A 288,358-nucleotide genomic window follows, 5' to 3' on the forward strand; every position below is an offset into this window, starting at 1 on the left:
GTATATGGACAAAAGTATTGGGCCACATCTACTAATCTTTGATTTTTTTTTTTTTTTAGTCCCATTGGCAGTGATGTACAAAATCATGTGTCAAGCATTTTACAAACATGTTAATTTAAAAACACTGCTAATTTGAGCATGATAGGATACCACCATCGCAACAAATTTCTCCCCTCCTTGGTATTCCTACTGCAAGTGGTATCATTATAAAACCTCCTTTGTTCATTAACATCAGCACAAAAGCCGTGCACCAGGAGCTACGTTGCATGGGTTTTCATCCCTGAGCAGCTCCTGTATCTGTAATAAGTAACTGGCTCAGTACTTATAGTGTATTCATAGCCATATGTCCATGTCCATATAGTGTATTTGTTACAGTTGTCTGGTCAGAAGCCATGAAACTATCACATCCACCAAAGATATCTGGAAGGTAATCTTCCGTAATTTAAAGGTATTTTTTTGCATGAATAAAATGTTTTTGTATTTTTTAAATGGTAATTTATGCTCTGAGAATTGCACCTGTTAATACAGTAGTAATATAAATGTGGAAGCTCTCTATAAATCAGCCTGGGGAAACAAAAAGTAGGGAGAGGTCCTTGTTATACGCAAGGCTGGCTGTTTTTCTAGGGAAAAAATAAACATATATTAGCTTAAACACGTCTGAAGCCAATTTAGAAATGCTAAAACTCTGAAGGCAGCATAGAAATAAATGATCTGATTTTTCTTCCTAGTCTCTCAAACATTGGAGGCATGGACCCACAGTAAAGCAATAAAAAGAAATACACAGCAGCATGGGAAAAAAAACCCCAGAAAATTTTTTTTTTAAATAAATGTTTATTTTTACCATTGTATTATTTTCTGTATACAAGAATGTGTAACAAAAGCCAAATAAGCAATCCATTTTAGTCTTTTAAAAAATGGTAAGGCATGTCTGCTTGTATAACCATCAACTTCGACCCCCCCCCCCTCCCCCAAAAAAACTTTGAACAACGTGCACCGACAGTTCCAAAACGCTTGATGTGCTCCTTATTTATCAGATTTTGCAAATCACAACAGTACCACACTCACAGCATGTTTTAGCAAAAGTGCAGCAAATGATTAACATCAAAATGAAGAAGATTCTTGCATAAAACACTCTTTAAAAACTTCACCTTTTTTTTCCTTTTTTTTTTAAATGCCAAAATGAATGAATGAGAGGAAAACAAAAACAAAACAAGTTTAGCGCTGAATCGTGTCAAACTGTGAATGCGTAACATATCACGTCAGGAAAGAGAGGAGTACACAAGGCAGTGGAGAATGGCAAACATTCCTCTTGTAATGAGAGAAGACTGTTGTTTAGACAGACACAAGCTCTTTGGAAAAAACTGCACCGAACTTCCAAAACATTCTTTTCTTAATTCACTTTCTTTACTTTGTCTGAAGAACACTGCTAAAGCCCAGCCTCATCTTAGTCATCCAAAAACTCTTGTTGCTGCAGTCACAGATCTTGTAGAGGCTCTAATGGGTGCATTCGACCTTTGTATGGCTGCAGATGCTTTGGGTTTTTACACTATGGAGAAAAAAACTGAGCTGTTAAGCCCCACTGAGAAGCAAGCAGTGCCAAAGCTTAAACAATGCCCGTATCTGAAGCCACACGGCTAACTTCCTGCCTTATTATCAAGCACACACTGCACTGATTGTTCCGCCTCACTACCGACCCTGACTCAGAAATATCTGCCTCCACAATGTTTTGGCTGCGTTTGACTCCAAGTAAAACCCACTAACTTGTACTTATAATTGAGTTTTATTCCTGTTGCGCAGCATATTCATTTAATTTGCCAATTATGAAATCACCAAAACACAAAGCGCGTTTAAAAAAAAAAAAAAAAAGGAAAAAAAAGCGCAGACAAAAGAAACAAAAAACATTTTTGCCATTACGGTCGAAATGTTCTAGATATTCTCGCTTAAGTGTAAACGTCCAGAGCTAAAATTAATTATCAGTCCACACTTCAACAGCCTCCATGTAACAAACCATGACTTTTACATGAAACCTCCTTCACTTCAATTATCGCGTCCTCAGGGCGGTACTCCTGGGTGAGTAAAGATGAGGAAAACCGGCACTGCACAGGACTGACAGCTAGTTACTTCAACGGCATTTAATTCAACATTCACCATGTTATAAATAGTTACAGCGTGACGTCCTCTCAACTCCCCGTCTGACCCACTGAAACAGCAGCAGCTGATGCTTCTGCTGGTCGTCTGTCTGTGACCACAGGATACGTGAGCAATTTTAAAAAGCTGTTAGTGCAACACAGTGACTTGTATAACTTCTGTATAAAAACGATTTAAACACAGTCGAGTCATCTAACTGTGTTTATGTTTAAAGTTTCCAATGCACCCCTCGTCCCATCTCATACAGGCTTTGACCTTGACAGGCTCCAAAGACTTGCTCAGTCATCCATTTTAGTGTGCACTAAAAATTTCCATGTACCTTTTCAAACCTGGGGCTTTAAAATGTGCATCGCATCCTCTCTCCGGCACCAATGAGTTGCTCAGTTATTACGGCAGTGAAGCGAATGTAGACGGGTCTCCTGCATGCACAGTTTTGGTGGGTATTGGGGAAGTCTTCTCAGTCTCCCGGGGCTGCTTCCAGGCATTGTTGGTGACTAATTAACACTGGTAGAAATCACCCCAGTGTTGACTCACTACTCCCTTTTTAATGGGTGCTTTGCAGTTTACTCATTAGAGCATTAACTATGATCTCAGACCCTCACTGGACCATAACTGCCAGCTGCAAAATGGTTATTTTGACAACTGTGCATTGGGGCACATTGCATTGTTGACATTTAGACATTTTTGAGTGCACAGCATAGAAGGAAAACACACACACATATATATATATATATATATATATACATATATATATATATATGTGTATGTGTGTGTGTGTGTGTGTGTGTGTGTGTGTGTGTGTGTGCGGATAGATAGAGTGAGTTCAGGCACACTGTTTCTCTATAGATTCGTCTTAGCAAAGAATGTGTTCGGTAGTTCCATTTTGTATCCAGATGTACAGCACATTTTAAAGAAATTTCTAAAAAAAAAACCAACCAAACAAAAAAAAAACCAAGCACACAAAACATCTTTTTTGTTTTCTATCCCCCTGCTGTCATGTGAATATTAGAAACTAAGCATTAGGGTAAACAGCAGATAGTGCTAAATGTTTAGTCACACATCAGGCTGCATAATGGGATGACATATAGTAATTAAAATAAAAGCGGTACCGTGAAAAGATGGAAAACGCCATTAGATATAAACCCAGTGAGGAAAATGTTTATACGCTTGTTTTATAGAGTAATAGAAAGAAGATTAAAGTCTCTTCATATGTCACACGCTTGTTTTGCATCATGATTTATCCTCCAAATCTGTTTACGATTTACTTGTCAGCTTTTGTTTTGCTCTATGCGCTAACGTTTCACCTCAGTCAGGGTGAACCCTTGTGATTTTCAACCAGTTTTGATGACAGGTGAATGGAACTGCTCTGCCTTCGTGTTTCTGCATTAATCTGCTTAGTGCACAATTAGTTATTGGGTGGCCTTTCATTAATCACTTCAGTGTTGTCTTTAGTCGTGCTTTGGTTAAACACAGTTGTTGTGCTACACAAATAAGGTTTGCTGTTCAATGATTTAATTGCAATGATGTTGGGTTTTTTGTGTTTTTTTAAGTAGGAGGCTGCTGTTCAGTCACCTTATCCTAAAACCATTTCGATAAGAAGTGAGGTGAAAGAGGTCAACTGTGGGAGCTTCCTGTGGTGCTGAGTTTCTCTTTCGTGAGTCATATGAGCACACCGAGGGTAGATTTCCCTTATGGTGTTTTCTGTGAAGAGATCCGTGACGCTTGCACAAACTTTGTGCTTTTCTATCCCCTCTTCATGCTGTGGAGACGAGGAAAACTCGTGCCCCGATTTTTTTTTATTAAGCTTTTGTACATGAAACACAAGATCTCTTTAGCTGCTCATAGCTGCTATTGATTTGTCTATTTGTGTATTTACTGGAAGGTCTCTGTTGAAGTAATGGGCTTGTGTATTGTGAAAACATTTCAGGTACTTATGAGCTGATGAGATTCAATCCTCCAGGCACACTCGTGATGGCTTCAACAATATTCACGCTACATATTGCAAGATATTGTATCCGAAAGCTACATTTCTCTGCGACTAGATGTTAAAGCCATTAGTTGCAGATGAATTGTCAAAAAAAAAGAAAAGTCCCATCTTTTTTTCTAAACCCTTTCCCTTGATCTTAATAGAAAATGTCATGAGGTAAAATGTGGAGGAGAATTAATGAGAACTTAGAACTTAGTGCTAATTGAATCTCACTTGGCAGATTGGTGTTATCAAGTTGTTACTGAGTACTTTAAAACTATCGTTTCTCTAGTATAACAAAAAAGAAAAAGTCCTTCTTGAACACTTACGTAAGGCTTGAGCCTATCAGAGCTGACACAGGGCAAAAGGTGAGGTCATCTGGCATGATGTGATAGACAAAGTGTCAGTTCACTGAAAAAGCGTGCTTTTTTTTCCCTTTTTTCTTTTTTACCAATGTTGGAATTGAATTTTTTCTTTAAAGACTGCAGGCTAACAGTTATTAAACTGAAACAACAGCGTGCTCACATTAATAACGGCTGCGTGCACTCAAACCCCGAGGAACTGAGAGACAGCATTAACTCATTTCCTTTCATAAAGTATGGTGCAGTGCATCTCATGCTAAAGGAGACAGAACAGGAAGTGCATTACTTTAGCATTCGGCGAATGTGACCAGTTCTTATTATGACCGCCACTTATAGCCTTTCACTCAGCTATGAACCCTTCTGGTATACAGTTCGACATCAACCACTGTGTTGTGTTTGTGAAGTGCTTTGCTCCCTGAGCCTCTTGAGTCTGCTAAAGGTCAAAGCCTGCAGGACACAGAATGAAAGTTACGAATAGTTACCTTAGTTGTAGGAGTACATTTGGAGCCCTCTGGCCTTGGAACTCTTTTTTTAAAAGTTGCTGACATTGTACGCGTCCTCTAAGAGAACACGACCAATTACACCGCATATAGCCTGTAGGGGGCATAGGTCTGCTCTCATTAACCAAAGAACATGCAAATTTCAGTATGATGCATTGCAAGACATGAGGGGTAACCAGCAGAGTATGTCAGAGGTTACGACTGGTAGCTTTACATGTATGCAAATAAACAAGTAACATAAAGCAAAATTCATCAGTGTGGCAGCCAAGAAAATTAAGGAAATTAAAATTTCATAAGCATATATCTATTATTACTCTCCTCCAAGTCCTCTGAGAATAACAGAACCAGCGTGAGTGCATGTTAACTACCCAGACAGACGAAAGTAAATTAGATACCTGAACGCTGTTAACAGGCAATTAGTGCTGCTGCAGAACCATTCTTAGTTTTTATTTAACAGATGATCAAATAATTTGTAGAAACAATGACACAGTTGTTAAAAAAAAGTATCCATTGCCAGTAAGATTACATTACAGTACCTTCCACTGTAACACATACTGTAACTGCTTATAAGTACAATACAATCAATTAAATGATCTGAAAATATAGATCGTTTTCTCTGTGGGGTGGATGTTTCCTGTAGCTGTAGAAACTTATGAAGCCAACAAAAATAATCTGTGCAAAGTAGTTCTCTTAGTGCAGTACGATAGCACTTTCTCAAGAGATAATCAAATGTGCAACAATAAAGTGGCTGTAAGACCTGCTGCTTCCTGAAGCCACGTCGATATGACCAAACGGGAAACCAGGCGAACTGCTAGCACTGTACAACCTGCACAATCACTCCAAAAAACTGTGTAGCCTGCATAAAAACGGGAAAAAAAATAAAAAAAATAATAATGTTTTGTCAGTTAACATCATATCCACGCATGCACACAGTAAAACTTTCTCCTTTTGATTTTGTTTTTCCTTTTGGGGGAGAAGACTAATAGGATAAAATAGGTGTTGTCTCGTTTTCTCCATTCATCATACAAAGGAAAAGAAAAATAGATTCCCTTTTATCTGGAACAAAAATCACTGACAGAACCATCTTTAGAGGGTTTCATTTCTAAAAGATGTTTTGGGGTTTTTTGCCCTCCAAAACTCACTTTAGAATAATGAGAAAACACATTTTCTTTATTTTCAGAGATGTGAAAGCTGGTTCACTGATGGCACCAAGCATTCTTTGGGGGACAAGCGGGATGCAGCACTGCACTCACTTTCACTCCTACCACACCATACAGTAAGCCATTCTCAACAGGTTTCCAGGAGGCTCTACATGTCCAGTGAGGGAACAGCAGTACAACTTGCTGTTAAACATACTGTTACGTAACAGTAAAAAAAAGTCAGCGGTAATGCGGGCCACACTGTATTATCTCCACTGAGTCTGCATCGCCCAAAGTGGGAGTGTGAGGGCAACCGTCAGCAGCAGTACGGAGGATCCGCAGGAAACTGACTTGCCCGCGGCTGCTGCGCGCTCATCGCTTCTGTCAGCTCCGATCACAGGAGCCTCTGTTCCAACAAAAATAAACTCTGTTGTGCAGCCGTCGGAGCAACCGCTGCCGCTGCCGGAGCTGCTGCCCTCGTCACCTGCAGCAACACAAATTAAAAATTAGATGAAAATAACATTATCAGAAGCAGCTACCGAGTGTGGTTCATTGCAGAGGGGAAGAGAAAGCGCACAATCGAGCCCCGGTCACACGAGAATGTGGCAAAAAAAAGAAAAAACAAAAAGCTCACCCACACAAATCCTACTGAAATTCAACAGTGGGTGTTATAATTTGGTTAGTCGCTTCGGTTGTTTGAAATGTTTTGTTCAGTTCAAATATTCACAATTACTGACTATCTACTATGCTATTATTATTATTTTTCTTGGCAAAGCATTAGCATCACTGTTTAAATAACCCTCAGTATTTAGATTAGTGAGCGACTGAAGGTTGTGACGCTTTCAGCTTTGGCACAGATTCCTGCAGTCTTCAGCTCAACTGCAGGTTTAAGCAGGTTTTTAAGCAGCTGCTTCAACTATTCAGTTCAGTTTTGTATGAGCGGAAAACTGTTTGGGTAATTGCTCAACAGCAAACTTTAAGCACCGGAGTTGTTACAGTGAACATAAAGATACAAAGTATCCTCTAAACTCTCGCTGCAAAGCGATGAACAAGCTCTTTACCCTATAGCACCTGAACCATGAAACAAATGCCAGAAAAATCTAAAGTTTTTATAAATAAATATCAATTTGCATACTAGTTTTAATTAGTATCAGTTGTGCTATATCTAACTTTTTTGTCCAATTTATTGCTCACAGTTTAATTATCTTAAATAAACTAAAACATACAAGGGTTTAAGGTTAGGGTTTAAAAAATGACACTGATGGTATAAAAACCGTATCCAATCTAATACACTTGGTGTTATTGTACAGGGTAATTATGCAAATATATAAAGAAAATCTATGAAATCTGAATTTAAATACAGCAGTACAATCCATTCTTGTCAGCGAATGCCTGCTTTCTACCATAAAAACCAGGGGGAGAAATTAGGTTGTAAATTGTTCTAGCACCTCAAAGCAACAGCGTCACACATTAATTACAGTATGTTGGGAAAAGAAGGCTGAAATATATTATGATTAAAATTTCACAGACTTTCTCAAATGTCCTACAAGCACTTCTTTACTCATTACCCTAATATTGCCTCCACATGCATTTACTTGTTGATTCGGGGGAAGGGGACCCACGGAGTCTGCACATGATTTTTGTCGTTGTGGTAATTCAGGAGGGTTTCTTCGATCTGAGGAGCTGGTGGTACATAAGCTGAACACCTTATTAATGACTACTTGTATGGCTAAAGCAGCTGTTGAACTAAGACTTTGCCGGCTTGTGTACCTAATGAGACACTGAGTTCAATTTTTTTGTACAACACACGCCGGCTTCTTTTTTTGGAACAGCTTGACAGCGTGAGGTTAAAAATTAAAGTGAACGGTACAACAAAGCTAATGAGCTAGGATACTTTTGTCTGTTTTGGACTCTCGGCTCCTTCAAAGGTACTGTCGAGACAGTTCCTATTGTTCAGTGGGGCAAATTTACATGTCAAAGTTAACCACAGACCTCAATTTTAAAAACATACAAAGATTTACTTAGCGCCCATGAAAAGATCTGCTTCTCAGGGCAATTCTGTTTGATTATCTGATCTCAAGTGCTGGTGTAAAAGTTTCCTTTACAGCTAACAGTGCCAGGCTTTCCTCGCTCAGTTTAAAATGGTGGGAAATGATTGTGAACGGCAAAGTGTGGAGGAAAGTCTCACCAACAAATCACGCGTAAACGTCTATTTTTTTTACGGTTTTCTTGCTTCCCTTGCCAACCTATGCAATAATTTCAGGCGCTTTAGCATCGGATCTACGATGCTGAAGTAGACACCGCTCCCAAGAGAAAAACAAACATGACAGCAGCAAAGATGGAGCTGAAGTACAAATTATGGTGGCAGCAGTCATGCAGCCACATGTTTTGTTTGTAGCTCGCAGAATTTCTCCCATCTTGTCAGCTTAAGCGGATCCACAGAATCAGAAAGAATGGTTTCTGTCATAGCAGCATTTGAGATGTACATCTTCCTAAACATAGGCTTGGTTGTCTGTCATTGTCTGTGTCACCACACCTAGAGCTATTTATTCTCCTAATAAATGTCAGTCTTGCTTCAGTGCAACACTAAACATCCTGCAGAGTTGTATACTGAGTTCCTACATGAATGACAACTGAGATCTTATTTCAGTAGTAACAGTGTATATATTTGTCACAGTGCCGCGTGTGGTGTAATGTAGTCCATATCAAAAGTAACATGCAGTGAGGGAAAGCTTTTCTTGATCTATTTTACTTATTGCTAGATTGCTTCCACCCGCAGAAGGGGAGGCTCTGGAGTGGGTTGTCAGTCTACATGTCAAAACATTGGCGGCGAAGATGCTGACCCACAGATTGAGCTGTGAGCGTGTGTGTAATTGATAGAGTGCAAAAATAAGCAAATAAGAAAGCTTACTGGAGTCCTGGAAGTAGATGTCATTTCCGTTGTATGCGTTCTTCAGCTTGTTGGTCATGACACGTAGCGCCATGATCTGTTGCCGAATCAGCGTGTCGGGCCTGGTGATATCCACTTCCACCTCTGGGTTGTTCACCTGGTTGGTTAGACCCTCCTTCACCACTTCAGGAAAATATCTGGACACAGCGACACATCAAAAAACTTGAAAGTATTGTCGAGTATTTGGGGACATGTGTTGATGACAGTCAGTCATAACAAGTCAGAACTGATGGAAAATAATAATAATAATAATAATATTAAATAAATAAACTAATGTAAAAAAATCTGTACTGACACATCATTTAGTAAATAATTTATTATCACTATGTTTATGAAAAATATTCATGAAATATGTTGTTCTATGTATGTTTGATAATTTGGCTGCAACAACAGAAAGCCATCATCACTGACACTAAATCTACTGTGAGGCGGCTCACAGAGCTCAACACTGTGTAACTTCAGACCATGCACACTGACAGACAAACCGAGAATAAAGCATTCCTATTTATATCACGTGTTTTCAGTGTAACTGGTGAAATGTGATTCTCAGTTTGCTTGTTCTCACACAGAAGAATGAAAAATCCCTCCAATAATAACCCTGATGTGATATTCATATATACATAAGTCTTGTAGTCTTATACAGTCCTGTGAAAAAGAAAGTTTTCACCAAACTCTCTGAAGTCCTGTTAAAAACTAAGTACACTGTTACTGTTTCCATAGGGATTTAGAGGGCAACCAGAAACCAAATTTACTTACTGATCAACAGCAAGCGTGAGCACCTCTATAAGAGCAGAAGTTTGGCAGTTTGATGGTAGGTTAAAACAACGTCACAATATTCCCAGGAGTGGAAGTCCCCAGGAAATTTACCCCAATGTCAGACCGAGCAATTCTCCGAGAAATAAGCAAAAAATCCAAGAGCTACCTCTCTGACTCTACAGGCCTCAATTAGCATGTTAAATGTTAAAGTTATTAACACTGCAGTTAGAAAAGACCGAACATGACTTCTCTTATTTGCCACAGGACCCTGGACACCTTTCAGTCATGGGTCGACCATGAACTTCTCTGTACACTAAAGAGAGTCAAACATGAGGGCTGCTGTTCGACACCTAAACCGTGTGTGACTGACTGTATGACTGATAAGTCATACAGAAAACAAGTGCTTAAAAGTACTACGACTGCAGGTAGTTGAATCTTGGTGTATTAGTATTTCAAAGAACTGCACACAGTCCTGTGAAAACTTTCTTTTCCACATGGCTGCTTGTCTCATATAATCATTTATTCGTGAAGGTAACAATCACTCAGTTCTTTTACGCATGTTTTATGACATAAAGGTGAAAATGGCCACTTTAATTAGTAGATCATAGCACGAGACACATAATGTGTAGAAAACATAACTATTTATCAAGGGTTTTTCTTTTTCTCTTCCATATGGGTAATTTACATGCAGCATATCTCTTAAATGCAGCACGTGCGCTCATGATTTGGGATGACAAGCTGAGTCCCAAAGTAGACCAAGTGAAATTAGACAGAATTACAAGAGCTGTTCTTACTGATGGCAGATGCTTAAATCAGACAAAACATAGGAGTGCAATCAGGCTTAACGGTCTATTTCATGTTGGGAGTGGTTGCACTTCACACAGAGAGCTCTTAACATGCCCAAAGCACAAATGGCTGTTTTGTCTGTTATAACTTAGTGAATCAAGAATTATTTAACTGCTTTCCAGCGATGCAATCTGTGCTTCATCATCTTCTCCAATCATTTTGTATTTTATTTAATAACTTAAAGGTGAACGGAGCTGGACATAGTCCATTTTCAAATAAGAAGAGAATCCAATGATTTCACACACTTCTAACGCAGTTTGACTGTTACTGATGTTTTATTATCAATTTACTCACCAGATTTAGAGTGGTGCTTAAAAATGTTACTGGCACAAACAATTGTCTTTTATTGCACCATCTGGTGATTTTGTTTCTTGGAGAGGGCTAAAGTGATGAGCTGATATATTTTCTCTGCTAGCACCTCTGGTTCACTGTTACAGACACGACACAGTGACCAATCAACTGTACGGTTTAGCTTCACACTACAAACTGAACGCCGGTGACAAGAAGTGTTGGAGATCCTCTGTCCTCTGGGTGTTACAGCCTTCAGGGATTATATACTGTACAAGTTTTCCATAAGAGTACTAACCCATAGTACTTACAGAGAGAGAGAGAGAGAGAGCGAGAGAGCGATAATCTCTGAACAGAGTGTGGTTATTTTAATCCCTGGCAGGCAATATGTGATAACAGGAGAGATCGCGTGACTTTGCTGTGCTTATAAAGAGTACCAGAAGTCCTCACCTGCCCTTAGTGTGGCTGTTCCAGCACTGCTCCTCATCGGGCTCTGTGAGTTTGCCCTTGGCACAGATGTCATCTGGCAAGTTGGACCAGAACCTTTTGGACTCCTTGAGTTTCTCCTTGATGTCAATCACCTGCCATGGGCCAAAACAGTGAGCAGAATTATATTACATTTCTAATATTTGTTCCACACCGCTTCAGTAATATTAAGGCCTGCTCCCTCACTCCATGACAGAAGCTTCACTGTGTTGTAAAGATGGCTGTAGACACTCACTGTTGGAGCTCTCACCTGACCTCCTCCATACATATTGACAATGATTTAAAGCAAAATGTTCAAATTTGGATTCATCACTACACAAGACCCTTTGACACTGATTTTCAGTCGGTATTGTGCAATTCAGCACACCTCAGCCTTTTCTCCCCTTTTCCCTTCCTTATAAAGGGCTTCTTGACAGCCACCCTTCCACTGAGACCATTTCTGATGAGGCTTCAGAGAACAGTAGATGGATCAGCTGAAGGGTCAGATGCATCTCTCGGGTCCTGTATCTTTGTTGATTTTTTCCCCCTATTTCTTAAGGGCATGACTTTCAGATACTGTTCATCTGCTGTATATAGTTTTCAGGCTTCTCCCTTCTTTCTTGTCCAATTTTAAAAAACACACTGCACATTACGCTGACATGTGCCAAGTTTTCAGCAAATTGATCTTTGGGAACCACCAAAATATTACCTTATATCTGTCAAACTGTACTATTGTTGGCATTTTTGTAAATTAAAAAAATGAAAAATCTCTGTTGCTCAAGATATCCTTAAAAACTACAGCAAAGTTTGGCTCCTGTGAAGCAAAAATGAGAGAAATGAGCAAAATATAAAGGAAAGACTTTTGCACAATAGTGTGAATCAATCACCAGCTTACTAGTGTGAATGACACCTTGAATTAGGTTAGTTCACAGAATGAATATCACTTCTGTACAGAACCATAAGTTTAAAAGGTCTCGACAGAGTTTTCAGATTAAAAAAAGTAATTTGAAGAAAACAAAGATCCAAATAAATTTTCATAATAAAACTGTGATAAAAATATGACTGATATTTTTCTAGAAATGGAAAAAAAACACACACACTTAGAAAACACTTCAATATTTCCTTCTCTGCACATGAGTGAGGCACGTCGTGACTTTAAACAGTCATGTTGCACAAGCCTGTTTTTAATTTATTCCATTAGGAGACCAGTACTCCAACCAACCCGGAGTTCTTTTTCATTCTATTTAGTTTCGAATCCACTTCCATCCATATTGTGTTCATCTGTGATTCATACAAGGCAGACTTGAGATTTCAAATTTGATATCTGGCATGAGTGTTCACCCCCAACCGATTCCATCTGGGCTCAGCAAGAAGTTTGAGCGCGTGATCAGAGAAACGGGGGAAAAAACTCCACAAGGACTCATCATGGACAGAAATCTACTGTGTTGCTTTTGTCATTTTCATAGAATTGGTAACAATCATGAAGACGGAATCAAGTTATTTAAAATCCTAACAGAAGGAGTAACATATTGCTTTATTATTTATACTCATATAGAAGTCCATAAAAGTCTTCGTGTTTAGCTTGTTGATGAAGCACACAGATCCTTGAGCACATAACAATTAGCTCTAACAAAAAAGCAAGACGGTGCACAGTTTGCAGTATGAAATTTAAACCTTTGTGAGTAGCGGCAAATTTGCTTAATTGTCTGTTTTAGAATTAGATAAAAACACTGATTCCACTCTTACTGCTGTTCGTTACACTGTGAGATGAAGCATCTTGATCTGATTCCATCTTTGTGGTCTTGGAGTTGTGTCAGTTTTCCAATATTGAGAGAAAACTTTGTTCTCAAGACCATCGCTGTATTTAAAGAAGAATATCAGAGTGGTTATAAAGTTCAGCAGAACAGTGAGATAATTACACTAAACATCAAAGTAAAGCTTCAAGAGAGTCTCTTTAAACAAAGAAAAATCATTTTTAGGAGCTCAGACCTCAACTCAGTACGGAGATACTGTGTGATGATCTCCAGAGAGCTGCTCACAGCAGGCGGCCTGAGCATTAGTGCTGGGAAATATGGCTAAAAAATGGCAAATGTACGAGAGAAAGAAAACTTTAACAAAGTATAATATTAAAGTGAAGACATGGGCACTTGTGCACGATTAGTTTAAACACATTGTCTATCTACTACAGCCTACATTGAAAACAATAAACTGAGGCCTGTATTAGACATGTTTGTTCATTCATTCTCTGCGAGTGTGTGTGTGCTAATATATATTTTGGCAAGAAAAAAAAAACAGTGTTGATGGGTCACAACCGTCACTTTGAAATTCTATTGCTTTTCACAGTGTTGCAATTTTTTTTGAAAATTGTTTTGGACTTGAACCAATTTCAGCTGCTGAATACCTCGAGGCTCTTCAAAGCATAGACTGCAAAATATCTGTCTCATACAATTTACAGCCATATATTTCTAAAAAAACATCATGTTATCGAATGCAATACCCAAAACGTCTCTTCTTAATCTTAGTTATATCCAAACGGAGTTGCCAAAGTATACAAACGCATATATTTCAACTTTAGAGGTAAACCCTGTGATATTAATGATGACTGCTCAGTCAGGAGGAGTGACTGCCTTCACTGGAACTTTTACATCAGACAGCTGAAACAGTGGTTGATAGACATATTACAGTCCAGGCACAGTAATATGGTAGAAACAAACCAATAAGGAGAATTACTTATTTTGTACTCCTCTATAATTCAACTCCATGAATCAACTAGTGAACTGTGACTGACACATGCCAACAACTCTCTCTCTCTGCTTGTTGAAAAGCTTCATGAACAGATGGAGTCTGGTCATGTGACAAGTGAATCTACTAACACATAGCTCAGTAATGATACAACATACAGCATGCGATAAAGGTGAAAGCTCCAGAAGAAGCAAGTGAGTGGGCCTTCTTTACCTTTAGGCCAACTAAAGAAATGATGACAAATTGCAAATGAATACTGGGTGGATGAAATCCTAAACACTGCCAGTGTACTGTATTAGACAGTCCTCCTGTCTGTATGTTTTGAGCCAGACTTGGTGTGATTGTAAGCAGTAGTTCGCTGGGCTTTCTTACTTGGACATTGCCTTATTTTTTACTCATTTTCATACCTTTCCATAAAATTATTACAAGGTTTGATTTGTTAAGCCATTTAACAATGACCCATGAATCATTCAGGCATAAAGGTACCTAACTCTAGGGATGAAATGTATGTGTTGACACATAAGGGACAACTTAGCAAAGAACCATTTTTTTGTATCTTTAGGCAGCAGAGTATATCATGTGTTCCCATTTCTTTAGTTGAAAAAAATTCCAAAGAAAACACTGTTTGTCAGGCATAAAATAGTATTTTTGTACCAACAAGCTGATGCCCAAAGAGTTCTTAGCTGAAAACTTGGCATATCTTGGCGTGGTCTGCAGTGTGTCCATAACAAATTGAGAAAACTGCACAAGTGGAGGACAAAAGAAGAAGTGGCAGGCCTAAAAAACAATCTACAGCAGATGAACAGCATCTGAGATCGATGTTCTTAAGAAAGAGAACAAAATCCTGCAACAACCTAACACAGGACCAGAGAGATGCATCTGGCCTCTCAACCGATCTATCTACTCTTCAGTGACGCCTCAGAGATGGTCTCAGAGGAAGTACACAGGAAGAAAAGGTTGAGATACACTAAATTATACAAGAACTTGGTATCAGTGGCAGCAGGTCTCATGGAGTGATGATCCAAATTTGAATTTTTGGGCTCAAATTGTCACCTGGAGGTCAGGAGAGAAGTACAACAGCAAGTTTCTAAAGTCATCTGTTGAACACGGTGGAGGCTCTGTCATGGTTCGGGGGTGAACTTTAGTCAGTGGTGTTGGGGATCTTGTCACGAATGCAGAAAGGTAACATTAGATTTTAGATCCATCCAATATTAACTGGAAAGCGTCTGATTAGCAACAGTTTCACTTTTTAGCATAGCACACTGCCAAAATAAACATATAAAAATGCACAATGAAACAGTATCAGTAATGGTTTGGCCTCCACAGAGAACTTTCCATTATTGAAATCATGGGATTAATGATGAGTGTGGTCATCTTGACAAAAAACAGGACAAAAGGCAGCCAACATCCGAAGAAGAGCTTTGGATGTCCTACAAGAAGCCTGGAGAACTATTCCAGAGGACTGTTTGAAGAAACTACAATGCCTAAATTAACTGCCTGAGAGAGTTCAGGCTGTGTTGAAGAATAAAGTCGTCATACAAAATATTGACTTTGAGGCTCGTAGAATTGTGCAAACTCTGTTTGTTTGCATTTTGCTTTTTCCCCATATATGTTTACACATGCGTCAAGAAATCACTTCATCTATTTCTCATTTTCCAAGCACAATATAAAGAAAGGAGTGGTGACTCAGTATTTCCTTTAAAAGACTTTTATCTTCATGACAATTTTGCAAAATCAGTCTGGAGTGGAGATCACATGACATGAATGAAGGGTCTAAAAACAGCTAGAAACAATGTTAGAGTTGTGAGTGTTTCCTCAAGCTGCTATTTCCCAGTTTGAAGGATGAACTTTGATACATTCAAAAACACTTTTTAATGTATAAACTATTTATTTGTGAATCCAATTTAATTCTTACATGAAACCTTTTAAATTTTTCAGCTAAATGAAAAATACTGCTAGCAGACTTTAGCTTGGTTATAGTCAGTTACATTGCTTCTCTGTGACCAGACTGAAATCGCATAAGAAAAAGAGGCAATGTAGCCTGCAGGCTTAATAAAAAAATTATATTGTATTTAGGGAATTAAATGCTCTGACGCTCTTAACGCTAGGCAACACTAGGTAGCTGTTGTATATAGTACACTAGTTATGCCAGGCTCACATAATAGTGTGCTTATATTTGCACTTACGTCAGTGCAGACAAATGAATTTGGGATCCACAGTTTAAGTTCTGTGAATAAGAAAAATAATTGCAATAATTTAAGGTTGTGCAGCAGCTGTTTGGTTCATATGTATACAAAAAATATTGCCTTATATGTTTCAGCTGTCTATCACAGACACACTTTGTGAGTTAGAGCTAGAAAATGTTGTTTTTGCAAGATGTGGCACTGCCGGCTTTTTTGTGTGAGACTGGATGAGAAAGAGAGAGAGAGCTGAGAGACTAGAGCAGCTATCAGGTCATATCTACCGAGCCTGAGGTAATAACCCAGTGAGCAGCAACGTTTCTTTATCTTGGCTTTGGCTCCAGGCCACAGTAACATTCAGCAAAGCCACAGCTGCACAGACTAAATACCTCATACAGTGTAACTCTGATGTTCTTGAGGGGGGTCTAAAATATGATAACTTACTAGTTGTTGTTATGACAGATATTTAACAGTGTAACACATCTGCATCTCACAGCTGCTGTTGCTGAAACGAACCTTCACCGAGACAGATCTTCACACAAATACCTGATGTCAAAGATGCTCTACCCACTGAATTAGCATTAGCATTGTCCGCTATAATCAAACTCCAGAATTCTAATCAGTATTTTGCATTTTTACTAGTTCTAACAGTTGTCTATAAGTTCAGGTTTCCCACATACAGTTAACACTGCAGTCCCTCCATTTCTCAGTGGGTTTTTTTGTCCTGTTTGGGGAGATTTTCATCCTGTTCTTAAAGAAAGACTTTACGCTGTGTTCTGGTGCTGATATATGTTTATTTTCATAAACATATATGATCTGACAGTAAATACACTGAGACTGCTTGAACTTGAATCATGTATACTGCTTCATAGGGTGTGCATGCTGTGAAATGCAACATAAAGGTATGGTAAATTCATTTCCTGTACTACGTATAACTTTTCTACTCTTCTGGATCACTTAAAGACATTTATCCATGCATGTAAGCACTGCATAGTGTTTCTTGGTATGGAACCCAGCACTTTATCCATCACTTACTTGTTCTAGATTTTTTGTTTGACTGAACACATCTGTCTGGTGAGGTCTCACTATTTTGGGGAGGTCTGAATGTGTCAGGGTAGAACATAATGTTGGACCATCTTCTATTTTACCTCTGTGGAGGTCTCAAGGACAGGCTCTGTGCTTGTTGTTTAGTATAGGAGATAGTGCTGAGCATCACTGTGTTCCCTTATCTAAAGGGGATGCAGGAAGGGGAATAAAGAAAAGCCTCTGTGGAAGGATAACCTTCAGTACGGGCATGACCCTACCTGCTGCAACGTGTGTGCTCATCTCTTCTTAATATCAAGAATTTTCATTAAGTATGTGCAGTTAGGATTTTTAAATAATTTGCCTCTGTACCACACGACAGTGGATTTTAAATAAATGATAAAGATTCAATTAAAATGAAAACATTTTTAAACTATTTTGGTATTACAGACATTGTACTTTATATGCAATCTGCCACTTTGTGAGGTTTAAAAGTAATTAGACAATTTTAATTAAAAGACTTGTTTTTAACACTCGAAACTAAACAGGCAGCTTGTCATTGACTGAATGAAGTCTAGAAACCATGGAAGTTGAATTGTGAGTTCATAAGAAAAAAAAAAAAAAAAAAACAGGGGAAAAATGCAGTAAGCCATTTTCTGATGGCAAGTCATCAATGCGATATGTACTTATTTATGTTTGACTTCTAAATTCCCATCGACCAAACATGGCTGGTCAGAGTCAGCAAATGGGCTGGTTGCATGAACAATGCCCATGTCTACTTTTAAGGGACCTTACGCTGGTGATTATTTTTTTTCTTCCCAGAAAACTGACAAACACCAGAGCTGCTTCTAACTGTAACATCTTTTTTGTTGCTCTACTAGCTTCTGCGTGCCTTTTTCTTTCCTTCCGGAATAACAGATAATCACCCAAAGTGATTAAAGCATCCAGTGTCCTCGGCATCAGGATTCTGAGAATCATGAAAAATACTACTCTGAAACACACGTAAACTGTACGTAAATAAAACACCAAATCTATTTTTCAGGTGACATATTTGTTGTCAGTGTGCTAAGTGCTTGTGCATGCTCAGTTCTTTTCATTTGGATGATCACCCAAAATCTGTCTGTCTATCTGTCTCACACACTCATGAGGGGACACATGAGTTTTCATGTGCATGTGCGAACACACACACACACACACACACACACACACACACACACACACACACACACACACTCATAATGTCCTTGTTACACTGGGGATTTGAGAGAAGTGTATACAGTGAAGCCTCGGGTCTTAACAGGACATGAAAGGGCCTGTACCAACAGGATGCCACTGCAGGAGACTGCCCTCATATTTGATGTGGTAATCCTGTCATGGAGACACCAAAGCTGGTTAGGTTTAACACATGCTGGTGTGGCTCTGATTCACAATAGCCCACAGCGTCCTGGCACTAACAAAAAAATATGGACCAGATCACAATGTGCTTGGTTATTTTTGCTCAAACTTTAAAATTTAACAACAGTAATGTGATATTGATACGGTCCATTCTGACAGCTAAGCATCTGCAAGCAGGAGCATTTCAGGTGAACTGGAGAAAGGAAGGAAGGATCATTCCAATGTACACATATAAGTAAATAAATCCATTTATGATTCATTGTGAAGTGAAAGCTTATGGAAGTTTAATGCAGAGTTTTCCATCTGTATAACTCGATGTACGGTCTACATAAACAATGTCTAAAGTTCAGTAGCAGTTCAGTTCAGTACAGCCATTTCAACTGCACAAATACAGCAGTAAACAAACACTCGTTCATGAATAAATAACTGCAAACATACACACATAAGCACACAAACACACAGCTACTAAGGGCAAATTGTGAAGACAAAAATCTAACCATGAGTCTTTATATGAGTGCCTAGGGCAGTGAGTTTGACTCCAGGTAGAATAGCTGCTGCTTTCACCACACATCTATGCTGCAGCTGCAAGATTAGATGCTGCTGAACCTTCAGCATTTCTCTGGGAGCCCAGAGGTTACTGCTGTGCTGCTCTAAAGAAACCCTTTAAATAACTGATAATATCGCTGGTAGGTTCAAAACTACATCACTGACAAGAGTGACGCAGTTTGCTTCTACATGCAGTGATTAGGCATACACTGATAATAGCTGCAGTCTAACACAATTAGCAATCCTTTAATAATTCATCAAGGTTATCGTGTTTAGGTTTATTTTCATCAGAGAAACTAACTCACATTTGTGATGTTGTGTTGTTAGCCACAGTTAACTCAACACACAACTCAATCAGCAAACTATAACCACATTTGCAAGGATGTAAATTACAGAAGAACACAATGATTTGCAAATCTTGTGAACTGACAATAATCATAGGAAACATATCAAATGTTTAAGATGAGACATCTTAACAGTTCATGAAAAATGTTAGCTAATTATGAACAACACATCTTTAAAAAATTGGGGCGTAGGGAAGCAAAATGCTGGAAAAGAAAGTGGTACTAAAAAGAAGCACCTGCAAAAACATTTTGCAACTAACTACAGTTAATAGGCAACAAGTCAGAAACATGATCGGGTTTAAAAAGAGGATCTTAGGGAGTTTCTCAGAAGTAAAGATGGGCAGGAGTTCATCAATCTGCAAAACATTTTGTCTAGAAATTGTAGAACAATAAAAAAAACTTAAAATTGTCAAAAATATTTCACCATCTACAGCATGGAAAGTCTTCAAAGTATTATGGGAGTCAAGAGAAATCTCTGTGTGCAAGACACGAGGCCAAAATCAATATTGGAAGACTGAGATTTTGAAGCCTTCAGGCCACACTGCATTAAAAACAGGAATGAGCTTCTTTAAACTGGGCATGGAAATTCATGCATGGGCTCATAAACTCTTCCAGAAATTGTTGTCTGCAACGCTGTACTGTGCCATCCACAAATGCAGGTTAAAGCTCTATCATGCAAAGAAGAAACACCATCAACTCCATCATCTTCTCCGTGCTAAAGCTTATTTAAACTGGACTGGACTGAGGCAAAAACTGTTCTGTGGTCCAACGAACTGAAATTTCAAATTGTTTCTGGAAAACATGGATGCCAATGTCCTCCAGACCAAAGAGGAGAGGAACCATCTAACTTGTTATTTAGACAGGCACCATCAATGCTGAAAGATACATTTCCTCTACATTATGTCATGACATTATGACATTATGTCCACTGTGAGCGACCATCTTTGAACAGAGGCGGTGGTTTACAACACCAACTGTCTGCCATCTATAATCCAGTTTTGAGATCCCTCCCCAGACGCCTTAACGCCCACTCACACCCTGGGCCATCTGACCTCAGGAAATCACATGATAGGGTGGGGCTGGGTTTCACAATGAGCTCACCCGAAACCCTGGCTGATTGTGACCTACACCCGTTTTCACAGCTTGGCTCATGTGATTAGGTAGAGGATCATCAGGGGGTCCTTTGTCCCTCTTTGGGGGGAAACTCCCACTGGGTTTAAATCTGGGACTCTCCACCATTTGACCCTTAGAACTGAAGAAGCTTCTTGGATGAGAGGTGAAACGTCTTCAAGCAACTTTTCGCTTTTCTTTCCAAGCTCCTTAGACTACGATGACCTGGATGACTGAGAACCTTCACAGAAACTTTTTTTGTTATTGAGTATTTGGGTTTGGTTGTTCTAGGGTTTTATTATTGCATTATTGTAGGAAACTTATCTTACAGTATAAAGTGCTTTGATGCAACTGTTGTTGTGATTTGATGCTATATAAAACTAAATTGAACTGAATTAGTCAAGACCCTTAAATGTCACATTGTCATTAAGTGCCCATTTAATGGTATTTTTAAAGCTGATTGCAGATGGAGAAATACTGCTTTTAAGATCTGATTAACAATAAAAAGTGTATTTTAACAGAAACCATTTTTACAATTTTTTGTCAACCTAACAACGATTTAGTGCATAACTCTAAAACCAGTGCTCAGAAGTCTTTTTGTTGTGTAATTTTGTTGGTTGCTGTTCAGTTCAGTTGTATTTATATCACAATAATTCACTAAAAACGGCACATCGAGGCTCTTTATAGTTCAAGGTAAAGCCCTGTAATTTTATTATTAGCTACCATGCTAATAATGGTTTCCAGTGCCTATATTCACCTTGAAAGTCTGACCTAGTCCTACACTCCCCATATGTACACTGGGAGGACTGTTTGTCATCATTGATAACCGATGAATTATCCTCTTCACATAGGTCAAATTTGTAGTGCCTCTACAAACGTCTGCCTTAACTGGCAGCTTGTAGAGGGGGACTGATAACCTCAACAACAAACTACCAGGTGTGATGATGCAAGATTAGGATGGATAAAATGCTTTAATTTTAAGGTAAACAGTTTAATTTTTAAAAAACTGGAAATGAGCTTAAAGGGTTAAATATAACTATACTTTAACATTAGGATCTCAGGGTGATTTTTTTCAAATCTACTACTAACAATAATGGCACATCAACATCACAAGGTTACACCAAATGTCAAACAGGACCTCTATTCCATTAAATCTTTTATACAAACAAAGCTTTATTCCAATGTGCCTTCCTCTGGTTTTGCTGAATCCTGGAAGTGGTGTCAAGTGGCTGATGAGCATTCGGCGCATGCAGCAAGCAGGGCAAACTCCAGCAATGCATGTTAATTCAGGTCCAGTAATTTTAATTAGGGCTTTCACAGGTCAGATACACCAGCTTCAATTCCAAATTTCAGCCACAGAACTGACTGTAGATATGAGCAGTACAACCTTCTTAAACAGTGTTTGTTTGTTGTGTTGAGTTTGTTGTCTCAGCATATCACATGCATATAACCCTGAAATATGATCAGCGCTATAAGTAAGTGCCCATATTTCTGCTAATATGTGCCTGCTTGTCACCATGAAGTGCTGTATACAGACGGGAAGCAGACTTATAGCTCACCGAAGCAAAGATTAAACAGAGTGACCGGCCCCTGCTTTCTCCCTGCCTTCTCTGTTAACAAGTGTGATTCCCTTCCCAAGCACACACATGCACCATTAACAAAGCCAATCTTAATCGATTTCACAAAAAAAAACACTGTGATTCACCATGAGTCACTCTGTTTGAGAAGAAAGCATCAATCGCAATCAAAACACACAGCACCAGTTTGTCCCTCATTCCAAATGACTCACACAACTAGCAATTTTATGAGGAATAAATAACAAAAACCAACAAAGTAAAACATGAATATCTTTTAAAAAAGAGCCTGCATGAACACTACATGGTAAAACAGTGAAATCAGAGAAAATTGAATACATGACTGTTTAAAAAGATCATTTTTTAATAAAAGAGGATGCTGAGGCACACCTCTGCTTTCACTTTACAGCGCCAGTATCCCTTTATCAGATGCCCAATACGACACATTCATATTGGGCTTTGCAAGATGATCTCACGGTCTGTTTAGGCTCATGCTGATTTAAAAGCCCGGAACGCGCTTTAACTAGTGTCAATAGAACTAAAATCAATACAGATTTTCAGAGCGAGCCTGTGTCAGAAGGCTAAAATTGAGATAATGTGTTTGCACATTGTAGATGCAGTGAGACATCTGGCTGCAGCGTTTTTCTAAATATAGAGACAATCTAGAAATCCTCCACCTTTAAATATCAACAAGGAAACAGTAATCAGTCCGGCTCACACAAAGTCACACATGATAATTTCCTGGATGCACATTTTCTCAACCAGCTCCTTAGTTTAGTACAGTTTGAGTTGTATGGGCACACAATCATGTCCCAAAATGCGAATGTTTCAGTTATTTCACCTGAGAGTTTCTCTTAATTGTCCAAGGGTTCACTCATTTAAAAAAAACACGATATCATTTACTTCTATGCACCAACCCAAATTAGGCAATATGAATGCAAATGTGATAGCAGTTGTGGTGTTCTGGCTTCCGTCGCCGGGCTGCCCTTAATCAAATCTGATCAACACAACACACGCACAGGTTTGCATGTAATTATCATTATTGCTTATTTTGTCATAAATATTTAACTTTAGAAAACAATCATTTACAACAGGTTTCAAGCCTATGGGCTCTATGCAAACACCGCCTACAAATATTTATTAGGGCTATTTAATAATTCATTTAATTAAATGAATTAGGCATGGTAAATTGAATGTAGCAGTCAGAGTTAATGCTTTGCATTGTTTTTTTGTTACTGATAGTGATAATGAAGCTTATGCAGAAGTTCAATGAGTAAGACCTGTGTTCGCTCCTCTGCCTGGATTCCTGGGCGTTCGGACCTCCGGTCTATTATTTAAATCACTTCTGCCTCACTTCTGTCGTCATCACCGTGGCCCGATCATTTTTTCTCCCCCGCCTTCTGTGAGAACTGAGCCTTAGTTTTGCATGCTTTAAATCTTATTCTCATTCTGCCTCTCAGTCTCTCAGCCTGCCTCCTCCCCATCTCCACCTCATCCTGGTCACTCATCCAAGTTCCCATCTGCTTGATAACCACCACCGCCAGCATCTAGATTCTGGGGGGTCCTGTCCTACTTCCTACCACTGTTGGAACCTGTCAACTTCATCTGAGCCTAATCGCTAAAATGTTTATGACTCAAACACTGTACTTCAATAAATCCTCTTCAGTTCTTTCAAATGCTCATTCCTTACTGAATTACCAGTCAAAAAACTGATTGGCAGTAGGGTCCTGAGTAAATGGCCAAAACAAAAACAAAACAATCTAAGAATCTACTAATATTCAAAAAGTATGAGAAAATGAACATTATACATTACAGGGAATATGGTTTTATCTGCCACGATGTACTATTTCTATCTGTGGAGTCACTGACAATCAGAACCTATGGCTTGAATAGTGAAGATGCTTGGATACTAGCCAAGGTATGGACAGGCCAACTGGCTCGAGCTATGGCAAGAATTCAACAATTCCACATAGAGATATCTAAGAGCTCAACGTCCTATAAGTATCTGGCCATTACATGGAGAATTTTAAACATGTTTTGAAGTCGGACTTTGAGAGGGGAACAGAAAGCAGAGGAGAGTCCATCCTTGCTGCTGCAGGACTAAGAAGGCCTAGAAGCCTCTGTGTTGTTCATTTTTCAATTTAAACAGAAAGAGCAGTTACTACAAACAGATGTCAGGTTGTGTGGAACTGAAGCCTCTAATCAGTAGTGCTTCTTTATGGAAACAGGATTCTAGCAAGATGAGAAGAGCAGCATTTTTCAGGAATTTAAGACAAGAATTCTCCTTCAGATGTCATCTAAACTTTTAATGCAGCATCTACCTAAAGTGTTGTGCCATCAGAGTTGAAATAACGCTGTATTACCTTACGGCTGTAAACCCAAGGACTTTGATGAATTTAGTATAAATATGGATTTGAGACATAGCTCGTCATTAGATGTTTAAAATGTTCCCGTGGCTGTTAAAGTCAGGTCATTTCTAAATAAGCTAAACATCCCAGTTACCAGTGCTGTGACTTTCACAACAGGTGAACTTGTTAATGTAATATTTTGATCCTCTTCCTGATTATGTATACAGCTAATTACACAATTAGCAGAGGCTCTGCAAGCGTAATGAAATCTCCCACACATCTGTTAATTCCTGCAACAGGCAGCAAGCGATAGTTAGCATGCAGTTTGCAACTTATCCCCATGACAACAGCTTTATGCAGTAGCCATTGTCATTTTTAACAGCCCTGTGCGCGTGTTTGTGTACACTTGTCATTTCTGTAATTATATGTGCGATAATTCTCTTACACATAAATACTCAGCTTACTTTGTATTAACTGTAACATCTGTTAGATCTTACTGTTGATGTAAATGTTCTCAAACATTTAGCTTCAGTGGGAGAAAATACACAAGATAACTGATATAATCCACATGGATGCACTTTTTTTTTAAAGAAACATTGTGGGTGGCTGTTTTATAAAACAACTGTAAATATAAAAGTATTGAAATTTCATAGCAGGAAAAAGTCCAGGGAAAAAAACCCTGGTGTATCTAAACAATTAAAGCCATAGCAGATGCAGCAGCAGGAGATTACACACTAAACGGGCTTGTTCCACCACAATAATACCAGATACGTGTTTACAATGCACCTGTGAACTGCTAGAAGCTTTCTGATTTGTGTTCCTGTATTTCCTTAAAAAAAGACCAGTATAGTATGATATAACACTATAACAACCCAGATCACATAAATACTTTAAAATAGTAATAATTTATTTTAATAAAGTAAATACGTCTCAATATTACCTGACTCCATAAATCTCATATTGACTACTTTAATATAAAACTTTAATGTAATCTATCTCTAGGTATATTTGTGATATTTATACTGGAAAGAGCTTAATTCATGTTACTGTGAAACAGAAAAAACAGACCTCAAATGACGCAGATACTGAGCAGTTTTAGTACAGCACATTCATGTTAAACAAACCGTGACCTGACTAATGTAAGCACAGATGGACGTTTCATACACAGCTGGTTTTGTGTCCCATCCCAAGGGTAAACCTACCATTTGGGGGAGGGGGCTTTATAAACAGATGCTTCTCTGTAACATAAAGTTACTACACTAACTTCATGGAATAAATTAGTTCAAATCTCTTGCATATTTTAAACTCTCGAGGCAGGCAACTTTAAATAAAAGCAAACACGTTGATGTAGGGGGGGAAAGCCCCTTTATCAATGCACTTCCCGCAGAAACTGAGATTAATAAAAAGGAATGAATTTATAATGGGGATTATGCTGGTGCTGACTGATCATCGGGGAAAGCCGGCTCAGCTGTTAAACGCCTTGGTTCAAGAGAGGGCGCCTTGATCATTTAAATCATCTATTGGAATTATTCTTATAACGGTTCATGCACGAACCAGAATCTTAAAATCATGTCTCACCTTATTTCTTTATATTTTGTATAAAAAATGAGAAATATGTGCAGCGGTACTGAAACATATGCAAACATAAATGGAAATGCAGCATTTCAAACTGTTCTAATAAGACTGAAAGTCATTATTTGGTAAGACCGCATTTATTCTTCAACACAGCCTGAACTCACTTAAACAAACTTTCTTTTAATTTCTGTAAGCAGCCTTCAGGAATAGTTCTCCAGGCTTCTTGAAGGACTTCTTTGGATGTTGGCTGCCTTTTGTTCTGTTCTCTAGCAAGTTGATCCCACACTGCTTCAATGATGTTGAGGTCCCTGCTCTGGAGAGACCTGGAGAACCACTACACACCATGCCAAGATATTCAACGAGTTTACCTAATAGCACTTAGAGGCTTAGGGACTATTTTATGCCTGTCATACTGTGCTATATTTAAATTTTGCATTTTTTCAAGATTAAAAAAAACCCTATGCGCCTAAAGTTACAATTTAAAACTGAGTCTTTGGAAATGTTCTGCTATGTGTAGATGCAAAACTGGTTCATCCCTTGAGATAGATACCTCTTATATGTTTCATGACTCATAAGTGAGTATTGAGTAGCTTCACAAAGAAACATAAAAAACTTCCTCTAAAAACGGTCAGGTACAAGGACTGGACTGAAAATGAATAAAAAAGCAGGCCAAACTTTGAAAGACCTTCAGAAAGTTTGTGCAACTGTTGTTTAAAACCACACCAAGTCTGGATCACTGGAAGCAAAAGAGAGCTGTATACTAGTCTAAAAAGCTATTGTAATGTCATACTTTAACAACTACAAGTACATAAAACAGCCTGTTTGCAGTGGGGCACAAATTTAGAGCGAGATTTAACACACACCCACAAATAGCCACCATCTAGCTTTAACTGACCAGTTATTAACAAATATCATTGTATCAGTACTTAAACACTAAGAACACATTCAGCAAAGAAAATTTTAATCATCTTAGAGTAAACTTCAATCACCAATAAAAAGCATCACATAAAAAGAACAGATACTGCTGAAAAGAACATGTGCATTTACCAATTTTCACCAAAAATGTGTTATGTAACCTTGATAAATATGCAAAGATATCCTGCAGGATCACTTAAAGTCCTGGAGTTTCTAGGTCACATGGACACCACCAGGAACCAGCTAATGGTATTGTGGCTTGAACCCGTCTGCACCGGGGGATTTAAATTATATAAAGCATAGCAAAGATGGGCTTTGAAAAAGTCGGAAAATCTCCAAAGAGAACCAACACAAATGGTCACTTCCTTGTTATGCTCACAGCAATTGGGTTAGCTTACTTCAAACACAATGGCCCTGCATTTTGTGATTCAGTGCTTTGAATAATGCTCTAAATAGGATTTTCTTGGCCACACTGGTTTATTTCAGCTTGCCTGCCAGCCTATGTAGATGAGTTAAGCTCACAAGGCTCTGCAGCGCTAAATCAAGGTAAACACCTTCTACCTTTAGGCAGGAGTGATAACCACACAATGTCAAGGGAAACAGTAGTGGGCTAAACAGCCTGATGATGAGAAGAGATGCTAGAGCCGAGGCAGATTCCAATAAATGCTGCGCCTTTCTGGCGGCATATACACACAAACTGCTCAGAGGGTAAAGCAGCCAGGTTTAGCTGAGCAGTCTGGGCCCAAATTTAGATCAAGATGGGAAATTCTCATTTACACTGAAACTGAAGATGAAAACAAGAAAGGTTGAGCTTTCTTCATTACTGTGGGGAGATAGTGAATAAATGATGTATGATAGATCACTGTTTACCTCATGGACATTTCGCTTCTTTGACAGCACTGGCCATGAATAATGGGAGGACAGATGTTAGATTACAAGGAAATTTTCCATCACTGTTACACGACAGAGTATAGTGACTAGTTAATTAATCAGCAGACTGAAAGTGTACAGTATACTTTATGTATATGTAGTAGCATGCTGAATAAGCTGGTTTGTCCATTTCCATTTAGATCATATGCAAGGGAGAGACATCAAGAGTTGGACAATGTCTCATCAGTATCACGTATTATCAATTATTGTGTGTTATTATATCATATTAACTAATCCAAATAACACTAGCATGCCAGACTGACATTTGTTTTTGTCCAAGGAATGCAATCTTGTGATGGCATGCACACATGGGAGGTGAGCTAGATGAAGGATACAGCATGACAAAGAGGCAGAGAAGGAGACAACAGGTTTTATTGTGATTTCCCTCCAGTAAAAAATGCAAAGAACATTGTTGTCAGCTATAAACTTTGTGCCAGCAGCAAAATGTGTTCAACCATGAAAAATACAGCATCAAATGTATTGAAGCATTTGATATAACAGCACACGAGCAATATAGAAAACAAAACCACAGTGGTGATGGAAAGGAGGCCTGGATTTTAAAGCCGTGGACAGTGATGGGTAAACAAAGGAAAGAATCAGAAGAAGCTTGTTTGCCATTATGCCATTTGGATGATTAACAATAAAAATTGGTTAAAAGGGACTGGATCTATCTATCTATCTATCTACCTAGTTCATTCATTCATTCATTGTTGAATTATGGGAAACCTAATATAGTGTTGTCCCTGCTTTAAAAATCAGGAGTACCAGAAGTAGAAGCAGCCTGTTAACTAAGCACAGCTGTTATTGTTTTTTCATTGTGCATTTCTTGTAAGAACTATATTTTTGTCACACATTTCACCAATTTTTGCTTGTCTCAGCCAGATTTATGAACTCTGAAACAAAGTCCACATATTTCTCATGTCTGGATTTGAAAGAGTGTCACTGATCTCATTCTAGTTCTTGGGTGAAACTTGAAATCTGACAGAAGATTTCGCGCCATCTATGTCAAACAATTTTGAACTCTGCTGGTTTTGTCAGTAGAAAATCATACGGTGCTCTTGCACTGCAGTGTAAGATTTGTAAGGAGCTCCCAGAACAGAGAGCAGAGAAAGCCCAGAAGAGCTTGCAAATAACCCAGGCAGAGTAGCTGGAAACCAGCAAACAACAAAACATCACCATGGTTTTGTAATTTACTGGAGTATCTCCCTGCAGCACGCACCATACTGTGCACATTTCCCAACCAGCTGTCCACCACAATAGGTGTCTAGCTTCGTTCTTTCCTCCTTCGGCGGCAGAACAAGCACACTGACAGAGAGTCCTGTGAGCTAGTCATTCTTTCAATATTATAGTGAAATATATTTTTACTCATTTGTGTGTTTTTGTGAAAATGGGAACATTAAAAAGCGCAAAACCACCACAGTGGAGGAAAATATTTCACCGCTTAATACACGATCAGTGATGCATCATTTAGTGTGCGCTCTGCTAAGTTGGCAAAGTGAAAAAGTATTGGAAAAAAAGACTGCTTAATGTGAAGAATGCAGACATCCTTGGGCAATTGCTCAATTGGGCTTAGCATAAGAACGAAGCAAGACATAAAACTTAAAGGATACATGAAATGAAAGAGAAAGCTATACCAAATTAAGCGTGCTGAAGCAAAGGAACTGGTGCAATGGAAAACAAAGTAATGAAGCTGACTTTAAACACAAAGGAGTTAGAAGGTGGCCACATTGATCTGTTGTGTCTGTCCATGTTCATTAATTCTAATTCATTTTGTGAGACAGGTTTCTGTTGAGCGAGCATGGCTGATTACACATCAGTCACTGTCAGATTTTCATCACTTTTGACAGACAGAATTACCTCTGGACAGTTAAATTCATTGCCCTCTACATAGCCATAGAGGGTAGTCCTGAGACAACCAGTTCATACCATCCCATTATTTTAAATTCTTTGTTAATAATAAGTATTATACGAAGATTTAAAATAGACCTGGTGAGGTGCTGGACTGGCTAAAAGTTTTCCATCTCAGTCTTTAGTTTAATTTAAACTGAGGAGTGCTTTCTGTACGTGAAAACAGACCCACTAAGACACAGAAAATCTTCTGCACTTGTGGTTTCCCCCCCATGTACAAAATAGAGATGAATTATCAGTGGATTTTACTTTTTACCTCTCAGGTCCTTTGAGTTAATAACATGTGTGACCATCTGTATGAAAAAATGCATTAACTGAACTGAAATTAACTGACTAAGTCGAAGATATCACCCTGCATACTACAGACATGGATACATAATGTCTCCCTTTAAACACACGTATAGAGAGAATCACACGCTCTTAAGTGGCTGAACTATAGCGCTTTCTGTTCTATTTAAAAAAAGAAACTGAGTCAAGACACTGCTGAGATTCTTTTCCCCAGATTTCTGTCAGCATAATCTAAAATAGAGTTTAGAAACCCCAAAAGCACTCAAGCCCTTTGGTTGTTACTGCTTCTAAAACATTAGCTCAGCATGCCCAGTTTTCCGAATTAGCATGCCAGTGAGATTAACTGGTCTTAACACTTGTTCTTTTTTGCCTGCTGATCTGCACAGGCTATTAAAGAGAAAAACTGTAGAGAACAGATCTGCATTACATGCCAGAATTTCATTAGGGCTGTAACTCGATCCATTTTATGGCATGACTCATGGATTTACCCAATTTGGCTCTGCTACCATCGGTCATAATTGGCAGTTGTGTCTACAATTGCACTGGGCGGAGTGATTTCTATATGACTGATTATTCTGGCAGAAAGAAACTTTCATGTGGGAATAGTGATGCCGGCTGCCATTCAGAAGCTGAGGGATGCTCAGATCGACTCTTTTCATGCATTCAAATTGACAGTGTGTTCAGCTAAAGCTCTATAAATCCCTCCATTCTTTCAGTATACTGTGGCTATGTAACAGTTGCACAATAAAGTACATATAGGTTGATGCCTTTCAGCACTGGATTACCGTGATTGATTAAGAAATAAAACAGTGATCATTTATTTAACACTTTTTCCTTCCTGAGAAAAATGCCATTTGCCAGATCGTTTCCTGGCCCTGGCACTCTGCTAAAAGAATGTGAAATGGAGCATGGAGAAAGGCCTGGCCACTGCTAATGACTGATTTACTTTCTTTTCAACTGCATCCCCATTTCAACAGTGCACAACAACAAACAACCCATTAGGGAGACTCAAAATAGTTAGAATTTAGTCGAATAAATCAACAACTGAATCATCTAACATCCATCATTGTTTTCTATTTATTTATTTTTTTTTTTCGGTGAGCGTTTGTAGAATGGAGGCACCGACATTAATGCCGGGTCAGCAATGCTAAGCAGACAGAGAACAAAGTAATTTCTGTCAGAATTGTGCTATCAGACATCTGTTTATCATTCTCAAAATAAAAACAGAATAGAAATACTACATATGCAAGGAACACACCATCAGCATCCTCTTGAATCTGAACATGGAACACATGGTTGATGATATGCTCAAATACTGTTGTGTATACTGAACAAAAGGCTTTAGCGCAACACTAAATGAAGAGGAGTCGGCTGAATGGCAACAACAATATCCAGGCTATCAACACCTTCACCCTGCCGGTGGTCAGGTATCCTACTGGGATAATACGCTTGCCAAAGAAGAAGATAGAAGCCACTGACATCAAGAAGAGGAAACTCCTTACAATGCATGAAGGTTTCAACCAAATCCAGCACCCTGAGACTGTATGCTAAGCGGAAGGAAGGAAGCCGAGGTCTAGTGAGTGTCAGTACCACAGTCCAGGATTAGACAACGAACATCCACGAGTACATCAGGAAGATAGGGACAACTGGCCATGTGTTTAGTGAATACCTAACGCAGCAGAAACCCAAGAAAGACGAGGAGCGAGAGGAGGAACCATCATGGAAGGACAGGCCCTTGCACGGTGGTCCTGGGGTCTATCACACCAGGCAAGACCCCAGGTGCAGGCTGTGTAAAGATGCCCGTGAGACAATCCAGCACATAACAGCATGGTGCAAGATGCTAGCAGGCAGGGCATACATGGAACGCCATAACCAAGTGGCCAGCATAGTTTACAGGATCCTGTGAGACTTCCAGATACAGACGAACAAACTGGTGATGGCTAACCAACTGGACATAGTAGTAGACAAACAGAGGAACACGGCCATAGTGATAGATGTAGCGATAATGAATGACAGCAACATCAGGAAGAACAGTGGTCCTAGTGGTATTCGGAGCACTCAGTAAAGTGACCCCCAAGCTAGGCGAGTGGCTCCAGCAGATCCCAGGAACAACATCTGAGCTCATCCAAGGTCCCTCAAGCTCTCAGGCAGAGGACCCAATATGTATAAGCAAGACCGTGAAGCTGCCCTTGCTCAGTGTGAGAGGAGACCTTCTTTGAATTACAAAGAGTTCATTCAGTTCCAGTAATGAATGAGTCATACAGGAAGACAGATTTCACTGAAAGCACGCTATGGCCACACCATTCATATATATCATGCATTATCAGTAAATTAGGATTCAGTTAAACCCCAATTAAGCTTCAAAGAAAAAAAAAAAAGAACACGCTAGCCATCAGCTCAAAAAGGCAGTGTTTTTACCAGTAGCTGTATTTGTATACGTAAGCCAGGACAAATGTGTGCTCAGCTGTTAGGACTTTGACAGTCTGAACCACCGAGTTAGGCTTTCAGCTTAAAATCATTCAGAGTGAGGCAGATGAGATAGTGGAGTACTCAATATATATCGTAGCACTAATTCAGCATTTATAATGCCTTAGGGGCTTAAAGTCAATAATTTAGTTCTTTAGTGTTTTGGTCTGAGTTTGTAAAGCTCACCGCTTTTACTTCAAATACCACAGACAATTGAAGAAAGACTGTGCCACTAAACTGCACCTTTTGACCATTCCTTGACTTGAATGTGTGCTGAAGTCAGTCCCAGACACTGATTATGTAATCAGCAGCTGCTTTTACAAATCAGACCGTAATCACATCCAGAGTGTGAGAGAGAAGCGAAAAAAGGAATCAGACATTTCACCTTCCAATCGAAAGCACAAAGACCTTCAAATGCTGAAGGTTTGAAGACTTCAAGAGTTTGAAGACTTTTGGAAGACATTACTATCACAATTATTTAGAAAGAGTTTACATATTCTTTCTCCTATAGTCCAGAGGCATGCTTGTTAGTTAATTAGTGATTCTAAATTGGCCACAGGTGTAAATGTGAGCGTGAATAGTTGTCTGTCTCTTTGTGTTAGCCCTGCGATAGAACAGAGACCTGTCAGGAGTGCACGCTGCGTGTCACCCTGTGACAGCCAAGGGATAAATAATTAATTCATTACAATCAATGCCTTTCATGCAGTACAGTGTGCACACTAGGGTTGTCATGATACTAGAATTTCAAACTCAGAACCAATCCCCAGAAAAATACTTGCGACTCCAAACCATTTTTTACCATGGTGAAAAAAAATGATAAAATTAACAGGCATATTTTAAAGAATGCATATTTCCTGTGGTTCTTGGCACTATATTTCATCGCTAATTAAATGGGGTTATTAAGGAACTTTACACTGTTTCTGTCTAGATGCTGGTAGACTGCTCTCACCTTCAATCTGCATTATTAGTAAATCAGGACTTTAACGGAAATATATCACTTTCTATACACAAATAACTACATTATCCCGTTATGTAAATATTAATATTACAGACCAGTAGAACTGATAACATTTACTGCCGAGCTCCAAGATTAATGTTGTCATGTTATTATTAGCCATAGCCGCTAGCTGCTACCTCAACAATAACAGGAGGGGAAGGATAATGTGGGTAATATTTCCTTCAGCTAACTGCAATGTGTGTGTCAGACAGGTAAGCATTCAAAATAACTCAAATACTTCAACATTGTCTCAGAATTCTTGATAAAGACTGAAATGTCAGCCTTTAAGCTTCGCCAAGCTTGTTCTATTCAGGTGTTTAGCTACTAGCGTTATGAGGGGCTCTGTGACGATGGCACTGCTAATATTGCAAATGAGTATCTGATCCAATAGTAATATTTAGCATCAATTAGTATCCAAGGATCAGTTTTTTGACAACTGTAAGCGGCACTAATGCTGCCTTCTGTACTGAAAAAAATCAATTATTGTTACCTTTCCAGAATTTTGTTACCAAAAGATGCTATAAGACATACCTAATACATGCATATTTAACTTCTATATGTAAGTGCTAAAAAAACACAAACAGTATTAAACTTATGTAACAGACTGAGTCACTGTTTGCTACAGCAGCTAGATTAAGTACTATACAGTAGCTGTAGCTGCGTACATCAACAATTTTGCAGTTCTTTAAGTCTTTCAGATTTTCCTGGATGATAAATGATAGACTCAATTAATTTGCTCAGCTTGTCTACACCTATACAAGGAATACAAAAAGTCATGCACAACACAAGCAAAAACAATGGGGAATACTCATGCATAAAAGGGTCGCAACAGGGTTAATGTGAATAAAACCTACAATACAAACAAATAATTTAAATCCTCCGATCAAGCAGAGCAGCACTAGAAACACAATATAGGAAACCCAAAGAGAAAGCTATCCAAAGCTGTAGGGCAAGTTCTAACAGCTGAACCATCTTTCTGTCAATATAACCCATGTTAGACCAAATGTGAGGCAGAAAAACACAATTGTAAATATTGGTTTCAGCTGTTCATAGTTTCAGTGTAGTTACCAAGTTACCAAGAAACAAAAATACTAAGTAAAAATAAAGCAGACATGCCACAAACAAGCAATCAATATCAGTTCTGAATAATGTGGCAAAGTGAAGCACTATTGGCAGGTTGATTAAAACACCACGAGACACATGACATTGTGAATGCAAGAGGAGGAATGGAAAGCTTACACTGTGTTGCATTGTCCTCCAGACAGCCCTCTGAGAGCAGCAGAGAAATGAAGAAGAAAGAGATTTAATTGGACATCAGAGAAATAGAGAGACTGAGAGAGAGAATAGGGCCAAAATAATGACTAGTTAGTGAAGCAAAAAGTTAAATGATAAATGGTGCTGCTAAAATATTCTATTCACCAGCCTATGAGATTGAGTACCTCAAACCATTTTATTCACAATACATTTTCCAGTGTGAAATCAGCTGCTATCAAGTCTGATCAATGCACAGATCACCACCTGCATACAAACAGCAGCCTAATGTGGGAACGCAGGCTGAAGTGGTCTAATGACAGTGGTTGTTTCAAGCAATGCAATCAGTTTAGCAAAATACGCCAACTTTTTAATACTTCAGTGTTTCACATGTATTTGTACTGTAAGTATTACACATAACACACCTAATAAATTTACACAGTGAGATGCAAGTACATTGAAGAATGGGTTAGATATGTTTTCCTGAGCTACCCAGTTCCCACTTCTTGGAACAACTTTTCAAATCTTTTGCAAGCAGCAGGCTGGAGTGCATGTAAGCATACATTATTAAAGATAGTGAAACCAGTGGGTTTTCTCTAAATGCGCTTTTGCCTTTTAGATTTTTCCCACACATTTTAATGTGCAAGTTATGAATCAGAAAAAAGTGGATTTGGTTCTAATTTTCAAATGAGGTCTGAGTGTAAAGATACGGAGTGTTCAAGAATAACACTTTAAAGGTTCTGGACATCTTTTATACAGTCACTGTGGTATTCCTAACAATTACAGCTATTTTTGGAGTAAAGACTACTTATGGAGACAGCCACAATACTCTCTGCTGCCTGTAATCACGTCTCTGCTCCTTCCTTTTTTCCATTTTAATCCCATGGAACAACTTGCACAGTTGAAGATTATAAAATGTACCTTTTATTTTAAAAGACAATACTGTGTTTAATAAACGGATTTACTAGTTGGAGTGAGGATTACATAAAAAAACATCGTCTAAATGGATTGGCCAGAGGAAAAATTCACAGCATAAGGAGCTATTTTCCAGCCTGTGTGAGTGCACACTTCAGCTGATATTCTGTTAGTATTACTTCACAATTGTCTTTTAACTGAATTTACTTAAAGCAGTAACTGTCGAGAAACATAACATATTCATTAAAGATTTGTTAGAAGGCCATATTATGTTAAACAGCAGGAATAGTAACAATTTCAGACTTTTATAAGTAAAAAACAATGCAACTTTTTCTTGCCCTAAAATATATCCACTCATTAGGTACACCTTTTCAACTGCTTCTTTAACACAACTATCTAATCAGAAAGTCACAAAGCAACAATGCAATGCATTTAGGGATATACAGCATACAGGTCAAGATGAGTCCAACTGAGCATCAGAATTGGGAAGAAATGTGTTTTGAACGTGGCATGGTTGCTGGTGCCAGACAGGCTAGTCTGAGTATTTCAGAAACTGCTGATCTCCTGGGATTTCCCCCCCAGAACTATCTCTATAGTTTACAGAGAACAGTCCAAAAAAGAGAAAATATCCAGTGAGAGGCAGTTCTATGCCTTGTTGATGCCAGAGGTCAGAGTAGAGTGGCTAGACTGCTTCAATTTGATAGGGAGGCAACAGCAACTCAAATAAATACTCGTTACAGCCAACGTATGGAGAAGAGTGTCTCTGAATGCACAACACATCAAACCTACAGCAGCAGAAAACCACACCTGGTGCCACAGAATACTGGAAAAATGCCACCTGGTCTGATGAGTCTCCATTTCTGCTGAGACGTTCAGACGGCAGGGCCAGAATTTGGTGTAAACAACATGAAAGCATGGGAAGCTGCTGCTGGTGGTGCAATGCTGTGCGGGATGTTAGCACACTTAAATGCCAAACCGTACCTGAGGATTGTTCCTTAGCCTGTCTATCTCTTTATGACCACAGTGCTTTATGTTAGGCATCCCTACTCATACAAGTGTGTTTCATATCCATAAGAATAAGTCAGCTTGACATGAAACACACACAGCTTAGTTAATATCAGGTGCATTGCTTTTGCTGCTACATGACAGCAGCACATATTTTGTAGCAACAGGGGAAAAGATGAGGAGTCGTGGGCTGTGAGGCCCGGTTTAACATCGTATCAACTTATGGGCTTCTGCGCAGCTCTATAGCGAAGCTTGACGTTGACAGCCTCCTACACAATGTGCCTCAGTAGCATCAGGGGGCTCCGAAGACCTTTTTTGTAGCCTCAATTAATGTCTTAGCATTTTTTCATCATTCTGAAGTTTGGTGGGTGGAGGCTGAATCTTTTGTATGCTGTTGTTCACTCAAAATATTGCACATTTTGGGATAAGGCTTGGGCTTTACCCTTCTCTCATGCTCACGAGGAATATGTATTAAACAACATGTCCAGCTTGTGTTGAAAAAGCGTGTGCTGTTGTGATTTTTCTCTGCAACCATCGGCAGTGAGTGCAAGAACGGAAATATTTTAAGTCCGAGTACAGCAGCAGTGGAAGTCACACAGCACCTGGGGGCTATATGGACTATATGAACAAGCCTCTATTTTTTCTGGCCTTTTGACATGAGCCCCAGTAAGTCGACCTTAAACTCAGCATGCCACCACCGAGTCTGCCTCTGCCAATAAAATTTCAAAAACACTCCACTTCTGTACAGTGGAAATCAGTGGAGCTTTTGAAAAATGTGAGAAAGGAAGCGTGTTCTGCATCCTTTGTTGGCAGAATCCTGACTTCTTTACTGGAAATCATCATGCATTAGCACCGCATGAGTTAGGCTTTAAAGTCAAGGCTCTGTATTTGAGGTTTGCTTTAGGAATGGATCAGTTCTTCCACATAAATTATTTCATCTTTCAGTCATCTCTGGAGCTGTTTATATCACAAAGGTAATTATTATTTCATTCAATTTTTATAACTGCATTTTTCAATCCAGGTTTACAGTACTGGCGATATTATCTAGTCTTGGTGCATACCAGTCTATCCAGGCTTGTTCCAGCTGCAGTGGTTGGCCTCTCCTCAGGGGTGTAGGGCCTGAAACGCCCGCTGAACACATCTGAGATGCCCCGCACAGACCTGCCTATTCCTGATGGCTTTGGTTGGCCACACCCTTGAAAGACCTAAAAACAGAACAGAGGTACACAAAGTAACCGCAGAGAAAAGGCAGACGCCAGGGAAAAGAGGACAAACTGCCCAGTTTTGTAATAATAATGCAATATTTCCCCATAATAATGACAGCGAACTTTTGCTGTGATAAATAATTTAGTTGTCAGCATTCAGAGGATGCACAAAACTGCACCGAGCCAGGGCTGAGTCTGTTACTTTGTAGATTACACGTCCATTTTGATCCCACAAAACTTGTACTTTGCTCTACCACTGATATTTCTCCCTCTGTCAATTTGCTCTCAGCACCATTTCTGCTCTGTGATTTGAGACAGCCAAACTGTAGAGAGCCGTCCTGGAACCAATACTGTCTATCAGTGATGAGTCTCTTTTTAAATGAAGTGTGATATTGTTGGGAGAAAAGGAATTAACCCTTGATATGTTGTTACTCAGTCGTCCTAGCGAGATATAAAATTAAGAAAATCTGACATCTGACCAGGATTCTGTGTCGCATCCTTGTTTTGCATCCACGTTATCACAAAATACAACTGAAATGAAGCTGTCAGCGTACAGAAGAGATAAAAAGTAATAGGCTTATTTTATTCTGAACTGCAAATAGGAAAACTTTTGGGAGAGGAAAATGCAGAATTGTAGCATTTTGTAATATTTAGTGTTACACGGCTGAGCGATACAGAGTGAGTAACTACCTGGGAGCAATGTAAACCCGGACACACATTGGCTTTTTTAAAAGGAAAGTTCTTAAGCTTAAAAAACAAAAGTTGAGTTGTTTATGGTTCGAGAAGTGCAGATTTACCACTGGAATCTCGCATTAATCAGTGTGTGGCTCATAGAGGTTCATATGAACAACAGATTGCTTTTAAGGCCCAAACAAGACACCTCCAAACAGCACAGCTCATTAGCATTCCTCCCTGGCACGTTTACTGGCCCCTGACTCAGTAGGTGATGGAGCACCCTGATGTATTAGACGGCTGTCATGACAAGATACTGCTTTTTTTCTAATATTTAGCGATTCTTCACCATGATTACGCTTCCTTACACATCGCAAAATCAAAATGGTTTTCAACAGGTTTGAGGAGCAGTAAACGAAGAACAAGACACAGCTCAGGAAAATGGTCAAAATGTGAAAGATTATAATCTGAGACCAATCTGTCAGCCAAGCACAGCCTCAGAGAAGTGAGATGTCAAGTGCATTGACAAGGGGTTAAGTTGCACATTGACAGCTGTTTGATATGGGAGACAATGTGACGGCTAATTCACAGTGACTTTTGTAACTCTGGCATGAAGATGGGCCACACGAAACCATCAGAATAACAATGATGAAGTGAAAAAGCTGCCTTTTGACAAGAAAGGCAGTGAAAAACCATCCACTGTGTGATAATATCCTAATTGTGCCACTTCATATTTAAAATATGCCAAAGACCAATTTGCAATTTGAAGTCTAAAGAGGACAAAGACAGAATTAGCAGCTTCTACTGCATGTTAATCTGTCTCCTAGAAACCTCCTTCATGTACTATGAAATGGCTTACTAAATTCATTCACAGGAAATGTGAAGACCAGAGGTTCTGCCCTGTGTAGATTCCATGGATGCATCGCAGTTTATGATATCGCGAAAACGTTAATATGTCCTGTCCCAAATTTTAGATATGCGAATACAAGGGAACCGTCTGAATGCTGACAGTGAACATTTTGCAACGTCATATTGTGATTGATATGTTGCTAGAAGGCTCACTGTGATGCGTTGCATTTATTATATAAATAAGTAATAAAAATTGTATATTGTATTTACATTTCACAGAGTGAGATATTTCTACTAAATCATGCAGATTCATATGAATAACAAAATAAAAAGGGGCAATGAGATGAGAAGTTGAGGACTGCTAATATAGTCCAGTTATTATGCTCATTATTTCCTGGATGAGATATTAGACAAGGCAATTTTTTATGCTACTTGTGGTTTTACACTACTTAAAAATGTTCATATAGTTTACCATGTCAGATATTGTGTGTGTAAACACTGTTTTAAGCGCAAATTCAAAAAAGTCAGCACGGCTTCTTCAGGATACAATACCTTGGCTGACACTTGCATGCTGTTGTCCTGCATAGTCATGATAGCATCAGAGATCTTGATGTCAATTGGTTGTATAACTGCTTCAATATTGGAGGGGCCTTGCAGCCTGTCTGCCACCAGCAGCATGGCATCTGTCAAAACACAGAGGACACGTGTCAGTTTAGAAATATTTAACACAAATGGATTGGTTCTCCATTATGAGTATCAGTATGTTAACATTGCATATGAGTATTATCAGCTTTCAGCACAAAACCCTCAAGGTATTAAGCTCTGCGACTGCGACACTGGTTTAAACAACAGGGCAAACAACTGTCTCAAGATTGTCTTGACAACCAAAAATTACAAATCCGAAAAGGAACCTGCAATTTCCATTGTTTTTGTAGGTTGAAATAGTACATCAGGCAGAAAATAAGTAAAACTACTTGCAAATGAATCAGCCTTTTCATGTTCAGCGACATACGATACAGTTCAGTAGGAAATATTAAAGTCAGAAGTTTTTTTTGTAGAGGAAGCAGGGAAGCATCATCATGGCAACTATGACAACAAAGTTTGAAAAGACTGGCAAAGATTTTTACCCAAACAATGATGTTTTTTGATGCCTGACCTTAACCAACTAGCTTTAATTCTCACATATGAATCAAACTTGGTGTAAAAGTCAAAGCAGTTTAATCCAGCACTGCCAAACCAACATCTAAATGTTGACTTTTAATTATAGATTTTTTTTTTCAGTTTTCAATTCGATTCAATTCAATTTTATTTATATAGTGCCAAATCACAACAACAGTCAGCTCAAGGTGGTTTGTATTGTAAGGTTTAGACCTATGAGACCCTACGAGCAAGCGCTTGGCGACAGTGGAAAGGAAAAACTCCCTTTTAACAGGAAGAAGCCTCCAGCAGGGAGGAGCAACCATCTGCCATGACCGGTTGGAGCTCTTAGTACATATAAAAGCGGATAAATTAAACGTTGTGTTCATGGACACAAAATAATGTTGGGAAATTTGTACGAAGGAACGGTAAAAAAAAAAATTATTAAAATTGTTCTCAAAATTGAACTGCCATGAAACCAGGCTGAATTCTTAAATATCTTTAGTCTAGTTTTATGACTAAAAAAGGATGAAAATATTGTAATGAAATATGCAGTAAAGTAAATAACATATAATTTAAAAAAAAAAACAAAACCCACACATATTCACAAACAGTGGCAGGCTGTGTGTCTGTTTTTTCCCCAGAAAAACATCATACGACATAGGGTATGATTATGAATTTTAAGCAAAAACAAAAATCCTCAGCTGCCAAAACATGCAGCTTGTCTTAATTTAATTGCTGCATCTTCTTTTCTTTAAATGTGACAGAATATTTTCAGTGAATAACATCTCTTGAGACTCCGGTGGCTACTGAATGATGCACCAGGAATGATTAATGAACTGATTACCAATCATCAGGGGACCTAAGCCAACACATTCTTCTTCAGTGGATTGTCTCTTTTTAAACAACATGACATCTTGATTCATGGATCCAAACAGTTCCACTTTAGTCTCATCACTCTGTTAACAGAATCCTTCAATCTACAGGCTGATCTGTTACTTTCGTCCACATTTAAGTCAGCTTGTGTTTTGTTTTACTCGGTAAAAGTGTGCAGCAAATGTGCCGTCATGAAGTCCCTGCTTGCAAACAAAGCAACGAGTCTTAAGGCACTTTAGCAACGTTTTGATTCTCGCGTGTTTCGCTGTGAAGACAGATACTCTGCTACATCTGGTAGATGTTCACAGTTTTGATTTCCCATGTGAATTTTGTAGCCTGCTCTCTTTTCCAGCAACACACCTATAAATCATCGGTGTCATGGCTTGTGTTACTTAAGTGTCTGTGTTTGTATTTTATTTCAAAACCCCGATGAAACCTTCCAGCTGAAAAATATAGCTATGTAATATTTCCTTGACAAAGTCCTTGCTTGTTTAGTGTTCTTCTTATACTCTGCAGATTCTTTGTTCTTGCTTTCATTAAGTCTTTGGCAGTCGTGTATATCCAGGGAGGTTTCCTGCTGTACAGTGACTTTAGTATCATGCTGCCAAAACTGTATCTTGGAATTTGAAGTCTTTGAGCAATCTTTAAAAAAAAAAAATTGGTTTAGTTAAATAATTTCTTATCTTAGCTTTTGAGACAGCACCTTTATCTTATCCAAGTTTGCTGCAGAGCTTGGACACCTGCATAGGTGAGAATAATGCCTGTACCACAGGTCGGTCTAGAGTTCCCAGAAGCTTAATTATCTTTTGACAGCCCTATATTACAATTTTTCCTTTTTAAAAGAAGGTGGTGACGCTCTGTAAATATAAATAACAGGGGCAAAACCATAGCTCCTTCTCACAACACACCAAAAACACCCAATTTCCCATGTCAGTGTTTTACATAGGCATAAAAATGTCCCCATCTCTCTTTCTGACATGTCATTGGTGCTCATGCCCTGCATCTGCTGCCTGTTGTTTTGGACTCTCCACCACCTGTAGGCTCTGGGCAATATTTGCTCATCACTTCCCAATTTTATATATAGACTATTTGTGCAGAGTGATGAGCACAAAGCCTAGACGCCAAGCTCTAACAATATTCTGCTGCTGTAAGAAATTAATCATTAGGTTAATTTGCAAATGCTCAGTGACATAACTGAATATAGGAAGAGCACACCAGAGAGGCTGAGTCATGAAGAAGAAAAGGTAAGGGGAGAGGAGTTAACTGCGAGAAAAGGCGAGGGCAAATAGATCAACAATTTAAGAAGTTGGAGAGCGTTGTTTAAAGAGCTAAATATACCCACTGGTAGGCATGTGTGTGTGTGTGTGTGTGTGTTTTTATGTGCACACACACCTATATACACATACATACATAAAGCAGGGACCGTGACCTTGGACGACTCTCGGCACGAATCGATACCTAAAACAGATTACCCACCGAACCTGACACTTTTCATTTTCATTATAAGACTGTGATATTAATATGTTCATACAGAAGAATGGTACTATTGATTGAGTCGGGCTGGGAGATGTCTGAGGTGAAAATAATGTGTTTGATAATAGACTGTCCTGTCTCTCAAAAAGTAATTAAAAGTCTTGTCTGTGGGTATAGCACTGGTTAAATGGAAGGGTAGAGATATCAAGGAGACGTCTATCTCTGTGCAGTGACATTTGCAGGGATGTGAACAAATCAGGAAAAGCCTATTTAGCCCAAAGGGCAGAAGAAACACTGTTCTGGCTCCACTGAGTCTTCAGTAATGTTTGAATCAAATGTTTAAGTCATTAAATAGATGTGATTATAACCAGAGTTCTGGCACGGAGTGATAAGTAGCCTCTGGGTCTGAAGCCTGAGGGGGCGAAGCCTGCAATGACACTGCCAAAAAGCAGAACTTCCATCCTCTTGCATGGCCACTTAAATCAGGTCTAAATGACTGTATGCAATATAAAATGCTTAAACAACATCGAAAACTGCTTCTGCTGACATTTAACAAATTATTTAGTTAATATGACTCCACAGCTTCAGGTTAAAAAAACTGTGCTTTTTGAAAAAGCCGTGTTATTAACTTATCGTTTAACATCAACTAACAGATATGATGCAAACATGTTTACAGTACCCAGCTGCAGTGCGTGGGCTCGTCTCAAAATTACACACAATACCCAAGTTTATCATAACTGAGCAACGTATCAGTCGGTGACACAACGACAATGGAAGTCTGCAGAGACAATACTTGTCATTTGAGTATGCTGTTGGTTTTTTTGGGTCTTGTGTGGAATCTGTTAACAGTAAGGAAACTGTAATAAAACATCACTGCATCGGTACATTGTCTGCCGCTCTCCCATCACTGCTGATGTTTTGTTGTTGCAGTGCAAGTTTGCAAATGCAGTTTCAAAACAGCTCAGTAGTTTCAAACTACTGAGCACTCCAAAAAAATCAGGGCAAGAGGCTCTTATGTCTAAATGGCAAAGCAGGTCATTTGTCAGCATGATTTTTGAGTGCGTGCTAATCGGACACCCCTGTGGTTCAGGCATGATTATGTTTAGGCAACTGAAATTACTTTCTAATGGTCAGAAAGTTGTTATTGTTGTTAAACCGAAACCAAATCAATAGTCACTGATTGTTGGTAAAAGAAAGAATATAAAACCATTACCCAAGAGTCAAAACTGAGCTCTAAATCCCCCAGTGACTGCTCTAAGGAACTTTTCCTGAGATTGAACTGCATAATCTCAGTTTTAATATTATGCATTTTAGCCTTGTGTGGAAATTTCACCTTGTTCACTAAAGAAAAGCTTAGGGGTCTTGTAAAATTGACAAATAAGATCGTTGGGGTAAGTCAGCTACAGCTCTTGCAATTACAGTGCAGCACAGAGGCACTGAGGAAAGCCAATACCATTCAAGACTGTCCTGACCAGCCATTGTGGAATGTGTTTAGCTCCTGCCTTCAGGCCAGCATTTCAGAGTGGCTATCATGAGATTTAAAAAATATAAAATCCCCCTTCTCTCAGTGGCAATTGACAGGGCAGGATATTAAGCTCACCCGCTTGACTAAGAGGAGTGATTTAGGAGACAGATGAGTACAGAAGAGGGAGTACTAGCCTTTTTCGAGAGGGGTCTATTAAAAACAAAGATTAAATCACTAACCTGGTATTAACAATTAACAAATTAAGCTGTAACAGCTCTCAGGTCTAGTAGAGTTGTGCAGCTGCCACGCTGCAACAGTAGGCAACACAGCCTATTCAAAAGAAAAAGTGTAACATTAATACGTAACATCACTGTTATTATTAAATCCTTTATTTAAACTGTTTCTCTGTTTGAGATCGAGAGCTCTTTTTCAGGAGAGACCTGTGTACAAAAAACATACAACCACATAATGAAATGACCTTATATGTGATCACAAATTAAGAAACATATATTCAAGAGTAGCTGCAGATAAATATATATGACCTTATAAAATGCTCCAATGAAATCAGAGAATGTAGCTTTGTAGTTCTTTTGTAGTCTCCATTTGTAGGCAGGAAAATATACAGTAGTATAAAGTAATTCATTTTCATTTCAAGTACAGCTAATGCTAAAATGTCCTGGGACCTGACATTGACAATCTATGCAGTAGGGCCTTGTAAATAAACCTCATGCAAGGTTGCCTGCTTTTATTCATTAGGGAGGACCATTCCACTTTTTCATGTAAGATACAATGGTGAGTAAGAAACTAATCACCTGTGCTAAATTGCAACGCACGGTGATACACAGAGTCAAGCGGCTTCAAGGTGGTCGAAGCGTGCATATAAACAATATCCCTATAATCAAGCACAGACAAAACTGTGGACTACACAGTGATCTGACTATCTGCGAATGACAAAGATCTGAAGAAACAAGATCCAAATCTCTGTCTTTAACTTTGTTGATAGGTTTTCCACGTTTTTTTTTAAACTGTAAAATCTCTAGTATTTAAATAAAACCAGATACCTTTACAAAATAAATAAAGAGAAAGATTAACAAAGACATTTATCAACATGACATTATGTTTCTGGTTACTAGTGCTGAAGGTGGGAGAGCTGAACTTGGTGCTATCAAGTGTCTATGTAGCACATAAACAGTCTTAACAACATGAGCTATTGATGATGAAAATCACTGACAGCTAACCATTAATCCACAATATATCTGTGATTTCATTGTTTCACTTTGTAATATTTCTGTTTTTATGTTACATTTTATATTTTAACCGTTGTATGTTAATATTCTTTACATATACTATTTATTCTGCCCTGATAACTATTTAATTGTTTGCTGAATTTGCTGGAATAACTATCTGAAAGGGGCCTCATTAGCTTGAAGAGTTTAACTTATGAAGTTGTTAATAAACGTTTCAGATTGGTTATTTTTTCTTTTGACATTTTGCTTGTTTAAGAAGAGAAATCAGACTCACAGGCAGCGCACTCAAAGGGCATTTGCAGCATCTTAGACGCCAAAGTTCAGATTTTGACAGACAATGGGGGATTCATTGAGTATGAGTGTTAAATCTTTTAAGGATGCTAAACTTAATGACTAAAATGTTACTTTTCATGGGTAAAACTAGAGCTTTGATTTTGATGGGAAAAGGGGAGGCGTCTATATAAGTCTATATAGTGTATGCGTTCTGTAAGCAGGGTTCGTACGCTTTTTTCAGGGTCAAATTCAAGCACTTTTTAAGCACTTTCAAGGTCCCTTTTTAAGCTTTTCCAGCACCCCCCCAGCCAAAAAAAAAGAATGCATGTTTCAATTTGCATCACCTCAGTACAATTTATCTAAATTCAGGCAAAATTTAAAATACAAGTAGAAAGTGATATTTTTGACTGTAAAAACCACAAGCATGTTTAACGAATCATTTTCATAACTTGAAATGCAAATAGAAATTGGACATTTTTAAAAAATATGAACAAGTTTTGCAAACAACAAAGTTACATGGTACTATTTACCTAAAAATGCAGCCAAGGCTCAGGCGTTTTTTATATAACCATTCAAAACTATTTACAGAACAATCAGGTGTGCTGCATCAAATAAGAAGGCACACAAATTATTTATGCAACTCCAAAAAATAGTTTGTGTCCACTATAACACAGATGAGAACAGCACAGGGATAAACCTGCAGGTCTGACAGCAGGTGTGTCACTCAGCGTTTACACTGCAATCTGCCTTTGGTGGCTTTTTTGCAGCAACTGTGACGTTCACTAGTAGAACTGACACACAAAACAAAACAAAACGACTACACTACACACTAACTACACAAGACAACACACTAACTTGAGACTCCAAACATGATAAACATCACAAATCTCTCACGTATCAAAATTCTCTCTTTTTCGCTCACTCGCTCTCTCTCTCTTCCCTTTCTTCCCAACAACCAAATACCACATGTTGCCGTATCATTTTTTGATTGGTCGACATGGTACATTTTTCCACCAATAGGGAAGGAGTGTTTCTTCTTTTTTCACTCACAAGCAAAGCGTGTTTGCTAGCGCTCTCCATAAAAAACGCCGTTTTTACCGTTTCTTCCCGGAGTAAACGCCACTGTTTTATTCAGGAACCCCCCCACAAAAAAACAAAAAAAAAAAAATTAAAAAACATCGGTTTTACGTGACCTATCAACACAATTTAAAAACTGGTATATGGCTTGAAGTCCGCACGTTCGCCCGAAGTTGAAATTGAGACTCTGGGTCCGTCGACCCCAGAGGGTTAATCAGAAAGCCATAAGTTAGCTAGTTGTGTATCGGGCTAATGTTTAAAGCTTTCACTTGAGTAAATTAACTCATATTACTGCTAAGTAATGTTAGCTAAGTTCACAGCATATTCCGTAATAGCGCTGCCATACTGCATCACACTCAGTGCATTTCAATAATTTCTCCAGCGAGTTTGATAGCTAGCAAAATAATAATCATAATTTTAAAAAAAAATAGCATGTGTAACGTACGCGTACTGGAAATTTATTTACTAGGACTCACCTATCATGCGACTGGAGAACGCAAACTCCGCCATTGTTGTTTTCCATCAAACACTCATTAAAACAGCAACCTACAGGTATGTTAGCACACTCATCCCCGACTGTCCGAGGGAGGGGCGGGGTCACATATTGAAACAGACGCAAGGCAGCCCAGGCGGGGAAATTTTGCTTTTGCGTCTCATTTTATTTCTCTATCTGATAAGAAAACAATTCAATCAGATAGCTATTTATTGTGAATGAAATACGGTTACATTTTCAAGCACTTTTAAGCACCACATCTGAAATTCAAGCACTTTTCAAACCTTGAAAAGACGACATTAGAATTCAAGCATTTTCAAGGATTTCAAGCACCCGTACGAACCCTGTGTAAGTCAGACTGCAAATTATTTACCATTCGAACAAACATGTCTATGTTGTCTACTGTATGCCAGGCCCTCGCTTCTAAAGCGTACTGAGTGAATACAGACGCAGATAGTCTCCCTCTTCGCTCTGTTAGTGCCTGTGCCTTTGAAAAGCGCTCCTGTTTGTTTACTCTGTAGTCTCAAATTGGGCGTGATGCTTGGTTAGATTTCCATCAGGAGCTGGCTGGAGGTCATTGCAGGGGACCAGCTTCAGTCCTGTGAAGTCTTCTGCTGCCTATGTTTAGCAGAGTACTTCTCTAATGCTTTTGCAAAAAAAAAAAAAAAAAAGCCTCGGTGGAATTCAGTGAGAGTAGATGGGAAATTGGCAGCAATTCTGTTACCCATTCCATAAAAGACTCAAAGACCTAAATGATATCCTCAGTGGAGTCCTGACAGCCTATTTTTCATATAGCTTAATGAATATTTGATGGATTGCGAGTATGAGTCAACCATATGAACTGTTAAGAGGGGGTTAGTTCTACATGCTTAAATGACTTCTGATAAAATATAAAATACAAGAACTTTAAAAATATATATATCTTGAAACCGTGAATGATATTAAAGTTCACGTACTGTTTTAATTGTCTTGTTTAGTTTCTAAGTGATACCATCGACACCACTACCCTTCACTGCCATGCAGTCTAAGTGTTTTGGCTTGCTTCATGTCCTAGACCCAGTTAGTCAGGTTTAGATGGATAACAGGAAGCTTGCTATCTATTCTGTTTGGAATTCTTCTGCATTTCCAATAATATTGACAACTTATACAGAGTTTAAGCACAAATACTTTGTGAATCTAATTAATGGAAGTCATTCTGTGACCAGAGTTGGTTGTGTTGAAACAGGACCTAAAATGGAAAAAATGATTATAACAGGCAAAAGGAAAGTCTGTAGGTGATCTGCATACATTTAAAGCTAAATATGGGGTCTATTTCTAGTTCTGTTTTCACTGGTACCCCTACTTGGTACATCCTAAGCCTGCATCATCATATACTGTAGCAGATTATACACGAGCATGATAAAAGTTGTGAAAGTTGTGGCAAATGGGGGGGAAAAGGACTGGGTATAGTGATGGCCACACTTACTGGCTTCACATATTCACGGCTGCACAACTTAAATAATCAAAACATTAGGTATTTAAAAACCAGATGATGTGTGCAGCCACTGATAAGATAACTCGCCGCCATTGGCTTTTCTTTGAAGATAGCGCACAGGCTTTGGAAGTTATTCTACAATAGTCTGCTTAATGCCTTTCATTTACCAAACAGAGCTGCTATGTGTGATTGTGGCAGCACAATCACTGCTGTTAGATCACACATTTAGATGACTGTAAAGAGACACCCTAGAGTAAAGAAAAGGCCTTTAGTATAGTCAACTAATCCATCCAGTGCCATGGTACTGGGTCGTAGAGCTGGTACGAAAGTTGTAATATAATGTGACATCCATCCATCCATCCATCCATCCCATCCAGGGCATTGTTTGGTTTTAGCACTGTTTATGGTTATGTGAATGATATGAATGTGCACTGAGCTGTTTACCTCCTATAATTTGAAATGTACTATTAGTATCACCACACCATCAAACATATCACTGCAACACAGGGTAGGGTCACCAAGACTGTGCAGCAAAGAAAAAGAAAAGAAGAAAAGAAAAGAAAAGAAAAGAAAAGTCCTGAAAGTTAACTTTAAATGCGGCCAGGATCTGGACTTTATTGAAAATGGTTTAGTAAGTGATTTCTTTCTGGAAATGCAATTTCAAGGCTTCGAGACAACAAAGACAATGTTGACTTTTATGTTATTCAGATTTCATTTGTGGGGACATTTTCCCGTCTACTGACCACCAGATTCACATTATGAACAAATGTTTAAACAAAGTTGTAGAAATATGTGATTTACATCCAAATGTTTTGGCAGGGAACACCTCACCGGGTAACTTCAAAATGCCTTTGAATGCAAAGGTCCCAAAGGTAGAAACACAAAGAGATTTGCAGTCATTTCTGTTTCTGCTTTACTCTTTTTGATATCCTGAGATTTCTGGCAATGACAAACACTAATTTTTCTTCATAAATTGTTTTATAAAGGGTTTTTTTGCTACTGCAATTATCTGATAGGGATCTTCTGTAATTTGGCCTTAGTTTTAGTAGATAAAAAAAATATATAATTTTTCTAACAAATGAACAATTGATTTGTACTACTATTCATCCATCTATCCATTGATAGACACAGTGGGCTGTATTGGCATGGTTATTTATTGCTTGCTGCATGGTGCCAACTTTGCTTCAGGCAGCTTGCTCAGTGATTTTCTAGCGGAAAACTCTCCCTTTTTTGTCACTCTGTGGGATTTGGAAAGACTCCAGCAAACTACCTGCAGAGTCCCTTGGTACACACAGCGGTCATTCGTGGATGAATTTGTGAAAATCAGCCACTATGATGTGAACATGTTGAGAAGCAAAAAATATAGAGTTGTAGTAATAATTAGCACAATTATTAATAACTTTTAATAACTTTAAAAATGGATTTGGGCGTAAGTTTATTTTTTCACTGGTAGATTAAACTGAATCCTTTTCATTTTTGTTATTTTAAACAAAAAGGGCATTTTTCCCACACATCAAGCTAATGCTCAACGGGTAAGTTTAAGATCTGGTATAATACACACAGTATGTGTTCTCTGGTTTCATTAAAACAAACAAACAAACCACCAGTGTTGGGTAAGTTACTTTAAAAAAGTAATTAATTACTAATTACTTAGTCAATATTGTATTTAAAATACTTATCTAATTACTGTGTCAGAAAAGTAACTTAATTACTAAATAAGTAATTAAACTAAATACTTCTTAAAATCCCTATAAATCTTGAGTGGACAAACAATAGAAATTAAACTCTTTAAATAATAATTTTTTTTTTTTAAAGACGGAGACAGCAGCAGTCCCCAACCTTTTTTGCGCCACGGACCGGTTTGTGCCCGACAATATTTTCAGGGACCGGCCTTTAAGGTGTCGCGGATAAATACAACAAAATAAAACTACTACCGGTACCGAAAAAAAGAAGATTTATTCATAACACACGTGAAAAGACCCAGGAAAACCGAGTTAACGAAAGAAACGATAACAAAATAACGCTAAAAACCGATCAAAACCCTGAAAACCATACATTTCACACCCGAGTCTCAACTCTCGCGGCCCGGTACCAAATGACTCACGGACCGGTCCGTGGCCCGGGGGTTGGGGACCGCTGCCTTACAGTACGCAGCGGTAGCATGTCTTCCACAGTGTTGCCTGCAATCATTTTTTAAGCTCACCTTCAGACGCTTTCTGTGCTGCTGAAGTAAAATCAAGTTTTGCCTGCTTAGCAGGAGTTGCCGCGGTGTTATCCATGGATGATGAACAAGGATCACTCAGAAGTGTTCGTCTATGCTCTGTGTCAGGCGCTTCAGTAGATTACTCGTGCTATTAACAGCAGCCGATAGTTTTTTCTCCCCAGGACATAGCTTACATATTACTGTAATATTCTTGTCTGCTTGTTTCAGAAAAGTGAAGAGACGGGAATATGTCCATTTCATAAAACAGCCACACGCTTCAGCCGAGTCCGACATCTTCCGCTTTAGAATACGACTATGCAGCAAACTGGCACGAAATGACGTGCACCTGCACTACAGCGATGTTAAAGCGGCAGAGTTTACTTCTACCTTTAGAAGATAAATTATTGAAATTAAATAATGATATTCAGCTAGTTTAATTATTTTACAATGTAACGCAAGTACATTGTAAGTAACTGTAATTAAAATACCTAAAAATGAACAGTAATTAGTTACTCTACTTTTTCAGTGGAAAAGTAATTTAATTACACCCAACACTGCAAACCACATTAATAATTTTAGGACACTGAACTAATAAATGACAAAACAAGACACTGTTCCCTTCTACACTGTGTTCACAATTTAATGACATGTGTGAGTTCAGGAAAACACACATTTTGATTTTTCCCAGTTTCTTTACATGTGATACTGTGACATTTTTAAGCCTTTATAGGTAGCAGCACAAATGAGATTCACCTGGGTTAGTTAAATTACTGAAAAAATCTATGTTAAAATGGGACTTGTTCGTAATGATTTCTCTTCTTATTCATTGACTGCCCCTTGAATCACACTCTGGTTTAATTGGTGGAACATATTGGACTTTTTCACACCACACCACATAAGCCAGACTGGCCCAAGTGAAAAAAAAAGGACAGCTCACTGGGCTGTGCATGACTGCTCTGGAGTTGGTGGGAGGAGTGTCAAGTCAAATGTACAGAAATGATCCCTTCAGGCCATTCATCCCTTCTATTCATGCTCACATTCTTCTTGTGTGACCTACTCTAGGGATTAAAACAATATCACTGTCCCAATTAAGAATGAGATGTAGGTTTTATTTTGTAAAGTAAAGATGACTTTATTAACACAGATTAGGGTGCTGAATAGTTTATAATAAACAAGTAAAGCGGAGATTCTTTACATTTAGTCTACATATTGTTGTAGCCCTTGTTAAATCATAAATTGACTGATTAACTACATATTTTGGAAAGCTGGGGTCAATTTTACTAGTTATACCCAGGCTTGATTACTTCCACACCGGCTGAATAAAAGACCTCAATAAGCAACACAACATGTTACGATCTAAAGAAACAGCCAAGAAACAAAGTTATTGACATATATCAGTCTGGAAAGGGTTACAAAGCAATTTCTAAGCTTTGGAGTGAACTATGGTGAGAGCCATTATCCACAAATGGTGAAAACGCAGTGGTGAATCTTTCCATGAATGGTCGGCCACAATTACTCCAAGAGCACACTGACGAGTCAACCAGGACGTCACAGAAGAACCCTGAACAAAAAGTAAAGAACTTCAGGTGTTACTTTTCCAAGTTAAGGTTCATGATTCAACAATAAGAAAAAGACTGGACAAAAATGGCATCCACCGGTTTCAAAGAGAAAACCACTGTTGCCCAAAACAAACACAAAGGATCATCTTGCATTTGAACCACGAGACTTGTGGCAAAATATTCTTTGGACTGTCGAGACAAAAGCTAAACTTTTTGGAAGGTTTGAGTCTCGTCACATCTGGTGTAAAACTTTGCACAGCATTTTAAAAAAAGAACATCATACCAACAGTCAAACATGGCAGTGGTAGTGTGATAGTGTGTGACTGCTTTGCTGCTTTAGGAACTGGACGAACTCCAGAAATCGATGGGACCATAAATTCTGCATTCAGTACGTCCGACCATCAGTTTCTACCCTGAAGCTCAAGGGCGATATGAATTAAAAAAAAAAAAAAAAGAACGCTTGGACACTGGTAGCATAACAGACAGGTTTCTGACAGGGCTCCCACACAAACGCAAAGCAGAAGATGAAGCATCGCCAAATATGTTTCCAAACCAACTTCTTTCCAAGCAAAATACTAGAAAATATGATGAAGGTGTAGCCTTTGGCTTCACCTGCACAAGTGCCAAGGTAGGTCTCCCCGACAGAATTACTTTTCTTTGCAAGATTTCACAAATGTTCATCTTAATTTTTTTTATCTCCCATGTCCCTTCCGGGTCTCCATATTAAACAAAGGGGGGCCTAGCAAAAAAAGTTTGGGAACCATGGCTTTAGTGTGACCTTAAACAGCCGTTCATGCTTAAAAACTGTACAACAGGGCTGAATTTAAAAAAATTCTCCAAAGAAGAGTGACCTCATTGCCAGCTATCACAAGTGCTTGATGGCAACTCCTGCTGCCAAGGTTGCTACAACCAGTTATTAAATTTAGGGACAAATTACTTTTTCACACAGGGTCAGGTAGGTAGGTCCTTAATAAGTGAAGTCATCATTTAAAAAACTGCATTTTATATTTACTCAGGTTATCTTTGTGCAATATAAAACTCTGTTTGATGATTTAAAACATTTAAGTGTGACAGATATGCAAAAAACTAAGAAATGCAGAAGGTGGCAGACACTTTCTCACAGTGCTGTATGTTTCCAGTGATCATTTGTTAATAGTTTGTTTTTGCAGCAAGTGCCCTTCCAGAATTAATATGAATTAATGAAGGGACAATTCAGCTGTACTAAAAACGATGAACACAATGCTACACAGTACCCATAAATATATGCCTGCCTAGCGATTCAGGGTTGCAGTGATGAAAATGGAAAGAATAACTTTCACCATCTGCCGGTGCAAACTGCAGAAAGTGTCTGCACACAAACACTCCAAGCTGATGTCGCGAAGCTGTCTTTCTCCACATGCCTGAGCTCATCATGAAAGGTGTCACAAAAACAGCACGTAGATTGTTTACTCTAAATTCTAGTCGACAAATATATCACAAAGTGGTGGGAAACGGATATGATTAACCTAAATTTATTCATAACTTCATGTTTTGGTTGTAATCGTGATGAATGAATGAAGAATTCCCAAGTGAGACTCGCTCCCTTTGAACAAGTCTTTTGGTTGACAGAGTAAACATGGCCAGTAAACAGTTCCATAATCATACATTATAAAACAACAATGCTGCCACTTTAATATGGAAAGTTCGCCACGTCAGGGACAAATCACTGCGTCACTGCACATGCTCGGGGATCGCTGTTTATATGCTTTGCTTTTTTTGACAAACTATGCTGGCTTTGTTCAGTGGCGGAATGGCTCACCTAAGTACAACAGTGCACCTGCTGTCTCCTTTCATTTCTTGTCGATCACAGCATATAATTGCTAGTCAGCACCTGCTAAGCATTCATGATGTGGGAGTGCCTGTGAAAATACAAACATATGTACAGAATTTTTGATCTTCCTGTTTAAACTCTCAGTTCAGCCGTGTTGTAGAGGTGCAATGCTAAATTTTAACATAAAATAAACAAGAACTAGGAGGCCTGCAGACGGTTTAAAACACTTCACACGAGGCATGTGACATATGAGGGCCTTACAAGACTAACTGGGAAAAAGCCATGGAATAATTTTTGCCCACAGGGCTCACTGATCTGCCTTTGAAGAGCCGAGAGGATGAGAACATACAGACATGCCAATGATTACACATTAGGGTTCTGCAGTTGTGTTTCACAGTAAAGTGACACATTTGTGCTTTATTTGAAGTATGACAGGATAAACTGACATGCACATGTTATATAATATTCATCATCCTTCCTTAAAGACATTCATGGTAACACTTGTGTTTGTGACGATAAGCCTCAACCTTCTACTATCACTTCCACAGAACCTATAGGATTACCTTGAAGAAGTCCAGCTTCAATCATCCTTGGACTTTACCAGAACAGCTTTGCATGTTTCACAGCTCCAAAATCCTTATTTATCTTATGCTAGCTCTTCATGCAGCACCTCACTTCATCCTGAGTCTGAAACAAGCCGTCTCTTTGTAGCTCCCTCTCTCTCTTTTCTCTGATTTCCTGCTGCTTCGCCTCGTTACAGCAGCACTGCCTCTTCTGCTGCTTGTGTGCAGGTTCTGAAAACAATCTGCAAAAATACTATAAAATATAAGTTCCTGATTAAAATGGTCACTTCTTAAATCCATCCATTTATGTTTGAGACTGAGTCTGATCTGGAACTTGAAAGCTGACAGCACATGCGCAGCCTAACCGAAAAACCTACTTCATACTCCATATTTCCTGCCTTAATGGACAAGTGCATTGGCTTGAGGCTGAGGCTAAAAACTGACTGACAAAAAGAAACTGCACCCACTGTAGTATAGTGCTTTTTTCCCAAAAAATGGAAAGCAAATGTAATTTTTTAGAGAAAGCAAAATCGTTCCACTTTAAAATTGTGCCATCTAAACCAAACAAAAACAAAGCCAAAACGATAACGCTATCACATCATTTTCCTGTAACATTTTTTTTCTAATGTGCAGTTGTAAGAGGTGAATCAATTACAAAAGATTCACTACCCTGCCAACATTTCTGTCTGTCTTTTAGCAGCCTGCATGGCCACTCTCTCAGGCACTTACAGCTGGATTGTAGCTCAGTAACAACACCAACAAATAATTCTTGATAGGACCTTTTTCAGTTTGTTTGGCTTTCAGCTATTTCTGGTTTACTTTAGCTCATCTGACACCTCTAATACCATGTCTGTTCTTCCACCAACTCTAATGTCTTTTTACATTGGCAATTTTTCTGCTTTTCCAGCTGCAAGAAAATAAAAACCTAACTCTGCTGCCTCTCTGTTAATTTTCCTGTTTTTTGCAGGGAAACAAATGTATACTGGTAAAGGAAACATTAAGAGCAGATGCAGTGCTCACTGTGATGGATAACCCAAAAAGTAACTATATTACCAAGGGCTTATGTTCCCCAGTTTCATAATCTGCTTACACACATCAACCTCACTGCCACGTGCAGCAAGTTTCAGAGCTGAAATTTTCACACTGGTGAACACAGCACTTTGGGAACATAAGAATGGCCTCTGCATAACAAATTGAACTCAAGCTCCAAGCATGTTGCAGTTAAGTGAAGGAATTGAATATGATACTGCAAACCTGCAGTGCCCCAAAAGTGGTAGGTGTCATCTTTGGGAAATGGCTACTCTGATTAAAATTTCAGTGGAACAACTGGGACGTATCAGTCGATAAGCAGCTTGGCAGGTGTCGTTAAACAGAACCAGGGTGGATTTTTCTTTACTTTCAGTGTTTTTAAGTTAAGCTAACTGACTTTATTTTACCATCTTTATTTTAATGAATTATTCCTGTGGAGTCTGATTTGGCCACAACCTTAATAAATATGCAAAACAATATGCTCCACAGTAAGTAACAATATGTCTTCTGCAAATGTGAAATTGGAGGATAAAATCTTGCAACACTCAATATGCCTGTGTGGATAAAATCAGTTAAATAAATCATACAGCTTAGTTAATTCAGAATATTACAAAAACCACTCGCTGGTTGTAAATATAAAGGGCAGTGGTGTTAGCATTCGTGCCAGAGATGCAGGAAAACAGTACTCTGCAGATCCTGCAGAGCCAGTAGCAATTACAAAGAAAAGACATTGTTTTTTGATGATGCTGAGGATATGGAGATCACTTCCACTCGGCTAAGTGAGTCATCCAGCCTTTTCAGCTCTTTGACAGGCAAAAAACCCCACCAGCTACCTTGTTTGTTCCTGTCATGTCTGTTACTGAGACTGTAATGCTCGATACTTGTTCGAGTGCCCGTGTGTCTGTATGTGTATGTGTGTGTGTGTGTGTGTGTGTATATGTGTGTGTGGTTTAATTTAGAGGTACAGTACTTATAGCATACTCGCATGAATCCTAAATCCTCTAGAAAAAACTGACTTTGGTTTGTGCAGAACTGAGCACAGTTACACAGCTTGAAGGCTGTAAAGTAAAGCAAAAGTATGGCTTCTGCCAAGCTATCTATATCATTTAAAGCACCGACACACTGTTCATCTTCATGATCTCAAAGAGATCACGGAAAGTCTTTCTTGGAGGAATGAGAAAACATTGGCTTCATGAACTGTGGGTTGTGGGAAGGTACAGTTACACGGGGACCCAATCCTAGCAATTAAAAAGAAATGAGCAAATAAAATCAATGAGGATCACTTACGCTGTGGTGTCAAAGGACTCACCAGAGGACAACACAAGTCCATATCTTAATTAGGAGAAATAATGTGTTTATGGGCCCAGCACAGAGAAAGAAGTTGGCAAACTACAATGGTCTTTACAAATCACACCAAATTTAAAGCTAAAAGAGTTAATTAATTCCACTGGACATGCTTTTAAGTATGTTTACTAATCCCTGTTCAGGCACACATCATCACTGTAAAACAGTTTTTGTGTAAAGCTCTTCATTATTTAGTGGGGGGTGCAAAAATATGCAAATTTGAACTCTGCTGAACTTTGTGGGTGCAGCCAACTGAACACCACTGAAAACTGTTCACAATAACAAACAGAGAGACAGAGAAAAAACACAGCCTTTCTTTGGTTAATTATTTCCATACCTGCATTGTATAGTAATAAGCTTACAATATGTAAATATCAGATATAAAACCTCCATAAAAATAAAAAATATTTATTTATTAGCTTAATTTAAGCAAGCAGATGTGACTCCGAATGAACCTGAGTCTCTCAGTGGTAGTAAAGTGCTGCCAGCAACAGCAATGTGGATAAAGGTCCATGCAGCATCATCCAGGGCTGAAATATGAAAGAAATGCAGCTTCTGTAGTGGCCACTTTAGAGATGCTCTAAAAGCAACTGAATCCTAATAGGCTACATCTTAAAATACCCAGCTAAGCTTATTAAGAGTCATGTTTATAGCTTGGTACAAAAGGTCTCAGTCACACAGGCCAGGTTGAAAAATGTGTATTCCCTAAACAAAAAACCTCCTTTTGAGTTCTTTGTTTGAAAGCCGATTGCTGACATCACCCATAGTTTGCATAAAAGATGCCAACTTGTCTGACAGCATTCACCATTTTACTCTCCAATGTTGGCCGATCAGAAAGTCTAGAACCTAGGAGGGAAAAAGTTAACAAAGATGACAGTTTCTAAATGGAGGGACAGTAACTGTTTGTCTATATGTAAGTCAAAGTGTATATTTTGTCTATATCCGCCATTGTAGAAATTCATCTCATGTAAATAATAACGTGGTGCACAGGGCGACGTCAACAAGCCGCACACCTTTGACGTTGCGTGACTAAATCTCAGTTTTCCTCATCCACATGTAAACGCAAAAACAAAATTTTCGAAAATCTGTGGAAGGAAAAGCCCAGTTTTCAGTGATCCAAAACGCCGTTTACATGTGGACGAAAGGCCCAAACACAAAGAAAAAGCTGCGTTTTCAAAAATACCCGTGTACATGTGGACGTAGCCTGTAACTGTAAAATTGTATCAACTCTTAAAAGCTAGCTAACTAAGCTAATATAAGCAGCAGCAGCAGATTGAAAATTGTGTCTCTAAATGACACTGCTGTTTATAGTTGGTTAGCCTTTGTTTGTTTAGCAGTGTTTTGTGGCCAGGTTTGCAGATTCAGTTACATTTTTAACACGAAGGAATGAAACAGTAAGTATGTCGAGTGTAACTGGTAATATTAGCTAGGGTTGCTGGGGCATTGAACAAGAACATTAAACTAGAATTAGGCTAATTAGCTGAAAATACTGAAGCCACCCATCAAACTCTTTTCATGTTAAGATTGTGAAATGTGAAATCCAATGACAAGCCTGACATTTGGAGTTACAGCTGCAAAGCAATTTTTAAATCTCCTATTTGAGAAAGAGGTTAACAGTCAATTATTATCTGTCTCTAATTTTAGCCACGTGTAGCTGAGCCGGTTATGTTACACTAATAACATTTGCTTGTCAAAAATAACGCTGTTCACGGTGTAGCCTGAGCCTAAAAAGCTACTGTAGAGTTTGAATAATAGGATGCATGTCCCTTCCTCTTTCTCTCTCTCCGTCTCTCTGAGGGTATTTTAACAAGGTGCTGACAAGAAAAATGATAATGATGTGTCTGTCATGATGCAGAGCTGGGTAAATTTGTCACAATGGCAGGTGACTGATGGTCTAGGATCATCCAACGGCCAAACCCTGAATTCTTTCCCTGAACACACACGCAGACACACACGTGTAGACACACACAAAAATCACTCAGCACGGGTAGCTACAAGCAGGTAAATCACTTTCTTCCTCAGTTTTATCCTCATTGTTCATGAACTGCCTGTCTTTTTTTTTTTCAGCCTGCAAGTCACAATGTCATTACAGTAACCTTTACAAAGTGTAAACTACTGTACTGTGACTGTAACTTTATATGTATGGAACCGATGCTGTGATCATTCTTCTTCTGCATAGCAATATGTAGGCTACATCAAAGTATTCACCAAGGTCGTTACTGTTTCAATGCTACACAGATTTCAGGGATAAAGCAGTGTTCCTTTCTGCTTTAATGCTCGCATAGACACAATGTGATGCTGACATCTTAACATGCAAACTGCTTTTTTTAATGTATACAATAAAATCAGCAGTTGGTGTTAATTTGTTCGATTGCCAATATTTTAGTTTCTAATCTCATGGTGAGGCATTGTCAGTGTTAAGAGACATTTTAATGGTTCTGTACAGCATTTAGAGCAATCTCTCTCCTTTTATTCCAAACTAAGGCACAGGCTATTTTCACAGCAGTTACTCTGATATGAAAAGGTAGGTAAAACCCAACTGTTATAAGGACATTATGAAGGTTATGTGCTGCGTTTACCTGCTATTTCATGTCAAAATGGCTGCTGTGAAAAACAAAAACTTGTAATCTAGATAGAACGAAAAATATTTCACCACCTACTCTTGCATAGTACCACTGCGATACTGTCTTTTAATACTTACAATATTAATAATTAAATAGGGTTAGGTTAAAAAATATATAACAAGGTGTAAAGAGCATTGCATAGATTTGATATATTTAATCTATGTTATGCTTGACCTATTGGCTTATTTTATAGATTAAATATAATATTGAATTAATTAATTAATTATTCAACAAAAAAAAAAAACCACAACACCAAAACCATCATCTAACAAACAAACAAGAATAAAATTACCAAACCGTGTTTTACATTTTCCACAATTCAAAAGACACAACATATCTTATGGCAGATAAATTGTGATTGTCATTTTCTCAGCAAACAGGAGATGTGACGCAACTTTTATGTGCCGAGAGAGAAAAGACCGAAGTCACTGTGAGTTTTGTGTTTGGTGACTGAGCAGACATGCAAAGAACATTTCCATAAATATTTAAAGAGAAAGTAGGAAAGCAAAGCTGTTTTCATACAGTGATGGAGTCATGCTTATTAAAATCTGCCTTTCAAGGTTTAGATACACTAAAGTGTAATATAACACGTAGCCAGAACCTGATTATTGCGACAGGATTTTATTTCTATTAGTCTAAATGACATGTGTATTAAGTTTAATAATGTTAATGTCAGTAAGGTGGCAAATCTACTGGCATTTAGCGAAGTCTGGTTAAGCCAAAGTATTGTCAATATAAGAAAAATCCTTCTCAGGAAAGAAGATTAAAAAGAAAAAAATTCAAATGATAAATTATTCAAACCCAAAAAACTGAAAACACTTGGCCTGCCAGTTATTACCTGGCAAATAAACCAAAGGTAAAAACAAAATGTTCACAAATTTTGTCCGTTATTTCTGTGTTCTTCAATGTAATTACAGATCACATTTCCATGGTGAATATCAGACATACAAGGCATGTAAGAAATGACATTATGATTTCATTTTAAGCCACAAAGCCTGTCTGAACAGGAGCAGGGTTCTGGCACCAATTCACCTTAATGTTACTAACTACACCTGTGCTTTTTTCTGCCATGACATTTCAAAATGACCATCTTTAAAAATAGATGTTACAGGCATATTGGTACTATTAAGTATTGTGTGCGAATATATATATCTTTTTTTATTTTCTTGCTGTGTATTGGAGTGTTAGGAGCACTACGCTTGCAAACACATTAGTAACTATTTTACTTGTCAGAAATAAAATGAGTGTTTTTCTTGGTAGATTTGGTATAGCAAATAAAAATGTAGATTTATTGGTTTGATTTTAATGAAAATAAAGAAACAGCACTTTATAAATGCTTTTTTTCTCCTCTTTTTCTTGCTGTGGAATAATAAAACAGCCTTGAGCTTCTCCTGTGGTCATACAACTACTGATACCATCAATGGTATCAATAGTGACATTTAAACATGAGCAAAGTCCACAGGTAAATGCCACTGGGGGTTCTTCAAGGCTGTGCATTTAATCTAACCTCCCTTAATAGTTGATGATTTGAAAGGAGGACAATGACAGATTGTGTAGGGGTTCAATCCATAAATTTCTATAATGTAAAGATATGCTTCAGTGGTGAGAACTGACCTGTGATACATTTAGAAGTTGTCTCTGAAAGGCAGATCAATATTTCTTGTGAGCTGCATGGTAAGCAAATTGAAGTACAGTACTTTAGCAACAGATAACAAATACAAAATGTCACCAGACATCAAAAACAAATCTTTTGTAGCAAAAAATAAACATCCCTTGGGTTCTGCATTTCTAATTATAATACAATGAAACACGCTGGCTTTCCAAAGCAAAACCCATGTCTGCACAAAAAAAGTGATTTAGAATTTAAAAAAAAAATACACTTTTTCTGACACCCCAAGGGTGTTTGGGTCTAACTAGATTCATCATTCTGTTGCAACAACAGCTTTTCCCATTACTGTCAAGCACATCATCCCTTTGCGACAATAGATTTTCCTCTTCACAACCAAACAAGACACTAACTTTTTAACACATGTCATAAAGCTGTGAGACATCTCATTCAGTGCATGGGGGCCCGTGTTGATCTGAGACTTCAGACGTGCCATTGGAGAGAACAAACGGTACGTCATCTCATGGTTTCTCAAATGACAGGCTTGTCACAAAACAGCGAAAAGCTTAGAAGTGCAGTTCACTTGACACACAGTCTTTGGGGATGTCTCTTAAAAAATGGTGCCCCATTTAAAAAAAAAAAAAATCTGTTAGTGTGGGTGGGAGGATGGGATTGGGGTACATAACAAATAAAGCACTGGCCTACAAAAGATCCAGAGGGAACACTCTATATGCCTTCTTGGTATCCATTTAACAGGAGGGCTTACAGCAGCCGGCTGCTTACAGCCAAACTGAAGTGCTATATTACTCACCATGCTCAGCTGGAAACACTATAGAAAATGTGTTTGCCTAGGATCTACTCTCCTTTATCAATCCCAAACAGCAGGGACCAGAGCTTTAAGCACTATGCCAGGGTTCCAGCAATAGCAAACAACATTTCAGACAGAAAAAGAAGAAATGGTTTCACAAATAAGATTTCAGTTTTGTCTCTGTAAATCCTTTAAAGCTGAATCTATCACAGCGCATCCTACTGAATTCCCATCGAGACTATTCAAAGGCACTGCCTTAGAAAAGAAACATGCAGCCTTAGAAGTACAAGCTCAAGTTTGAACACATGCCGACGAACCTACAAAGAAAGAGAAAACGAAAAACAGGTGCAAGGGCACTCGATTCAGATCTTACCAATGAAGAGGTTCCATTCAGAATCTAGGTCTGCCTGGTTTGCTAGACAGCCTCTCATTACGTTGTGACAGTAGTTGGGACAGGGTTTGAGCCCAGGCATTCCACGACAGTATGGACAGTACAGCATCCTGGTCAAGGCTTTAACACATGCTGGAGCTACATTCACCTGCAAAGCAAAGAGATGCTTTTTCAGTTATGTCAGGGATTGAAATGGTGATTATTTCTAATAGAAGTTGAAATGTTTGATGGTAGTCAAAATTTTCCAAGAGGTTTCTACCAGCACCAGTGCATGCCAAAGCATCAGCAGTCAAAAATGCAGTTTTATATGAAATTATAGAGGGGATGGAAGTCGGACGGACACTACACTCTATTGCATCTTCTGAAGCTTGAAATGTGGAAATCCACCAGATGAAACTGCATGACAAGGTTTACATCTCTGTCCATCTCCATTTATTGTGAAGGCTGTGCCTTTTGTTGTTGGGCCATGTAACTGTGCTGGCTTGAGTAAAAGTGACAGGATTCTCACATCTGCTTCCCCTCAGAGGTGGGGATGCAGAACGGGGAGTACATCTGATAATTGGCCTGTCAGCCTCTGTATTCATGGTTGACTTTAGATTTTGAACAGCACACACTGGAGACTTCTAGTGTGTGTGTGTGTGTGTGTGTGTCTGTGTGTGTGGGGGGATGGTTTCTGATGGGTCAGCAAAGCAGGATAGTTAAAAGTAAAGCTAACTAAGCCAAAAAGTGACGTATCCTTACATTTAAGCAATAAAAAATAATTCAGCTGCACTTTGGTTTAGCAGATATTCAATATATACTAACAATATAAATATGTGGAAAAAATATTGATAAAATATATGCAATATAGTGCATAAGCAGTGATTTTGCAGACTTTAATTTAAAGTCCGCAAAATCACTGCATTTTTGTTAATTTTTTTCACTAATGTATCACTTTAGTGCTACTTAAACTTCTGTTAATTTTGGTACTGTCAGAAAAAATAAAGAAATAAAAAGCAAAGACAGACGGCACAAAGCCTGCGACGAAAATAAAGCACAAATAAAAGAAGAATAAAAGAAGATAAAAATGAAAAGAGAAGAACGCATTAGTGCACTACTGTAGCTCCATTGCAACATCTGAGGCTTTGCCATGACACTGCATACAGCCTGCGTCTGTTTTTAACATTTCAGCTTGTCTTTGATTTCACTCATGCCATGACCAGACCACCTGTGTGTGAAAGCGTGAGTGTGAGAGATTGGGGGAAAAAAAGACAAGAGCGATGTTAGAAAAAAGGCAGAGAGAGAGAGAGACAGAGAAGCAGAAGGCAGAGATGAGCGCTATTAATGTATTTGCTTCCACTGCTGCTCGGCACCAAGCAACAAGGATCAAATGAACCATCTTTGACATTTGCAATCTGCCAGTGACATCACGCGATGTCTTGTAAGAAGGCCATTAAACCGGGTTGCTAGCTGTCAGTTGTAGCGCTGCGTGTCATCCGCTGGTATGTGTTCTTGTAAATTGTTTATATCTCTCTGGGAGTGTAGCGAACATATGGGAATTTTTCAGGAACAAGGTTCATTTGACAACACATTAGAAAGCTGACATGCATGGGAAACCAGAGTGTTACATTTGAAACCGTTAAAAATATAGGACATTACTGCGTTATAGACAGAATTAGGAGGATATTACTACTGGAGAGCTGGAACACACACACACACATATATATAAATAAATCTGTGTGTGAGTGTTTTGCTATTTTCTACTCACGCACCACAGTCATACACCACACTCATGGTGCCCTAATGAGGAGTTGTAGATGTTAAAAATATATTAATAATCAGTTAGAATATGCTTACAGCTACATTACTATATCTTATAGCCCATTTAAAAATTAATAGTGGTGTAAAGTAAAATGCTGCTAATCGACATATTTATAAATAATTCATATATTTATTATGTTGTTTCTTTGTTTTTTAAAGTGACATACTGTACACTGTTCAGTGTACTGTTATAGGAGCCTACTATAATGCCTTATGGAACACTTTGCGTAGGGCAGTTTTGTAATTTAATTTCTACATTTTCTGATTCACAAACTGAGCTGGAGGAAGTTTTTTTTTTTCTAAAAGAAACATTAGAGCAGACTGAGAGTGAACAGGCTGTGGAGAAATCCTAAGATGCTGCCAAGGATGCAGAGCAACAAACACCAAGAAAACAGAGAGACAGATACAGATGAAGCAGACGGAGAGAAAACCGGACAAGACACTAGCAGACAAACAGAAGGAATAGGCAGGTGCTGTCACCACACTTGGACACAGAAACAGGACCAACTAAATGCCAATCACAGTGTTTGGTTTGGAGAGAACATCCTGTAAAATTCCACAGACTTTCTGCTTCCAAATGTACACTTTATGATTTTCAGGAGCCAATACATATCACACTATATATATGTATTTATATATATATTGCCATCTATTTACAGACCTTGAAGAGCAGTCTCCAGTGACAGTGCTCTCATCTTTAGATCTCAGCCTGTTTTCTTCCCTTGCCTTCACTACTTGCACTTCATAAAAATCCGTATCACACATAAATTCACAAAGTCTGACTGCTACATGCAATTCACCAATCGACTGCAACTGAGACAGGGATGAGACACTTTTCCGAATACACTCCCTCCCACATCCCTGTGCTTCTTCAGAAATATCCCGTGCCCTCTCCCTCATCAACGACTCAAATCCCGCAGATTAAATACATTATCCTATCGAGCATTTGAATCATTTTTGTTTCACAAGCTAATTTGCATATAAATATGTTTTGCGTAGTGAGAGAGAGAGAGAGCTCGTCCCTTTTGTTTTCTCTTTTGGCTCATCGTGGCCTAGTCACTGTACCTGAGCAGCAACATGAAATCCAGTTTAAACCACAATTGTAAAACAACAACCAGTTGACAGCATGACTTTGGAGTATCCGTGCTTGATAAATTCCTTGTTTCACTGCTGTGGTATAAATGATGGCAACATCATAGAGGAGGATAATGAAAATAAAGTCTCTGCATCATCTGCAACATCAACATGCAATTTTTTTCCCAACTTGTAATAAGGATTTCATTATTTATTCAAATATTGAATAATATATCATTTTTTTTAAATTGTCAGAATAACTTACTTCTGTCAATTCAATTACACTTGGCCCAGTTTCTCAATATATAGAGAGAAAACACTGGGATTTTTTTTTAAACCACAGTCCAGTTTCAACTACGTGCTTTATATTCGATGTGGCTTTTTTGTGGCAACAGAAGAAATACATTTAATACTGCAAATGGGGAAAGTGCTTTAAGCTGCCCTAAAGCTTTGTGAGCCTTTGGAAAATTTGCATTAAAATGGTGCCTCCTAACACAATTATCTTAGTGGGATTTTTTTTACATCATCACTGTTACTGTGCCCAGCAGTCGCCGGGTGCCCTGGATGAAGGGTAATCTGATAATCTTGTTAGCACTTATTTACAGTTGAGTAGATAAAATATTTCACAGCAGGCTGAGGGGAGAACTTGGAAGTGAGATGACTCAGATCCAGAGCAAGATTAAAACACTAATCTACTCATCTGATGTTTAAGTGCCACGATAACACCGCATGGAGAGCATGTGCTTGCGCGCAAGTCGCTGTGTGTGTTTTGGAGTTGTGGAGGACGAATTCAGATCCTCTAAGCAGAAAAAAAAAAAAAAAACTTAATTAAAGTCCCAAACTGATAAATATGAGTGCCTATTATACTAAAAAATAATGTACTTTAGGCTTTAAAGTTAAAAGTGACTAAAGATAAAACACTGCATAGTTAATATTTTACCTTTTCATAACTTTTAAGTAGGTTTTCTTGCAAACGCATACCTTTTTGTTCACATATATTGACACAAAACCTTTTATAATATTTACATTATGTGATATTGACTTTGTTCTGTAAGTGCATTTACATAAGGACAGTGTGTGAGTAAATAGACTATAAGAATGGGATGAGCCACAAACAGCAGCCAACTCATTAGCCTGCTTGAAGATGTGGTCAGCTCCTGAGGTAAGCGTAAACATTACCAAGAATTTAAAGTGCAAGATTATAAATGCAATGAGCCTTATGGGCAACAGCGCAGCAAACTCCAAGCTTTTCTAACTGCATCCCATAAGGGGCCACAGTCAGGAGCCATTACACACACCTGAATTCAATCAGCAATAAGACACATCAATGATGGGTAAATCATTAGAATACGAATAAAAGCGTTACCATTAAAATAAGGGATAACTCTGAAAGACACTCGGAAGACATCACCTTGTCTCTCCGACAAGGTGTTGCCATGCGTATACGGTGTGAGCTCCCTTTAGGGGCAACAAAGTAGGAGAAGCAAAGACGATGGAAATTGCTTTGTGCTACCAAGTAATGAAGTTGTGAGAAATGACAATGACTTTGCAAGCTACCAAGGCCAATCAAGGGGAACACTTGTGGGACGGTGAGACTGTCGCCAAAAAATTGTCTCAATAGTTCTGTCATAATTATTGTGACAGGTTGTGTTGCTTCGCACTGATTGGACATGGATGTAAGACTGCATTGCTGCCCCAGTGTCCCCACTCAATTCCACAGCCATTAGTGTCAATGGCAATATGAGTGATTTGTTACTGTGCAAATAAGACTACCATCTGCTACCAAGAGAAACATGTGCTTGGTTGCGTAAATCTCCGTGTAAAACTTAACCACTTATTTCTTCCTAACCAAAGGGTAGCATTAAGGGATATTGCAATAAACATCTGATATTAATTCCATAAGTCACAAGAAATGCAAATTATAAGAAGACGATTAGCAACTTCATGCTGCAAGTAAAATCTGATCAAATTGTTTTTATGTTTGTTGAAGTCTTACTTTTACTTTAAACATACTGTGAGAAAAACTACTTTAAAATAAACCAATATTTAAAAAAGTCACGTTTATGCACAAGCTCCTCCTTGTAGAGACGATCCAGTCTGAGAGATAACAAAAAGAAGGTTTTTGGGGAGCATGGGGACCATTTTGGTGATGAACAAGCTTCATTGTAATGGCTTGCCAAATTGCCCTCTCCAGAAAAGTATTGCAGTTCATTTAACCATGAAGGTGATCTGACCCCGACCAAGTAGTATTACTTCTCTAAACATAGCCACATCTTAATCACAAGGGTGTCAGAGCAGAAAATACTCATATGGGTCCTTGTGGGAGGTGCCAACAGATGTCCTGAATTGTACTCTATGTAGGTAGACATTTTGTATGTATTTTTTATGTATATTTATTACCTGTGTCTATGTATCTTACATGTACCGTATACTCCCGTATCCAGTCGAATTATAAGATGTTGATTTAGCAGTAATGTATAACAATGTTAGAATAGTATGGTAGTATTTGTCACAGTGGCAAATGCCATACATGGTGAGTAACAAATAATTATGCTCTAATTAAAACAAAATCCAATTTACAAATACATGGTAATACAATATAATAGATATACATTATAGTACAATTTAGAAATACATTTAGAGACTTACATTTACTTAGATTTATATTTAAACGGGGCAGCTAAGGTAAAAAAAGTTAACAAAGTAACAAAAACAAAGTAAACTTTATGTTTATAGTACTTTACTACATACAGACCAGGCAAAATAAATGCACTAAAGTTGTCATTGAAAATAAAACCCGGTCTTCAGCACTTCACACTTATCACACCTTCTTTCTGTGCTTCTCCATAAACTTCAGTCTCCCTCCACTCTGCATGTTAAATGTAACCTGGAGCCAAGACAGTTCCAGAGGGGCTGCACTAAAATCAGCTGCTGTCAAATCGATGAATGTCTGAAACAGACAGAATAATCCACATGTGAGCATCTGTGCCTCAATGAAACAACACAGTGGTACTTGGGGGACCCCTGTGACCCACTCAAGTCAGCTCAAGTGTCTGTCTTTGTTGAGACGTGGGCACAACCGTTGATCTGTCCTGACATATTCCATGTTATGTAGCATGTCTGGTGCAGCAGTTGGGTCTGTTTCTTTAATTTACGATGACAAGGGAAAACATGTTAAAAATCAACCTCACGCTGCTCATTGACTAGGCACGGCGTACCATGAGCGATTCACCGTCTCTAGTGAGTACAAAACCTTCATATATTACATTGTTATCCATCTGTCGTGTTGCCTCCTGGATTATAGCGTAGCACTCACCCTCTGTCCAGCTGACTCTAAAGGTCTGCAGCCCAGCCTGAATGTCAGGGGCAGACAAGTGTCTGTGCTGCCAAGAAACCTCTGAACAAATGTCACAACACTGCTGCTGACAACCTTCTCTAAGTGCTTGTTAAATAAAGATGTGGTGCCATACACTTTAAATCAAGGTGCAAAAAGTTGTCATAAGAGTGATGTGGGCTGCTCCAGTCGGATGACATATTTTCACAAGTTGATGAGAGGTGGATAAGAGGTATTTTATAGGACATGTTAAAACTTGATGGATCATTTTTCTAAATTTTTTTGACAAATTGCCACCCTTTTGTATTTTGTTCCAAATTTCCACCCACTCTGTACTTGGCTCACTGTGCCCTTTAGAGTATTCAATGCTGAATGGAAGACGGCACAGGCTACTGAAGAGAGGAGGATACAGTATATTTCTTTATTATCCGTTCTTATAATGTTCTTGTATTTCAGACCACATGCTGTCTTTCATTTTTTCCAACATTCTGCAGTTCACTACAGATCAAAATCTTTTAATTAAAAAGGACATCTTTGGTGCAGCACATTTCCCGATGACGTGCCAACCCTTTTGAGCCAGTTGCCATCTGCCGTCACAGCACTGTGGCTGAGGCCTTATCCCCGGCAAGCTGTGTGAGCTGTGAGCCAGCAAGAGAGAAGGAGACAGACAGAGAGAGAGAGAGGAGGGAGCATGCATGAGAGAGAGAGAGTGAGCGAGGAAGTTCGTCTGGTGCATCTGTATCTGTGTGGGCCTCGGCTAAGAAACATGGATGGACCACACTCGCTCACGAAGCAGGTCACTTAATCTGCCCTGAGCAGAATCTGCTGTCAGGCTGCTCTCGTTCACTGTTTGGTTTTGCAACATATTAATTACAAGTAAAGACACTGAACTACAAAATCACATGAACGCAGTCACATTTTCTTAATCAAATTAAGGCATTTTGTATCTTCAGCTAGAAGTGATACATCTTTAATTGCTAATGCAATCTGTAAAAACACAACCAGCTCCACTAGCATTGTCTGCAGTGTCAAAGCATACTGCAGTTCGCATTATGTGCATCTCTTTTGAGGTGTGATTACACAAACTTATTTTCGTCTCTGACAATTTCCTTTTCAATTAAGAATTGGAGTCATTATTGTTTTTTATCCTGGCAGTTGTTTTTGTTCTCTTAATTGGCTAATTGTTTTGTCTGCAAATGTGAGAAATGAATGAAAAATGTCCAACCACATTCCCAGGGGGTCCTAGATATAATACACATAATAAAAGTAACTGTTTTGTTCCAGCAGAACAGTTACTTTGTAACATTGTTAAATTTCTGTTTTCAGCTTGTTTGATGTGTGTGAATGAATTCTCTTTATATACTTTGTGAACTAGCTTGCCCTGAAATTGCTATTTGGCTGATGAATATAAAAATGATTATACTAGCATTATTATGAAGTAAAGTTATTTGTACTTCTACAGCCCATGACCTGTTGGATGAAACATGTCTAAGGTGGTCCAAACTCCAGTAGCACAAGTATATACAGAACAACATCATCATCAAAGAGACTACTAACTAAGAGATAACCCAGTGACTTTTTTCACATGATGAGCCAGTCACAAGATAGCAACTCATTTGAAAATACATAGACATGATCAAGATGACCTGCATCATTTAAACACCAAAGCCTAACTAAGTATTGTTGCTGACCATGCCCATCCCACCAATCTGCTGGAAGCAGCCATCTTCTGATATCAGCTGATGTTCAAATCATCTCAAACTGGTTTGAGAAAAGGGAATAAAGGTGACTTATGTGACTTTGAATGTGAGATGGTTGGCAGTCCCACACATGCTGGTTTGAGTATTTCAGAAACTGCTGATGTACTGTAAATTTCCTCCACCATCTCTAGTGTTTACAGAGGCTGGTCCAAAAGAGACAATCTAATGAACGGCAGTTACCTGGGTGAAAATGCTTTGCTGATGTCAGAGGTTGGAAGAAAATGGCCACACTGCTTTGAGCTGATAGGAAGGTAAAAGTAACTAAAATAACTGCTCATTAAAATGAGGGTATGCAGAAATGCATGTCTGAATGCACAATTTGTTACATGCTGAAGCAGATGGGCAGCAGAAGACCACAGCAGTCATGCTTGTTAGCTGAGAATTGGAAGTTGAGCCTGCAATTCACATGGACCAAAATTGGATCATAAGAATTGGTCTGCACTGATGAGCCTCATTTTTGTCCTGTGACATTTTGTTGGTAGGGTCAGAATTTGGATTAAAAAACATGATAGCTTAGGACCGTTATGCTTTGTATCAACAGTTTAGGGTTGTGGTGTTGGTGGTGGTAGTGGTGTGATGGCGTGTGGGATATTTTCTTGGAGCACTTAGTGCCAAATTTCATTCAAACACCACAGCCTACGTGCATATTCTTGGTGACCGTATCCATCCCTTTATGATTGTAGTGTACTCTTCTGATGGCTGCTTCCAGCAGGATAACACACCACGTCACAAAGCTCAAATCGCCTCAAACTGGTTTCTTGAACATAGCCCAATGAGTTCACTGTGCTCAAATGACCTCCGCAGTCACCAGATCTCAATCCAATAGAGCACCTTTGGGATGTGGTGGAACAGGAAATTTGCATCATAGCTGTGCAGCCGACCAATCTGCAGGAACTGTGTTATGCTATCATGTCAGTATGACATGGACCAAAATCTCTGATGAATGTTTTCACCATTGTGTTGAACCTATGACATGAAGAATTAAGGCATTTCTCCAAGTAAGGTTTCACTAATAAAGTAGCCATTAAGTGTATACTCAAAACTTAGTATTCATGGTATGAAAATGGTTTGGTTCTAAAAGTGGCCTGGTTGGCCAATATATATCACACAGATCATACAGGCATCAGACAGAAAAGAAAAACAAATCTCAGGGCTTTATAATGTAGTACATTATAAAAAGAAACATATCTGTTTGTCTGTCTGCAAATTAAATGACAGTACTGTACTTGACCTTTTTTCTCAGAACTAACTCTGTTAGCACAACTTTGCTGACCACTAGTATGTATATAAGTATAGCTGGTGCATATTTTAGACACGGCAGTGATTTACACAAAAGCTAAATGAATGTGCTAACTGCGATTAGAACAACAAACGTGAAAACATGTAAAATAACTGGCATCATTTTCTGAAAGTGAATGAAAATGCTATCTGATTAGTAGGACTGTTTAAATTCAAACAAGCACATATTCACTGCTGACACACAGGTCGTGTGTCAGCAGTGAATATGTGCTTGTGTTTCTGTCTTTTTTTGGCTGAATGTTGAATGCATTCGTTGAAAGTAATGTAGAGCAGCGAGTTCAAAAGCAGAAAAACAAAACATGAGCACGTATGGAAAGCACATGGAACTGATGATGATATTTCTCACGTGTCAGCAAAGAAATCTGGCAGAGCATTAATCTAAGGTAAATGTTGTGTAAAGATTAGAAACTGCCTCGGAGCTTAATGTGAAATTATCTGACAGTTCGTGGTCGGAAATGAGTGTATAATGAGATCACCGTGGCAGTATAAGCCATCAGGGAAAACAAATCCCTCTCTACAAAATACCCTACTTCCTTCCATCATCGTGAGCAAAAGTGCACCACGGACTAGGCCGGCTTCCCATGCGTATGCAGAGTGAGTGATAAGTGCTTTAAATGCCTGAACTTTAAACCGTTCAAAAATTCCAAATCCCTACAATCTTCTTTGAGTAGGTCTTAATGTAGTTGGACTGTGTTTTAAGTACCGCTAGGATAAAACTCCTAATGGTCATCACAAACTGTAATCCAAAGGGATTCTGCTCTTAATCCAGGATCGAGGTCCAGGAAACTGTTCAGTGCAAGTCTAGTGCAATCTCATTTTATGGCGTGATATCTCTCTTGCTCTGACTTTACACCATACAGCACTGTGTGTTAGCTGTAAATATTTATGGCTCATCACATTGGAGCATAATCCAGATGCAAAGTAACATGGAAAATTAAACAGACAGCTGGTTGAAGGCAGGCATCACATGGACAAAGCATGTTTTTCCATTCTAAAACCTCGAGTTTTAAACATTTAATGATCAGTTTGTATATTTGAATTTAAGCCCCAGTGTTGTTAGAGTTACCCACTAAGCATCATTTGCAGCGTGCGACACTTTACATATAAATGAGACTCAAAACCTTAGCAACAGACGATTTATTTCGCCATTTGTTTGCAATGTTCTAGACAAACCTGTTGGTCTAATGATCTTTCACTAGCAACCTGTAAAGCACATGTGTGGAAAAAAAAAGAAAAAAAAATCAATGGCAAGTGAAAAGACTCCATCTTCTAAGACTGCCTGTAAATAGAGTTTGTAGTGAGACTCTTTTGTCAACTGGACAAGCTAGAATGATCAAATCGAGCTCAATCGCAATGCTGCCGATCCATCAGGGACAATAAAAAGTTTATAAATTATCATTTCACTAAACTATCTTTATACGTACATATGCACCAATTTATCATTTGTTCTGTAAAAAAAGTATTTACTGTAAAGTAATGCTGACTTTTGCTTCTCCTCAGAAAAATTTTAACTAAACTTACAGCAGAATCAGAGCACAGAATTCTACCTTTGTGACAGATGGTGTGTTTGTCACAGCAGTCTAGCTCTGAGGTATTTTTCAACACTATTTGTTCGCAAATGGTCTGCTAATATAACACACTGCCAAATGACCAAACACTGATTTATGAAGCTGTAGTAATTGCAGTAGTAACGCAAAAAACAAAACTGCATTCTGCCATAAAGCATATAAAAAGTCTCGGATCCTTGTGGATCTACAATTGAACGGGATGCAATAGTGTGCTTAAACCCAAGAAGTTTTACATTGCTATTTACTCTAACAGTGTGCGGTAAGGAGATGCATGTGGATTTATGCCACTGAAAACAGCATGGCACTGAGGGTGATTCTCAGGTCAAGGTGATTTGTCATGTCAAACAACTTTTCACCTCGACTTCTTCGGTTGTTCACCGGCCTGACAGCCTTCAGCAATGCCACAGTGTTTCCAGGCTCCGCTTCATAATTGATGAGGAAGAAGGGAATATGGGATTTGATCCAGAGTGGCAATGCCTTTTGGGCCTAGGACAGATGTATAGACGTGCTCATTTTAACTCTTCCTCTGAAATGGCTATGCCACTAAGGGAATGGTGACTAGCTCAGTGGTAAGCTAAAAGACATTATGAGCATTAAAAATGACCAGCTCTTTAGGGATTATACACGGCAGCAGAATATGACTTAGCACTTTAATATGTACATAATACTGAGGTGGAAAATTCACAATCCTGTGAAGTAGTGCAAGTATAGGGTGGGGCACTGGGGGAGACTGATCATACATCACACTGATGGTAGAAGTTCAAAGATAAAATATAAATTAAGGGATGATTTGGTTTTTGATCTAATGAAAAAATATGAAGAAATTAGACAGTGAGTTTCAATGTAACCATTTCTTGTGGTTAAGTATGATGGGACTTCTTATAAGTCGTAATACGGTGTACACTGTAACAAATCTTCCTGCTGAATTACAGTGAACTGCTGGCAGCTCTATTTGTCAGCATGAAACTGTGCAGTGCATCGACTACAACACTTTTTAAATTATTTTAAAGAACATTACAGTACTGTGCTGTAATTAGCTAAAGTAAGGATTTGAATAAACCTTACAATATATTAGTCCTAGTTTTTGTGAGATGACTGAAATGATGTTGTGGGACTTGAAGCAACATGATTTCACTAATGCAAAGAAAGTCAAACTCCAGCTTAGCTTAACTGCCAAAGAAAAATACCCTACTGTATTCTAGCTTGCTGTTCACATTGCATTTCTGAAACGCATCAGCATTTTGAGTATTCACTGTACTTAAGAAACATTAGTGCACTAATTTCCCTGTCATTTTTTGCAGCAGTATGTCTGAGTGCCATCCAAATTAAGAAAAAGATGCAACTAAATACCCTAAAAATTGCTCTTCACAGTGAAACAGATAACTTAGGTGAAATATTACCATAGGTGAAGGTCGACTGTGTAGTCTTTTGTCTAAACATTACTTTTTATGCAGTCACAGACCAAAGTTCTAATATAAATTTAATGCATTCACTTGTGTTCACACTCTATGATCTGTCTCGACTTTACACAGGGAGTTAAGCCTCCAACATAAAAGTGAACTGCACAGATCATTTATTTTTTTTGCCCTGCCACTCTTGCATCCACTTTCTTCTTCTTTGCTCTTCTTACAATTTCTCTCCCTTGTCGAATTGAAAGGGACGGCGAGCTTTAAGCTAAAAAGGAAACTGCAACGAATCGGATCACTGCTGAACTCTGAAGACATTTTTAAAACTTGATGTTTGAACTTATGAGCATCTAGTTTCATATGATTTGTGTCTAAAAGCAGGTGAAGAATATTACTTTTGGAAGGGCCAGCACTTTCCAGACTAAAATTATTGCTATGATTTATCAGTCATTTAATTAAATCTTTTAAGGTCTCTGCAAAATAGCTCATTTAGTTCTATTTTAAGGATGAATCTGTTTCAGTAAGCCTTAAAGGTGTCACGTGTTTAAAGTATATAAAAAGTACTTTTCTTTAGAGCGTGCTTTTTAATCTCATGCTCACAAATCATCCAGAATGCTTTTTTTGTGTTTTATAAATTGTAAACTAACAGAATCAAAAGCTGATGATGCTATAACTAGAAGAAACTGGCTTCAAAATGAAACTGTTTAATTAAGCTCTCTAAGCCCCCACCTTCCACATCTATTTCCACAGTTTTCAGAAGCCCACTCTCCTTTAAACTGAATGATGGAATCCAAATGTAAATAACTCAAGTGGAATCATTAATACCGGTGTTTGAATCGACTTCATAGCACAGATCCTTCCTGGAACTGTGCAAAGCGCCATCTGCAAACAGCTGCGGTTATATCATATCTCATAGTTTTGATGTCCACTAAAAACTGTTGCATAACTTTCTGTGTTAACCGTAAAATTAGAAAACGTATCCACTAAGCCTTTGAAAAAAACATTTGAAATCTTCAGGGTAAATATACTTATTTTACAATCCAATCTACTAAGATTTCAGACCAAACACTAATCAGTTTTAAATAAACTGTCACATTGAAATGAAGCAAATTTTTACTTATGCACACTGTAAAACAAACAAACAAACAAAAAAAAAAAACATGACAAAATACAAACTGCAAAGACAAACAATGCAAACACAATTCCAACATGAAATCTCAGCTGACCTGTGCTTTAATCTTTTCCCTTTTGCAAAGCTTTGCTCTTTGTGAAGGAGTAAAATAATGAATGCATATCAAACCGTCTGCATCACCACATATATCTATGAAAAATGTCTCAAACTGCCCTCCACATCCGGTCTGTGCATGAACTATTATTCATTTGCAATTGTTTAAGATGCATAATGACAAAACCATAGTAACCATCTGTACATGTATTTTGGCTTTTTTTGCACACTATTTTTTTCTGTTTTTTATTGTTTTTCTAATATATGTATAATCCCCTTTTTCCTTGTGTCCCTTGTGCTGCTGTAACAAGTGAATTTCCCCAGTGTGGGATTAAATAAAGTCTATGCCTATGTCTTAAACAGCTGCAAATCATTTAAATTTCATGCAACGACCTGGAGATCAAACACATCCACAGAAAGTTGTTGTGTTAAAGGATATGTTGTAATGTTTATTGCATTAAAGCTAAAGCCAGCAGTGCTAAACAGTCACAAAGCAACATCACACTCAAAGCAGCCATGAGAAAAAAAATTAAACTCACCTTAGCGACCCTGTTGGCAACTTCCCGACCCACCATTAGCCCCTGGACAAATGTCCTTGCAGCGATGAACGCTCTGGTGACCTGGGCCTTAAGTTTTCTGGGAATGTCTCCAAAAGGCTTTAGCTGATCTGTGTATTTACTGACGCACTCCAGGTAGTCATCTGTAAAGTGGTACTGGGAGTTAAGTAACTGGAACATGCGTTCCAGCAGCCTGGACCAGAAGTCATTTAGCATCTCTTCCAAGTTGACGTTGCCCCCCGTGTAGTAGCGCTTTAGCTCAGTGAACAGGTCCTGGAATACTTCAGAGTTCTGCATATACAGCTTCCCGTATGTCCGTGTGAACATACTGTTGAGTGACTTCTCAGAATTGTCCAGCAGTTCCAAGAAAAACTCTATATTTATGGATATTTTGGGAGATGGGAGAGAAAAGGGGATAGAAAAGACACAAAGCTGGGTCACCACATGATATTTACCATCTTCTTTCCCGCAGCCTAAACCAAACAAAGGCATGAGAACATCTATTGAAGTATGCCTGTTGTATCTATGGTAATTCAGTGGCTTATTTTATGGCCCTGTCTGCATATACAGGAGCAATGTATAGCAGCCAACAATAGGTACTTGATTATGTGAAGAAAGTCAGCTCAAGGCATTAATAATTTAATAGCAGAAATAATGGGCCACAAGGACTATGAATGATTAATGTAAAGTTTCTGATTGCATACTGTAACAAAATATTCATAAGTTTTAGACACAGACACTAGTATACATTATCATCCTGGGCACCCACCATTATTCCCAGACGCATTAGTTTCTCACTGAAACAATTTATTTGTCCACTGAGGCAGCTGGCCTATGGGCCTATAATTGAATATTGTGTTACGGAGCCTTTATTCCTTTTGAATTATCTGTATAGTGTGTGCCAACATTTTACTGTAATTACCTTTTTTAATCAGTATAATTGTCACAGAGTTAGTATATACACCTTACATTATGTAACGTTATGTCATTTTATAATAAACCTTTATGTCAATTACCTTGTAACATGAATACTTGCATTTCACAAACATTCTGTAATTACTGAGCACTTCATGCACATGCAGCGGCCTGTTATTGAGTCAGGTTGCTTAAAAATCAGTATTAACACAAAGAACATCGAAATTCACGAGTGAAATTTTGCAATTCAGATTTAACATTCAAAGCAATTATATTATTGTTTCTTTGTCATCTGTCTAAGTGCCTTTCTTCCATGTGAGCACCTGATCTCTGGAGTACTAACTCAGCCAACAAAGAGAAAAATAGAGAGAGAGAAAAAAAGCAGAATTAGCTGGGGAGTCTCACTGAAGCCTAGCTAATAGGATCCCATGTTCCTGAGTGCACAGGCGTAAATGTTGGGAAGATTATAACACGTCGCTCCAAGCACAAATGTCAAATATTCCTCCACTCTTCTTTGCAAACAAACACTGCAGACATTTTACGTGTCGTGCTTGCTAATAAACCATCGGAGGGCCTCTTCTTCTGGTTGGTATTCTGGGTGGCTGACATTTCTTTGCATTGTTAATGATAGCTGTCGTAACCTTACATGGTGGGCACGTGTTGTTCTAATGATAGTTTCTGCTTTGATAATATGACAACCCATAAGGCATGATGAATTGGTTCTCATGTAGCCAAGCAGGGTTTAGCTATGAATTATTAAGGAAACAACAAATTCAAAAATCATGTCAACTCTTAAAAATATTATATCTACTATACGGTAGAATACAATTGTTTCATTTTACAAGATTAACAATAAAATGAGCATCATGCCCCACATATTCGAATCATTCTTTACTGAGTGCATCACAAGAGTCAGCATACATATTTGAGCTCTTCATGTATAAAAGTAATGTTTAAACAAACTCCTGGCCATGACATCTGAATAATCCACATATCTGCACCAGTGTCACCATATGTCAACTGCAGCGCTTACAGTTGACATATGCCATATGACCAACTTTGTATTTCTTGCATTTTTTGTGTGTGTGTGCAAACGGTACGACGTGTCCACACCTGAAACTGCTATCAGTATAATCCCTAGTCACTCATTCTAGTTTCTTTGCAGCTAAATGACCTGCCACTACACCAACATTTGTTTAAATATTAGCAGCCTGCAGGGCCTTTTCCACTCCATTTTTCCAATTAGATCTGAATCAAGGACACGTAAGCCCTTGTGTATTCCGCATGCTATTGTATCCGTACCATTTAAATTGCTCGCACACTGAGCGGTAAATGTGGAAACTCATGCGCATACGCAGCCCCACATGTGGATATTTAACCTAAAATGATTTACACTCAATATATTCTGAAGTATTTCAAAATATTTGATTAAGGGTAGTTTGAGCATAAATAGCATATTATTTTTGTTGGTCAAGGATTCATTTAAAACTACTTGACACTACAGGGTCCTCCCGAGCAGCATCACCACAGGAGCTTATGAAGTGCAAACTAATCCAGAAATGCAACATGACCTTCACATGATGAGCTCTGACATTATGAAATGAGTGAAAAGAGCCCATTTATAGTAAATGTCACAAACCTGTGTGATACAGGTCTTAGGTAGTCTATGCTATAGACAGTAGCGTTCCTTGCATAAAAAAATTGTCCACATACCTTTTGAATACTTTGAATATAAAAATGGTGAGGCAGTGAAAGATGAGTACATTGCAGTTAATTCCCTGAAATAAATGACCTAAGGAATAAGATAAATTTAGCTAAAGAAAAAAAATACTAAACTGTATTGTAGTTTTACACGGCCTAACGTGGTCCCCGGCAATGCTATGAGTGGTTAGAAACAGATTACACACTATTCTGCACAGAAGTGTCAGGTTAAGTAAAGTGACTGCTGAAAGATAATAATTAGATAAGATAACCCGATAAAACGCCCTCAGGACCCGGACTACTTACTGTAAATGACGCTGACAGTGTTTTACATACGCAGGTGAGAGCGAGTGGCACCAGCTAATGACATTCTGGGTTCTTGTGATTATATGCAGCTCACTACACCCAAACCTAGGAATACTGTATGACTGCATTTATTGATTTCCCAGTTAAAATACTGTTAAATGACACTGAACAGCTGGTTTGAATGGTTTTCTGTTGTTCACGCCTTTATGAACTAAAAACCAGAAATAAATGGGCCGTCAGAATTTTTGACTTGTTGCTTTTTTAAAAGTCATGTAACAATAGCTCTTTGATGGGAATGTTGTTTTTATTAAGCCTATTGTGTGTGAGGTGCAGCACGTTCCTTAACATCCATTCGACTGAGGACAAAGTATTCTTCACACTGCCCGAGTGCATTTCAAATTCTGTGCATGTTCAAGCTATTATTTAAATATCTTCGTCTTATTTTTAATTATTATTACAGAAGATGACTGTCTTTACTTTTGCAACCTTGTCTTTCAGCAGGCATGTGTTGCATTTTAGAATAACAATTGTTGAAAGAACAAATTACTTTCAGTTTAAAGTTTTGTATTGTGAGTCCAAGACTTGAAGAACAAGTACGCAGAATAAACTCCACCCTTGTGTTTGCATAACTGTTTGTTTTTTGTGTGATTTCAGGGCCCACTACCTGAAAAACTGGCTGTATTGAGAGTTTCACATAGCAGCTGCAGCTTGCCAACTCATGAAGAGTGAACTGCTCTCCTCTGGCCAAAATACATATTTGACAGAGGATTATCATTGAAAGTTATTGACCTTGGATAACATTCAGCTACCCAGCCGTGATGGTCTTAATACTTGGAAACATTTCAAACATGCTGGAAACATACAGGGGTGTATGCTTACTGACACAAACCATTTAGGAATCATCCAGCATCCAAATTTCTCAAGTTATGAAGGCTCTAAAATGGAGTTTTAGGGTTACGATTCCAGTAATAATATGAGAGAAAAAAAAAAACAACAGGGTCTGCTTTTTGAATTATTTTTTAGCTCAATAAATTCAGTATATCTAAAAAATAATAAAGTAAAATGAAAATGGATGAAACATAGCATGCCCCCGTAATAGCATTGCAGTGGTTTGTTGTACTAGCATGGCCAAATTTAATCAAATGAAAAATGATTGTGTTACAGTATAAAGCATGTTGAGGCGACTGCTGTTATGATATGATCCTATAGAAATAAAACTGAATTTAACATAATAATGACATTAATGTTAATAATTCTGAATTCTGACCATTGACTTGCAGCAAACAAAATTTAGGGAACATTTTGGATTTGTCCCTTTCGGAGCATTAATACCAAGATTCAAATTCAGTCCACTGAGTAGTTGTTGAGCTAAATCAGTTTGTCAGTGCTGTGCAGGCACTGCTGACCTGGCTATGGGCACATTATCGCTTGTGCTAGAGACAAAATTCAAATGGAAGACGGGGTTCAAAAAATAGCACCAAGTGGTCTGGCGATTTGGAAATGGAATATGAGGAATGGCTATAGACTTTTGCACACTACTGTATATTTGGACTAAATTTGTAAAAAATATCAGTTTCCTTCTTAATTTTCATGTCTCTGTTTTGCCTGTGGTTGGACTGCATCGTTAATGCTAAAAAGAGTCTACAGCCTACCAGAGACCCGGTATTTCTTTTAGCACAATCAATTAAAATGTATCTTCGTGTTCTCTCTCTGTCTTGATAAATTTTGTAAGACTTTTAAATGGAAAATAAAGAAAGAAAAAGAGTATCTGCAAAGTTTTCAGAGTATAGTCCAGCCTTCCCAAAGTCTTCAGGCATATAAATCTAATAATATAACTCTTTTCTATTTCTTGATTCATTTTTTATGTAACATCTTAGTTATGTAACATACAATAACTTTAAGTTCTGCAAAGTGCACAAAAAGTCTGTCATATACTGTTGTCATTAGTATTATTATTAATCATCCTGTCAGCCAGAAGATTTCTTTCCTGTTTTTTTTTAACTTGGAAAAACACAATGAATAATACGCCGCAAAAAAACTATGACAAAGTGAAGCTCCGATTTACTGCCAGTCAGAACTGAGGATGGACTTGCATACAAAATAACAAAATACACATGGTGTTCATACCCTTGAAGCAATTCTGAGTGTGAAGAATCAATTTTCTCTGAGAGCAGTGCAAAGTCCTCCTTTGATATCTGGCCTAATTACTGTAAATAATTATTATGATTAATAAAGGTGACCTTTCTGTTGCTCTGATAATAACACATTATCCACAAAAGAAAACGTGTGCTCGCCCATTAATTTTACTTCACACAGTTTGAGAACTCAGTCGCTTAAATGCCTCAAACAATGAAATTCCTCATTCTTTGTATGGTTAATTAAGACAAAATTTCAATTACTGGTCCAACAGACTTGAATGACCAGAGGGTTATAGTACAAAACTTAGCATAAATATTATTACAATTTAGATATTCTGGCCTGGTAATGTAATGCATTTTAAATACAGTCAGAGAGAAACGCAGAGCTGTCTGCATAATACCAGAATGCTCAGTGTTTTACTGCTTCCCTATAAAAAAGGACATATTAGAAAATGAGTAAAAGTCAGACAAATATATGTTTTTACCTCATTCACTCACAAATTAACATTTTATGTCACCATAAAATATCCATCACTTGGAGCTTTTTTTTTCTTGATTAGCACAATATTTAAAGAAGTCATATTATCTACCAAATAGGATGCAGACTGTGTATATGAGCCTCCCATTGGCCATAAATTTCTCAAGTTCCACTTGCTCGGTATTGCCCTTTTTTCAACATCTCCTTTGTTCTGGGAAATAACAATAACCCAAACTAGCAACACGTGTGCAGAAAACAGCAGTAAAACAAGCCTACACAGTTCTTTCGTGAAATTAGCCAAGTTAATAACAGTGCTTACATCTGTAGCACCAAAACAACAACAGCTTGATTCAAGTGAATTACTTCAACCGCAAATAAACACTGTTTAGTATTCCTCTGAACTAATGGAGTTCAGTGTCAGATGGGTGACAAATTGCAGTGAATTGTTTCATTTCTTGTGAGGATTTTCAAAACTGAATGGCACAGGGGAGCTGCTGTTAGCATTGCTGCCTAGCAGCGACGAGGTCCTGAGATCTGACCAGCTGAGTTTGCATGTTCTCTGCATACAAATGGGGGTTTAGTCTGGGTACTCCAGCTTCCTCCCGCAGTGCAAAGACATAACTGGTGATTTTAAGTCAGCCATAGGTGTGAATGGTTGTCTGTGACTCTGTGTTAGCCCTGCAATAGGCTAACAAGCTATCCACTAGGCTAATGACCTTAGCTGTAGTGCTATAGCAACTGGCATAGCCCCTAATCCTTAATAAGAGAAGCAGTTAAGAAAACAGATGAATTTTCAAAACCCCGGAACACAATGTTTAGTGAATATAGTTTAATAAAGGGAAATAATGTAACAGATGTTTTTTTTTTACAAGTTTAAAACATGAAATAGGTTGTAGCCTACACTATTAAAATCCAATGTGTTGTCCCACCCATCCACTGAAAACTCTTCCACTCAAAACTCAGATGAGAAATGTTTTCATCTTACTTTCTATTTTTCTCACATCAAAATAAATGCAATCAGTTGCACTCACTATGCTCAACCAAGCAATAGACCGGGGTAATGTTGTACTGGAAGACAGTCTATTTAATGGATTTGAATTAAATATGCTACAGTTATTGGTTCCTACTGACTTTACAGTGACAACTTTGTTGAGTATTTACGTTTTAGTGTATCCAAATGTTGACAAACTAATCAAATCATTATTAGTACCATCTATACGTTTTTTTTTAAACTGCCAACAACATGGAGGGCAGCTGTAACTTAGTGGAGCGGTAAAATAATTTAAATACAGCAATAAAGGGCACAGTCTCTCCTGGAAAACATGCACAGTGTGGGTTTCAGCCAACACAGACATACTAGTCTGGTCAATTACTGTGTCAGGTAGGCGTGAATGTAAAGGTGTGCAGTTTAGAAAGCGAAGCAATTTTAACACTTGAGTCTCTCCTTGTTCAAAATGTCCTAAGACCTGTCAGTAATAACGGCCCTGAAAATATTGTGGTCACCTTCTGGGCTGACCAGTAAATTATGCTGGACAAGCACCTAACAAACCTCTGACCTTGGCAGCTTCTATGATGCAGATCCTCTTACGGCTGTGAAACAGAAGTGCCACATAATCCTGGTTGAAGAAAAAGGTTGTATTTCATCTGCCGTTATCTCCAATGTGTCACTTTACACTGGCACTGACAATGAAGCTATTTTAATGCTTCTTTATTATATTTGTAGCACGTTTTTAAAAAGTTGCGTCTGTGGTTTCTCTTAACATTTGAAGACACACACACTAAAAATAACAGGAGTATTCATAAAGAGACAATGTTTTCATAAAACTGAATGGTCTGTGACTATTCTACGACAACAACAGGCTACATAACAAACAGAACCTAATTCATAAAATCCATGTAATTTCCTGCACATGATACCGCCTGATTAAATATTCAGAAACATCTGTTTTCATTTGTGTTCATGTCCATGTTGATGAATTCCAATCATTCATTTAAGGGCGATACGACAACAGGACCTTAATTATCATGAATTAACATATCCTAATGACACTAGATGAGAAACAACAGATTAGTCAGTGGTGAACACCCATATTTATTTCCAAAAGGACCATGGTGGCATTGATGAAAGTAACAAATAGGAGCTTCAACAATGCTGACTTCCAGGCAGCATAATGGGTGTCAATATTTAAACAATCTAGCAGCAGCAGGAGCAGCAACAGAAGCAGTGCTGCTTCACAAAAAGCATATCACAGAGGGCGTGAACCAGCACTTTAGAGAACCAAACATAAAGGTATCTTGATTTTACAAAGTGCAACGTGCAAAACAGCAATGCAGAGGAAAGTTAAAGGCCACAGCAGAAGATACCACTTTGTTTTCCCAAGCTGGTACTGGGCATTTTCTTTCTTTTTTTTTTTAGCTTTGGCTTTGTTTCAGGTTGGAGCGGTGACACTCAGCACTTAAACCATTCACCGACTGATGGACTCAAGGGGAGATAAAAAACAGAAAGAAAACAAAACAAAAAACAACTCAGACTGCTGTCCAAGAGTACAGAAAGTGCCACTCCACATTGTCACCGCAATCTGTGTTCAGCCTTTAAAGTTTCTGCCTCTGATTACTTTTATATTTCTACAGATATCTATTAAAAAGAAAAAAGAAGTCCTCAGTTAAAGAATAAAATAACAAAAATATCATCAAACATTAAAATGGCCATTTAATTCCCCAACCTTTGTACTAATTACAGTTCCCAGTTTCCACACATTATACTGAGTTAACTGTAAAATTAGACTCGGACATCAGAATAAATTGGGCCGCAGTAAATGTTAATGACAACATTTTTCACACTGTTTTGAATTGCTTACTGTGCAGAATGGATGCAACACTATCCTTCTGTGACTGGCTTTATTTCTAACACGGTGCATTCAGGTACACATTCTACTTTGTAGTTTGGGCCCTTTAACTTTATTTCTGTGTTAATGGTGACTCCACATTTAACACAGTCCGTCTCCTGAGGAAAACGATAAATAAAACTTGAGTTATTCGTTATTATTAGTTACTATCTATTTAAAGTATTTATTTAAAATACTATTAGTCCTTATGTTGAAGTATAAGGAGTATGATTTCTTCATGAAATTCATTTTACTCTTATGGCAGTCTGATACATAATAGAAATGTGCCAGCTGTCACAAAGTTGTTAAAAATAACTTACCTGTATTGTTACATGTTATCTGGCACAATTGTCAACTCATTATATTCAATTTTCATCTTCAGGCTGACATCGCCTCCACTCTAAATATCATCCATGAGGGAGGGGATTTGAATTTCCAAAATCAGCCACTAATGAACCAACGTGTGATCCTGACTCCTTTGTAACTACTGACGCACAGCTACATTTCAGAGTGGAGTGGAGCGACCTTAAAGAAAAATTAGTGTTGGGTGATATTGAGGATGCATATCACACAGTCATAGGCTAGGATTGCTGTTATTACTTCTCCGGATAGATAGAGACCTGAGGGTGAAGCATGTCTCCAAAGAATGAAGTGGTACTTCTTGATCAGAGTGTGATGGATTTGCTGCACATGTCCAATTCCAGAGTAGGCAAAACATCCTCAGACCTGAATGATCTTACTACAATATTTTACTTATTTTTTGGAAAACGCTGCATGATTCCGTCTTTCCTTTCATCTCCTTGAATACTTCTCTCACAGCCAGAAATCTCAAACTAATTAATTATTAACTGGAGTTTAAAAAAAAAAAAAAGTAATATACTGACCAAAATTATTTGGTCTTGTTTCCAATCCTGAGAAGTAGTTTAGAGATCCTACTCATCCTCTGAAACCAGTAGGAGATTGGTCTCTTCTGGCCTTGCTGGCGTTTATTTATCAAAATCTGTATCAGTTGTGAAGCAGTTTTTCCTTTTTGCAGCGACCAAACCTGAAGCATTGATCTTTTTTATGTGGTGTGCTTATTTTTTGTCTGCCAGAGCTGGTTGTTCATGAAACTGTTTTTTGGAGTGCCACGCTGCACCCCCTTTAGAAACATAAGAAACATTTCTACTCTGTCACTTTTCTTAGAATAAAAAATTTATTTATTTTCCTTTGATATTTCTAATGCCATGTTTTTCACTGTCACAGTGATAGTAAGAAATGCTCTGCTACAAGCTTCTGTTGAGTAAAACGAATCCACCTCACCATCATCTGAATACTGCGATACAACTGACTGAAATGTCAGTCTATAATATAATATTTATGTAATATTTCTTTCTTATTTTACACCTTGGAGGTTTCTTTAGGTTTACATGAAAATATCCAGCGAGCCTCAGCACTGTTTCTGCAGAGCAATATTCACATTACATGTTCAAATAAATATTTCTTCTATCATCATCAAAACAATATTAAAATACGCTCATTTATTTTAACCTAAAACAGTGACCTAATTTGAGCACATTTGGCACAACAGATTCAGCACACAGGACATGCTCAGACATAAAGCCTTAGACACTCAAGTTACAACAGTTAAAAATAGCATTTACTGCCTGGCATATTAGAAATGTCAACTGTAAAGATAAAGGAACAGTTTCACATTTCACAATGGTATCCAAAATTACTTTCTGAATGGTGAAACATTATAGTTTTATGCACAGGGACTTTAAAATTCATTGTTTGTATGAAAAATAGACACACAGAGAGCAGATATTGATCAAATGGTAAGTCGGTTCGTGCATGATTGTTCATCGATCATAATCAAATTCACTTTAAACTATGAATAAGAGTGAGCACGTGAGTGAATATATGAATATCAAAGGCCTCGATCCCCAGGCAGTATCACTCCGCACTGATGACAATGCATTTTCAACCGATGACATTGTGTGCAATGAGACTGCAAGCAGCTGGCAGCCAGGTGGTAAAATCCATTTTCCTCACATACATGATGCATATCACAGTGGAGCTGACAGCATCGATACAAGGGGCTCGTAATTAAAGCCCTCTGTTGTAGGACACAGATGAACTGGAGGCAAGTTTCTCCCAATCTATCAATCATCGAGTGACAGCTCATTTAAAACATCTTTAAAATTAAAGTTGCACCAGCCACCGCTCTTTACAAAGAGCAATTGTTTTCTGACAGCTAAGTGAATCTCTGCTTTAAATCTCCAAGAGAAAGGTTGAGCACAGAATTCTTTTATGCTGCGAGCTGACAGATTGAATTGAGAAGAAGCCCGTTCTCTGCTATCAAAGAAACAACTTTGGCTGTACTTGATGCTCTCTGATAGCAGCAGAGAGGGAGGTCACATATTTGCCTTGGATAATGGGCTTTTAGACATAATGGCATACAGCCAGCTAGCCAAAACAGAGATATTTCACAATTCAGCATCTGCTGTATTAAAAGATACTTGATGGTATCCAAACGTACCATCTGGCCCTGCAAATACGGGATGAGTGGATATTCATTCCAGTTCCTTCTACAGATTTGTAAGTTAGTTGAAAGATAATGTGTATCCAGTAAATCTTAATGAAGGATTTTAATCAAATTTTGTCTAATGCTGCATAACATCTGAGGAAAGTACGGCTATTATTTGAAGTAAACAAAATATATTATTGTAGATTAGTCTATACATGATTGTTACAGTCTGCTATACAAATTCCATCATGAAAAAGTTAAATCTTGATCTGATTTAAATTTGTCCCCTTCAAGACAATCTTCTGCATGTCTTGATCATTCAATTGCAACTAACGTTTCTTTCTAGAAGTCTCTGTGCATCTGTGAAGGGTGATGGCTCTCCTCCATGCCACAAAATTACAAGCCATTTCTTGTCTTCAGGATTGGAAACTGTAGTCTCTTTGATGAAAACTGCTGAAAACTGCGCAGTTGTAACTGGAGACCAGTTATCATCACCAGTGATGATCTGCCACAAAAAATTTGGGTCAGTTAGAAAGAGAGGTTTTCTTTCTGTGCAAGTTCGAGGTTTATGTTGAAATTGCTGACAGCACAGTGAGAGTGGTCCGAATTTCCACGGTCAGGACTTCCCAGGAGCGATCTAAAAGTAGCAGACTAAAAACTGTCATTCCGTTTCCAAGAAGATGTCCTTGAACAAGAGATTGACCAAATTTAAATCAGTTAAGGCTTTTGATTTTTATGGACCTGCTCCCAGAATTTCTTAATCACACCTCTTTTCCCCTAACTCAGCGCTGGTGCTCATGCTGGTGCCAGTGCAGAGACAGCTTTTGAGAACAAATCCTTATTTAGACAGGTCTGAAAACTGAATTATCCAAAACTAAACTCATGTATGATTACACAGTAGAAGAATATATGTGATGCATCAGGATATTTCTTTTCTCCTTTCTTTCCCTTTTTTTTATTGCAGTGTTCCCTTCCATCAACTTTCTGTGCCAGTTCCTTCTGTTAGACAAAAGCCTTTCTTTCAGTAGACATGCATGGAGCCAGTTCCTATAGAAGAGAGGAAAATATAGAGTTCTAAAGCATGAATTCAAAGCATAATAAATTAGGTTAGTCTACCTGAAAAATTCATGGATAACAATTCATTATTCCTCTTTGAAGATGCTCTCTGAAAACTGGCAGAACACATACTTAAAAGGCGTTAAGATTCACACCCTGGTATAATCATGGCAGAGCCACACACAGACATTGTCATTTCTCACATGAAGAACTGCTGTCATTAAAGCCTGACGCCTTGTACCTTGAATTTATATTCCAGGATACAACTGTAATGTCCTCACAGCAGAGAAAGGAATACTGTATTATCTCAGTCACAAGATAAATCGCTGAAATGCATAAATAAGACCGTTGCGTTGTGTTGTTGTTTGAAATGCAGACATGTTTGAAATAACGAGTGTGTTAAGCAAGTTCCATGACGGCGGGTAATAATCAGTGGGTTGGTAACACTGCCAACATCCTTTGCAGGATTTGCATCCATTACATTTTGTTTCAGTGCTCTGGCTTGGCTTCAGTGCATCTGGTGACTTACTGAGATATGTTAGATCTGTTATATGTGTTTTACAAAAGTCTAATACTGGAGACACATAGCATGTAAAGAATTGTTGATCAATTGCAGGGTTGACCACCGCGCTCAGCCATCAGCAGCTTTAGCCCGGTAATTAGGATTATAAATGTAGATGCTGGTAGATGTAAGATATACTGGGCACCGACCACACTTTCCTCTCACTCTCACTTGAGGTATGTTGGGTGTTTGAGTGAAATGCTTTCAGTGGGATTTAATTAGGTGATTCTATCACAGTGCAACAATAACTTATGCAGTTTTGTTTTAACAGCAAATGGTCAAAAAGCTTTCTTTCTTTTCTACCTTCCTTGTTGTAATGAAACTATGTACAGTGCTTTCAGTAATTGGTAACTTATGTTAAAGTATATGAGTTTGACATAAACAGTTTTTACTTGAATAATTCAGTGTACATAATACCATGGGGTGACACTAGTACATGTTTGGTTACATTTAATAGAATTTCTATAAGGATAATAAATGCTACTAATTAAATACTTGTAATTAGTAGTTATTGCAGTTTGGACAGCAGTTATTTGGCAGCTGTAAACACTTTCTGAAAAATGGTTTTCCATTATTACGCTGGTATTTTTACAGTAAAACACCTGAACTACTGTAAAAATTTCACTATTGAGGATTGATAAGCAGAATTTGAGAAAAAAAAATCTATACACATTTGCTGTTCTCATAAATCGGAAACCAGATCCAAAGAAACATATGGTGTTTCAGCACAAGAGGCACCAGGCGGGCACAAAAAAATGAACAGCTAAATCATTTAAAGAGAAGAGTGATTTGTGATAGCCTCCGGTGTGGGTAAGACAGGGCAATGATTGTTTAAGACATGCTGAATGATGGCATGAACCAGGAGGGAGTTGCCTTTTAAATAACGGATGGTGGTAAATTATACGAGAGGGCTGAAGCTGAAAGGCATGGCTTAGGCATAAAATTGAAAGAAGAAAAAAGGTGAAAAGGAAGCCTGATGGAGCTTTCATTAAACGCCAATGCTTAATCAAAGAAGATGTTCTTCTCTTGTAAATTTAACCATATTGACCCACGCAAGATCTACATGACTACTAACAAGTATAATCAAAACAATATTCATTACCATGTGTGCTCGAGGCAAGTCAGCATACTGTATTCATACCTAATTTAACTGCTGTTATTAAATCTTCGTCTGTTGTTATCAGATTTTAAGGGAACAAGTCTTGGCAGACACATTCATTCTCGAAGTGCAAATGCAGCTGGGTTTCTGTGGCTTGTGTTTTCCTCCTTTGTTCTGTGTAGCAGCAACATCTCTGAAGCTTTGCAAACAAATGACCAATTCAGCCTTCGAAAAAAAACAAAAAGATACTAATTAACTAAGAAAGTAGGACAAATATTACCAGGAAATTACCTTCCAAAAGGTTGATTCTGTTCATCTGGACGTAGCGTTTATTCTTCAGTGTGAAGAAGTCACTTGGACGAGCAACGAAACGTTTCTACCACTGAAAACGCTACGTCCAGATGAACAGGATCAAGCTTGTGGGATTTACTTACCTGGGGGATTGAGCATGCATCAATATACCAGGAAAGTGGTTTGGTTGAGTGTAAGCAGGCCACGGTCTATGGTACACTGTAAAAAAAAATTGTAGTATAAAAGTATTTTACTGTGTATTTTACAGTTTTGTACTGTTCTTCTAGAATATCATTAAATTTACATAAAGAGACTGTGATTTCACATTTCAAATGTAAATTAACGTAAAATCACTGTAAATGTAATAAAACATAATTTTCTTGTTTTTTAAATGTATTTGTCTGTACATATGCATATTTAGATTGTTAAAATACATTCACAAATGTATCATAATTTCACAAATATTTGTCCGTTATTTGAAAGATTGAACTGTTAAATTCAAATGTACTGCTATGGAAAAATATATAAAATGATTCTCATAAACTTTTTTTACATCAAATAATTATTATTATTATCATTATTTAGGGCGATCGTGGCTCAAGAGTTGGCAGTTCGCCTTGTAATTAGAAGGTTGCCGGTTCGAGCCCCGGCTCGGACACGCTCGGTCGTTGTGTCCTTGATCAAGACACTTCACCTACCACCTACTGGTGATGGCCAGAGGGGAATTATAAAGTGGAATTGTAAAGCGCTTTGAGGGTCTCAAAAAGATCTACATGAATGCAATCCATTTTATTTAAACCAACTGTTAACTGTATATTTCTGTACATTTAAGTATTATTATTCATATTGCCGCATTCATTGACCTTGTTTATAGGTAATTTCATTGTTTGATCACATTAAAATGTTCCTAATTTAATGTTTAAAAGCACTTGAAAAAGGCAAAATCCCATGTAAAATTAGGGCAACAAACTGTATTGTCATTACTGAAAATAACCGTATTTTTATGAGAAAGTTATTTTCTGTTATTTGATGGTATTATTTTGGCGCCCCAGCTGCCGGAATATTACTGTTTTTTTAAGATGTTATTTTTTCACGGTGTACTCTGAATCTTTCTCTGATCTGTGTCAAAACCAGCAAGTCTCATTTCTTGTAGCATGAAAGTTCTTTTAAAGAGAGAGGCAATCTGTCCCCTGATCCATCACTGCTGCCACCCATCAGCACCCTGTGTGACAGGACTGGAAGCAAAAGAGTGGTTGCTACACAGGCTTTTCATTGGGAATTACAGGAGATGTGTGCTCTATGGACCACAGACACCAAGGCCAACTGGCAGCGTCATAGGTTTAGCTTTTCTCTTACATTCAGTGATAATATGAAATATTATTAGATTGTTTAAAAATTCAGTTTTTAAAATAAGTGATTTATAAACATCTTTGTTACCATTGCTGCAATATAATTAGTTATGGTAGTTAGTTAGTTATGTGCTAGCCCATGTGTTTTTTCGTATATGAAAGAAGAAAAAAACTTCAGTGTGTGTGTGTCTGCTTCCTACTATCCCATATGGAAAAGAAATAGAAAAAACTTATAAAAGACTTGCATCAGATGTGGCCTACTTCATATAGTGAATCATATAAGGTTTATATGATTTACTCATGAAAGTGGCCACTTTCATATATTGTTTTAGTAAGTATCCAAAACATACAAGTTTCATTTATATAATTTTTCTAGGGATCTTATATCTGTTTTCACTCTTGTATGCTTTTCATACAAGTTTCACACAAGACAGACACAAACTTTATAAGATTTATATATATCTTTTCCATATGGGATTAGTCATCAGATGGGCATATATTTTACAACATATGCATTTATATTCATAAATGTTGACAAGGATTTCTTCTGAAAAGTGAGTTTACCTTAAAAGTGGATAATGCCTGCCCTTGGCAGCAAATATGAGGTACCTTATATTTGTGCCTTGCAACTCCCTGACAAGGACATCTGTTTTCTCTTGAGAGAATCCACCCTTTACATTCAATTGCAAAACTAACAGCACACCATGTAGGGAAAGCTCTGCTTATTAACAGGAAAGAGAGGAACTGATAGTGATAGACAGTGATTGATGCTCGACCTGAACACACCTGCTGATAATGTGTTCTTCCTCTTCCCAACTAACTCCTTCCTGCACAGCAGGAGAGATGTATGCCTGTGTTCTAAGACAAGAGCCATAATCACCCAGGCATCACCCTGGTATGTGTGCCTGGATGTCAATCACTATGTGGTGTGTGCAAGTGTTTTAATACGCCAAGACAATAAAGTATCTCAAGTATCAGTTGACTAAAATCGACACAGTATTATTATCATTATGCATTATCAACCATCTTCAAACAATCAGTACACTGTACATAGTATTTTGTCTATTTATCTAACCATGGTTGAGAATGGTAGATACAACATTAATAGCACACTTTTGAAACATAAAGATAGCTGGATTGTGACAGTAGGTCTACACTTCCCATTTACCTCGTGCTTTAACCAAGATTGTCAATATGTAATAACACAGTAGAAAACACTACAACAATAACTGCTCTTGCTGCAGTGTTTCATTATAAGTCTGAATGCAGTTCTCTGAAATAAATATATGCTGCATGGTGTATTAACTTCACCACCAGGGATGGTGCTATACCGACTCCAGTTTGGGCCTTTGGGGACAATTTTCCTTCAAAACCACCTACTAGATTGAACTTTGAGGAGTTCTTGTCATTATCTTAAAGTACTAAAATAATTGCCCTTGAGGAAATTAATTACCTTTGTGCACTGTTGCACTCTGTGTGGAAAGTGATTTAGTTAATGAAAGCTGAAGTACTGTCATCTCTTCCATTGTCCCTCATTTTTCAAGCTAATAAAGTCAGTGGAACCGGTGGGTTATTCCAAGCATCCGAGTGCCCACCTTGTTCACGCACATGACATTTAACACCTTCTTTGCTTTTGTCTTTTTCGGCCATTAAAAAAAACAGTAAACAAATAAAATAATTTCTGTGCTCTTCTTTCGCAAAATGGTCAAAATAGGGTGTAAAATCGCTTCAGTCAGGCACTTGCTTTACCTTATATTTGCAAAACAAGTAGCAGTTTCTACTGCAATGGAAATTAGTAATGCGAGGAGAATAATCAGTGACAGCTAATTGCATTACACTTCAGAGATTGAGATAAGATTATGAAGGATGTGGCAAATCATACTGTTATCGGGGGTAGCTGTAAAAGCAATTAAAATTCCACCATTTTTTGTGTCACAATAGCTTCTGTGGAATCTGAGATTCAGTGTCAGTGAGCATATAAACCATCTGAGAAAGTTAAGTGTAAAAGAAATGAAAATGGGATGTTTATTTCCTGATAAGCTTCAGTCCTACATAACTTAACCTCCTATTAAATCAATGAAAAAAAAAACACCTTCACACAATCATACATATGCATCACTGAAACAGGAAATCACACAGCAGGATGCCTCAGATACAAAAACAGTCTAAAAGAACAGTGCTCATACTAACGACCTAAGACGGTAGACTAGTGCTAAACAATTCCAAGTTAGTGAAGGTCCACTGAATGTGGTTGATTAAATTTTGTCATCAGAGGGTATGAGGCTTTGTGTGATTATACATGTATCGTTCAGTTTGGTGTGCCACATACATGTAGGGCGACAGCTGCCTGTATCCTTTGAAGGTAAGGAACCAACATTTATCTGTACGAGTCGTTTCACAGACAAGAATCACAAAGTGCTTTAAAACTGGAAATATGCAGCAAACAAAACCAAAATAGACACAGTTTCACAAACAGGTTCATTTCTACCTCTATAATGCATGCACGATTCTTCACTGTGCCTAAACTTTGGGAAAAAAGAAAGCGCTGTTTTGTCGGTGTCAGTCTGCAACTGTGTAAAATGCATTTTCCAAGCACAATTACATGAAAAAGAAATGCAATAAAGCATAAGCAATAAAAACAACTGTGCATCTGTGGTGGTCCACATGCACATCCACAAGGGATTCCCTGCCTTTTAAACACTGTCCTTTTCCCCCCATCCTAATATACTGGGGTATTTCACTGCACCCATACCCACTGCAGTCTGATCCTCTTATTTGCTGTGAATACGTCCCATCAGCCTAAGGCTCAAGAACGGAGGGCGGAAATTCTTCACTTTTAGTGACTATTGTGTCTGGAATCTGAGGGGAACTAAAGGTGAGATATAGCCAAGGTGCCCACAGGCTTGGCAGGGCTGCCAAGCATAAACTAATTAGCATGTGCTATGTTGAGTGGGAGAGCATTAGCAGAACTGAAGTCAGTTAGAGCTGAAGGAGCAACTTAGTAGCCCCCAAAACCTTCACAGTTTGTTTGATTTACTTTCTGAAATCTCATTGAACACATTTCTCTGTCCAGCTGCCATACATGCAAGTTTTTTTTTCCTAATGTTCATCATTTTTTCATCATCATAACGTCAATGAAAATGTTCGTACACTCATCAGAGTTGCCTTCGGCGGTTAAATTTGGACTTTGGACCAGAAAGGTGGGGGGTGGAGTATGAGCGGGGTTGCTTCTACAGACACACAGCTCACAGCTTTTTTTTTTTTTTAGAGTAGAAAGCACCCCAAGGAAAACTGTGGGCACTGTGCTCTGTGAAATGTCACAGTGGCACAGTTTCTGACAAGAGATGCTTCTTTTGAATTGTCTGTGTGTCTTTTTTTTTTAATGCAAACCCACAAACTAGTAGCATTCCCTCTCTGAATAATCATATTTTTAAAAAAGGAAAGCTTAACAACATCTCTACGAAAACAGTAGTCTTGAAAATGCATTATTTATCATAAATTATCAATGAATCAATTTACTGCACATAAGACTTTCAGCTGGTGTTATTCAACCCTCAGTCATAAACACCACAACCAATTTCATCATGACTTGATCATCATTCACTAGATAAATGTTTGAAAAAAGCCTCACTGCCATGAGTAGGTCATGCATCTAAATGCACAAAATGAATAAAGAACCCACCTGATGACTAATAGTAGGAAACTTAAGTCACACTTTGAAGTGTGCGTTAGTCATTGTGTCATTAATTAGCAAGTCCCACTTAACGATTAGCATTTCACCTGCATGTAAAATGTATGGATCTTTCAAAAAAAAAAAAATTACTGTTGTGAATCACTTAATTTTAGCTCCATGATTTCATTTCTATCAATTTCAAATGATGGTCACATTAAGATGCTTTGTGAAGCATTAATTACATCCTTTTTTTCTGTTTTAGAAGTCCAGGTTTATTTCGAAATAGATCTCAATCGACCTTTTCAGAAGACCGCACTGAATTTTCACTTATATTCAAGCCACACTGCTGGCACAAAGTTTGATGCGATGAAAGAATCTAAAAGGCCAAATCATGTTTAAGTGGCATTTTGATGACATTTCTTTGGCCTGTTTAACCTTTGGTGAGTTTCATTTTTCTTGTGCATTACATCTTATCCATGCAGAGCCATTTCTCATTCCCTCTGCTACAAAAGACTATTTTTTATGACTTTTCACCAATCTCTCCACAAAACCCTCCTGATAAATGAAAAAAAGAAATCCCGAATGCATCGATGCAGTAGCTGCAGTGGTGAGAAAACTAGAGTATGAAGAGCGTGAGGTTCAGGGAGAGAAGTAAAAAGCACGAAAGGGTGTTTGTATCAGAAATAAGCAACGAATCCTAATTTTCTCTGTTTACGCAGAGCTCCGGGTTGTAAACATGTTGCTTGCCTGCTAAGTCCATCGAGGAAAGATGAGATAAGCATTCTGGACAAAAGTAAAGACACTTTAGCTCAGACCAAGACTGATGTTAGCCTGCCTGCATTGCTTATATTGTCTGCTGTGGTTGTGTTTTTCTTCTGCATAGTTTTCTATCCTTTTTTTCCATTGGGATGGGCGTTGTGTTTACTGTCTCGTATATCTGGGGAGAGTTCTTATGAGCCAGGCATACAGTATGTACCAATGTACAAGATTTCCAGAGCAACACTTGTTTTGAAAAAGTGTCTGAAGCAGAGTAACAATTAATAAGTTGAAATAATGTAGCAACAATTGGTTCCTTCAAACATCCATCGAGAGGGCAATTTGCTACTTCTGGCTCTTGAGGTGGGGATGCGATCTGTCAGCATACCTGCACGATATCTGGAATTTTGACATTCGTGGTGCCCAGAGAATGAATTATAGTTTAAGTTTGCCTGAATTTTGGCCTATTATTGTTTTCATTTATGGTGTAAGATATCTTAACATGTTCCCCAGTGAATGTGTCCTAATGAAGCTTGTGATTCACTGACTTCTTCTGTCTTTGCCACTGTTTTGGCACTTGAAGCCAGCTTTCTTGGGACCCGCTCATCCAAATATCATGAGTGAGTCATTAAAGTTCTTTGTCATATCTCTACCACTCCACATAAGAAACAAAAAATAACATCTTTTAAAAAAGGATTATAAAGATTATATTATACCCTCCTTAAACGTCAAACCTTTTTTGCTTTAATTTGAATTATTATGGCTTAGAGAGTTCATGAATATCAGAAATACAATACCTAAGATCAATCAGAAATCATTTATAATAAGTCTCAAAAGTTTCAAGATATAATAAGAAGTGTTAAACTTCTGAAAAGTGCATGTTCATTTATACACACAATACTTCGGGCTCCTTTACTACAAATTGCTGCATTATTGTTTTTTGGGATTGTGGCCATCAGCTTGCAGTACTGCCAAGCTGTTATTGAAGTCCAGGCTGCTTTGACAGTGGCCTTTAACTCACAGATTATGGGGTTCAGGTCTGTTGAGTTTGTTGGCCAGTCAAGCACAATAATAACCTAGTCAGCAAATCCTTTGGTAGTAGTTTTGTCACTGTGGGGAGGTACTAAGTCCTGGTGGAAAAGGAAATCTGCATCGACATAAAGCTTGTCAGCAGATGGAGGCATGAAAGTGCACTAAAATCTCCTGGTGAATGGACTTGATAAAACACAGTGCACCAACACCAGCAGATTTCCCTTGTGGGAGCAATAAAGCATCTATCTATTGATCTGGATGACATGGCACATCAAATGATCACAGACTGTTGAAACTTCACACTGGACTCCAAACACCTACAAACACATACTCAACATTTACTTTCATCTGAAAAAAGAGGACTTGGGAACACTGAGCAGCAGTCTAGTTCTTTTTCTCATCAGCCCACATAAGGAACATCTGACATTGCATCTGGTTCAGCAGTTGCTTCATAATAGAAATGTAACATCTGTAAATGGTGATGTAAATGGACTGGCTCTTCACTTTATACAACGTGCCTCATTCAACTACTCACACCCATTTACACTGGCACTTTTTTCTATTGTTAAGTGTTTTCTATCTAACATTCAAAAGCGTCGGAGAGCAACTTGCGTCAAGGAAATTGCCCAAGGAAATTTGGCATGCAGACAGGAGCAGCCAGGGATTGAACCGCCTTCTGATTAGTAGATGACATGTTCTACCACCTGAATTATAGCCACCCCTCAGCTACGGTTGTAGCTCCTTTTCTGAAGATATCTGTGCATGGTGACTCTTGATGCACTGATACCAACCTCAATCCGCTCCTCATGAAGCTCTTCCAAGTTCTCCACTTTACTCTCCTTGACAATCCTCTCATCCTTGTTGCTTGTGTACCTTTTTCTACCACACCCATCTATCTGTCTCTGTATTAATATGTTTTGACACAGCACTCTGCAAACAGCCCGTCTTTTCAGTAATGGTCTTCTGCGCCCTGCCTTCCCAGTAGAGGGATGTCAATGATCATCACCTGGACAACTGTCAAGTCAGCAGCCTTCCCTATTATTATGGATGTATTTACTGAAATTGACCAAGAGATACACAGTATTTATATTCTTTACTCTAAATTAAATATTCTAAATATTTCAGGAAGTGGATTTCTGATTTTCTATAAGCCACAATCATTACCTTTAAAATAAAAAAATGCTTTAAATATTTGAGTTTATAGGAGAGACTACCTTTTTGAGTTAAATGGCAAAACAACGACATTTTAATGAAGCTTATGCGTAAGTTCAATAATAAACATCTGTATTGACTCATCTGTCTGCTCTCCCAGATGTTTGGCTTCTAGTCTAGTGACTTCCACTTTCCCACGCTGTAAAACTCAATGCTGACATCACTGCCATAGTCCAATCAGCCTCCTCTCTGTGTACTTTAAATCGTAACTGCTCATCCTTCATTCTGTCATGCAGACTCTCCATCTCTACCTCACGCAAGCCTCCATCTTATTTTCACCATTACTAGCGTGTAGACTGCAGGCGGTCCTGCCCTAATTCCTGTCACCACTGGGATTCAGTTCTGCTGTGATGGGCCTGAATCTAATCACCAAATAGCGTAACTGAATTCTGTATATCAATAAATCAAGTTCAATTTCTTTTAATGATCTCTCCTTATTGAAACAATATTTTTCATATGTGTATGGATGTGTGCCACTTCTCCCACGCAGAGTGGAGCAGACCACCCAACTCTGGCAACACAAAACAAGAGTACTTATCCGAACAACCTTTAAATGTAACACTGCGCTGATTCTTTGATTTATTACAATGATAAAAATCAGAATGTAATATTTCAACGTCCACACTACAGTGAACTTTAAACCTTCCTGCTGGGCACAAGAGACACCGCATAAAACACAAAACTTTTCCCATTATCATCTGCCTCAGTCACAGCCCTCTCCAGCAAGGACTCTGTCTCCCTGCACGAGGTACAGAGCCTTTTCTTGGCTCAAGCAAATGCTACAAAACATTCACAGCAGCTAGTTGGCTTGTTTTCAAAGTTAATGAGGCTTGAAGAGTTTTAGGAATGAGAAAAGTAGAGCACATTCTCACACTTCAGTTTTCCAGTGAGAAATGGACACTGTTCTTTTTATACACAAGGTCGTACTTCAGATTTAATGAGACACTGCGTGCATATTTGGGTACCGAAATAAATGCTGTAAGGCAGAAACATGAAGCCAAGAGAAATTTAAGATCTACATTTAATATTAATAAAGGGTGTTCCCGACCTTTTGCTCAATGCATGCTGAGATATTCTTCTGTTTGCACAACACTCAGCAGAATAAGAGGATATAGAAAATAAACAATTTGAAAGAATGTTTACATTTGGATGCTACACTTGAATTTTCCAATGATCTGCTGAATGTTGTTGAAATTGTCATCCGTTTTTTTGGGTTTTTTTTTTACATCTATTGTTATATACTGTTATTCATATTTATTTTTAAGTATATATTAAACTGTCATTATGAACTTGGTCACACTAGACAAAGCCCTGACAGCCACCCTCGTAACCTGACGCAGCAATCTGCCTCACATAAACAATTATTTAGCCCTTTACTTTTCCTTGTCAGTTACACTTGCTGAAACACCCGTCTCCTTTTAACTGCAGCTTGCCTCTTGTCCTCCACCCAGTCTCTTGGTTATGAGCCCTAGAGAACAAAGAACTCGTAACCAACCACTGCTTGTCGCTCTTTTGTTACTTGTCTTCATTAAAGGTCTTGTGTTCAGCATTTTCACTGCCTGCTGATTTGCCTTCTGGCCCCGTTGATGCTTGAAGAATGTTCTAACACTGAATTTACGCCAAATGTCTAAATTGTGACAAAAGTGAAAAAGAAAAACAAGGAAGGGGTGAAAAAAGACCTAAATGGATAAAAGACAACACTACTTACTATATGACAAATCCTGGATACTGAAAGGTACAAATGACAGGATCAAGAAAAGGTTTGTTAAATCCTGTAACAGAGCCCCATAAATCAGTGCTTGTGTGTTTCTGAAAGCTCAATGAAAAGCCTAGCCTTGCATTGAAACCAAAAGATAAATGTTCTAGGCCTGACTGACACACCTGCAGAGTTGTGGGTTTAAGATTGTTTTCCTGTTGAATACTTAGCTGAATCGCTGTTCACCTGACATCCCAGAGCTCAGAGCAAGCTGTCAGCACCAAAAGATAAAAAATGGTTGTTTTGAAAGAAAAGAACTGGAATGGAATTAGTGCTACTTTATCCTGGTAAACACAGTTCTGGGATGGAGAGAGCCAAAAACACATGGCTCCAGAGCCCAGGTTTCAGTGCTCTCAGTGGGAAACAGAAAGAACTGGGAAGAGAAGTCTTAGATGGAGTGTTGTTGTTGGACTTTGGTGAGCCATCTCTGCTGACCATAGTCTCCCGGCTCCTGATCATACTGAAAACTCGAGTTGAGGCTCGAGAGAGGTGATGACGTCTGGCAAGTTGTCTAAAGACTGCATATTGGGGGTGCATGGAGTTATTACCCAACTTAGGTAGCTGCTTCTAATCTCTGCTTGAGGCTAACACCTCAAGGTTACATATACAAATCTCACAATTAACTGTCAGCATTTGGGAACAGGGTGCAAAATGTATATATCTTATATGCCTTATCATAATGCATAATTTTTAAACTGTCTGCAACTCACTGTTTTACACTGAAAATGCAAGTAATACAATCCAGAAAGTATTATAAATTTTGATGCTAGCTGAGGTATCCTTCATTTTGGTAAGATAAGGCATCATCACTAAAAAGACAATTCATTACTTTTTCAAGACACTGCAGTACTTTTGAGTAATGAATTTAATGCTATTAATAACTACAATATAAATATATTTTTAAAAAGAAAATAACACCTCATTAGCAGCATAGGACTGCACTGGATCCGAAAGTATAAACTATTATTCTGGGAATATTCTTGTATTTCATTCCTAAAGCAAAAAGTAGTTACTAACTTAACTGCTTTCAGACTCGACTCTATATTTAACCATGATTAGCAAATCCACAGTTGTTTCACAGTTTATCACCTTTGCTGAGGCCGCCTCTGTATCTTCCAAGATCTGACACAGAGTTCAGCATTGAGAGGCATGGGATAAGTCAATAAGGAAAGCTTTAAAACGCCTTGATTCTTTTCATGGACGATATTCATGCAATTTGAATAGCAAGGAGCAAATTGGCTGCACACATCATTACATTACTGTGACCCTGTGGATAAGCAGCTTTGTCTCAACCTGGCTGTTGGAGTGCCTCTCCCCATGAAAGCTTGCATGCAGAGCTTTGTCAGACTAATCCATCCTCCGGAGTGTTTCCTGCGCCTGACTGAGAACACTGAGGTTCTCAGACGGGAAAAAAAATATATATATCATTTTAAAATGAAGGTTAACTTTTCTCTAGGCAAAATCAGGAACTACACTTCTGTTGTGGAATTCCAGTCAATCAACCTTCAGTGACACAGCCAGTGATGTTAGTCAGTGTATTATGTGAATATTACACTTGCAGTATGCAGTACGTCTAACATTTGTATGTATGATATGAGTGACTGCAAATCTTTTAACGCCTTAAGGGCATGCATGTGCAAGAGTGAGTTTTTGGGATCTGAGAATGAGGCAACATCAGAAAAACTGCACAAATATTTCAGAGGAAACAGACGACAGCATGTCGCACGTAGGACTTCTGTTTTGAGTTTGAAAATTTGCCTTCATAGTGTCAGTTGTTGGAATATATTAGAATATGTCGCAGGGCTATACGGCCTAGATAGAAACTGATTTTCTTATAATTTCTTTAAGTCTAAATGACTGTTTTGTTCATTTTTTTAAGATGGGAAATATTTCTTTAATATTTCCCAATTGTACCTTTTAGTTGTGCTCAGATTGAAATGAGCCAAGAAACGAGTAATTTTCATTGCATCAGCTGAATGGAACCTAAAGCATTAATTCAGTTAAATCAATAAACAATCACCAAAATAAGCACTTCAGGCAAATAGGCAAAAAGATTCAATTTAAAACAGGTTGGGGTTCACCGTCTGATAATGGAACGTTTTCCATCTTCTAAGGTCAAAGTCTGCAAAAAGATTTTTCTACTCTTCAAACACCTGAATAAGACAAACTGGGAAAAGCCATTTTTACATTTAACCAATAATCTTCAATGAATACAGAGCAAAGTTTCCATTGTGAAATGATTTCTGAACTACATAAAAACAACGTGGAAGCAAGTGCTTTGGCTACTAGCCTTTTTTTTCTTTTCAAATAATATCAATTATTATTAATATATTGTTACACCACCACATCAATCACACATTATAGACAAATATAAAAAAGTATATAAGGATAATAAAAAATGGTTCAATCAGCAATGCAGAAAAAAAATCAGCCTTTCTTTTTAGCTCTCCTGATGTCAACTCGCTCTTACTGCAATCTATGCATATGGCATGACATGCCAATTACTCACTGTCACATCTCAAGTGGATGCTGAACTAAAATTATACCAACCTCAGAGTCCCCATATTCACTAGAATTTAAATGATGCATGGAAATCAAAAGGAGGTGAAACCATAGGAATCTATGAGGGAAGCATATCAGCAACTTTGCAGGAGGTAACATTTTTCATCTGTCGCTGCAGACGGCATGATCTCAGCTGTAGTCTGAGCAAACTCAATATCCTTAGGATAGGATTTTTCGTAAGTGAGTTTTCACAGTGTATGTGTTTCAATATGTGACACAAAGTTTAAATTTAATAAATATATTGAAAAGAAGAATCACATTGCACCACACCTATGGATTTCCTCCTGTTTTTTGCTACAGCAGCTTGTGGGAAAGGCATTCCTCTCATAGCCTCTCCTTGAAGCTCACCAGTGGGAGAGACTTAACAGCGTCCAGACCATACAGAGCCATCCATCCTGAAGTGCAAAAGTGACACAGGGCTGCAGCCTGTGCCAGATGATGGAGGCTGCCACCAACTCCCAGCTAAAGCACTGCTGGACAGACCCCATTCACTCAGTCCTCGGAGATTTACCGTCTTCCTGACATTCACTTAGGATAACACAGGGACACCAAAACAGAGGTTATTTATTTATGAATACTTCCAGGAACCGTGTGCCCTCACGGTTTTAGATTTCATTAGAAATTGGCATGCGATGGAAACAGGGGTTTCAACTTTAGGGGTTAAATCAATGTATGGCCTGTCCTCACCAGCGTTCTGCTCTGTGAAATTTAGTGTCATCTCCGGTGTAATGAAGGTCTTGTACCATCCGATGCTTACCAAGTCCTGGAGTGTCCTTTGTGTCCCCTGCATTTTTTTTATGTTCTGTTTAGTGTGTCCTCTACTAGGAGATGTCGTGCTCGGAGTACAGTTATGGTGTCATTGATTTGTCCATTTTAATCCCAAAAAGTTTTCTTTGGAGCAGTTTTTATGTTAATCCAGGGTGTGAGGTGCCAATATGTTCAATAAGTAAAACTATAATACATCTATATTTTATTATTTAATTTTCTCTCTATTATTTTGGGCTCTAACCTTATAATATAAAATGCATTAAGACGACTGTTGTGATTTAGTGTTATATAAATACAATAGAATTGAATCTTATAATTGACATTTCATTTGAAACTAAATTACAAATCATCATTATTCTGGATTAACTCCTGTTTACAGTGCATATAGCAACCCCTGTAAAAACTTTACTTTAAGCCTAGTTGATCATGTCATCTGTAAACAAATTATATATTCAAAATAATTTAAAATAATTATTACATTTTTATCCGTTATCCATTACAAATTGCAAATTCTTTTTATTTTAAAAATATCTGCAAGATGTGCAATTATATATCAAATGATATGTGAATGTATTTTCTGTAAATTTCTTTAGTAAGAGCATGCAGAGAGTTCACACGCTTATGTCTGTTAAATGAACACACAGTTAGCCAAACTCAGCCTGCGTTTAGTGTGAAAATCTGGTGCAAGATCAAAGTGCAAACTCTTACCAGAATTTTGCAGTGTGCATGAAGTATAACCTCCTTTTTAAATTCATTCAGTGTTTAAATTAATAATGCCGGATGTTATATTATGCACAAAGCATAATGGGAATTACAACTCAGTCCACAAACTCAAATACTCAGTTTGCAACAATGGAGCCTATGTAATTACATGTGTTCAAGCTATCACTTAAAATTACAGAAGCAACACAGGAGATTATAGCTTGTCAAACTGTGGATATTAAGGATATTTAGGTAAACTTTCTGTTTTTTAAAAAAATATGATGCTTTTAATGACAAAACTGCTGATTAGAATTCTAGTTCATAACTTCAGAGCTGAAGTGGGGGGATAGCATAATGAGGACCTTTGAGATCCTGTTTTGATGTAACTATTTGATGTCAGCAATGAACGGTGGGCATTTTCAAAGTTTCACTTGCTAAGTACTTCAATGAATGTCAAACATAAATAATAAATGTAAAAGAATCTAAGTTTGTGATGTCTGGGAAAGTTAGCAGAGGTTTTATAAATCCATGAATGGTATCAAACCTCTGGTTAGGATACAATGGCTTTAAATTCAGCTCAGAACAGGCGTAGCACTGTGGGGGATTTTTCTCTATAGACGGGGAACTATGCACTGGAAATTGATGAACCTCCTGAAAAATGCTTTGCTGTTAACATTGTGCATTAAATGCATACAGATTAAAAAGGCACATTCTTTAAAGAGGAATCAATAGCACTGAGGACCCCAGGTATCCTTTGTTAAAAGGCTTTCTTTAAGAGGGAGATGCAAAGAGAAGATGCTGTGAAGAAGTGCAGGACACACCATCAGTGCCATTCTCATTGAACAAATCCCCCAATGTCATAGCAATGCAGTAAATACACAAAATATTATCTTTTGTCTGTCTAAGTTGTTGACATAATATCTTATTTAAAGGATAAGTAGAGTGTGCTATTTGTTCATTTGAAACCCAACCATTTGTATCTCAAGCTTTCAATCTATTTCTTGACTCGCCCCAATTTAAATTTTAATCCAACCCAACATGCATTCAAAAACTTAATTGAAGGTGGATTTGTGTGTGAGACATTACTATTAAGACAAAAAGTTACTATATGTTGGTTCACAGGTCTCCATCTTTCACTCTGATTTTGAAGTGCAATGACTCATCCTCTAGTTTCCCATCAGAGCTTGTTTTTCTACTCAGTGTTTCAAGGGGGGCCACAACATCATATGCAAGGCTTCTGTGCTGACTACAAGGAGCACATTCTATTGGCTCCCACCTCATTCATCCCTGCGTGTGTTCTGTGATCCACGAACAACTCCAATGCACTAAACAAGTCGTGTAAAAACTATCAAAATTTAACTCAAGTAGCGTAGCAAAACTGTCAGCTGTTCAGCTCATCTGCCTGTTCAAAAAGATGGATTTTTGTAATTTATGTTATATCTGAGCAACTTCATGTGTAAATAAAATAAAGAGAATAAAGACAAAATCTCTCAAATTCAATAAGTCCAGTTGTGCTTTCTTCCCATCTGCCAGCTTACACAGTCTAGCAGAAGCCTGTGAATTGGTAAAGATGACAGATTAGAGAGAATAGGATGCTGTGTTCAAGTCAGTCTTGGTTTAAGTTGGGTGTGAATAAGTGATTGTTGAAGAGAATGAGGGACACAACACCTCTCAGTGTTGAGCAGAGATCTACTGAGGCAGGATCAAAGAACTCAGTCAACCAGGGCACTGCTCAATGCAGACTGTAGTCAACCAACCACACACTCTAATCTCTTGCTCAGGTCTTGTGAGAGAACAGAAAAGTATCAACCAAACTGAATTTAATGAGCATCTACCATACAACTAGAGCAAATAGTAAACAGAAAGGTAGAGACAGATATCTCAAACTTCTCTCCAGTTCTGCCTTTTAACCTCCTACAGGACTACCAATCATTATTTTGACATAATGCTCAATTACACTTGTATAAAAAGGAGAACAAGAAATCTGAGTTAATGTAATCTTTCAGCGATAAAGCGGTAGCATACTTTGTAATTTTACCATATGAAAGTTGAAATACTGTAGCTCGAAGCAAAGAACAGGAACAAAATGACAGATTAAATTCTTATGAAGCCAGGAACTTACAGCTGCTGATATGAAAATTTGAGATTAAATTCTTATCATGCCATTGACCCTCTGAAGTGTAAGTCATGTGAGTCACAGAGATAGTTGAAACAACCTGGATCTAACCTTAACAAAGAATGTAAATATATTTTTGATGCATGTCAGGTAAAATGATTATTTACTTTGTGATTACTTTGCATAAAGAAATATTTAATTACAAATACATACAGAATTAAATCAGGTAAATCTGTAGGTAAGTCACACCACACTACACTGATCTCATTCTCAGTGTCACAATAATCAAATTCACAGATTCCAGATCAGTTTCATTGTCACATTGTTACATCTTCCAATTTTACATGAATCTCTTTAGGCAAAGTAAACACAGCTTCACAAAATAGCATTATACAGACAAGTGATTTGTGTCCCACAAGTATACAATGTGGGCATTGCTCTAGAGGTTGTGTGTGTGTGTGTGTGTGTGTGTGTGTGTGTGTGTGTGTGTGTGTGTGTGTGTGTGTGTGTGTGTGTGTGTGTGTGTTCCTGAAACTTGGATCCTCTACTAAAGGGCTGGGAGTTTGAGGGGTCTGCACAGTATCTTCGACGTTCCCAGGACTGCACTGATCTGCACAGAAACTGCCTGGAATCTGTTGGTGTCAGTCTTTTGGTTTTGGGGTCACAGCTCCTAATGCTCATCTTATAATTGTTCCTTTTGCCCCTGCTACTTCTCTATTTTCTTGTGCTCCTCCTTCCTGATGTTGCCGTCTTTTGGGATTGCCACCTGTATCACAGTGGTCTCCTGTATGTGCTGATGGTACATCCCTTTTATGAGTTCTTCCTTCAGTTCATCATCCACTGTCTGTCTTCAGCTGCCTGAGGGAATCTTGGAATACCTCATCTCGAGGTGCCATCTACCTGATGTATTCATGGATGTTCCGTGTTTCATCCTGGATTGTGGCTCTGACACTCATTCATACTCGCCATCCTGCTTTCCATTGCTCGTAGAGCCTGAGGGTTCTGGACTTTTGTTGCAGACCCTGTTTTGTGAGGAGTTTTCATGTCTTGACATCTGTGGTATCTGTCTCCTCCTGTGGTCAGCTTATTATTCCAGCTGGGTATCTGATGACAGGTAGGACGAATGTATTGATGGCTTGGATCTTATTCCTAATGTTCAACTGGTTTCCCAGTACCTGTCTTACATTCTAGAGGTTGGCCTGTGGGATACCAAGGTACTGGCCAGCTATCCTCTATATCTGCTATTTTGCCATCTGGTAGCTCCACCCCTTCAGTTTGGATCACTTTCCCTCTCTTTCTTTGTGTGTGTGTGTGTGTGTGTGTGTGTGTGTGTGTGTGTGTGTGTGTGTGTGTGTGTGTGTGTGTGTGTGTGTGTGCGTGTGTGTGTGAGTCTGTGGAGCACTTTCAATCTCAAATCACTTGACTGAGCATGAGGCACCTTTTATCATGGTTCATCCTCAGCAATTAATCTTTAACAGATGCGATGCAATTCTCTCCCTCTCTGCCTATTTCATACACAGAGTCTCTTTCTCCAGATTTCAGTGTCTCTCCAGCTTTTGCGCTCACATAAAAAATACTGCAAATATTTATCACATTTTGTGTGCCTAATTCAAGTTACCTTAGGGCACATACTAGGCTAAACAGAGAACACTAATAATTTCAGAGAATTATAAAAGTACATTTTTGTGTGGGGAAAAAAAATGGAGATTTGCATTATGCACTGCAAAACTGGTTGTGAGGTTCCTTTCTTACAGCCTGTTCTTTGTCTTGGACTGGAATATTACTGAACTCCAAATCTCTCTGGGAGAATATATGGCATACTGAGAGATGGGGTAAGAGGGTCCTCAGCCGGATTATTGGACTCGCAGAATACCCAAGCCTAAATTCTAGTGTGCAACAGTCATTCATGGCAGCAGGATTGCTCAATAATGCATCAAAACCCACAGGCCTCCAGGGGAAGCAGTCAGTAATCAAAAAGTAAGTTAAGGTTTTCATAATAGGGCCCTATAAATAACTGAGGACAGAAATGAGGGCATGTAAAATTGATGAGGGATGATTCAAACCCCACGAGGTGGATGGAGCTTAACGCAAGGAGAAGGGATGCGATGTTGAGTGGCCCGGTGATACGGGCATATGTAGAAGGTGGAATTGCACGAGTGATTTGTGTCCCCAGTGTTACCACATAAACGCACAGATATACAATATGGACACTGCTCTAGAGGCAACGTCTCTGAAATGGTGCTATTAATGTAGAAATACGCCCCTGCCTTCAAACTATTCTACTGAACATTTAAAACAGCCTAGCAACAATTTCATAACCTGTGGCTACCTATTAAGCTTTTACAGAAGAAGAACTCTGCTGCACATTTATATTATTTAATCAAAACCAAGACTGCGGTTCAGAAATTACATACATTTTCAAAAGAGCTTCAATATGAGCTAACAAAACTGTGAATTACAAGGTGTTTTTTAATGTGGGAATTCATTTTCATATATTTGTGCTCTCTAGAACTGATGTAAGTGTGTGATTCAAAGAAAACGACATAGTATAACAGTCTGAGATCTTGTCAATATGCAACAGTAAAGAGTGAAGGTTTATCCTAAATGAGCAGTTGCAGAAAAAAGACACCATCAGACAACTAATTAGACCTTTTTTAAACTTTTAGTTGGGATAAACAGTAACAGTTGAAATGACCCACTGATAGCGGTGTTTGTCATTTTAACAGGTAAAACTGCAATTTGATATTGTGAATTTTGATACACATAAGTAGTGCCCTTTATCTAAATTATGCATTTGAGCAGTGAAAACAATCTCTTATCAGGCCTTCAGTCTTTGTCTAAAAATTATACAAATAAGCTGATTTGACCAGTTAAAACAATAAAAACTGAATTTCTACTGCGCTGTTGTTCCAAGGACATGCAGGTATTGTTCTCAGTTGACTGCCAACCTGTCAGATGGCTCATTTAACATTTGGCAGTAACAAATTTGAAAGAAACTACCATTGATGTTTTTGGCCAGTAAAACATTGATTTCTCGCTTCTTCCAACTATACTCACTACACAGTTTTCAGTTCGTATCACACAGGGAGGATTTTAGACATGTATTCAACCAAGGATGACAAAAATGCCCTAACTCAAGATTCATTAGTGTCTATATTTTGTACCGAAGGTCCTTCATTTCCTCTTCAACCTGCATAAAGAAATGACATGCAGAAGACTGACAGAATTTTTGTTTATATAATAAAATAATATAAAGTTAAATTAAGCAATCATTTCATTTTTGAAAAGATTTATATTCAAGGATTTTTATACGGACTAAGACGGAGTGTACACAATAGCTTTTCTTTTTTTCCCAGAAAGCCAGCATAGTTTTTCAATTGTTCACAATTGGATCGCCTCATACTTATAATCCTTTGCAGTCATTTAATCCCTAAAGTCTAGAGCCCTTGGACACCCTTGGTTTCCTCTCTTCAGATGCTCTGTTAGGCCTTTACTGCAGCTGCCTTCAGTTGCTGCTGGTTTGTGGGTCTCTCTGCATTCAGTTTGGTCTTTAGTAACTGAAAAGCATCGTCTGTTGAGTTAAGATCAGCTAACTGGCTTGGCCATTGAAGACTATCCCATTTCATTGCCTTGAGAAAGACAGTGTTGTTTATGCAGTTTGCTTTGGGTCATTCGGGTCATTATCCATTTGTACCATAATTTTACCAGCTATATCAGACGTTTCCTGACAAAGTCTAGTCTGACCCGTCTATTCTTGTGTGTAAACCCTCTGTACCTCCTTGGGAATGTTCCTGACTTGAATAGAGGTTGTAAAGTTTTTTTTCTTAAGCAAGGAAATAATTCTGCGATCATCCACCTTAGTTGTCTTCTGTGGTCATTCAGGTCTTTTGGTGTTGCTGAGCTGGTCAGTGCATTCATTCTGTGATTTGTGTTACTCTGCAAAAACGTATGGACCTAAATGTAGGTAATGCTTGGTCAACTACATTAGCAGCATTCAGCTACAACCAGACTCAAGCAACAGATTACTCTTATTAGTTATGGAAAAAACAGTGCACCTACAATTTATTTTTTCCATCTGACTAGTTCAAAAGAATGCATGATATCTTTAGGTAGTGTAAAAAAGCAAGCCTTGGATGGCACAAGCACACAAGTGTAAATGGCATTAAACACCGTAGAGCCTTGGTTTAAAGCCCTGTGAGCTCTAGCAGTTATACAGGGATTAAAGTGGGCCTGAACAACCTGGAACAACGTTCTGGCACCTTCGATTAATGAGTAATTAAATAGGCAGTTTAACACTAAATACTATCAGGCAAGTTCATTTTTCATTTGATACAGTCCGGCGGTGCTTTCTACTGTTGTCACAGAGACAGTAAAATCATGACTCCAGCTGCATGCCTCCTCTTTTCCTTCTTATCCGTGTCATGCACTCATGCTGTCGATGTCAATAAAGTTTCTCTTGCCGTATATCAGCATCTATCTACCTCTACTGAAGAGGAGAGAGCATAACCGAGCAACTTTTTCTTTAAGTGGCAGGTTATCTCAGATGCAGGATTTGAAACAGCTCAACAAATATCAGTGAACACACAAACTGTTTTTGTGCATCTTGGTGCACAATCTGTCTGCTAGCTTAAGGTACAAAGGCTCTGTTTTCCAGGGAGAAAAAAAACACTGACATGGGATAATTTTACTCTCAGAGATAGAGAAAGATATAGGAAGAAAATATAGCAGCAGAAGCTGACAGATCATATTTAAAGGTAAGGAGTGCTCTGCAAGTGACGTTTAATAAAATAGATATTTAAAGTTAAACAAATTAATTGTGTTGGATTGCTTTGAATCGGACAGTGGATCTGTATATGATGAAGTTATCTAGTTATATTAGAAGCACTTTCAAATATGTTTTTCAATGAGAAAAGGTTACACTCCACATCCATTATATGTCCCAATAATTTACATTTAAGGGAAACTGTACATTAACAATATTTGTTTTCCTATCTTACATTACGTTGAATTGAATTGTCATCAGCATTTAACCAAACATTATCATTGCAATAATTAAAATATTGTTGAAAGCTGAATGTCATTAATAAGGTGAATCTCAATTAATTTTCAGAAAAACAGCTTTATTATCAAAGAAAGCTAAGCTGAGCTGTCATATGGTCAGGATTTTAAGTTATGCTCATTTTTAGGCTGCCGTTTCCCTCCGTAGGTTTTATGGTGGCGACAGAGCACGCTTACGAAGGCTCTGACTCTTGTATTTGCTCATCAACAAATCTTTTGTGAACTATAATTTGAAGACTTGGGTCATCATTCAGCCTGTATAGCCACGTATAAACTGTTTACATCCCAGTGCTGTAATGTAAAACAACCATAACACCTGTGTTTGATTCATGACTATAACATTTAAATTGAGCAAATACAAACATGGTTTACTGGTTCTAGGATTTCAATTGTAGGAACAAATTACTTGAAGCTTGCCTTAATAATCTTTTAGCATTCAATTACATACAGGCCATTATGATATATCAGTATTATGATACAGTAATACTATCTAAATATGTTAAAGCATCAAACAACATTATGTTATTAGTATGAGGTTGCTACAAGTTTAATGTCAGTATCAGTAAAAAATGCAAACATTTGTAGTGCTACCATACGTTATCAATATACTGCTGTACTACAGCTAATGGACAGTAATAGAAATCTCTATCTTTATTTCATATTCAGAAATATCTTTGAAAGCAGATTAAATCATAAAGATTTTATGTTATTCAAATGCCGTATTGGACAGTATGTGCAGAATAAACTGGGTAAACTGGGCTGTTTGCAGTGTTCTTTTACAGTTTACAGTTATTCTGAACTGGTGCAGGGCAAACTGTGGTATCCATGTTCATTACCATGGTCTATATTTATGAGATCAGACTAGAGATTCTGTGCATACAGTTTTTATTTCTTCTTGACTATAAAAATTAAAGTTAATTCAGACACTGCTTTAAAATAACCATCCAAATAAAGCAAAGGATCGCTGCTGAGTAACAGGACTTGGCTAGGAGTCAGTTTGCATTTAGGTAATGATATTTTTTAGTAACACTTGCCAAATTCCACATTTATACCAGCTTCATAGTGGCTAGCAATCAGAAATCTGCCTTGGTGGCTCGTATAACATCTGCTTGTATATTGTAGAATGTAGATGGCTAAATTCAGAATGAGTAGGAAACCTCAAAAGCAGCATCAGACCAGGCCAGCTGATCACAACCTGTTTAAAAACAAAGCACATGTACTGGAGCTCATAAAATATATTATTATATGATTTATTCCAGAGTGAGTCATTTCTCCAGACTGCACTGCTTCACCAGAACTTAGTATTCTCTCACCTGCAAAATCCCACTTTAACCCCTGCTTATACAGACAGGCTCATTAGAATGAAAATATTTTTTAAAGCCACATTAGTGCCATCTTTTACTGTCAAAATGTCAGTAGTTCACAGTGTATGTGCATAAGGAAGAACAAAATCATAGTGAGCTAGAAAGCCCTGTAGATAAATAAAATCCAAATAATGCAAAACTGTAGTGAAGAAGTCAAGTGTAAAAGCAAGGATCCAGAATAACCATCTTTAAACCAGATAAGCTCATTTCTTATTAATAACAGTCAAAGTAATAATTAATCATGACATCAGAAGTCTGTAGTTACAAGTTTGACAGTGCTTGTCTCAGTACATTCAGCTTGGAGAGGTGGTGTCTGGGATATAAATTTCTATGAATCACAGTCTCTGCATGTTAAATAGATAAAACAAATCAATCTACTGGAACTTACCATCAAACTTTTTATGCCTGGAGACAAATGTTGTTCTCATTTTGTGGCTGCTCTCCTCAACCAATTTCTCAAACTCCAGTTTGCTCTGCTGGTTAAGTTTGTCCTCCATCTCTGACGTGCAGCAGGTGTATCCCTGAGGACAGACACGCAGGTGCTCACCTGAGGAAGACAGAGAGGTAGAGCGGCATTTTTACACACGTCACCGCCTCGACATTCAGATGCTCGAAAAGGCTGAACCGAGTCTTTGATCAAAATTCTCTTGTTATTTTGTCATTCTCATCACTGAGGCAATCAAAGTGGGCCAGACCGTAACAAACAGGGTAGGAAAACATTTGTCGGTCATTTGGAATCATGAATCAGAGAGTGTCTGTGATAGCACAGCTCCTACACCTCATATAGAATTCCCCTTATATCACAAAGCAAAGCACTGCAATGATGACTGCTTTAATGAATATTATGTACATGAAATGAAAGGCACAGTGCTAAGTCATGTCAAGGAAATTTATTTATATAGCCTAACACCACAAATTGGTCTCAAGGCTCTTACCAACATGCCCTTAGCTATGACATCAGCCAAACATTTAATTAAACTGCATGGATTAATTTATGATGTCTTGACTTTGGCACAGCAAGCTGTAAATGAACACTGACATATTTTTGCAATGGAAACAATTGCTTATTGCTTACCGAACAACATTAACATTCATTTCAAGTCATGCTTCCCGACACCTGATGAAGCTAACTCTCCATTCTGTTCTGCTCGTGGTTTTTATCAAAACTGGAATGAAATATTTGTCTTTTTGGCTGCCAAATGCTCCATGATGTTCACCAGCTCGTTACTAACTGTGCGTGTTTGCTCTTTTGTTCAGAGCAGGAAGGCTACAATGAACTTATCATAACTTTTTAGTTTTCCTAAAAACAACTTTGCTGCAAAGATGAGACCAAAACAATATAAAGTTGCTAGACTGAGAGATGAGAATATTGTTTTACAGTTCACGGTGATCAACTGTGTTGCACAGATGCACTGGTATCCATGGTCACTGTTAGGTGCCGGGGAGCAGCAGAGGCATTATAAGAGGCTGACAAGCCAGCGAAAGATATCAGATGTGACTGTGTATTGTGTGCGTCTGTGCAGTTTTTATTTCCCACAGTCCATTAAAATGAAAGTTAATTTAGGCAGAGCTGAAAAACTCACACCATATTCTGCATATCACAAAAATAAAATTTAATATAAATGTTTCAATTTCTCAATATTTCTTTTTACACTATATCTCATGCACTCTGGTGCGATGTTGCTGGCATAAGAACAACATTTAAAAGATTTATTTTAAAGACTGATTCACTCAGATTAAAAAAATGTTTTGGGCTTATTGTTATTTTACATAGTGGGGTGGTAAAATCACCAGCATTAAGACTTCACATGCCACCTGATTACAGTGATATTAACTCAAGGACAGCAGCATTTCTTTTTGCCTTGCTCGCTTACTTTTTAACTTTCTACACTGCAAACAAAATTACACAGAAACTATCAGAAGAATGTGGAGGTATCAGTGGGAGTGAGTTAAGAAATACTTGCTGTAGTCCCTTTAAGAAGAAAATAAAAGATGCTGTGCGTGCGTTTTGTAATGAGATGTTTTACAGAGCCTTGGACTCTCGTCTCCTTCTACATAATTTGATTTTGAAGCATTAATTTAATAAACTGTGAAGTGTTTGACTATTACATCAGTTAGAGAAACATTCTCAAGTCCACTCAGACGTCAGTGTATAAAAGTGTAAACCAAACCAATGAACCGACTCTAAGATCCACAAAGAGAAATACTGGAACTGAAGGCCTGAAGAATTTTCAAAACTTGGAATTCACACTAGATTTTTTTTTTTTAAATGAGTAAAAGTTTTACTTTACTGGGTTTCGAGAAAGGTAACAATCACTTAATTATGCCACACATCTGAAAATCCTTTCACTGAAAAAGTGAGGGGTTTAGTTTCATATCTGTGGATTATTCTTGGTGAATAGAGTAGTTTTCAAAAAGACTGATTTACTTAAAGGGATGAGGAAAATGATTCTGATGAAATCAAGAAATTATATCTACAGCCATAATGCACAACACTATCTGCAGAAACCCGGTTTAACCAAAAGACCATAAAATGAGGTTTATTTATTCCAATGATTAATCATTAAGGAAAATATGTTTAGTATAAACTAAATGTATCAGTCAAGTATATTCAATATCACCAGACTTCAATTTTGACATTTTACTTGCATATCAAACTTACATGAATAATCTACAAGTAACTAATGTTAGCATTTTGGGCATAAAAAGGACCAAGCCAGAATTAATTTTCCAGTTAATAAATGAAATATAAAACCAGATCCACAGAAAAAACAAAAAAATTGTTTGCCAAAAACTGAAACGAATGCTTAAATGCAAACAGAGGCTTTGATCAGTAAAAGTGACTAAGAGCTCCATGTGAGTGGTGTGTACATCTTTTTTATTTTTTGCACAGCTAATGAAAAGAAGTTTGTACTTTCATACTACTATCCATTTTAAGAAGTTTTACCATTACTAATAAACTAAAATGTAAAATAAAACTTAAAAAATGTACCTTAAACTTTGATACAGTCGGAAAAGTGTTGCTAAATTCCAAAATCAAGGCTTTTTTTTTATTAAAAACAAAAATGCTCATCAAGTTGTGGTTTTTGTTTTTGTTACCTATAAAGTTGTTGCTGTGATCTTTTTGCCAGAGCCACACAACCTTATAGGAAAGTTTAATCGTTATAAGGAAAAAAAAAAGTCCTCCCACACAAGCAAAAGCTCAGCGTCATAGTTTCTGTCAAACACTTAAACTGGTCCGAATGTGAGTTTTCATCTGGTTGTCTTCCTGCAACAACACACACCAGCAGTTATTATCACATGATTATATTAGTTTTTTTGCCCAAGAAATATTTGGGCAATTTTTTGGGAAAAAAATTACCATAATGCATACTGTATGTAATTTTTTTCTGCATGCATGCGGTATTTTATTTCCTCTTCTACAGAGAGCATCAGACATCATTATTAGTTTTGTTTTTTTTGTCTGGCCAGCAGTCACATAAAATATTTGTGTTTTTCCCATTCTATCTATTAACATTTGGGAAAGATGAAATGAGTATCGATTTACCAGTGGAGGACAGAACAGAGAGATTGTAGGATTTCCTCTGAGGAACACAATGCAGGCACTGGCAGGCACACTGACGCCCTGCATGCATATACAGTAAGCTGCAGATAAAGGAGCTGTGTATAGATAATGAAACAAGAAGATGCAATATGTACGTGCTGGCACTCTCAAATGTGCTTAATCCTTAATCAGTCCTTAGAGAGGCACCAAGCTACAGTAATGAGGTGCACCATCAACAGTTCAACACAAACTTGTTTCTCCAGAGTAATGCACAAGGCTCCGAGCCACAGCATCCAAACTCTCTACAACACAAAATAAACTGAAATGCACCACTCACTTTCTATTAGGCGATTCCTTAAGGCTTTTTTGTTTCTTTACTAAGCAGCAATGTCCTATTTTTTAACAAAGTAAGAGTTGCAGATAACGTCCACTACATTGGAATTCAATCAAGCGCATGCATATGGATTGAATCTACAGGCTGGCGACCTGTCCAGGGTGTACTCTGCCTCTTGTCCAATGACAACTGGGACAGGTTCATGAGGGAAATAGATGGATGGAAAGTTAATTAGTACAAATACATTAACCTGTAAATTTTACAGTAACTTGCTGAAAGCTGGATGCCAGTAACCAACTGTAAAAAAAGGATTTACAGGAACTTTAATTAACAGCAAATAAAGCTGCTGTAATTTAATTTACAGTAAAAGTAAACACTTTTAACAGTAAGTTGCTAGTATCCAGCTGCCAGTAAGTGAGTGTATTTTTATATATGGTATTTTGTTACAATTTACAATTTAAATTGCTATAGTTTTTATTTATTTATTTATTTTAGCTCAAACAATAAAGATGTAGTTTCATTTAAATGTACATCTCTACGAGAGAAAACATCAGAGTTTGAGATGATATACTGATACAGTTCCAGTGAAGTAAATATTTTTTACACATAAAGCTTTGGTATTTTTGGCTTTTCAGCCAAGACTAATGTCTTTTAGCTTGGGTTGCATTTAAGCTCTCACTGACAGAAGCACAGGGTATTTAAAGTATCAGTGTAGTTCAACATTGTCAGTCATATTGTTTAAACGGGGACATTATTAAACTGAGGGGCTAAGGAATTATGAAGATGGTATCAGATGGCTGGCTAATGTCCCAAAGAAAGAAAAAGCCATACACCATATTTGGCACCTTAAATTACACGGGCATGAAACACTACTCTAGGATGACTTAGGCACAGAAATATAAACTTTTATTGTCATAAATGATGGATAAGCTGAGGAAAATTGCATTTTCTCCACACTGTTATGTGAAGCTCTGTGACTCTGAAGTAAGTCAAATTCAATTTGAAGTTTCCGTTGATGCAATAAATGAATTTTACTTGTCGATGCAGGTAGAATACTACTCTTGGCCACTAAAGCGTTTAAAAAAAAAAAGAAAAGAAAAGAAAAGAAAAAAATCAATAACAGACAAAGCTGTCCTTAAGTGTGAATGACAGCTGAAAGGAATCCATGGTGCTTTTAGCTTTCATAGGCTGTGCACCACTCTATTCATCTCTCAGTCTTGTTTTGGTATAAACACATAATTTGACATATCCAAATACTTTCCTGTTTTGAAAACTGTTGTCGTAAACCAACATAAAATAGAAGTTTGTGAGAAGCAGGCACGGGCGTGAGCTGCATGTTTATGATGCTGCTACTTTGAGTTTATCTCACATGTTTTCCCTTCTCTCTTTTTCTCACCTGTGTATTGTCTCCCTGCTTTCCACAATACAGACACAAAGATAAACAGCAGAATATATAAAGCAGTAATGCCAAAACGTTTGGCAACAACATCAAAAACCCGGTTCAATACTTTTATGCATAAAACTTTGCTGCACATTTTCCTAATGTGTTTTTTTGTGTGTGTGTGCTCTTTTCCAAAAGAAAAAAAAAGCAAACATAAAAGCCTACCTTAGTGAACTTTGGAGGTAATTGTCCCCAAATCTAGATGGGATTTTGGCTCACTAGACCATATCTGTCCTGTTCTAGCTGGTTGCTTTGGACCCGAGATGGAATTTGAAACCATGCTGTCAATATGCTGCACGCTTGCAAGATCACACTTGTGCACAGTCTCTGTCAGGGAGAGTTAAACTTGTAAGACTCAATACCAGCAGTGCCAACAAAAATGAAGACATGGGGGTGGACACAACAAAAAGACAGGGATGGCAAAAAGCACAAAGGTTCTTCTTATAAAAGTATATTTGCTAGGTGAATAACAGGAACTAATGTGCCTACTTAGCTGGCAACAGCTCACTGACACCCACTTTCCACCTTTCTCAAAGCTGTAAGATACTGTATAGCTTTACAGCGCTTATATAAATTAGTCTGGCCATTTGTAGCTGAACATTTAAATGAATCTTTTGATTAAAAAAAAGAGCACTTCATGCGCTGTGACATTTATAATAAAGCAACATTATGTTTATCTAACATAGCTAATCCGTTTAATTCAAAATCTCATTTGGAGAGATAATAAAAAGGTTTTTTTTTCTCACATAAATAGTGTTACAGATTTTTACAAAGATCTGCATGAAAGTGGAGCATGAAAGGGGTGGGGAGGGTGACACATAATTTCACTGCAGGTGAAGAGGGGCAAGCGGAAAAGTCGGGAACAATCCCAGCGCATATCCGTGGCATCTGTTAAAGTGGCCTGCCAAATCAGTAACGGCGCCACACCTTTTGCTGCTGCTGAAACTTTTGGACATTTATTAAAAAGACATTAGTGTCTCCGCATTTTACAAATTCTCGATAAAATGTATTTAAAATGCAGCACTTTGTCTGTAATGCAGCTGCCTGTTCTCTGTCTGTAGCAACCACTCTGTGATCTTGAGTAATGTCACAGCTAAATTGTTAAACATTTGCCTGAGGAGTACTATTTGATGCAGAGCATGTTTCAAAGGTGAGATAGCCGATATTATCAAAATAAAAAAATAATAAATAGAAAAAATATAATCCTGTGATTTATTTCTATGATGATTATTGAGCTTAGTTTTGAAGTTGGACTGAATATTTCTGGATAATTAAATGGAATAACACTTTTTCTGATTTTCCTCACCTCTCACTACAAGCCGCATTCACTTTTTCCACATATATAGCCATAATGCACTTTAGCATTTTATTTGCCTTGCATACATATCGATAGCCAGTTAGCTTAATCGCTCATTATGCTAACACGCATGTCTTTGGACAATAGGTGGAAGTGTCTAGTGTCACAGTCTAATACTGAGTGTCACAGAGAACATCCAGACTCTATACAGAAAGGCCCCAGCCAACCATTAGATTTGAATCATTAGATTTGCAGTGAGACAACAGTGCTAACCACTTTACCACAAAGCCCTCAGCATAAATATTAAAGATTATACAGCATAAACAAACAAATGCATTTCAGCAAACGGTTGGAATTTTTGTTCTTTTCAAGATTTTATTGTACATTTATATTGATTCAAACATCACTTATCCGTCTCCTGGATTACCACTTATTGTGTTTGATATTGGCTTGAATAAAACATATCTGTCAACTCCTAATCTATTTCTGACATCCTAATAGGCAAAGGGAAAAATGAGTGTATAGTTTGACTTTGACGAAGTGAGCAGCAGAGAATTGCATACTGTATAGAAGCCTGTGGTGACAACGCTGACAGAAGTGCTAATACGATGGTGTCATATCAGATTTTTCATACACAGAGAAGCCTGCTCCCATGCAAATGTAAAACAACAAAGTTAGCTTTAGGTCTGGCACATGCACTCACCAGGCTGATTCATTATACTCCTAACATGATCAAAACCATGGATGAGCACACACAAGTATATACACACACTCTACATGATGCATTTAATCACAGATGACTTGGGAGCAAATAGTTATGTAATCACTGAAAAAAAAGGAAGATAAAAGCTGTCACTCATATGCTCAACCCAGTCCAGTTTGCTAATGTACCGCTCTGTCCTCGAGCGCAGATGTCAGAAGGCGCCGCAGCACATCTTTCAGAACGAGCTGATTAGAGATTTAAATGTATGTAATTACAGAAAGCAAGATAATTAAGGACAAATGGTAATCTTCTTTGGGGATTTTACAGTGAAACGTTTTGGCGTTAACTCAAATGTTTCTTAATCAGAAAGAAGTAAGGCAAAAGAAATATTGCTTTGCTTGCATATGCAATCAAACACTCATTGTTTCGTTCAGATTCTTTGATGTGCAGATGTGTTTGGTTGCTCTCGATCACTATCTTCACGATGTCCAAAACATGACTGAGGCGTAGCGTTATAATTAGGTGAAACTGCTGACTAGATTCAGGCATTGGACAGATGCCCGTTTAACATGCAATCAGCCACACAGACGCTTTCACAGAATTCAAGGTTCCCTGAACCCATTATAAATGTTACTTTAAGATGATTTTTAAATGATATCTATCTTTAACCAACCACACAGACTAACTGCTAACTGGGAATATGTAGGTCAGTGGGAAGAAGTAGATTAGATGACCTGGAGGCATGATCAGACACAGATTAAAGAACTAACTTCATATGGCATGCTTTATTTCAGCGACCATGTATATGGCCTCGGTTCCCTTTGGCTTCATATCCCTTGATGTTAAAGAAGCATGTACTCAGAGTGTTTGAGGTTTCACATGCAGGCGAGGCATATGCTGCAATCGTGCCTAATGGGCAAGCAAAAAGGATGGCACATTTCTTATCCTTTCTAACAGTGGTTCATTAAAATTGGCAGCAGAGCCTACAGTTTCTTAGGCAGCCGTGTGATGTTAAAAACGCAACAACTGGAGCACATTCCCTGGTGACATGCAACAGATCTGAGTTTAGAAGTGTCTCAGATGCACTAAAGCAGAGGACTGCCACTGAGGTTTAGATTTACAAGACTAGGTAACCATTTCTCACAACAAATACAAAGATTTGTCTTCACACATACAAGTGTTTTCTTGACTAGAGGGATCAAATTATTGACAGCAACACCAGTTTATTGAAGTTTTCCACACATCCCACTTTATTATGACAGCTTTTTTCTTTTTGCAAATACTGCCGACATTTTCTGTTATAACAAATTAGTTATAAAGTCGTTTTTGGATGTCAAGGAAAAAAGAGATGCGCTGCATAAATTGAAAAGTTTGTATTTTTTGCAACACGTGTGAAGACGAGCGCTAAATTATTCATAATTATAAGCAGCGGTATCAGCTGGAGGTAAAATGACATGCTTAGCTGATACAAATTTCAGTTTAAACCAGGTTTGCATATTTTAAAGGATGACATGTAATCACACCAAATTCAACAAGTAGCCACCGCTTCTTCTGCAATCACAGTGTCTACTGAAAAGCTTGGTTGGTTTGAGAACACCCCAGTGAATAGCTGATTACTTATGTTGGATTTTTTAGATTAAGGCTTGAAACCTAATACATACCTGGTATTATTGTTTGCATTTTTATAGGTCCCCCTTTCCCACACTAACAATACGAAGGTTTAAACAGGAATAGTGGTTCTCTAATGTAAAATTTTGATTTCATAAAAGTGTTTTTAGAGTAGAGGAGTGCAGACTTCTCTAAAATGTTGACTGCTTCAAATTTGCCAAAGAAGAATCGTGGCTATGATGTGGCAGGGGGCATGCAGGCATGTTTACAAAACTTGGGCTGTAATGCTGAAATATTTTTCTCCTTTTTCTTCATAGACAGAAAGTAAACAAATATCAAGGCCAGTGGGGAAAACTGAAAAGAAATGTTTGGCTCAATGCAAAGCAATGGCGTAAAGTAGATAGTGGACAGAGGCACACATGAGCATGCAACCCTCACTGGTGTTTGCTCGGTAACCGATCTGCTTGGTCTTCCGGTGGGTGAGTTTGTATATTGTGTTGTTGTGCTACAAGGTGGGGGACCTCAATAGTCATAGCGTGCCGAGATGAATTTCGATTAGTCTTAGTCACTTTGCCAACTCATGATAAGCCTTCAAAGGGAAACCTGAGGATAAAGCATCAAAGCTGAAGTTAAGGAGGTCCTGAGGCATCCACTTCAACATAGTAGATCGCATTATGCGAAGAATCTGATGCAACAAAGAAAACGAAACATCGCTGTACTATTCTTCTTTTCCACAGTTTGAGCTGGCCTATTGGGCTGTTTTTTCTCAGCTTCTCCCCTCTGACCTCTACAGTCTGGATTTAAGAGCACAAACAGGTTCAGTACATGAGTCTGTGTGTTTTTTCCTCAGAGCCTGTGTTCCCAACATCTCCAGTATGCGCTGTCGGTTTAATTGTGTCAAGTTGGAGATGTTAGTCGAAAGCACAGCACATTTAAACAGCTCAAACATAAGGCAGTGGAATTAGTTTTACTTTGGCATAATTACATATCATGATTATATTTAGCATAATAAAAATTTTCAACAATTTAAATCCAGTACCATCAATATAGCTCACATCAATGACAGATCCATAAATGCCCATCATAAAGGTGATACTGTATAGGTAGCACACTTTTCACCTGTAGTAATTTTAAAATGCTAAAGAGATTTAGCTTATCTCTAAAGCTTCAAAAAAAACATCAAGGGAAACACAAAATCTCAAGAATATTTCAGGGCAGCTGTGGGAAAAGTGTGGGTTCTACGCCCACTGAGAGTCTAATGCCAGATTAACTCTCAAAAGGATTCATTAGTCTACCTGGCCAAAGGGCAAACTGCATATGGGTGGTGCCATCTGGTACATCTTTTGGCCACTCTTGCCAGCATTTATAAAGTGAGGAGGTTCTTGCCAGAGCTCCATGCCAAACAAGCCAACAGATCATCAAGTCGAGAGAGAGAGCAAGCATGCAAAAGAGAGAGAGAGAGAGCAGTATTCATTCATCCTGAAAATTCATAAAAAGATGTAGTGAGGCAGTAAGTGAAATTAATGGCTGCTCTATTGTAGCACGAATGGGTGAAATGTATTCTAAATTAACTGGCCAGAAAACAGTTTACTAGAAAGACTCTAGGTCCGCTCTATACAGGAGATACTATACAAGTAACTCGTACCTAGACTGAAATCTGGATTTGTTTGCAGCAGGTTCCAGCGTATCTTCGACGCTGCCAGTTACTGCGGTTTTCACGCCACAGCAGAGCCACGCTCGATAACTAGGAAGCACCATCTTGAATGAATCACATTTATTATCATTGATCTACCACCAGATTCCAGCTCCACTCTCATTGAGGCTGCCTCCAGAATATTGGCTCTTCTCTGCTCTTACAGCCCAGCTGCCATAAAGTACCAATGTGCACAGAGACTCGCTGACTATGAATGAGAGCGCAGGCCTACAGAAACAGGTCCACGCTCTTGACATTTTAATTCACCAACTGAGGTTACTCTGCCTCCATCTCATATGTCATCCATAGCGCAATTTGATTTTAGCGTTGTTTCTTTGCTTTTAGCGCAGATGCCATTCATAATCCACCGCTCGCTTTACTATACAGCTTTACATACCAGCAGGTATATTGTTACCCAGTACACACACAGGGCAAAAAGCATTCAGTCAAACCCCAGGAAGCCATTCAACACACTGGAAATAAAAATATATCAAAATGATCTATCTGTTTTAATATCTGTGGATGAAGAATTACTGCACAAAAGTGCAGCCGTTCACTTTTTTACATACTGAACTACTGTCACGTTTGTGTCATGGATGTCGTATTTAAGTTTCTACTTCTGTAATTTGCTGCTACTTTAAAAAAAGAAAAAGACTAAAATGATATGATTGCTTTGAATAGTAAATAGTTAGATAGTTTCATTTTTTTAGAATTTATGACATTTTTACATAGCATCCTTACTTTTCCAATCCTAACTCTAACTTAATAAGAATAAGTAACTTTTGTTTTTATTAAACTCAAATTTATTCAAGTCTAGTTGTTTAATTTGAAATAACCTGAAACTATATATCCTTTATCTACCTAACATACATATACTCACATATAGTGCAGGTATTATTCCATTACCGTACATTTCTCTATATTACTGAATAATCAAAAGTGCGATTAGAGACTCTTTTGTCTGCTCTTCCTGAAAAGGCCTGTAAATGTTAATGTTATGTATTGAACAACCAGACTCCCTTCAAAGTAAAGGTTATTGAAGCTGCAAAGAAAATGCACACTTATATTTATGACAAATCCAGGCACACTGACATGTCTGTGAATTTCAGTCCCTGCCACTGGTTATACTGCTGGTTATTGTCATTCCACTTCTCTCTCTCTCTCTCCTCTATTTATACTAAATGGCACAGGCCAGGTTCAGCACACTGGGCAGTAATAGCTAAAAGACTGCTTAAGCATGTGAAAGGTTGACACCTCTATCTTTGAGATCTATTGACTCTGGTACAGCTAAGGTCCCCTCTCACATCTGAGCCTTGACTATACTTTCTTTATTCAGGCTGTGGCACATTTTAAAGGCCCTTTATTCATCTGACATGACCTACATTAGAGGGCAAAATGAAGCTCAATCCAACTTGCAAACAGAATTAAAGGTCGTTGAATGATGGAAGACTTTGTGAATCCTCTGTAATGTTCATAACGAGAAAAAAATAGCTTTGAGCAAACTAACGTACTGTTGTGGGATTAATACTCCAGATAAAATGTTAACTTTTAAAATAAGCATAATGAATGACTGCAATCAAAGGCATTCTGGATGTAATGGGACCGGCTTTTTCCCTACACCAATCTAAGAAACATTTAAAATGCAAAGTAAAAGTGGGTTACCAACTGTCTGATGATACACTGGGTCCGGCTCACTTTCTGCAATACACTACACTACATCATATTTTTCATTACCTTCAGCCATTTTTCAGTTGAAACACTGAAATTCAGAAATTAAAGACACTGAAACACATTGTGCAGTTTGAAGCCTCTCAAAAGTGACATTTTCAAATGACTGGATATAACTGATCCTTTGCCCTTTAACAGACTTTCACACTGAAGTGTCCCTCAAGAAATTTATTCTGTGTTCAAATCTATTGTATGGGTCACAAAACAGGTACACTGCAAAATATTGGAAGGCTTTATCTTGGAACTGTCAACAGTTACTCATATGCTGATATTGAATAGCATATTTTAATAAAAATATTGCTGTCAATCGAAATTGATTTTCCCACTAAGCTGACAGACTGTGGTCAGTGTTTCCTGATTCCTACCACTATTCTCTATCACATGACTTTAGTTTCCTGGATAGTACTGGCAAATTTTGAAAACTCAAATGGTGCAACAGATTGCTACATTCATACCAGGGAAAAACCATGGTATGAACAAAATTACTGCGATCATGTGCAATGATTTCGTTGCCTTTGAAATTGCTGCTTTGAAGATGGGGACCAGGTGTGTGACCAATCGCAGTCAGTTGCTGTCTTGACTTTAATTTTGTGTTAAGACAGCAATAAAATGGCAATAAGATGGTGATGATTGGGGAATTACATGCAATTCGGGAATTAACTGTGATAAATCAGTAAACATTGCAAATCTGTTGCTATCTACACATACAGATATTCACATCAAGTACTTATACTCAGAATCCAGCCAGAACATCAGGTTTGTGGAGACATTTCTCCACAAGTAGTGATGTAGTTGCTGCAAGATGATGGTTTAACTGCAAAATGACATACAGTAGGCACCAGGCAGTATATAGTATAATAGTATAACCTGAGTCAAAAGGTGTAGAACCAAAATAAAATCACTTAACAACCAGTTGAGTCGAGTCCCCTACTGCAAAGAGACACACATCGTAGACAAGTTAACTCACTTGTGCAAACTAACTCAGACTGATTGCAATGTGTTGGCAATCTGTCTATGTTTATGAATTAGCAATTATTTGCTAGCCTTCACTAATCTATGTCTGCAGCCAGTACAAGTTGGACCACAATCCTTTGGATATAGGTTGCCTGCCACTTGGTGATCTGTGCAAATGTCTTGTGATCATAAAGTGGTCACTCAACCTTTGGGTGATCAGTTGGTCACTTCGAGTGTTTGCAGTCAGTCAGTCTACTTACACTGAAAATGAAGCTGTGTATGTAGTAAACTTCAAATAATTAATGAATTTAACAGCTAATCTAATAACAAATTGAATTCCCAACTATTGGGATAGTTATATGTTGTTTTTCCAGTTTTCTTTCTTTGTACTATTCCATAAATATAACAATCTTTCTTTTGTCAGTGGTATGTGTTATTATTATTATTATTATTATTATTATTATTATTATTATTATTATTATCTAAGCTTTTATTATTAAAAGGTTTTAAAATTATTTTCAAAAAAGAGTCAGGGAAATTAATTTCTAGATAAATCAATAATTAAGATATCAGTTGCAGCCACGGGATTAATCAGTTTAGTCTTGGCATTAGCAGAAAGGATTCTATATCCTGCAAGTACATCTTTATGTAGAAAATGAACTTAACTATAAACAGTTTCTTTTCTGTGGCCTGTTAAACCTGGAAAGATGATCGATGGTAATTTTTTTGGTAGGATAGAATAACACATCAAACAATGCACACTTAAGAGCTTTTGCGAGCATGTTTGCACATTCTTTTTATGGTGTTATTACTTGTCAACAGAAATCCACAAACTGGAAGTAAACCCAATTACTGAGTTAACTCACATCTGTCTGCATGTTGAAGTGGGAAAAATGCATCAAGCATGATTGATCTTACTGCTGCTCTGCCATCTGGATCTCCTCTCCATCACCCAAATCACCCACTTTCAACTTTTTTCCACAGGGGCTTGAGACCCAAATTGAATATGTCCAAACAAGATGACACAGATAATTCCCACAATTGCTCCAACCATATGTTACCACACTTGGAGACTACTGAAAGATTTTTTTAACTTTCAGATAACTTACAAAAGTTGGAAAACCGACTGTGTTACAGTAATGTATAGATACATATATGCTTCACAGCAAAATGTCATCATTTCATGATGCCTTTGCCAATCTTTCACCAGTTCTGCCCTTCATTTATCCCCAGCCTGTGTGCTTGATACAACAGCAGAGTGTGTGCTAATAAAAAACACTTTGAGTATGAAAATAAAAAAGACAATATGCAGATTGTTTTGCTGTGATTATCTCTGCTTCCATTAATGTAAACTGACAGCATAGCAGATAGGCAATAAAAACAGACGAGGTAATTACATCTACAGTCTGTTCAGTACATCTATAATCAAATATGTACTTTTACTGTATGCCCACACAATACAGGTGTTTGTTTGGGTTAAAATCCCAGAGGACACTTTTTTTCTTTTCTTATTTTTTCTCCAAAACTCTTTTGCTGAAACAATGATACGTGCTGGAGGCATTTCCATTTCACACAATAAAATATCAGTACTAGCCAGTTCTTGTACCTGAAAAAACATTTTAGTTAAATGAGAAGCTATTGCAGATTTGGAAATATGAAAAAGGCTATATCACAAATTGTAGGAAATTGACATGAACCTTAGATAGCAATTTTTGTGGGAAAAAGAGAAGCAATTTAGCAGCAACGGCAAGAACAAAGTAAGACTCTCAACTCTCTCTGTGTTTCTTGCAAGAGTGTCCATATAAGCGTTACATACTGGTAATTACTGTAAATACCTTCTTCTACAAATTCAATTTATGTACTAACTCATTCTTTTAATTAAGTGTAAATGAGGGAAATAACAACTGTACTATGTTCAAAATCAATAAGAAGGTGAGCGTGGTTTGGCTCTTGTTAGGTTACGCTTTGACTTTCTATCAACATTTTATCTCCACCAAGTCCGCAGCCTTTCTCAAACCATAAACCAATGTTCTTAAACATGTGCTGATAGAACCATAAATCAGTTTAATAATGCCCTAGTTACTAGGAGTTGTTATCAATGTCATGGTGGGCAACTTCAAATACTCTTGCCCAACACAATTTATTCCTTCACATTTACAAGGAGTACTCGCTGAGCTCTTAGCATTCCACCCACCTAGCACCTTCATTCTACACCTTTTAACTCCATTTCTTATGCATTATTGCTTAAATTAGCATTTGCATTGCATTGGAGTTCTTCGGCTACAAACCTACTATCTGGAACCAGTGTGCATTAGAAGACTTCTCTAATAAATGTCAAAAATATCCCATCATATAAGTCAAGCACTTTTGTGCACATAATGGCTAGTAGTTTCAGTCATGCATTCAGTTTATTAAAGTGGGGCTGCAGTACATTGTATAGCTACATGCCTCTGGCATAGATAATGTCTGTGACCAATTTTCCAAACACGATTTACACCAGTCTATGGTGAACACTGTATAAGGAAATAAGAACACAAGAACCTATGGATTTCAAAATCACAGCTTTGAGAAGAGGTGTTGCATGTGTCTGTGAATTTGAAATCGCTTATTTTTTTTTAAAATTTCAGCTAATGCTCAGATAAATGGTCATCATGTCAGTGTTCTTCTGGAGGACACGAGTTAGATGAGAGAAAACTCATAAGGCACATGAAAGCTTGCAGAGGGTTGACAACTGATTCTGGAGTGAAGTACAATAATGCCTGTGTCGATTTATTTCAGAACATGAGTATAGCTGCCTGGTCAAGGCTGATGCTTTGTTCACTGTAAACCCAGGTTATAAAAATTTGGTAAATCACTTTGGATATCTGATAGGGAGAAATCGAGGAAGTGGGTATTGTCAAGAAAGTAAGCAACAACCATGCATCCACTTATCCAATTCAGCGTTGTGGTGGGGCGGGACAAGAGGCAGGTTGCCAGTCTTCCACGGGGCTAACACAAAAAGAAAGACAACCATTCCCACACACAGTCATAGTTGGGGCCAATGTAGAAACACCAAATAACCTAATGTGCATGCCTTTGGACTGTAGGAAGAAGCCAGAGTATCTAGAGGAAACCCACACAGGCAGAGGGAGGACTGCACACGGAAAGGCCCCAGCTGGCTGATGGATTCAAACTCAGTTCGCACTCGGTATGAGGTGATGCTGCTAACCACCATCGTGCCGCCCACTATTTGTAGCTTTGCTCCTGGACTATTTTTATCTGTAAATTTAAATATATTGCATACTAAGGTTGTACTGGCAATATAAGTAGTTCTTCTGGAAACTAGCCGCACTTTTGACTCCGATATCGACAGAAGCTGTCAGCTTCTCTCTTCTAATTACTTTATTAAATATTATCAGAGTAACTCATCCATATAAACTGATGCAAGTGCAAATTTAAACAGTATTGTAAACTGACTTCAATTAATGAATTAACTTGATTTAATTTACTGGACCTGCCTTCAAGTCATTTTCTCTGTGTGTATATGTTCTTCTTCAATCAATTTCTTCACAGGGATTAACCAACAATCCTAAGACAAACTTAAAAGATATATCTCACTCGTACCTTGAGGACATTTGGTGGGAACTTTCTACAGCTGTATTTATTTCCCAATGTTTTAGTGCATTTTATCACACTGGTTTAATAGTAAAGGCTAGAAGGGAAGAGGAAGAGGCATACAGTGAGGTTAAAGCCTTGTACTCATTCTCTGGATTCATCATGCTAACTGGTGCATGACTCAGTCCTAAACACAACAGCTGGTGGTCTGAAGAGCCCGCGGTAGAGCCCCGGGGTGTGAGTTGACCAGCCCACTCATTTACCGGCAGCTTACACAGGGGACACAAAACAGCAGGGTTCTGGGAGCAAGAGATGAGCCTGGCATCGTTCATATTCTAGCACCCTGCAGCTGCCAAGAAGCATCACAATGGCACCTGTTTCATCTTACGGGTAAAGAAATTAAGGAGTTCAGAAGATTTAAACACTGGACATCGGCTGTTCAGTCCTAATAAGCCTTTCTGAAATGCCTCCTTTCCAACAGCACTTGAATTAGCAGAGCTGAAACTATTAATGCAGATGGTACTGTTAATCAAGCCTCATCAACTTTCTTTGACTGACAAACATTAAGACTACATAAGCTTTGTCATCGCTGGGCTCCCTGAAGCTACACCATGTGGCGCCACTCAAGTCAGCGGCATGAGTCTAGCCAGCCTAGATGGCTTTTCTTGCAAGACTTGTAGCTGTATATTCGCAACAGCTATGAGGATAGGTGATTTAAATGATCTGTTGGCTCACCCCCCTGTACTTCTTTAGTTCCAGATGAGATCCGATGTCTTTAGCAAGTTGCAACTTGTACATCGAACATGCCTCATTACAACCTAATTTTATGGAAAAAAAGAAAGAGGAAAATGCAATATACAGAGCCATGATACATACAGGATGATGGCTCCAGAGCTATTAAAACACACTCATCAAACTGCACATGCTTTTTCAGGCAAGCAGAATCATTTTAATTAATATCTAAATTGCAATGCCTCTTTGGAAATCTTCTCTCTCTTGCTATGTTGTCGGCAGTTTAATGTGTAGATTTTTAGCATTTTACCAGAAGTGTATAATAAAATTCGGGGGCAGTTTAATTGCGGCTCTCATATATTTCTGTGTGAAAGGAATACGGCCGAGAAATTATGTAACACGGGGTGAAAGAAGACGGAGCAGACCTCTGACACAAAAACAGTGTCATTATATCCCCCAAGGCATTTCACTGCAAAGCCTATTATTTAATGTTATAATTAAAGCCCACAAATGTGACTGGGAGGGTTAAGATCTGCCCTCTACATATTTGCATTAATATAAAAATAATAACGACCTCCAATTAGTCTCTCCACCTCAAAGCTGCAAACGAGATCACACTAAACTAGGTCATGAACTCGTGTAATCAGTATAAATTTCCTAATTTATAACTGGAACAGAATGTCTTATGCTGACTAACAACTGCTGCTATTTGAAAATACACTTTACAGCAGATTGTCAAGAGTGTTGCAAGGTTGGCACTGTGATATCCTCTTGTCTTGTTGCTTTGTGAGGCAACATCTATTCACTGGAGAGGCGCAGGCTTGCAGTTTCACATCTTTTGTTAAGAGCGCCAAAACCAAAGAAATGGACTCAAATAACAGTTTTTGAAACATTACAGCACAGTGACACTGATATGAGGACTGTTTAGATGAACAAATGCAAATGACATTTATTTATTTATTTATTTATTTATTTATTTCTTGTATGGTTTGAGAATGAGAGAAGTAGGAGCAGCACACACCTTCACACAGGCAGCTGACTGTGAGCACAAAGCCTTTATTTTTTGCCACCTAATTCCCCCAAACTGAAACTGACTCTAGGAAAAGACAGCACAAAGTATCAGGACCAAAAACATTTCAATCAAGTCACCAGGCATGTTAAATCAACACTGTATAACAGAAATAAAACAGGCACCTTTACTTGGGGTAATATACAGTGACTCACTCATTGTTTTGAAGCTGAAAGTCAGTTGTTTGCTGACATTCCAGGCTCTGGCTACCTAAAGGCCTAACGTATTTACCACAGATAGTAAAAAAACATGGGCGTAGCATCCAGATCAGAAAAATTAAGCCAATCCAGCAGTGCCTTAAGCATGCACTCTATCTGCCACCAGATGGCCAGTGGACTCGTAGTAAAAATCTACAAACATGCTGAAAAAGTGTTAAGGAGTGGGCTAATGCAGCAGTCCCCAACCTTTTTTGTGCCATAGACCGGTTTATGTCTGACAATACTTTCACTGACCGGCCTTTAAGGTGTCACAGATAAATAAAACAAAATAAAATCAGTACCGGTACCAAAAAAAAAGAAGATTTATTCATAACACACAGGAAAAGACCCAGGGAAATCGAGTTAACCATAAAAACGATTTCAAAAAATGATGCTAAAAACCAATAAAACCCCTGAAAACCATCAATTTCCCACTCAAGCCTCAACTCTCGCAGCCCTCAAACGACTCATGGACCGGTCCGTGGCCCGGGGGTTGGGGACCGCTGGGCTAATGTACAAGTGGTCCCTGCAGAGAATTTAAGACTAATTTCGAGACATTTTTTTACTTGACCTGACATAATGATGTGTTTCTTGTTTTTCAATGCTTGTTTTTTTAATTTAATTTTGTTAGAAAAAAGAAAGAGAGCGATTAAATAATTATTGTATTGACATATTTATTTTTCATAATTAATTCGTTCTGCTGTGGCTTTCTTTGTTGTGAAAAACGTTTAGATGTTGGAGCATCTGCCCTATTGATTTTGATACAACAGCCCCCTGTGGTTTCACTACAGTTAAGCCACCACTGAGGCCTTTGAGGGGTAGACAGCGTCTATGTATCTTTAACACAACAAGCGTGTCATTGTCAGCTCTGTGATGCCTGTGACACCATCGCTGTCTGCATTTGTTGACAGCATCTGAAGTTTCCATGACAATTTTTGTACACAATGTTTATTTGTACTTAATGCTTGTTTACTTCCGAGTCTCCAAGGGGTGGCTTTTTTTAACAAATCACCTCAGCCATGTGTACATGTCTGTGTCTGAAAAACACAAATAAAGAGTCCCCAGTGTGAAATGTATTTGCATCCTTGACACCTCGATGTGATATACCCGCGTGGCTTTCCCAGAGCACAGTGTGGCTCTCATCTCACTAAGCCCTATCATTGGTGTCAGGCTTGGGACTTCTATTCAGAGACTTCCCTCCAGAGGAAAAGGGCTCTGTGGGTAAAAAGAAAGACCATGGCAATAAAAACAACAGAATGCACTGGTTCTCTAATGTACATAATAAATAATTGTAGGAAAGCCACAAACTCTTGCTTGGCCACAGGGTAGAATAGAAGTGATTAGTGTTTGCCGTGCAGTAAACAATGTGTTTGATATGGCTTTAGGTCAAACCTGAAACATTAGTAGGGTAGCAGCCATATAATCATGTATAAACACATCTTATTTCTCAATGTTAACCAATTATTTGACAATGTGACACCCACTTATTTTTCCTGCAGCCCCCTCACCCACTGGTAGAGGGATCCTAGAGGGGGACAATTTCCACAGTGGAATAATGCCACGTGTGACGTTGTGTGAGAGTTTAGTTTAGAGAATACACACAATGCACACAAATACCACAAAACATCACTAATCCTTCAAGTTCAAACTTCCTTCTTGTATCCCAGAGCCAGTCTCGCTATCATTTCAACACGTGGTTACTCGATAATGCTCTCCATTACAAGGAAAGCTTTATTTCATTAATCATCAATTAATGCTAATTTTCTTTTGTCTCTGCTCCAAACGTTCAATCACACCCCACACTGCTTATTTTCTAGTTCCTCTCAAGGCTTGAGAGGGTAGAGATTCTTAATCCCCCCCCCCCTCCATTACTGATTTAGGCCAGCAGTTGATTGAAAACTGGAAAAAGCGCTATAGCAGGCTCCTACGCTACCCGGAGGCTTTTCACACTACTCAGAAAAAAAAGCCATACATGGTACAGAGGAAGGATCCAGAAAGCTTGCAGACCTTGTGCATTTCAGGGATGAATGCCTGCAGAGGGCTGACAGATTCTTCAGGTCAGGACAACTGTCAGACATTCTTTCACCATATCTGAACAGCACCACAGGAGGATTCACAATCAAACTCATTTAGCTCTTCCATGCACACAATCTGTCTCACCAAATGAAGAACAAAGCACGTTTTGTCATTTTCTACTACAATAGAGATGCAAAGCGAAAGAAACACCCAGATAGTGAGGCTAAACTGCTGCAAATACACACACAGGCAGATGCACGTCCACACGCGCACAGCCTAATCTCCCTCACATCTAATTAACTGTTCTCTCTGAAGATGTATACAGGCTGGCAAGAGACTTATTTCCAATTTGGCAGAGCCAAGAGTATCTTAATGGGCTTTGGAAAAAAAATTGCCCCTCAGAATTTTTATATGGATATTTGCTGGGCAAGGGCTTTTACAGCAGTATTCCCACACTTTCAGCAGAGGTCTGATGTGTTTCCATTACTTAGTGATTAGGCATGCAGACACACACAAAAAACAAATAAATACATTAAAAAATGAAAAATTAGATAGATAGATAGATAGATAGATAGATAGATAGATAGATAGATAGATAGATAGATAGATAGATAGATAGATAGATAGATAGATAGATAGATAGAGCGAGCTTTGGGTGCTCAAATCGACCCTGTGTTTCTATCCAGGTACGCTTTTACACCACTGGAAGTGAGTTTGGGATCATTGTCATGCTGATAGATGAAGCCGTTTCCAATCACACTATCCAGGTGGTATTGCAAGGTGGATCAAAATCTGATGGTATTTTTCTGCATTCATAATTCCATCAATTTTGACAAAATCTCCTACACCACTGGATGAACTGCAGCTCCAAACCATGACAGAGCCTCCACCGTGTTTTACAGATGACACATGGCACAGACACTCACTGTTGCACCTCTTTCCTGACCTCCTCTGTGAATATTGTTGAAAATCTGAACAAAAGATTTCAAATTTGGATGCAGACCTGTCACCCCTGATTTTCGGTCCAGTTCTTGTGTAATTTGGCACACCTCAGCCTTTTCTCCTTGTTTCTCTACCTTAAGAACAGCTTCTTGACAGCCAGAAATCCACTAAAACCATTTCTGATGAGGCTTCAGTGAACAGCAGATGGATCAACTGAAGGGTCAGATGCATCTCAGGTCCTGTGTCAGGTCTTCGCTGGATTTTTTCCTGTTTCTTAAAAACATGACCTTCAAATACTGTGGATCTGTTGTAGATCGTTTTTAGGCCTGCCATTTCTTCTTTCCTCCACTATGGACACACTGCACATCATGCTGAAATATGTATGATATTATACTAATCGCTCTTCGGGAATCACCAATACAATTTTTAATACTGAGTTATCTTTGGCATTTTTCTTAGATTCAACTAAAGAAAGTGAGTTAATGTGGATAAAGATACAATTTAAAACTGGAACTGCTGTGATGTGTCATGCCCCTTGAGTAAGATGTGTTATGCTTTAATAATACATAGGGCTGTATTAAATGGTTTAATAAACAAACACAAAAATTCCTGTGAAAATGATGAAATGATGAGGTACAAGGACTGGAATAAAAAAGCATTATGTCCAAAGAAGAGTTTTGAAAGACCTCCACAAAGCCTGTAGAATTACTCATCAAAACCACTTTAAAAAAATTACAAGAAAGTCTGGCTCCTTGGAAGAATAAAAAGAAATTAGACGTGGGCTTAAACCTTTGCACAGTATCTCTCTCCAAACACACACACACACACACACACACACACACACACACACACACACACACACACACACACACACACACACACACACACACATGTATACATACATGAATAAAGAGTGAAAGAGCCAAAGAGACTTTAGTACTGACAATAATATTAATAACTGTGCTATATACTTAAGCTTCACAAGCGTCCTAACATTCATGCAAGTACAAAAAGCAACGTTATCTGATATCTGGGTTGTGTTTATAGGAATTTGGCATCTACAACAGCCGAGCACAGATCACAGCGATAAACAGAGTTGGAGCATCAGGAACTCACACGAGGGAAGACGATGCTGTATTGTGTAACAGCTAATAACTGTTCTGTTCAGACAAATCAAATAATATTCTTTAAATTTGCTATGGATGAACCCCAAAGGTAATTGTTATTCTTGAAAAGGGAAACATAAGACTCTGCGCAGCACTAACAGGAACTGCAGCACATCGAGCGATTTTGTTTGAAAGCCATAGCAAAGAGTCGAATCCACCCATGAGAATCCCAACTGCTCTGTGTAAGTAGATGTTGATATTAACAGCAAAGCCTCAGAGAAAGAGCTCCATGGCAGGGCCTTACTGAAGCATTCACAAGCAGATGTGCTTTTGAACAAAGGGCTGACAATCAAGCAGTAATGTGTGTGATGCTATAAAGGCTGACACATGAGCATGGGGGTGATCCTCACAGGCTGGCTGTACTGCTGGCTGACTGCTGTATAACACACCAAGCATTGGATGGCATATCAATAGCATGGACACTACAGTAGAGGAATCACAAGTTCAACCTGTTGGAGTTTAATGAAGTTGTCCAAGAGCCTGTTTTAGACATTTTTCAGATTCACTTCAGATCCAACAGTGTATTTCACTACCTCCACTCTGTCCTACCCACCTGCTCTTTGCAAAGACTCTTGGCACTCTTCCAAGAGACCTTTTACTGTATGAAAACTAAAGCTGGTAGGATTTTTTTCTTACTGCCATCTACATCTCACTGCTCCTGTACTGTAAACCAACCAAAGCACTTAAGAATCCTTAAGCAAAACAGTATCACTCTTCAAACACCAAAGTGGCTGACCTCCATCTAAATGAGTTCATTCTGCCAATTTACCCAATGTTTGCCTTAGTGCAACAGATATTAAATTGCACACACACACACACACACACACACACACACACACACACACACACACATATACATATATATACACACATATATATACATATATATATATATATATATATATATATATATATATATATATATATATATATATATATATATGTATGGCACCACTTGTCACTTGTGTACTTCTTTTGCTAAATATTCCAAAGTCAAGTGTTATTGGTATTATAACAAAGAGGAAGTGATTGAGAACAAACAGCAACTCAGCCACAAAGTGGTATGCAACGTATAATCACGGAGCAGTCGGGCACCAGTTTAGCTCCCTGAGATGAGCAGGCGACCATACGCTGTATGGCTGAGAGCAGCCAGCCCAGGTTTGAATCCGGCCCTTTGCCTGCACGTCTTCCCCTCTCTCTCTCCCTCCACTTTCCTGTCACTCTTCACTGCATCTATATAATAAAGGCTGAAAAAAGCCAAATAAAAAAATTACAGAGAAGGAGCACACTAAGGAGCACAGTGTGCAGAGGTCACCAACTTCTTGCAGAGTCAGTCACTATAGACATCTAAACCTCATGTAACCTTCAGATTATGTCAAGAACAGTGCATAGAGAGCTTTGTGGAATGGGTTTCCAAGCAGCTGCATCCAAGCCTGACATCACCAAGCACAATGCTTCATTAAAGTGGTGCCACTGGACTCAAGAGCAGTGGAGAAGTGTTCTCTGGAGTTATGAATTACACTTCTACTTCTGGTGATCCGGCGGACGAGTTTGTCTGACTGCACTGTGCCAAGTGTAAAGTTTGGTGGAGGGGGGAGGGGGGGCGGATGTTGTGGGGTTGTTTTTCAGGAGTTGGGCTTTGCAGTTTGGTTCCAGTTAAAGAAACCAAGACATTTTGGACAATTTCATGCGCACAACTCTGTAGGAAGAGCTTGGGGATGGGCCCTTCCTGTTCCAACACCAGCGCACAAAGTAACGTCCATGGACTGAGAGTTTGGTATTGAAGAACTTGGCTGGCCTACACAGAGTCCTGACTCGAACTCGATAGAACACTTTTGGGATGAATTTGTGAATTTGACTGTGAGCCAGCATCTCGTCCAACATTAGTGACTCACAAATGCATTTCTGAAAAAACAGTCAAAAATTCCTGTGAACACTCCTAAACCTCATGGAAAACCTTCTCAGAAGAGTTGAAGCTGTTACAGCTGCAAAGGGTGGGCCGACATATCATATTAAACCTTATCGGTTAAAAAATGGATGTCACTGAAGTTCATATGCGTGTGAAGGCAGACAAGTGAATACTTTTGGTAATGTATATATATATATATATATATATATATATATATATATATATATATATATATAACATCTGTTCACAGTTCAGTAAATGTGATTGTCCAAAAAGCAGCAGAATAGTTTCCACCAAATGTGTTGATTTTATATCACAGTTAAAATTCTTAACCATTATTACTGGAAGCCATTGTATCATTAAAAATTGTTGTAAAAGTTAGTTATGAAATACATGGCAAGTACAAAAGCAATTTTTTCAACTGGTTACAGATTTTGATTTTTAAAAATGATGTATCAGCCAGCTGTAATCCATGGAACATTAATTTGAGGCCTCTCTGTTGCACTGAAGGTTTACCGGGTTCTTTACTTTCTGGATAAGTTTTATGACCCCGGAGCCCATGAGACTCATTCAGACTCTTTCTTTACTGTAGATGACACTGTGTGGGTGGAAGAGAGCTTCCACTTAGAATTCAATCAACAAACACAAATAAATAACCAACAGAAAGGTCTGTTTTTTCAATCTTTGTTCCTTTTCATTTCATTATGATTAATTGTTTAATACTAATTAAAATAAAGCTAAAAGTGTACATTCAATAATTATCACCCTGTTATATTTCATAACAGATAAACATGTGGGTTTGTCACCTCTGAAATAATGCAGCTCAGCTTGTCAGTGGCAGAAAGCTGTCAAAATAATTAGCTTATGCAAATGGGAGCTTAGAACCTGAGGAAGCCACCTCTGCAAAAATAATAAACCTGTGTGTTTTGTATCTAGAGGCATAGCAGTAGCATGACATAGCAAATGATGGAGGGATGAGCGCTAACGCTGCTCATGCTGCTTACCACACGTTTGTATTGGCATAGCTAATTAAGCATAATTGAGTGCTTTCTACTATCCCTTCTCCTGAGGCCCATATCTACCCTCTGTTGTATTTATGCAAAGGTTATTTGGAGACAAAAAAAATCCAATTACACGTAGAGTATTGGCTTTGCAAAAAATGCAATAAGGACTTGGTCACAGGCCCTCAAAACATCTTGCTCTATAATAAAATCAACAGTCTTTGACTTTAACATGTGGTCAAATGCCAAGCAAATTTAGTCCTTTAAGAGCTGTCAACCAAAAAAAAAAAAAAAAAGCAGCTGCACAAATTCTGTGTCAGATCACATTAAAATATTCCAGTGTGACTGAATAAATAATCCAAATATGTAACAAAAATTTGCTGACTAAACTTTAAACATGAACTTAAGCTTTGAACCGCAGTTCACTTGAGCATCCTTGCAATGCCAAAGTATTTTAGTGCTATTTTACTTTTTTGCACACCCTAAGTTTAATCACAAACCATCAAAAAAGGAAAGACAAAGACATCAGAAATCACCTTGCACCCCTGGACTCATTTAGTTCTAACTATGAAATACGATAAATTTCTAATACACATTCACACATGCAAGATACAGACGCTGGCTAAGATTTAAACACACATTCAGTCATTAACAAAGCCATCATATTCCCCATCATGCCAAAACCATGTTAAGACCATATAAGAGGGCTCTGTGATCATTACGAGATGACACTGCCAATTACCAATACAGCATTTCCGTTTTGTCTGTAAGAGGCAATAGAGGGATTAACTTTAGGACTCTCTGCCTCTCCTCTTCCCTCTCATGAAGCAGGCTATGTTTACTGACTAATCTCTTTTCTTGCTTTAACCATAAATGTGATTACCACTACACAAGAGATAATAAAACCCCATATCTTAGCAGTACCAAAGAGCATGAATTAAAACCTAAGCTGTAGCCTTGAGGAATATCTAAACCAAATAAAATCCACAGCATAAGAACTATTTCATGTTGGGTGCATACAGCCCCCTACTGGCAAACACTACTCACTATTTAGCCAAATCCAACACAACAAGCTCCATGATCATCTTCTGTTGAATATGAGCAACAGGTATGCAGACACTTTCCAAAGGTATGTTCTAGTGTCACTGTTCCAAAGTCAGTCCTTTACTTGCTCCGATTTACAGACATGAGGGAATCTCAAATGTGTGTTTCAGCAGATTACACATGATGCACTCACATATGAGTCTCACTGTTACTTTGATTCTTGCTGTCACCAACTCTTTAAGGAGAGGAAAACCTGCCTTTAATTGTCAATGAAGTTAAGTTTTTGTGCATTAACCAAATATTTAAATTGGTTCATAAAATGTAAAACACACACACACACACACACACACACACACACAAACACACACACACACACACACACACACACACACATATATACAGGCGATGAAACTACACGTTGAGATTTTTACATAAAGAGCAACATGATTAATGCTTTTACGCATACGGCTCACTCCTGGTGTCTGTTTGATTGTGGATAAGAAATGAAAGGCAGCTCAATGTGATTTACCACTGAGCAAGTTGGAAATGGAGAGGATCATGCGACCTTCAAAGAGCAAATAAAAAAAAATAAAAGAGAGAGAGAGAGAGAGAGAGAGAGAGAGAGAATATATAGATATAGACCGATTCAGTCGCATTCACTGAACACTTTTCAAATACCTACGAATAAGTTCAGATAAAAGCTTGGACAAAGTCGACCTCATGGAATATATTAGGAGAAAAGGCTGATACTTTTCATGAAACCGCGGAGGACTCTACATGAATCCGCTATTAAAAGCGGGGGTGAAATGCAGCATGTTAGTGACGGGACATATTAAATGGTTAAAGGTCTGAGGGAGATCACAGAGATTATTGTAAAATTGTTTGATTTAAGGGGGAGAAACGAGACGTGACACGTGGTGAAGGGGGCCAAACGCCTCGTTGATTTGTCAGTTTCGCCTACCTGATATTTCCTGATGAGGTACATTGACGAGGCTGAATCCTTTAGCGTTATAAGCTTGTCTAACCTCGCTACAGCTCCGCGCTTTGCTTTCACCACCGGATGACAGGGACAGCACCGACAGAGTACATAAGGCGACTTGCAGTCTCCACATCGCATACATCAGTGAAATCCTTGATAATGTTTCACAGAGAAATAAGAGATCCGATAGAATAAGAGAAATCCCAAAAAACAAAGCCTGATTGAACGATTTCTCCAGTCTGCGCGATCAGATTTTCATTTTTTAAAAGAGAGAGAGGGAGAGAGACTCCTCACTTTAGATGCTGGTGCTTCCACCTCATTTTCCCCTCGAAAAGAAAAGAAATAGCCAACGAGTCAGATCGGTCCCAGTCTGAACAAAATCCTCGTGAAGAAGCTACCTGGTGCTCAGTGTGCCAACAACTTCTCCAGCGCACGCACACACCGCTGCCCCGTGTTTATGTCAGTGTGAGGAAAGCGAAATGCAACGGAGACGCACGCTGCACAGCGAGCAGAGCGCACAGGGCAGGGCAAAACATGGAGTGGAGTGGCTGCGACTTCAGCAGCTCACATCCAGGGGCGCGTACTGTCCTCTGCCATTTATGCATCCTCGGTAACGCACACTATCGCACATTAGAGTGGAGACACATGTTGGAGGCGCGGGGAGTGTGGGCGGAGTACAACGACACACTGGCCACACACTTGAGGTTATTTCCTTTTAATGTCATCAATCTGATGTTGGCGCACGAAATAGAAGAACCCTCTGTGACCATTCCGTGTCTTTTAATGAATCTAATCGATGGGAGTAATAAGAGGGAAGGCTAGAAAACTCATCCAAAAGATAAGGCACAATATGATCTTAGCAGCTATGAACATTTGTAACGCACCAAATCCTGTTTGGAGCACCTCAGCGGACTGCGCGTTAACTTACTGTAATTTCCTGGACACATAACCCAAACACGACCTTTGGTTAATGGTATACCAAGTATTCATGAAATGCAGTGTTTCAGGCAACAAAACAAATACTACTGCACACAAACAGCCACAACATTTATCAAATATATAATACAGCACATCACACATTTTATCTCTAACCTTTTTTTTCCCTTAGTTTAAGATGATGCTCGCATTAAGTCAGGACTGTTTGTCTGTCTTATATTCATGAAGATGATTTGACCCAATTTAAATGCACTACCCACAAATGGCAACATTGAGCTGACTTATCACACTATAGCATCAAAGTGATTTCCAACATCTTTTAACAATGAGGTAACTTTGTTAGACAAGGAGGAAAAAGTTTTACAGTTATAATGAAGAAAATCTGCGAGGAAAAGTATCTCGTTATATTGTGAAATATTTCCTCCTGAGAGTAAAAAACAAAAAAAAGTAGAGTGAATCTCATAATATTCAGTATAAACACTCCCTCGGTGTGTTTTTGTGTTTCGGGAGCTGCTTGCTTGTTAAAATCAGCTTTAAAATACACCGCATAAGTGCAATTAGACATAATTCAGGGCTGTGAAATGTAAAGGAGAAAACCAGGAAAGCAGGGATGCACTAGACCATAGAAAGCATAAAAATTTGAGGGAATGATCGTGTCTTAATTCGTTTGGGGCTAATGCAACATGAAATTATGCATTTACTAAGCAATGTAGATGGGACTCATCATTTCAGACTGTGAATACTAAGGGATGCTCTCTGCGATGTTTGATTATCGCTTCAGGATGTACAGAAAGACCCATCTGCCCCAGTGAAAAGTCTACCTCATTTTTAATATTAGATTATTAGGATCTTTGCGCCCTGAAGCAACAGGGCAGCCCAGTATCTTTCAGTAACAGGCAGGCACATTTTTTCTTGCAAATACAGAATGCATGGTCTTAAAAATACTTCAGACTTCAGTTCTAGTAAGGACTGATCATTTAAAACTATTAGTCTGGTTTGAAGATAAATATTCAGTTGCGATATATTTCTCAGCTCATTTGAAATCAGCTCCCTTTATCCACACCTTTGCTCTAAAGCCGTTGCAGTTCCCTTGAAGTTACATAACACAATAATCTTGAGTAATAAACATCCTGTAAGTAAACAAGCTTTATTGAATTTTTGTTGATACTGGAATGAAGGTGTGTCAGATTAGCCTGCAGGCCAATGGAATTGCTGTGTACTCAGCTAATGCTGGTAATGATTAAATACTGAGCAGGTCAGATTTGGATGTTAGTCAGGCACTTTGATATTTTACAGAATAACACGATTCCACATTAGCTACTGCAGAAATTATTAAATGTGCAAATTTGAAGGGAAAAACTGAACTAGGGTGAACTTTGACCTTAGTCTGCAGAGGTCAGCCAAGCATTCACAGTAAAATAAGGAGCATCAATTTCTGCCTAAAAGTCTTTTAACTGAAGCAAATACAGAGTAAAATCTGTACAGTCGTACATGACTGAACATCCAGACGTTTTTAATTGCTGATGGACCTCCTCCTATAGGTCAGTGTATGTTATCATGCTCTTAATCTCTATGTGTTTGTCAAAATACCCAGCAGGCTCATTGGCAGATACAGGGGAATGGGTCTAAATGAGAGCTAGCTTTTAGCTAATCTCTGTTACCTAAAATAGTAGATGATTACAGTATCTATAGCTGTAACATCCACAGGCATAACAGCCCTGTGAGAGCTGTTGTCTCTCTCTCTCTCTCTCTCTCTCGCACACACACACACACACACACACACACACACACACACACACACACACACACACACACACACACACACACACACACACTGCAAAGATAATATAGCATCATTCCAGCTTTTGATCAGCACTATGGACAGCAACTACAGTCAGAGGTTGGGGTATTGATACATTTATCTAAGCTTATGCTGTAAACTCACATCATCTTCATCAACCAGGCAACAAAAAAACCACAAAAGAGTTCAGCGCCTTGGAAAAGTAACATAAAGCCAGATGTAATGTCTATAGCATGAAACAAATGAGAGAGGCTTGTTTGGTACAGTAACCACAGGTTACTGTACCAAACAAGCACACTTATTTAACCAGCTTCTAGATATATCACACACATACACACACACATTACAGTATGAGTGCATATTTTTAACATGTAAACGGTAGCAATGTTTCAGCCCTTTTACAAAAACAGAACTTTTTCTTTTGGGCCTGGAGTTCAGCAGAGTCACTGACAGCACTGTTCAGATCTAAAGTCCTGGTGGTATGCTCGCCATGTTCTCTTCTCTCCTTTCTCTTTGGATCATCACTTTTTTGTTTTTTTTACTTTGGCTTGCTAAACATATTTTATAATGCCACTGCACCAACAAACTGCTCCTTGAGACACTTGCCGAAAAACAAATTGTTGCATAGCTGATGTCAGCAGGTTCGCAGGCAAAAACAAGGTCAGGAAGTACAAGTAATATATTTCCCAGCATGCCCATCTGCCATCAAAACTTTTCAGAAAAAGGGTGCCTGCTTTAATCAATGGAGGGTAAAGGACTGAATAAATATTTGCAGAGCTAAAATTCAATTGATAAGGAAGTGTATGCTGCATAAAGAAAATTAACTTTGGTTCAAAAGCTAGGAACCACAACTGCTCACTTTAATGTAATTATGTAAATATGTGTTTCCGTGTAATGTTGAGGGGCCCATTGGCTCGTCCTGTCGAGTGGTCCTATCTGAGTTTTCAGATCATGGGACATTCCTCCTGTTACCCCATTAGACATAATGCCTTTGGTAACAGTGGTGTGCAATACTGCAAATTTAGGTATCATATTTTCATCTCCAACAAAAGCAATTTATTGAACACACTTCAGTGGACTACACACTGTACTGAACCTAGATGATAGAAAGTATCAATCCTATCACGCTGGTACTGATCCGATAGCACACCACTGTTGATACAATACCATCAATATTTGGATCGATCCGCCCACCTCTAGTAACGGCCATGGAGATTCAAAGCAAGACAAAATATTGGATTCAAAACTCAAGTTGAGATTTTTAAAAAAAACTATTTCCTAAATCCACCAATTAGCTAGCTTTCCATCCATGAAACAGCACTCTCAGCATTTTGCAGAAAAGCTCACACTCCAGATCAGAAGCCAAACTGAAAATGTGCTAAAGAAGTTTCTTGTTGGTTTCGCTGTGGCTGTGAAATATGACTGGCTGATATAGACAGGAGACCCTCCATGCATTACAGGCATCACCAGTGTTTCTCCTCACAAAGTGTTTACTCTGTGTATGCAAGCACGCACACACCATAACAAGCTAACAAGTGAGTGTGACAGCTGCAGAAAGGATGAAAGGGCGAAGAGCAACATACGTGTTTGAACATGTACATTATTAAGCTGGATATTTTGCCACCAAATTCACATTCAGTTAAACTTTATTTTCACATGAAATCTGTAGATAGGCTGTGACCATCCCCTCCCCATGACCCTGAAATGAATAAGTTGGAGAGAATGGGTGGATAGATGGATGGATAAAATCTGTACATCGGCATATATTACTCTGCTGCCTGCCAGATACACAAATAAAATGATCTCCCTGAGAAAATAACATTTCTTATTAAAAACAAGTCATTTCCTGCTCCGAATTGCTTTTGAAAAAGATATGGGGAGTATCATCATACCTAACCACTAAAACAGTAAAGCAGTATAGCTGCAAAATGTTGGGTAAAAACTGTAAAATCTGACGTCACCATTGAGGGAATTCTGTCACATGTAAAAATGATTGCTGTTGGAAAATTACAAGGAGGACTCCAAGAAGAAAAGATCTTCACTGACCTAAATGAGCCACAAGATATTAGTTCTCTGTGTCAGCGTTGGACATTATCTTGACACCGCCTAATAAGACAGACTCGGTCATTTGTGAGATCTAAATGAAATTAATTTTCTTTCATTCTGTTCCTTTTATACAAGGCTTTTGTTTCATAAGTTTAAGAAGTAAATCAGTTTTTGTCTACAGAATATTGTAAAAAGTGACTGTGACTGAAAAAGGAAACATCTGGTGACCATTCAGGAACTTCTCTCACAACTGTGAGTAAATGAATTTCTGTCTTAATTGCATTTCACTACACGCCACCCATTTGGGAAGTTCATGCTTTAAATAGTAGAAATCAGATAAATATAAACACCAATATGGACATGGTAGGCTGACATGTGGTTATACTTCCAGTGAGCTAACTCTGGCATTACAAATATTCATCAGTGAGAATTTTATAAATTTGTTGCTGCTGACAACATTGGTCAATGGGTCTAAATTCTAAGCTATTATAATATAATATGATATAACATAACTCATCAAAATTGTGTGATTTTATCAGCTTTTTGTTCAAACGATCAGCCCACCTTAGATCATGGTATCTAAAGTGTTTTATCTTCAGCCTAAATTCAGTTATCGATTCTATTTAGCAAGAATTTGCCAGTCAGCCATAAACCATGTCCTCCATGTTCACTGTGGGTTTCCTCCGCACAGCACTCTAATGCCCCTACTCACGTAATAAGTCCTTGTTAATGATGCCTAAAGATGATGGCCAGAAGGTGATCCTGGTAGTGGATCGATAACTCACCACGAGGAGTCAGCCCATAGTTCATCGTGCACCACGGGGAAAACTGAGCTTTCCCTCTCCAGGCGTACTGTTTCATACTAGAGTGTTAATTTCAGAAATTTGATTTCCCCTTTTCACGAGATATGAAAGGTTTTTTATTTTTTATTTCTTTATGTGTAAATCCATCAATCCTGACTTAAACAGTTGCACTGACTGACATACCTAAAGGCAGATAAACCAATCAATCAGAATCAATAGATAGAGAATCTACCCATAAGCCAGCTGGAAGGAAAACGGACTGACACGATCATTTATACTGTGGGTGTTATATATGCCTCACTGATAGATCTCCAAGCATCACAGAGTAAAAAGAAATATTCGAATCATCCATAAAGGTCAGAGATTAAATGGGGCAAACCCCAAATTGTTCATTTTCCTCTCCAAACTTGGACTATCAGTTAAAACTATTGATTAAAAACACAATCACTGCATCCCAGTTTGCTGCATCTCTGCTTATAATTTGCTTTTTATCTTTTAAACAGTGTGGCATGCAATGTCATAGCTGAGATACACAGTAAGCAGATGAAGAATAAGGTCATTTTGTTCACATTAGCACAGCAAGCAAGGGCATGAATAATTAATCACATATTTATAATTCATGAATGTTTAAGACAAATATGTGGAATCACCGTATATAGGTAAAACTCCTGCTAACTTTTTGAGATGGATGACCACAGCTTTTTGATGGCTGCACTGTGAATAAAAATGCCCAAATATTACATTTATTTATTTATTTATTTTTCATTTTCATTAAAAATACAAAAGCTGTCATTCTTCAAAGAGTCATAACATGTCTATAATACTTAAGAATGCGCTGTACTAAAAAGATTCTGTATCTTCTTCTTCCTGTTCAGAATGCCCAGAATATCTGCACATGGAGGAATTATTGAGTAATCAAAAGTGAAATTATCATATAACAGATCCTTTCCAGCCAGCCTTGTCCTCAGCTGAACCAAGTCAGGAGAATCCTGCTTGTTTAGCCCCTATCAAAAGACACCAATTAAACCATAGTTTGAGGAAACAAGCACAAGCTTAGCGTTACAACTTTCACATATAAAGTATTGTTATATCATCCAGTGTAGCTTACGATATTTTAATTGTAAGCTACACTGTGTTGGGGAAATCTGGTCCTAAATCACTCACACTTTCTGAATATTACGCTTGTACGTACCAATGCCTTCAACAATACAAGTTTGTTTCACATTGGAGTCCTAAAGGCTTATCTTCTTCATTCATACTTGATTCATAACTAGGTAAAATTAATTGTATGAGACATATGTAAGTCTCATGAGGCATACAACACATACAAAATAGCAATTCCATTATTTGCTGTACCCTTCTGTGCAAAGCAATACAGACTTGAGAATATAAAGTGATCAGATAGAATCAAATATATTCCAAGAAGTCTGCACTGTCTAATGATTTTGGATGTGAAGACACAATCAATAAACTGCATGGTTTCTCAAATGTTAAATCACAGTAGGCCTTGTCCTTAATCATTTTCACTCAACATGGGAAAGGTCATGTCAGAATAGCATCAATCTGTTGCTGACATGCATTAATTGGACTAAACAGGCAGAGTTGGATCTATTTTTTTTCTTTTTTCTGATTAGGCCTTGGTTGAGACTGCCAGCTGATGTAAGAAACAACAGAAATGTAAATCCTCTCAAAACCATGTATTATAATAATATGATACTGGTTCATACAGTTTAAATCATTTAATGTATTTAGTTAGCCTCTCTTAGCCTGGGACAGGCTCCACAGTGACCCTCAGTGACCCTCTACAAGAAAAAGCAGGTATAGCTGATGGATCAAATAAATCAGATGTGCCAACATGACATGCAATGATGCAAATGCAAAAGTGTTTCCTTAATTCTTAACATAACACTTAATTTTCTCTGATATGCATTTAAAACCTTGATAATTTATTCAAATTATTGCAGCGCGAGCCATTTCTATGTATCATGCATAATTCAAAATAGTTTCAGGTGGTTGTTTTCACTGAGTAAAAACTGTTTTGAGCTAATGATTAATGATGTCCTAAGGCTTGGTAATTAGGGATCTGAAACCTTTTGTAAATACGGTCTGACGACTTATGGAGTGTTGGAAGAAAGATAATTATTCTAGCATCAAAACAAGTAACTAGTTATTTGAGCTAAAGTTTTGTTTTGCAGAATGTTTGATATTTCACAGGACTTGTTGATTACAAGTGGAGGAAATCTTACTTTTCTGTGTATAATATGCATGTTTTATGATGTGATTTGAAGCTACCAAGAGCTTTAATCACATAAGAAAGGAGGTACTCCAGAAATTTCACACAACAAGATTGTGTTTCGAAAATGTAGTGATTGTTTGAAGACCATCAGCGTTTATGAAGCGGAGAGGCTTTGCTGTTATCCATTTTTACTACAGAACATTTAAACTTCCATGTTTCAGCATCTTTTGCCTGGCAACCCCTCACAGTCTGGAAACAATCAGCCCAGCAGTATGCACTGGAGGGCTGAACCACAAACAAAAATGCTTTTAGCTTACTAAAAACATTACAATTCTCTATAACAAATGCTTATTTTAGCAAACTACGATATTTTCTCATGCACTTGCATGTAATTGTACACAAATTTTAGCCTTTTGGTGACAAATCCCACCACACAAAAGCTCACAAAAGCATTTAGTCTTTTTTTTGTAGGTGGGATTTACAAGGATGTGTCTTTACAAAGCCACACAAAAGGCAATAAAGAGCTAGGAATTGTTTCTCCCCTCTGTAAAGACGAGAGGCTTGTGCCAGTGGGTGATCCGATCAGGTTTCAGAAAACTAAGGTGAGGCATTAAAATATGTTTACCCACAAAAGGGGTTTGTGCTCCTGAAAAGGTTACAAACCACAAGGCCAAGTGTCTGGAACAGTAAAACGGCTTAAGTACAGGCGTGTGAAAAAGAAAGTTCTCTGTGGACTCTTTGCCGTCTTGTAAAATACTGAGGCAGACTGTGATTCCACAGAACCACCTTTAGCAGCAATAACTTGAAGCAATTGTTTTCTGTGTGACTTTATAAGTTTCTCACATCATTGTAGAAGAATTTTGGCCCACTCCTCTTTACAAAGTTGCTCAAGTTCATTGAGCTTTGCAGGTGTTCATTTATGCACAGCTCTCTTAAAGTACTGCCACAGCATTTCAATCAAGCTGAAGTCTGGACTTTATCTGGATCATTGCAGGAACTTGATTCTTTTCTTTTGCAGTCATTCTGTTGTAAATTGGCTGCTGTGTTTGGGATCATTGTCCCGTTGCGTGACTCAGTTTCAGCCAAGCTTTAGCTGTTGGATAAATGCCCTCACCTTTGACTCTAGAATACTTTGGTATATAGAGCAAGCCCAGATATCCTGGGTTGGGTTTTTCTCCAAATGTGTGTCAAAAATCTTGAGGTTTGTTCGGATGTCATGTTCTTTTCAGAGAGAGAGACTGCTTTCTGTGGCAACCCTTCCAAACAAGCCATACTCGTTCAGTCTTTTTTAACTGTACTGTCATGAACTTTAACATTTAACATGTTAACTGAGGCCTTAAATAGAGTCTGAGATGCAGCTCTTCTGAGCACAGTCTAAAACACCAGAATGCTCCGGACCATCCAACTGCCAAAACTCCTGCTTTTATCGAGGTGCTCACACTTGCTGATGATCGATTAATCAAGCACACTTGATTATCAGCATCTTGTTGTTATTTATCTTCTTAATTCCTTTGAAAGACATAAGGGTACTTAGTTTATCATAAGACGGCATAGATGTTCAATCAGTTGTGTTTGTTTCAGTTTACTGCAAAATGTAATGGATACATTTAAAAATGCAATATTTTGGAAAGTCAGATTTTAAATGTATTTTTGTACCAAAAATGCATCTACATTCGTTTTGTCGTTATAGAAGCACTTTATTGGAAAAAGTAGATCTGCAAGTGGTTTTTTTTACTGTGTATCACATATGTTTTAAGCTATGTATGTACCAGTAACCTAGACACATAAATATATTCATTTGTTCCTGTCAACTTGTCAAACAGATAGATGAATCCATGCTCAAAAAGCAGGTTTTATGGACTCGGCTATGGTATATCCTTATGCAGCTTAAATGTACATAGGTGTGACAGAGCTTAACTGCAGTGCATTCATCATAAATGATTTTCTGTCTGTACATTTATTTATGTGTTTTAATAATGGATAAAGGAAAGTATGTCAGGATGAGATATGGTTCTAGGTACCAAATCTTTAAGCTGCAGCATATGTACTTTGGGCTTTATAGAGAGCCCGAGTTCAGTCAGGGAAGCTGAATAAAGCTCTGTCCTAAGTTTGTAAAAGAGGATGCACAGCCTCCTGCGAGGCTCGTTTGATATTTATCACTTCAACCCATCAGTTGATGAATAGGATGACTCCCCTCATTAATGACACGCCTGGGGGTGACACTGATCAAAGATACAATCTCAGAATGAAGTGATAACTTGAGAACTATATATCCATGATAATAAATGACTCAGGTGTGAAAGTATCTTTTGGGATACCCTGCGTACCCAGGATTGAAGGTGCCTGAGGGTGGTGTAACTTCTCTTTGAGTAAGCAACACGTTGGGAAAAAGCTGAGTCTTTTGGATTCTCTTTTTGTATCTTCAAACAGAGCTCTAGTGCGAGTTTCCAAAGGCGTGAGGCAACCTCTGGTAATGTCTTACTCGTGGAAGTGTGTCCTTTAATACATCTCCCAATAAAGTTGGTCTGTCTAAGTTTGCAAGACAGACAGATTCACTTGATGCTTTGGCCCTGGGTATTTTTTTTCCTCCAAGAAAATTACAGTTACTCCTGAATAAATGTCAGTAATTCAGCTTTCTGTCGCACTTTAATGTTTGCCTGTGCTAAACACCAGAAACAGATTTTTCTATCTGTTCTGGGTGCCAGTTGTCATGTCATTTTTAGTTAAAATGTGCTGGTATGTAAAACATTGTTGGATTCCTGTGACAGAAGCTGCAGTCATCTGAAAAAGTAATTACACCCTGTGGAATCTGTTGTGCTCAACTTCAGAAAAGCAAAAAGAGGACTTCATGGAATGTTTCTCTGGTGTCAATGTGGGCTGATAAGTTTGTTTTTAGTGAGTATGTTGACAACTGTCAGACAGACTACCAAAAAATATCATATGAACATTCTTGCAATTCTTTGCTTTATAACCTGCAGCTCCCCTTTAGCGCTATGAGCCCTATATTGCAATAAAGCAGAATCTTCCAAGGCTGAAAATATAAGCCAACAAATAGTGCCAAAATCTACTGTTCCAGGTATGGCTACTTGTGGTTTGGCGCTGAAAGCTAATTAATCCCCAGTGCCTTCCATATTAAGATCCTCAGGTTAACTACAAAAATAAAACAAAGAAACAAATGTTGTTTTTCTCTTTACCAACTCATCAGAGTTATAGCAGACATTTTATAGGTTAATTTCAAACAAAAACCCAAGGGCACGTGTATTACATCTAATCAGTCATGATCTTAAAGGCAGTCATGCCCACAATGGTGCTGATGCACACAACTCAAACTTTCTTTTGCACTTGCTGATATCTTTGATACCGTGGATAATGCCATCGACTGCAGATGACAGGAAAGCTCAGTGCAGCTTTTAAAGGAAACCAAGAAACACAAGTTGTGGTGCCTACCTACATCTTACAAAAATTGGGGATGTTTTGGTTTTTTTTAAACAGCAGACTTAAATAGTTAAAAGTTTCAGTATATAGTATATAAGTGGGTTGCTTGCGCATGTGCCTGAGTGCACAGAATCTAATTTGGGTATCTGCAAAATGGAGCACAGATGTGCATGGTTTGTTATGTAGGTGGCAATTGTTTGTGGCTATGAAGCTGGCAGTGATGCACAACTGTCCGCCTTCCAACTGGCAGCAAGAACAGCAGAAGAGTGCTCCTCTCTTTCAATGCATGCATGCCTTTGTTTGTTGATTCGATCATTTTTATGTGCAATCAGCTGCTGATTTTGCTCTTGTGTTTTGTTCTTGAATATGATGCAGAACAATGATGATTAAACTCGGCTAAATTTAAAATAATAGATATTTCAGGTGGTTTCTGCACACATTGGAAGTTTTGAATAGGTTTTAAGCTGGCTTCACTGCTGTTAGGGTTTATTTCAGTTATTGATCCTGACCGCTCCGTTGTGTTTGTGCTGTTGGTCCCTTTTTGTTTTTTTTGATACAATGCTACTTACATGTGGTACAGCACACCCAAGATGCCTGTACTTCAGCACTAACTAGCAGGTAAGTTTATCTGTGCATTGCTTCTACACTGTGTGAATGCAGCTTGTTAAACAAACTCAGTAGCCTTAGTTAATAACTTAGCATGCCAATGTCTTATCTCATTCTACAAATATGCTAACACTCTGCCCACCACATACACCACATGTGTGATCATGCTAGCATAACAAAGTACAACATTTTCTTTTCTTGTGAATGTGATACCTTTGGACTCTACAGCCACTCAGGCAGAGTTTGAGCGTATGATCTAAGCTAGCAGATCAGGGTTATTGTGACAGTGTGACAAACACTTTACCGTAACATAATTTCTCTGTTTCTCTACTCTCATCTTTGGTGATTTTTTTGTCTATAGCTAGAGCTATAACTCCTTTCCTTCAGTTTTTTAAAGAAAGTATGTCACTACACTGGTGATGACAGCACAAAAAGATGCATCTGTCATTATCAATGACAAGTAGACCTTTTTTAAACTTTGCCTTGTGTTTTTTTTCTCTCCAGTCAGACTTCACAGTACTTTTCTTTCGGTCTTTCGGGAGCTGGCATCCTGTCATTCAACCTTTTAGAAAAAAAAAACATCTTTGGGACATCCACCTAAGAATTTTTTATTTTCTTTGTTTAGTTTCTCTTCCTGTCCTTTCTTAAAAACACACACACCGCATTACCCCCCCCCCCCCCCCCCCACACACACACACACACATATACAACTATTTACTGTAACCAAACAAAACCCATTCAATTTTTACAACAGCACAATTAAGGCTATTTTAATTTTCTAATTTGTAATAATGTCAGAGTTTCCTGGTTTAAATGAGCACATTTGCTGGCAGTTAGTTAAAACAGTGACTGAACACTCAAAGTTTTGAGACTGACTTTTTTACAAGAGTGCGCTCAGATGTTTTAATTATTTGTGTAGCAACGGCAGCAAAACAGTTTGGGAAAATAAAATAAAATAAACAGCTTGCCAAGTCTACAACTGACCCACTTAGCTGCAGTGCAATATACTGCAAGTTGCCTGACAGAGGAACAACAATAGCAAAACACCCGATAACAGAAAAAAATACAGCATCTTTCCAGCTTATTCACAGAATTAACTTTTTTTTTCAAAATTTTCTGGCTAAGGTAACGCAAACATTGTGCTACTATATAGCGTGCACAATCACCTACAATGTTTGCCATGCCATAGCCATGCTCTGCTACTGATGGATTCGGTCACACAGGGCTAGAAACTCGTCCGCAACCTCGTGGCAACCACTAGGGTCACTTGGGAGAAATGTGTACTTCCCTACTGGTGGTAAGAGGTTGCTTGCTGGGTGAAACTGGTCAAAAAGAGGATATAGCACCAATAACCTTCTAATTGCTTTAGTCAGGCAGTGGTTGCTAGGCAGTCACTAACCAGTCTGTAGACCAGTGTGACTGGGAACTAAATCGATTTAACAAACAACCAATGATGTAAGTTTTCCAGCTCTTTCAGTCATGATTAACGCCACAAAAGGTTCCTCAAGGTTTGGAAATGTAAATGTGTTAAGTGTGTGGCACTGCGTAGACTCTTACATGAACCTAAATGCTGCTGACATGAACAAAGGTGGTGTTCGATACATGGAAAAACAACATGAAACCTGCATCGTGTGATCTCTATTTCAACAAGGGATCCATTTTTAGTTTCTCACCCATCACAAGACTTTTTCTCTTTCAATATTTAGTCTGATCTGAAAGACACCACTCTTGTATCTCTTTCCAAAGACAAGCTTGGCCTTTTTTACTCTGTGAAACTTGGAATAAAAACTGGGAGGCGAAGGTTACACATCATATCAGCTCCAGGACTATGGATATTTCACTGACCTTTACAGCTGCAACAGGGGAAACAAAGAACTCTGTCTTTAACTTCAAATGCATCATTTTGAGCTCTTGGGCAGTTAAAGACTGGTTGTCAGAAGAGTTAAATTGGCTCTGTAACAGCCAATGTAAATCTACTGTAGCCTCACTACGCAATAATAGATTAGCACTTCAATGCAGAAATAACATCAAATATTTAAGTGGGAAAAGATTATTCTTTGCTTCGTTTTGCAAGAAGAATGTTTTTCACTACAATTACAAAACAATAGAACACCTGAAGCACCAGTACCGCATTTGTGGCAAAACACTCCAGGGAGTACAGAGCATCCTGTCCTGTCCTGTTTAAAAAGTCTAACTTTTCACAGCAAAGCATGCGAATGAGGTAATTGAAATACTCTTGTTTCCAGCAACATATGAGAGGGTGTGATTGCCTACTTGTTGTATAATAGCAAGACTAAAACAAGGAAGCACAGAAATTGCTTGCTCTCAGGGAATTTTTGTTAAAGCTGTATTATTCTGGATCAACAGTGCACTTCAGCTTTCAGGGAATCTGCACTGGGAAATACAAGGCAACTTCTGCTGAAGAAGCTGGGCTTAAGGACAAGATTATGCCATGGCTGTTAATGCTGAGAATGCTGCTGTAAGCAATTAAAATAACCCAAAAAGGACAGATAAGAGTTTTACAACATTGCAAGAAAGATCAACAGAGGTACTGTAAGAATTACAATTTGAAAAGATTCATTTAGACTATACTGTGTGGGTGTTTCTGTTTTTATTTTTTTGTTTTTTTGTTTTTTTTACTAGAAACTGCTATAAAAATACAGACAACATGAGAAGCCTACAACACAAAAAGAACCCTGTGGTCCAGGGAGGGATGTAAACATGATGGAAAATTAAGGGGGCGGACTAAATATGTCTTGTCTGCCAATTATGTCCCTGGAAGGCAATGATTACTTTAGAAAAAGAAGGAGAGAAAAAAACCTAATGGTCCAAAAGATGACAACGCTTGCTGGAAAAATGTATTAGTATTACTCTGGATTGTGTTACAGTAACAAAGGACATCAGAGCCATGAATCTACAGAACCATCAGCATGAAGGATCATTCATGAGTCAGCTAATCCAATTTCTCTGGTGGTTAATGTTTTGCATGTCACCACAGTTATCAGTGGACACCATTTAGTCTACTTAGAGTGAAGAGACACATAAAACAAACAACTGTAATAAGAAATCCGTCATTCAAATACACGTAGGCCTGATGGCTTTGCAAAAGACACTTCCAAGCAGAAAGATCACAAAATTATGTGGCGTTATGTAGAATTAAATAATGTTGCTTTCAAGTTACTGACATATTTGCAGCTCACATATACATAGACTTCACTGCAGTGGAAGTAATGTTTGTAAAGTCTATATAGTCATGCATCTCCTATCTATATCTATAGACAACAAAAATAATCTGTATCAGTGAAAAATCCCGAAACTTTACATTGGTGTTTTTTAGCTGCTGTTTTAATGACAGAATTTTTTTTTTAAGGATATAACTGATACAGATATTTGATGATTTAAAAAGTCGATTTGTCACCAATCAGCCGATATGTTTCATTTGTGGTCTGGTCGACTCTGCTTTGATCAGCGTTACAAAAACGTAGCGTGTGTTGTCAACAAGGAAGTTTTAGAGCGTCCTCTGGTGGACAAACTCTGCAATGTCATTACTTGTAACATGGGTTATGAAGGGTGTTTCTCCCATGTCTTCATTCTTTTCATTTAGGGGCCATTCTGAATGACGATATTGATATATTGGCAAGTAGCTAATATTGGCCAATATATCAGTCGGGCTTTGCTTAAAAGTTTGAGACATGGACACAGTTTTTGTAATTCTGTCTCTGCACACCATCACAGTGAGATTTTAAAATCAATCAAGATATTAATAAACGGCAGATTATCTGCTTTAAACTTGTGGCTTAGAGCATAACAAAAGTTGAATAACAGACATGGACCCGCATTTATAGAGAGTCAAATGTAAGTGAACAAATTGAGATAATTTTAATTGTTCTTCTTCTTAATACTTGGATGACAATATGGATGAAATTTGGATGAAATCCTTTGTGGTTACCGACTGCCTGAATCCTAGAACTCATAGAATTCATACAATCAAATGCTGTTACCTCCTGTGAGATGATCAGCAGTCAGATCATTAATAAACACTAATGACCTTATTCCATTGCCATGCCGACGCCACAACGAATACTCATAGACCCATGTGCAACCATACCACCCTGCCCAAAGAAGCACTAAACAGACAACCTATCCTCTATAACTCACACTAAGCTATGCAGAGTTAGTTACTCTCTGCAGATAAGTGCTACTCGTTGGTATTGAGTGTTTCGCTGAAATAAATTAACAGTTATTACAGCAGAAGAACTGTTACGATGATGTACAAAGAGGGGGGAATAAAAAAGCAGAGGCAGAGACCAGCATATATTAAAACTTTTACAGCATTGTCTTCTGTAACACAGAAATATTAAGTCATGACTTGACATAAATTAAAGCAGCTCTTTTAGTTTGCAAAGGGGCGAATGTAACTTTAGGGAATGTTTTTTAGTTTCCTCCTAAGAAGCTGCCTGACAAAGTGATTCAAACACCACACAAACAACAGTAGTGATTTTTACAATTTGTGGCTGGATTTTGTACACAGTTTTAGCATACTGATTTTCACAGAACAAAAGATCTGATATAATTACATCTAAATAGTTCTCAGTGGTAAAAAGTATCCCTTTAACATTTATAATACAGTCAATTCTTGTCTGGTATTTCAGGGAGAATCTAGACACTTTATATAAGTTTGCCAGCAGATGATATGACACCTATACAGTTATTATTATTGATGTGTCACATAAGACACTGCATAGAAGTTTTCATGACTTGTGGGTTACATCGTGAATAGGATGACCAGATCCCATAACCTAAATGCGGGGCAAAGAGTATTTTCATGTAGGCCTGTGTTGGGCAAATTACTAAAAAGTAGCCTGAAATGATGATGTATCCAATTTAAGAAAAAAAAAAACAAAAGAACACACTATGCAGACGCAAGCATATATTTATTAATTAATTTTTCCCAGCTTCTTAGGAGCATAAATCAAAGCTCATGTTTGTTTTCATGGGCTTACGGACGTCTTTGTGCACTTATTTTATTTCCTTTTACTCTTGCAGGGGGTGTTAAATTAGCTGCTGTTCTGTCAGCTACTCATTTTTGGGTTTCAGTGGGGATGCATCTATACACCAGCGCATCTCTTTTGAGCCACAAGTTTATAGTGAGGCATGTTTTTATTTTGTAAGCCACAGCCAATGAAAATGTGGGACATTGGCTCTGTATGTGGGATGGTGGGACAAGAGAAGAAATTGCTATACGGTCCCAGTGGAAACCTGGTCACTGTGGTCATGAGTATACAACAGTGTGTCACCAAGTAAATGTCTTATCTTAGGTTACTTATACATAGTTATTGTATGTTTAGACCTGCACATATGTGTATGCTTATGTATTACTTATTTGCAGTGTGCAGCATTGTGCGAAAGTCTTGAGCCACTCTTGATTTCTTCATATTTTATTTGTACAATGCGAAACAGGTATAGGGCTTTATTGAAACATGCACAAAATGAAACTGAGATACAAGGGAAGACTAAAATGCATCTCCACACCACGGCAGAGCCTACATCGTGTTTTACAGAGCACTAAACACGATGTAGAGCTCTGTTCACTTTGTTCCTCTCTCCTTCTCCATACATGCTGACAATGATTTAAAACCATTTCTAATTTAGATTTAGCAGGTCATAAGACCTTTCATATATTTCCCCAAATATAATAATAATAATAATAATAATAATAATAACAACAAAGTGCAAAATATGCAATTAAAGGATGCATCCCCAAAACACATTTCACTTCCATTTCTTTTAGCTCTCTTCTTTTCCTTTTCAGTCCAGTTCTTGTGTGATTTGGCACACCTCAGCCTTTTCTCTCTTCCCATTCCTTAAGAATAGCGTGTTGACAGCCACCCTCCATCGAGACCATTTCTGATGAGGCTTCAGTGAACAGTAGACGGATCAACTGAAGGGTTAGATGAATCTCTCAGGTCCTGTGTCAGGGGTCTTGTTGTTATTGTTGTTTGATTTTTTAGTTTTTTGTTTGTTTCTTTGTTAGGGCATGACTTTCAGATGTTGTTCATACATTGTTTTGTAGACCATGCTGAAATATGTTCTTTGCTGATAGGTCTCATAGGAATCACCTTGTTGGTGTAAAAATACTATTTTATACTCATACAGAAAAAGAGAAAAAAAATATATACACATTACAAACAATTTTTTTGCTAAATTGTTTTAACGTGTAGACAAAAGACTGGTGCCTTTCCTAGGTTCCCTAGCAGTTCAACAAATAGAAAAAGAGTATTCCATGAAAAACGTCTGACCTGAAAATCAGTGAAAAAACAGCCAAAGTAAAACTTCAGAAAGCCTGGAAAACTGTTGCTCAACACCACTTTAAAAATGACAAGAATGTCTGGCTCCTTGAAAGCACAATATGGAGAAATGAGGAGTGACTTAACACTTTTGCACAGCACTGCCCAGTGTACTTAAACGAATGCAGTATTATAGTATGAAATCAAGTTTAATACTTCTTTAACATTCAAAATTGTTTTAGAAGGGAGATGACCTTACATTCAGATTGCAAACTCACTGAGCGATATTGACAGGGGATTTGATCTAGCCCTTGAACGGACAGGCAGCCTGTCCAGGATATACCCTGCCTGTCATTCTATGACAGCTGGGATAGACTCCAGCCCTCCCTGTGACACTGATAAGTAGTTAATGCATTTCTGTGTATATTTAAACACATTATAGTACTACAAATAGCAAAAAATGTTCACATGCTAGTAGCATTTACTGCAATTTTTTTTGTGTATCTAATAAACTGTAACTTGCAACTGAAATCAACAAAAGAAAAAAAAAGTGGGTGAATAAAACAAAAACAAATATTAAGTTGAACACAGAATCTGTACTTGGAAGCTTTAGCTGCACAAAATATTTAACTGTGCTTCAATGCACCTTCTTGCATATGCATATAGACACATTTGTGTGCTATGTGTAGTTTAGCATTACCACATCTTGGGAAGCACATGCTGCTAAAGAGGATGCAGTTTCGAACAATACAAGTGTAATTAATGGAATTGGCTCCAATCACCCAAATCCCCTGAACTCTTTGCCTTCAGTTAATTCTGCTGTGGCCTCTTGGAGACTCTTCTCTACCTGATGATGAGCGAGAGACTCCCGCTGTTGTCATAAATAATCCTCAGCTCTCTTGGATGACATCCAAGGCAACTTCATATCAACAATAGTTCCAGAAACCTCCCGCCTTGGCAAACAGCTGGGCCAGATTCATCATTTTCTGGTGCTCTTTTTCCCTATCCTGCTGTTTTTCTGCTTCCCACCATTAGCCTCTGTCACACCATGAACACTGAATTTGAGCGTTATCAATCAAAAGAAATATCTCTTAATCCAACAAAATGTCATTCTGATGTTATACTATGATGAAAAATCATAAATATCATTTTTTTTATTATGGTTTTTAATCACTTACGTAACCACTCAAGTCTTTTGGAGTTTGTGTGTCCAGTAAGACGCTGTAAGATGAACTTTTTAAGTTTAGGTGAGTATACACTGTGTCATTTTGGGCTGTTCCAAACAAAAGATGGCAAATGGGAAGGAATGGTGATAATGATCTCAAGTTGTGACTGCTGCTCTATGATCTACGCCTGCTAACCAACCAGTAAGATCAGTGCTATACCCACTTGCACTTATAGGGAGGAAGAAAATGGGAAAAATGAAACTACACTGTGCAGAGTAAAATTTCTCAGATCCCCACAAAGAAAAAAGTGTAGCTGAGTTGTGGCAGCAAAGACCTGGTTTTTAGCAACTCCAATTCCAAAAGAGTTCAGAAGCTGCATAAAAGGGAAATACAAACAGAATGCAATGATTTGCAAATCTCATAAACGCATATTTTATTCACAACAAAACATAGAAAAAATAATCAAATGCTTAAACTGAGAAAATGTACCATTCAAAAGACTAAAATGTGTGTTTACGATGTCTGCAAAAAAAGTACTTTCTGTTTTCACATTTACACAGCGTCCCAACTTTTGTACGATGCCTTGCTATGCTGTTATTACTGCACCAAAAAGAAGGAAAAATAGTGAAGGAATTACAAGCATAAATCTGAGCCCAGGATTCAGGTATTATCATCATATAGTCCACTGTACTGTACGTACATCAAACCTGATGTTCCACCAAGGTTTATTGTGTCACAGAGTGTGGTTTGCAATCAATCTATAAGACTGCTGAAACCTCAGAGTGTGTAGATCCTAGAGTACCACCTTAATGAAAAAAAGTGATTTTCCTGCTTTATTATTTTTGAACTGGGCTGCGTAACATGGCTCTCGAACAAGTACGAAACCAGACAGTGAGACTCCATAAAGACGGGAGAAGTGGAGTAAATGAGATACATGAGTGTTAGTAGGCTATAAGCTGAAACACAACTGCAGCAGTGGTTAGAAGACACGATACTACCAAAAAGAGAAGGTCCAGTGGCCATCTTCAGAAAATGACTCTGCTTTGCATTCACAAGCAGACGGATAAGTGCTTCTGAGTTGGCACAAGTAGTATTCGTGGAAAATGCCATTTCAGTAGTGACTGGACAGGGCAAAAAAAAACTAAAATAAATGCTTAAACGCTGCCAAAAAATATTTTGAAAAGGCCAGTTGAATTTTGGCAGGCCATTCCAAAATACATTTGTTTGGTTTAGATGGGGAGAAGCTTGTTACCTGACTGCCTGGAGTACTTTAAAATGAAAGATATAACAACACAACCCCTCTAGCCAAACAAAGTTCATGAGAATTATCCATAAGAAAGGACATAATATCAGTCCAAACAGAGATATTATCTTATTCTCTTATCTGGCAACATTAATTCCTGGGAAAGTCAGTATATCAAGATATTAAAAAATAAACTAAAATGCCATACTTTTTTAAATAAAGAGTGCACTGTTGGGGTTTTAAGTCTTAAGTTTTATATAAGCTCAAATATTCATCATTTTAACTTCTCCAACTTGTGCACTGGGAGGGCTGCGGTCTATACGAGCATAGTTTTGCTGAGATCAACACACTCCACGCCACAAAAACTGCTCAGGAATGGCTTGTGGAGCGAGCCCCACAGCAGCAATAATCATGCACCTGCAGGATGTGCTGGAACAAGCTCAATCCAGGAAGCCCATGTGATAACCTGCAGGACACCCCAGGAGGTCCTGTGTCAACGGGTCGATGAGTCAGAGGCGTTCTGAGGAAAGCAGATGTTTTCAGTGTTGAGGCTGGCTGCTGGATATGACTAAACCCATGAATGTATTCCATTTGAAATAACATATGATATTTATTATTATTGATTATTGGCACAAAAATGTATTCGGTTTCATATATTTAATGGATTTCTACTCAAGACTTAAAATTATCAGAATAAATCATTTCCAGAGTGGAAATAATTACAATGAACTGTTGTGTCATTATTTTCAACAGTACATTTATGAGGATTTCACTCTATAATCATTATTTGTTTTGTCAAGCCAATATATTTTGCGATGTTTTTGTACTGTTTGTTTGTGATTGTGCTACATCTGCACAGTGTTGTTCATCTAAAATATGACAACTTCCCAAAAAAAATTATATGTATATATATATATATATATATATATATATTTATATATATATATAGATATAGATAGATAGATAGATAGATAGATAGATAGATAGATATGTATATATATACTTAGGGGAATTATCATTTCCAAAGATTACGTGTTAAGGTGTTACCAGCAGCAATTTGTTTGGCTGAGTTGGTGTTGCCCTTAAGGACAAGAAAGTGCATTTAAGACTTTCAGAAGTACCTATGTTCCTTAGGCTTATGGAAAGCAATTATTACTTGGTCGCTGTGAATCACACTGTGCAGACAGAAATAATGGATTTTACTGATTAATTATGGTGGGGGGAATTTAATTGCCAAAGTGATTCCTTTCAGACGAGTCCTTTGAAAGAAGTCAGGATCTCTCGCAAATGGACTAGTATAAAGATTCACATATTGATTTAAATAATAAAAGATGTAGTGAACAGAAGTCTTTACAAGGTGAGTCATGTAGCGTATTGGAAAAACCATCTGTTTACATTCTGTTCATTTTGTCACGTTACGGTCAGTGCACAGCATCTCAAACAAGATATCCAGTGTTTATCCTCAGTAGTTTGTAGCTCACATGTCCCTTACAAGATACACACTAAACCACAAATAAACTTTTTGCAATTGTTCCCGTTTGTCAGACACTCTTGTTTTAATCAGTGAAGTACTAAGTAAAGGTTAATAACAGAAACAGGTGACTGGTGTGCAAACCAGCATCTGGTTCATCCAGCGCTCTGATCTGTTCCCCCGAGCTGCTCTGCTCACTGACAGTTTTCCTCCAGAGAGGAGTGCTGCATGTATGAGCCGCTGCTGAAGGATCAGAGTGTGGCCCGAAATTAACTGGATATTGATTCAGTGCAGAGGAGTCCCCCAGACAACTATCTGAAGGTACAGCACATAGACAGCCCATTTCTCTGAGATTTAGACTGTCTTCATTTGGTCAGAGAGCCTGGGATTTCTGTCTAAGAGGAGACCTACAACACAACAGTGACATAAAACAAAACAGAGATGCCACTAATATGACATTATACCATGTACAGAAATTGCTCCCACTACTTCCATATACTTAATATTGCAAGAGGACTGTGTTTAAATATATACAATGTTGTATGTTCACTGAAAGTCTGTTTTTCCTTCAATATCCAGTAAAAACTGAAGAATGATAAATCATTTATTGAGCTTATGTTTAGGCGCCCAACACTGTGGGGTAAAAGTGTCCTGTAAAAAGTTCTTATAATCAATAATAATTGTGTTCAAAATTTACAATCTATAAGAGCTTTGAGGTCACTTGTTGTAATTTGGCACTAGATAAATAAATAAAAAATGCAATACTATGAACTCTGTGTCGTTCATATCCATGTTTGCTTAGATTACAACCAAAGACATAAAACAAAACAGAGATGTCATATAATCAGTGTTGGGACTAACGCGTTATTAAGTAACGCGTTACAGTAACTACGTTATTATTGTGGTAACGAGCACGGTAACTAGTTATTATGCCAAAACCAGGAACGCGTTACTCGTTACTGGGATTTAGATAGGCTCGTTATTCGTTACTTCGTGTGGTGGCATCGCGGAGCTTCCACAGATTCAGTAACATTAGCAAGTGGTGGAAGCCAGCAGGTGGATGAAGGAAAAGGGAGGCAGGAGGAGAGACCCGAAGCGGCCGCCGGTCCGCGTGTCAGGTGAACTGAACTTCAGGTAAGAAGTTATGACCTGCAGTCTATCGGAGTCAGATATAAACTAAGTTTAGGTGGAGTTTATTTTCGTTATGCTGACATTTTCGTACTGCGTGCTAGCTAGCATGACGGAGTTTCTATACAGCTGGGTGGGTGCTATGTTACTGATGTTGAACTTTATTTTGTTCATACGGTTAATTATTAGAGTTGCCAACCGTCCCCTAAAAAACAGAATCGTCTGGTATTCAGAGAAAATATTACGCGTTTCGTACTGAGGTGAAAAGGAACACAGTTTGTCCCGGACTTCAGCTACAATGAAAAAGACACAAAGCTGAAGCTGCACAGCTGCCTCTTCTTCTCTCATTCTCTCCCGTTTCTACTTCAATCACGAAACTGATCAATGATCAGCTGATCGGCTTTTCTCTCTTGTTTATTTATCGCCCACTTTGCGCCAGAAAGAGGAAACCAGCGGACCTCGCGCTAAACAACAGCAGCACGTTTAAGCTTGATCAGCTGTTGTTAGAATTTATTTAATATTAATTTCTAGTATCAGCTGATATTTGCTGGAGCCACAGCTGTAAAGCTGCTGGTCATGATATCAGTTTGGTTATCTGGTGAGAGGGAAACATGAAGATGAAACCAGGAGATGTCCTTACTGAATCATCAGAGCTGAACAGGTGATGGAGAAACAGGTTTACCTTTTAGGTGACATGAATGAGTTGAAGGGAAGTTATGAGCTGTTTCTGAGAGACAAATAACACCAGGATCCTTTTCTAAGTAGCTGACAGCTGGTAACTGTGCAGGGGCGGGTCTAGCAAAGTTTTGCCAGGGGGCCAGGTAGGGCATTACATACATATACAGTGGGGCAAAAAAGTATTTAGTCAGCCACCGATTGTGCAAGTGCCCCTACCTAAAATGATGACAGAGGCCAGTAATTTGCACAAGAGGTAGACGTCAACTGTGAGAGACAGAATGTGAAAAAAAAATCCATGAATACACATGGTAGGATTTGTAAAGAATTTATTCGTAAATCAGGGTGGCAAATAAGTATTTGGTCAATAACAAAAATACAACTCAATACTTTGTAACATAACCTTTGTTGGCAATAACAGAGGTCAAACGTCTACTATAGGTCTTTACCAGGTTTGCACACACAGTAGCTGGTATTTTGGCCCATTCCTCCATGCAGATCTTCTCCAGAGCAGTGATGTTTTGGGGCTGTCGCCGAGCAACACGGACTTTCAACTCCCGCCACAGATTTTCTATGGGGTTGAGGTCTGGAGACTGGCTAGGCCACTCCAGGACTTTCAAATGCTTCTTACGGAGCCACTCCTTTGTTGCCCGGGCGGTGTGTTTTGGATCATTGTCATGTTGGAAGACCCAGCCGCGTTTCATCTTCAAAGTTCTCACTGATGGAAGGAGGTTTTGGCTCAAAATCTCACGATACATGGCCCCATTCATTCTGTCCTTAACACGGATCAGTCGTCCTGTCCCCTTGGCAGAAAAACAGCCCCATAGCATGATGTTTCCACCCCCATGCTTCACAGTAGGTATGGTGTTCTTGGGATGCAACTCAGTATTCTTCGTCCTCCAAACACGACGAGTTGAGTTTATACCAAAAAGTTCTACTTTGGTTTCATCTGACCACATGACATTCTCCCAATCCTCTGCTGTATCATCCATGTGCTCTCTGGCAAACTTCAGACGGGCCTGGACATGCACTGGCTTCAGCAGCGGAACACGTCTGGCACTGCGGGATCTGATTCCCTGCCGTTTTAGTGTGTTACTGATGGTGACCTTTGTTACTTTGGTCCCAGCTCTCTGCAGGTCATTCACCAGGTCCCACCGTGTGGTTCTGGGATCTTTGCTCACCGTTCTCATGATCATTTTGACCCCACGGGATGAGATCTTGCGTGGAGCCCCAGATCGTGGGAGATTATCAGTGGTCTTGTATGTCTTCCATTTTCTGATGATTGCTCCCACAGTTGATTTTTTCACACCAAGCTGCTTGCCTATTGTAGATTCACTCTTCCCAGCCTGGTGCAGGTCTACAATACTTTTCCTGGTGTCCTTCGAGAGCTCTTTGGTCTTGGCCATGGCGGAGTTTGGAGTCTGACTGTTTGAGGCTGTGGACAGGTTTCTTTTATAGAGATGATGAGTTCGAACAGGTGCCATTCATACAGGTAACAAGTGGGGGGCAGAAAAGCATCTTACAGAAGACGTTACAGGTCTGTGGGAGCCAGGGATTTTCCATGTTTGAGGTGACCAAATACTTATTTGCCACCCTGATTTACGGATAAATTCTTTACAAATCCTACCATGTGTATTCATGGATTTTTTTTTCACATTCTGTCTCTCACAGTTGACGTGTACCTCTGGTGCAAATTACTGGCCTCTGTCATCATTTTAGGTGGGGGCACTTGCACAATCGGTGGCTGACTAAATACTTTTTTGCCCCACTGTATACCATCAGAACAGTGTACATCACTGTCACAACAGTGTTTGTTTTCATTCAAAGGCTTTATGATTTTTCCTATAATGGTGGGCCGGTCTCTAGTCAAAATGCCTGGGACAATTTTTTTGTCCCAGTCCAGCTCTGTATGCAGCTCATCTGCAGTCTGGTGTTACCTACATCTTCCTATTCAGAAGGCAGAATTTCCAAGTTCTGAGTACAATCAAAAGCACCACGACTGCAGTTTTTGTGTTGGCTGTAAAAAGCAGGCTAGAATCATGGCGGCGGTCAACGACGGTCCAGGCGTGGGATTTCTCTCGTGGAAATCTGCACATTATTTTTTCCTTTCTATTGGTAGGTGGCACAGTGCACTTGTGGCAAGTAAGCAAGCTAGAAGACTGGCAATCCTGCTGGGTATCCAGTTACGGAAGCAACACATTAACAAGAGAATTCTGAGTAAAACCAAAGTTACTTTCCCTAGTAACTAGTTACTTTGAAAGTAACGAGTAACTTGAAGTAACTGAGTTACTTTTTTAGAGAAGTAACTAGTAATGTAACTAAGTTACTAATTTAAAGTAACTTACCCAACACTGCATATAATCAGTGAAATAATGGGTTAATAACAGTATCCGAATGGTACACCCACTCTACAAAGCATTGCTCGTTGGCATTATCAGTGGTCAAAAACTCCAACTTAGAGTTTCTCCTTAACCCAGTGTTATGAGCACAGTTCCTGGTTATGGGTGCCTATTCATCTTCCTGCAATAATAGCTGAATTACAGTATGTTTATCCAGGCTGCACATAGGCCTATTGTGGCAAAACAAATATTTAACTAAACAAAAGGTTAAATGTGTCCTTTACAAAGAAACGGTAATTCATTAGGAGAACTCTGGATAATCTGAGCAAGCACGTCACAGTTCAAAGGTTGTCCAGGAGAGGATAAAGAAACTTTATGATCTTTGATTCACTCTGGATCTGTCTGAATCAGTCTGAAACCCTTTTTTTCTTTTTGGGGGGGGGGGGATAAATTTAATCTGAGTGCCTTTCTCCTGTTGTTCATGACATATTTAAACAGTCTCTGTGAAAAAAAAACAAAGCAAGAAATCTGTCGTGACAGTTGACAAATAGGTCACCTGTAACTAATGGATGTTTTTTTTTTTTGCAATTCTATTTAGGATTTCACACTTTTTCTTAAACAGTTGAATACTGTCTCACAGAATGTGAGTAAGGTGTTAGAGTGAGGATAAAGTCACTTAATGCTGCAAATACAGTTTCTGTTGAAAGAAGAGACCTACAGAACAACAGACAAGATGTGAAGGCTGAAAATTTCTACCTGTTTTATTTTTCTCCTGGAAAACATAGGCGGTGTCTATTGAGTTAAGTTAATGAATGTACAGCACAGTGTGCCGCACTCTCTGTGTTGATATAGGTCAATGCAGCTCACCCACAGGCTTTCTGTCTCAGCTATAAGACAGTTTCTTTCTTTCTTTATTTCTTTATTTATTTAATTACTCTTTGGATCTCAGTATTTAAGTGAATGGGGAGCCTATAGTGGTCTTTACAGCTTACAGCAAAAATAATAATGATAGCTTGAGCACCGTTTCATTCATTTATACACTACCTGCCTTTAATAAATAGAAGCGGTGGCATTAAAAACATTAACATCTTCAATTACAAGGTCCAACCCAGATTACATCTAAAATCAGAATCTTGAATATATGAATTTTAAGTGCCATGTTTTTTATATTATGTAGGAAGATTATTTTTGCTTTTCAAATGCACCCTTGAAAAGGCTCTTCTCTGGCCTTATGTCTGATTCAATAACTTATTTTACTAGAAACAAAAAGAACTTATTCCAGACAGCTAAAACTGCTGTCAACAGGTAATCAGGAATGCACAGAATGGAAAATTTGGGTTGTTTGTTTGTTTATGATGGGCTCATTTTGTGTGCCAGGGAAATAAAGTAATTTCCACTAGTAAAATAAGAAGTAGTTTAAAAGTCTTTTAGCTTTTCATCACCCAGATCTTTGAAAATTGAGAAAAAAGAAGCGTGGATACCATTAGGCGTAAATGTCAGTTAAATAAACACGACTAACATCGATTGAATTATCAGGCAATGCGATGCTCCAACTCTTGACTCTGTCTTTGAACACAAACGGCAAAGTCATGACAGTCTTTGTTTAATAATACCGCAGTGTAACATGTATATCAAAACTGTCTCCGAAATCTAGTAATTGGGGTGCCGCTGAGCAGGCTATCATGGATGAGTTGCGCAGTGACAGCAGCCATTAAGTTGTGTACAGAGAGCACCAAGCTGGCTGTAGGCCTCCAGGGAGATATGTCAGAGCCTTTTAGTGGAAGAGGAGAAGAGTGATGGAGCACCCCACCCCTCATGTATCTCCCACTCAATGAGCAGCCCGACCACTTAAAGAATGCCAATGATTGGCAACCCGAAATCTACAAACTGCTTATTGTGCTGCTAAAATGTATGAATAATACATGCCCGGCAAAGGGTATGTTCCAGTGTCTTAAAATGAAACTGTGTATCACAAGCTACTGTATACACCTTTGAGGTTAATAAATATTCTGCCGGTGCTGCCTTCATAGTGATTTTTTATAGATCTGTGGTTTGCCTTTGTGTGGTTGGCCACTTTTGTTTGTGGCTGCGGTAATAAAATAGCAGTTAGGGTAGCTGGCTTTTGCACCAAAGATGCTCTAAAATGCTGAATAAAGAAAGAACCCCGTGCGTTTACAAAAGGGGAAGTAGTGAACACTTTGAAATTGCTCATAGTTTAGTAGCCACGTGTGAAAAGGTTCCTGAAATTACTTATGCCTTTTACTGTACATATAAAATAGCAGTTTGCAATCCAAAAGATAAATCAAAAAACAGAGTGAAATCACCTTTATGAGGTACAAAGGAAATTACAGACCAAGATTTCACTTTTCTTCTTTTGGCAACAAGTATCTTCTATAAATTCAGGGGTAAAATAGATTTAAATGGGCCTTGCTTGCTGGAATATTGTTGTGCGGCTACAGCTAATGTTTTTCATCTTAAGTACATCCACCGAATGACAGCATCCCAGTCTGTAGGCTTTGCAACTGCCTTGCAGCGTGTGTGAGTCATATTTTTGTCACCCACAAGATTTTACTGAAAAGCACTCACATGACACTTTAATTGCTGCAAATCAACCTAATTGTACCCCCTTTCGGAGTTTCAGCTCACTGAACATCTTTATTACCCCATCATTGTTGTAATTCCTCTCCCATTTGTAGCCTAGTGTATTAGATTCCATTTAAACAGATAAAGGTGAAAAGTTTAAACTAAACAAACATCCAAAACAAACATTTTTTTTAGATAGTTTTGCCTCCACGTATGTTGTCCCTGACAAGCCATTTGAATGCAAAGTAGCAGCACAGCACACACAGGTGATTAGTATGCTGGTAAAAGCCATACTCTTAAGGTCATTAGAACAGATAAACACATGCAGCACATTTGCAGAATGCTTAATGCCAAATTGTCTGCTTTCTCTCAGGGCAGAGACAGCTGTGAAATGTTCCTCAACAGGCCCAAGTCTCATAATATTTCCATTTAAATGCCAGGACAAAGAATACCAAACTGCAGTGTTATTCAGAAAGAGGAGCAGGCTTTAGGCTGACAAGATTAGCTTCTTTATCCTCTGCCTCCTACTCCACTCCCTGTGTCATGGTGCCTAAATAAGCCCATCCTCAAGCTTTTTTGAGAGACATACTAAACTGTGGATTCTACTCAGCACCCTGAGGCGACATCAAAGCCAATCTAACTCCAACTGCACGACATCAAACAAGTTTAACCATTTTGATTTATCCCTGCAGAGCGCAAATTATCTGAATGTGATCTTACGCTTAACAGGTTATGACTTAATGAGAGCCCAATTGATCCGATGTTTGCCTCAGATTCCTGGTTTTCATAGCACTCGTGTCATTTCTCGGGTGTGCTGGGTATGGAATAAGTTATCGCTAATGCTGATGAGCATAAATATAAATGCAACACCTGCTGAGACTCTGCATTAGTCGTGAATGAGCAGCATGGAAAAAACTGTGCATAGATCGCATCAGAATTCAAGGAACAAATGGACTTATCCTGTTGAATTGCATAAACATTAACCTGCTGCTTTATGATACTACTTAAAGTTTTTTTATCTTATGATTAATCTGTGTTTCCAGAAAATGTACGCTTTATTTACTTGTTGCTAACAGTGGAAAGTAACATAGAATCACATGTAATGTACGGTTGGTAAGCAGCCAAATAATGTTCTCCCAGCTTTGAATTGTACTGCTGTGTGGACCAGCACTGTAGCCTCTGACTCGCATCTCCAGCTTGCTTCCAGACCTCTGACATGCCACCCACGTTTAAAAGGGGGTTTTTCAGCTGCTAAACAACTAAGATAGACCACATTACAGCTTAAATAAATAACAACCTTTAAATCAATATACTTTTTCATTTATTAAAAAACATAAAAACACAACCAAAGAAGAGCATCATGTAAGGAGCGTGACCAGGCGAACACCTGTGTTATACGATCAAATGAATGAATATAATGTGTTTAACATGATTATTTAGAATATCAGACATCTCACATGTCATTTCCTGTTGACGTCAGCTTTGCAGCTCATGCTCTTTTTCTTTGATTGAAAGTCCGTTTGAAGTCTTGTGTCCCCACCAATACCTGAGCTTGTGCAACAAGGTGTGCTTTATTTTGCTGGCATAACATGACATAGCTTTTCACAGCAATAATTTCACACCTTAAAATATAAAAATCACCATAGCCCTGACCTGGGATATCCACCTTTATAAACCCTTTTACTGGGGAGTGGATCACACATCGGTTCCACTATGCAAGAACTGTGCAAACGTCAGTTTAGGATACCAGTCATCACAAAAAAATACTGTATGTAACCCTCAGACACAAAATGTTATAATTATACTAACAATAGTAAAAAATCACCACTATTTACACATAGTTAAATTAGTTTGGTTATTTTTTTGTTTGACTGTTGAAGGTCAGATATTAGTGACGGCTGTTATGCTACATGAATTTCAACATAGGTTTACATGAAACACATTTGGAACAGAAACATTAATTGTACAGTTTCTTTAATGTTTTCCTTAAACTAAAGTGTTCACTTCACTTGATCCCATTACTGCCCACTACTACATTTTTAGACAAGACGATAACGTGCTCTGACCTCCAGTTGTTCTCAAGTCAAATTAGCAGAGAAGGCAAAAGACCGCAGTCGCTCCACATGCTTCTATCAAGACAGTTTGTTTAGAGCATACATGCATAAAAAGTTGTGCCCTTAAGGAATGGAACAACTTGTTCTCAGAGTTGTTGTTGTTGTTTTTTTTTAATTGGCCTCAACTCAATTTTATCTCACAGTATGGTCAGTCTGGTCAAATTAGTACACATATTATGGGTTCTATTTTAAAAGCGCAAGTGCAACAACAAGCAGCAGGTTTTCTTGTTAAAGATTAGTCCAACACTGTTAGCATGTGCATAGGGTGTTTTGTTATATGGCAGAAGAAGGAAGCAAAAAAGGCAGAGAATGCCATTATAGAGCATTCTCACCTTGGACTGTGGTGTGCTAATGGAAGCCTGAGCTTCATACACAGAATACTAAACAAAACAATCCCAATAACCTTTGGAGTTGGATTTTATATTATCGTATCAACGGGCATAAAACAAGGTTTATTTAAGATTAACAATAATTTCTTAAGGCTAAAGGCTCATGCTTTCTATTGCAGTTACATTTCTAAATGTGAAACTGTACACAAGTGTGTGTTTAGTTTCATATTATAGACAATCCTTCATTTTTAAAAGTAGTATGACCAAGATTTTTAAATAGAATGAAATCTTTGTTTATTATGACCCAAAATGATGGACTGAAACTATGAACGTTTTCTTGTAGACTTCTATAAGATTGCAACACCAAGTGTCACCATTAGCCGCCTTCAGATAGAATCCAAGTTATTAGGTGTTTGTGTGTATACTGTGTTTGTTTTTCATCAAATCTGGCAGTGTGCATTGTATTGAAACATCTCCACTTTGGTCTCATCTGTCCAAAGGTCATTGTTCCAGAGGTCTTGTGGTTTTCTCATATGCAAGGTTGCAAAGTTAAGCTGTGCTGGCGTGCTCTTTTCAAAGAGAAGACTAAGTACCGTGAGCAACAAGGCTCTTTTTCTGTTCAGTCATTGTCTAATTATATTCTATCTATATCATATCCTGATATGGGGTGCAACTTCTGCTGCTAATGGGTCTGCTCTTGAAAAACTAAACCAAACCAAACCCTGTACAATTTGCTCTTTGTCTTTTGAATCAATTTTGGTAAGTTTGAAACCAAAATCGAAATATGTAATGATGTTGAAACAAGATAAGTGTGAAGGAGTTTAAATAACAACCAACAAAGGATTTGAACATTAATCAACACAGACTCATAAATGGTCTCATCATTCGGAAACAGCTGAGTCAGTCAGAGGAATGCATGACAACAACGGCTCAACAAACGGTCACATTAACGTGCAAATAATGATATTTGTTTTTGACGTGATTCAAAATGCAATGTAAATGCACCTTGTTGTCTTCTCCTCTACACATTTGTTTTAAAGTAAATATGGAGCACCCTCCCTCAGCAGTGCCTCTGATGTCTGCATAGCTTTCTTCCCTTGTATACATCTGTATCTGCCTCAGACATCTTCCTGGAGAAAAAAAAAATATTTAAGGGAACACAACTTAAAAGAGGAAATCAAATATTGATTCCACTTCACATGAGAGCTGTGATTCTGGAGAGGATAGACCACAGGCATCGGATCTTAATCAAGTGTCGGGAGAGATGCAGAGATGCCATCTGGTGGTCCAATTTCAGCCAAGCTGGTAAGAGAAATGTGTTCTCTCTGCAAGAAGCACAGACCCTGTGAGCACTGTGAATCTCTCATCACAGCTCCATAGGCAGCGCTCCCTTGGTAAATGTTGGCAAGCTGCTTTGGTGACTGAAAAACTCCAGAGTTCAAATCACATCAGTTTCAAAAGTTTTCCAGTTTGTTTGCCATGCAAATAATGTGGTGGCTCTTTGGCCTCAAGACAGACTCCCCGAGAGAGTGAAATCAGCCAGCAACAGCTTTCATATTAGAAAACTGTTCTGTACTATATCTAGGGGTCAGCGAAGAGTGTTTGCTAGTTGCAGATCATGTGGATGGTGTGTCTTTCCTACTGTGTCCTTATTTCATAAGCCTTTAACCCTTGAAGCAAAAACAGAAAAACAAGATTTTTTAAAAACTGAAGCTTCTGAGGCTGAAACGACCCACTTGCATGCCTCGTGCAACCCACCATCAGGCCCAATTTTATGCAAAGAAACAAAACAAAGGGTGGGACTACAATTGTGTTTTTATATTTGGAGCACTTAAAAAAAACAGCATTTAAAGAAGAAAGCACATACTCGCAGAATAAGAAACAACATCCAGAATGTATGGACTGCATTAAGATAATAGAGAAATATGCAAATATGATATATCCATGCAGAAAGTATTTGCATGCAAATGGTCACTACCCTTAGAACCATAAAATAAGAAAGAAAACGATCACAATCCTTAAACACTGTTCAGATTCTGTGATCTTTTCTCTTTACGACTGAGTCATACTTGAGTAATTGTTAATTGTAAATCATTTTTTCACATTCGGTGACCGATTAGTAATTGTGTGGTGACCAACTGGTGGCCCAGAGGTTAAGCATGCAACAACATGCACTTTTGATCACAAGGCGACTGCAAAGGTCACTTGCTAATCCTACAAAGTCTCCAAATAATAATAGTTTGACTCACAATGACTGCAATCGTTCTCAGACAGGGTGGCGAAGATTTGCGAATAATTGCCATCTAATTTCTACACAAAAACAGATTGTCAACACATTGCCATCAATCTGAGTCACTCTGTGCCAATAATCGTAAGTAGTCTGTGACACATCTCTTTCCCACAGGGGACTCGACTCAACTGGCTGCCAGCTGGTTGTATTCTGGTTATATTTGTATATAAAAGCACGTTTGCTGACTGCTCATGTCATTTTGCAGTTAAATCATTGTCCTAGAGCAACCATGTCACTATTTTTTGAGAAATTTCTGTTTCAGATATGTGACATTCTGGCTGGATGATGAATGGACTGCCTATGGCTGTCGCTGTCTCTATAGATGGCAACAGATTCTTGATTTTCAACAATAAGTCGCTGAATTATAACGACTAAATTGCATGTAATTACCAACTTGACCCCATTCAATCACAAACTGATAGCAGACTGATTCTGTCTTATTGCGCTCTTGATGCACCAAAGTCACTTTGAAGATGCTAACTGACTGCAAGAGATAACAGACTTGGTTCCTGTCTTGCGTTATTGAAATCAGTTGAAATATTTTGGTTCATGGAGTGGTCTCTAACCACTGTTCTCCCTAGAGTGGCTGCAGGATTATGGAAGGGAAATATATGCCAAAGAACATAACAGTTAAAAAGAAACCTCTGATTTTTGGACAACATGTCACTAAAGCAGTATATAACACCTTATTTGCTAAGCCATGTCAGGTTGGTTCAGTCAAATCTGGATGATTTATATATCACGCTCATACAGTATTATACTTCTAACTTAAGATTTTCAGCAACTGTAAACCATATTTATATTCAGTAAATGTATTTGTATGCACAAACATTTTTAAGTGTTTGCTCGTCGCACATTCCTAAGTTAATGGGGATATTTAGCTATTGGCTGACATCATGCTCTCCCAAGGGCAGATCCAGTTTGTTCTCTGGGATGCTCAAGTTGATGAACAGAATTATGCTCCACAGATTCTTCACAGATTGCACACTCCTGCATTGTAATTTTCTTGACCTGAGCACACCAGGCTGCTGTCCTGGGGTGGCAGGCTGCTGTTTTGCTGATGAGTTACTTTACAGCGTTCACACTGAGCAATTGCCCTCAGTTTGCCTCTGTGCTGGGAGCTCTCTGTCGAGCTCTCACATGCCAAGCATCTGTGAATGAGAGGTTCAGGCTGACGTCCAGGAAGCACTCCGTTGCAGAAGTATAAGAAACCCTGCATGTATCGGGCTGCATGTATTATCTCGTAAAAATAAATAGAAAAGGGGCTTTTAGATTTTATCACTGCCATTAAGGATTTATTGAGTATGCATGCAGGTTTTGAATATCCCTTATACACCTTCGTAGAACATTACATGCTTGGTTGGTTTTATTCTGATCTTCAAAATGTATTATTTGATCATTTGGAGGGTTTGTTGTTGATTGTATCAACCCGTGTGCTGTGAGTGTTGCAATAAACATCTCTGCATGCTCTAAATATGGCCAATATGGCTTTCCAAGCCCATTTTGGATGAACATATATGAATTTTGATTCATCTTCAGGAAGTTAATCCATTTCTCAGCACATAATTTTAATCTCTTAAAGAAAAAAAAAACATATTCTGCGGGAAGCATTTGGAGGACGATAAAACTCAAATCAAAATCAAAATGTGATTAATTGAACATTTTCCCATGATTGCAATTAATGAGCGATGTTGTCTTTGCGATTGCCAAACAGAACGTCAGACACAGCAACTTTATTTGCCACAAGCTGTTTGAGTTATGCAGTCGGCTCCATGTTCGAGTTTTCCTCCATGATGCTTCCAGGTTGCAGACCGCATGCAACAGAGTCGCATGACAACACACTCAGATGTACACACTAGAAGGAGTAATTAACAGACTTTTAAAACAAAACAAAATAAAACAAATAACAGATATGGACAAGATTACCTTGATTAGACCTTCTGATTGTTATTTTGATTCTTTTTCGATTACATGTAAAGCCCTAATCTGCAATTTATTTGCCAAATACTAATTAATTTATCTGTACACTTTAGAATGGGTTCAATTTACTTCATTCTCAAGCCAGTGGTATCAGAGCACAAAAAACAGTGTATGTACAACACTTCCTTTAGGACCACCACGCCATGGCTGAGTGCAGTTGACCAAGGCTGGGCTACTGATAGACTGGATGGTGTCTGAGCTGTTGCTGCAGCCTCGCATGTCGATAAACGCACCATCGCTGATCTGATTGTTCTTGGTGTAAATCTGACAGAGGCACTGAGATGAGGCGTTCTAACCTGTACTTGAGCTGTTTCAGCAGGACAGATGCTAGAGTAGCACAGGTCTTTCTGGATCAGGAGCATATACAAACACTTCCCTGGCCAGCTTTCAGTCCTGACATGTCTCCCATTGCTGTTGCTTGGATGATGTGTTCATCAGAGGCAGTCACTGCTGCTCCATGCACTTGTGCAGTCCAGGAAGGGTAACTTCATATTAAACATCCTATATATACATATATGAGTTACTTTTTTTAACTAGTATATCATGAAATATACATCTAAACCACTGAACCTACTATGTAATTTTTTTAAAACTTTTTTTTACTTTTAGCTTAAACTAAAAGTAAACTTACCTTTATTATTAAAAACTTAATTTCATTTACATGTCAAATATATTTAGAACAAAAAAAACATCCTACTGTTTGAAAATAAGGATGCAGCGAGCTGATATTTTGACTGGCATTTTAAGATTTGTTGGGAACCAATGTTAATGCTATGTTGTTATGGCAACGCACCATGGCCACAGTTCCACTAACATTATCTTCACTTCACCTTTCTCTGTTTGCTTTCATGTGAGTGAGGAGGTGGACACAGTGAAACTAAGAGCAGAAAATTAAGACTGTTGCTGTGTTCCTGTTTGACGTGTCTGCACGTATGGCAGATTTTTACACCGATTGTGATGTTTAACAGAGAGAAGCACTTATTTGCAAGTTTAACCCATGGCCGAGCATTTTTTTTCTTTGTTGGCTCATGTTTAGCTATATTTTCTAAGCATGAGCCATTTTCTCTCTATAAAATGACTCTATAAGAGCTCCTGCAGGGGGATTTAAGGCAGTCAGATAACACACAAAAGCCACCCCGAACTGTATGCTATTCTAATTAGTCATTTCAAGATGAAATTCATTGTCTGGTGGTCCCGATTAGTGTTAGGGAACTTGTAAGGATGTCGAATGAGGTATATATCAATGTATTTATGATGCTTAATTTCCAAATACACAGTTAACTCTCACTCTCAGACATAAAAGACCATGTGTGTATCTAAAAATCTCAGACAAGTTTGAATCTCAGTGACCTCAACCTAAAAGTCAAGGGTCAGAAGTCAATTTTTCTAAAAATGTTATGAATGCAATAACTCAAAAAGGAAGTCACCTATGATTTTCAAATTAATACCATAAGTGCATCTACTAAAAGTCTCAGATGAGTGACTCTCAGTGACCTCGACCTCAATGTCAAAGGTCAGAGGTCAAGTTTTCTGCAAATCTTAGGTGCTGGTTTAGTACAGTGCATTGAGCGGGCGACCACATGCCATACAGTCGAGAGTGCCTCCCGGCCCTTTGCTGTATGTCTTCCCCTCTCACCCTCCACTTTCCCGTCCTTTCTTCACTGTGTCTGTCAATAACGCAGAAAAGGTTTTCTGAAAATCTTACGATATGTGTGTAATTGACACTATAGGTGTGTCTAATATGAGAGTATTTTTATTTACTCTCTTGTGTTTTGGAGGCTCTCTTCCTGTGTTGTGTGCAGGCACAGCTGGATCTTAAAGGAACTTTTTAGGACTAAATGGAATGCTAATCACACTTTTCCCATGACTTGTTATGCAACTGCATTTCCTCTAAAAGATGTCTCCCAATCTGTTTTAAGAGATCATTTCAATATCCTCTAATCCTACTGTGCAATTGGAATTAAAAATCCTATTGCCTATATAATCACAGATGTCTTTATGGCTCCAGTCTGTTCGTTTGCAGGTAAACCCCTCCTGCAGCACATTGAGTTAAAATCGCCCACATTTTGTTTTCTGTCTGTTTTCCGTGTGCACTAATTATAATGACCTGCATCATCGCATGTTGATACAGAATACACCATTTCCTGGAATCAACACACACACACACACTGTGAAAGCAGCAATTTTATGAAATTCATTTCCCAGGTCGGTGCATCCTGTACTTTACCTTGACTATTACCCCATTCTCTATCACATGTCCAGACAGTGCAGCAGACACATACAGCATACAATGCATCAAATAGCCAGTGTGTGTTAGCCTTTCCTCATGTGATGGTAACCACTGTTGGTTTTGAGTCAAATCCATCAGCGTCTTATTACAATGTAGCATAAAGAAATCAAAAAGGATTACAATGTCTGTTATTTGTAGTTAACTACAAGATTTTCAAAGATCACATTTAAAGTACGTTAAGATAACAAGGCAGATTAACAAATACATTTTTTTTATGTAGTATCAACATCATCTTGCGCTCGTACTTTGTGATAGCTCCCATAAGAATTTCTTCTGTTTTAACGCAGTCTGTGGAATTGTGTTAATTAAAAATTCCATCTGCTTAGGAGACTCCACGGCCTCTCTGTGGTAGAAAACACTCCTTTCCGTAATATCCTCTGTGCAATCTCACAATGAAAACTAAGACGGAGCTCAATCAATTTAACTCATGAATTGCTTTCAGAAGTGTGATGAGCTATAACAATTTAATCTGTTTCCTTCTTTCGATAACATTACTGAAGGCATTTTTGGTTTTATGCGTGTGTGTGTGTGTGTGTGTGTGTGTGCACGCGCATGTCTGCTAGCTGAATCTGTCAAAGGCACAAAAACAAGTTCTACTTGGGTTGACTGGGAGTAAAGGGGATACAACAAAGGCTGTTAATAATTCCCAGTAAAACTTACGTTTACCTGGTGACAGACACAGAGGGTGGGCTCACTGATTGAAAAAGCTCAAACTAGCACTCAGTATTTCAACACCTGCAAACAGTATCTCTGTGAATATCTACAGAATAACAAAATAATCTTTCAGATTATGTTCTGATCTGTTTCGGTCTACAAAGCAGAGGCAATTCTGAATGCATACATTTATATGTCATAAAATCCCCTTGGATTTAAGGCCCCAGTCACAATGGTCTAGAGGCCTGTTAGTGACCTCCTGGCAACCATCAGTCAGGAAAAAAATGTGTATTCCCCAAGTGGCTGGCAAGTGGTTGCTGCTGTTTTTGAAAGTGACTGCTGAAGCTCCATTCTTGTTAGCCTAGAGACTGGTCTGCAACCCCTTGGAAATCACAGGTCATTAGGGAAAAATCTATATTCTCCAATCAGTTGGAGCGTGATTGCTGGAAGTTGCTGGCAGTTAGTAGGTGAAATTGGTTACAAATTCAATTCAGTTCAGTTTTATTTATATAGCATCAGCAGTCACTTCAAGCTGCTTTATATTGTAAGTTAGAGATCCTACAATAATACAGTGAAAAACCATAACAACCAACCGACATCCTTTCAGAAACCAATTGGCGACAGTGGGAAGGAAAAACTCCCTTTTGAGAGGAAGCCTCCAGCAGAAACAGGCGCAATCATGGAGTGGGAGCTATCTGCTGTGATCAGTTGGGGGTGATAGGAGAGAAACAGGACAAAAAAAAGAAAATGCACTTTGGAAGAAGTATATGGTTAAAAGAGGCGTACAGTGCTGCACTGAAAACTTCGTAATTGCTCTGATCGCTAGCAGTTTGCCAGCATTGCTTGTAGTTTCCATGTATGATCTTGTCTAAACACTCATCGATTACTCGGCAATTGATAATGACCAATGACACCAAGCAGTCATCTTGGTCCCTGGTTTCAAACAGTTTCACCTAACAAGAACGATTTTCACATTACTTTCAAGTTGACCCCAAAATACGTTGTATCTTTTGTTTTGTTTATCTATTGTCATGAGAAATAGAAAGACTCAATCCCTACTATCCATTACCCTACTCCTACATAATGTTTATGTTCAATTTAGTACATTTAAGAAGAACAAAGAAAACAAAATGATTATTAAGAAAATAAAATACTACTCCCTTAAAAATAAATACTGCCCAGAGGTCTCAGAGTGCTTTTTGTATTGTTTTATTTTATTGTTGTTTGGTTTTGGTGAGCAATTTGACAAAACCTCTGGAACAAAATGAGAGATTGATAGGCTGTCTCGGCCTATATTCAACTTGTTGACTGCCATCAGCCTATTTAGCAGATAAGGTGATGTTTATTAATGGCACTGGGTGATTCTTATAGGGGTCCTATGAGATTTGCACTGGAATCTTCTAGTATCTTATCTTGTTACTTATTGCTCAATATTCATCAGTAAATTGCTAAATTGTGCCCAATGTGGTGCTGGAAAAATCTTAGAATATCTTGTTGAGATGAAAATAATCCCAGCTCTGTAACTAAAACGAATGAATTTATTTGATAAGTATTCGTGTCTTGAAGATGGTGTTTCATTTTACTAAAATGAAGTGCAAGAAAATCCCAGGAAACGCTATTACACCAAGTAAAAATTACTTTTATATGAGGAATACTACACTGATAATACACTGAGAGGCAAGGCAAGGTTTTCCTGACTGAAATGGAGAAAGGGAGAAAAATTAGTATTCATCTTTAACTATCCAGCAAATAGATGACAGTTATATTCAGTTTCCACAAATTTCTAAAAAAGATGTTTGATTTTTGAAATCTTATTAGAGTTTTTGAGATGTTCCTCTGTATTCACTATTAAGTAGATAACAATGTCTGCTCCTATGTTGGCAGCAAAGTGGTGTACAAAGGGATTATCAGAGCTTTCTTACATCCATTTGTATAAAAAAAAAAAAAGCTGTTCCGGGTTGCTAATTTATGTGTTTTGGTCAGACTTAAATATTAAATTCGAAAGAGAAACTAGGAGAAAGTAGCACTGATTTAGTGCTTAAACCAAATTCAGCAGATGTAAAGCAGGAAGCCTTCCACACCAAGGATGAGAGCTTCCTCCTACTCCTTTGTGTTTCTTGCTCCTCTTGTGCTTTTTACCTTAATATACCCTGTTTACAAGCTGTAGCTGAAGCCTGAACGGCATTCCAAAAGTCACTAAAAAACAAAACTGTCTTCTAAGTCAGTGCAAAATCTAGATAAATATTTATGAGCATCTTCTTTAATGAGTGTAATTTTCTCCCATGCTCAAAAAGGCGAGAGTGAAAAAATATTACATTTGTTAGATTTTGTAACAGATCAAGTAGTTCTACAACATTTTATTGGACATCTACTTTAAAGAGTAAAAAACAGTTTGCTACTTATGTATGCAAGTATGTAGGTAGCTTCTGAAATTGCACATTGACTTTTTTTCTCCATATGAAGGACAATGCATGATGCATTTTGGACCCTCCTGAGAGAAGCGCAAGGTCAAGTATGGTTGATAAATAGTGAGTAAGCTGCAGGACTGAGAGTGGCAGTACAGAGAAATGTTCCATATTGACCCTGTAGAAGTGGGAATGTGCCATGAAATGAGTTTCTGAGCATGGTGATGTTTAATTTAATGCAAAGTAAGCAGGATGCCACTGCTCATTCCCAGGTTATTTCATGAACGGCACTAAAATGGACTCTTTTCACAAGGGGAAAGATACTAAACAACTTGATCGGTGTATGCGTGTTTGGCAGTAGCTTATTATCTATCACATAATAAATAAAGCAAGAACAGATCGATCTGTAAACTATAGTAGTGTTAATTTTATCACTGCATTAGAAACATACATGGAGTATATTTTTTCCATTCATACAATTATGATACAATTATGATTAAGTACTAAAAAGAAAATAGAGATATGATCCCATCCGTGGCTCGAAACAAACCTAAAATCTGCAGGCCTCACAAACAAATGCATTTTGTTAAACATATCAAAAATAGCAACACCAATAGTATGGAAGTTTTTTAAAAAAAAAGGAAAACATCAAAGTCAGAGATGCCCCCAATCTCACCCCCGCTACATCACAGAGAAAAACCAAAATCACCTGTCGGTGGTAAACAATATTCGACATGCCATGGCCAGTTTTTAAAAACCCAGATGGACACTGCTCATTTTTACACTGCTAATGGAGTGTTAGGCACAGATGCATTAAAGAATGAAGCATGTTGGCCAATTTATTCCATAAGACCTGCTCATACTGATACATAGATGGAGAAGTATCTCCCACAGGGTATGACCATTAGCAGGTTTTAGTGGCTGAGTCCCCGAGAAAACTGGATCACATTGCTGCTCATATAGTCACTTTTTATTAAGTGCAAGAAATATGATTTTAACAAAATATGACACTTAATAAGAGTCACGATAGAAGCAGACGGCATACAGACGTCTCACTGAAGCTCTCATTAACCAATTACTTTAAGTCAAGTACAAAGGTTCAGGTACCCTCTAAAGACCATATGGCATATCCAAACTAGGCTCCAGAGGGTATTAGGAGATTTTTTTTCATTTCTCTGTTATTTCCCCCCACAATATCAGAATAAAGTAATATGCAATAAAAAATAATCTTCTGCACTCAAGTCTCTGTGCATCTGCACAATCATCACATGAGGCAATAACAAGAAAAGGCAGAAAAAAACATAAATACATGTTAAATTAAACACCCATAAGAACGGGCAGATGTCCTCACAACATTAGGGAACTGAAGCAAAGAGATATCACGAAAAAACTGTAATCTGGAAATGCTCCAATGTCATTTTCACCATTTGAAAAAGTGAACACTGCCGTGCCACCAAGCATAAAGAAAGTCAAGGCTGCAATAAAAAAACTGCACTGATATTAGAGTGATCAACAATGCTCACTTAAGTCGGTTCAAATCCCCGAGGCAGTTCCTGTGTCTCTGTTTTCAACCAATTTTACGCACACCCACACACAAACACATCTATAAAGGAAATAGATATTGAAGCATAAATTAAATTTTAGTCATATAAAGAACTAGTATTCTAGTATTTTATTCAGTATTTAAATATAAATCTGTTAACATCAATGCTAGTCATCACAAAAAAGTTATGCGTATATAAAGGTCAGCCACTTCATACATGAAGGACACTTCATGGTGTTCTTCATAATGTCAGCTATATATATAGTGTTAGAAATATATATTATAATAAGAGCCCATGGCTAGCGACATCACTTAGAAATATAGCTAGAAGTGTGTTAAAGATAAGTACTTTTTATATTATGTGATTAAATGACTGAATGCATTTTGTTGCATTGGAAGGTTTTGCTACTCTCTTTAATTTCATTTTATATGATATAATAGCAATAAAAGCTTCTAATTCTCTTTCTAATTTACTACATGACCCCTTACAGCAGTAGTAGTAAATACATTCAATAATTAAAATTAGTAACAAGACTGTCGACAGTAATTTTAGTTTCAGTTTTGCTTCTAAGTTAACACGGAGTCAAAATTACAATGAAATATGTTTGATGAGACAAAAAGCACATCACTCAACATCTCAAAATTTCACACAACAAAAACTAAAGCGTTTAAAAACTAAGATGAAAAAAAGGTTGAAAGACAAGACAGGCTGAAGATGATTGAATAGCAGTGTGTTGTATGGCTATGATCCTTAATGATACTGGGGGTAATGGAGGTCCTTAATGGCAGAACGGTGCTTTCACTGTCACCTCTACCAGTCTCCAGTTGGTAGATTTTCCATACCAAACTGTGTGGCAGCCGTCAGCAGGTTCTTAATTGTGCTTCTGCAGAAGGTTGAGGTGATGTTGACATTCATGAGAAACTACCCTAACCTTAAGAAGTATTAGAGATGACAAGCCTTCCATCCTGTGAAGAGTCTCGGTCAAATCCTTTGTAATGTTCACACCAAGAAACAGATCAATAAACTGCTGATCATTTCAACCTTGGCACTACTGATGTGGATGGGCCCGTGATCTCCTTTGTTTCGTTGACATTGGGAGATAGTTGGAGATACCTCCAACGACATAAACACAACTACATAAAGTTAGTTTGTTAGAGAACATAAATGTTTAATTTATAAGCTTGAAACAATATTTGCTGGAAGACAGGAGCAGCTTATTGCATTCCCTACAATGAATGACACGTAATGATTTTTAGGTGGTAGGGAGAGTATTAAGTGGGATTCCACAGACAGAACAAACAGTTTTCCACAAAGCTAGACCTGGGAGAACGAGTGGCAGGCAGGTACAGCACACCTATGAACTTTAAACAATATCACTGTCACTACCACCAGAATCAGAAGAGTGCATTTGTTAGTCCTCTATAAAATAATGCAGGAAACTAGGAAAATAGTTTCATTGCTGGAAAGGAGCATGAATAAATGAATGAGTTAATCTTGCTGATTTTTCTCTGGTGACACACGTCCATCTGTTTTTAAAACAACACCAAGGTTTGCTTTTCACAGAAACTGAGCAGTATGTATATTTCAGACAATAATCTGTTTTTATGTGGAAGAATTGTTTTGTCTTCATTTGCTTTCAGATCGTTAACCACCACTGACGCTGCAGCTGAAAGAATAAAGACTGAAACTGTCTTTTAAACATTAACCTAATGAAATACTCAATTATAATCCATCAGATTCTCCTGTGTTTTGATGATAGAGCTGTGATACTCACACAGTTTTGCAGACTTTTTTTTTCTGCTTTCAAATAGGCTGGGCTTCATTAATATAGTAGGTCTTTTATCTTTCTTTGTAAAATAAGTCTGCTAACACTTATCCATGTTTGTGACTGGTCATATACTCCTGCCATTGCATAAGAACATGCTGGGGATGCCCTGTGTTAACTTAGCAAGCTGATAACCAGCTTTGTGTGATTACTTATCCCAATTGCCAATCTTCAAGTTATTTAAATATTATTTTTGGTCCCTGGTTTGTGTCGTTGTATGCTTACTATGTGTATTCCTTATTTTTCCTCGTGTTTCCTGCCTCCTGTGTCAGGTTTCTTGTATGTCTTCCCTGTTCAGTTATCACTTCCTGTTTTACTTCGAGAGTTTCGTTCCTTGTTCTTTGCTTTTAGTTTTGCTTCCTGTGCCTTGTCTTCTTTGATTTAGCTCACTGTGTCTCATTCTTCACTTCCCCTGTTTACCCTTCTGTGTATATATTGTCCCCTTGTCCCTTTTCAGAGTGTCTGTTTACATTTCTTTTTTCCATGCTGTTCATCTTCCCAAAGTGTTCCCCAGCTCTGCAACCTTAGTGTGTTTTTAAGTTGAAGTTTCAAGTAGTTTAAGTTTTTTAAGTTTCCTTTGCATACTAAATTTTACATTTGTTTGGAACTGCTATCAGCCTTCAATAAACGGGTCACTTTTTCTTAACTTTTTCTTAACTTTAGTCTGCCTAACTTTACGTCTCGTGTTTGGATCCTCAAATTCCCCATGACAGTCAGATTCCCCCATGTCTTAATGACAGGCTGTGATATGGATGGATCTTTTAACTCACATGGTCAGTGTTTGTCCAGGTTTTCTTTCTGGGCTCAGCTAATGTAAACTTTACTATTATAATAGTAAGTCTTTTCCAATCTTACTGACCAAATAATTTTTGCAATATTGTGATTTTATATTGCTTTGTAAAAAAGGAGTCACTCTTCTGGCAGTAAACTCCATGTCTCTGATTGGTCAGATGCTACCTAACTTGTTAGCATCCTTTATGCGACTTAGACTGAATGCTAATGTTAGCATAAGTGAAGCAAGAAAAGGGAAAAACATCCTGGGTATGCTTCACAGTGAAGGGCCCAGGTTTTGCAGATAGTGTTTTGCTTTTGTTAAAACATTAAAATGAGATGGTGGAAAACAGGCCTTTAGGCACATTTCAGGGTTTTTTTTGTTTTGTTTTGTTTTTCCCCGATTGATCAGTGACTAGAGTTCCTTAAATAAAGTGCAGTTTTCTTCTACAAGCTTTTTGAATTTTACTGTAAACAAAGAAAGAGATGTACATTTTGTGCAAGGAAAGATGCATGCAAATATCTTCTTCTGAACATCCACCCAGAGGGCAAATGTCACTACAGGTGGCACTTTGATAAACGAGGAGGTCACGAAAAAGCCCGGCAGAGGCCGCACATTATGACCGGGTCGATTGGTTGATCACAAGCGTGAAATTGCTGTCACAGATCAATCGCCACTAATCTGGAGAAGGGACAGATTCAAATCACAAGGTCTCTAATCAATGGTGATTCATTTTCAGGAACACATTTTCTAAATAAGACACTTCATTGTGTGCAATTAGATAATTACCCATTTCCATTTGAGACATTAAGCTAGTGGATGAAAGGCTTTACAGAGTCAATTAACAATGAAAATGTTATAACTGTGATGGATTCGTGGAGTAAATGTGTAAAGGTATATATCATTGCAAACTTAAAAGTAGTCACTTACCCTTGTAACAACATATTTATGGCAAATTATTAATTAAATGAAAAGTTACTTGAATGATTCGTAATGTAATATGCTAATCCACAGCCATACTGGACATATTGAAATGTTAATAACTGCAGCACTAAATCATGGAGACTTAACCTTTTGTTGATTATTAAATTACACATAAAACACGACCGTAAACAATTTAATGAGTGAATTATCTGCATGTTGTTCCTTGACAAAATATTTAACAGATCTATTAGCACTCATCAGAAGAGATGCTGGGCAGAGGATGTCTCCAACAGATTTTGGAAGTTCGTACACTGCACATATTATAACTGGAAACATAATGAGTTAGTGGTGTGATTTTATTCACGATCATGGGGGGAAGTATGGCAGGACCAAGTAAACTAATAAGTAAAATCTGCAACCAAAGAACACTAAAAGAAACATGAACATAAAACCATAAAGATCAATGTAGAACAGGTCGCTGTTCTTTCACTGTAGCGTGAGCATGAATGCCTGTGTCTGTTAATCCTGTGATGGACTGGCGACTGCCTTTCTGCCAATGTCAGGAGGGACAGGATCAAGTCTCCTGAGACTCTAGTTGGATAAATGGTTAAGAAAATGCAAGGCTGGATGGATGAACAGATGAATGGATCAGTGTTTCACAACAGAATAATTTCTACTGCATATATGGATATTATCACACATATACACGATACTGCTCCATAGTGTAATTATCCAATAACCCAGCTACTGGACAAGGTGACACATATCAGTGGCCAAAGGAGGGGGAATGTAAGTTGTGTTTGAGGAAGAATAAATGCTGCAAGCTGTGGCTAGGCTAAACACAAACCCTAGCTGTTCTGCGCTCTCACACTCCAGCAATCACTTCCAAAGAGCTTCAGCCATAAATTGTCAGTCATTCACTAACTGCATGTCATCCAGCATGATTGAAAAGAGGTCAGAATTGCAGGCTATGTAAAAGAAAAATATAGTCTCTGGGCAACGCTACATCCTATTCCTCTCACGTCAAGCCATGGAAAGACTGGGCCCTGCAAGAGTACAAACTGGTGCAAGCATGTTGCATGTTAAGCCTAATGGATACCTCAATAATCTAATACATGGACAATTATTTACATTCTGTTGGTAAATATGTGTCAGGCTTAAAGATTGCATTTTCAAATGACTTGAGTGATTCAGAATGTTTCAAATCTGAAACCCTGAAACCTTTTTTGCACATATACAGCAGTGAGGACACAATAAACTAATTGTTGCATGTTCTAAATTTTCTTAGTGTTTTCAAGTGAATGTGCATACTGTTGCATGTTTACCCATCCAAGAATGGATGGAGATAGAAATACTTTAGAGGTGCATTTGTGGCCTGCAAACCTACTTGGAACCTATTTCTTTCTCCACCGAATATGGATTTTAGCACTTTTAAAGTCCACAAACAATAAAATTGGAGCAGAACAAAGTCCCTGCTATTTAAAATTCAGAGTGCCATTCTCGCTGTTGAGTGGCAATGATGCTGAACGTGATGAACAGATATTAAGTGGAGCTGATCAGGCAGAGCATGGCTCTGTAAGTGAAAGCAAAAGTACTCAAGTTGCCAAATATTCTATCAAAGCCCAGTAGCACAACATGCTGATGTAATGAGGGGCTCTCTGGGGCATCTCCTCTGTTTGAAAGGCCTCCTCAGCTAAATGGCTGTCCTCACCTGCCCCAGTGAAGCTATTCACAATCTGTACAAATGAGACTCAAGTCCATGCTCACTCCATTTTTCATCTAACATCTAAGAAGAAGTGAATACGTAGGGTGCTTACCTACAGAGTAGAGTTATGGTTCGCATTGGTGTGTGTGTTTGTCACCTTCATACCCCGACATTTATGAGGGCAGCTGACAGAGAAATATCAAATTCTCCTCTGCTGGCTGATAAGCTTTCAAAGAGGTTGTAGGGGTTACAGTGTGGTGTGGTATGATATGGCATAGTGGGGAGGATACCATTACAAGTACATAGCACCCCTCTTTTTATTGTTTTTGGACGCATTATCTGAGATGCATATTTCATTACCCAGGAGGAGTTGATAAAGGAGGCAATACATCATATCTATTAAACCAAACTGTCGGGCTTTTTGTTGGCAATATGAGCAAATAAAGTTGATACTTGATCAAAGAGAATACCGCTGCTATGCTATTTGTTTCTTATGAATGATCTGTGGAGAGATAAAAATGAGTCTTTTTTCAATGTCATTCCTACTTCATAAATATTTCAGAGAAATCCGTTTTATTGTTTTATGTGCATGCTCTGTGAGATGTCATCACTCCATGTAGTAATTCCCAAGACACAAAAGCAGACCCGTGTCCAAATGGAAGAAATGGTTTCAATTTACTGCTAAATCAAATAAATGTCCTTTTCCCTGTTTGGTAGTAAACAGTGGATTGGCAGAGTTACTGGTGAGCTGGTCAGGACTGTAGAGAGTCTGGCAAGCTGCTAACTACACTGTCATGGCCCTGGGTCTTTGTCTCTGTTTTGAGTTTTGTTGTGAACTAATGATTTATTGTATTTGCATTTAACAAATTACTATGTTCAAGCTCTAATTTTTAGTCTACAGCTTAGTAATTCTAGTGCTGCTGAGTTTTGGTTGATTGATTGGTTGAGCATGTTAGTGTCCCCATGTCTGTCTGGTCTCACTGTGTCCTGTCTCTTTGGTTCTCTGGTTTTCCGGTTTAGTTCTGTCAAGTTTGTGCATCTTCTGTGTTAGTCTCTGCCTGTTTTATTTTGATAGACCCTTGTCTTCTGCGCTTTATGTTCTGTTTTGCTTCCCCTGTCTTATCAGCTGTGTTCCTCAGGTGTGTCCACTCTGCCCTAGTCTCCCCCTGTGTATTTAAACCCTCAGGTTGCTTCTGTTCTTTGTTGTGTCCTCCCTCTTACTGTGTGCCTTGTGTGGGCTTTATAACCTTAGCAGTTTTTTTTGTTAGTTAGTTAGTTGTTTGTTAGTTCTTGGTGTCTGTCTAGTTAGTTCATGCATGTATATATATACAAACACACATATATAAAGATTTCAGGCTATCCTTTAATCTTGGGTCCTCTACCAGAACTTGAGGGTCCTGTGCAGTATCTTTGGTGTTCCTAGGACTGCGCTCTTCTGGACAGAGATCCAAGGTGTTGTTCCTGGGATTTGCTCGATCTACTCGGCCAGCTGCTCTGATTACCACTGGGACCACTGTTACCATCATGCTCCACATCTTCCAGAGGTCTTCGCTCAGCCCTTGGTGTTTCACTAGCTTTTCGTGTTCCTTTTTCCTGATGTTGTTGTCATTTGGTTTTGCTACATCTATCACTACGGCTGTCTTCCTCTCCCTGTCCACCACTACTATGTCTGGTTGGTTAGCCATCACCAGTGTGTCTCTCTGTATCTGGAAATCTCAAAGGATCTTAGCTCGGTCATACTCAACCACCCTAGGTGGGGTGTCCCATACTCAGTGTTCCTGTTTACTATGCTGGCCACTTGGTTATGGCGTTCCATGTATATACACACACACACACACACACTACCAGTCAAAGGTTTGGACACACCTTCTCATTTAATGTTTTTTTTGTTTGTTTGTTTGTTTGTTTTACTACTTTCTACATTGTAGATATAAAATGAATGTAACAAAGAAAAAAGATTATAAATAACTCTAAACATGTCTTTTATTTTAGATTCCTGAAAGTAGCCATGCTTTGCTTTGTTGACAGTGCGTCAAATCTTTGGCCTTCTCTCAATTAACTTCATGATGTAGTCACTTGAAATTGTTTTCACTTAACAGGTGTGACTTGTCAGGGTTTAATTGTGTAAATTTTTGCCTTCTTAATGGAGTTGGGACCATCAGTTATTTCAGGTTGGTACACACCTGACAGCCCTATTTGACCACTGTTAGAATTCATGTTATGGCAAGAACCAGTCAGCTAAGTAAAGAGAAATGACAATCCAAAAGAGCCAACAAGTGCTCAGCATTTCTGGGAACTCCTTCAAGACTGCTGGAAAACCATTTCAGGTGACTACCTCATGAATCTCATCAAGAAAACGCCAAGAGTGTGCAAAGCAGTAAAGGTAGTAAAATAACAAAAAAGTGTTAAAGGAGAAGGTTTGACAGACAGACAGGCAAACAGACCAAACACTAAGTCACTAACAAATTAGTTATTGGAGTTTTCAGTCATATATTTAAAATGAGCTATGTTACTATAACAGAACCATACACATGATTTTATGCCAAAGTGATAAAGTCATTTTGATAATTCTTTACTTATGTGTTGTACTCAATGAGTTTATCTTGTTGCCCAAGTATGAAACAATATTATGTATCGCTCAATTAAACTGCAATGTAAAAACAGCCTGTAGATGCAGAGGTACTGCAGTTGTGTGGTACCTACATCAATGAAGTGCAGTTTTTAATTTCAGCTGTATCTGATGCTACGTGCTACATCCGATGAAGCCATAATAAGGTAGATAAATCTATACAAGCTTTCAGCTTATCTCGAAAAATTCCTTAGGGGTAAGTGATGTATTGCGTATGCTATAATATAGCCTAACATATTTACATAGGATGTAGAAAATGAAATTACTGTCAATACACACTTATTAAAGTCTCTCATACAAATCGAAGATGAACAAATTGAGTAATTACAAAATGCAGGGAATTTTATAAATATTTTGATAGGTGTATTTTATTTCATTTTTTAAAATCATGATATAGCTTTTAAGATACTGGCAAATTAGTTAAGAGACATATTGCCCAGCGTATCTGCTAATCGGGTTCTGTCATTTTTAAGTATTGCTGTTGGCAGAATAAAAGAGAAGGGAGCAAAAGAGAATGAACTTTGCTAATGATGTAAGGACTCTTTTGGTAGGGTGATTTTAGTGTATCTGACACAAGGCTGATTACAAATGGTCATAACAATTCATAGAATGACATGTAATTGACCTTCTCATGGTTTATTAATGCTGATGTGTGCTGTGCGCTGGCTACAGCTCATTAGTCTGCCTGTGAAATGGTCAAATGAAAGATGTGGAAATTAGGAAAACATAATATTCATGATGACAACACTAGTGTCAACTCTTATATTGTGCAACAGTTCATTTAATCCAGTAAAATGTAGTTAGGAGCAGTGCAGTACATCCTTTCACCAGTTTATCATTGCATCTTGTGTCCAATTTCCCTGATTTTTTACCATGTCCCTCTGAGGGCTGCCACTTCAATGACAGAGGACAAACAAGAGGAAGAGGACAAAGATGGTAGATAAAAAAAGGTGAAACATCGTGTTCCTGCAGAGCTCAGTCCACCAATACACACAAAAACAAATGCTAAACATTAACTTTCAGCTAAAATGTTCAAAATGTTGTTTTTAATGTTTTATGACTTCCTATTACTTGTAAGTTCGGACATATTAAAGAACCTAAATAACTTAAAGACGTGTTTCATTGTCACTCATCACGTATTCTGCGAAACCTGACTTTATGTAAGAAGGCTCACAGAGCAAATCTTTATCTGCTTTCAGGGAGTGATACCCTTTATTAGGCTCTAGTAGCCATCACAGTGTAACTTCACTAAAAGCCTTAAAGTATCTGACAGAAAATGAATCAGATGAAGCTTTTTCACCATGTTTCCCATAATACTACGTTTAATGTGAGTGTCCTCACTCCTCTCTGTGTCCGTTTATATTCTCGATGAAGTCTCTCTCTCCTCCATTTATCCATTCGTATTACAGACTACTGTATTCTAACAATTACATAACTCAGTTATGATATAAAAATATATAAATATGTAGTACATAGCTAAGGAGTTAGGGCGTCTGCGGCTGAGGAAGTAGAGTGGGTCGTCTACCAATCAGAAGGGTCAGTGGTTCGATCCTTGGCTCCTCCAGTCCACATTTCAAAGTGTCCTTGGGCAAACTACTGAACCCCAAATTGCCCCTAATGCATCCACTGGAGTTTGAGAGTGTGTGTAATAGGTAAAAAGCACTTAAAGGCATAGAATGAAATGTTGGATGAATGTGTGTATAAATGGATGAATGTGGCTGGTAGTGTAAAAAGAGCTTTAAGTGCTCAGTAAGAGTAGAAAAATCACTACATAGATTCAAACAAACAAAAAAAAAAAATTGGAGCTAAGTCTTGAAAGCAAAGCCTGTTTGTTGTGAGGTCCACAGTGGTGCGTACACCTGGGTGGAATTATGATTTACTGGTCAGTGCAATTCAATTTCTTACTTGGCTAAAGTAGTTAATATGACCAAGGAGTTGCTTCCCATTCTCCCACAGAGTAAAGATGTCTGTGTTTATCAAGTACCTGATGTCTAAATGCACTGCACCCATCTCATTTTTGTGCAATAGGCATATTACATAGTTAAAGTGCATTTTACTGACGTTGAGTTTTTATTAAATTCCTTATAGTGGGTGTTTTTATTAGTGCTGGAAACTTTTGGTGGGTGTGTTAATCAGTTCTTGAAACCGGTGATATTATGTGGTCTGCAAAGCCAGCTCGCTGCAATATTCAATCTCTCAGCTCTGTATGAATAGAAACAGACAGAGACCTCATCATATGATACTCACGATAAGGTAAAGAGGATGCTCTAGTGTTGCATACTATAACGATCATATAAAATGCAGTGGAGGTGCGTTGCACACAAGATCTCCCTCACATATTATTAGCTGCTGTTCTGTGATGAAGAAGCAGGAATCAGATCATGTAATCCCCTCCTGAGACACTATTAATTAATAAGAGCTTTGCTAAAGAGGCCGTCCTCCACTTAGGCGCTCTGTGCCTTCTTGCAGGAAATCGATTTGTGCCTCTCCTGCTGCCAATGTGTCTGGCGGACATCTTTTAGAGTACAACCCTCACGCCATGAGCAGTCTGCGTGTCTGCCATTGAACCATGCGGGGCCAGATGACACCTTCAGAGCCAGGGATCACATTTCATTCATGGTCTTTGCTTCCTGCTGGACTTGCAAAGCATTGTACAGGTTGCAAGTTAGACAGTGACAGTCTAACGGTTATTATGGTACAGTATGTTATATATCTTCTTTTTCTCTGTACAAACTTTCCTCAGAGGAACCAAACTTTCTTGAGGGAAACTTTCTCTCTGACAGAGACACCGTTTCTTCCAGGATCCAAACTTGCTTTAATTAGAAATAAAAATTCTGACTTCTAGAAGATTCAGCTTCAGTTGATGCAAAAAAAAAACAACCCCACAACGTTCTAAAAAAAAAAACAGAAAAAAACCCAAAAGAAAATAAAACAAGGCATATTAAGGAAAACATATATACAAGCATTTTTTTAATTGATTGGAGCTTAGGGTGAAGCAATGCAATAGAATTATGAGACTGACACATATGAAGCAGCACCATTAATAATTGATGCACCAGTGAGATAAAAGAATAATTAAATAGCACACAATCAAAACCTTCAGAGAAAGGTCGCATATTTATCTATCAGCATTATACAACAAAGCAATAAATGCATTTCACCGCTAGTCTTGAATAGTCTGACTAATCTGCTGCTTTTTCTCTAAGCCAGTGACTACAAAGAGCACACCCTGCAGAGAGATGCATCAATACAGTGGCGTGCACACACTGTACTTTACCTTTTCAATCTATTAAATTGAATTTCGTTGGAGATCAACTAAAGAGTGACATTGTGGGCTCTGCTATTATTTCTAATTTGAAAAGAAACCAGTGAGTGTTCTTCAGAGCAAATATCTTAGAGGAAAACTATTAAAAACTTATACAAAGGCTGACCAGAAGTTCTGTTTGCCTTGAGATCTGCAATAAGCCTCTAAAGCTCTATGATAAAGGAGGATCTTAGAACTTAAAAGGGACCACAAAGCACCCAGCACTGTGCATCCAATATTTACTAATCATCTGGAATGATTTAAAGAATATTAAATTGTCATGCACTTTAGATACATTAGCATATGATGAACGAGGCAGTGCTTTTGTTTAGCGACATAAAAATTAACCTCAATTTAACAAGTTAAAACATCTTCTACAGCTTCGTAGACCTTTCAGTACATCCGATTTTGCAATTCTGCTTAAGTTATAAACAGAACGGTTGAATCTACTACTAAGGTTTTGATTCTGTGATCTTCAGAGGTGCACCCAAGTTCACAAGCCTTTGAAATTTGTAATAACATTTGTCAGTGATTAATTTACTGCTAATTATGCATGACAGACAGTTCATCTAAATACACAACGTGTGTTTAGATGATCTTTTTCTCTGTGCATCTGTTAGATTTGACAGTGTTTTAAAAATTTATTCTTGTCAACACGATATCTGCAGATGGTAATGAACAAACAGTGAAGCAGAGCACATACAGCTGAGGGATGCACGAGCACTGGCTTTAGTTTTTGAAGTGACTGGAGACTGACTGGCAGACAGTTTTAATGGATGCCCCGCCAACACTGACTTCAGTTTATTGATTTTTCTCTGACTGCTAAATGGATTGATCTGGCCTTCCACTGAATGGATTGATCTACTGTAGAAGATTTTTGGTGTATCACTGAAAATTGTGACAAACAAAAGCGGTTCGCTCGCTTGAACATAACTCAGACATCAGCAGTCCGCATATAAATCTATCCGTACTTCTTATATATTTGACAGCATGGTTTTGTCAGGCAGTCGTTTTTATGTATTATTAAAACTAAATAAAATAATTTGCATAAATACATTATATTTTCTACTGTCCTACTGTTGTAAAATGCCATATGTTTACAAAATTATCCCGGAGCATGATAAGTGGAGACTACTGAATGTGCACTCAGTGTTCTTAATCTTATAAAGATATCTAAGAAAACACAATAAGGCAGCTTAATTGAGCAGTAGTTCAGAAAACCAAGGAAATCTTCAAAGGAAACATGACGCGTCTATTTGCAGTGAATCAGTTCGATAATGAGACAGTTACAGTTATTATCCCCATCTCATCATGCAACCACCATTCCTCACTGTGTTAGTATTTGTTTTACCTAAGGGATGAAAACCTTTTGTGTTACATTAGTGCAGAACAAGAGATAACAGTAGTTTAGGGCTCAGTATCGGTTAACAGTGTGTTTGAAGAGTAAATGATTTGTTGTCATGTTGTTGAACTAAAACAGGCGTCTTGTCTAAATTCTCAGCTGACACACCAACAGCACTGATCCAAATTTAATTAGCAGAAACCTTACACAGATTGCACTCAGTCATTTCATTAAGTACACTTGGTAGTACTGGGTTTTGACACCCTTTGGTCATCAGAACTGGCTTAATTTTGCATAGCACGGATTCAACAAAGTGCTGGAAACATGACTCAGAGTGTTTAAACCATACTGACATGATGGCATCACACAGTTGCTACAAATCTGCCAGATTTAGATCTGGTGACTGTGGAGGGCATTTGAGTACAGTGAACTCATTGTCAAATCAGAAATCAGGTTGAGGTGATCTGAGCGTTATTACATGGAATGTCATCCTGCTGGAAGCAGCCACCAGAAAATGAGTACGCTGTGGTCATGAAAGGATGGACATGGTCAGGAACAACATTCAGGTAGGCTGTGGCATTCTCCATTTGTTACTAAGGAACACAAAGTGTTCCAAGAAAATATATCCTACACATTTACACCACCAGCATCCTGAACTGCTGGTATGAGGCAGGATGGAGCTTTGATTTCATTCTGTTTACAACAAATTTTAACTGTACCATCCAAATGTTGGATGAGAAATCAAAACTCATCTGGTGTTGTCTTCTGCTGCTGTTGTCCATCTGCTTCAAAGTTTGATGTGCTGCGCATTCACAGATGCTCTTCTGGATACCTTGGCTGTAATGAGTGGTTACCTTCCTATCAGCTCAAAGCAGCCCGGCCATTCTTCTCTGACCTCCGACATCAACAACATACCCGGAGAGCTACCGCTCACTGGATATTTTATCTTTCTTGGACCATTCTCTGTAAACCCCAGAGATGGTGCAGGAAAATCACAGTAGATCAGCAGTTTGTTAAATAGTCACTACATCACCTTTCTTCCCCATCCCGATGCTCATTTTGAACTTCAGCAGGTGGTCTTGACCTCCTCTACATTCCTAAATGCATAAGTTGATGATGATTAGATGAGTTGCTAATCAGTTGGCTGATTAGATAAAGTTGCCAGTGAGTGTGTATTTGCAGCTTTGTTCCAACCTTATAGAAATTGCACAGTCACTACAGTAGCTGAAATATTAAGCTGATATTGCCAAGGAATCTGAATGAAGTTTTGGTATAAAAAAAACTTTATACTTTATGACACTTCTCCCAGCTATAGCCCACTAAGATGACCATGAGCATATAAACAGTGATTTTTTGCTGATAACAAATAAAATCCTAATATGGCAGATTTAATAAGCAATTCTTTCCTGGTGTTTTGCAGGGAAAAGTAGCTATCCGAACTCAAACCTATAAGATTGTACCATGTTGATTGTACCTAATGTTTTGCTTTTGTAGGATGTATGAATATGAGTTGATGATTAAATTATTTCCTTTCGGTCTCCTCTTCCACCTACTTCTGTATGTTAAAATATACACAAAATGTTCAGTTGCAGATGTAGAGTTACACATGAAATATGGGCCATTTTAAATGCCTGCGCTTATTAAACGTTGTTACACTAATGAATATGCGCATTCAAGCTACACGAAATGAAACCTTAATGGTCCTCAAGGGTATGTTCAAGAGGTTTTTCCTTTTTTTATGCTATTATCATATTCCACTGCATCTCCTTTGTGAATAATTATACCATTGTGACACTGACTGTTGAATTCTTATATTTTTAACAGCACTTTGCTGTACAGCACAGCTCTGAGGGTGTGGAGCCAATCTTTAAGGAAAACAGCAGACTTCACCTTCAATAGATGACTTTTCTTCAAAACATCTGATCTTAGACATTCAAATATCAGATATCGTATGGGGAAATGTGAACGCAGGAGATAGCTATCTCTAAGGAGGTTCTGTGGAATGAAGTAATCTAAATGCATTTCTGCTCCGACAAAGCCGACTTTGACCAAGGCCTTCATTTGGTTTATAGAAATGTTGCAGTTGCCAGAATGATCAATAACCCCATTAACACTACAAAAAGAAAACACACTACATCCACTTTTTTGGGGACTCTTCTAAAGGGTCTGCTCTGGGAATTTATTTGGATAAATGCACCCAGTTAAATGTGTGTGTGTGTGTGTGTGTGTGTGTGTGTGTGTGTGTGACCGTGTATGTCAGCATGTACGCCTTTGTGTGTAAAAGTAGAAGCAGCTAAATGAAACGATTCAATCACATGCTGCACACACTGCAGCTATGACAGATGAACATTTATCCAGAACACCTGGGAAAAAATGTTTTCTTTACAAGTTCACAGAACAGCTCACTGGTATACAGTAGCACAGCAGTCTCGTAGGGGGATAAATTGTTCTTGTTCCCAAACATTTCATTACTTCATTACCATATTAAAGTCATACACCACTGCACTAGTCTTTGCAAACGTAAATTCTGCAGTCCAGCGAAGAGTCTCAAGTCATATAGAAAGGCAGCCGAAGCAACTGAAGGAAAAAGAGACAGTAATGTAATCAACTAACAGGCAACTCACTAACAGACTGACAGTGTCATCACTGGAGCCACATGACTGGAACAGTTAAAACATTTAGGAACAAGGTATATTAAATTTGATTTTCTAAGCAAGCTATATTGAACATCATAGAGTTGTTATAAACTCGTCACAGCTCCCTGGTGGAAAAAGTCAATAAAGCGAAGGCTTTCTGTAAATTTATCTCTAGCATTTCAGTTGTGGTTTTTGGCTACACATGAGATAAACTAATATAAAATGATTTATCAGCCCCACAAACTGATCAAGGGTAGACATTAAAACACATCTCAATGAGGGCTGCAAATTGGGATGACCAGTGTTTGCTAGTTCTCTGACATTTTACGGACTAGATAATTCATTATTCTTTTTATAATGAAAAATTAATGAATAATTAACGATTAAAAGAAAAAAACAAAACAAAACAAACCCTCACAAAAAAGAGGCTATGTCTATTTAGGTCACAGGCAGGAGATAATGTCGGTATAAACACTGGAGCTATCCAAAACAGGAAGGCTGCTGAACCTGTCTGAAAGAAAATGTTATTGAGATGTGCAGCGGGGCGGACTAATGGATATCACGTAGATTGACATTTTAAAGGAACAAAGCAGTTGGGCCACAACTGATTAATAACAGGCTTTCCTCCATCCAGAAAGATGCTTATTAAAACATGAATTTTTAATGAATCAGTCATCAAAACGTTGTCCACCGTCGTCCAGCTGTAATTTGTTGAAGCTTTTAGACGATGGTATCTCTTTGGCCTGAAAGAGAGGTGGTAAAAAGACCCTGGCTGGCAAATATATGGCATAACCATAATTTCCAAATAACTAATGGATTTGTTACAGTTCTGATTTACATTTAAATGAAAACCTTTTATCTGCTAGTCTAACTGCTAATGAACAAATTCGGCTTTGACAGATGTGACTCCTCTGTCCTTCATAAATGGAGCGAATCAGCGCTATAATGTTGCATCCTACACTTACAAACACTTGAAAATAAATCAAGAACAAAAATTTGTGTTTATACTGTTACTCCTCCTGCTACATTATCCCTTTTGTACATAAATGCGCAAACAGAGGTCAAGATGGTAAATATGAGTAGATTAGAAAAGGTGCAATCTTTTGTGTCTGTCGGGGTGAATATAAACACTATCACTTGTGCACAGATCAAATTACTGACAACGCTTTGTTCTAAAAAAGGAACGTAACATTTGTATATAATGCTAAAGTTATGGGTCTGGATCACAGAAGGTAATTAGTATCTATATATTGTTACTTTAACATTTGATGTAGATATCTTACTCTTAATCATATGCTGCTGAGCTTATGTTACTAATTAAAACAATTGAAATAGCAAACATGATTTTGCAGGCATGTTTTCAGTGTTTGTAGGTAACTCTTTGTTTGCTCTGGTTTTAGACAACTAGTGTTAAAATGTTTCAAAAGAAGCAAGTTGAGTTGGTAAAGTCTTTTAGGTACTTAAGAGTTATTTCATTTAAACATTTGTTTTGTTTTGTTTTTACCTTATATGAATAAAAAATGGCAGACTGCTAATTTATGAGCTAACATTTGATAGCTTGGTTAGCAAGCTGCATTCATGAACAGTGTGTTTGTGCAACTCACAAACACAATGAGCTAATCAGTGCCACGTATTGGACAAGTAAAACACAAAACTCTCACTTGCCAAAACTGGTCTCTATCACCAAACAAGACTTGATATTAGTCATATCCATTTAAAACAGCATATACATAGTGGTCCAATTCAGTGACTTAAGGTAGTTGATGAGTCCTAGGTCAATCAGCTTAATTATCCGGTGGATGAGTTATTAAGTAGCAGTATAAAATTCAGTAGCACATTATGATATGGCCAGTGACTAAATGTCTAGTTTCCCCCAAACTGAAAATTATAATTTAATGTCTTTTTTAAAAAATTGGGGTGTTATATAAATTACCCATTGGTACACTGGAATAAAGTGGAAGGAAAAAACAAATTATACTGATTATAAGCAGTGTGTAAGTAATTATTGCCAGTCAGATCATTTTTTCCAAATAGTATGTTAGTAACATTGAGCCAACTCATAGGCCTCTCCAGTCTGACAGTCCCCCATTATAACTCAAAGCTCACCTTTCTGCCTCAACACACCAGCCAACACGCTTCTTCTTTTCAGCCACATGCTCTTCTGTATTTAAGATTTACTGACATTAAACCAATATCTTCATAATTAACCTGAACACCAGATCAATTCTGGGGTTCTGTTTCTTGCATTTGTGACACAGTGCAGCAATATTCAATGACCAGCTGTAGCTGGCTTCATATTATGTTCATAAAGTTGCCTGAAGATTTCTTTCAGTCTTTCCCAAAAAGTTTTTCAGGTCAAACAGACTAAGGCCAATGTTATAAAACTCAATCCACTCGCATCAGCAGGTCACTCTAACAGCGCTGTGGTGGATGGGCAATTCATCAAAGTCCTTTCCTGCTGTTACAAGCAAGTAAGCATGTTTTAAATTAGTTCTATGACACACCAAGACAAAGAAAAATGCCAACATGCTGCATCGTGACTATAGCGGATATGTTTCTTGATCATAAAAACTGTTTTGATGTTAGCATGTTAAATGTCAAAGTTTATGACAGTACAATTAGAAAAAGACTCAACAAGTATAGCAAAGTTAGTTCTGAAGAGACCAAAAGACTCCTGGAACAATTGCCTATAAAGTCTGAGGAAAGACCAAAATGGTAATATGTGGACTAATGCACAGCAGTACATTTGGCGAAAAACAAACACATTAGCACAAACTCCTCATGAAAGGGTAATGATCAGGGCTTGTTTTACGGCCATACTGTAGGATCTAAGCACTTTGCAGTCAATGAGTTGACCATCAGTTCCTCTGTATACCAAAGTATTTGAGAGTCCAATGTGAGGCTGTATGTCTGACAGGTGTAGTTTGGCTCAAATTGGGTCATGCATTAGGGCAACAATCCCAAGTACAGTGTGCAACTCAATGTCAGAAAAAGAAAAGAATCAAGGTGTTGCAATGGTCCAGTCAAAGTCCAGACTTGAACCTCTTTAAAATGCTGTGGTGGGACCGTAATAGAGCAGTGTATAAACTAATGCCCACAAACCTCAATGAACTGAAGCAACGTTGTAAAGATCAGTGAGACAAAATGTCCCTACAATCCTATGAGTGACTGATAAAGTCATATAGATAAAGATTACTGTAAGGTAAGTTATTTTTTGCAAGCTAATGGATCGTGGAATCACCTACTGAATTTGTGCATTTGCTCACATGCAAAGAAATAAACAGTCTATAATTTCTTTTTTTAACTGAGAGATGCCGAACATCAACCAAAAATCCAGGGAAAAAACACATTACATAAGTGTTACATAAATTAAGCTGCATGTCACAGAGTGAAATAAGTATTTGATCCAGTTTTTGAGACCCGCAAGGTCCCCCTGCTCAAGAAGGCACATGTACAGGCCTATCTTAAGTTTGCCTGTGAACATCTAAAAGATGCATAGGAGACTTGGGTGAAAGTGTTGTGGTCAAAAGAAACCAAAATCAAGCTTTTTGGCATCAACTCAACCTGCTGTGTTGGAGGAAGAAAAATGCTCCGTATGACCCGAAGAATATCTTTTTCGCAGTCAAGCATGGAGGTGGAAACATTATGATTTGGGGCTGTTTTCCTGTTAAGGGTACAGAATTATTTCACTGGATTTAGGGGCCAATGGATAGGGCCATGTACCGTAAAATCTCGGACAAGAGCTCAAATCTTTGAGTTACCAAGAGGCAGTCAAGATTTGGAGTTTCTGTAAAGAGTTGGCCAAAATCTCATGAGATGTTCCCAGACCTGGTGACCAACTGCAAGAAACATCTTACAGCTGTGCTTGCCAACAAGAGTTTTTATATTAAGAATTAAATCATGTTTTGCTTGTAGATCAAATATGCAGCTTAATTAATGTAATTCAATTAAATGAAACTACTATAAAAATTAGAGACTGTTCATTTCGTTGTAAATGTGCAAACTTATAAATTCAGCAGAGGATTAAATAATGACTTCCCCCAGTGTATTTACATTAGAAAGAGAGACAAAAAAAGTGATTATATTCACTGATTGTCTTCTTTATGTTTGTCCCAAGATCTGAATGATTATGATGATTAAGTACTTAATTTGCCTTAGATTTAAGAAATACCAACATGTTCTAATACTGTTGAAGCATAGCTTTGAAAGGTGTTTTTCTTTTCTCTTCTCTACATTCCTAAGGAAATATGATTTTAAAAAAAGCTGATTACCATGAAAAATAAAAAAAGTATACAAGCTAAAGTAATGAAGCTTCATTTTCACATTAACTCACGAAATCAATCAAAACATGTGATGCTGATAGAAAATACTGACTTAGCTGATGGACCCCATTGAAGCAGAAAATAATCTTACACTGCAGTAAGTTCAGGGAAGGTGCTTTACCAAACGCTGAATCATGTCGCTGGTTGAACAGAAATTAATTACATTAGCAAACCTTTACCATCATTAATTTAAGAAATATGATAAAAAATCATAAGGAGACATCTACGGGAAAAAATATTTCCCTATCTCAGTGCCGATTGCACTGACACTGACACATTCTCACTTGTAACCCCTCTTACAATAACAAACAGCACATAATGTTGTCACACGGCTGATATTCAAACACACTGACTCACACTCAGATCTACTACATAAAAACAGTGTCAAGTATCTTTACGCCAAAAATATAACGTGTGAATTTATTATAATAGCGTATGCATCATTGCCACCACAGACACAGTGGCCTGCTGAAGTGCTCCACCACTGACACACCTTTCCCTGTCATTTAGCCAAAGGGGTTTCTACCAGGGACATGGAGTGTGACTTCCAATTAGTTTTCAGGAGATTTATTCATGGAACTGTTAAAATGTGTTAAAGAATGTTAACGGAGTAATGGATTTTAAATGACTGCCACACTGCAACGCTACATATAGCATAGTATGAGCATTAATGGGTTTTGTATGACCCTTTATGTAAATGGCAAGCTTTAAAGCTTCATTTGGCTGATGCTTTTGCTTTTAATGAGACAAAAAACCACAATACATTTACCAACAGTTTATGTACACTTTAAAAGTGTGTTTGTTTTTGCTAACGAACATCTAAACCTCATTTGTAACGTGCCAGTACACATGTCTGTGCAGTTCTTTTCAACAATTCATCAAGGATTCTGGTAATTTTAAATAATTACTTAGTGCGGTAGACAGTTTCTATGGACAGCAACGTTTTTAAAAATGCCATATATGTGTTTACAGGGGTAGAAAGTAACACAGAGTGTTAGAGCAGGTGGGCAGAAATTGGTAAAGGAATCTGTTTGGTGTTTGCTAGTCTTACAAATATTCATATAGTGAAAGTGGCGAAAACATTATGTACATGTACAACAAATAAATGCCACAAAGGCATTTATTTGTTTTCATTACAGGAAACATTACATGTTACAGTCCTTAAAATAATTAGCATAATTCTTGAGTGTTTGGAGATGGGCAAAGAACTCAAACTAATTCGGTGTTTTGACTGACTTTAGGTGTTTTAAGCCCTAATGCAACAATTCAGTCACTTGAGTTAGTTGAACACTTACGTGAATCACCATTTGCCACAAATGCGACACATTATCAGTTGTGTACCCCAAACTCATTGGGTGTTTCGGCTGTTTATCACAATGCAGCCTTATCTGAGGCTGGCCCACCACATGTGCTAAAGAATCGAAATTTGACATTTTTGGTTCAAATTCTCAACAAAGATATTACACAGTAAGTGTCTACAGCCATCTGTAAAGCACAGTGGAGGCTCTGCCATGGTTGTGGGCTGCATTTCAGCCACTGGTGTTGGAGATCCTGACAAAACTGATGGAATTCTGAACACAGAAAAGTGCCATCAGATTGTGATTCACCATGCATTACCATCTGGAAAGCATCTGATTGACAACATGTTCATTTTTCATCATGACGATGATCAAAAACACACTGACAATACAGCAAAAGAGTACCTGGATAGAAAAACACACAACGGAACACTATCAGTCATTAATTGGTCTCCCCAGAGCCCGGACCTCAACATTATTGAAGCAGTGTGGAATTATCTTGACAGAGAACAGAACAAAAGGCAACCAACATCAAAAGGATAGATGTGAATATCCTTGAAGAAGCCTGGAGAACTGTTCCTGAAGACTACTTAAAGAAATTACAAGAAAGCTTATCTCAGAGAGTTCAGGCTGTGCTGAAAAATAAAGGCGGTCTTACCAAATATTGACTTTCAAGCTTGTTAGAATTTTTTTTTAATGTTTTTGCCTTATATACTCTATTTCTATTTATGTTTGCAAATCTTTCAATAAGTCACTACACCTTTTTCCTATTTTCCTAGAAGAATATAAAGAAATGAACAGTGGCTCAAGACTTTTGCACAGTGCTGTACATACAGATAACAGAAGAATGGGCAGCAAAGTTTGCTGAAAGCTAAACCTAACCAAGCAGTGTTGACCAAAGAGGAAAAAATAAACAAAATGTGAAAAGAAGGAGCAAAACACAAACCTTCCAAAATGCATTTGTGCCCAGAAAACCAGCTGCTCATGCTCATAACTGACTTACTTCCTTGAGATTTAACCACGCTCATTTAGACCTTGTACATCAAAGTATTTTCCTAGTGGTCAGAGTACAAACAGTGGGGACTAATGAAAGGTGTGTCAAATTAGTGTCTGACGCTAATCCAATACACCGATGCAATAGTGTATTTCTGACAAGCAGCACTTTCAAATTTGTATATGCATTTTTTTTAATGATTTCCCACACATCTCAAGCTGATTATGACTTCCTGAACTACTTGACTCCAATTTCTCGCCTGGAAAAATGTGTTTTTGACTGGACATTGAAAGACACTATTCTGGGTAATTAGTCTAAAATAAAAAATAAAATAGGATGTGAAAGATCAATCAGTGTCATCTGCTGAGCAGAGTTCTGATGGCCTGTCTCTTAAAATCTTTTTGAACTTGAAGGCAGGCTGAACAAAAGCTTCACTCATTAAATACACGGCCTCTGCAGTGTGACAACACCTCCAGTGTTTCTCACTCGGGTTCATTCATTCAAGTTACAAATATCACAGTAGGTTGGGTTCATATCAAGCAAGTTAGCTCATCGCCGCTAAAATCTCTGCCTCCATGTCGTTAAGTGTCAAGGAAGAATAGTTATGATTGCATACATGAAGGTCTGACTTAATATTCCAGCATATGGTTGTTCTTTTTGTTTATGTTTCAGTTGTGTTTTTCTTTCAATTGCTTTTTTTTAGTCCTGCTACATGTTGTTAAAATACAAGAAAATGACTTCATCATTAAATGTATTCCACTTACTAACTACTCTGCTCTTCTACACTCCATAAACATTATGGAAATCACATTAGTTTCCTCAGAATTAATTGCTAAAATGAGTTTACATTTAAGTTGTGCTATCGATAAAAGGTCATCAAAAGTAAACAATGAACATAGTGCTGCCAGTCATTTTGCAAAGTTAATTGGCCTTAGCTATGCAGAGTATTGCGTGCACTTTTACAACAAATACTACTTTCACATGCTTATTTCCACTTTACTTTCTCTTCTGCCTAAAAACAGCGATCGCTGATGACATTTAACCTTCCAGATATGAGTATGGATTTACTTGACCAGACGTCTCAAATGTAACATATAGCTCCCTTGACATCTTAACCACGGTGCAGTAACAGAATTCAGAGTTTCTACTGCGGTAATTGTCGAGAAAGTGTGCAGGCTCACTGTGGCTTTCTGTTGACATTGTTGATTCTGGTAGGGCTTCTTAGTGGACTCCAGGGGTGGACACCGTGCCAGCAGCAGAAGCCTGGGACCTGTATGGTGGCAGATGTGATGAAGAGCCACATTTAGCCAAGCTTTGTTCAAGCGTGCTTCACTTTCTCTGTGTGTGTGCAGGGTAGAGGGTGGTTGGGGAAGGGAGGGGGGCACGATGAGAGGCAAAGACAGCGAGAGAGAAAATGTGAAAGAGAATGTGAGAGAGCTCAGAGGAATACTCACTCATTATGGCTGTGTGGAGGGGTGAGGGTGTGACAGGGATGAATATATCATTGCCTGCCCTTTGGTCAGCAGCCATCAGAAGTATAACAGATGGAACTGATGAACTGTTTCCATAGAGTTTTGGCACTTTACAAGCCGCGGTGTCCAATTATCTTTCATCATGTGCTCACAGGAATGCATAATACAACAGTGTAGACAAAAGATAAAATTGCAAGCTGCGTTTGAGCTATGTGACCCACAACAGCTTTACTATTGTTAATCACTCCTTTAAACAAAGGATGAAAATACGGTATTGAAATTTTTTTCCAAGCATACCTCAGTAACACTGCAACCTTGGAAAAAAAATTAAAAAGTACACACATCATTTTTCATGGCATAGATTCAATAAAGTGCCAAAACTGTTCGTCAGAGAATTTAGTCCATATTTGGTTCATATTTACATGATAATATCGAGCAATGTCTGGTTTGCAATGAATATTCTTCAAATGAGACTCTTGAAGCTATTATACCCATCTCATCATGCGACGAACACTACTCACAGTATTAGCATTTTCTTTCCTTTTTCTTACCTAAAGGGTTAAAAATCATTTGTCTTATAAAAATACAGAACAAGTCATGGTGGTAGTTTAGGGGTCAGCATCAGTTAACAGTGTGTTTGAAGAGAAAATGATTTGTTGCTATGCTGTTGAAAAACAAGTGTCTGTTGTGTGAATTCTCTGCTGATACACCAACACCACTGATTCAGATTTAATTAGCAAAAACAATGATCATTACTTACACTATTACTATAGGTACAGCTTACTAGTACTGGATTGGATATTTGCCTTCAGAATTGCCTTAATGGCACAGAATTAACAAGGTGATGGAAACTTTTCTCAAAGATTTTGGTCCATATTGACATGATAGCATCACACAGTTGCTGCAGATTTGTCAGCTGAATATCCATGATGAGATTCTCCTGTTTCAACACATCCCAAAGGCGCTCTATTGGACTGGGATCTGGTGACCATGGAGGGCCTTTGAGTGCAGTGATGAACTCACTGTCATGTTCAAGAAACCAGATTGAGATTATCTGCTATATGGGACGTGTTGTGTTATCCTGCTGTAAGCAGCCATCAGAAGATGTGTACACTGTGGTCATAAAGGGATGGACATAGTCAGCAACAATACTCAGGTAGGCTGTGGCATTAAAATGATGCTAAATGATACAGAAAGAGATAGAGCACTGTCACTACCATTAATACATGGCGGGATGGCTCTTTCCATGCTGTTTACACCAAACTCTGATCCTTTTTTGCTTTTTTGACCCATTCTGTGTAAATCGGTTGTGTGGGAAAATCAAAGTAAATCACCAGTTTCTGAAATACTCAATTTGAACTCAAGCAGGTCATCTTGACCATGTCTACATGCCTAAATGCACTGCATTGCTGCTATGTAATTGGCTGATTAAATAGCTGCATTAATGGGCAGTTGAACAGGCATACATAATAAAGTGACTGGTGAGGTTGTAAGGGTACCATGACTTAATACAATACAAAGTACCAAGAGATATTTAACTCCAAATAATAATAATAATGAACCAATTTTGCATCAAGCACAGAATAACACTGTTTTACTAAAAATGACTAAATGTGATTAAATACTGTCTGATACAAATTTTAATACTTTTTAATTCCTTAGAAACTGAACATTTTTAACTGACTTGTACTTGAAATTTGAAAATTTCAAGTACATGTTAAAAAGACAAATTAATTCTTATCCCATCGGAAATTAAATGTGGAAAGTTCACTTGTTTAATTTGTTACATAAGCACTGATTTCTCAATCATTATAAGGTTCATATAACAGTTGAAACGTTGTCAGCCAGATCTGTATTACCTTAAGGGATGTGTACTCAGTAACCTTGACAACTGAGGCATTATGCCCAAGGCTTCCTGGGAATTCTGTTGTAGTTAAATACATTCATTTTTCTTGGATGACATACGTAAACCATCCCATTACACATGTGAGACTTGTGGTCTTTCATGGGATTGCACGTTACTGAGAACAAAACCTAATCTATTAATCATGGTTATTTTAATGAGGCTCACACTGTGTGTGCAAGGAGGAGATGGGGAGGGAAAAACACACAAACATAGGCTGCACTGTACATCATCGTTTCCTTTTTTGTAGCCCAGTTAGAACAAAAAGCGAGGACATATATTTAAGAGGTGAAATTTAGGTTGACATTCACAGAAACGCTGTTGAAATATACCAGTGGAAGTAGGTTAAAGATGAAGACAATATTTACAGACTTACAACGCCCCGTACCAAGAGTGCTTATATTTAAAATACAAAAACGTTGGAGTTCCATCATTTTCTTCTTGGCCTTCAGTGGCCGAGAAGGGACCAGAAAAAGAAGTGTTTCACAATAAAGAATTCAGTGATGCATTCAGGTACACGTGTAAAGGTGTGTTACAAAGAAAAAGTAAATGAGACAAAAAATAAATCTACTACAGCTCCCACAGTACATTTGATTACCACATCAAATTTCTTGGACATTTTAATTTCATGTTGACTAAAACCTCTTTTTTAACATTTCAGGTCAGCTGCAGTGATTTATGTGCACCAGTTTCTTTCTCAATAGCCAGAAAGACCCTGGAGGTCCTTGCAGATATCTGCCACTTAAAACGGATGAAAAAAAAAATGAAATTCTTAAAAAAGAAAAAAAAAAAGCAAGCTAAACTAACATCCAGAAAGTTTATAATGAAACAAACTGTGAGAATGTTAATAAAAAAGAAGCCTACAGCAGAGGGGCACTTCACTTCCACTTCACAATTCTAAATATTTGTTCAGTCCTATTGACCATGAACATCTTTCTGAGGTGAAGACATTTCTGTTTAAGAACCTGCACTAGAGAGCTCCATATAAATAATACTCCACATTCTGCCTCACATACTAGTCTAGGCTCATACTGTGCACGACACGGAAAACATAAACCTTCAGCTTCTTCCTGGGAATTCTCGTCCCTGGCAGCAGTGTTTCTTTAAGGAAAACAAATTCAAGCACGCATTGATTTTTGCTATAAATTTAATCTCATGCACGTCCTAATCTTGTCCATCTTTTACTTTACGTAAAGATAAGATACCCAGCACTTACACTCCTCATGTTTCCTGTCCTTGTATTGATTTTTATAGCAACACAAAAACACAGAGAATAATGATCAGTTAGGATGATGGAGGAATATTGATCATCTCACAGTATTTTCTTCTGTACGGTGCAGTTGATCCCAAGATCACGGTTCATAAACGGAAATCCCATACAACTGCTGGCTCCCTTTATTGCCATGTGACTGTGCCAAACATACAATAATGAGACTGCATCCACATCACCTTGCTGTCAAACTCATTTCTGTGCAATGCTATGTTTGGCAAAAGGGTCAGCAAGTCAAAGTCTTAATTTGTGGATTCATTACAGAAACCTCTGGTCTCATTAGTCCGTCTTCAGTCAACAAACCTCATCGCTTAAAAATCACTGCATATTTCACAGATGAAGTGTGGCTCACATCAAAGTTTCAAATTGGACTTATCTGAAGATGGAGTAGCTCTAAATGATTTTCAGACCAACAGCTTCAAACCCTGCTGAAAAAGCAGCCAAACAGCTTGCTATTTATTACCTCTCCTCCTCCAGCCAAGGCCAAACATGCCCCAGACACCTGAGCACACACATGCATTGCTGATGTTTTACTTTGGTGTATCAGTCAATCAAACAGATGTTTTGAGAAGCAATAGTTCAGCGTCAGGTCATTGCCAAAATTTGGTGAATGTGCCACACAGATGCACAGATTTTTTGAATGGTGTCAAAGAGCATTTTGGGGGGAAAATGGGAAAAACTTTTACCTTATTCACCTTTTTGATTTATTAAAGTTTTACACAAGACCTTGTGCTCAAAAAGTTCACGTCAGCTGCACTGTACATATTTCTATATATATAGATATATCTATATATATATCTATATATATAGATAGATATATACACACATATATATATCCTCATACATATATATGTATGTATATATCCTGCCAGAATTGGCGTGTTTATTCATGTTTATTCGTAACAGTTTTAATGAAAGACAATAGGCACACAGTCATTCTCACACTTTTTGCAACCACCACGCATATCCTAAGCAGCCAAAGTAAACACAAAATATATACCTTAAAACCAACAACAAACCAACATCTATTTGACCCAGTTTATGTGCACTCATTGAATTTCAGTGAGTCGTGAGAGTCGAGACTGCAATTTGCAGGCGTGTATGCTCGTGTTAGTTTCCCTCATAGTTTCTCCACCTTGTTGTCACTCTGTGCGTGTGACAGAGGGGAATTGGAGTGCACACAGCACAGTTCAAGAGAAGAGACAGAAGAGAAGATCTCATCACTCGAGTCCATGACCACTTATCAGTTATCCTACTGTAGGTGAAACAAAAGCTTCCTCAACAAGTGTTAATTTTGTGTAAAACTGCAGATGGAAGCACAGAACCTGATGGATTGTACACTGACTGAACCTCAAGCTTTAATCATGCATTGGCAAAGCACACACTGGGCTTTAGTGGCAAATCCCACTGATTTAATAGAATTTAAGGATTATAATGCTGTAGTCATGACAGAATTAACATTCACTTCACGTCAGCATCGTCATCATCACCATGACTTGCCAATTTGTTTTGGAGGATTTGAAAACTGCAGAATCTGTATGGGCATATTTCAGCTAACAGACTTCTACAGTGCAGCGACAGGAAGTTGCAGAGACCTGAGATAAGCGTATTTTTTTAAACTTCTAGTGACTGATTGGAGTTAATTAACATAGGACCTGGTAGCAAATATAAAGTACCTAGCCAACTGGAGTCAATGTGATAGGCCATAGTGATAGATGTTGCTATGCCAAGTGACGGCAACATCAGGAAGAAGAACACAAGAAGCTCAAGAAATACCCAGGGGTGAGAGAGGAGCTAGAGATGTGGAAGGCAAAGGCAACAGTGGTCCCTGTGGGAAATGGAGCACTCAGGGCAGTGACCCCCGACCCCCCCCCCCCCCCCCCCCCAAAAAAAAACAAAAAACTAGGCAAGTGGCTCCAGCAGATCCCAGGAACAACATCCGAGATCTCTGTCCAGAAGAGTGCAATCCTAGGAACAGTAATGATATTCACTCTCCCAGGCCTCTCCTCTGGTAGAGGACCCAAGCTCAAGGATAAAGACCACCCGTGGGCCAGTGGGGAATTTTTTCATACTGATTTGTAATTATTACTTTAAATTCTGCACTTACATTTTTACTATATGGTAAAATAAATATGTCCACAAAGATAACATCGCAAAAAAAATGCAAGAGAGAAAAAGGAAGCAGGTATACACCCTGATTCTTTTGCTGTTGTGTTTTAATCATGTCAGCAGAGTCAGCCTGTTTCGATTTGGGCAAAGACGATAGCCTTCAATAAATGTCTAATCAGGATGAACAAATGGCAGTAAAGCCATTCGAATCGCAAGACGAATGGCTTTACTGTCTATCTTTAAGTTGAGTATTTTACACGTTATATGGCCAAGACATTGTTATTTTGGCTCTAAACTGTGAGGTAATTCTACACAGCTTGTCAGGATGGTATGCTGGGATCATTTAAATCTCTCCTCTGAAAAGAGAGAATGTCACACAAAGCCATAAAAATAGCGAGATTACCTATTGCTTAAGGACTGACCTATATATTAAGTGATTTTTAATTACAGTCATTTCTAATTGAGCACCGTGTGAGAATGCTTTCCTCTATCTTTATGTCCAGGGGCTCAAAGAGCAGTAAGTAAAAAGTAGGTGTAAATAATTAATGCACCAGCAGGCATGTGGGACTGACCACAATGTCCTGCCAGCAAGGCTAATAGAAACCCTCAAGCAGTATAGCATCTCCATATTTGTGGTACACCCCCTTAAGCAACCACATAAAATTAATCACAATCTAATCTTATTAAGTAGACTGTTTCAGTGATTCAACTGCTAGTCTATGTTGCAAGCTAAACCAACACACCACCACTTTCCATTATAGTGTCTCTCCATTGCATCTGTGGTTTCATCACTAATGGAGAAATGATTGTGAAACCGCCTGTATGTTCACACAGTTATCCTAAAAGACATGGGGACAGTTTACGTCATCGCTATGGTATATATGCCCATGAGCAATGCCTGCCTATAGTTTCTTGGGCTCATGCTTCAACTGCCCCCATTAATGTCTTCTCTTGGTCTCAGTGGTTGCTGTCTCTTTGTAGAAGAGGATGGGTCATTACCATTTCATAGCAGTGTCATCCTTCTTCAATTTAAAAGTGCACATAGCATTAAGTCAGTCAGTATTTTCTCTCCCTAGAATGTTTCTTCACAGTAATGCTACTGTTGAGACTCTGAGACTTGTCATTTTAAAACAAATAATTAATGAAGTCTTTCTTAACTGATACAGCCATAAAAATGGTTTCCCAGGATAATTAAATGCCCGTGCCTCACTTCTGTATCCGTCACAACAGTTGAAGCAACAACTTCATGCTATTCATCTTCCACAGCAATATAACAAGCTGTAAAAAAAAAAAAAAAAATCTTTGTGGAATTTATTATTTCAGTAGTTTGAAATGATGATATTTATGCTGTAACAGGAGCATTCATCCACCATGTAAGGTTATACCTGCTGAAGTCAAGAAAGGCAAGTCCTGTGACAAAGGACCTTTTCCCTTGTAATGATTTTCATTAAAATAGGCTTTAAAATCATCACAAAGTAGAGTGTGACTCACAGCTTCTACTTGTTGCTACTTGAAACATGCCAGTTGTCTGCATGAGACCAAAATTACTTGTAATTGACACTAATCCTTGCTATCAACATTACTGGTTTTCACTAGGGGCTGAAGAGTGTAAGTCAAAGTAAAACAGTAGAGCAAGTTACACCAGTAGCCCTAAATTTGAAGGTGCTGAAAGAAAGCAAGTACTGGACACATGTGAGTTAATCACGTACACGTTAATGAATAGTTAATCGCTGTCCTCTATGCAGGGGTGACTGCCCGACATGTTTTTTGCTAAAAAACAACAACAAACCAACAGAAAAATGTACAACAAAGCACAACAAAGCACACCACCACATTTATAACACATTTAAATATATAAAATTAGACTTGGGGAGAGATGTGAGACTAGGTGCCAATTATTTAAAAACTCCTTAAGAAGTGGCAGTTTGAATATTTTAAGCAACAATCTCTAACAAAGTGTGACGAGTCTAGACGCCTTAAAAAAAGAAATGGTGGGGAAAAAAAGTTAATCTCACGAGGAATTTTAACACATCAAAAATGCTTCCACTATAAGCGTGCCCTAAAATATTCAGAATCTGCATGTTATTCAGCGGTGGCGTTTAATACAGTACACCTTTCTCCAATCAGGAAAAGCATGCACAAGTCTGAACAGCAGAAAAGTTCAAGCTTTCTTTAATCCAAATTCCAACAGAGCGAACCTAAAGTCTGTTAGTAAACATATAAACAAAGGCCATGGAATAACGAGCTAGCCTGTGAAATCAAATTGAAGTAATAACCTCATACTAAGTAACAGCATATGTTTAGGAAAATAATAGGGTAATAGCCTAGTAAGACCATTAACAATGGATGTACTGTATATGGGTAGTATATTGAGCCATACAATAGGGTAGTCTAAATGGGCTAAAAGGGCGAGGCAAAACTATTTAGTATGATTGTACCATATTAAAATGCTGAAATGTATCGTCTCTTATATTCAAAATATTCATGTTTATTCCAGCACAATGCTTTAATAGATACAAGTCTAATGCTGTTACTGCTGTTGTTTCTCTATAATCACCATGAATCAGTGCTGCAGAAAGTAAACTACATGTTTCTATTTACTGTAATATTAGATTAAACCAAACATGAAGAATGAAAACACTTTTGCTGCCTCCTGTGTAACAACCATAAGGAAGGGCTGTAAAACACTAAAGTAGCTCTTTTACTATTATTTTTCTAATAGTATTATTTAAAATGTAGTAAGTATCGATTCAATATTCATGTATCAGGCGTTAGAAGTGATATAGCTATTTTACTATACAGTGACACCACGGGGGACTATAATTTCACTAAATTAGTTTCATAAAATGATGCAGCTTCCCAGACTAGGTGATGGTCTAAATCTTCAAATGCAGGCTCACAAAAGCTTATGAATAAATGTAAACGACATTTTTGCCCCAGTTCATTTCATCCTGAACAAATTCCAACTTTTAAACTCTATCCTATACAATACATTTATGAAGGCCCGGTATGTGGCAATTGGTGCATTTATGTGCAAGTTTGCATTGTTTTTATTCACAACGCTTGTCTCTTTAAAATGCAAATATGAGGACAAACTCATGCTATAAAGATGCTAATACTGATGCGAAAGGAATAAAACACAGTCAACAAGGAGAATAAAATCAACCTGCATCTCTAAAAGATGAAAGCAAAAAATCCTGTGCATGACAGAAAGAGAGAGTGTATTAATTATGAACATGTTTTTATTACAGAGAGAAAAAAACTTATAGCAATTTGTCTCATTAGAGGGGCCTGGATTTAAACTTGTTGAAAGAGTGTTGCCAATGACTGTCTCACAGGGATTACTTCTATGGGGACGTGTTGACTGAAGGCTTGTTTAGTTTTCTGCAGTGTTTCTTACTGCTTTGGCGCTGTCATTAATGTTGAAAGATAACCCCTTCTGTCATTTGCTAACATGAGTTTTTAATGCCTGTTCCTCTCTTACGAATTCTGACACCGTGCCCATTAAACTGGATCTCATTAGGCTCAAACAGTCTCTTAAATTTAAATACATTATTTCCATTTATTTGTTGTTTATACAATTAGCATGATGATATGTTAATTTGATTCTTTCCTTCTGTTTCCTCTAAGGACATTGGCCATCGAATCGTTCAGCTGCACACCTTTAAAATACTGAAATAACACAGCAAACAAGACTTTGGACAAAATAAACACCAGGCAGTAGTTTGGGTTTAATTCAGTTTATAAATTGCTGCTGTCAAAAGTGAATTTTAACTACAGTACATTGGTAATCCTGTGGATGATGGTGGGATGTCATTATCCTGCCAAATGTCTCTATTACATAATCAGTGATGCACTAGAATAATGGGCAGAATCAGTGATAACACTGATAATAATTTTACTTGAATTAACTAGTACATATCCATGCTTTGATACTGAAAGAAGTGCCTGATGTTGCTTATTTGCTAAAAAAAAAAAGTTATTTAACCCATTGCTAGTTGTTGCTTGGTAATATAATGGCGCCATGTTATTTGACACACACACACACACAGATGGAGAGCTCATGTATTATAGTAAAAGAAAATATATATGCACTATGCACTGAAAATAAATACATTGTCAATATCAGCTGAAAATAAAAGTCTTTAAAGGTTTTTCCTTTTCTGCTCTGTCCTTGCTATTGTAATGCTAGCATTTTTTTAGCTAGCAAAGTAAGCTATTAGTCACACATGTTGGTCTGTAGCTAGCTGAGTGGGTTGCTACACAAAATGATTTGCTATTCAACTTTGCTGACAAGGACATGCCTCCTGCAATCTCTCTACAATGCAACACATCTTTCTGGCAGAGAATCATCTATATTTCTATATTTAACATTTTATTCCCATTTTAAAATTATGTTTTGATTTTTAAATATTTACTTAATTACCCATGTTCTTGTTCTTATTATGCTGACTGTTGTAACAAAAGAATAAGAAGTATATCTTACCTTACTGTATTTCCCTAGCAGCATGCACATTAAAGTTATAGCATACACATTTACTTTGCTATTCTGTGTAAAGAAAATAAACTGCCTGCAATGTGCCCATTTCACTTAGATTTTTTTTTTAATTAATTTTTTGATTCATCGTGTGGGTCAGAGTCCCCATTGGTCAGCAACTCTTCTGGTCACAACCTTTTGCTGGGAAGTAGGCCCTGTTCATTTTGTATATGCATCATTTACATAAACACTAGAAGACATGTGCCCTTCTGGGAGCAGTGGTTAGCACTGTTGCCTCACAGCAAGAAGGTCCTGGGTTGGAATCCTCGATCTGGTCGGCTGCACGTTTTCCCCGTTTCTGTGCAGGAACTCCAGCCTCCTCCCACAGTCCAAAGACAAGCAGTTAGTGGGGTTACGTTAATTGGTGATTCTAAATTGTCTGTAGGTGTGAATGTGAGTACGAATAGTTGTCTGTCTCTTTGTGCTGGACCCATGACACACTAGCAAACTGTCCAGGGTGTAGCCCTCGTCTCCCCCTATGACAGCTTGGATAGGCTCCACCCCCTCACAACTTTGACCTGAATAAGCAGTAGAAAATGGATGTGTGGATAGATGTAGCCTTATCAGGGTCATTGTGTATGCTGTTAATAATGGAGGAGCAGAACGTGTATCTGTATGTTTTTGTAACAAATGATTACGTCATATCAACAGACAACCGATCAGTCAGGGAAGAAGGTTTTCAATTGATTAGATCTTTTCTTAACAAAATGTATGTTGTTGTTTCCAAGCTGCCTGTTTAACAGATTTCCAGTTGGAAGTAATTGATGAAGGTAAATGTGAAATGGAATTAAAAGGTGCAAAGTACCACACAGCTGTGAGTAGCAGGGTTTTATGTATCATGGGCCCTTTTTACCTGTCAGAATCATGCACATTTAGCTGCTGTTGTCTCTCATTATGTGGAAAATTCACTATGTGGGGGTTTTAATGCACCGTCTGTCGACACATTCAGCATCCTCTCATCTCACCTCCAGGAGGTTCACTTGGTCATAGCTGTATCTAGCTGAATGCATATGCATGAATGTTCACTGTTTATTATTCTTATATTTTCTAGTTTAGAAATATTCCTGCATCAAAATCCAGTTATTTTTATAAAATTTGTATAAAAATAACTTGAAAGCAAATGAAGTTTATCCAAATTCATCCAAAATGGGACTTTTTTGTCAGTCCAGATACAAATTGTTCAAAAAGTTATCTATTGCCAACAGTTGTAGATAATAGTTGACTTGTCAAACAATTTGTATCCTTCCTGTATATGATAGCACTCCACCCTAAAAGCTTTAAGTTATGCTAATTGATTGTGTACTTTTGTGTAATCAGGTCAAATTATTGATGCTTTCTGTTACACCCATTGTACATTTTAAAAGAACTCAAATTTTTACCACTCCAATAACCACATCCCAGTATGTATCCATTCCTATTTTTTAGACTGAAATTGTCTGAAAATTTATTTCCAAATCCTCCCAGTAAGCAACTTCACACATGAATCGTTGAACCTGGAGCTTACTGAGCCTGTGATCACAAACTTTGTGACAGCAGTAATCCAGGATCACTAAGGTCAGCCACAGTGAAGCCTGGGCAACCCAAATGATATAAAAATTGTATTTACTCCCTAATACAGCCCAAGAACAGGGTCTAAAATTTGAACATGTTTAACTGGACTTTTTTAAATGGATTCCTGTTGGATGTGTCATGTTGAAGTGGGAAGCAGTATTCTGTTTTCTGACACTGACACAAAACTGACCTTTGCAGAAAATAAGACAAGTCATAGGAAACCAAAATGAGTATACAAAGGTACATTGTTTATTTCAAGATTCGGTATAGCTGACTCCTGTCTTGTATCTTATAGAAATTGATCATTAACATTTAATGTCGAGGGGTGACAAATTATAGGAAAACACTATATAACTGAATAAAGAAACAACAAATGCAAATGTTTCCACAGGAGCTACTACTCCTCATCTGTTATGTTTGGCTGTCTTTATCCTGTGCTCTATGTTTCACAGTGTGTCAGTGTGTATAAATCTTATGTTAAAATTCACTGAGTACAATGAGGACGTGGAAATGAAGTGAACTGAAAAAGTGAACTGGAAATGAAAATGTGACTGCAAATTCATTTGATTCAGCCCCGCAGGAAATATTAACCCTCTGTTAACATTCTGTAAGCATGAAGAGATGAGATTTTCACACAGGTAGGAGGGTAAATATACGTCACTTATCTTCTAGCATTTCTGTCAGTGACACAGCCATTACAACATGGAAATGGAGCAACAAGGTACAAAAAAGTCAAAGCAAAGGTAAAAACTTCAGATGCATAACTGAAAAAACAATGAAAGCGAAATCCAAGATTTTATCCAGCCAGTGAATCCTATATATTATCATATATATTGTATAGTCGCCCAGGGATACACAGGAAAATGCCTCAGTCAAAGTCACTGTCACATCATATCTTATATTGTATTATTTGGATAGCAGCAGTAAAACTAGGTTGGTGTACATTTAGATTTTCTCAAAAGCCTCATTGTTGGTTCTTATATGTTCCGCTGGATCAAAACTTCTTTGTTCCATGAAACATTCAAGATTATTTAATGGATTGCAAATCCTAAACAATGTGAAATTATTCTCTATAGGATGTTGGAGTTTCAAGAGACCTATGTAATCAAATTTGCCTTCTCTCAGGCCTCAAAAACTCTGATTGCATGTTACACAGGCACAATGAAAAGGTTACTCATTGACAAGTTTATAGTTGAATACTTAACCCTAGCATTTATTTTGGCTACCTCGACCTTCTTTAATTCCCAGCAGAATTTTTTGGCCAATGTCCTGCAAAATGCATATTGCAGGATTCCTGGTATGTAACGGAATTTGATGAAACTTGATCCCGAAATGCCGAACAGAAAAATAGTATATTTTTCATAGTTTCCATTAACAAACAAGCAGTTTATTCAGCAGCTAGATTTGCACTTCCTTTAATTTTTTTTTTTGTATAAACAGGCCCTTTAGGAAATGAGAGATACACATGAGAAAGTCTGGGTGGTCCAGTTATACATACTAAAGCCATTTGCTGAAGGCATATTGTGCTCTTGGGCAAGACTGTTGTTTGTGTTCAGCTTCCAGATACATTTATTCTGAGGGTTATCTGCATCACAGAGTGCACCTTTAAACACACAAAAGAAAGCCCTAAAACCCTCTTTATTTTAACCTTATCTGACTTCTCTTTTTTCTATTCACACTGTCCTCACACATCCATTTAACAAAAGACTCCTGCCCTGTACCCCAGCCCTTTCCAGCCAATGGAAAGCACTGGCCATTTGAATATCCGTGTTGTGTCGCACAGCTTGACAGCAGCTTGCCAACGGCATTAATCCTACCTATGGAGCTCCCGGCTAATCGTTAGTCCTCACAGACTCATGGAGAGGTCCACAAAAACGACAGCACAACGTTTTAACTTCACCACTACACTGACACTATTGTTCAGAACCAAAGAGGTGGCAGAAACCCAGTTTGGTATTGAAGCAGAAACAAATCTGTGTTCAGATATTCCTTAAACTGATGATGTTTAAGTGACAGTTTGGAAACTGGTCTATAGTTACTTGGAGCACTTCTTTCTCTTCCCATGTACAAAGGGATGAACTGGAGTTTTTCAGTCAGGGAGGAGAATTTGTATCTGCACTGGAAGAGACTGGAACAAGAGTGAATAGAAGAGGATAGACCATTAGAGTAATGCATTGCTCTCAATTGCCCAAACAGATTCGATCATCCTGGACAGTACCACAATGTATGGACCAGGTTGGCTGGAAGAGGATAAGCCAGGGTGGTCTGGATAAAATGAGGGTGATTGCCAAGTTTCGCAAAGAGCCATTAGCAAAATCCGAAATTCAGGGTGATAAGATTATATCACAGAATCATGCATTTGCCTGCGGATCCATTTTTAAATTAATATGAAATTAATTTTTCAGTGTTTTCGAAACATAATGATCTTGGTGAACCACCTTTGAGCGACAGTCGGCTGGAATTCAACTCCCAGGCTTTTAGGGAGTGGTTAGCTTGTTGATAAATGTGCTTTTTATGGCTGAGGTATGCAAGTGCAAAGGTCTCTCTGGTTTATACGGTTTGTTTGATAGCTGCAGTGTTCCTGTTTCCCCTTAAGTTAAGTGCATGTTTTGCACAAGAATTATTAAATTACTGTTCACCTCTCCAGTTATTGCAAATATTTTGTAGCAGGGTTCTCTATGAATATGTAAAATTTGATTAGCAAGAGAAAAGAAACAGATATTCAATTTTGAAAATTAATATTCAATTGTAGAAAAAAAAACAGAACTAGTAGCACAGAATGCGAAACTGGATTTCCACTACAAAAACTGTTAGACCCAGTGATGCTAGGTGGTTAATGGAGCACTATACACCCACAATACCACATAGTGTGCGGCAAAGTAGGACCAGCTGTGTGGCGTAGGTGAACCTCTCGCTATTACTTCAGGTATACTCCTGCTGGTTTGAGGAGAAAGGGCGGTAAGTGATTCACCCAAATTAGAGAATATGAAAGGATAGATATCAGCTGAAGAACTGGAGATAAATGGTGTTACCATTTGCCTGATAAATTTAAAATTTTATATTTAAACACTGTAGTGGTAAAATAGGTAACAGCAAGTTAATAGATCTAAAAATGCCAGGGCGTCAATCTACAAGTTGGATACTTTAAAAGAAAAAAAAAAACTGTGATGATGATGGCAGAGTTCAGCTTCCCAATATTCTGGGTTTTATTCAGTAGATAGCAGAAATTGTGGAGCCCTGACTGCTGACTGAATGATAAATAAGTTAGATGCAAATGTTTCATGCATTATTTCTGTTTCATGCTGAGGAAAAAACATTGTTGTTCCATGTTTCTCATAGCAGAGTTTGTCTCGAGTCTGTCATGGAGAAAGAACAGCTATAACTTAAAGACCGAGGTCACGCCCACACATACACAAGCAGGGTAGTGATAGAGTGACCCAGAGCATTCATATCTTCCTAGTATCCGCAGTGTTTTTCCTGTCTTTGCATCTCTGTCTTGTCTCTTTTTGCCTTTGTCACCCTTTTTTCTACTTTCTTTTTTTATTTTGGTTATTGGTTTTCCCATTGTTTTACTTTTGCTTCTGGTCTTTGTCGTGATTCTGATTCCCTGATTATTATTTTTTTCCTCTCACCTTTAACTTAATCTGTCTGGATTTCTTGCCTTGTTATTTTCTGCCTGTGTCTCACTATGAACCCAGCTCTATTTTTGCACAGTACTGTCGACTACACTACTGTGCAAAAAAGTCTTGAGCTAGCCTCTATTTTCTCAGACATTCAACGTTGTCCCTTACTCCTCACCTTCTCTTTAAATACTGAACCAGATTTGATGCAAGAGTCTCAAATTTGCATTCATCCAAATAAGACCTGTTGCTGCTGATTTTCAGTCCAGTTCTTGTATAATTTGACAAACCTCAGCCTTATCTCCCTGTTTCCCTTCCTCAAGAGTGGCTTCTTGACAGCTGCACTTCCACTGAGACTAATTCCGATGAAGGTTCAGTGAACAGTAGATGGATTAACTGAAGAGTCAGATGCATTTCTCAGGTCCTGTCTCAGTTCTTTATTGAATGTTTCCAAAGAAGAAGACATTTTTTTCTTCTTTTGTCCTCGACTCCAATTTTTAAGAACACATTGCTCACCATGCCAAGACATGCCAAGTGTTTGGTTAATACCGCTTTGGGAATCACCTTGTTGGTGCAAAAATACTATTTTATGCCAGTCAAACTGCGTTATCTTTGGCATTTTTCAAAGGTTCAGCTAAACAAATCGGAATAAATCGATGAGTTTTTGCAACAGCCTGCTGGTAACAAAGTGCTTAGAGATACAATTTAAAATTGCGCTTTGCTAAGTTGTCTGTTATGTCTAGGCACAACAATGGCTCATCAGTTGAATTGCTTGAATAGTTTATGTTAAATGGCATAACAAAAAAAATTCCTCTGAAAATTTTCAGGTACAAGGACTGAACTGAGTTTGTGAAAAAGCAAAGAATCAGCTTTGGAAAAACCTATTGTTCAAGACCACTTAAAAAAAATGTACATGATAGTCTGGCTCCTTGGAGCAAAACAGCAAAATATAAACAAATGATGGGTGGATCAGGACTTTTGCACACTGTAGTATCTTGTCTGGTCTTTATCACATCATCTGTATATTCACCTTGTGTCTGCCTCTCATTCTACCTGAATTCCTGTTTCGTTTTACTCTCTTTGTATTCTCTGTTTATTTAACAGTCAAAAAAGGGACTTTTTGTTCATTACACCTGCCTCCTGATCCTCCTGATGCATTGTTCTCTCCTACACACAATAATACCTATAACACGTATGCCGTTCACTGAATCAGTTTTACTTCTTGTAGATGCAAAGCAATATTTCAGTGGTCACAAACCTACACTGGTATGTTTCAAACTAGAATGTTAAATATTACAGATTATTAGGGCGTTTTTGAAAGAAATAGTAGCATCGTGCAGAATTTGTACACAAGAGCAGAGTTGTGATCACTTGGGTGGACCACATTTGCCTTCAGACTTAAAATGTGTGTTGGGATGATAGTGAGAAAACCGACTGTCTGCTTTATGATCACATTACATTTACGTATCACAGTCAACCATCACTAGTACGTTTATTTTCCAATATGATAAAGATACACTGCAATATACTTTATCTTCAAAATACTAATTTTCATGTTTCCTGTTGGAATATTGACATATTTGATTAAAACTACTTAGTAACTATAATGTATTCAATTCTTTAGTTATACATTAGAAAGTTATATATTCAAACATATATTTTTAAGTATGAATGCGGAGTTCTCTCAAGCATTGCACTTTTCACAAAGGTCACCTATAGCATGAACCGATCGCTTTCTGGATCCTAAGCCTTAGTGTCCTATAAGTCAATAGAAAGCAGGATTTTCTCCAGGATTTTTTGATTATAATCGGGCATGTAACTCTGAGGGGTCCTGGTTTTCCAGTCCCCCCGCAGGGATAGACAGTTGAACACATTCAGCTCCCAAGCAATTCAGAGTCTCTGATTCTTTATGTGACCTGCATGCCATTAGACTGGGTGCCTCTGTTTGCTGTGAAGCACAGAGCCAGTTTCAGCCAATATGTAGACTAAAAATAACCTTTCATCAATTTTTTAACCTAGAGCAGGAATACCAACAAACCTTGTAGTGTAAACAAAAATATTGAACTGTAAATACGACATACTATAGATTGAAACAAGAATTTGTCAGTCATGAATATGCTCTCAGTAATCTTGTTTAGTTTTGCTCAGCTTTGTTTGAGAAGGGGCTCGATATTACTGACATCAGCACGGTATCACTATATTATCATCAAAAATCAGACACAATCTCCTGCTTCACCATAGCTTGGTAATAGAAGCCGGTCATTTTGGAAAATGTAGCCTGAAATGGAAAGGGTTTAAAGGTTTCTCAAGGGTGCCATTGAAGCCAGAACTTATTGAGTACCTTCATCTGTGTGTGTGTGTATCTGAGGAAGCATCAGGCTTCATGTGCTTCGGGGCCGGGTAATGATCGATCAGATCTTGTTTTTACAATATGTTCTCAACCATTTTAGAAATCAAATAAAAGTGTCGGCTACACTCAAAGGCGAGCGAAATGAAAAGCGAGGCAACAGCGAGCAGAAAAATATAATATTGTTTAAATATGAGGATAATAACAACCTTTTATTTTCAGTCTCTGAGGAAAGGCATTCATAGCTTTGCACTCAGCCTTTCACAGTGGCTGGTGATGAAAATCCTCCATCGAGAACGGAAAGCTAGACAGATGTTCAAACCTTGGCTCATTCTATGCATCTGTATGAGATATTTGGTTGGACCCAAGATATTGGGCTCTACAAGCAGTACTCCACTGTGGTCACAAGTGAGAATTCAGTCAATATCAACACTTTCTAAAGACTCTTTGAAGGATCCAGCTCAGTTAGTTGAGGCAGATGAGCCCACAGACCAACCTAAGACACCTCCTAGAGATAAGGATATTTGCTTTGCTGTAAGAATCCACATGAACCCTTTTTGTGGATGTCAGTGGGACACCCATGTGGAGTATTCGACCAATAAGCTGGCCACCTAGACACACAAAAAATGTTATGTTTGTTTCTTCTGAAGTGCTGCATGCATTCAATTCTCATTTTTTCTTTCTATTCTTGTCAAAGTTCTGCACACAATGTCTTCACAGTGTTCTTCACACACATACAAAAACCAAACAAGGCAGTTTGATGTTAGAAAGTCACTGTTGAGATGTCTTGTAGCACACATCGAACATGTCTGCAAATGCATTCTTTGATCCCAGTATGTGCAGTAAAGTACTGCACCTCGCTACAGGCAGTGTGAGACTTTTTTTAAGCACGAGCAGAATTAAACTAATTACACTATTGTCGACATTTAAAACAATTGATTAATTCAGCTCACTCCTTAAAAGGCTTTATTAGATTCTCCACTATCAGACACTACTCTCTTGGTAACTACCCTGCTGACAAGACATAACATTACAGTGAGAGAAAGAAGGATTAATGTCTCTACCACCAAATTCATACATGCTGCAGTGGATCACGCCAGCTTGGATAGATTCAAACTTTAGAAAGCATTACAAGTCAAGTGCCAGGGAGCACTCAAAAATGTGTTTTGAGAATTTTGAGAGTCAACTTTTTCAAATGAACTTGTAGTCATTTTCACTGTTATTTTCAACATCCTTCTTCAAAGCCACTGCTCCATTCTGCAGATTTAAAAAGCCTGAGATGTATTCACACCAAAATATAACAACTTCTTTCTTTGCCCTCTCCACCAAGTTTTATGAAATTCTGCCTTTTGGTTTACTGTAAGATTGCTGACAGACATTCAAACCATTAAAACTTGCAGAATTATAACTTAAGGCAACCTGAATACTGCAGATTTTTAACAGCTGTAGACATTCTGCCCACTGTGATGCAGGTCGAAGCACACTGGTTCGCACTGCTGCATTGGTTTGCCCTTTGTGCCGGGGCATCAATATTCTTGCTAATTAAGATTTAGGTCGGTGTTGTCCCCTGTTGAGTCTTTTGTCACCACAGTGTAAGTGATCTTCATTGATTTTATTTTCTCATTTCTTTTTAATTGCATGGATTGTATCCCAGTGTAAATTAATCCCACAATAGTCAGGTTCAGGGCACTTCGGGCATTTTTCTACACAGAATGAAATGGTTTAAAACACCAAACAGCACCTTCAGATTTTCAGGAGGTGTTTTTTAGTTTTGGGGTTTTTTTTGTAACTTGCAGTATATGGAGTATAAGTACACACAGGCACAAATACAATGTCCAGTACCTATACTTGCAGACAGCCTGCAATTAATGCCAGACAGTGAATGCATTCTCTTGTAAACCAGAGAATGAATGTCCAAACCTCTCTAGTACGAATTAATTCATAAGCACAACATGTCTTTATGATACGAAAAAATAAAAGGTGTATCTGATATTTTTGGATATTGTTCATTTTTGCAAGTAGATGTTTTAAGAAGCTTTACACCCAAAAACAACAACCATCACAAAACCACCAACAAACACAAATACAGGCGTCACTATTTAGTCGCATCAGTTCTTGAGACAGATTGTCAGCGCACAGCAGACAGTGCCAGCAGACAAAACCCCCCAAAACTATCCACCATAGAGCTCTGGTATTAGCAACATGGATTCTGCTCAACACTTCCATCATTCTAGATTTGACAATGCTATTGTGCAACTTGCAAATGACGCAACATAAACAATGAAATCCTATTTTGGCATCCAGAGCACCCACTGAGACAAATCTGTAAAAATCCGATTGTATTTGTTTCTCAAAGCACCTCCACATGTAGCTTGGATTGAAGTTTTTCCCTCTCCAGTGTCTACGGATTAAAATGGGATTCAGCAGGTGGGAGAACCCTATGAACCAGCTGAACCAGCATAGTGGTGCAGCATGGGGCAAAGAATCACTTAGATATAATTTGTATTGCTAGTGCCTGTAGATTTTTCTTTGTGAACAGGCTATAGTCAGCCGATGATGAAATTCACTGCTCTTTATGGATTCAGCCTGCTGAACATTAGCAGATGTTACATGAGCTATTATGGTTGCTAAAGAAGGAATTTGGCAAGTCAAACTAAAAAGCATCATCATCTTAAATTTAAATTGATGACTTACATAATCTAAGAGTGAAAGTGGACACCACATATGCGCCGTCCAATATAGTCCATTACTGTACATTTTTCCTGCACTAACACACCAACATAAACTAACCAGTTTGGCATGTATCACACTACAAAAAACTGCCTAATATTGTAGTATAATACACATTATTATTCAAAATGGTTATAAATACATTTTTTTACAGACATGTCCCAATATGAAGTAACCAGATACCCATCATGTAACAGCCTTATTTTAAAAAAGCTTTGTATTTCACTTGCTGAGCAGTTCTTACCTTTAAAAATAATCTCTCTATCTTGATCCTGTCCTCTTTTCTCCATTTCTGAGAGTTAATTTAAGACACACACACTTTTTTCATCCCTGGGGACATAAAGCCTCTTTACAGCTTTAGCTAGCAGATAGTGTACCAAACTACACAAAAACAACATGTCCTTGCATTTGTTGAGCTGCTTAGAAAGTTGTATCTGACATTATTTGATGCTTATGCTCACTCCTGTTACTGCTAGCTAGATGCTGAAGTACTTGACTACAACTTTATTGATATCTGCAGCATGAACATCACAGAGATGAGAAGAAAGAAAACAAGCACTGAGGTTGTTGACACACCGATGTGACTGACAGTCTCTCAACTGATTTGTAGAATGAGCGTCTCCATGGCATCAGCTTGAAGCTGATCAACACATAATTTTTGTTATTAGGTTTTGCCACTCATTAACTGTAGGTGTCAGAAGTCCTTTTCTTTCTCTCTTCGTTTTTTTACTTTTCTTGATCTTTCCACCACACTTTAACCGATGCCAGAATCCAAGCTGCGCACAGTTTAGGCTGAACAAGGTCTTTGAAAATTCTTCTACTACCAAAAGAACCTGTATTGGTTTTTGTAGTAAGGTTTAAATAAATGACAGTTTCCAAAGTCCTTCAAAGTGTAGATTCATTGGATTACCTCACAGTCAATGCATAGTATGCAACCAAGGCATGTATCATCTTAAGAAATAATCAATGCTTAACCTTATTTTTATACAAAGCTCAGTTCTCCCCCGCATTGTTTTCTGTTTCCTTAATTGTCTCTTTTAATCACATAGAATAAAAACAAATTATGATGTAAATGAAGGAAATTAAGTTATATTGTTTCTGTAGCTTGTTAAAAGCTGAGTGTAGAGTGAGAGGGCAGATACCCCCACATCTTCTGCAGATGTAATCCCCACCAGCTGTTTTGGAGAAAAGAAAATAGAGAAAAGAAAAGATGGGAGAAAGATGTTAAAATGATATTTCCAATTAAATAGTGTTTGGGTACCATCTGCTGTTTCAGACAAATCCATGGCATGGTTGGATTTTTTAAAGTAAGACCTTTCTAAGAGCTGTAGCTCAATCAGGACGGCTTCCCTTGAACTTTAAAGGAATATTTATAGAGATGCATTAAGCTGGGAAAGGCTTCAAATCTGTTGAGGGTTCATTAATTCGCCATAAGACAAGAAAAACACAGAAAATTCGGGACTCCTCCAAAGATCTCACTAATATCATAAAACTCTATCCTGAAACAACCACATTTTCACATTTTAAGACAAAAGAAACTTGTTATCAGTATAAAATTATGACTGGCTTTTAGACAGAAGAATATTTGCCTTATTGATATGATAGCATTAAATTACGAGATTAATTAAAATTCAATTTATGACAATACTGAGGTCCGGTGTGTTACTATTTCACATGAGCCAATCTTAAGGCAAATGAATAATATTCTAATATATTTTTGGCCAGAACTGCTTTTTAAGGTATTATAATATAATAATAATAATAATAACTTTATTTATATAGCACCCTTCACAGGATAAGAACCACAAAGTGCTTCACAATAATATAAAATAGATGCACATAAAAAACCACAATCGATCATATAGCACATATCTAGTTAAAAGCCAGTCTAAATAAACGAGTCTTTAGCTGCTGTTTAAAAGAATACATACAATCAAGGCAACGTAAAGATGGAGGCAGGCAAAGCCTTCCACAACCTGGGGCCCACCACTCTGAAAGATCTTTCTCCTCTGGTCTTAAAACGTGTTCGTGGGACTACCAACAGCCTTTGATTAGATGATCTCAGGCTGTGAGAGGGAGTCTGGGGTTCTAGAAGATCCCCCACGCTGTGACTGATCTCATTTAAAGTACTCCTTGATTTTGGTGCTGGAACAATAATCTACCGCACATGAACTGTTCCCTCACAGAACAACAGCTTTTTACAACAGCTAAAATACTAAAAACAAGAAACAGAGCAAACTAACTGAAGCATGAAGGAACACTGGATAAAGGAGGATGTCGGGGATAGATGGCTGCACAATTAATTTAAATTAAACATGCAATACTAAAATATGCATTGCATCTTGTACCACTGATTAACACTGCTCCCTATTTTCTAGATCTGGACCAAGTATTTACTGTTGTCTGATATTTCACTTAAAAATTGAACTATAAAGTATTTTTAATATTAAAAAAGCACTGACAATATAGATGGTTTGAGTGAGAGTATCAGTCATATCATAATTAAAAATTACTGATGTGGTTAAATGGTGGTTAAGGAGGGCTTTAAGCAGCTGCTTGAAAAGCTAAACCCAAGATAAAACATCCCAGAGAGAAAATATGTTTTAAATTTCATGTTTAGTATATGTGTAAGTGAAGTAGTGGCTCCATTGTGTAGTGGTTTACATATTATCCTGTCAAGTGAAAGGTCATTGGTTTAATTTCAGCCAAGGGAGTAGCCAAAAGTCGCTTCGCTATTGTGTAACTGAAGAGTTACAAAGTTACAGTAATTTATTTTTCTTATTGTTAAAATAAAGTGTTAACCTGCTATCTTATGCTCTTATTTAAAATTCCCAGGGAAAAGACAATATTGGGCACATTTGACTTATGCTCTGTCACTGGATATATTGCTGTGTCACTACTATTGCACTCTAATCCTGCTGCTGCTGGCACCTTGTTACAATAGATTCACACTTTGAATCATGCAATCTCTCATCAGTGACAGTAGCTCATTGGAAAAGAAGGAGCGAAAATGCCCTTCATTTTATTTGCACTAACACATTCTGCTGCCTGTGAGCTGCAATCACCGTTAAAACATCCGGCATTTTTTTTTCCTTATCGTCATAAATATCATTATCGCAAATTTACTTGAACATTTTGAGTCTATACTGCCCAGCCGTAGGTGGGACAACATATTGCTGTAGAAATTCATACAAATCTGTTCTACACATTGTGCTAAATAATACAATAAAGAGTGTCCCTGCTGAATCTTGGGTAATGCTTTGTTTTTCTCTCTGTCTCAGTGGAAGTAGTAACTGTTGCACTCCTCAGGGAAGGACATCTTCAGCTAAGGCCTGTTCATTACCTTGCTACTGTTCTGAGAGCTGTCTGGTAAATGGCTTTATAATGGCTCTTTGCTTCCACTGTGATCTCCCTGCCCATTTCTCTGAATTCTGATGCTTCATCGTGCAAAGAAACGTGTGACTCAAAACTGTTATTATTCTACTAATATGCGTCAACCTTTTATCTTTACTTCAAATTATCTGCCTGTGTAACCCTGTGCAAAGCCCCCGTTGTGCTGGGTGAGAGTGGTCAGAATAACCTGAATATTTCACAGTCATTTGTTGCATTTTTTGGTTAAAATAATCTGAAGCTAGAATTGAGTCAGTTCTCTATTTCTCAAGGCAACATAAGCAAGAGCAAGCTTACATGTAACAGCTCAGTATCAATGATGATCATTTTACCATGCCTCGTGTTACTCACACATGCACTATGAATACAGCAGCATCGTTCTACCACCGTCTAACACCATCCACCCACACAGCCACTGACCTCTGGATCACCTTGTGTGATGTATTCATCAGTCAGGTGGTTATTGCCAACTATTGGTGAAGCTTTTTATGTGTGTTGTATGAGAAATATATGATATGCTTTAGTCGCGAAGAGTTCAAAGTGATGGATCCTGAGCACGTGAAAACCCATTCAGCGTTTCTGGGTCTATGATGATAAAAGGTCATAAGATAAGGACATCAAACTGAGGAAGTGTAGATTTAAATGTTCCCACCAACTATGAGTGAAAGTATTTTTATTATTTATCTGGTCACGTGAGCTGGTTATTTGTCCATTTGAATCATTTTCTGTGTTGTGGAGCATCTCTCATCTCTTCTTTCACTGCAAGACTAGATGAGAGAGGCAATCACAGGAACAAAGAGAAGACAAGAGAAAGCTTCATGGGAGTGACTAACATTTTCTTTTCACAGTTGTACTCCTACGCTGAAGTTCCTAACAACTTGTGTGAAGCAATTTGATTTGACCGAGGTGTAAACATTTGAATGTTTTTCAATATTGTTCAATATGAATTGGAGCACTATTTCATTCAAATGGCCAAAAGGATCTATCATTTCCATGTTTCCCATTCACCCATTACCATCCATGTCCATTTTTATGCAAATCACAAGCATCCACTGTAACTTCCCCACTATGGAAACTCCCAAAAAATGTAGAGAGATTCAGCAGCTGATCCTCGGATCTTTTTGAAAATATCCTTCGGTGAACAATATAGGAAAAGAGCTGCCATGTTGGTCCAGTTTAAATCAAGAATCAGACTACAGGAACTGTTCATCCGTTCAGGTGCAGCCGGCTCGTAGGATGCTGTAAGAGGAGAGCACTTGTCAATCATCTTTCCAGATGCTGCTCAGCGGCCCACCCATGGCCCCCACGACCACGTACCATTACAGTCTTCCTCATGAATATAAATCTAGGAACACGAAGAGCTTCCAACTTCCAAACCACAGTAAGCGGTTTTTAAAGTTTTAAAGACTTTGAAGTCAGCAATGGGACGGAGCTGCACACTGAATTCCTGATTGACTTGTTATCATTCAGAGGTTACTGTATAGTGCTTAATGTTATCTCACGCTGACTTGCACTTTATGTTTGCTCAAAACTGGGGTGCTGATGCTTTTTTCATGTCAAAATGTCAATTCAACAGTTAAAGTACTGCATTTATTCATGGAAATTTTAACAGATGGCACAAAACTTTTTCAATCTTATGGATTACTACTTTTATCTATATTACATTGTGTTTCTGACTGAATGCATTAAATATTTTGCTGTTTTAAGTTATTAACTGTGGTTAGAGGTATATAATTTCATCTTTTTTTATTTTGTCCACTTTGTTATTTCCCTGAAACACTACATCCTATTTCACTGGTGAAGGAAAAAAACAATAAAAGATAATATTTCTTAATGCCTAATGTAATCACTAATGGAGCAGATTGAAATACTACTAATGTTCTATACAATATAGAAAAATGCTGTTGTCAAACACTTAAACAAGCTTTGCATAATAAGGTTTATATTCTATATAAATAAAGATATACAGTACTGTACTGTACTTTTTTTATATTACGATTATGAGTAGCTAGCCTTTCTGGTCATTTTTAAAGTGCTCTTGAGCAGCAGTTCTCCAGGCTTTATGGAGGTCTTTAAATGTTTTGCTTAAAACAATTAACTGCTTTTTCAGTCATTTTCAGTCCAGTCCTTGAAACTGGAATGCTTTTGTTAATTTGTTAAGCCACCAAATGATGACCTATAATGACCCATTTAAATGGGCATAGGAATGAACCAGTGTATAACAGACAACATAATAAAGAGACGATTTTAAATTATATCTTTAGCCACTTTGGTACTAGCAGCCTGTAACAAAAACACTGAATCTTTTGGTTGAACCCTTAAGTTGATCCATCTACTGTTCACTGCCTCAAGCCTCATCATAAATGATTTTAGTGAAAGGGTGACTGTCAAGAAGCCATTCTAAGGGAAAGGTAACAGGGAAGGGAGAAAAGGCTCAGATATGCCAAATGACACAAGAACTGAACTGAAAATCAGTGGTGACAGGTCTTATAAAGTGATGAATTCAGATTTGAAATTTTGGTTCAAATATGGTTCAAAATATATGAAGGAGGTGGGAGAAGTACAACAGTGAGTGTCTACAGAAATCTGTAAAACATCGTGGATGCTTTGTGATGGTTTTTTGGGGGCTGCATTTAAGCCAGTGGTGTTGGAGACCTTATCAAAACTGATGCAATTATGGGTTTGATTCACCAGGCAATACCATCCATAAAAGTCTTCATGAACTGGCAATAAAAGCCTACCTAAGCAGAAAAACACACAGTGGAACACTATTAGTGTTAGCCAATAATGGATTGGCCTCCCCAGAGCCAGGACGGAGTGAAGCAGTGTGGGATCATTTAGACAGACAACAGAACAAAAGGCAGCCAACATTCAAAGAGCTTTGAATGTCCTTCAGAAAGCCTGGAGAACTTTACCTGAAGACTACTTATAGGAATTACATGAAGCTTGATTGAGAGAGTTTAGGCTGTGAATAAAGGTAGTCATACCACCTTCACACGAACCATCGAGGATGCATCTGATTGGTCCCAAACTTAGTCTGCAGAATGACAATGACCCCAAAAGAAACACTCTTGAACCAGTAGAGAAGAAATATGAATTTTATACATTATGAGACAAAATTAATGTCACCCATCAACACAACAGCAAAGTCACCAAACGTTTTATTTTGCACATACTGCACCTCTGCACTTTTCTCTAGATTCTCAATTCTCTGAAGAACTCTTCAAGTTATGACATATGGTAGGTGATAATGACAAGTCAAAATATAACCTTAACAAAAAGAAAATTCAAATAATACTTACAACAAAGCTGATGATAATAAAGTAATAATCAGCAAAAAAGTACAAAAGGAGAATTCAAAGAAATATGCTGAAAGTTTACAGGCAAAACACAGATAGATAACTAACAAATACAAATACACAAGGAACAAACAAGGCAACCAATCACCTTTCCTACTCCTGTAGAAAAAGGCAGGCACTCAAAACATGGAAGAAAATGACACAAGTTAATGACACACAAAAGAATCAAACCTCAAAACCACAACAATATCCACCATCCTTCTTTAATTTTAACTTTTTCTTTCTGACTGTAATGGAGCCAAATCATGGTAGTTTCTAACCCAGAGTAATAAGAGAGCCCCTACCTCGATTTACTCTACTCTTGTAAATATTCAGACTGGGTAGATAAAATTCTGTTTTATTCTACTTTGGTATGAATACAGACTCCATTTCCTCACAATGCAAACTGTACTAATATCATAATAATGATACTAACGGACACAATAAAAAAATTAAAAAAAAGCAAGCCATCCCTAACACACAGGGGTGCATTTCTTGTGAAGCAGCAGGCTCCATGTATAATGGAACTGGCAAGTCATTGATGCACATTTTTTTTCTTTTAAGTACACATTCAATATTCCAGTTACACTGTACAACTCCTGCTGCTTAGTGAGCCGCATGGATTTATTTCTGCTTCAATTTTGGATTTGCTTTGCAAGCTTCACTACCTTTAAGGAAGTATGGGCCCAAGTTCTTTGTACAGTCAGTCGAAAAAAATTTACCAATTTAGACTAGCTCTCCACTAATGCATATTCCCTTTTAACATTAGACAGGGAGCTATAGATAAGTAGCAACTGGAGTAAATCCCAGCAGTTAAAAAGCATTAATTAGGGGTAAAGTATCTAAAGCCACTCGCCACCCCAAGAGAATTTCTATATTTCTGTTTAAAGGAAGTTCCAGAGAAGAATCACCAGGTAATGTTAGTTTGAAATTTAGATTATCTTGGTGAACATGTAGTTCAGTGCAGACTTCCGAGGACACCTTTTTGTAGCAGAAGAGCTGAGGCACATTGGCTTTCCTGTACATGACAAATGGTGCATCATCGAAATTTCACTCGTCCCATGATAACTTGTCATTGTTATCATTTTTGAATGGTTGCAAACAGCAATTAGTGTGCATACATGTGCCTGTACATGTGCTTTATTAGGTGCACATGTTCAGTTACTTGCTATTGCAAATATCTAATTAGCCAAACACATGGAAGCAACTCGGCGTATTTACACATATAGACATGGCAAAGATAACTTAATGAAGTTAAAACTGAGCTTCAAAATGGGGAAGAAAGGTGATTTAGGTGACTCTGAATGTAGCAGAGTTGTTGGTGCCAAACAGGCTGGTCTGAGTATTTCAGATCTACTGGATCTACTGGGATTTTCCACCAAAACCTCAGGGGTTAATAGAGAATACTCAGAAAATCCATTAAACAGCTGTTTTCTGGGCAAAAATGCCTTGTTGATACCAGATGTCTTCAGGTTGATATGAGAACCAGTTACTCAAATAACTACTCGTTACAACCAAGGTATGCAGAAGAGCAACTCTGGACACACAAACATGTCGAACCTTGTAGTATGTAATAGAAGACCACACCAGGTCTTAAGAACAGAAGACTGAAGCTATTCTGCTGTCAAACTTTGAAAACAGCGGTTTTATTTGTGTTACTTCCTGTTTTCAAAATAAAACAGGAAGTAACACACACACACATGAACCTGATAGAGAAACTGAAGATAAACAAACATGGATATATGACTGACTGCAGGGATCACAAAGATTATATAGCCTCATGAGGAACACAGACTGGAAGCAAAAAGAAACTATGAAGCACAACGAAACAGTATAATACTGAAAGGACTAGATACAGAGCTAGAACATAAACCACGTCTCAAATCCAAAAGAACAAATCATGAGCTCTGAGAAAACTCAAACCATCCCAGAACTCAAAACTCTGGATCAAAGGATTGTGACAGAGAGATTCTCATCATGGATGTGCAGCCGACAAATCTGCAAAAACTGTGCGATCCTGTATGGACCAAATCTCTGAGGAATGTTTCCAGCACCTTGTTGAATATGCACCACGAAGGATTATGGGAGTGCTAAAGGCAAAAAGCATCCTAGGCAGTGCTAGCAAGGTATACCTAATGAAGTGAGTGTATATTTAAACAGACGCGGCCGATTCATTAATCCCTTTTCAAACCTTTTTCAGACAAAATCAGCATAAAGGACTGTAGAAACAGTTTTTCTCTACCATACAAATAGCACAAGGTCAATCTGGGGGTTAATCAACAGACCTGGACTGTGACTGGATTTTCTGTAGCCATTCAAAGTTGTACATTATGCGCCCGCAGAAAAACGATGACAGCAGACTACTGTTAATCATAGGCCTGACCAATATGGGAAATAGACAGTACATACATATACAGTACAGTAGTGTTCATTCCAGTGATATGACCAAGAAAATTGTATGATTCATTCATTCAGAAAAATCACAAAGTGATTGATTTGCTAAATAATAAATGGACTAGTTTTTGTATGGTGCTTTTCTACTCTATCTAAGCACTCAAAGCAACTCTATATGTATTAGGTATATGTGCTGTCCAGTAGTTTTATGCTGTTTGCTGTTCCCCTTCAGAGGATGGGTGTAAATATCACCTTTGCATTTGGATTGTAGCAACTGGGCTAGGTTTAGCTGTTTTGTTTTGGGGGTTGTTTTTTGTGGGTTTTTGTGGTTTTTTGTCAGGCAGCCCTGCTTTTTTCTGCGAGAGCTCTCTGTCTCACCACCTTCACTGAGCCAATAGATGTGTCACAATGAAATGAAGGCAGGTGCTGCATTTTTGCCTTTCTTCTCACTTAGCGATGCTGTCTATGTGGCCAGAGGTATCATTCAGTTTGCACTTGGGAAAAAGAAAGGTATTTTTATTGGTTGACTTTTTAAAAATATACATTAGACAGTGACACATAACATTTTACATGTTAAATACACAGCTTGTAAAAATGTCTAAGAGCTGCAAAGAATGCTGTAGTGCCACATAGGAGCAAGTGGCCAATTTCAATGTGTCTGTGTTACATTACTACATTTCACAAAGCACAAACCTCTGTGCAGAACAATACTAACTACCAACACTCATGGTCAGTCAGGTCTACAAAGCCTGTGATCATGCGGCTGGGACACCTACAATTAACTGGAAATTGGTGTGCAGAATATAATGGACAAAGAAGGAAAATATACAACAGTATAAACCACAAAGACTTTTTCTAGTGTTGGTTTAGTGGTACAGATGAACCGAAGTATTGAAATAGTATGTGTGTTGTGCAAACGATTCATCTTTTATTAAGTGCTGTGCTGTCCACTGTGTTTTAGTCTGTTAGACAGCTACGAATGTGTGTGACTTTTTATGAGCAATATTTTGTGCACTGTATTACTGACTGACCATCTCGCATGAATCATTTGCCTCTGAATCTAAAAGATGAACTCTTGTAGCTGAAACAGTAAAATAACTATTGACTTATATTTAACTAAACCCAGACCAAAGGTGCTGACGCATCTTAGTGCCTCCTCTGCTCTTCTTCCCAGGTCCTCTATTATCATATTGAATTTGCATCAATTCCTTGCTGTCCCAGAGCAGGAGCAGCACCTTTATCACCATTCCAAACATGTTCTCTCCCAAGCAAATCCTTGCATTAATCTCTGCCCACTAACTCAGAGATGTCACCACTCTCTGTCTTTGTATATGGACCTCAGTACAACCACATGAATCTTTACTGTACATGCCAACTAGTAAGCATGAATGATAAGACTTCTAAACAGTAATGATAAAACAAAAGCAGTAGTGCAGGTCCTCTTCATCGTGTATTTATTTTGTTTTCAGGCTGATAAATTGCTGCATTGGAATCGGCTTGTTTTGTTGGGTACATTGTTTAATGTCGTTTTTGACCATTAATTATATCATAATATATTGTCGTGGTGTATAATAATTATTTGCACTGCTTAACTGCACATATATTTGCTCCAATGTTTTTTAAAAATGAAAGCTTGTCAAAAATGTCAAATGTTTATCTTGATAATGTGCACAAAAGTGCAGCCTAAATATTTCACATGAAATATGCTGAAAAAACCCCACATCAACATTACTACTACTACTAAGCAGTATTTGGGCCTGAGTGGAGTAACTCAGATTTACAGGGTTACAACAGTGTACATTATATTGCTGTGGTAACTCATGCTTCACACCTATTCTTCCACAGAGCAGGTTATCTTTGAGATAACACATACATACAAAACCACCACATACTGTGACCAATTCTCTGGAAAATACTGGCATTATTCCTGGAAGATCCATCAGACCTCACTGCACAGATAGCAAGAGGGTATCTGTGTTTTTAAAGATTCTCTGAACCCTTTCATGCCAGCTGCAAGCAAATTTAAAGCCTACTGAATGGCAGTATAATTCTGAGAACAGCAAATCCTGCACTTCACTGGACTTGACATGAAATCTATCAGCATATTTAACCATTTCAATTCTGATTTTTAATTTTTCTTACTCAGTCTCAGACAGCTTAACAACACCAGGGTTATAATTGGAAAAAACGTGTGCCACAAACTATAGGAATAGTTCTCAGCAACACGTTAATTTGTCTGTAATTATAGTCAGATGGTGTCATTTAACTTCCACAGTCCACATTATTCTTTTCCCACCTGTCCTTGGTGGCTTTAAACAGCTACGCAAAAAGCACTTTGAAGTATAATCTCACTTATTAATACAGCACATTTTGTAATAAGACTACATACACTAGTGCTGGGCGATATGGAAAAAATATTTATCACGATATGAATTATTTTATATCACGATAACGATATATATCACGATATACCACCTGACCTGTGGTCATCTGGAAAGTATGCAGTCTTTAAACAGCGAGTGGAGAGGGTGCAGTCTTTGTTTTGAATTACTGTAAAGCATGTCGCAAATCCGGGTGCACGTAAAGCAGCACCATGTTGCAAAACCACAAGACAGAGTTTCTTTGCGAAAAATATCATTTTTTAATACTTTATTTTCTCTTGTTAAGAGTATGTATAGTGAGAAGACAACACTAATATATTTGCACAGGCTATTTAACCCTTTAAGACCTACCATAGAACCAAGTCCGCCAGAGCTTATCTTTACATTTATTTATTTTGAGTGTCTTCTTAGTTTTATTTTTGAGACACACAATTTTTTATATACTACAGGAAAAATAAAAATAAATAAATGCAAATTTGCAAAAACACAGCATGTGCATCAAAATAAACTATTTACAACAGTGTAATTTGACTTCTAAGCATCCCAGAAACGATACAGAAGAACATAAAGTCAAACATGACTTTTAAAAACACCAACATAGGCTTTGAAGCTAAAAAACTACATTTTCCGCGAAAATGACGTCACTTCCGGTTTCGGGCAGGTAATGGCGGACATGCGAGAGTTCGCGCTGACTTATATACAAACTAGGAAGTGTTATGAACAGCTGATTGGATCGGCAAAGCCTGTTTCTGGAATATTATGTTTTTGTTGCTGCAAGTCTGGAATATTATGTTTTTGTTGCTGGAAGTGCTTTTTATGCAATTTTTGCAAAGCTATATGTGGAAGGAAACCGTGACCTAGGGCAAGTTAATGGAATAAGATGTAAGTACAACGCTTACGGTTTCATATGCAAAAAAAACCCCATTATTGCGCTACCTTACGTGGTTACAGTTCTACAGGGATTTAAAAATAGTTAGGCAAAACGGAGTGTGCCTGCTCCGACCGGTTGTAAAGGGTTAATGATATATTTTATGTAACAATTTGTAAAATTCGGGCTAGAAACGATAGAAACGATAGAAGACAAATGGCACGATAGACACTTTTCTATCGTCCACACGATATATATCGTCATATCGCCCAGCACTAACATACACTACTGTGTGTTTGATAAAAACTCATACACTTCTGCTTTGGCTGAAATTACAGTTCAATTCAATTTTATTTATATAGCACTGAGTCACAACAGTTGCCTCAATGTGCTTTATATTGTAAGGTAAAACAAAGTAAAACTGAGAAAACCCCAAGAATCAGCTATTCACTGTAAAATTATGAAAACTTTGAATATCTAATTAATCAAAAGAGAATCAAAGAATCTTGAGAAATCGCTGTGTTCAAGGGACAAAGCCAAAAGTCAATATTGGATATCTCAAGTTCTTCCGGTACTGAAGTAGCACTGCATTAAAAACAGGCACGATCGTCTCTTGGAAACCACTGCACAGACTCAGGAACACTTCCAGAAGCTCCGTCATCGAAGGAAGAAGCCAAATGTGAGCATGATCTAGAAGTACCACTGTCTTTTCTATTGGAAAGCTCATTTAAAATGGACTGAAGCCAAGTGGAACACTGTTCTGTAGACAGACAAACTGAAATTTGAAATTCCTTTTGTAAAACATGGACAGTGCGTCCACTGTACTGAAGTGCTAAAGTTCAAAAGCCTACGTCTTACATATTTCAGAAAGACAATGCTAAACCACATACAGCATCTGTTACAATAGCATTGCTTCATAGTAGAAGATTCTGGTGCTCCTCAATTCCTAGACTTTTCTTGTTTAAAGAAAAGGGGATGCTACACACTGGTAAACACGGCTCTGTCACACTTTCTTTTTGAGATGTCTTGCTGCCATTAAATTTAAATTCACCAAATGTTCTTCTTAAAATAGTACATTTTTTCAGTTTAAATATTTGATATAGTTTCATTTATTAAATATTTATTTATAATATAGTATATATCTTTTGTTGTGAGTAAAATACGTGTTCATTGACTTGTGTGATTTGCAAATCATTGCCTTCAGCTTTTAAAAACAGTTTCATTAAGGTGTGCATCAATTGTTTGTGTCTCTTTTAAAATAGGTTTCACAAGCACTGTTGATGCAAGCCATGGTGACTTGCATTTTCCTATTTTCCAATGTTGATGGGTGAACTTGACATTACATTAAACATTAATTAAATTAATGTTTAATTAACTAAATTTCACTGTTATGAAGTTTCAATCCTGTGTTAAGCATTACATTATGTGCTACTGCAGCAGGTGTCTTGTTATGCACCATTAGTACTAATAATAACTTCAAAATTATAACCTTAGTTATACAAAATGAATTGATATTATGTTGTGTTGTTATTCAGTTAAGTTGAAGATAAACACTTATATTGCTGATGTTTTATGATCACAATCACTGATTAAATTAAAAGGTAAAAAGAGGTTATGACTGTTTAAAAAAAAGGTGGAATATACTAGAACTTCTGCACCAATAATAGTGCTTTAGTAAATAAATCAATGTATTTATTTACTAATGTGTTAAAGTAGTATTTTTATTTTGAGAGTTTTTATTTTAAATGAATTCTGACCACTGAGGATTAGTATTTCTTGATTTATTACAATAACAGTCCCTGTTTTATACAGTTTGGGGTTTTTAGATTCCACCGAAATCCATGAATTGGTGCATACCGTAACTTAATCACCATATGAACAAATGTGCTTCTAAATAAGTATTTACGCAGACTTTTTAAATGATACCATGACCCACGAATAGCTCCTAAATAACTCATTTGCACCTTGTTTAATATTTTATTTAGAAACAGTTATGCCATCATTTAGAAAAAATTAAAATATTGTTAATAAACATGTTATATATGAAATTATAAATGAAGAATAAACTATTCTGTGCTTATAAATTAGATTTTAACATGTACTAATACTGTGTGTGCAATTATTTTTTTATGTTTCTTGGCTGTGACGGTGAAAGTGTGCAGGGAGAGGGTGTAGTGTCTGAACTGGAATTCAGCCAGTGAGTTATTAACCAGCTTGTAATGGGACCACTTAGTGAGAATGCCGATGTTAGGGTAAGCAAACTAAGGAAAAAATAACCTGAACTTACTTTGTAGACAAGGCACTATAGGGGTCTTGTTGCTGATCAGAACTAATCTTTTGTATCTTATCACAAATCCACATCGTAGTAACCACATTTGGGAAAAGATTTGGATGAGTCAAGACCTTTTTCACAAAGGTCTCATTATGGGAAACAAAGATGCACTTAAGGATGACTCATTTCTAACAGTAGTTCCAATAAACCACGGCAAAAGCTAGGCCTCCCGTAAGTGAGCTGCAGTTAATACATCTGTGCTTTTCTTGCTCTAACATGTATTAATGTGTGCTGCAAATCATCTACTGCTTCCCAGTGATGACAGCTTTAAGCAAAAAATATTCTATAAAAGCATACATGATGTGCCATTCACAATTCCTGTGTCCGCCGACTTATAATTGTAAGTAAAATGTATAACGTACCCTCTATGTTCTGTCCAGTCATATTTATTTTTTTATATCAATATTTTAAAAAATATAAATTTGATCCTTGTTTGTTTTTTGTTTATTATCTTTACAACTTTTAACTTTGCTTATTAGTTATGTAAGATAGAGTGGTAATTAAATGTGGGTGTATTGTATCTTTATTACAGGCATGAGTCATAACATGGACAAACCCATACATGCAACAAGGCCATTATCAAATGATGGTTGAACTGCATAGCAAATTGATGAAATGTTATAATTACAGGTGACTGATGAATTTCAATACAGCACACTGCTGGACACATTTATCAAATAAAGTATGCTTATTCCACATCAGACATGCACATATATTATCAGTTACCAACAATGCAAACAAACTCAGACTAATTAATAGCAGCCATCACTAAAGTCAGCTGAAACTTTTTCGTGTGACCATGATGAATATAAACAGTAACAACTACCAGGCTGGTCAGCAATCACCCCAAGCAAAACAATTTCAACACATATATAGAGTGACAATCAATAAATCACCACAGCATATTTACAGCAACAATACAGTCAACATTGTAATAATCAATAAAAGCTTACTTTGTGCTGTTGCCCCTTCACTGGCACATCACAGGGATCCAGGGTAGTCCTGCAACTTTTCGATTGCATCTTACTTCCTCTTTTGCTTCTTCTTCTAATGCTTTTCTAAAGCTTATTCCTCTGTCTGACTGGAAAGTGCACCACCCAACTGAAATTGATAATCAAGAGAAGTTAGTATATCCATTTTTTCCTCCTCTCCAAGTATATGTGGCTAGTTGGTGCTAAAGGCTATATTTTAGCTATTGGCAAATTGCTAAAGCATAGTTGTTTCTGACTTTCAGTGGTGAAGGGGTTAAACTGTAGTTTTTGGTCGTCTTGTGTCTTTTGTGTTATGTGTCTCCGTCATCATGTTTAGTATTAGTCTTATTCCTCTGTTAATTTTTTAAAGGTTACTTCCTGTTTTATTTTGAAAGTTCGTTTTCTCATATGTCTTTTGTCCCCCCCGTTAGTTTGACTTGCTTTTCATTGTTTCCACCTGTGTCTCAACCCCAGTCACTCTAGAGCACACAGAACATACAGATACTTTAGTCCTTCCCTTAGACCTGTTTGGATTGTCTCCCTTCCTGTGTTGCCAGTACTTCCAACTTACTATGGTCTTCCTATTTGTGTTACTTTTTTTTTTTTTTTTTTTGATTCTGGTTCATTACTTGTTTTTGTGGTTTGCGTGTTGTTACATATCTGTCTATCTTCCTAACTTCTGAGATGGCCCAATTCATGGTGCAAGGAGATCAGCAGTAGGCTATTAACATTCGTTACTAAATGGATGCTAACAGAAAAGTTCCACTCAGCCCTGTAATCCTTGCTAGCATATATATCACAATAATAAGAAATCAACATGACAGAGGAGCTTAGACTGGTGTTCCTATGCAATATTGGTATTTCCACTATTTGCTTGTACTAATTTTATTTGAAATGGTAATCAAACTGAGTTGAAAATCAGTTTAATTAAGATTTTTGTAGAATTTTTTCCTAAGGAACTAGATACTCACCCACCCTTTAATAATTTTGACTCTTGAAGAGGGACCTACAGCAATTTCCCTTTAAAAAAAATGTTTATGTTGATGACACTCGGCTGCAGAATGTAACATCTTGACACACAAGCTACTTATTTTCCTTACATTAAAGGACACTATACTTCAAAACCACTTTAGAGGCAAGCAGTAAGACAAAATAAGATCAATCCTGCCTTTTCCCTCAAATGCCCATGATACCCCCACTCTTTGGTTCTTTTGAGCTGCAGCACAGCCGGAGACTCAGAAGTTACATTAAAATGCAATGATAATTGGAAAATCTCCCAGGTGACTGGCACTGCAGAGGAAGCACTCTCAGTGTTATCCCAGCCCACATCCTGTTGTGATAGTGTTTCAGACCTTGGCAGAGACAACATACACCAGACAGTAGGGAAGAGAGGGCAGAGGAGGTGAAGAAGCCAGACTGTATTATGGCTAAACCTTGATGTTAAGGAATCATTAAAGCTTGTAATCGTGGACATATTTAAATATTTTATGATTTAATCCACTTTATAAAAGCAAGTGGAAGTCCTCAGTCACCAAAACTTCCAGATCACTGTTTTAAACCTGCTTTACTCATTAATATGTTATTTGTAAAATGAGAAGGTAAGTAGTTGTTAACAGCCATTCTTGTGTCTATTAATTGTCACCTTTTTAAGTATTTCTTGTAATCTTTATGGTCATAGTACTAAACTACCTAAAGAAAAGGTCATAACATTTTAACTTTAATGCTTGCAGTCTTATACAATAGAACTTTTTTGGTTTTTAAGCAGGAAAAAAAGGCAAAAGGTTGGTGAGGTGGCTAGGTGTGATAACACCTGAATATACTGAACCAGTCTTCTTCCATTTGCTGAGAAAGAAGTGTATAGAAATTAATTTGTGGAGGCAATATCAAATAAAAATAAAAAAACGTATTAAATTAATTAATGCATTTTTAAAATTCCAGTATGCATGAATATCTGGATAAAATATGTAAACAATCACCACACTTGTAAGGGGAAACTTCTTCCTCTCTCTGCCTTTTTATGCAGTTCACAGAAGAGCACTCTTGGCAAACCCTCCAGCTAATGATCTCAGATTTAAGTGCAGGACCCTAATGATTCACTAATGCAGTCTATACTCCAAGTATAACATTACTACTGTAAAGCTCTCACTCTTTGTGTAAAAAAGCCAATATATAGTACATTAGTTATGAAGACAGACATATCAGGTTGATGCCACCAGTTTCCACCATGAGCAGTGTGTGAGAGTAACAGTTTGATTGTCGGAGACGGAGGAGGAGGTATGATGAATTTAGATGAAGTTCCTGATAAAAAGTGTCTGAGCAACAAAGAGAGTGAGCTAGACATAGAGAGAAGCATTTTCTATTGGTGTGATATACTTTTACCAATATTAAACTTTAAAAAAATATATATATAATTAAGATGACACACCTTAATAAATTAATTACATTTCATTAATGATCAGATAATTATGTTTAAAATAACACTACGTATAAACATATTGCGTAAAACAGTTATCCATTAGAAATTCTGCTTAGATGCTTTAAAAAAACAGCATGAGGTAATATAAATAATAAATAAAGTAATAAATAGAAAGAAGGAGAATATTTTATTGGTACAAAATTCCCTTGGTTTTCTCTTCAGTTCCTGTAAAATAAAAAAAAATAATGGAGGACATATTAGCTGTTGACTTCGCAGCTTCTGACAACAGTAATGATGGTGGGTATAATTGAAAATTGAGTATTCTGAGCAGCATCACATTACTCTTAACTCTGGACTGGACCCAGGGGAACACATAAATGGAAAATATGGGAAATAACTGCGTCATGTGGAGGCAAATCAGACTGTCGTCATTGTCCATTTCACTCTCCCTTTCCCCGTCCCCTTCATCCACCCTAAACCACCCCCTCCAATTGAGCCATGCAGATGCAGAGTTACAGCAACACCCAGTGGCAGCCCAGTGCAACAGATTAGTTCCTCGGCTATGATTAGTTGATGCATTCATATGGAACCATAACATAAGTAAAATGTAATGCATTACTTTTGCAGTACTTTTTCTTTCTTTTTTATATTTAGCTGTTCATGCATTAATAAATACAGGACACATTTGTAAAAAGGACTCAAAGACAGAGAGCAGAATCGTTAAAGGCATTGTACTTATAAAATCTGAAACCAAACAATTGAACGGTAAATCATTTTTTAAAAGTGATTTATTTTTTCACTCCCCAAAAAATATTTATGTGTATATTATTTATTTAGCATAATGTCTTGACTCCTTATTACATCATAAGCTCCTGGATCATTTTACAGTGATTTCAGTATAGTGATTACTCAAACTACTAATTGTAGTTTACTAGGCATTACATCTTTACATTCAGTTCAGTTTATTTATACAGGGCCAAAACACATCAACGGTCTCCTCAAAGTGCTTTATACTGGAAGGAAAAGATCTACTATCTTTGAGAGAAAACCCCAACAAGTAGATGATTTCCTATGAGCAGGTGCTTGACAACAGTGGGAGGGAAAAACTCCCGTGTAACAGGAAGATAGCTCTCCCAGAGGCAGGCTCAGGGAGGGTCAGCCATCAAACACAACAATTTAGGAGGTAAGGGGAAAGTAAAAGAAAAAAAGGCGAGCATAGAGAGACAGCACAAAACACATACTATTGCAGAGAGAAGACACAATTTCATGACATTAAGTAGTGGTCTCTAAACACCTGGGGAGTGGAAAAAGGTGAGAAGAAAAGAAATGCTCAGTGCATCATGGGAAATCCTCCACCAGCCTGAGACTATAGCAGAATAACAGTAGGGAGGGTTCAGGGTCTGATGAAGAAGTAACTTTAAGCTTTATCCAAGATGGAAGGTTTTTCTTTCTGGTTCCAAAGGAGAGGGGGCTCAATTTGAGTCTTACCTGTGGTAAATTCAGTTGTTGGACATGATTTGGAAATGCACACATCTATCTATACAGGTCTAATAGTTTACAGTACATGTTAGAGCACAAACCAAACCATGATGTCCAGAAAATTGTCTGTAGGCATCCAAGACAGGATTGTGTTGAGGCACAGATCTGGGGAAGGGCAAACAGAAATGTTTGCAGCATTAAAGGTCCCGGTGAGCATAGTGAGCTCCATAAAATGAAGAAGTTTGTAACCAACAGCTCTGCTAAAGACAGAAGTGAACCTTTCAGAAGGACAACCATTTCTGCAGCACTTTACCAATCAGGCCGGTATGGTAGAGTGGCCAGGCAGAAGTCTGTAAAGGCACAAAACAGCCCACCTGGAGTTTGCAAAAGAGACACATGAAGGACTTTCAGACCATGAGAAACAAAACTCTCTCGTCTGATGAAACAGCGATTGATCTCTTTGGCCTGAATGCCAAGCGTCATGGTATAACGCAGGAAACCAGGCACCACTCATCACCTGGCCAGTATCATCCCTACAGCGAAGCATGGTTGCGGCAGCATCATGCTGTGGGGATGTTTTTTGGCAGCAGAAACCGGGAGACTAGTCAGGATCGGGTGTACAGAGACACTCTTGATGATAACCTGCTCCAGAGACCCCGGACTGGGCTAAGTACACCACATAGATAACAAAGGAGTGGCTTCGAGACTACTGTGAATCTCCTTGAGCCACCCAGCCAGAGCTCAGATTTGAACCCTGTTGAACATCTCTGAAGAGATCTGAAAATGCTCATGTGCGATGCTTCCCATCCCAAGCTTGTACCATCATATCCAAAAAGGCTTGAGGCTGTAATTGTTGTAAAAAGTAAAGTACTGAACAAAGACTGTGAATATTTATGTACAGGTTACTTTTTTTGTTGTTTTTATTTGCAATAAATTTGCAAGAATCTCAAGCAGAAATTTTTCACTTTGTAATTACGGGGTATTGTGTGTAGAAATTTGAGGTGAAAAATTAATGTATTCAATTTTGGAACAAATCAAGGGTGTAGCATGCCATAATGTGGACCAAGTGAAGCACTGTGAATACTTTCTGGACGCTCTGTAAACATTCACTGAACATTCATCTAGCATATATTAGAACTAAAGAGATGAGCCTTTTGGCTTTATTCTAATCTATTTATCGAGCAGGTGTTCTTGAACAATCACAATAAACACACATCTTATCATTTTATATACACAATGTAAATGGATCATCAGAGGACCAGTGATGTTATTTACATCCTTGTAGTTGATGAGTATTTCGTACTTGGGCTTATAATCCTATTCCTTATCTAATCAGTGGATCAGTATGTGCAACAAACCCTCATGCCTGTAATAAAGATGATGAGCCATTCTGCTTTTTCAAGTGTGCAGCACTTGTGAAAGGGGTTGTGTAGTACCATTGTTGTTTTTCATCTTGGATGGAGTACTTTATTCATGAAGAACATAAATCAGTGGCCAGTATCTTACATAAAGCCTCATCAGGGCAGGAATTTAACAACCTAGAGTAGTTCAAGCTTCCATCAAGAACCACACAAAAGGTGAAAAACCTTTGGTACATAAATACTACTCTGAATGTGCAGAAACAGAGCCAGCCTTTTCAGTCACCACTGCTTCTAAGTTTCCTGTTGTTTTCAAAAATGAGTGGAAAATTGATGTCTGTGGCTGTATCCTTGAGTGAATTTCTAAAGATGGTCAGTGCACAGAATTTTTTAAGTATGAAAATTCTTCTGTAAAATATCAGAACACTGAGAACAGCCTTCTTTAATTCTCACAAAAGAGCGACGGAGGATTTATGTTTGAAGTCCAAAAACAAAGGTGGGGAAAAAAGATAATCCCTATTGTTCTGTGTGCATATCAGGTGGTTCAGGAAATTATCTTTTAATTTCCCAGTTTAGGTAATAAGTGGAAGGTGTGTGAAGATTATTGATTCACATAATGTTCTTTCTTCTTAATAGGCATCTCATTAAGTTTTCTACAGTGTCCTACACCTCTGCACCTCATTTTACTTTACAATTATGTGATTCCATCACAGTTTCCTATACAGTCCACCTCCTTAGGCATTTGGCAGAAAATTAGATTGGCGTAAGCACGTACTGTAATACAAGATGAGGCCAGTCCACCCTGTTCTCATTATGCTTTCAGATGTGCAAAAAAAGAAAAAAAAAGAAAGAAAAACAATTTTCTATTCATAGACATAGCTGGTGAAAAGACCTGGCCTTGATGATACTGTCATGTTTTGCGTACGGCAGAGGGCTGGTGCTACAGAGACTGACAGAAAATAACTTTGACAAATGGAATTAAAGACGAGAAGGAGATTATTTTTTATCTGTACCCAATGCAAATATTTAATTTTGCACATTTGCTATTTAAATATAACCATCCTCTGAAGTTAATGGATTACATGACTTACATTCCGCATACTGTGTGATCGAACTTGATGTCTGGATCAACTAGAAGAGAGAAAGCAAGCTCAATAAGTGCCACTGAATTCACTGCAGATGATAGTTTGTATTTGGTATGTAGCCATGCGGATGGCGCAGTAATGCAGTAGTTGCAAGAAGAGTCTGGTTTTTAAATATACTGTCTGCCCGGGGTCTTCCTGCATGAAGCTTGCATGTTCTCCCTCTGTCTGTGTGGATAACCTGTGGGTGCTCTGTTTCTTCTGCAGTCCAAAGACATGCACGCCCGGCTAATTTGTGATTCTAAATAGGTCGCTGATGTAAGTGTGAGCGGTTGTCTGCCTTTCCTGTCATGAACTGTCCAACCTGTCCAGAGGCGTACTTCTCCTCACGCCCTATGAGAGACAGAATAAGCTCCAGCTCGAGCTGCCGGAGTGGTAAGGATATGGATGAATGGATGTAGACATGGATGTAGTTACATCTGAGGTGTTAGATTATAGACTCTCAGTGGTGTCACTGAGATGCAACTAAAATAAGGACCAATACAAAGTGAGAATTCAATGGGGTGCTTTTATACTTTAAACACAGTTCATTTCATTTTGATATCTTAGGCCAAGAGAGAGATATATTCTCCATCAGAACTGCATCACTATGATCACACTGGGAAATGAATTCCACCTAGAAAGCTTGATATGTAAAAAATAAGACATTATACTCTGCTGTATACGCTAAAAGCTACCTTATTTAATGTATTTATCCATCTTTATCTACTTTTTGTTATTATTTATGCTCTTCAGTATTTGAAATGTTAAAACCTCATCTCTTGGTGGTGCAGTGCAGCCGCTGGCCAGCAGGGGGATGAAGAGTCTACGCTCCCCTCCTCGGCTCATCTTTGGTTTCGCTTCAAACTTTGCCTGAAAGTTTTGTAGTGGGCGGAGACCTTCCGCTACACTTCATCCAATAAGCGGAACCTGTCAGTGATGGGCTCCGGGGTGGCAGGAGTACGGACGGTCCGGTGTTAAACTGGGTGTCAATTAGCGGAAGACTTTCACCGGTGAGCAGCCAAACCACAGCGTAAGGTGACCAAACAGGCAGAAATTATTACTGTGCGTGTGCCTTTTCTTAAAGGATCACTTGGATGTGGGTGTGTGTGTGCTGATACTAATTGACCTTATTTGATAGGCTTGCTGCAGGTTCGTGGCTTCCGTGCTCCGTAATTAATGAATGTAACGAATTCTCGCCTCTTTTTGCCCTCTCGTTAGAGTTGTTCAGAAGACTAAGATGGAGTGGCGTCAGCAGAGCAGTGTGAGCAGTGCAGACGCATTCAACGAGGCCAAACGCTGGATTGAGGTAGCTGCAGGTTCAGTTCTTCGCTCTTTCCTCTCCCTTTATTTACTTCTAAGACGTGCTTCTCTTCACTTATTGCAGACAATTAATTACAAGCAATTAAGAAGGTTTGATGTCGCTTTATTTTAACCCGCTGTGAAGACAGGAAATCTAACGTTAACCAGAAGAAGCCATGCAAAAGCACCTGTGCATAATTTGTATCGTTGAAACTCACTATAAACTCACACCCTTTTAAACTGACTGAGGCTCTATGCTCTCAAACATCAAGTGTGGCATCTTTTGCATACTTAATCTTTCGTTTCAAAGGCAAACTATGCCTTGATAAGACTCAGGGCTTTTTTATGACCCTTACCTATCTGAGAAGTCTGTTTGCTCAGAAGAAAGTATTTGACTGCAGGTCTCAGGGCTTCAGAGGTAAATTCAAATACAGGAAAGGCATATAAATCGTTAATATTTAAAAGAGGCTGGAAAATAATAATGTGCACACTTACTTGTGGTTTGTTTATTGTCAGTGTGCTGATATTATATAAGGCATGGGTTAAATTTGCTAAATGTAACACTTTGCACGCTACCCTGGCATGTGGTGTAGGCAGGCAGGCTTTGCCTTGCATGCATTGTGGAGGATGTGGTTTCAGTGTGGTGCATTTTCTAGGTTATTTCAGGCTGCTCCTGTCCAAACTAGAAACTGTGATCCTTAAATCATAACCGATGGCTACAACTTGTAGACGGTGGGCACTGGATGTCGACCAACTCTAAATGGGACCATTAATGTCACTTGTGTCCGAGCAGATCATTATGAGAATTTTGTGCAGGGGTCTCTTGGCAGGAAGCCCGTGCCAATTTTGCACGTCTATTTTCCTGCGCTGACGGATGAAAGAACGGGTGAACTGTGTGTTAGACGGGGGTAAAGCGAGGCCTGCTGCTCGCAAACAAGTAAATGGTGCCATACACCGTTCCTTGAGCCAGATCACAATGGGAACGTGTTGGCACTAATATCTCCAGCTACAGGTTGGGGGATAATAAGCTTCCATATATTCAAGCATCCAAACTGTTTTATCATTGGCACAGAACTGGCAGCAACATCATGTAAATGTTTGCTGTACTCGTGGAGAAATTATAATGAATCGGGCTATTTGATATGACGTCATAGTTTCTTGGAGAAGCAGAAGATCCCCCCTCCTGCTGTCCAGCATGTATTCTCCTGGTTTAGAATAACACCATCATCTCTTCATTAAGATGAAACATATTGACTGTAATTCGGGTTTTTTCTAATTTTAAATTTTTTAAACAAACCTCATGTTTGACCAGTGAATATTTGGCATTTTTGAAAAATTCCTGCTTTATTTCCTGATAGCAATTTGCTGCGGATTAATTGGCAGATCATTGCAGCTCTTAATTATACATTATTTTAAAGACTACATGTAATGATGCTTGTTTTTCTCCCACCCGGGGTCATTTGATCCTTTTTTGGCTCGGAGACACTCTATTTAGACAAATGAAGCAATCTGGCGAGGTTTGCGAGTTGTACACGGATAAAATTCATTTAATTCGTGGTTTCTCTGGGACTATTGTTCATTAAAATGACCACGTTACGCGTTTGATGCTGTAGAACAGACGGCATGCCACGGCACAGCCACATTGTGTGTTATTGTGTTAACCTTGCGCTGCATTGTTTGTCTGATTCCACTGAGACGCATTCGCTCTGTACCCAGCGCCCGATTCTACTAAAAATGAATTGTAATTGTGGATTCCTGGGGGGACTAATTAGTGAGAAGAATAGCCTTTTGGGGCCCCGTGTTAGTTATGGAGCCGAACCTTAATAGTCCCATTTTTATGTCCTCATTACAAAACCCCGCTTGCCTTGTTCTTGCTCCTGCCATGTCAAATCATTTCCATAGGTTATGCTATATTTGTTGTTCAGAGCAAAAACAACTTTTGAGTGGTTGTGGGAATGCTTGTTTACATACATTTTATGGCTGCTTTTCTCTGTAGATGTATTGTAATTATTTGTTTTTATGTGGCAGCTGGAGAATATTTCGGCTGCTCTTACCCGACTCACTTAATTTACTCTTATAGTTGACAGCTACAACTACAAGGGGTAGTGTGTGTATATTTTTGTCTTTTTAATTAACTTCAACCGAAACTATGGCTTCCTAATGTTTTTCGCATAGTTGTTTTTGACACCAAGGGGTGTGTATACACTCACTGGCCACTTTATTAAGTACAACTTGCTAGTACTGGTATAACTTGCTTACAGAATACTTAATTCTTCTTGGCATGGATTTAAATAAGGTGCTGGAAACATCTCCCAGAGATTTTGCTCCGATCACACTGTTTCTTGATTTGACTCTGCTGTTCCCGCACATCCCAAACGTGCTCTAATGGTCTGAGATCTGGTAACTGCCAAGTTCATTTGAGTAAAGTGAGCTTACGATCATGTTAAATAAATCAGTTTGAGATTTGAGTTTTTCACATACTGTTTTATCCTGCTGGAAGCAGCCATCAGATAATGGGCACATGATGGACACAAAGGGATGGACATGGTCAGCAACAATACTCGGGTAGGCTGTGGCGTTTGAATGATGTTCAACTGGTATTAAGGAGCCCAAAGTGTGCCAAGAAAATATCCCCCATACCTTTAAACCATTACCACCAGCCCAAACTGTTAATACAAAGCATACCTTCTGCGTACCTTGATGGCGGTAGCAGGTAGTCATTTGAGATACTGTTTCCATCCTATCGGCTTGAAGCAGTCAGGCCATCTCCAGCTGACCTGTGATATCAACAGGATATTTTCACCCAAGGATCTGCTGCTCAATGGAGATTTTCTTTTTCAGACCATTCTCTGTAAAGCATAGATGCTTGTTCATTATTCATTATTTAGGCACCCATTAGTCGTTACCACAGCAACTGCTATTCTTCCTGAGGTCCACATGAAAATCTGGTGGGATTTTCCCAGTAGATCCGCAGTTATTGAAACACTCAGAGCTCCGTCTGGCTCCGTCAACCATGTCACCTTTCTTACACATACTGATGATTGGTTTGAACTTCAGTCTTCTTGACCTTGTCTATATGCCTAAATGCAGAGAGTTGCTGCCATGTGATTGGGTGATTAGAATATTTGTGATAGCTAAAATAATGGGTGACTGTATAAAGGGCAAATATCTTCTTTAATAGTTGAACTCTGCAAGCACTTAACATACTTTAATCATTAATGTGCTGGTTTACACCAGTTTATACAGACAGTGGTGGATATATGCTGGTGGTGTCAGTACTATACAAGTATGTGGTACTATTTTAAGCATGTTGGAACCTTTTTAAAATGTAGCATGAATTATATACAGTCATATGTATTCATACAGCCATGCTTATTTCTGTTACTTACTGGTTTTGAACACTTGTTCCAAACCTGAATGTCACTGCCTAATAGGCTGTGGGTTCATTGTGGGCTGCCAAAAAAGCTCTGATTGAGATTGACGTGAACTGGAAAAGACCTCTGGAAGTGTGTCATCTAGCAGTAATCCATTAGCAGCACATGTGAAGCTGAGCTGCCATGAATCAAGCTTTTTCCAGTACATTTGGAGTGGTGTGGTGATATAGCCGGTTCTGGTCAAAACGACATACCAGTCGGTCCTGTGTGCCTTTTTTTTTTTTTTTTTCCAGTGTTTTCGGTCCATTTTATTTTTCATTCTTTCTAGTAAAGGCGCGCTGCCAAAACAACAAGAAACAAACAAAAGGAGTCTGAAAATGAAGTTGTACACGCCACACTGCAGCCTATATTTTTCATTTTGCAAAAGGGGGGAAATGGTGTTTGTAAACCCTGTTGGACCTCCAGCTGTGTTTTTAATTGCACTCTTGTTAACTTCAACTTTTCCAAAAAAAAGTCATTAAGCAAAGAAACACAAATAATTGACTTTTTTTTTTTCTCCTCCCTCTTTAGGAAGTGACTGGAAAGTCGTTTGGATGCAGTGACTTCCGTGCCGCATTAGAGAACGGAGTCCTGCTTTGCGAGTAAGTAATGATGCTCAAACTTTAAGTGTTTTGCAGTTTTACTGTGGTCAAACTTTTATCTGTAAGAATTAATTTGAAAGATAATTATCATGCAGACCTATCATTAGTGAGTGTATGCAGGCTAATTTGCCAGCTTGCCTTCAGCAGCCTTGAAACAATTTTTTAAAAACAGTAGCATCCAAAACTGCAGTCTGGAGGTTGCTGAGTATCCTTAAAAGTAAGCAAAGATAAACACCCATAAATTAAATAACAAGTGCAGATGCACAAATCTGATGTTTGCTGGTTAACCCAGAAGTTGATTTTAGGATGATGGCTTAAAAAAGAAAAAGTTGTGGTTCTTTATCTAAAGTGCCGTCTGCCAATGGAAGTCAAAATTAGGACTGTTTACCAGTTCTTATCTTTTGTGGCTGGAATATTTTGTAATCTGTTTGCTAATTGTCTTCACTCGCAGCCTAATTAATCAGTTGAAACCCGGAATAATCAAGAGGGTGAACAGGCTGTCTACTCCAATCGCTGGTCTGGTGAGTTTACACTTCAGCTGTATGACGTGTGCATAATCAGAGTATGCAAGAAAACAAAAAAGACACCTGTTAGCCAGGAAGTGTTGAAACATTGTGTGGTTTCCTGTTGCAGGCACAAGGAGACAGTGTTGTTGTAGTCTGACTAAACATGAACGTGCATTTCAACCAACTGTAAAGTTTCAGCTTGTTTTTATTGGGCGCTGATGCAAATGAAGATTTTTATTTTGGCTTCAGGCTGTTTCTCAATAGCTTCATACAAGTATAATTACCAAAACAGCCCAAAGCAAGACCAGGAAAAGATCAATTTCAGGCTCCCAATAGGGGCCAATAGATGGAGCCCAGCGGTGGATGCACTGGTGGTGATGGCGGGGTGGGAGAGGGAGATGCAGCAGAGGTTCGGCTCTTACTTTCACAACCTAAAGAGCAATTCTGGAGCTTTTGTTTGTTTTTAATCTGATAACGTCAAATTAAACAAATTTAAAATCAACATCGACACCTATCAAGAAACTCTTTGAATAACACAATAAATATCCTCTGTCCGGCCTTTGAAGCTTTGGCATTATTTATAGTGAATTTTCAGTCTTTATTATATTTTGTTACATGGGAGTTGGAATTGTTACATGCTAAAATGCACAAATGGGGACAAAAACATTGATCATCATTTTAAATAAATTATGCAGTTTGTTTATTTACCAATAGAGGCTGCTAAATTATCCACCTCTGACTGTTTTAATAAAGACATGTTGCAGTACTGTGCAAAGTCTTTACTTTTTCTCATGTTTTCATATTTAGTTTGAGAAATGGTTGTAGTGATCTGTTGAGACGCATGTAATCATACACGGAAACACGGTGTATATTAGGCAAAAACAGAGTCTGCACAATTCTAACATGCTTGAAAGATAATATTTAGTATGAGCACCTTTATTCTTCAGCATAGCCTGAGTGCTTTTAGGCAAACTTTTATCTGACTGGTCTTCAGGACTAGTTGTCCAGTCTTCTTGAAGTCTACCAAAATTCTTTGGATGTTGGCTGCCTTTTTGTTCTGTTGTGTCAAGATGTTGTCAAACTGCTTCAGTAATGCTTTCTGTTTCCAGAAAGAGAGCTAACTTTACCTGAGTCGATTACTGTATATAAAGTCTGTGAACTTAACTTTGCAGCGAGCAGGTTTTCCTCAACAAACTGAGTTTCTCTCTCTGACTCCTAACCTCCTGCTGCACATGAACCTGCTTTGTGACACCCTAATTCATTTCCTCATTTATGAAGTCACAAAGCTCAAAGTGGAGTAAGGCAATCTGCTGAAGTTTATGTTTTTGCAAACACTGAGGTCCCAGTTAGATGTTAGTGTCCTATTTTTGTGTTTAACATGAGCGCTTTTCATGCGTTAATGTGTAAGGATGGAGAATGTGATTACCTTGCATATTTATCAGCTCAGAATAAAATCTATATAATCCGCCTTTGTAGCTCCAACTCTGTGCCATCAGGCTGTCAGACAGTCACAACACAATGCAAACACTTACTATACGTTACACACTGATCAATGGTAAATCATTTCTCGGATTATAAGTGGTCACACTCACAATTATGTCAAACACTTGAAAAAGGAACAGTGTCTCAAATTTAGAGTATTGGTCTCGATGTATGTTTCTCCCCTTAAATATCTTTAAATCAGTTGGTGGGTCAACCCAGAACCAAAGGGTTTATAGGGTCTTTCCTCTCAGGACAGATCCAAAAATGATAAAGATCACAGATTCAGACTGGACCAGGCCTGAGATATTTATGTGTTTGCCTTTTCTGATACTTTATATTTAAGATTTGGAAAGCTGCAGTTTTCTGCCTCCTACATTTTGTCGCTGTGAGATTATTGCTGAATGATTAGAATTTAAAAATCAGGTGTAAAATTAGATTCCAGCTTCATTTGATGAAAGTCCAATGAATGTGCATTTCTCAGACCCTGCTGTAGACAAACATTTTCAAATTGCCTTGTGGTGCAAGAAAGGTACAAGACCTGAACTGAAAATGAGTGGAAAGAAAACATTTGAAAGAAAAGAAAGCAAGAACTTTACAAGTGACAAGAAAGTAATCTAAATAGACCTGTTTGCAGCTCTAGAGTTGTGCTTGGCTGTAATCCTGCCTGCTGTAGTGGTTGAACAGAGCAAGTATGATTTCTAAACAAATGGGTTACTTATTAGATAATATCTACTGAGTGTTTCTTGACAGATGAATAGATGATTAATGATGAATCAGAATTGATTGTAGGTTGTACTCCCAGCTGTTCTCACTTGGAGAATTGTTTGGATGAGGTGGATTTTAACTGTTTAAAGCTGAAGTCGGTCATTACTAGTTTATCAGAACAAACATCAACTGTTTCTCTAGTTTTTCATGCTTTTTTTATTCATCTGTTGTTCTGATATTTCAGGATAATGTGAATGTTTTCCTGAAAGCCTGCGAGAAACTGGGACTAAATGAATCCCAGCTGTTTCATCCAGGTGACCTGCAGGACATCTCCACTCGTGTGACACTCAGGTGAAGTTGCATGAACACATACCTCTGCAACTGGACCTTTAACTCTAACTTTATTGCAATTGCACAGTGATACTTTGTACAATAGTACAGTGAAATTGTTGTACGGTCCCACATCGGTGCTATAAAAGCAAGAAAATCAAAACAAATGGCATATACAGAATAAAATAAATACAGTATGAGCAGAACCACTGTGTATCGGCAAAATACACGAGGGCCTAATGTTTTCTGTGTAGGTTAGTTACCACTGACTCAGTTTTCAGTGTCTTTATTTAAAAAGATAAAAGTGAACGTGCTGCTTTGCATTAATAAATGTCTGCGCTTTCGCTAACAAGCTGCTCCTTTATATGAGCTGATGGCCTGTTCTCCATAAAACCTGATAAGTTGCTGATTAGTGAGGATTGCAAATGAGAAGGCTTAAGCTGTCACTGTAACTTTTTTCCTTCACAGTTATCTCATTCACCAGGACTTTTCAGTGACGCAATCAAAATGTAAATTGTAGCAGCAGATGTTTGGCTCTTTTGTTTAAGTACTTATTTCTGTCTTGAAATTTTATTTTAGGCGTGACGAAGGCAACAGACGACTCAAAAATGTAAGTTGTTATTTTCTTGATGGTGTGTCTTTTCCTTTCTGGGTAAATGAGTTGGGTATAAAGCCATAAAGGAAGCAGTGTCCATCAATATATTAGCTTTAACTACTGATACTGAAGACTTGTCCAGAAGTATGACAAATAAGGCGGCCTTGAGGAGGGGCTGCTGAGCTTGCTGAGATTGAGGCAAATCCCAGGGGTCTGGTGTTAAAGCCCTCGTAGAGTTTAAAGAGTGATGGAAATATAAGAATACATAAGTGGCAGAGGCCGTCTGGAAACTCCCATCTTAACTGCCTCAAGTCTGTGTGTGGAACAGAGTAATGCACATGGACGTGTGAAGCCTCATTTGAATCGCACAGTAGCTGTGAACTTTAACCCCGGGCAGAGGGTTTTGTTTTGTTTTTTTCCTCCAGAGTACAGTCTTTGAACTGGGTGTAGCTTTCTTTTTATTTGTATTTTCTTTAGTTAATTCTTTTAAATGAACCACTTGGGGTGAATTTGGGCCAATTGGAACAGTTTACCGAAACACTGCAGCACACCAGCATGAACTGTTGCACTCCATTTAATTAAAATAAAAATGTTATTAAAGTACAATACAAAATACACTTGATCTTTTATTTAATCCATCAGATCTTTTCTTTAAAGTTCTCATTTTGTTTTTGTGAGTACATTCAAAAAATTGTATGACTTAAGAAAAATACTTTATTTAAATATTTAAATAATATTTATTTAGATAAGATTCAGATTTGTGATAAATTAGCCCGATTCAAGGATTTCTCTTGCAGAATAGATGTTGACATCAGGGTTTATGTACATCAGGGTAGTTTTTTTTTATTAATCCAACCTTCTGTTAATTTTCATCTACTTTCCCCTTTTTATAAGGACTTTATGAAAAGCCAAGAGTAATTATGGGTTTCTTGCTTTATTAAATAAAACAGAATCATGCATGGCTAATATAGGATTAACCTGTGATCTGTTGCAAGCAGTGAAGTAATTTCCTTGGCATGAGAGAGAACTGGAGAGAAAGAAACACATTTTGTCCTTCTAATTAAGTTTGACATAAGCCCCGAATGCTTGTTTACGCTCTGCTTGTACAAATTAGGGGAAAATAAAACTAATTGCAGCTATAATGGCGCCAACAGTCTAATATGGCAAACAGAATTGCTTACTTTTGAAAAATGGATTATTATTTTGAGTCTTGGAACATCGTTTTACTTGGAAAATTGAAGTAGGTTCGTTGGTGCACCTTGATACTGACACTGATGGCTGAAATTCAGAAGTGAAAATAGTGATTTCTTCAAAGGAAAAATTGATTCTCAAACACACATGGCAAAAAAACTGAATGCAATTTAGAGGTGCATATTTCAATTCTTCATTTTCCTCCTCTTCATCATCATCATCTTTTTCTTCCTCTCACTGCACTGCTTTAAAAAAAATAAAGTGCATTCGATCATCACAGTTTTGAACAAAGTCAGTTAAATTTCAGTTAGGAAGCATAAACTGTCGTCAAACAGGTTGAGGCAACAACAAGAGAACCAATTAACCGGGAATGGTGTTACAGGTGGGGGCTGTAGACCACTACTCGCTCCGTTTATCCCTCCTGACTGAGTTTCCTGTAGTTTAGCTCTCTGCTAGTGTCCTTGACATTACTGGTAGCCCACGATGGACCTGCAGCTCATTCAGGCTGTGCTGTCACAAGAAGGTTTGCTGTTTTTTAACAGTGTGGAGGAGATCGCAGGAGACGGGTGGTTTTTCACCAGGAGAGCTAGACGGGCCTATAGAAGGGCATCAATCCAAGTTGCTTTATGTGAGGAGGAAGACATTGTGTTCTAGTTGCATAAGCACAAAATGACAGCCAGCAGGCAGCTCATGAGCACGTTTCTGACCAAACTGTCAGAATTGGACTCCATCAGAATGGCATGAGGGCCTGATGGTAGGACCTGAACTGGCAGTTCTTTCAGTGGCATCCCCTTTTACATTTGCTACAGCATCACCGAACTCTTCCACGTGATTCAGAAGAGAGGGGTCTTAACAACACTTGGAAAGTTGTCTTGTTGGTGTTGTTGTCTCTGTAGTATACCTGTTTTCACTTTCAAGTTTAACTGACTTTGTATGCAAGTGAAGATCAGCTGTTCTCTTAATTTGTTTTGAGCAGTGTAGTGTCTTTTCTTTTTTTTCTTTTTTTTTTTTTTCTTTAAGTAAGGAAGTATGTTGGTGTGTTTGGTCATATTTGTAATTCTGTCTATTCTTTCTCAGGTCCTGATAACAATTTACTGGTTGGGTCGCAAGGCTCACCTGGACACCTTGTACAGTGGTCCTCAGCTTAATTTTAAGGCTTTTGAGGGCCTGTTGGGGCTGGCCTTGTCCAAGGTAATTTTTTATTTTTCTCTTTAAGTATTTAAAGATTGTATTACTTTATTTTTATACTTCTATTAACCCTTCCTACTCCAGGCTCTAGATGAGGGTGGTGTACCTGTGAAAGACAGCAGCGATAGTTTGTGCCAAAATCCAGAAGAGGAGTGTCAGTACAAAAATTATAGGAGAGGGAACTCTGCAGACAGCATTGACTCCTTAAACTCCCGGGCCCTGCACCCAAATGTTGAAGGTACATTTGTGATACAATGACTGGGGTGTGAAGGAATCTGTGTTTGGTTTCTGCTAAATATTTTGACACTGCACTGCAATTTGTGGAAATGGAGATTATAGCTGATGACGGCATTCTTTTTTTCTTTTTTTTCCCCCCCTTTAGTTTATTGCTGTCTTTTGTTTTTGAAATGTAACTCTGCTCATTGATTTTACACTAACTGCTTTTGAAACTTTTGCAAAAGTGAAACTTTTTTTTTATCCTTGTAAGATCAGCCTGAAACTGCTAAAGTGACAAATGTGCCCCAAAAATGTGTTTTCACAAACTTATAATAACACATTTTGGGGGGATTCCATGTTAATGCTGTTAATCGACGTCATTTTGGTGTATCAACAAAGTTCTGACCTGCTGCTCTTTTATGCCAGTGATTTTTGTCTGCATGTCAGGCTCAGTGCATGTCAGTGATGGATTCTGCACTCTTGTGTGATAACTGTGTGTGTGTGTGTGTGTGTGATGGGAGAGGTTAAATACTTGGCCTGATACTCCCTAAAGGCTTGACTGTGTGAAGGCTCAGTCATCCAGGAAAGGTTTCTTTCTGATGTGCAACCTTCCTTGTATTTTGATGAGGTTTAGTTCAGCTTTTGATTTTCATACATGTTTTATTTTCCCCCATTTAAATGTATCTTTTTGGGGTAATTTTTGTGTCTCTGTGATATCTAGGTTTTGGAGGCGACGCAGAAGCTGAGCAGGTATTCAAGATGGAAAACAAGCAGATGACAGCTCATCAAAACAAAGGCTATGTCCCACCACTCAGACGAAAACAAGGATCGGAGGAGAATGGAAGTGGCTTTGCGAGTCCGTTTACCAGGTGCTCCAGATGTTTCTGTGGCCAAACAAAAATTCCTCACACACTGCTGCTACCTAACTTACCCGTAGGCAACCTTTCAAAAAATAGCTTTTATATTTCTAACTTCTTGCTTATTTTATGTGTGATATGAAGACGAGTGCATAATGTAAATGATTAAAAGAATAACATACTGCTGTCTTTATATGAAGCTGGAGTTCGGATTCCTTAAATATGGGCCCGAGTTTAGTCAGTGGAATACAGTTAGGTTGTTTTTCTTTCAGGCTCGGTTTGGATTGAATTTCACACTTGTCAGAACCGTTAAAGGCTGCTTGGTTTCCGACAGTTTGGAGTTTCTAATTTGCAGCTGAGTGCTTTTTCCTTCACACTAAACCCTAATCCAAATCAATTAACAATATGAACAATGTCTGCATCCATTCATGGGCACAGCCATCACAAGTAGTCACTTTGGTATGACACAAACAAGGTGGTTATTGTTTTCAATTTTTCAAGGTATTTAAGCTGTTCTTTGCCTGCTAGACTTGTTTAAAACGTCACTGTCAAGACTAATTGCCTATTTTATTTTATTTTTTTAAATTTATTTATTTTTTAAGTGTCTGTTACAACTTAAATTATTCTTCTAAGGACTATTTTTGAGCTTGGATATTGCCACTTTTTTTAAATTCCTTGTCAGTGAAAGTCAGCTGGGTTCTCAAGTGTCACACTTGCTAGTGATTTCACTCACTTATCTTTTTAATGAACAAAGTGTAGCAGTGGCTGAGTGCTCGTGTGAGATGAGCACCAGACTTGGTAACACGTCACCGCAAAGGGTCAGTTTGGCAAGTGAACCTCTGCGTTCTCATGATAGCAGTTCCTAAACTATCAACACGCGTCATTTGCTATAAATTCTGATCCGATGGCATTTTTTTCTATGAGTAAATTACATTTTGCAGTCTTTGACAAGAGTGTTGGTTTAAATCATTGATGTGCAGTGACTTTTACAGAAGGGCAAGCAGAGATGATGTCATACATGTTAATCTGAAAGTGCTGGTGGAGCCAGCACCTGTTCAGTTTGCCTGTTTTATTAAATCAGACATGGCAGGAGCCATGTTCCTTTTCCATTAGCATTGCATTGCTTGCTAAAGAAGTGATTAAAATGATCTTTTATCGGATGCTGGTCAAGGGTATCAATAAGATAGAATTTATCATAAGTGCTTGTTTACTTGCTAATGCTTGCTCTGATCATCTTTACATAGAAAGCTAACTTACTCCATTAAATGTCATGAATCCACACTGATACTTACTTTGAAACTGAGTGAATTTAGGACATCTTTAAGTCTCAGTGGTGCCACAGTGTTTGAGCTTAGGAACCAAAGAAGAGTTTTGTCACTGAAAAGAGCGAAATCACTAATGATGTCAGACTTGAGGTCGATGGGGACTGACCTATCTTTGGAGTCAGGCTCATGCGGCCACTCTAGGAACTGTAGTTTTAAGCATGAATTTTGACTCCACAGGTTGTTGCTTGTGCCAGTCCTTTTTTTTTTTTTTTTTTTTTTTTTTTTTTTTTTTTTTTTTGTCCTGAAACTAAATATGGATGCAAATGCTCTGCTTTACTACTATTTACTCAGCCACAATAAAAAGCATCTTCACTGCATGAACAATGAAAGTAATTTTGTGAATCCAACAATATTCTCAAGACCTAAAGAGTGATTTGCTTTTAGGCAATAATCAAATGTCTGCTTGGTAACATTTGGAGCTGCTTCCATTCAAGCTCATTCCAGCTGATTTATCTATGATCACTATCGGCTGTGGCTAAACGTAGATTTGGATATATCACTGTTTACTGCAGCACTGCAGATGCCCCTCCGTCTCCTCAATGCCACTTCACTATCTGTTCTCCTGAGTGTGCCACTGAAGAGCTTTTCCTGCAAGCTCTGTGCGAGGAAGACTCGGAGGATGATTATACTGAGGCAGACCCAGTGCTAGATGACTTGCATTTCAGACGAATGCAGCAGACGCTTCATCAGACATCTACCAATCTGCATTATGACCGCTTCTTACCCCAATATTGGACGCCTGAAGAGGAGGTTCGTGTACGCAGGATCTACCTTGGCTCCCAAAGACGTCCCTGGTATCATAAAATGCAGAGCCTGAGGTCTGTCTCTGTTTTGTTTTTTTTTATCATTCAAAGCAGTGTTAACAAAGAAATATGCTTAAAACTAATACAAAACAATGGTAAAATTGCGGTATTGTGCTACTTAAAGCTGGAAATAATTTATGGATTGCTTTGCAAAGCAGAAATAAAATAATGGCTGCCTTTACTGGCTTGAGCTTAGTTTTTACTTACATTGAACTCTAACATGAAGATGTGATGCTAAAATAACCAAAAGTGTGCCACAGCGTAGATTTATATGCCAGCTGTAGCAAACTAAATCTTAGTTTGCTATGCGCAAGGACTTAGCTAGCAGTAGTTTGCAAGAATAATAATGTAATTTAAAGCTGATCTAGGATCTTGCAGTGTATATTTTTTAATCCTGTTTCTTTTCATTGTAAGACCTCCTGTGTTTATAAGGTCTGCTGCTAATTAAATTAATTGTGTTGCACACATTTCATATATTTGGTGTTCTTTTCTTTGACTGTAGCCGTAAAGCCTTGGCTTTTGCAGAAGAGTTTGACATTGACTTCGTATCTGGAGAGCCCCAGAAGCCTGAACACAAGCCTGAACTTCTGCAGCTGTCCTGAAGATCCGTACATAACAAGCACATGATCATAACAATCCTAACCACAAACTGCTCTCGTTGTGGATAGAAGCCTTTCCACACACTTACAAATTTCCACTGTTTCAGCTAATGAGAAGATGTTAAAACATGCACAGTTTTCTCATTTATTGTATGAAATTATCAAGATAATTGGTTTATCTGCCCTGCCACATTGCTGAGTGATGCATTTGTTAGTTTGTTCGCATTCTTTATAACATGAGCTGTGCCTTCAATTTTTTTTTTCAGTTTACTGCCTGTGTGAATGTCATTGCTTTTGAAAAATAAAGTATGATGCCACAGGTCAAGAAACTGCGTGGAGTATTTTATATGCCGTACAAAAACATTTTGTGTGTGTGTGAGAGAGAGAGAGAGGGAGAGAGATGAGTTTGAGTGGCTGTGGTCTTGAAGCCATGTGTATCACAAAAACTTGGTCTCATTCATACAGCACCTCTTTTGTTGTGTTTTGTGGTCTAACCTCTTATCCTGACCACTTTTTTTTTTTTTTTTTTTTTGTAAATTTATATTATGCAGCATGTTGCTGGATGCTTTATCAAACCAGGTCCACTACATATAGGCACACAATGTTCATCAGTCTTCATGTCTGTTTCTCTGGTTCTTTAGAGCCAGTCAAACCCAGGTCAAGCCTGAGAGACCAGTTCAGGTCAATCCTGGCTGGATTTGGTAAGTTCCAAAGTTTTAAACATAAAATCGTAGCAAAAATGTCTGAGGCCGCTTTGACGTCACTGCTTTATTGCTGCTTCATCCAGGTATGCTTTTGTTTGCATTCAGTTTGTTTAAAGAACCAAAATAATGCCACCAGAATAGTTTCCCTTCTCATGAAGGTGGAGCGTGTGGTGCACATCACCTCTATTAATTTTCTGGGCACAGGCTTGACAGTGGAATTTATGACAGGACTGTTTGTAATCAGTCTTGGTTCCTCCTATCAGATTATGTCATTGTTTTGATAGACCACCTGCTAAATGCTGCTGTAAGTTATTTGGATGTCATATATGACATCCTCTGTTGCCCAGAGCAGTGCTATTACCTGTTACGAGTCATGACTGTTGTTATCCAGACAGCAACATCTGTCACATTTTTTCAATACTTTTGCATTACTTGACTGGCATGCTACATTTGTGCTCGCACTTCGCTGAGTATTCTGTCATTTCATTGCAGAATGTGCTGCTACAGCTGGCAGAACTGCACCCTGTTGTGTATACATGTGTAAGCATGTGCAGTCTATGCGTGCGTGTGTGTGTGTGTGTGTGTGTGTGTGTGTGTGTGCAAGGTGGCTGTTATCATGCATACCCTGCTACGTGGTGCTCAGAAGTGTCTCTTTCATGCAATATGAAGCTGCAGTGTAATCATATGTCATCCATCATTGTTTAAGTGCCTTGCCTCCCGTGTGTCTGAACCAGGAGCAAATCTCTCAGTGACATCCCGATGGTGTACCCTGTGCGAAAGGCTCCTGATGCAAACACTACTCATGATGAAAGTCAGGACACCGGATTGACAAGACTGTGGAATCAAGACAACAGAAGGAAGTGTAGCGTTGCTGCCAAGGATGCCGAAGCTCAGTGGCAGGATGTAAGTTGATGCATAAATGCTGACACAGCAATATTTTTCATGGTCCGTTTGGTGTTTTAAAGCTTTTGAGCATTGTTGTCATCAGATGATAATTGTAGATCTTCACATTTTGTTTTTTCTGCACATTTAAATGACTCCTCTTTCATATTCTTACAAGTTGAAATTTAGAGCTTATTTTTGACATTTCATATTACAAATTCAAGATTCGCTAAATTAGACATTTGTTGTAAGAGAATGGCAAATGGAGTAAGAATATTGACAGCAGCTCCTGGGTTGGGAAGATCCTCGGGTACTAAGGAGAAACCTGAGAGCTAAGAAGGGTGGGACATGACATTAATAAAATAAATAAATAAATAAAAAACAGCCTGTAGAGCAGTAATAGAATAAAAATCAACTTTATTTTCATTGCACACGTCACAAGTGCAAGGCAACAAAATGCAGTTTGCATCCATCCAGAAAGTGGTTTAGCAATAATATGGTGGTCTTGCTCCTGAAATTTGGATAAATCATCTCTTAAAAAGTGGAAAAATAGTTGAATGTTTAGAGATCAAAAAACTCAGTGTGTTAAGAGCATATCTGAATATACTCATGCTAGTTACTGTATTTGTAAACTACTATTAACCAAGTCAAGAATGCAGATGTGGTCTAAATTGAAGTGGCTTTTTTGGGGGGGTGATTTTTGATAAGCACACAGGCAGTGGTGTAGTTGGTTGATGTTGTATATTTCTTTCAGGACTTGAAAAAGTGGAAGACCCGTCGTAGGAGCACAAAGTCTGAACTTCGAACTAAATCACAAGACAGAGAGCATGTAATGGATAAGATGATCAACGGGTCTGTGAAAACTATAGAGAAGAATGAAGCAAAACTAAAGTATGTTTGTGCTACAATTGTTTTTAAAAAGATTAAATTCTTAAATATTTTTAAACCATGCCTAATGTATGAAAACAGCTATTTGCAGTGGCATGAAAGAATTTTTTTTTACTCTTTATTCATTTATTTTTGGCTTATTTGTTTCAGATCATCGATCAGATAATAATAATATTAGACAAAGATGATCTGAATAAATACAAAAGGTTTTTTAATTATTTAATTTATTAAGGGGGCAAAGCTATCATAACAAAGCTGGCCCTGTGTGGAAAAAGTAAATCATGAATTGTGATTAATCACATTTATTTCAGAAAGCAGATTTCAGTTTCACTGAACTGGGCTGTTGCTGCTTCAGGACATGGATGACTTGCTGTAATTGATAGAACCATGAATTCTGCTCTCTACCAGAAGATCCTGAAGCAGAATGTCCGGCCATCAGAACTCAAGACCACTTGGGTTATGCAGCAGGAAAGTGATCCAGACACACTTGCTGGTGTGTTTGGATCAGTGATCCAGACACACTTGCTGGTGTGTTTGGATCAGTGATCCAGACACACTTGCTGGTGTGTTTGGATCAGTGATCCAGACACACCAGCAAGTCCACCTCTGGATGGCTCAAAAAACCAAAACAAACCATGAAGCTTTAGGGGTGGCCTAGTCAAAGTTTATTCTTAAATAATATTAAACAGGACAAAAATCCTCCAATGTGACTGAATGAAACTTATTTTTGCAAAGATGAGTGGGCAGCGATGTGAAGGACCCTTTGCCAGTTATCACAAACACTTTATTGCAGTTCTTGCTGTCAAGGGTGGAACAACCAGTTAATAGATTTAGGGGGCAACTACTTTTTCCACACAGAGCCAAGTAGGCTTGGATAACTTTTCATTTAACCTTGATTCATTTTATTCATACTCTGCTTATATTTGTCTAATATTAATATTTGTTTGATATGAGACATTTCACATATGCAAGAAATGTAAGAAATCAAGAGGTCAAATACTGTTTCACAGCACTGTACCTTTTTATAACTGTATATATACTCGTGAGTTGTGATGCCTGTCCTTCCTCCATGTTTTCTGCTGCCTGTAATCCTTCGGTTACTCTTCCCCTACATATTAATACCCCAGATACCAGCAGTCACCTTGGACCAGGAACACAGCGCCTCGTCCTTACTCAGCAACTTCTCCATCAAAATCAAGCTCAGATCTCCGGCCACATACTCGAGCTCTGCTGGCCCGCAGCTATGCCACCGAGGCACCTTTCAGCCCCACGGTTCCTCTTAGCTCCCAGAGCTCAACCCATGCTCAAGTAGGTTTACACTACTGTTGAGTTTTACCTCCCTGATGTTAATGAGCACCACACACTGTTTTAATAATGGGATTAAAAAATGCTTGTGATTTTAAAACATTTCTTGAGTACAGTTGAGTTATGAAAAGTGTTATAACCTATAAGGTGTTTTTATTATATTGCCAGATGGCATAACTGTACTCATTGTTTTCCCTTTCTTCTCAGGGTGGAGCAGTGGTTGTCCCTGATGGAAAAGTCTTGGGAGAGGAGATCCACTTTGCCTCCATGGCTTTAGATGAAGCAAGAGTTAGCATGCCTTCTCTAGGCTTTCCTGTGATCTCTCAAACCCAAGTGAAATCCCAGAGCAGCACAGCTCCTTTCCAGTCCACCTGTGAACTTTCCCAGCCAGAAAATGGTCTTACAAACCAAATCTCCACTCATTTTACAACTTTACAGCTGAATGAAACCGCAAATTCTAAAAGCAACAAAAGTCCCACTTTATCCATGTCTAGTGAACGGAACGCATTTTTTTTTGTTGATCCGGAGCTTAAAACTGCTGGTGAGGATTTATCGCATCAGAACGACAACTCTCAGGAAGACGGACAGAAGACCTCTTGGGAACCAGCAGCAGAGCAAAGCACGGCCCCGCACACTCCAGGCGTCTACAAGTTCTTGCCCAGAACTGTTTCCTGGTCTGGCTCAGCCAGCCTTCCCCGTGGTTACCGTCGGTCTGAGGGCTCATCCCGTCTCTCTTCTGCTATCACAGCCAGACCCTTTGGGACCAAGCAGTCCAGAGTGTCATCACTGCCCAGAATGTACAATGTGAGTTCACTGGTTGCTGCGGCCCTGTTGCTCTTTAAAAAGATTAGTTTTATCAAACAGTATCCATTTAACTGCATAAATCCAGCCTAACACCCATCTTCCTCCTCAGCTGACTCAGTTTAAATATTAACAATGTCACTTTCAAACCTGCAATTCATTCAGGTTTTTGATCAAGTTTAAAAACCATGTTCGGCAGTTATAAGAGCTGAAAATGCTTATGCTGATGAACATGGATGCCAGGAAACCTTGGGTCTAAATCCAAACTTTAAAAAAAAAAATTGTGTTATTTAATTCTTTGCTTAACAGAAAAACCTGTCGTTCTGACATTATTTTACAGTCAGCCTGTTATTTTTCTGGCTAAATTACATTTTAGTGTCCAAGATGGTGTACAGGGATTTCTTAAGACAGCCTAATGAGCTTAAGTAAGTTGGTGTAATGAGAGCATTGTGTGTGTCTGTCTGTGCACACTGTGTGAGCTAACTTGTTACCTTTTGTTTTGATTGCCTTCCTCATTAATAAAAGAAGTGCTGCTGCACTGCAGAGTTCATTCCAAGATTACACATTTCTCACGAATCTGCTGGTTTTACACATTTTTAAGGCCCTACTTTAACATTTCAGCGCTGCAGATTCTGAGCACATCTTGTTTTTCTTCATCTCCAGGTAGATGACAATCAGGGTGTGTTGTTGAACAGTGAGAAAGAGGATTCTCCATCTTCACCATCTCTGAAAAGACAGACTGCGACCGCCCAGCTGAGCGGTCAGTATCAGAACAACCAGGGGAAGCAGACTGGTGCAGGACAGGAAGAGCAAGTGACTAGCTCTAATCTTTCCAGCCAGACCTCCTTTCAGAGCAGTGGCTATTACTATCGACCCTCCATTCAAAGCCAGATACTGCCTCAACCTTATTCAAATCTGCAGTCTCGTCAAAATAGAGGCTTGACCTTCTCAGCTGATGGAAGCACAGATCTTCCAAAGGTATGCTGGAATATTTTTGAACTTGTAAGATTTTCAACAGTTTAAGAAGCTGTGTCAAATCAAATCAATGGCATTTATGTGATTACCCACTGCTCTGTAGAAAAAATGAATGAAACAAACTCCTATAAACATTTGCTGCCCTATGGTCAAGTCTCACTTGGAAATGAGATTTAAATCTCAAACTTTTTACCTGGATAAATAAAGGATAAGGAGGAGGAGGATGATAATATAAAATCAGATTTAAACTGGGTGGATCTGGACCAGTTCTAGAGCCGCTGCCCTTTTCAAATCACTCCCTCAAAGTCACTTTCTGACCCCCTGCAGTTATTCTGTAGTTACACTGTGGACCCCAGACTTGTGCAGAGAGCAGACATCAGCTTCTGTATTGAATGTACTTGACTTTCATGAACCTGGGCTACAGTGAAAGCTAACAGCAGTTTTCAGTGGAAAAATCCAGTTTCCACTCTCAAAGGGCATTAGTTCAGGGGCCTGACCAGCTGCATGTGTGCGGCTCTTTTGTTTCTTTGGTTTTCTTTTTGTTTTGTTTTTTCACTGTCCCAGAGCTAGAGCATTGACAGTCTGTTCCTGGGGGTTTCCTCAATCTTTGTCCAAGTTGGAAGGTCCCCATTTTACACTAGACAAGATCGACCCAGAGTTGGTATAAAACATAAATGGAGCTTCTGGGTTGGAAAAATGAAGCCAATGCAGAAACATCTTAAACCTGGTGAAAGCCACCAGGTGGCAAAAGCTGTGGTTGCAGAAAGACTTTTGGTCCTATAGATGTCTGGGAAAGCAGCGTTCTGTCTTTACCTCTGTAAACAGTTTCCTGCTGAGTTTTTGACCCAAAATTAGTTTGACTTATTTTGGGTCGTCTTGGGAGGAAAAAAAATGTTTCAAAAATTGAGAATTATCTGTGGTGTGATCATTGGCAATGACTTGTTTGACAAGTTGCACACATGTTCACTTTCCTCATTGCATCTATCCAAAATGGCAACGGTGAGAGTGCTCATCCCAATGCTTTAAAATGGGGCTTGACAGGATGTAGAGAACAGCCATGATGGCTACACCCGTCTTTTATATCATGAAATTAGACACTTGGAGAGGGATCTTAAGATGTAATGAATGATTGTTCTCATTAAATAAGCTCAGTGACGACCAGAAAGTTAACATTTTGGAATATTGGGAAAAGTTTATTTTCAGACATTTTGACTTGTAGACTGGTGTCATTTATATCAGCGGTCCCCAACCTTTTTTGCGCCACGGACCGGTTTATGCCCGACAATATTTTCACGGACCGGCCTTTAAGGTGTCGCGGATAAATACAACAAAATAAAACTAGCACCGGTACCGAAAAAAGAAGATTTATTCATAACACACGTGAAAAGACCCAGGAAAACCGAGTTAACGATAAAAACGATAACAAAATAACGCTGAAAACCGATAAAAACCCTGAAAACCATACATTTCACACCTGAGCCTCAACTCTCGCGGCCGGGTACCAAATGACTCACGGACCGGTACCGGTCTGAGGCCCGGGGGTTGGGGACCGCTGATTTATATCATTAGATAAGGTTAAATGGGTGTTTGATGAAATGGTGTTGTCATGACAACTTCTAAGGTCACCCCCCCTTACTTTTTTTTTTTTAAAATTACCATTCACTACAGTGTTTCAAAGTTAAAGCTGCATTAATATGGCATTTCTGACAGTAACTGGTCATTCAGTGTATCCCTTACTATATTTGTGTAGCAGGCCTCTCAAGTCTCTAATTTCTACCAGGAAGCATTCGACATTGGATCACACGGTGTCACCTTTACGTGTGTGTGTGTGTGTGTGTGTGTGTGCGTGTGTGTGTGTGTGTGTATTTCCAGGTGGATCACAGTGACATGAGAGTGAGCCTTACTCTTAAACCCAACAGTCTAGCTGACTTTGGTTTCCATACTCACTGGGACTCGACGGGGGCGAGAGTTAAGCTTGTTCAGCCCGGTAAGACTCTTGTTAAATGTAACTCTGGAGTGCTGAAGTTTTGTCACAAGAACAGAACGTTACATTTAGCATCTTTGTGTGAGACAGGAACAAGTCGGTGACAGATGTTTTCTTTTTTGCTTTTTATAGAGGAAATTTGCTCTCACAGGTTAGCGCTTAGGAGAACAAAACGGTAACAGATGACACTGACAGTTCAGGTCACAGACTAAAAAGGCATCAAATTTGTTAGTGGGTCGATTTTTGTTGTGAGGGAAATTGTATGCAGCAGAAGGGGAAGAGTGCAGAATTTCAAAGCTATTTTTTATTCTGGTGGAGGGGGAGAGATGTCAAAACTGCTACATTTTGATTATGTTTTCTGAACATGGTAATTATGTATACAGTTACTTGTAGGGAAGAGAAACCTTAACCTAGGAGTTTTACAATATTTGAGGGCTTCTGAGCATCAAACTACCAAATCTAGCCAGTGATTTAAAACGCAACCATGAATAATGAATTGGACATGAGAGAGGTGTCACTTACTCGCTGCTTAGTGGCCCACTTTCAGCTTGGAACAGCTCCTACTGTGTTTCTCACTTCATGCTAAGCAAATAATTTCTGAATTGGCACTTTCTTTTTTTCATGTTATGCCGTACTCGTTTTCATCTTTCTTCATTTCTTCCCTCAGGCAGTCCAGCCGAGCTCTGCCAGCTGCGTGTCGACGACGAGATCATGGCCGTCGATGGAGCTGCGGTGGCACACATGAACTACGACCAGTGGAAGGATAAAATGGCATCTGCCCTGCAAACCGGCAGTTTGACCATGGACATTCGGCGCTATGGCAACAAGGGTAGGATAATGAGTAAAAGCGGCTCTGTTTTACCACTTCCTGAAATTATTAGCGTGGTCTTAGAGTTGATGGCTAGTTGTTTTTAATTAGATTGGAGCACCGGCGAGGGGACTCATCACAGCCAGCCAGGCCAGAGCAGGGTGACCCTCAATCTGACTGCTGCTTCTTCGCCTGTCCTGATAGGGTGCCCTGATCACCATGCCAACAGTGCTGCCTTTCCAGAAACACAAGTCACACAAGGGTTCAAAAGCAATGGGCACACAGACAACGTGAGCACTATTTTAGCCAGCTATCACAGCAATTTAAAAAAAAATTATCAAAGCTCTTCTTATAGTTTTTGGTGTCTTTTTTTTTTTTTTTTTCCACCTGCATAGGTGATGCAGGGTAAAGTCATGGGTGGAGAACTTTGTGAGACACATAGGACAGCCAGAAATAAAGGTAACACCAAGCATAAAGTGTGTAATCGCAGTGATATTTAAAAAAAAACACTTCCTCTAAAAATAACTCGGGTGTAATGTGTGTAATTTCTCACTTTGTCCACCCTTCCTCTTCATGTAGATTATAGTACTATTATTAAAAAAAATCAGAAAAGGAGGGCAGAATTTTTCAGGCAGCAAGGTAAAATGGCAGTTTGAACTTCATGTGAAGCGGCTTCGGTGGCTGGTGCTTGGCTTGGTTTGAGTTGTCATTAGAATTAAATACGCATTTTTAGCAGGCTTGTTTTTTTTTTTGGTTTTTTTTAAGAATATTTAGGAGATGCTAATTATAAGGAATCAAAAGATGCATGGTGATTAGCTGATTGCCTTTTACTATATAACCACTGTGATAACATCAGTCTATTATACTTTATAGCAGTGCTTTAATCAGAGCAGCGTAACCACAAATTACACCACATTAAATCAGCTATTAAAGGATTTCTATAAATTGCTGTTTGTTGTACAGTTTGTTCATGAAAAATCACGGGAAAAACTGAGGGCAGTGGCGCGCAAACTGTACTGCTTTTCACAGTGCTTGGCCAATTTTTACCAAACAACCACAGAGATACGGCACTGATCATGTCCAAAATATAGAGACCACAATAAAATATAAGCCTGTATTAAGATGATCTCCTCTCATTTCTCAGTTTTTGCATTGATTTCCTCTTATCCTCTTAGTTCCTATTAGGTGCAGGAAGGGGTCAGGAATTTGAGGCATTTAACAAAATGACATTGATGCAGCTTTGCAGCCATGATCTTGAAGTCATTGCAGATGAATAGTTATGTAAAATGCTTTCCAGGACCGCATAAAGTCCTGTGGAAAGCCCCGTGATTCAGTAGCCTATAGAATCACCTTAAGCAGCAAAAACTTGAATTAATCGTTTTGGGGATGATATTGGTCTCTCAAATCATTGTGGATGAACATTGCTTCAGTTCACTTAAGTGTGAAGGCATTCGTTTATGCAGCGGTCCCTCAAGGTCTGACCACAGCATTTCAATCAAGTTAAGATCTGGACTTTGACCGAGCCTTTGCAGCACTTCTTTGGCCGTGGTCTCATATTTGACTCTAGAAGAGTTCAGTCAACTCATTGACTGCGAGGTGCTCAGCTCCCGTGGCTGAAAAACAAGACCAACACGCCATCCTTCTGTGCTGATGTGCTTGTGTGTTTTCATGCGTTTGGTTTTCACCAGATGTTACACTGTGCATTTTTGCCAGACATCTCCACTTTGGTCTTGTCAGTCCAAAAGACATTGTTCCACAAATCGTGCGCTTTGTTCAGATGCAGCTTTGCAAACCTTTGGAAGCTGTGCTGCTGTGTTCTTAGAGAGAAGAGCCTTTCTCCTGGCAGCTCCTGCAGAGTCTGAAGATGCATCTCTTGGGCTTTTTGCATTTTCTCGGAGCATTGCACGGTCTGACCTTGGGGTGAATTCACTGGGATGTTCACTTCTGGGAAAATGATGGCCTTGTGTTAGCACACTTCAGTGCTCCAGACCTGCAAACTGCCAAAACTTCTGCTTCTATAAAGGTGCTCACACGTGCTGGTGATCCGTCAAACAAGTGCAGTTGATCACCAACACCTGCTGCTGCTGCTGCTGACCTTTACCTAGTTTTTTATAGGTCTGTATGTAGTCCTATGAAAGTTTTTTACTTTTTTAACCCCCCCTTCATATAACTATGTGATGTCTGTTTTGTTTAAGCTTACCATTATATTTTATGGCAGCTTCTATACTTTAATCATATACCAAAGGTACATCATGATGGTTCTTTTAAATATATCAAGAGTACTTCCTCACTCATATGTCCCTCCAGCAACCTGCCTCTCTCCTGGCTCCTCTCTCCTTGAGATGCATTTTGGAAATTAAGGCATCCCTAAATAATGACACACTGGAATTGATTTCCAGGTTACAGGCAGGAGGCGGGAGGAGATAAGGAGGCACAAAACAGAGAAATGAGAAGAGCCCACTGTGTGCAACAGTTCTTTATGTTGTTTTCATTGTTTGATCAGTAACTTTCTGGCACAAAGACTGATATCCTCTGCTGTCCTTTGTGGTTGTTGATGATTCTGTGTGTCCTACGATGGCTTTTCTCTTCAGGCTGTGCAGGATTCAGCTCGTGGGTGTACTTATGTGGTAAATATTTGCACTGTGTGTAGCTGCTGTTGCGATGCTGAAATCTAAAGACCCACTGTGTGTCATGCTGCATCATCAAGCAAACACAGCAAATTTGTGCTTGCTTTACCGCACACTGTGATACCTTTCTTGCATTTACCAGTTCTTGAGGCTTTGTTCTGCAGCTTCTTTTTCAGAATTTGCAGTGCGGCATCTTTAGCTGGGGATACATTAGCAGAATAGTGTGCTGATTTTGGATAAACTGTAGGCATGTTGGCCCTGATCATTGGACAGTGATGATCCTTAATAAGTGCTGAGAAGCGTTTAATTCAGTCCTACTGGTAAGTCTTCAGTGACCGGTTTGGGTCATTTTGTGAAGCAGGAACAAAATCAAATATCCACTACATTTTTCTCCAGTCTTCCTTAATCTTCTAATGTGTCCCCAGTGATTGCATCTGTTTAGACCTGCATGATGCTACTCTACTCTAGGAAAAAACAAAACACTACACAGGTCCTAAACTATTATTCTCTCTCACAGGAGGGTCAGAATCTGCGATATCTGATGTAAGTTTCTGTACCATTTGATTAAAGGATGTGCACGGTCAGACATATGTCACCTGCGTGTGTTTAAAGAGTTGATGTACTGCAGTGTGATCACATTTGAGCTTACAGTCTGTCTGTGCATCACCAGCTCCAGGTGCCATCGCTCAGCCCCCCCTCATCCAGCTGGTCTTGGGACCTTGAGGAGGATCGCAGGCGACAGGAGAAGTGGCAGGAAGAACAGGAGCGCCTCCTACAGGTGAAGCCTCTTTCAAACAGAACTAAGGAGCATATGCTTGAAGTTTAGTGCAATTTTATTAAAGTGCTCTGGTGTTTTTGGATTTGTTTTTAGGAGAAATATCAGCGGGACCAGGAGAGGCTGGAGGCAGAGTGGCGGAGAGCCCAACAGGATGTAATAGACCCCAAGAAGTCAGGGGTAATGTCGCTTTCATTTTACAGCAGTTTTTATAATCATATTCCATATTTGTTTTTTCCTTAATAAGGCAACAAAGAAGGGAAGTTGTTTTTTTTTTTTGTTTTTTTTAAAGATCCTAATGTATGACATTTTACTACATTTTGAGATTACACTGGTTACACTATAATGTTGCATTTTCAGTCAGCAGCTCTGACACTGACACCGCACTGAATTATTTTGCTCACTTTTATCAGTGTGTTAGATTGTTTTTCTTTTTTCTAAATACTCTACATGTACAATATTCATGTTTCAGAGCCAGAAAACCTTTAAGGTGACCCCTGGTGATGTGGGCCTCGCCGGGACCCAGCAGCAAGTGAATGCAATGCCGAAGAAAACCAGAGAAGAAGAGCAGAGCGCTGATGGAGAAAATCTGAAAGAGTTGTTGGGGCCAAAACGGCAAAGTAATGCACACGAAGTGCAGAATGAGATGGTTGCTCAACAAGACTGGTAAATAAAGCTTTGCTACTTTCTTAATGCTGCCCTTATCCATGTGGTACAAAGAGCATGTTTATTACAAAGAGTCTCATCTGCAAACAGTTCTAAAGCATTTTTTTAAATCATCATTACTGCTGTTTCTGCTGTGCCTCCTGTTGCTTTTGCTGGGCCTTATTTCTGCTAATGCTGTACCTAAGGGCTGATGGCTCGTGTGGCTTTGCTCAGCTGTCCCCTGCACACAGGTCAGATCAAGCCTGGTCCAATTTCCACTGTATTTGTAGTTTTAGTCACCCAGGTCCAGGTTTTGCACACCACTTCAGTGAATTTTGTAAATTAAGCTATTATAAAGGTAGATAATTGTTTGTTTTTTCTTTTGGGGAAAAACACTTTTAACAAATGCTTGATTTATGACTCAAAGCACAATTTCTTAAAAGAAATAAAAGAAAATCACATCAAAATATTGTGGACTTGAATTAAAAATTGCTCTCAAGGTTGAATAATGCAGACTTTATTCTTCCCATAGGACAAAGTCCTTGTCTTCCCCAGTATTAGCTGGGCCTCACAAGTATTCAAGAGGTGAGTTTAGCTCTTTCTCTTATATTATCCATTTCTGTGTTGGAGATGTACTTCTCTAACCCTTTCAACGTGCTTTTGTTCAGGGGATCAGAGTAAAAGAAAAGGACTGTCTGTGTCCAAGGCTGAGAAAGAAAGGCAGCGGATTTTAGAGGAGATGAAGAAAAGGACTCAGCTTCTGACTGACAACAGCTGGATACGTCAGCGCAGCAGCAGCTTTTACAAGGATCCCATGATTGTTGGGCTTCCTCTGAAAAGGTGAGACCTCAGCCAAGCTGCATTTAAGATTGGACTCATTGCCCAATGGCCTGTTTTTCAGTCCGTGTGTTTTCAATTGTTCTTCTACTACTGTGATTTCTTACCTGCAGATATGACTCTCTGGATAATCTTGATAATTTGCGTCAGCCCCAATCCTCAATCTATAGTTACCCTCGACCACACTCGGCTGCTGCAGGTTACGTTACGCCGAGTAGGAATGCCTCTTCGCGATACAGCACTGGATCAGTATTATCCCTGAGAAATCCTTACATAGAGTCCTGTCATCAGGCCAGGTACACATTTATGTAAACTACAAGCTTTCATCTCTTGTACATGTACTTAAAAAAAAAAAAAAAAAGATCTTTACAGACATTTTTGGCCTTACCTTGTTACCATGTGCCTGCCCCAGGATGGTCAATGGCAGGAGGAATTGCTCTGTCTGTGGGCGTATCCTTGGTAGTAGACCAGCTATGGTCATAGAGGCCCTTAGTCTCTACTTCCACCTTGGCTGTTTCCAGGTGAGAGGGTTTACCTGGGTTAAGGTGCAGTCACAATAGCTTCAATACCTGCAAATAACTGCAACTGCTCCTCATCTCTAAGGAAGCTATTCCATTTTTGACATGAGGTCCTTCAGTTGTTTATAGTTAAAATGTGATCAGAGTTCATGGTTGGCCAATAGAAACACAGAACTGAGGAAGTTATTTTCTTATAGTTCAGTCAGTTAAACTCTGAATGCAACAACAAAATGGAAACGGCAAATGATACACAAAACACATGATGATTTATTAGCAATAACTTCTGTGAATCTGCATACAATGCTGCAGAATCTGTAGGCAAGAGACAAGAAAGCTGCCACTGGAAGCTTTCTATCGGTTTGTTCTAATGACCAATCACATTTGAACTGGCTTAGGGTGCAGCTGATTCACGATTGCATTTTGGAAACGATTGTTAAACTGTCGTCTGTCATTTCAGTATGATTTTTTTATTTTTTTTTTTAAACTTAGCTGGTCATTGTTCATGAATGTAGATGACAGACTTGGTCCTCATTCCTGACGTGTTGACCAAAGTTCATCGAAGTTCTCATAATTTTGAAACTTAAAGTTTAATACTGCCGGAGTGTAGGCTTGCCACCACAATAGTGGATCTATTGTGCTTTTTTGGTCTTATTTTCTACCCTATGGTAGATGCACATATTTTTTATTTTATTTTTTTTAAAGAGGTAAAGTTTTGGACTAGATATGCATACATGTGCAAGTTATCCCTGTGAGCTAAATGCTCAGACTCCTCTAAACTTTAGATTTATGACCCCTTTTTTTCTAATCTATGATCTCATCTGGGGTATATCTTAATATGGTGATATCGAGCACACAGCTCTGGCTTAACAGAAGTCACACCCATCTGCTGTTTGAATCTGTTTGCGAGGGACAGCCAATCAGAAGAAAGTTGGTTTAAAGAGAAAGGCGCTAAAATGACATGTTTTATGCAGAGTCCTAATATGTACATGACTTATGCAAATTTTCAGTTCTACTCCAATTTTCAGTTTTTATTCTTGCACCCTACTTAACATAACAGGTCCCAGTTAAGAAAAAAAAAAAAACATAGTATAGCTATGTATGACTGAACCCTGTATGTGTTTTGGGGTTAATTCTGAACAAAATTTTAGGGTTGAGACTAATGTGACTGCAACTTGCCTTGTGAGGTTGGCAGGAGTCTCATGTCTGTGGTCTGTTTTCCAATCATAGTTATCAGTTTGCATCTGCTAGGAGGAGTGTTTCTATCACTTTCATGAATCTATTTTTATTAGCCAGTCTGTCTCCTTGTCTGTGAAGCTTCTGGGGGTGGTGGTCAAGCCCACTGTTATGTTTGTCATTATTTTCTCAGTTACTTATTATGCGCATAGAGTGGAAGAAGCCAACCTGCTGTCCTGCTTTGCTTTTAGATCCTTGCTGTGAAAGTCTCACTGGCAGGGGACCCCTAGTTTTAGCTGGCCTTGGTTCATTAGCATGTAGATGTAAAAGCAATTTCACTTCTGCCTCCCTGTAAGTCACAGATGCACATCACACTTGTTGTGATATTTATATGCTGTGGGGTTCTTACGCAAAACAAAGCTTGGTTATTCTCTGCTTGGGTGGCGGACCGTCTGGTGAAATAATTTAGACGCTAAAGGCCCACGTCACAGCTCGGCTGGATTTGTCTTAGATGGTCCCTAAATCCTTTCTCACTTCCCCGTCCTCCCCTCAGTGCGTGGGCTGCCATCAACATCTCGGAGGAAGAGAGAATGGAGCCCAGGTTCGAATCCGAAACAGGAAGCCCTTCTGTGAACGCTGCTATTTCCAACTCAGGTGTAAGTATTGGTCATTGTGAGACATGAACATCACACTTTAGTTTCTGTCCCTCTATTAACCCTCCAGATTGCTTTTTCATTTTTTAACATTGCATTATGCATTACTTTGTTAGTCTATAAAATCATTTTTTGTTTAATTATTGTTCTGTAGAAAAACTGGAATTATTACCCATCACTCACTGAAAGCTAACTTTTCTTATAATACTTTAAAATGTGTCTAAGATGTCACTTATTTACAGCTTTACAAACTCGAGCTTGTTTTTCAAGGTACCATGTTTACTTGCATTTTAGTCACCCCCATGTGAGCAGCTTGCTGTACTCCAGATTGAAGAGTAAATACAGTGACAGGCAGTCTCTGAGCAAAGCTATGCTGTACAGAGGAAATCGCAGCCAATTCACAGCTTCTACTTCCTGAGCATCGGTAAAACTTTATAATCTTATATAGAGTTTTGGCAAAGTAGAACCTTTACTTCTATTTTTTAAATGAGATAAGCGGTGCCTTGTTTGACCGCCTTTCTCCTGCTAATTTATTTCCAAGTTAGATTTAATATATGAAATAAAGATATGATGGGAACTGTTTGATTTACGCCTTCATTTTAATGCTAGTGTCTTCAGATCCGTGTGCTGTGTTAAAATTATCAGATATTTCTTGAGGCTGTTCGTGCAACTCTGGTATGGAAATGAATTTTAACGTGTACTGAAGCACTTTCTGTTCTGTTGTAATGTCACCGAATACACACTGGGATAAATCACTGGTGTGTATATATATATATATATATATAAAATGTATGACTGTCTCACATACAAATCAGCCTCTTAATTGAAATGTCTTTGTAAATAAAGTGGACTGAACATATACAAGTGTTATTTGTTGTTCATGTGTATACCACATGGTGGCAGCATTGATCTCACATTGATCTCATTGTCACTGTAGGCAGAAATGACTTCACAGGTGACTGTCTTTACATGTTGGTGAACATACTGACTGTTCAAGTAATGCAATGACCAGTGCACCTTTATTACTGGACGTACTAATGTCCTAATTGGAGTAAAGTGTCATCAATAAACGAAAGAAGCAGAACATTTACACAACGTGTTTTACATTGGTAAAAGAAATTTGGAAGAAGGAACAAATGGAAAGCCTTCGCCCTCCCGGATACTGGATGATGTAGCACCTTTAGTCGATGATGATGATAGAAAGCATAATAGAGAGCAGTCCAGTCATTTCTGTTTTTAAAAACAAAAAAAACAAGCCAAAACATCAAAAAACCCAAGTACATCCTTACTGGTTTCTTAGTAATTCAGAGAGTAAGTAGCAGCCAGGTGCTGCTAATAAAAAAACACTTGATTTAATTGATCATTGGGAAGTGTGAGCACTTCTATAAAAGCGTAAGCTTTGCTCGTTTGGAGTATTTAGATTTGTTAACACAATGCCGCAATATTCCCAGGAGTGGGCATCCTGCAAACACAACCAAACCAAAAGAAAAACAAAGCTACATCTCAGACTCTACATGCTTCAGTCAGCACACTGATTATTGGACTTCCTGACAGTACAATTAGAAAAAGACTGAAAGTATGGCTTGTCTGGAAGAGCTGCCAGGATGAAGCCTCTCCTAAAAACAACATGGCAGCGCAGCTTAGGTTTGCAAAGTTGCATCTGAACAAAACCACAAGACTTCTGAGACAATGTCCTTTGGACAGACAAGAAGACCAAAGTGGACCTGTTTGGCAATTGTTCACAACTGGTGAGCACAAACGCCTCATACCAACTGTAAAGCACAGTGAGGGGAGGGGTGATGATCTGGGCTTGTTTTTCAATCATCATGGGCACCTTGGAGGCAGTTCGACCATGAACGCTTATATACCAAAGTATTCTAGGACTCAAAGATGAGGCCATCTGTCCGACAGCTAAAGCTTCAACCAAACTGAGTCATGCAGCAGGATAATGATCCCAAACACCAGCGTAAATCTACAAAGTGGCTAAAAAAGAAAAGAATCAGGATGTTACAATGACCCAAAGTTCAGACCTCTGTCTGAAATGCCAGCAAATCTTAATGATTTGCAGCAACTTTGTAAAGAAGAGTGGGCCAAAATTCCTCCACAGCGACACGAGAGACTGACAGTCACATACAAAATGATAACTTCAAGTTATTGCTGCTGAAGGTGGTTTCACAGGCTATTGAATCTTAGCCTCTACTTAAAATTCTACAGTCATGTAAAAATGTTTTCACAGGACTGTAGAATTAATGAGGACTTGTTCTGTAATTTAGAAGATGACTTTATTTACCTCTGCTACACTTGTATGCAGTAGCAATGACAAAATGATAGCATTGGTTAAGCATAAAGGACTTGTATGGCAGTCATTTTTGGCAAAGTTGCTGCAGTGCGGTGTAATTTGCAATATTTTTTTTTTCCTTCCAAGTATGAAGGGAGTATTTTTTCCTTTTTAAACAGTTTTGAAGAATGTCAAAACATTAGTGGACACTTTGTCCATTTATGGACCAAATACCAATCCCCTCAAAGCTTGTAAAAAGGAAATGGCCTCTGTTGAAATGAGCAGTGACAGACAAAACGTCTCTCGCCTCCAAAGTGCTGGCGTAACAGAGAAAATGTCCGTGTGTCATTTGAGTGAACTGTTTTACAGGAAGCTGATGAAGCAAGCTTAAAACAGCAACGAGGAAGAGAAAGTTTACTGTCCTCTAGCCTTTCAATGGGGAAGTGCTGTCCAGTGGTAGATTCAGAGTCTGTCATCCAGCTTTAAGAGGCTGTATTGTTAGCTCCAGCTTAATGTGGGCATTAAAGGTTAGTTCAGGGTTACAGGTGACCTTTTCTTTGAAACATGAGGAAAGCTACTTTCATGAATATGGCCATTATGCAAATACTGGGGCAACACAAAGACAGCATTTCATTCGTAGGAGGAAGCTGTGCACCAATGCAAATGTGTTGTTATTCACAACACAAAGACAACGTTGCCTGATGTTTTGTTTTGCACTGGATGAATGAAATGAGAAAACGGCAACAGCGCTGTCAGAGGTTGCTGGATCACTGAGCTCTCTAGGAATACACACTCGCTCTGACATGTTGAACACTGGTCATTCAGAGCTCTGGGCCTAAGAGAAGGAATTTTTTTTTTTTGTTTTACTGTGACCTGGTCTTTCGGAAGAGCAAGGTCAGCTCCCCAGAGACATTTTTTCAGTTTGACATGCTTCATCTGTTGAGCATGACAGTTGTGGCTCCGCTGTGACCTATTTAAATACCAGAAGTACAGTAAGATGAGAACAGCGGAGAAGCAAACACAATGTGCAGCCTTAACATATTTACCATGAGCTAAAAGACTAAACAGAAGTAGGACAATGTTTACAGAGACGTTATGCCAAAACATGTCTCTCACCATAATGACTGAACTGTCGCTGAGACTTGAATTCTTTACGTGTCAAGATGTTAACGCTTTCCCAGTCACCAATAAAACTGGGAATGCAGCAGGAGTCTGCTATATGTCTCTCTTTTTTCCCCTCTAGCTTTTGCCGTGATGTTTGGAGCGTCAAATAACCAAAACCTGTGAGGCTTTAACAAAAGGCTGCATTCAGTCACCAGTGTAGTATGTACCAGGAAAAGTTCTGGACCACAAGTAGACAGCTGAATGATGTGGAATTATTTTTAAACTAAAAAGCTTTTATGTTTTTAAATCTGACAAATCTTTAAGTGGCAATAATTAACCTAAGGATACATGATGGGAAAAATCTGCTGAACATCACTATAGTGTATGACAAGGGCTACAGCTGCAGTTTTTCTTTCTTAAAAACAGGATTTCAGAGTGGCCAAGTGGAAAATCATGACCCTGGTCTTTGTCAAGAAATCTTAAGAATTCTTAAGGCTTATTGCTTCCTTTGGGTAAAGGGAAAGTACCTCGAGATGTCCTAAGGCTGTTATTTATGGTACTAATTTAAAAATGCTTCTGCCGGTGGTTTCGGAGGACAGGGTTTTTCATGCAAAACTCTTCCCACAAAATTTCAGAGTGCTTATTTGTTCAGCTGGACACATTTAATCATAGCGTGCAGACTACTACTACTCTCTTTGTTAGATTGGCATCTTCTTCCCACACAGTTTTGTACTCAAATTTCCCCGTCTGACAAATATACAAAACTATCCCAAGGCATAGGACCAGAAGAATTGGGGTCATTTGTTTTCATCTCTGCAAAAGCTAAAGTTAAAAGATCATCGCTTAGTCTCTGAGCTTTGTGATGTTTTACGACACAAAAACTGGTCTTATTGAGATATAGCACCTGTCTCATAACTGCTGATGTTTTTATAATAACACAGCAAACAGCTTGACAGTTAAACATTGCCAGCCTGCTGCACTGAACAGCCAGTGTTTGTGCAATCTCACAGGAAAGATGCTGACATGAGGAAATTTAAGCAACAAATACGCCACAAAACCTCCTCCTTGTCTACATGCAGATCATCTGTTACACTATGACCCCATATTTGGCTGCCTATCTGGGCAACACAGGAAGCACCCAGGAGGAAGAAGTGGGCGGGCCGACGCCTTGCAGATATCGATGCATCCTATGAGTGAAGCGTGCTGTAACATTATCCAGAGCCCCAACAGACAGGCACAGAAATCAAGCTAAACAGACGGCCTCCAGGCTGATCTGGAATCTGTTTTGACAATCCTCATTTCATCTCTAATCATGGCTGTTTTTCAGCTGTGATTCTAGTACATTTATTCAGATGATGAAAATTTATGAAGGTTACATTTCCTCGCATGTAATTAAGGACCTTTTAAAAAAAAAATTTCATACTTTTTTTAAACTGAACTTAAGATTAAAGAACAGTTGTTCTTAAAGCTAAATGCTACTATACTTACGGCAATCCTCTGATGCTGAGCATGTATCGTTTGCGCTGTGTTTACAATACAAACCTGGCAACCTACCAAAGGCTGCGTTATTCAGTTCGTTTAATCATAGTACATCAAAGTAGTGGAAAAATTCTTGTATGTTGATTTAAAAAAAAAAAAAAAAGTCTGGGAATCATCCCCTGGTTACCATAAACATGTAATTTTCATGGCAGGCTTTTTATTATTAATGACCAAGTTCACTTTGGACTGAAGTGTTGGTCAAACCGGCAGGCATACACTTCACAAAGAGGATGAACGAGCTAATACTTTCTGAAAATATATATCGGTGCATTTAAATAAAGCAGAATATCATGAAAAGACGGAAATATTTCAAGCCTTTTATTTTAATTTTGACAATTGTGGCTTATACAATGGGGAGAGACCACAGTCACCAAGAACACCACTGGTAACACACTATCAGTAATGGACTGAAATCTTGCAGCACCCACAAGGTCCCCAGACTTCAGTCCTATAGGAAATCTGTGGAGGGAGCTGACACTTTGAGTAGGGAAGCGTTTTCTCTGGTTCAATAGTGGCTCCGTATGTGACAATATGGAGCCAGGAATGACAATATGTGGCAGGAATGTGACAGTTGCAGCTCCTTTCCTGTCCGTGCCTGCTCTTGGTGCACTAGCAGTCCTTGTGAAGCTTTTCCAAGTTTTTCAGTCAACTCTACTTAACAATCCTCCCAAGGTTGCAGTCATCCCTCTCATTTTTCCCTTCCAGTCAACTTTAGTAATATAGCACTCTGACAGCCAGCCAGCTTTGCTTGCGTGTACTGAACTAGACTGAAATATGTACAATAGTACAAAACCAGACTATCTGTGAATAGAAAGATTGATATGAGCCAAGTGAAACGCCCAGAGATCCCCCCAGAATCAGTTACTGACAGGAAATACTTTTTTTTTGTTGAAACACATTACACCAAGTAAAAAAAATAAAAAAGCAGTATCTTGCAGCTGAAATGGTGGTATAAAGGTTTAAATTAAAGTGACCTTTGTAAAAGTCTTAGACACACTGAGAATAAGACAGTTCAGTGATGGACTTTGAATCAGCTCCTTTCACGTCTTGCCCTTTCCAATAGCCCCTGAGAGAGAGGGAGGGAGAGGGGAGCTGCACTTCTTGTGAAAGGAAGCACACTGCAGCAACAGCAGGGGAGGAGGATGCTCCCTCTCTTCCTCTCTATTCCCTGCAGCTGATTGATGCTGGCAGCCTTTTACCTTTTAGTTTACCGGCACAGTGCAAGGCTCAGCTTTGTCACTGGGAGCTGCACCAATCTCCGGTCTGCTGCTGGGTGCTGAGAGCAGCTCAGCGGAGACTGGCGACATTTACTCCCCCCGCCACACAAAAAAAGAACTCGGAGCAGATGAGGAGAAAGAGCTTTGTAGTCAGAGACACGGGGGTAATGTCCTTGAAGACACATAACATGGCCACTGGAGGATCACAGATTTTAATCTCTCTGTCTGTAGCTATACCTGGCTTTTATCCTTGTCCAGACTCTCAATTTTACACTGCATGCAAGAGTCAAAATGATGAAGGCCAGCTTCCATGTTACCTAGCTGCAGTTTTGAGTTGTGTTTGTCACCCGAGTGCACCTAGAGAAGCGTCTGTAATTGCTTATAACCAAGAGACATTAAAGTCATTCTTAACTTTTTGCATATTTGCCACAATAAAATGTTTCAGATCATCAAACAAATTTTAATATTGGGGAAAGATAAAGATAATAGAGGAAAAAGTTATTCAAACCAACCACGGTCTCAAAAAATACTTTGTCACATATTAAACCCTGTTGTTTTTGTCTAATATTAAAACTCGTTTGATGATGTGAAACATGTAGGTGTGACAAATGTGAGAAATCAACACTAAACAAAACTACGAAACTAGGAAGGGGAGCAGTGCACTTCTGTTGCTCTACTCGTTCAAACTCTAAATACAAGTTGACAAATGAAATAGTTTTAAATGGCCTCTTGCACATCATAGCTGGCTGTAAAACAATTCAAGCAATTTAGGAAAGAAGAGAAGACGAGCTTTATGGGGATGTTTATCACATTAGAACAAAGCATTCACATTATCATATGATAGCATAACTTTGGACTACAGCAGGGGTGTAATTTCCAGCGGGGTTAGGGGGGTTATGACTTTACTCGTTTCAGGTATTACCAGCAAAATAGTTGCATGTTTAATCTTCTGGGAATTTACCCAGATTTATTTATTTATTTAGACAGAGATCTTGACACCCCCCCCCCCCCCCCCCCCCCCAATGTTCAGCACAAAGTTACGCCGATGGACTAGAGGGAGAATTCCAATTGTTCCTGAAAGATGAGAATTATTTTGTAATTTTACAGCCAAATGTACAACAAGTCCAACAAAAAAGTTCCTTGGAGTTTTTGTGTAATTGTTTTTTTTTTTTTAAACATTATTATTATTGTGTTACTGTGCTCATATTTGCATCTAACGGCATAGAAGAACAAAAGCTTGTCTCCAGGTTCCATAAGTACATCTTACTGCTGGGAGTTCGTAAGCTGAAACAGGCTTATGTCAGGCTTGTAGAGTCAGAGCCGAGTTCTGACTGGAATGTATTATTCCTTTCATTTCCTGCATCTTACCTTTCTTGTGGTGTATCTGAAATTTATAGTGTACTTGAGCACAAACATGTACTGCCCAGCTAATCTATCACGACTGAAGAGAAAATCGGTTAAAAAAAAAAAAACACAAGCTGCAATCCAAATGTCGCATTGTAAAACTGCACGACAGTACAGAATGAAAGATATCAGTATTAAATTGTTGTGGATTAGAGTTGCGCAATTCGAGAGTGTAGTACAGCTTTCAGATGATGGATTGTGGCAGTGTTTTATTGCTTCTGCCACACTACCGCTCCGGGGAGGGATTTGTGAAAAGGAGTGTTTGTTTTCCTATGAAAGCACCAGCGTACTAACAGAAAAGTTCACTTATACATCATATAGTATAATGAAACACAACTGCACGTAGAGAGAGCCAAATTCTAAATGTTGGGGATTTAAGGAATGTGAGGACCTTAAATGGATTCGTTCCTTAGTAACACAAACACTTAACGGTGTTAATTATGCTGTTAGGGGGTTAGCAAACACTAAATGTCTGTAGTGAAGCAAGACTCTGCTGATCTGTTACTGTTTGTTACATTAGCCATCAGTGATGGAAAGCCTCCTTAGGCTTATTCAAACAGTCAAGTATTTATTCTACTACTAAGATTAGTGAAGAGATTAAATGGCTAAGATAAAGTTGCAGAAAAAGTGGAGCTTAAGTTGTTTGCTCAACTGCTGTTTCTAAAGTCAAGAATGGAATTAAAACTTTTAAATAAATTACAACTTTTAAATAAACATGGTTAAGGAGTCTTGGATTTCATGCAGACTCATGTAGCAGGTTTGGATTAAGACTACTGTCAGACTAAAGGAAAAATCCAATGGAGATCACCACTGAAAAACAGTGTCATACTAGACTTGCCCCCCTGTGGCTATGACAAAAAAAACAACTTACATACATACTTTTTGAGTATGGAAATAAACTAGTTTGTTATTGTTTATAGGTCCAAGGTGGTGTGTATCTTAAGAAAAAAGAAGAGGATTGCCTCATGCTGAACTGGCTACTTTTAATCCGAGTTAAAAATGGCCTACACCGCTTTATGTAGTTATATAGCTATGCTGTGACCTTGAACTGCATGG

The 288,358-nt window shown here is 38.3% G+C and overlaps 2 protein-coding genes across 6 annotated transcripts; one reads left to right on the plus strand and one right to left on the minus strand.

The window, feature by feature from the left end:
- Nucleotides 1-971: 971 nt before the first annotated feature.
- gpc6a (glypican 6a) lies at nucleotides 972-141,945 on the minus strand. 2 transcript variants are annotated; one of them, XM_063474259.1, is made up of 10 exons: nucleotides 141,355-141,945; nucleotides 113,810-113,968; nucleotides 77,116-77,507; nucleotides 63,093-63,258; nucleotides 40,211-40,341; nucleotides 37,994-38,137; nucleotides 35,001-35,030; nucleotides 11,406-11,536; nucleotides 9,027-9,202; nucleotides 972-6,599 (listed from the first exon to the last, which is right to left on the minus strand). In XM_063474259.1, the coding sequence occupies exons 1-10, from the start codon at nucleotides 141,512-141,514 to the stop codon at nucleotides 6,382-6,384; spliced, it is 1,707 nt and encodes a 568-aa protein (XP_063330329.1). In that variant the 5' UTR covers nucleotides 141,515-141,945; the 3' UTR covers nucleotides 972-6,381. The 2 variants fall into 2 exon arrangements, with proteins under 2 accessions (XP_063330329.1, XP_063330339.1); XM_063474269.1 differs by lacking the exon at nucleotides 35,001-35,030.
- Nucleotides 141,946-250,014: 108,069 nt separating this feature from the next.
- Nucleotides 250,015-280,595, plus strand: LOC134627848 (LIM domain only protein 7-like). Of its 4 annotated transcripts, XM_063474283.1 has the most exons (31): nucleotides 250,075-250,104; nucleotides 250,293-250,380; nucleotides 254,318-254,388; nucleotides 254,840-254,909; nucleotides 257,326-257,432; nucleotides 257,991-258,021; nucleotides 260,275-260,388; nucleotides 260,470-260,623; nucleotides 261,323-261,470; nucleotides 264,827-264,886; nucleotides 265,624-265,792; nucleotides 266,526-266,662; nucleotides 267,787-267,967; nucleotides 268,172-268,768; nucleotides 269,429-269,743; nucleotides 271,613-271,727; nucleotides 272,392-272,553; nucleotides 272,644-272,822; nucleotides 272,928-272,991; nucleotides 273,112-273,171; nucleotides 275,677-275,702; nucleotides 275,830-275,937; nucleotides 276,031-276,114; nucleotides 276,407-276,600; nucleotides 276,786-276,830; nucleotides 277,112-277,164; nucleotides 277,248-277,419; nucleotides 277,530-277,712; nucleotides 277,829-277,937; nucleotides 279,661-279,763; nucleotides 280,055-280,595. In XM_063474283.1, the coding sequence occupies exons 2-31, from the start codon at nucleotides 250,312-250,314 to the stop codon at nucleotides 280,066-280,068; spliced, it is 3,894 nt and encodes a 1,297-aa protein (XP_063330353.1). In that variant the 5' UTR covers nucleotides 250,075-250,104; nucleotides 250,293-250,311; the 3' UTR covers nucleotides 280,069-280,595. The 4 variants fall into 4 exon arrangements, with proteins under 4 accessions (XP_063330361.1, XP_063330369.1, XP_063330377.1 ...); XM_063474291.1 differs by lacking the exon at nucleotides 273,112-273,171 and having other exon boundaries at nucleotides 250,015-250,109; XM_063474299.1 differs by lacking the exon at nucleotides 264,827-264,886 and having other exon boundaries at nucleotides 250,015-250,109.
- The last annotated feature ends 7,763 nt before the right edge of the window (nucleotides 280,596-288,358 follow it).

This window comes from Pelmatolapia mariae, linkage group LG1 (assembly GCF_036321145.2).
Source record: "Pelmatolapia mariae isolate MD_Pm_ZW linkage group LG1, Pm_UMD_F_2, whole genome shotgun sequence".
In the NCBI taxonomy this organism is placed as follows: Eukaryota; Metazoa; Chordata; class Actinopteri; order Cichliformes; family Cichlidae; genus Pelmatolapia; species Pelmatolapia mariae.

Bases quoted from the DNA above. Each gene is read 5' to 3' on its own strand.
- gpc6a (XM_063474259.1), bottom strand. From the start codon at position 141,514: ATGTATGCGATGTGGAGACTGCAAGTCGCCTTATGTACTCTGTCGGTG. The intron at 38,138-40,210 runs GTATTGTATCCT...TTCTGTTTTTAG, and splicing joins GCATGCAAGTGTCAGCCAAG to GTCTTTCAAGGGTGTGGCCA. The intron at 9,203-11,405 runs GTGAGGACTTCT...CGCTGTGTCCAG, and splicing joins AACAGCCACACTAAGGGCAG to ATATTTTCCTGAAGTGGTGA.
- LOC134627848 (XM_063474283.1), top strand. From the start codon at position 250,312: ATGGAGTGGCGTCAGCAGAGCAGTGTGAGCAGTGCAGACGCATTCAAC. The intron at 267,968-268,171 runs GTAGGTTTACAC...CTTTCTTCTCAG, and splicing joins AGAGCTCAACCCATGCTCAA to GGTGGAGCAGTGGTTGTCCC. The intron at 277,938-279,660 runs GTGAGAGGGTTT...TCCTCCCCTCAG, and splicing joins TCCACCTTGGCTGTTTCCAG to TGCGTGGGCTGCCATCAACA.